At 40.7% G+C, this 288,358-nt stretch overlaps 1 protein-coding gene and 3 pseudogenes across 6 annotated transcripts; 3 read left to right on the top strand and 1 right to left on the bottom strand.

Moving 5' to 3' along the window:
• The first annotated feature begins 115,610 nt into the window (after window positions 1-115,610).
• Window positions 115,611-116,122, top strand: LOC142441515 (eukaryotic translation initiation factor 1 pseudogene; annotated as a pseudogene).
• A 26,103-nt stretch (window positions 116,123-142,225) lies between these two features.
• Window positions 142,226-282,570, top strand: NECTIN3 (nectin cell adhesion molecule 3). Of its 6 annotated transcripts, XM_075542548.1 has the most exons (9): window positions 142,226-142,626; window positions 178,987-179,328; window positions 184,787-185,083; window positions 187,864-187,981; window positions 188,455-188,606; window positions 206,785-206,923; window positions 208,374-208,458; window positions 273,849-273,911; window positions 274,650-282,570. In XM_075542548.1, the coding sequence occupies exons 1-9, from the start codon at window positions 142,467-142,469 to the stop codon at window positions 274,830-274,832; spliced, it is 1,539 nt and encodes a 512-aa protein (XP_075398663.1). In that variant the 5' UTR covers window positions 142,226-142,466; the 3' UTR covers window positions 274,833-282,570. The 6 variants fall into 6 exon arrangements, 5 of the variants coding, with proteins under 5 accessions (XP_075398663.1, XP_075398665.1, XP_075398664.1 ...); XM_075542550.1 differs by lacking the exons at window positions 273,849-273,911; window positions 274,650-282,570 and adding an exon at window positions 270,772-270,876 and having other exon boundaries at window positions 142,227-142,626; XM_075542549.1 differs by lacking the exons at window positions 273,849-273,911; window positions 274,650-282,570 and adding an exon at window positions 223,369-223,476 and having other exon boundaries at window positions 142,227-142,626.
• On the bottom strand, window positions 162,503-162,934 carry LOC142439087 (nuclear transcription factor Y subunit beta pseudogene; annotated as a pseudogene).
• LOC142441514 (charged multivesicular body protein 5 pseudogene) lies at window positions 172,763-173,480 on the top strand (annotated as a pseudogene).
• Window positions 282,571-288,358: the final 5,788 nt, after the last annotated feature.

Below are 288,358 nucleotides of genomic sequence, written 5' to 3'. Positions count from 1 at the left end.
CCATCCGTGCCCTTTTTAAATCAGCAAAGTCCCTCGAAAAGGATTATTGTCACATAACGCAAGCTGAAGCCATTCCGAGTCAGAGACACATTTGGTCACATCGTGCCCTGCCAAGGTTCCTAGCCAAGGAGGCAATGATCCTGGCTCCCTTCACGCTCTCTCTAATGACAGTCCTGAAGCATGCCAGACAACTTTAGCACTTCCTTCTTTAGCCATAAACTGCACAGAACTCTTCCAAATTCCTGGTCTATAATTTCTCGTTAAACTCTTTGAGATCTGAGAGCTGCTGGTGAAGATAAATGGCAAAAAATTATTGGACTTTTTAGTGTGAGCCTTCAATGTTACATGCACTGGATCATAATTCTGTGGCTTTGGTTCCCTCGTAAAACTAAACCACAAAGCCATTCTTTTCATTTCAAACGTAACAACACACCGGCCCCTGGCTGAAACAATGCAAACACTCTTGAGTAATTTCTCCAAACCAAATCTCCTCTATGGAAACAGACTTGCCATTTAGCAGTGGTTAATCTCTCCTCTGGACCCATGAAGTAGGTAGCTCTTGGGCCACCCAAGTAGAATAGAGAGGCTCCTGGCTATGTGTTCAAGTGAGGTAGATCTAAGATCTGTCTTAGCAACTCTATCAACCAACCACTGTCATCCTGGAGAGCTCAGAAAATCATGTGGTTGTGTTTGGGGCTGGGGGGAGGGGGTTTCAGAGGTATAAGTTTTCTTTCATTGTTTTAACTTCAGGTTCAAAGACTTCATTCCACTCAAGCCGCTGGCTCATGACACAGTCATCATTACTCCATAGCTGGTCTCCATTTGCATTTTTTACCTGAATGGGTCATTTTTAGTATATACTTGAGATGTTTGTGGAAAATGTACACTAGAAAAACACACGTAAGTGCTCAGAGAGGAAATGTTTACAATAACAAAAGCCTGGAGAGAAGTTCAAAAGCTCAGCGACGGGACAATGAAGCAGGCTCTCAGACTGGAATAAATAGCAAACAGCAGTTTGACTAAGCAAATACAGCTCCCCACAAGAAGATGAAGTCATTTGATGTTTCTGAATTTCTGGTTTGTGTTCTTAAATGGAGACTAAGTATTACTACTTTTATTGACAATACAAAAACTACTGTGTAAATATTTTTTGACAAATATAACTATTAAATGTCATTTCTTCCCATATTCTCCATTACTTCTTGTTTAATATCAAAACAATATCTCCATATTATATACTATAATTGGGAAGATTCCAATTTGTAGTTAAGTTGAAATCTCTAATCCAACATTTATTTTCGCTGTCACCTGGGGTAGTTAGCTTCAGCATTCTCCAACATAAACTTGGAACCAGACTAGTACTTACTTACCTGTTGCCTATGAGTTGGTAACACCTCATAGCAACCTTATAGGGCAGAGTAGAACTGCCACATCGGATTTCCAAGGCTGTAGTGTTTATGAAAGCAGACTATCACACATCTGTCTCCCAAAAAGCAGCTAGTATGTCTTTTGGACAAAGTTATCTTTATCAGATGGATAGAGCTGCTTTACCCTTTGCTTACCCCTCCATACCTCCCCCCAACACACACACACACACACACACACACACACACACGAGTTCCTTTGCCTGCTTCTCAGCTTCTCTTCCCTACATTATTCCCTCAATGAAGACAGTAAAGAAGCTCAAGAAACAGGCCCAGCCATTCTACCTTGGGCATCAGTCCAGCAATAGACGCAGTTTAATTCGATCACAGCATGCTTAAATAAAAGATTTCTCCTGGGAGAATTTCAAATAAAAATGGGGCTCATTTGTATTTCATTACTTAGAAGACCTACAAATAGGTAAAGGCAACCATTTTTACAATCCAAAGAGTAATAATAAAAATTAGGGGAATCGTTCTTTAAATGTAAAACAACCTAGGTAGGAGGTGAAAAAAACTAGAGTGTTGGAAACATAATCGCTTTAAAGGGCATAGTTTACACTTTTTGAGTGGATAAATCAACGATGTAGCTTTAAGTCAGACAACAGCCTGGGTAGGACATAAATGGATATATCTAGCTCCTGATACTAGACCTGCCCGCCAGGGAGGACGACCTCGCTGCAGGTGTTGGGAAGATGTCCAGTCTGGCAAGCAGAACAAAGCAGCTGACGAAGACGGCAGAACCTAAGAGTTGGTCATCCAGCCAGGAAATTGGCATCAAGAGGCAAACATGGAATGGCGGAAGTTCATTCAATATGAATGCACAGTACAGTGCCCAGGAATCCGGAAGCAAAGGCTATCCCAAAATTTAGACAGGCCGCATCAGACAGCCTCGTGTGAGCCAGGAGAGCCCCGGTCAGGCTACAGCACAGGCGAGGGAACCTGTGCTGAAGGAGAGGGGGAACGGCCAGGAGGAGGAAGAGTCCTATGTGTTTTTAGAGGCTCGGGGAAACCTCGTAAATTCCTAAGAAGGGAACTGGGGGAGTGGGAATGAAACAATTTGTCATGACAGGAAGCGCAGAGTAAGGTAGATGGGAAATCCAAGAAGCAGGAACGTATAAAGAAACAGCATTATCAGCAGACGCGACGTCAGGTTGCAGCGATGCTAAGGAGCCAAAGCACGTTGAGTGACGCCTCTTCCAGGTCGACCTTCATGCAGAGACTTAGGGCAGGGAGGCTCCTTGGGTAGATGTCATGAGGTGAGAGGAAGACTACCACGCTGGGAGGACAACAAGAAGCCAGGAAACCAGGCAGGCAGGCATTTCCTACACTAGGGCAGCCAATATAATTGCCTTGAAGCCTGCTGAACAAGTAGCAGCCCCCTGATTTAGACCAACTGCTACTGCAACCGCCACAAGAATCATTAAGGAAAAACACCATGCAAATTGTTTGTTTGTTAATGAACCTGACCTACAGTAAAAAGATAGGCTATTTTCTTCCTCTGCCCACAGAAAGGGATTTTTCCCTAGCCTTCATTAGTATGTAAATTTGATCTGCAAGGAAGCACTGTCTTTCTGAAGTTCTTCTCATCTCTGAGGTATCAGATTTTTTTTGGGGGGTGGGGGTGAGGGGGCAGGTGGAAGGGGGGCGTAGGGGAATCTGTCCTCCCTCTAGATAACCATAAAGACATTTTCTGTTCTTTGCTATTTCTTCATGGAACAATATCCTCTAATAGGGCATTAAAAAAAGTGATGACAAAAAGCAATATAAAAATTGTTCGCGCATCTAGCACCACATTTGAACCTACCCCCTGCCATAAATTGGCAGGCACACAAAATGTCTGCCACACCCATGGCCCAATGCATTTAGGAAAGACATTGCCAAAGAGGCACCGTTCAAGGTCAAGGAGCTCCGTTTTGAGGCATGAGCGTTCACAGATTGAAGAGTAGTGTCATAAGCCAAGCACGTCCTTTCATGCTGAAGCAATCCCATTCGGTACCAGGGCAATGACGGGTGGCCCTGGACCCCTAGACCATGCAGATGTAACAAGCACAAACCCAAGCAAGTGCCTTCACAGACGGTGTGTCAGCATGTCCTAATGAGCGAGTGATCTTTGGCTGAGTCGGTACTCATGAGCAACTGCTTCTGGAATGCTCTAAAGCTGATAATTAACAGCTGTGTGCTACAATTAATTTTTATTTATGCCTTAGATACTCAGGCAAGATATTCTTTCTTGTGTACGGCAGATTCATGCTGCATGCCAAAGCTCAAGGCAGCCACAAGAAAAACAACATCCGTTTTGTTTTCGTTTGCATCCTCTTTCTAGTTCAACTGCTCTACCATTTGTGGCTGAAAACAACGGGATCACCGTGTGTTCAGCAAGGGCATTCCAAAGCCCATGCGACGAACCATGGGGACAAAGCTGGCAAAGGCATTCCTGGCTTCCCCCAGGCATTCACAAATGCTTCAAGATGCCAAAAGGGACCATCTAAATTAAGGTGATGACACTAAAGGCTCAATTAAAGTCTTAATTCACCTCTGCGGTCCCTGTGGGCGTGTTATTTCATTCAGCGGATGTTCATTGCGTGTCCACTCTGTGCAGAGTACTGTTCAGAGGTTTGCAAAGTGGGGGATGGAGCAGTTGGCTCTCCCGATTTCTAGAAAACAACAGACCGAGGGTTCAAGAAGTTTACTATTCTCCTGGTGAAATCAAATTACACCAACAAAGGGGGAAAGAAATCACAGTACAAGGCAGGAAAAATGAGCACCCACTACTTGTACAAGAGATAAGTCTTCTAAGAATGTCCTGGAGAGAATGGTCCTCACGAGTAGCCACCATCAGAATTACCTAGTGGGCTTGTTAAATCAGTGGTGGACCCCATCCCCAGAATGTCTGACTCAGTGGGTCTGGGCTGGAGCCCAAGAATGGACATTTTCTTACAATTTATAGTCCTAGGTGGTGCTGAGGCTGATAGTTTGCAGCCCACATCTTCAGACTCACCACTCGCTCCACCAGAAGCCGTCTGTGGTTTTTTTTTGTTTGTTTGTTTGTTTGCACAGAGCAACCCATGATGGAAGTGGTGTTTGGGTGAAGGGGATTGAATGATAGTGAGAACAAACGGACATGTAGGAAACTGATAGATAAATTTACAGCGCGTCCCGGAGAGAACCCTGGTTCAGGCCACAGAACGTGAATGCCAAAGACTTGGCTTGGCTTATGCACAGAATGACCATTTGATGATTTTAGCTCAAAGGCGATTCCTGATGCCTGAAAAAGAACCTTTGGAAAGGATCATTTAGCCTTGCTCGTCTCGGGACATCTCTCCTAGGGATGAGTGAGATTTCCTTGGAAACATAGTGCAGCCCCAGCAAGAGGTTGTCCAGATGATCTAGATCTGAGAGGGTAGGATGTCTCTATTTTTTCCTGATATTTCTCTCAAGTTTCTCACGGTATTTGAAAGTATTTGACACTTGGGGTGGAGTTGGTGACACCATTAAGCGTGCTAAAGACGCTTATATTATCTTACACCTCATTTAGAAACTAGTTCCTCCTGTCCCGACAAAAGGGAACAGAAAATATTTGCTTGTGAAATTCCAACTTCAGGAACGAACTTTCTTTTCACAGTGAGTCATTTGGATCCTTGCACACTCCAGCTAGTGATTTTAGACATAGAAATCTCGGTGAACTTACTACATGGAGAGAAACCTTAGAACGTAAGTTATATGTGTATCAGCACATTGTAGGCATACAGTAATCAGTGGGTCTCTTTCCTAGCTGCCCTCCAAAGAATCCCCCGAAGTTTCCTGTTTCAGGTCAGCCAGCTAAGATCTCTGAGCGTTCACACTGCACCATGCCCCCCTTTGCCACCCTCCCAAGCTAATTGTCCAACAGCTTCGATTCCCTATCTGCCCTTTCCCCTCACTTTAAACCCGCAGGCCATACAAGACCTCAGGCACAAAGCTTCATGAAATTTTTGCACAATAATATGGAACTCAACCTGAAGTCCCAATGATCTTCATTCCCCAAGTCTGGACCTTTTTGCCCGGTCTGGGAATTCTTGGTAAGTGCAGGTGTAGAGCCATCTGACCCTGTTATTTGTTACTTTGTCCCACTGGACTCTGCCTCAAGCTTCAGCCCTTTATGAGTGAACTTACAGCCACCTGGGAGTCTCCACATCCCTTTCCTTAAAAAGTGATTAAACCGGAGAGGACTCATAACGGCCATCACTCCCCACAACTTCATTGTGAAGTCACATTGTTGAGTAGCTATGTGGAGAGGAATCCGATTTCCCACCTCTGACGACCACTTCCTGCAGATTCCATGGGCTCCTTCTGCCCAGAAGTTGTCCCGTCCTTTCCCAGGCCTGAAAAGAAAAGAGAACCCTGCTCAGTAGCCTAGTCAGTTGGCATGAGTTTGTTTCCATCCTGCCCTGGTGTTTCCACAAGGTACATGACCTTGGACTAGGTTTTGCGGATACACCGGGGAATTCAAAACAGACAGACAAGCCTTCACTCTCCCTCTGAACTCTCCGTTTAGTCATCAGTTACCAATGACTCCCGACATTTAGATAAAACACCAGAAAAATGAATGTGGTTGTGAGACTCCTAATACTATTGGAAAAGCAGGTCATATTTTTATATAATTACTCCACTTTTATGTGCTATGCCAGTTTTTTGCAAACTCTGTGACTCCTCCCGCAAGCTAGGCGCATTACGTGCGTGCCTTACTTATGTAAGTGTATTCTATGGTGAAATACAGTAATTGATATTTCTATTGGCAGAAGTCTGCTCAAAACTTACTTTTCTTTAAAATAGAAAAACAAAGGATTTACACCTGTTGCTATCTGTTTGGGGCCCAGACAGAAAAGTGTTTCTAAAGATTCTGTCACAGTGTAATTCAATATCCCTGGACGATTGCCCCAGCTGACTTTATCTCATTGAAATCTGTCATCAAAAGAGGCTCCTTCATGTCATGTCATGTGAAAGAAAATGGAAAGACAGTCAGAATATGTCCCTCCCCACATTCAGGAGTTGGCACTAGTTAAAAAAAAAAGTGCATTCATGAAATGTTGTTTGTACTACAAGCATCAACATTTTACAAACCAACAAAGCTCTTGTGTGATCTTCGTGTTGTTCCTGACTAAAATACATGCTTACTCTAGGAAATCTGAAAAAGTTACACATACATATAAAAATGGGAGAAGACCACCTAGTGTGGACCTCACCTGCAATGCTCATTGTACACATTTTGAGTAATTTTCTTCCATTCTTCTTTGTTTTTCCACATACATACATTACCCACATTTTGCATGCATACCTATGATCATGCCTTAGGCATATAATTAATTTTTTATCCTGCTTCCAATTTTTACCATGACACTTAAAAACATTCCTTTTATATTCAAATATCCTATTTGTAAAGATAAGCAAGGCTAAATCTTCACCCTTATCAATGAGTTTCCTTCTTTCACTCATTATTCTGAGTTCTAATCTTTTCTGACAGAGAGAGACACTCAATTCTCATTTACTCTAAATTCGCCTTAAGAGCACACAAAAGGGGGTGGGGGGTAGAGGCAAGGCTATTAATAAATCGAAAGTCTCTAAAATGAAGTGAGGAATAAAGTACTTCTGAAAGCTGCACATTCCTCCCTAAAGAGAATTTCAGAAAAACTCGGGACAGGGGAATGGAAAGGGTTGTCCATTTCTCTCCTCAGACAGAAACAGATCTTCGGGATTGTGCATAAGAGTCAAGTCTCTTGGCTGTGCATTCTAGCTAAACTGTCCCTGGAATCATATATTTAAGGTCATTTTTGCATATAAAAAATACCAATGAACTCACCATTCCAATTTGACAGATACAGCATCACACAATATATATGTGTTATGCTTGGTGAGTGTTCTTCTGCCCATAATGGGTCGGCAAGGATCTTTTGTAGGGCTGGGTGTCTTACAACATATTCTTTGAGTTTTTCCCTTGTCTGGAAATATTCTTATTTCTTCATATATCTTGATTGATAATTTGGCTGGGTAGAGTATTCTTGGATTTGCGTTGTTTTCCTTCAATTTTTGAAATATGTTACTCCACTATCTCCTTTTCTTCATAGTTTCTGCCAACAGATCTGAGCATATTCTTATGTGGGAACCTTTATATGTGATTGCTTGTTTTTCCCTAGCTGCTCTCATGATTTTCTCCTTTTCTTCAAAGTTGGATAGTTTATTATATCTTTGTGTCTTCTTGGGATTCAATCTAGCTGGTGTTCTTTCAGCCTCCTGAATGGTTGCCTGGTTGTCATTTATTAAGCTGGGGAAGTTTTCCTCCAAGAATTCTCTCACTATTGTTGCAGATGACTTCTTTGTTGTGTCTTCCTCCGGTAAGCCAATAATTCTAATATTGTTCTGTTTCATAGCATCAGACATAACTCTTGGCTTTATTGCTTCAGTTTCTCTCATGATCTTATTAGATTTTTTTCATGCTTGGTAAAATCTGTTTGGCTGTCCTCCAAGTCACTGATGCGGTTCTCTGCTTCCTCCAGTCGATTCTCCAGGTCCATGTTTCTGCTACTGGTTTTTGTTATCTCCTCCCTAAGCTCCTATATTTCCCTTTGGTGTATGGCCTTTATCTCCTCTATCATTTCATCCTTTTTTCTGTATTGCTTCCCACATATCCTGCATGACTCCAAGCAGCTTTCTGAAAATTTCTTTCTGTGGCAGCTCAATGTCTGCTTCTTCTATGCATGTTATTATGTTCTGGACATCTTCTGTCATTGGCTTTTGTTTCTCCTGTTTTTTCGTTAAGGTCATTGGGACTGATGGCTGTTTGTGTTGGTTTGTTTTGGAGGAGCCAGGTGCTATTTTCCAGGGAGTCCAAGAGCACTGGCTCTCTCTGGGAGACTTATAGGAATGCTTCTTTGAACTACCTACAGTTAATTTCACTATGGAATTAACTTACCACTTTATCCTCCTGTGGCTTCCCTCTCAGGGGAGTGCCCCAAAAGACTGGTGGGTTGCCTGCTTTAGTGTTGCAGAGGTTGGGTAGAGGTTCCTGTAACAGCTTGGAAGGTTGAGAGTGTTGGCCAAGCTGCCTTATGCCCCCAGGGACACAGGCAGGAATTCCCTAGTAAGAAGTTGGGCAGAGTATCTCCTGGAGGGAAAGCAAGGCTTTCGATGGCCTCAGGCTAGCTACGCAAGGTAGAGTTCACCAAGCTGGGTATGGTGCAGGCATAAATGTCCTAGGCTATGGAGAGTGATCTGGAGGTCAGCAGTGGAGTCTGAGAGAACAGGTAAGAGACAAAGAGAGAAAAAATTAAAAGTAAGACAGTTTAGACTGTGCGGGGAATATAGAGAAGAGAGGGAAACAAAAGCAACAATGTAGCTGAACCCAGATCTCTGCCCGCCACCCTGAGGCAGTGGTGGCAAGCTATAGCTGTGCCAAGAAAAAGCCCCTGCACAGACCTCCAGAACTGTAGGGGGACAGAGAGCAGATATGAAAACAAAAGCAACAAAGTAGCTGAACCCCGATTCCTGCCTGTGGAGCTGCAAGGGTCCAATCCTTGTCCCAAGGCAGGCGGGGGTGGGGGCAAACTGCGGCTGTGTTGATACCAAGCACCCTACGGGTTTCAAATGGTCTTGGCTCTGGCAGAGACAGTGGCAGGGCCAAGGTCAAGCCCCAGCCGGCTTCCACTGAGGTAAGCCAAAAGCCCCCAGCCCCTCAAAACCCCATGGGTCTGTGCCTACTTATCTTTATGATGCTCCTCCTGCGTTCCAGCCACATTGAATTTCCCTCCAAGCAACTCTCCTGCGATGAATTCTGTGGAGTCCCTCTGGTATGTGCCACTTAGTAGCCATCTTCCCGGAAGACTCTCTTTTTTAAAAATTTAAAAAGGTGATTTTTGTTACATTGATAAAAGTTTGAGGCGAGTGAGTGTGTGCTATGTCTTCTACAAAAGCAAGCAATATGATCAGAAAATTAGCACCTCTTCTTTTGTGCGAAGTTAGCAGTGGCCAATCCTTTGCTTCTTTATTTATATTTTAAAATGAATCTTAATGTTAAAACATGGAAGCATCATTTTGTACCGTGGCCTCAAACTAGCTCATCCCAGTTTAGTTGGGGCTAACCAAGCAAAACCAGGATGGGCCTAAATTTGTAAAATGTGGAGGTGCTAAAATGATAACCAGAAAGAATGGGGAAAATTATAGGTTGACACGCTGCTAGAAACTTAGGCTCCCTCTTAATAATAATGATAATAATAAACTCCAAGGCCAACACGTAAACAAATCTCTTGACAAACAGGAAAATAGTGGTGCTCCTCTCAAACAAAGACAGCAGCTACTGCATAGTTTTGAATGTGTCTAATGGCCTGCACCAGGCTCCTGCAAGGCCTCAGTAGGCCTCCTCTGAATGTCCCATTCCAAGACATCAATCTGTAGTTTCCCCTTTCTAATTATTGTTCTGGTGCCCCCATCCACATTTTACAAATCTGAGTCCATCCTGGGGCTGGCCGTGACTGAACCAGTCCAACTCGGTTTGAAGCCCAATTTCGAACACAGCTTTGGTACACATTCTGCCATAAAATCTGAGCATATAAATTCAAACTATTGTCCTTTCTGTTTTATTCTCTGAACTCACCTCTGGGAGGTGAGTAGGCAAGGGGAATATCATTTGCAGTTTCAAGGATAAAGTCATTTGAATGGCAGTAACATTAAGTTATCCATATGAGGTCACAGAGGAGGTCTAAGACCTGGGGTTAGAAACTTAACCTAGGTCTCAAATCCACCACTCTTTTCAGATAATGCTCTTTTAAGCATCTTTTATGGAATTCTGGTCTGCCTATACTCTGTCCTGCTCAGCCTACCCAATTCTGTCACAAAACACCCTTTAGGAGAAAAATTGGCAATCTACACTGGCTCCAGAGGAGGGAGACCAAGATTGTCAGAACTATAGAAATGACATTTGTTAGCCAGTAATGGATGAAGGAACTGGTATAGTTAGCCTGGAAAGAGAAGATAGATGAGATAAGAGAAATCTTTCAATGTTTGAAAATATGTCACCTGCATGGTGCAGCAGACTTATTCCACGATGCTCCAGGTATCTGGCAAGAACAATGGATAGAACTTCAAAAGAAACAGGTTCCTGCACGCTAAGAGATTTGTCTTTTGTTTCATGTAAGTGTTTGACTGTAGAGGAAAGTACTCTAAATATGGTTACCTCCCGTGTATCGGAGAAAGTTAAGGAAAAGCTGCAGGGAGACTGTAATGACATGCTTTTAAGTGAGTTACAAATAGAAGGATACTTCTTTTTATTATCAGTGCATCCAAATTATAGAAATCATACTTGATGCTGAAATATTCGATTACAAAGAGGTAACAAAGTAAAAAGAATAATGTCTACTAACCCCTACTAAAATCCAGCATTTCACTGAGAACCTAACTATAACACAATGTTTTAAATTGAAAGAATAAATATGAGAGTAAGTAAAAAGGCATCGATAGAAAACTATTGAACAAAAATATTGAAATGTGAAGCTTGTGTTTCTCAACCTATCCTACTTCTAGGTCTATCTACTTCTGAAAGTGATGTTTCCATCCCTCTAAGCCTTCCCCAAAAAAAGTCTGTTCCCCTTGGGTCACACCAAGTCAAAACACAGTGTTGGTAACTTCTATGCATTCAAAGTGAGATCCTTTTCAGAGCTCTTTGAGATGAGCGGACAAAAAGAGGCCTGGGGGAGATCGGGTCTGTGGGATGGATGGGCAAGGTTTCTCAATGAAATCTCTTACAGAGGACGGCCCTCAGAGAGGAATGAGCAGGTATAGTGTTGGCAGGGGGTGGGGGGTGGGGGAATTCCTCAGTACAGCTTTCCTGGCCTTTTTCTCACCAGTGCAGTTTTCTATTTTCCTAAATTGTCTTCCTAATAGGCACCCCTCATCCTAGGTCCTTTCAGCAAGACCTTTCAAGATTACTCCATTTGAATCCTTCAAACAGTCTTTGTAACCTTCTGGGCCTTGATTTTCATTGGCTCAGCAGGCACCCTAGGAAGCCACTGTTTTGATTTCTCATTCTCTCTCTTTCTCTCTCTCTCTCTCTCTCTCTCTCTCTCCAAATCCTTTTATGAGGACACAATCCAGACATCATACCATTCATAGTTCAGCCATATCAAGCTATGCTGTACAATCACTACCACAATCATTTATAAAACATGTTTCCTTCTTGTACTTCTGGACATCAACTGCCCATTTCCCCACCATTCCTGCAGTGATGTCGCAGAAATCCTAATTCTAGTTATTGTCTCTATAGATTCACCCATCCTGAGTATCATATACCAAAAGATCTGTAACAGAGAGTCAAGAATGCTACTGGCAATAACAAAATATAACAGAGCTAAGTCCCAAATGTTAAAAACCAGGTCCAGCTCCAAGTGTATCAAAAGGGAGCTGAAATGTCAAGGCCATCGCCATTATAGTCAGATTTGTCATTCTAATCTACTATAGTCATCTCTCCAATACTCTGTGTAGTGACACTCCTATCTTTTCCATCTGCGTCTCCCATGTTTGTCTTGGCTCAGTACTGCAGCACACACTACAAGGAATGGGACAGAGGAGACTGTGATGAGCCAGCTGCTCCTTAGTTCTATTTCCCAGGTGATAAGAATCTCCTGGGGTACTTGGTGGGCCTGCCGAACCAGAAGCTTCCAAGGTGGTGCGTGAGAAGCTGCTGGTTTGAACAAGTGCCCCAAGTGCTTTTTATCATCAAGGAAGTATGGGAACCACTTTGCAAATACATCATTTCATGTCATCCTCAAAACAATCCTGTAAGGTTGATGGGAAAACAGAGGCTCCTAGCTGTTTTGGGATGAGCCCCAAAACCCAATGTCATCAAATCAATTCTGACTCATAGCACCCCAATGGAGCAGAGGCGAGCTGCTCCTTAGTGTTTCCTAGCCTGTGCATCTCCACAGACGCAGACAGCCACATCTTTCTGTGGAGCAGACACCAGAGGGTTTCCACCACCACCACCATGTGCGGGGGCAGCAGCCCAATGCCTAGGCGACAGACCCCACCCCCCACCCCCTGGGTATCTCGATGTGCCCAAAGCCACACCACTATTCCATAGTACCGCAGGCATTCAAACTCAGCGAGGCCAATCCATACTCTGAGTTCCTACTCCCTACAAGAATCTGAAAGAAGAAACTGGGGTAACGAGAAGGAGGATTTTATTAAGTGTGCATCTTGGTTTGTTTAGTATTGTTTTGTTTTAAATAGGACATGAGTATTTTGCATGGCACACTGTGGAGCCGTGTCCTGGGTAGAATGGTAAGATTTAGGGCAGAGGCTAAATCATAATGTTGCAGCTCACTTTCTTTGTCTTTCTTGAGTAATTGTGAAAGAGTGTACTCACCAAATACATAATTTCAAGGAGATTACAAGAGAACAACATTTTAATGCACTTAGCAGAAGTAATTTACATGCATACAATTAACGTGCTAATTTCAGTGATCTTTAGCTATTCATTAAAAGAGGCCTGGCAGGTCCTGTACTTGGCAACATTTTGTTAGTCATTTCCTGCTATTATTTTAGGTACTTAGAAGTAATCAGCCATCTGTAATTTAAGAGTTCTCACTAATTAAATAGCCCTTTCTCTAATGATCTCAAAATGAGAGAGGTTAGTGTGTGTATAAATATGTTTGTATTGGGTACATACATTCAGAGATGGTGATTTCCCTGTAGGACGCAGCAAAGGCCAATACATGATAAACAGTCTTCTGGACACAGAATAGAGGGGACTGCTGTTCTAATGTGCAAGAAGGGCCTTTTGGCTTAAAAGCTGAGCAGCAGAGTAAAGCATCCTCCTTGAGATGGGCTTTCCATTCAGCCTCCGGAAACTAGCAAAATCTGTATTTGTTGACCTCCAGGGCATAATACAAGGAGCATCTTTTTTTTTTTCTCCAAGCCTTTGCCCTAGAGATGAAATGGAATGAGGGTGTAGGGAGAAAAAGAGTTAAAGGTTGTGTTTGCAGGAATGTGGTTGCTGACATTGATCAATGGGTAATTTTGTGAATGTAGGTTTATTCACATCGAGGTTCAAAAAAAACAGATCAATAATAAAGCAATGGTGAAAATGCCAAAGAAAAGGTGATTAATGAAAAATATGGAGGAGGCGCAATCTGCCTTGTGGTGTGGAATACTCCTTCATGCGGCGCACTGCAAATAAATATGCATCGGATGGAAAGAGAACAACGTTCCCTTGGAATGTTGTTAGGGCCGGGCAGAAGCTCATCAGAGCCTGAGCTTCAAAGGGCAGTCCCTCACGTCCATGGGAGCAAGTTTGAATTCTCTTGTGTAAAGTCTCTGTAAGCAGCCCCACTCTTGCATGATGCATGATTCTGACATCTTGTAACACGAGCAGTGTTCTAATAGTAATTTCCCATTTTATTTTATGTGGTATGCTTTCACGATGCAATTTAGGTTAGCATTTTGCTTGGCCACATAATACCTTGTTACAATTCCACATATAGCATTTAATTATGGCCGCAATACTGTAACCTAGTATATTGTATAGCTAGCTACATGAGGATTTAGCGTAGCCTTTTAAAAAGAATGGGTTGCTTTAAAGCCATTGCGCTGCTCCATCATTTTCATCACACCAATTTAATATGTATAATGAGGAGCGTTAGGCAGGTTCCCAACACCTTATACCAGAGAACAGGTAATGAGTAATGAGCTGTAAGGAACTGCACGGGAAGTGAATGCCCAAATCTAGGACAACCAAGGGTTCCAGTGAGTGGCTCTTCTGGGATGGGAACAACGAAGTTCTTCCGGACAAATTCCTGGAACAGTTAAGTGTAGATAAACTGGTGAGGAAAACAAGCGCTTCCCTTCCTCTTTTCCGATCTCTCTTCTTCCTCTTTGCCTTAGTCCAGGATTTCTCCCTATGGACTCTGGCCCTGAAAAAAGGATTTGAAATCAGTCTTTTCCACATAGATGAGACCATGTAAGGAGACTCCCCGGGTTTATTTCATGTGTAGTTTCGTCTTGTTTGCCACCTTAGTATGTGGGTCACCTATTTAAATTATTTCATCAGTCTGTAGGTAGACCGGGGTGGTATGTGGTGAGCCAGAGAGAGATTAGAAACTGTATTAAAGATGATACATTGTTTTCCATTCATCTATTATTTTAAGGAGTCAGAGGGCAGAGAAGTGAAATTTCTTTTAAAAGTTTCTTGTTAAACGTGTTCTATCCAGTTTAAAGCTCTTTAGAGATGACAAAATCGCCCCCCAAATATGCTTCCCGACGTGGACTGCAATATATAAATCTGAGGAAAGGATGTGTGCTTGTGACAGAATTGGTAGTCACAGTGTACTACGTGAAGAGCAATTGTTTTCTGTCGGTGACTTTAGACACAGTATCCCATTCAAGAACTCTGCACCAAGTGCCCTACATAAGGGTGCCCGAGTGAGCAAGAAGTGAGGACTACGGTGGAACCCAGTTTCTGTGCTAAGCTCTGAGAAGAGACCTGAGCCAACAAATGTTCTAATTCACGGAAGACATCAAAGGTGCCCATGTTAGCCTGGATCTCACTGTATCCACAAAACAAGTCCATGAAGAACGAATGCTTAAAAGGTGAAGAAGTTTCAAACTCCACAACGAGTAAGACACATCAGAACTTAAAAGCAGACTGCCCATGTTTAAAGGCCTTGCCTCCTCCCCAAAAGGAAATGAGAGGGGCGCTCACATGTTTACTTTATGTGTGTCTGTTAACCTCACTGGTCTGGGAGGTGATGCTAATCTACAGTCAGTAGGTTTAATTAAAGACAGGGAGGCACGAGCGTGTGTGCTGAATCCCTGCGTGGACCCTACGTGCAAACAGTGAGAGGACATTGGATCACGTTGCTCCTGGTGGTGAGCAAACAATAGCGAGCTTGAGTCTCCTTGGAGGGTTGGCTAAACAGAGATTGCTGGACCCTCCCCTCAACGGTTCTCATGCAGTGGTCTGCAGGAGCGAAGAATTAATGTATCTATACTATTCCAGGTGATGCTGATCCTGATCGTCCAGGACCACATTGGAATAGGGTAAAGCATCTTTTCATTAGAAACAATAAGAAAATGCTTGTCTGCAAGGGAGTCGAGGGCGTTCTAAGCAACAGCATGGGTTTGTGTCTCAGTTGTCCTCTGCTCAGGTGAAAGTGTTTGCTAGACAATCATGGTGCTTTTCTGTTTACAGACCAACCTGTCATGATGATTAAAATGAACAAAATAAGAGGGCATCGTCGTGAACAGGTCTGGTGTCAGGTGCCCTTCTTAAACATTACCTTGGGTAAACGGGACCGTTGGAAGCACAAGGAAAAGAATAAAAGGGCTTAAGGTTGGTCCTAGAATCTGCAGATTTATTCTTGTCCCCCTATACATTTTTCATATGTGGACAATCACAGTTAATCTGGAGGTATTTCTCTTGGGATCCTTCTTGAAGTGTGAAATAAATAGTCCCATAAAATGTTTACCAGAGTGTATCCAGTTTCCAATTAAAGAGGCATGCTTGTATGGCGTCATGAATTCCTTCCAGAAAACAACCCCTTTGTGCAGAAACGCTTTACAGTAAATGTTAAACTAACTCGGTTTTATCAGGATAACTTAGAGCAGAATGCCTGATTAATCTTCCTAGCCTCCCTCCCCCTCTCCCCTATGTGCACACACATTCTACATGAAATGACTTATCTGCATATTCAGGCAGTCAGTGTACCATGAAAGGCGCTGTTAGTCATCTTAATAATCTATACGTATCACTCCATAATCAATACGGCTAGTGCACCACCTGAGTGATCACGTAAACCGATTCTGTCACCATGGACTGAATGATTACCCAGGGCCGCCATCCCTTTATCCACAGGGAATCCAGAGTAGCCTTATTCTTTTACTTTTGAAAATCACGATCCTTGCATTTGTCCCTTCTGCGCTGGTTAATCTTTTCGAGAATCTCTGCTCTCCCGTTCTTTTAATAACATGAAACAACACAATGAAGCAATCCATTTTCTGAATGGTGGAATAGTAGATTCACACCGTTTAATTAGAGCTCATTTAAAAGGGTTTTCTTCGTCTTCAGTGCTAACACCCCTGGGGGAAACAGTGACGCAATTGTTTGATGTCTTTCATTCAGGTGGTTGGCTTCCTTTGGGAGTTCTCAGCTGTGTCCAGGAGGAAAAAGCAGACAGGTGGCTTCTTCCTGATTCCCATGGAAACAACGTGGTCTTGATAGTTTGATCTGAGTCCTGGAAATCAAGTTTTTCTGGCTCTCGGTTACTGAGAAGTCTGTCTCCGGCTTTAAGTCAGAAAGGACAGTGCTGCTTGGGGAAGTGTCTTCTTTGATACGGATGTCAGACTTACACCATAATCACAGGGCAGCACTGGGCCTTTCCTCCTTTTATTAAACCCACGAATAGAAAGGGGCTGTGGTTTTCATGTGAACGAGGAGAAATGAGGATTTCTGAAAGTTCCTTAAAGGGACAAATGACTGAGAAATTTTTAATAGAAATAAAATGATAACAGCTGAAATGGAGTTAGTACATATTTCATCTAAGAAAGCCTCGTTTGAAGGTCATAGCAGCTTCTTGTTCATATTGCAGACCGAAGCCAGGAGGGTAATTGAGGAGAACAAAGAAATGTAAAAGAATTAGATTTGCCTATTTCTCTCCATTTATATTCCAAAGGGACATTTTTAGCTCCTCAATGCTGAGATTATAAGGAGAAGAAGAAAAATAATCACGTAGAAGGATAACTGGTGAGTCAGAATTTGAAGTTGTCTAATGAGAAAATGCGTATTTAAAAAAAGTGCCGGACCCTTCAGCTTCTACCAGTGGAAATCAATTACGTAGTCCTGGAAGAGCCATTTTTAATTAGGCGAAGGCACCCATTGTTCTGAAGTAAAGGTATAAGAGGTTTTCTTTTAATAGGCCACTCTAAGGATGCTAGGATGGGGGGTATGGAAACTTTTCGCAGGTGATTTCTAGAAAGAAAGGCACAGACAATCGTGCCCTTGTTGTGTGTAAGGTTGCAGGTTATTCAAACATCTGTAACTGACTGCAGTTGACGCCTGAGGTTAACTGGTACTTTAGGACCTCATGGGCTACTCTGAGAAAATCTTCCAGGAGAAATACGTTCTGGCTCCGAGAGCCAGGGCACGCATCATGCTCAGAGTTTTTTAGGCCCTGGCTATCCCATGGAAAACTTGCCTGAACCAACTACTCTGACAACAGGTTTGCCTGAGCATTAGAAATAAAGGGGTAGGGGGTGGGGAGGTTCAAGTTGCCTGAATATGTAGCACCGGGCAGCTACCGGTGACACAGGGAGTCCATGGCTGAGATGACCTCACTAGGAAGGCTCCTTCTCTCTAGGCATCCCTGCACTTTGAGGACCCTCATGATGTGCAGGCACAGAGCAATGCCTTTCTCCACAGCAACACCGATCAGTGAGGTCTGGGACTAAAGACAATGATTTATGCTTCATGCGTTTTCTTTCTCTCTGTTTTCTTCTCTCGTGTTTTTATGTGATGACAATGATTTCATAGCGTTTATGTTCCAGAGTGTCAGGTATTACTCAAGACTAATTTGAAAAAATAGTTTCCATCGGCGGGTACTTCACCTATCAGACACTCGAATTATTCGATTATATTAAGAGGATTTGTCCCATCATGACCACAATCAATTTCAGAACATTTTCTTCTGTACTCATGGTTAATAATTAACACCCCCACCCCTCCGCATCCACCCCTGCCATGCTCTTAAGCCATGCCAATCAAGGTGCTGCCTCTGTAGATCCATCTGCCCCAGATTTCACACCCAGAAAATCACCCCAAACACAGAAAGAATGCAAACAAACAAAAGAAGCCAGCAACAATAACGACACAAAAAGTGTTGGCTGTATCACATCATCTATAAATGGCCATTAGCTGCACAATCCATGATTTTTCAGGACTGATATAAAATAGAAATACTGTGCATTTGAATGCATATTGTTGTGCTTGGGGACATACTCTTGAAATCCTGGGTGACCTATTGACATGTTAACTTGCTAATAAGGAATTGCTAACTCTTCCCCTCACCCCTTGCATTCAAATAATGACTATCAAGTAACAGAATCCAAGATAAAACTTCATTTGCATTTTAATTATAATCCTGACTCATCTCAAGACCTGAGAAAGCCACAGGGCAGTTCTCACAAAGCTAAGACAACTGCTCCAAGTCAGACTGGATTCGTTATTTAAGGAGAGATGACCGTGTTGCCTTCTGGGATTTATAAGAGTTGGTGAGTCTGAGCAAACTTTTATCGTCTGGCACGTATGGACGTTTGCCATATGTCAGACACTCAAGCAAACACTTCGCACCACATTTATTCACTCACTTGGCCTTTACAGTAGCCACGCAAAATTCCCACGGCCATAGAGTTGATTCTAACTCACAACGACCCAATATCGTATGTATGAGTTATAAACTTTTACGAACTGACAACCTCATCTTTCTTTCATGTAGCGGCTGGTAGATTTGAACCTCAATTTCAAATTGCAGCCTTTAAGTTAGCAGTCCAATGCTACCTGCCAGCGGTTCCCAGGCTCCTCCCTCCCACATAAACTATGTAGACTGGTTTTTCTTATATTAGAAAGAGATCCGTTTTGACAAAGATTACGCAGTCGTTGTGGGGAAAGCATGGATTCCAACTCCGTCCTATAGAATGCGCTGTTGTTGTTTTAGGTATGATTGGGATAGTGTGGACTCAGAGCAACCCGTGTTCAACAAACAGGATGAAAGACTGCATAGTCTTGTGCCATGCTCCCAATAGCTGTCAGGTTTCAGCTAACTGCTGTCGCCACTGTGTCATGCCATAGGACTGAAAGTCTTCCCCCATTTTCACAGACACTCCGCTAAGCATGATGTCTTTTTCTAGGGACTGGCCTCTCCTGATAACATGTCCAAAGTACATGAGAGGATGTCTCACCATCTATAGACTACTCTGCCTATATTTCCTCCAAGACGAATTTGTTCAACCACTTCTGTTACCGACCCCACCAGGTTCCTAGTTGTCCAAGCTTAAAACCCTGAAGTGACTACTTCTCATTCTCCATTTTCCTACATCTTTAGTCACTAAGATCTGTGTTTCCTAGGTTCACACGGATTCATTTGTGGGTGTCCCTATGTCTTTCCCCATTCTTCAGGACCTTCTCTTTCCATGTTAATGACCGGTAATGATAAAGACTATCCATTATCACCCCACATACAATTCCAAGCCATTTACTTTCTCCTACCTGGTCCGTCCCAGATAACCAATCCCAAGACTGACTCCTCAAAGCATGACTCTGTACTTGTGAGTTTCACTGGAACACGCTTCAACAATGTAAAATATCAATCCTCTTCATACCCCCTTGAGAGTTCACAATTTAGCCCCAACCTCCATTCCCAGTTTTCCTTCCCCTGCTGATCCCTAAACTCATCCATTTGCTTCATTTTAATGGCCTCCTCAGAGTTTTCCTCCAAAATACTATGTATTCTTCTGTCTCTTTCTTGCTTAATTTCTTTAACAAGACTGCCTTTCCTTGTCCTATGTACCTATATTCACCTTACCCATTTTTCAAAGTTCAGTTCAAATGCCAGTCACTATAAAAAATATTTCCAGGCCATCCCAAACATGGGAAAATCTGTCTAATGTGAGGGGTCAATTCCATTTATTCAACACTAAATTATTTCATGAAATTACTGGTCCTTCCCCCCTCTCCCATAGATATCCTCTTATTCAAGCTACATTGGAGAAACTTGTGAGTATGAAGTGCATTAATATGTTGTTAATCTCTTCTGAGATTTCATAAATACACTCACACATTACATGTGTATGTATTGTGACCATTCAAAAACTGTACATGGGTCAAGAGGCAATTGTTCAAACAGAACAAGAGAATGGAATGCTGCCTGGTTTAAAATCAGGGAAGGTATGCATCAGTGTTGTATTCTCCCATCAAACTTTCTTTTAAATCGTGTTTTTGCATATAATTCACATATCAAACAATGAAACATTCAATCATATTAAGAAGATGTGTGGAATCATCACCACAATAAATTTCAGAACAACTTCTTGTACCCATAATTTTTGGCTCCCATTGCCCCCATCCTCCTTTTCAATGCCCTTGGCAATTATCAATCCAGCTACTTCTACAGATCCATCTCCCCTGGATTTCATATACAGAAAATCATACAAAATACAGAAAGGAAGCAAAGCAACAACAATGATTAGGCAATGCCTTAAAAGCCATGAATTTTTTTAAGCAGAAAATATTTAAGAGTGAAACAACTTTAAAATGAGTCAAAGGGGAGATCAAATGATAAAGCATTGCATTTTACTCTAGCTGCACCAGCCACATTCAACGTTACCGTGCTCTCTGTTCGATAGCACAACTACTTGCATCCCCCCACCAGTGTCAGAGGGAATTCAGTAGAGGCTTCAACCTTCAGTAGAGGCTGGCCATTGCAAATGGATTTGAGGCTGGCACTGTCAGCCAAAGCCTTCTGCAAACCGAGAGTTCTTAATTTACGCTCTAATACCATTCTTTTCTTCAGATTAGGTTCATATTCTTTACAACACTTGGATGGTACAGGCTGGTGTGCTTCTTCCAATCTGGACTTAGTCGATGCCTCAGGTAGAGGCTGCTTGTTTTAAGACAAGCCTTCAATGCTCTTCTTTCTAGTGACTGGGTATCATCTGGTTTCTTCACCTCGCTTTTCTAGAGCACCCAGATATTCAGTTATCTCTTCTTGAGGGTATTGCGTAGAGCACTGACAAAAGGATAATCGTTCTTAGATAGGGACTAGAATGAAGTGCGAGGCCATAATCTTTTCATGTATCTATAGTTTATATAGATCTCTGGTTAGCTTTAGAGACACAATGATCACTTTATGATAGAGAACATTATAACTCATCCACCCTAGGCATAAGGTGATTCTATTGACAGTGTCGTTAATTTAGTCAATGGTACAGAATTTAAAACACTGTTGAGAAAAGGAAATAGTATGTACATGGGCAGCCTCTTCAGACTGCAATGTATGAATTGTTGGCTTGTGCAGATTAAATGCTTAAGTGGCTAAACACTATTTACATAAAAAATGGAGGTAAGTTATAGAGCAAAACTCTCCATAACACTCATTACAAAGCAGAACACTGCCGAGCAAATTAATATGTGTTATAAGAAAGTAGAGAGCATTAAAATAGTAAATATATGATAGTCCCGGGTCACCGTTAGTCACCCTCAAAGCAAGACATCTGAACCAAAGTCTAACAAACACAAGTTCCATAACCTTGGAATAGCAGTCATCTGCTTCTTTTCATAATAGGGTAGCTCAGCCGAAAGTCCAATGGAGTATGTAAGCGGTTTAGATCTGCTTTAGGTGAGTTTGAGTTAAAGCCCCACTCCCTTAGTGGGATATCCACATCAAATCCTTCTGATGTGACCTATGGAGGATTTTGTGCAGCCCAACAGGACAGAGTTTAAAGTTCCAGTAGTCGATAGCACAAGGCCTGAGTCACCAAAGGTTGGGTGTAAAATAGATCAAAAGTATCCAATTGGGAACACAGAAGGTGGTAGCAACTGAATTGTCTTCTCCCTCTCCCACCATCTTTAGAACCTGTCCCAAGCTGATACGAGTCTCTTGCTATACTTATTTGATCTGTATGCTTGATAATAATCAAAGAAGATAAACTGTATGAGGAAGAACTAAGATAGAAGAAAGATTTATTAACAAACGTTGATGTACAGATGACATAACCTTGCTTGCTGAATAAGAGGAAGCCTTGAAGCACTTGCTGATGAAGATCAAGGATCATAGCCTTCAATGTGGATTACAACTCAATGTAAAGAACAAAATTTAAAACCTCACAACTGAACCAAAAAGAAACATCATGATAAGTGGAAAAGAGATTGACGTCAAGGATTTTGTCTTACTTAGATCCACAATCAATGCTCGTGAAAACAGTACGCAAAAAATCAAGCGCCGCATTGCATTGGGTCTTGCTGTACAAGACCTCTTCAAAGTGTTGAAAAGAAAGGATGTAATTCTGTGGAATAAACTGTGTCTGGCCAAGCCCTTGTCTTTTCATTAGCTTCATGTGTATGAGAAAGATGAACACTGAATATGGAAAATCAAAAAGAATCGATTCACTTGAATTATGGTGCTGTGGATGAATACAGAAATGTGGGTGAAAAGAGACAACTGACAGTGTAAGACACAAAATAAGAACAATAATATATAATTGATCAAGGAATCATGAGGGTGGGAGTGGGGGGGGGGGAGGGAAGGAGAAAAAAGAGGAGCTGAAACCAAGGGGACAAATAGAATGAAAATGTTTTGGAAATGTTGATAGCAACATATGCACAAGTGGACCAATCCAGGTTTAGCGCCCACCCATGCCTACAGGCGGGAAACCTGAGCCTCTGAGCATGCGCAGTGCGCCACTCCTTGTTCCGTGTTTGTCTCTCTGGCGTGTGTTAATGGACATTCCCCAACACTACGCTAGAACTATCTAACAAGTAGAGTCCAGTGTAAAGGTGAAACTGAGGTACAGGGAGACCGACAGACATAACTGACAAGACAAGGGAGAGCAGACACAGAAATGGCTTTATTAGGGGGAGCTCCCAGACAAGGTTCGATAACCCATGCCAACAGGTCTGGGAAGTTGTGCTCAGCAGCTGGGGACGGGGTTTTTATAGGGGTGGTGAGGAATGTATGGCAATTAGCATATGGGCTCTAGCATATAGGGTCTGGCATGTGGCAATTAGCATATTGCTTATCGGCTCCTTGTGGCTTTTTTCAAACCCATAACATCTGGTTTCACTGGTTATCTTATTTGGCGGCTCTCTTATCTGCCACCGTCTGCTGCTGACCTTTGGGATGTGCAGGGAAGTGTGTGCAGGGCCCTGACCTGCTTCAGCTTAGTCCAAACAGGGCTGCCTAGTAGGGACCTGACCCAAACATTCCAAACTTCTTTATAGTGGTAATGGGTGATGTGTTCTGTCTTAACTACTTCCTGCTGAGATAGAGCGAAGAAGTGGGTGATTAAGAGTTGGAAGGTTCGGTGTCCGGGTAGTCAGCAGTGGACTGTAAGAGTGGAGAAGAAGCTGATAGAAGGTCAGGTTGGAGATATTTTTCACTCAGTCCTGCAAAAATTAAACATACACGGAGCTAAAAGTAATGGTACAGAGATAATTATCAGAGGTCTTACGAGGGGCATGATCCAGGTCATGAAAGGACTTTGAAACCACAAGGAAGGGCTGGTGGTGCCCCACTAACATTTTTTAATTTTTCAGGCATGTTGCAGTGCGCTTTAACATTTTATTTAACTACTGCTGACTTATTGATTTAGTGTACACACCTTTTGTTAGCTGTTAAGAGATTTAATGCACGATGGTTCTGAAGGGTTACCTGTGCCAGGGATGTAAGCTGTTGCTGCGAGGAGGTGAGAGACTTCGAGGTAGGGTCCATGGCTAGCTGGAGTTGTTTGTTAAAGTTCTGTGTTTGGAGTATGTTGTGCCCTAATGGGTGAGTGTGCAGATGTGGGCATGTGGATGCATGAACGCAAGTGAGTGAGTTTGCACCAATGAGTGTGAGTGGACTAACATTCTGCAAACTCCATGCAGAGAAAAGTCATCCTCCTTCTGGTTTGTGAAGTAACAGATTAGCTGTAGTTGGGCAGTGACAAGGAGGGGACGGAAGAGGCTGATTTGAATTAGTTAGGCTACAGGCAACCTTGTCTGCTCTTTTGCTTCCCCATGTTCCCAGGGAACTATCAGCTTCATGTCTGTTAATTTCTCACACTGTAATCTTTCTTACAATGAACACATGTTCACTTCTTTCTCACCAAATTCTCGCCAAACAGCTTGCTGTAACTTGCAAATTTCTTCACATCTGGCAGAGCCAGACATTTTATAATAATTTATCCAATTTTTTTTCTATTTGCAACTTACTCTGACCTTCTGAAATTTTCTGTTTCCATCTAGACTTAAACATTCACTGAAATGCAAATTGTATTAACTAAGTGTCAGTTGAAGCAGGTGCCAGGTGGCAGTCATTGCTCCCATACACCCTTGGGGCTCCAGGGCTGCTACAAATGCTTTTTTGTTGTTGTTGTCTTTTTTTAAACATTTTATTAGGGACTCATACAACTATCATCACAATCCATACATACATCAATTGTGTAAAGCACATCTATACATTCATTGCCCTCATCATTTTCAAAGCATTTGCTCTTCACTTAAGCCCTTGGCATCAGGTCCTCTTTTTCCCCCTCCCTCCCTGCTCCCCCCTCCCTCATGAGTCCTTGATAATTTATAAATTATTATTTTGTCATATCTTGCCCTGTCCGACGTCTCCCTTCACCCCCTTTTCTGTTGTCCGTCCCCCAAGGAGGACATCACATGTAGATCCTTGTAATCGGTTCCCCCTTTCCAAACCACTCACCCTCTAATCTCCCAGTATCGCCCCTCACACCACTGGTCCTGAAGGTATCATCCACCCTGGATTCCCTGTGCCTCCAGCTCCTATCTGCACCAGTGTACATCCTCTGCACTATCCAGACTTGCAAGGTAGAATTCAGATCATGATAGTTGGGGGGAGGGAGCATTTAGGAACTGAGGGAAAGCTGTATTCTTCAGCGGTGATACATCGCACTCTGACTGACTCATCTCCTCCCCTAGACCCTCTGTGAGGGGATCTCCAGTGACCGACACGTGGGCTTTGGGTCTCCAGTCTGCATGTCCCCCTTCATTCACTATGGTAAGATTTTTTTTTCTGATGATGCCTTATACCTGATCCCTTTGACACCTCGTGATCTAACAGGCTGGTGTGCTTCTTCCATGTGGGCTTTGTTGCTTCTGAGCTAGATGGCCGCTTGTTTACCTTCATGCCTTTAAGACCCCAGACACTATATCTTTTGCTAGCTGGACACCATCTGCTTTCTTCGCCACATTTGCTTATGCACCCGTTTGTCCTCAGCGATCGTATCATGGAGTTGTGCACCCAATGATATGATTTTTTGTTCTCTGATGCCTGATAACTGATTCCTTCGGAACCACGTGATCACACAGGCTGCTGTGTTCTTCCATGTGGGCTTTGTTGCTCTGAGCTAGATGGCCGCTTGTTTATCTTCATGCCTTTAAGACCCCAGACACTATAGCTTTTGATAGCCGCACACGATCAGCTTTCTTCACATTTGTTTATTCACCCGCTTTGTCTTCAGCGGTTGTGTCGGGAGGTTGAGCATCATAGTATGCCAATTTAATACAAGAAATATTCTTTCATTGAGGGAGTACTTGAGTAGAGGACCAATGTCCTTCTGCCACCTCAACACTAAACCTATAAATATAGGCACATAGACCTATTTCCACATCCTCATATATATATTTTTTCATGTGTACATGTCTTTGTCTAGACCTCTATAAATGCCCTTTGCCTTCCATCTCTTTCCTCTATTTCCCTTGGCTTTCCTCCTGTGCCACTATCATGCTCTGTCCCCACCTGGGTTTCAGCAATACCTCTTCATTACATTACCCTTGGTCATGCCCTACCAGGCCTGCCACACCCACCTCACCACCAATTTGGATCACTTGTTGTTCCCTTGTCCCTGGGTTTGTTAACACCACTTCCTTACCCCCCACTTCCCCATATCCCATTTTCCCCCTGGAACTGGCGTCCCCGTTGTTTTTCCTCCAGCTTGTTCATCCAGCATATCTTATTTAGATAATAACATACACAAAACGAGACAGGGCAAAACCAAGCAACAATATACAACAAAACAACAACAACAAACCACTGACAAAGAACAAAGCAAAAACAAAACACAAGGATCGTTTGTTGGCCTTTAGGAGTGTTTTCCAGTCCAGTCTGTTGGAGCACCACGCCCTGGCCCCAAAATCCACCTTCAGCATTCCCTGGGGAACTTGCCACTCCATTCCCTTGCTGTTCTGCTGCACTTCCTAAGTGCTTTGCCTCGGTGTGGCAGGATCAGATCAGGTGCAATTCCCACACTGTGTCTCTGGTGATGTCCCCCGCAGGGCCATGGGTCAGTGAGGGACGTCATGTCTCATAGTGGGGCTGGCCATGTGGTCCTCTTTGTGGACTGGCTGTTCTAAATGGGGTCATTGTCCTCAGGGCCTGGTGGGCTTGGATGTGCTCCACTCTCTCCTCTATAAGGCTTGAGTTTGAAATTTTACCTTCTACAGGAACCAGGCTTCACAGGCTGACTCTGCCTGCTCCTCATGGCTATTAAAAACCTTAAATGCCATATTCGCTAAATATTGGACCAGGGTTTGGGTGCCTTTCTTCTGCTTTTTTAAGTTTTTAATGTAAAGCATCAGTTAAGCATCTTAAAAAGGTGGCTGGATTCTCATCATTAAAATTAACTCCTATATGGGAAAATGGCCTGAAGGCAAGCCAGGACACACTGAAACATTTTATTATGGTGGGCATGTCTGTCCCTACCTGCTTGATTTTCAATTTGGTAACTCTAACCAGGTTTTTATCTGGGAACTGCTTAGGTCAGGGTTGGTCAAATGAACCTGGTCGGAGTGCTGCTGAGCAGTGAGAAAAATGTGCTCCCTCTTATCTGAGGTTAGGGTAGAAGAAAGGATGACAAAAATATCATGCCAGGATAAAGCATAAGCTTGAGTTAAATATTGAAACTCCTTTATGTAGGAGAAGGTGATCATGTGTGCATACAAACTGGCAGAGTGAGGGCAGACTTGGGTCCCTCCAGCAATGCAGGTAGATGGGGAGAAGAGGACATGGAGGCTCCTGGTGGCCAGAATAGGTAAAGGGGTGAGTTTCGGGCAAGTATGAAAAGGTAGACACCAGAAGCGGTACAGAAGCAAGAGACGAGGAGGAATTTTCTTTAGTCAAGAGGACTTGGGAAGGGGAGCAGGAAATACAGAGAAAGGGCATGGAAAACAGAGAAAAGGCAGCCTGGACGTGCAGAATCTCAGATTCTTGTGAGTTTACTGGCAGAAATTGTCGAGATTGTAGAGGATGTGGAAATCGAAAGTGCATCAGGTGATTAAAGCTGTTACTTCCTGGAGCTTTCTGACCCCTCCTTCCTGTGGGTCTCAAGGCTGCTACCACAGATTTGTGCACTGCTTCCCTATCTGGTGGGTGTTGGATCAGAGGAGGCTGAGCATGGAGGGAGCCTGGAATGGGAGAGAGAGTGAGAGCGAGAGGAGAGCCAAAGCCAGAGTGACTCTAGGGAGTCTTGAGGGGTCTGGCTCTGGGGAGGGAATGGAGACACAGTCGCCTTGCCTCAGCCTTTGGGAGTTCAGGGGGTAGCAGAGGAGGAGATGGTAAGGGGTACCCAGAATATGGAGGAAGCCTTACAGGGGCTCAGATAAGGAGTCAGGGGTCCGGAGAAAGACGGAATGGGAGTACTGTCAGGGGCCTGATTAAGAGAGTGTTTGGCTACGAGACCTTGAGCAGGGTGACAGGTAGTAGAGAGGGACGGGAGCAAAGAAAGAAAAAGACCTGAACATATAGGGCTTATGATTACTTTTGAGTTTGTTGACAAAAAAACTGTTAAGTTTGCGGAGAATGTTAAAATCGAAAGTGCTCTTTTCTGGCTAGCACAACTCAGTGTCCAATTGGTATCGAGGCCTAACTTGGTTACAGAAAAAGACCAGGCGCTTAGGGAGGAGATCAGGAGCCAAGCCCAACTCAGTAAGGTTGCCAGTAGGCACCCCAAAGGACTGTCCTTAGGGGGTTGGACAGAAGACTTCCCATTGTGTCTCAAACTGCAGGGGGTACGGACAGAGGAGAAGGGCGTCCTCTGGTTCCTGTTTGCACCTGTCAGTCAGGAGGTGACCCGGTAACCCAGAGAGGCTTCCTGGTCAGAGCTAGGGGCCCAGTGGGGAAGTCCTGGACTCTCCAGAACAGGAAGGTTCCCTGGCCCAGGTCTGCGGCATTAACTGGGACACAGGAACCTTGGATCAGAGAGAGACACAATGGAAGCTGACGAGGGGTAGAGGAGCCTGGCTTTATGGCCGGTAAAATGGAGGTTGGTCAGGCCTTTGTTCAGGATGAGAGTTAGGGGAAGCAGACAATTTTAGAGAAAGCACCACAGAGCCACACATGCAAAACACACACACAGGTAGTAAAGGCTCAGACACACCCTCTGCATTCCAGTCCAGGCAGAAAGTGCAGTGCCTGCTCGGCCTAGTGCTAGGAGTTCTGTTGTCCACAGGAACCCCAGGAGGTAAACACAGAGACAAAGGCTGGCGGCCACACGAGAGAAGAGAGACACAGGGAAAAGATGGACACGAGAAGCTGGCCTTATTGTCGCATCCCTTTGGGGGAAAGGCAGTCCTTTCCAGCTCCTCTTGGTACTAGGGTTGCAGAATAAACCCCCGCAGCGGTGCCACGTTCAGCTTCTAGCATACTTGCTTTTCAGGGCTGTCAGCTAGTTAGCTTTCTGCAAACCCTAAGTTCCCGTATGAGTTTGCTGGTCATCGGCGTCCACAGCAACAAACAAGACAAATGCGACAGAGCAAACATACACAGAGAGATACTGACCAGAAGTCACTCGTTCAGACAGGCTCCAGAGGTTCAGGAGGAAAGGAGGGGTGAACTAAGTCCCAGCCGAAGCAGGGCCTGGACGGCATGGAGCCCGTGTCCCTACCTCTGCCAGGCTTCGGGCACCAAATGTAAAGGAGAAACTGAGGTACAGAGAGATGGACAGACATAGCTGACAAGACAAGGGAGAGCAGAAACAGAAATAGCTTTCTTAGGGGGAGCTCCCGGACAAGGTTCTGTGACATAGACCAACAGGTCAGGGAAGTCATGCTTAGCAGCTGGGGCGCAGGTTTTTATAGGGGTGGTGAGGAATGTATGGTAATTATGGCAATTAGCATATGGGGTCTGGACACTCGGAGAATTGCTTGCCACTCCTTGCGGTTTTCTTCGAACCGGGACATCTGGTTTCACTGGTTATCTTATCTGCCTGTTATATTATCTGGAGCCCTCTGCTGCTGACCTTTGGGATGGGCCCTGAACTGCTTCAGTTTGGTTCAAACAGGGCTGCCTAGTTGGGACCCGGCCCAAACATCCAGTCCTCAGAAAAGGATATCGTGTTTGGTAAAGTAGAGGGGCAGTGGAAAAGAGGAAGACCTTCAGCAAGATAGAATGGACACAGTGGCTCTCATGGGCTCAGACATAAGAACGCTTGTGAGGTTGGTTCAGGACTGGGCAGCGTTTAGTTCGTTTGTATGTAGGGTCACCACAACTTGGAATCAACAACCCTTATGTAATACGAGATAGTTAAAGTTTATTTTGCCAGCCCTGGCCGATAAACATATATGGGGTTAATTGAAGGGCGAAGGGATAAATGGCTCTGTGAGCCTCGCCTTTTTAATTCTAGGGTCTCTTGCTTTCTGATGGTCACACCAGGGTGCAGCTGCCTTAGCCAGTTCTGTGCTTCAGCTGCCAAAGCTCATTTCCTGCAAGACATCCCTGAGGAGAAGCAGCATGGACCTACCCCGATGCAGCCCTGGGTGCTGGAGCAGCCGTGTGGAGACCCCTGCCAGTGCTAAGATGCTTACATATCCACTGACTCGGCTTTCCTCCTGCAGTCGGCATCATTGCGTGTGTTTTGTGAGATGGAGGACTTTGTGGATTGGTGTCGGACGTATGAGCTAATGTTGGACTTGTGGGCTTGGGCATCAATGGGTTGGGATGTTTTCTTGATGTGCACTTAACCTTTATATAAAACTCTCTCTTATACATGAGTTTCTGTGGATTTACTTCTTTAATGTACCCAGACTAACACATAATATGATCATATGATTAGATTGTATATATCAATGCTCCTTCTTAAATAGTTCCAATTGGCCTATTTTGAGAAGTATATCCTTGGTGAGGATTTGTCTCCAAGACCCTAAAAGAAATAAAATAAAATGATGGTGAGGTTGAATTTAGCTTTGATTTTAGTTCTTACTTAACATAAAGCTTGTGTGTGTGTCTGTATCTCTCTCTCTCTCTGTGTGTGTGTGTGTATGTGTGTGTGGTTAGATCATTTCTATACTTCTGAGGCACAGAGTCTATAATTGGTATCAATGTCCGCTTTCTGTAGATGTACCGAGTGTCAGTGGTCTGCCTTTGTGACTCGGATATTACAGCTCATACCCAAGGAAAAGGGATCTTTGATGACCAGTGACATCTCTTTAGCTGACAAATGACTTCCTCGTTATCCTTGGCATCTCCCACACCCAACCCATTAGTAAGTGGCAGCTCTAAGAGATGCTGGAAGTTGAAGCAAAATAGGAGAATGAACACCAGTCATTTTAATACTGACAGGCTTTAGGCAGACTGGATTTTCAAATTAGCCAGTCTATCAGAGATAAAGATTTTTGCTGTTAAGATGGAAAATAGCTAAGTTCCCATAGCTCTGCTGTATGGCAAGTTTTAAGGCCTGAGAGAAGTTTGATGGTGATGCAGATGGTGATCGGCTTAAAAAAAAAAAACCCTGGACTTTAATTTCCTCAATTTAAATGAGATAATAGAGTCCCTAACTTCGGTCAGATAAATATTATCACTATGAGTTCTTCCATATCAGTTTAATGAGAATTAGCTGATGGCAGCGGGGGGAGGGGGGGAGTGGGGGGGGTAGGGGCGGTGCCTCAATTCAGAGATCCAAACATGTTTGGGAGGATCTCATGGATGGGAGCTCTGGCTACTATTCCTAAGTGCCCCTGGGGACCCGGAACCTCCTGGGAGATCATTCTTCCCAAGAGAAAAGAACATCAGACATAAACCTCAGCTAATAAAATCAACTTATCTGCCATTCCAATCTACCTGGACTCATAGGTGGGTCGGAAAGAGACAGAATAAAAATGAAAATGCATTGAATATAATTCCCTACTGTTTGGGAATTACTTTTAACAGAGTCTATCCCCCTCAAATAGAAGCAAGCCACCCCCTTTTATCTCAATGGCACTACAGAAAAGCTCCGAGTTCTAGTGGAGGCAGCTGTTGTTGGCATGGAGTCCATTCCACCTCGTAGCAATCCTATGTGTCACAGAACAAACCATCTCCCAGGCCTGCACCGCCTTCACAACTGTCTCTGTTTGAGCCCCTGCTTGCAGCCGTGTGTCAACCCGTCTCCTGGAAAGCCTTCCTCTCTTTTGTTGGCCGTGTGCTTTACCAAGCATGGCGTCCTTCCCCAGGGAGGAGTGGTCTCTACTGGTAACATGTCCAAAGTATATGAAATGAAGACTCACCATGCTTGCTTTTAAAGAATATTCGTGCTTGCTGTTTTTTTTTGTTTGTTTTTTTTTTTTTGTTTTTTTTTTAGTTCAAGGATCGTTTGTTGGCCTTTAGGAATGTTTTCCAGTCCAGTCTGTTGGGGCACCATGCCCTGGTCCCAAAATTCACTTTCAGCATTGCATGGGGACCTTGCCTCTCCATTCCTTTGCTGTTCCACTGCACTCCCCCAGTGCTTTACCTCGGTGTGATGGGATCAGGTAGGGTGCAATTCCCACACTGTGTCTCCAGTGCCGTCCCCTGCAGGGTCATGGGTCAGTGAAGGACGTCATATCTCATGGTGGGGCTGGCCATGTGGACCTCTCTGTCGTGCTTGCTTTTAAAGAGTCTTCTGGCTGTACTTCTTATAAGACGGAGATGTTGGTTGTTTTGCCATCCATAGTACTTTTGGTATTATTCCCCAGTACCATCATTCAAATACATCGACTCGTCTGCATTCTTCCTTACTCAATATCCATCTTACACATGCATATGATGTGATTGAAAATACCCTATCTTGGGTCAGGCACACCCGAGTCCTCCAAATAATATCTTTGCTTCTCAACACTTTTTAAAGTTTTATGCAGCATATTCATCCAATTAAATTAAGCAGACCATGAAGTAATCACTAAAGATATGGGTGCTGGAGTAAAGAAACTCAATGGTGCCTCGCTATCAGAAACTATAGTGTCTGGGGTCTTAAAGGCTTGTCTTAAAACAAGCAGCCTTTTAAATGAGGCATCAACTAAGTTCACATGAAAAACAAACAAAAAACACCAGGCTGTGCAATCTCAGGATTATACAAAATAAAATCAAAACCCAAAGGAGGGAATGATATCAGAGCTGAAATTGTCAGCATTCTGATTGCAGAAGGTTATGGATGCGAGTGGAAGCCCCAAAGCGTTTGAAGGGTCCTCACATGGATTATGTCCCTAGTGAATCCCCTCTGATTATTGTCCATGATAGCCTCGCTATCAGAAAACATTATAAAGTTGATTATGCAGACGTACTTGTATTATAATGTAATGGCTGAATATTTGATCTCCCATTTGACCCATTTAAAGTTGTTTCTTTTTTTTTTTTAAGTGAACATGAGATACATGCAGATGCATGTGCATTCACCACTGACCAGGGATGGGACTAGCCTGCCATCATGCAGAGTGCTTTGGGAAACGCATCATTGCAGATGCCGTTAAAAAGTTCAACACCTTATCATTTGATCACCTTTTTTGACTCGTTTTAAATTTGTTCTATTTTCTGCTATATTTTCTAGTAAGGTTTTCATCTGTTTTGCTTTGCTGTTGTTGTTTGCTGTTGTTGTTTGGTGTTGTTGTGCTTTGCATGTTTTTCTGTGTATGAAATCCAGGATAGGAATGTCTATAGAGACAGGAACTGGATTGATCATTTCTTGGGGTGCGGCAGGGGGCCTGGGGGGAAATGGGGAGCTAATAACAATGAGTACAAGAAAGAAAAAATGTTCTAAAATTGATTGTGGTGATAATGATGCAACTCCTTAATATGCAGCAATACCTTAATGACACCATCTGGTAAGGATCAGACTTACATGTTAACATGTGACCGGTGTCCCCGTTGCCATCTCAGAGATAGGTGTGCAGAAGTAGCATGTTTAGGAGACCACGGCACAACAACGACCAGTGACAGCCAGTGAAATATGCTAGACTTATCAAAGGAGTCCATTTTTACACAGGACGTTTGAGCAGCTACAAATAGCAAACCTAATATCAATGAAGAGTTTTGAATATGCCAGCTTTCCAGTCAGGTTAATTTGATCCTCAAGTCCTTTCTGAGATCGACACGAAGGCTTTCTTCACTTTATAGGAGATTTACTTGGATTTATTAATGAGAAATAGCAAATGGTCTCAAACCTAGGAGTTCATCGGTGATAATCTGAGATTTGAACCCAGGCTGTGAGATCCCCAGAGCCAGATGTATAACCACAACGTTGTGCAGTCTACATGTGCGAGAGAGAAGTGGTCTTGCTGCTTGTTGCTGTTAGGTGGCAGCGAATCGGTTCTGACTCACAGCCACATGATGAACGACCGAACGAAACACCCCCTAGTCCTGTGTCATCCTGTGCCACAATTGTCCTTGTGTTTTAGCCCCCATTTGCTGCCACTGTGCCGATCTTTTTCATTGAGTATCCTCCTATTACCCACTGCCCCTCCACTTTAACAAGCACGCTGTCCCTCTCCAGGGACCAGTCTCTCCTGATCACATGTCCAAAGTACACGAGACAAAATGTGTCCATGCTTCTATTTAAGGAGCATTCTGACTGTACTTCTTCCAAGACAGTTGGATTTGTTCTCTTGGTAGTCCATGGTACTTTCAATATTCCTCACCAACATCCTGGTTCAAATGCATGGATTCTTCTTCATTTTTCCTATTCAATGTCCAACTTTCACACGTGAATGAGGCTTGAAAGCACCATGGCTTGGAACAGGCAAACCCTAGTCCTCAAAGGAACATCTTTGCTTTCTACACTTTAAAGAGGTCTTGCAGCAGAAGTCACCAACAGATTGACCTTGTTAGCAAAGCTGAAGACAATTTTTTCATTCCTGAAAAGGCCAGAGTAGATGCTACTGTTGAACGTTAGCTGAGAACCCAGTGTAAGCAGGTAGCCATCAGGTCCCGACTCTGAAATGAGCCACAGCATCTCCATAACCTGGAGCAAGCAACTGACAACTAGTCAGACAGGTTGGGACAGCTGTAGGATTCTTGTAACTCTCACAGCTGCTGCCAGGCCATCTGTGAGACTGGATGGTAATGGCTCACAGAGGTCATCCCATTGTCCCCATTGTGGACAAAGGGGGAACAAGACCATGCCCTCCTCTCCACTTGCTGGGACAGCACATTTCTGGTACCTCTCTGCGCCATGCGTTGGGAGACTTCAATTCCTGGCCCTGATTTTTCCTGGCAGCCTACTTCCCCCTTGAAATATCTGTTTCATCTGCTAGAATTGAGAAGTTGGGGATATCCCGTCTGAATCTCCCTCTTTTGTCAGAGAAAGACTCTCCGAATTAGAAAACTGGAAAAGCAGCCTTTCCTTTTTTAAAACCGTAAATCGTTACCATGCACCAAAGAAAGCTCTCGCCTCAAAAATAAGCCAATAGAGGCAGAGTGTGAGGGGCTGCTGTGACTGCAAAATAGGTAGAACAGGAACATAAGGCAGAAGAGAGAAAGAAAAGGAAGGTTGGTAGGTCCCAGAAAGAGATAAAAAGGTGTCCTTCAGCTTTTTACAGAAATAGATGAAACCTTTCTTTCATGTGTTAAAACAGCCTGTGGCCAGAGTCACCATCTCCTCCATTCCAGGCCCACCGCACAAAAGGAACAAGGTGGGGAATCCGAGGAAGTTCTGAAAGGGACCCTGCAGGCTGACAATCAGGGACACGTTCCTTGACCTGGTAAACAATGGGATTTGGGGATTTGTGGACTTTCAGAAGAGTGAAACTTTTGTCCCTTAGAATGTGTTAAACTGATCTGGACAAAGCGTGTTCTGTTTGAGAACCTTTCTTTATTGTACAGAAGAGCACACCGGGGAGAAGAGTCTGATGGGGATCCCTAGAGGAAAGAACTGGGTGACCTATAACTTCTTTATTCGTGTGGATTTCTGCTATCTTAAACCTTTTTGTTGCAAGCAGTCCAGTCCCCGAGGAATGGGGAATTGAAATACAACAGGTGACTTGGCCGGCTCTTTCCAACACATGTAGAAGCAGCATGCCAAATGTTCCCTTGTGCGTGTCCCCACCGCTGTGCTTTCTCTGTCTCCCAGACACATCCACCGACACTTGATCTCCTGCTCTGTCCTTTGGCAGAGGCCTATTGGGACCAAACAAAGAAGGCGTTTTGTTTGTTCATTGGGGTCTGTCTGTTTGTTTGTTTTGCTGAGCACTCTTCAGAGTTCCCCAAAATTTGAGTATCAGAAAAAGACTTTTCGTGCGTTTCATTCCAGCGTCGCTCTAATAATGTCCTCAATCCAGATCTGCACATGTAGATATGTGGTCCGGAACCTTTATGAGAAACTCTGGTTCTAATACAAGCAAGAATAAAACAAATCATCAGGAAGACAAACTGACCCAAGATCATGCTTCTGTGGTCTGTTACAGTAATGATGATTATTCTGGGCATAGAAAACTGGGTCGAGGGGAGGGGAAGAATCATAAAATTCCCTCTTTAATAAATACTATCAGGTTTTTATTGAGTAGCTACGAGGCAAAATATTATCCATGAGCTCACCGCTTTTCAGCTTATCAGAAAAATTAATTAAGCAACTGATCATAATAAAAGGGAAGTCTTTTATTCCTGAGGCAAAAGAAGTATGATAATACCTGGGAATGAGGAAAGAATTCCAATTGTGAGGTACCGGCCAGTGAATCAGAGAAAACTTCACAGAGGCAAAGGATAAGAAGAGGGTGTGTGTGTGTGTGTGTGTGTGTGTGTGTGTGTGTGTGTGTGTTGTGGTGTATGTATATATGTTTACTTTATTTAATCATGTTATATTACCCCCAATTTGTAGATAAAGAGGCTAACATTCTAAAGATTAAATGACTTGTCCAGATGATGGGCCATAAGAGAGAGAACTTGCATTTAGTCTTTCCGCCCCCTTCTACAATACCATAGAAATGACATTAAACTGATCAATCCAAGATATGAGGGTTTTAATCACGGAAACTTCAAGTTCAAACACACAGGAGGGCGAAAAACAGACAAGCGCACTGCCATCGAGTGTACAGCGACCTTGTAGGACAGGGTAGAAGTGTCCCTGTGAGTTACCAAGACTGTAACTCTTTCTGGGATCCCAGTCTTTCTCCTGTGGGGCAGCCGGTGGTTTCAAACTGCTGACCTCGCAGTTAGCAGCCCAATACTGAACCGCTAGGCTACCAGGTCTCAGGGGAGTGAAAGTGCATTGCAGTTCTGGTGAACTTCAGGAGATTTAATAAGGCTGGAGCATCGGACACATGGACGCATACTGTAGAAAGTCAGCCTGAAAACCATGTTTAGTGACTAAAGGAGAACACAAGAAGTTCAGATCTTGAAAAACTAGAAATCCCAGCGCACTCTCCAAGTTGTTAACCCGTGCGTTTCTTTTGCGTGTCAGTCTTGCCTTAAGAAATCCATCATCTTTGGGCATGTAGATTAGAGCATGCTATGTGTTTTTTAAAACAGCCAGATACGAGATGACAGGAAGATTTTATTTATCTATTTTCTTTGAAGCAACACAAAGATTTTTAAAAGTTGGCTTATGACATGACTAGGAGAAAAGAGGGAAAAAGAAAGGACAGGGAAACGTAACCTTGAAAACTCAAAGCCAGAGGCAATCCTGAATCCATCACTATTCCATGATCATTTTTCCAGGGACTTCTCCACAGTCCTCAGACACTCAAAATGGTATCACTGGCCCGTGTGAATGTAGGGTCAAAGCATTCGAAAACTGGGTAGGTGAGAAAAATGCATTTTATGAACAAAATTTGTGCAAAAACCAGATGTTTCCTTTTTGATTGCTGCTAGAAATTCAATTTATAGGGTGGCTCCTGGTTTTCTATGTCCATAAGGAGTTACAGTTTCAGAACTCCACCAGGGCAGTTCTAGTCTGTCCTACAGGTTGCTGTGAGTCAGGATCAACTCCGTGGCAGTGAGTTTGGTTTTTTTTGATCATCAAATTCAATCTAATTCTTAAGCTTCTCAAAATAAGTTTAATCTCAGTACTCACTTTTCTCTCAGGCTACGGGATCTACCAAATATAGGCTTTGCTATAACTTGATCATTGTAGTCAATCATAACCACACTAAATAAAATTGTTCTATAGATGATAAACAAGTTAACTCAGTAAATGTCCAATTTTACATTTTCAATATTGAAAATGTCATCCAAATAGTTATGTCCAAACACATCTTTCCTTAACACAGTTCCCCTGACTTCCAAAACACGGGTATTCATGTTTACATCCCTCATTGCCTTTAAAAAATATATCAAACCAAAGTGCCTTTCAGAATTCCCTGCCAAGTCCAGAGAAATCCAGAAGCTTACAGGGTTTCTATGGACTTAGTCAATGTGAGACAGAAATATAAAGGCTCCTACCATTGTTTATGCTAAAAATGTATCAAATTCTATTCTGAAAGAACACTCACCTGTGAAAGGTATTTGTCTTGTTCTGGTAAATAGGAGTCCTATGTAAGCGGATATCTCAACTTGAACTGAAGTTCACTTTGTTCTAATCAGAACTGATGTATCAGATCACTTCAGTGATGTTCCTGTTACACAGGGGATTCATCCATTCCCCAGCTTGTCTGGGCTGCAGCGGACAGGACTCCACCACACACAGAATGAACAGAGAACATCGGCGAATCTGATGACCAAGGACAAAAAGATAATTTGTTAAAACGGTTACTCTCTACAGGAACCCTGAAACCTGGAGGAAAGAATGTTACTCAGAACGGAACGAAGAAATAAAATCGTTTCAGATCTTTCTATTCATCCAATGTGACTTATATTTTAACATACAGAGAGAGTCTCCTTATTGCTTCTGGGCATAATCTAGCAGTTTGACTTTTAGCACTGTGGTTCCCGTTCCTGCAACTTATCTCAACCAAGGGGAAAAGAAAAAGGCAAACGTATTCATATATATTTACCTGAATATTGCTTGAAACAATGGCATGGACTTATGAGCACAGTGATGAATTTATAATCTGAAGCCCAGAGATTGTGCTCCACTGTGACTTGGGTGTATAATTCTTTCTTCAGGCTAGGGCCTGTCAATAAGCAGCTTCAAAAAATAATGAATGTTTGCAGTAATAATTTCATGGGTTGACTGAAACTTAATAGCCTTTATTTCCAATTTAGGCTGGTGATATGTTCCAGTAGAAAATAGTCTCAGATGAAATATAGTCTATTACAATATTATTTAACCCTCTTTTATTTTGCTAATACTTTGACTTATTTGGTTTTGTATTTACAGCTGTGCAGACTGTGTTACCAAGCTTACTTTTTATTTTGTAGCATCGGCCTCAGACGTTCTCAGTCAACTCTTCATTATCCAAGAGACAAATCATTTGAATGAGGCTTCATCTCATTACTGTAAACCTTATGCCCCTTTTGCTATTCGAGTACCATGTCCTGCAAAAGTCAAAAAGAGGAAACAAAAAGGCAAAAATAGATCATCCAAATGGTTTGTCCTGCTCATTGTCAGTAGATAAAATGGGGAGCAAAGTTAAGGCTCTTAATGTTAATAAGTATTTAGTGCTCATCCGTATGGAAGAGTTTGATAGCCCGCAATACAGTCAGTGATCTGTCGACTTCAGTAGGGCGTGTACAGAGGTAACCGTGCACCTTGCTGCCATCCTGAAATACAGTCTGGGAATTCGGAGGGCAGAGGAAAAGATGACACAACAATTAGAATAACACTGAAAACCTGGGTTTCTGTGTATGATGTACAGCAGAACATCCCTACAAACAACACTTCTTAGGCGTGGGTTTCAGGTTCGGTAGAGACGTTTTGCAAACTTACCGGCAACTGGTGTCTACCTAGAATGAAGGAAACAAAATCTCCACAAGTGAAACCTGGATCGACGAATCCGGTGGTTGGCATGTCAATTCCAGCTCCATACACAGCAAAGTAGAACTGTGCTCCCAGGAGCCCATTTTTCAGAAGAAAATTATCAAGCCTTTCTCCCAAGGTACCTGTGGGTGGACTTCAACCTCCAATCTCTCAATTAGCAACCAAGCAGCATATACACTGTTTGTAGTGCCTAAGGTGTTCAGGCACAGTCTGTTAAAGACAATCTATCAACATGTCCAACAGGCCTTATGCACAGTTGTGATCATGACAAATTAGTGCTTAATTGTTGCCTAGGATTGCTATGATCAATTAACTCACTGGAAATGCCATAAGTGAAATAGTGTGGTAGTCGAAGAGTAAGAATCATTGGCAGAGTTTCCCTTTGGATCCTCTGCATTGTGCTCCTGGGAACAGTGACTCGTGTGCTTTGCAGGATGCAGACACACAGAGAAGTGTCTACTACCACCGACTCATTGCAGCGAGGGGAAAGCCAAGTGATATAGGAATCACTTTGTTCTTGGCCTGCAATAGAATTTTCAAAGCACTGGTGCAAAAAGATGCTCTTTTTAAGCAACTAAAATACCTACGAAAGTACAGCTATACTTCCACTAAGCCATATCACTTTAAAATATTTTAGATACTACTAGAAAAAGCATGGAGGATCTAAGGAATACTTATTTTCTTGTAGTGTTGATGCCAAAATACTGAAAGTATCAAGGTAACATAAAACTAAAAGAAATAAAACAGGGGTGGGGGAGGGAGAGGAAGAAAGAGGAACTGATACCAAAGGCTCAAATAGAAAACAAATGTTTAGAAAATAATGATGGCAACATGTGTACAAATATGCAAATATGCTCCATACCATTGTTATAAGAACTGTAAGAGCCCCCAATAAAATGACCTTAAAAAATAAATTAAAATATTTAAATAGTGGGGGGGGGTGCTAACCTCTTTTGTGTAAGCGTTTCCTCTGCAGAGTTCTATTTAAAGGGCAAGAACACCAAAGAGGTGATCTCTTTTCTAGAACAACATGACTCCAAGAATAGAAATCAAGGTGCCCTGCTGGCACGATGGTTAAAGCACTTGGCCGCTAAATGTCATCGTTTCAATCCCACCAGCCACTCAGCGAGCTGTTTCTTAAAGATTTAGAGTCCTGTTTGGAAATCCAGTGACTCCATTCTACTCTGCGTTAGAAAGTTACTTTGAGTCAGAATCAACTCAACAGCCATGGGTTGGGTTGGGGACAGAAATCAAGACAGCTTCTGTGTTCTCAACAGCATTCATCATTTTGTTGGCCTTTAGTCAATGTGAATAATTATAACATGCCTGTCCCTACTGTGACCTCTGATAGAACCTGTCTTCCAAGTTCCTTCTCCTGTGATGATCATCCCCCTCGCTCTGCCCCAGGACCAGCCCACTTCCTTAGACAGGGATGGCCCTCATCCAGATCCAGATCCCTCCTGCTGGCAGCTCTTGTCTGGATCCAATTGGTCTCGGCTGGAGGTCCAGATGGCTCATTCCTCAGCCCCCAGCAGGGTCAGAGCAGCATCCACCCCTTCCTGAGCTCCCTGCCATTAGTGCCACCAGGCTTTGAATGCTGTCCCTAAGTCCTAACAGCATAGACTGAAATCAGCGGTAGAGGGAAGACGGCTTCAGAAAGGGCACCGAATCATGATACAAAGTGAATGAGCAATGTCTAATTGTGCTGTGCTTTTAAAGTTGATTTGTATTCATAATATTTTCTGGATGCATAAATGATCTTTTCATCTATATACCTGTATATACTTACATGGATCAGTTGACAGTCTATCAGTTCATTGACAAATATGCAAAACTACTAGATGAACAGAAATGGTATGAAAAATACCATTTGTATATAGAGATATAGTCATAATATAGATATAGAGAGATAGTATAAGCATTTATATGTACAACTATGCATATAGATATAGATATAAAAATTAACTGGCCACTGCTTATAAATCAACCTGAGTCCATATTCATCTATCTAAAAATTAACTGGCCACTGCTTATAAATCAATTTGAGTCCATATTCATCTATCTATATCTACCTATATTTTAAAGAGCGTCTGATAATTTTCCAGTTAAACTATAGTTGTCAGATTATATTAAACAAGCTGCAAAGATTTTCACCAAATTTCAAGAGCATGTGCAGGGGTAGTGAATTATTTAAAGTAGCTATTCTAGTCAAAGTATCTGTGACTCCCAGGAAACAACCCTTTCCTGCAGGGAGCTGAGACCAAGGACTCAAATAGAAATGAAATGTTTTGCAAAGGATGATGGTAACATAAGTACAAATGTACGTGACACAATGGATGTATGAACGGATTGTTACAAGAGCTGTAAGAGTCTCCAATAAAATGATTGTTTTAAAAAATTATGAGAGAAGACGCTAATAGAATTCAGTGGTGAGTCAGTGCTAACAGCATACATTGTAGCTGACTGCCGCCCTGATGGGCACAAAATGAGCACTGCACCAAGAGCCAGGAGTGGAGTACATCCTCTGGACCCCGAGGTCCTTGTGAAAATCTCCTCTTTGATCCAGAAGACAGCTCTGACAGCAGAAGAGCCACAAAAGAACCAGGAACCAGAGCATGTGACGATATATTTGTGTTAGTCCGGGTAGACTAGAGAAGCAAATCCAAAGATAATCATATGTGTATAAGAAAGAGGTTTATATACAAGAGCACTGAAATATTGAGAAAACATCCCAGCCCAGTCCAGATCAAGTCCATAAGTCCGATATTAGCCCATAGGTCTGATACCAATCTAGAAAGTCCTCCTCAGACTCACGAAACACAGGCATTGATGCCGACAGAAATATCACAGGGCAGTGGATGGGAAGTCTTGTGGATCCAAGGGCATTCTAAGAATCTCAGCGCTGGCAGTGGCTTCTCCAGCTCGGGGCATGAGTGTAGTTCCATGTGTCTTGTCAGCTGCTATGTCTCATAGGGAGTGAGCAGAGAGAGAGACAGTGTCTCCCACCTTCAAGGAGGAAATACCAAAGTTCCCAGAATCCTCAGCAGAAGGCCATGCCCACACAGAGGGCTTATTGGCTAGGACCCGATTGACTCCACCTGTTCACTCTTAATCCTCTCACGTCTCAAATTGACACCAGATTATGTAACTACCACAATATTCGCCTTTCTAGACCACAGAGCAAGTGGAGTCTGTTTGGGCAAAGAACTGGCTTCTGGAGTGGGGTCCCTTGGGGCACTGAATTCTGGGAGCTGGTTTCACTGACCTGCAGAGTTTGAACCGAATGCCTTCAGGCGGAGGCATCCAGCAGAGAAGCCTATCCTTTGGGCAAGTGTGAGCATCCCTGAAAGAACTTTGTAGCATATCCCGAAGAACAACTGTATCCTGAGTATTTCTCTTCCGCATTGCAACCTATTAGCTTCCCTAAGAAGCCACTCAATCATCACTTTTATCTGTGAGCTCTGTGTGGCCACCGCAATGAATTATCTAACTTAATCCAGAAAAGTGGAGAGTGTTGTGAATGACTGAATAGTGTGTTTGGGGTGATCTAACTGAAAATGTAGGCTCTGTCAAATGTAAGATCCAATCCAAGAGCCTCTCCAGGGTAGCTAAAACTGAAGCTGTAGGCTCCTCAAATTTTAACTATATAATGTGACTTAAAATATGGGTTAAATGGAGTGTAAAAATTCCATGCTTAAGTCCCTAAGAAGCCCTCCATCATCTTCCACAGTGGGTGGATGCAGCTCACTTTGGTTGAGAACACACCTAGGTAAAGCAGTAGATGCTCATCTGGAGAACAGTGTCAAACTCTTCAGGTTAAATATCTTTAAGGAAGCAGCAGACTACCACAATGTTCTTCCTCAGAGTGACTGCTAGATTTGAACTGCTGATATTTTGATTAGTTACCCAGCCCATCACCACTGTGTATTCAAAACTCTGTAACGTGAGGTACAGCAGGCTGTATATAGTCAATGATGGACAAAAAAATTTTCTGGAGCAATACTAGTGTGTTGAATGACATAAATTATAATCATTGGCGTGTTCTGGCTTATCACATAATCTGCGACTGTTTTTGCTGAAACCTTTTTCACACTTTTATAAACCCACCTTCTAAATCTTTAGAATTTACCATTAGAAAATAAGCGCATAGTTATTCGAAAGTCTCTGAAACTTAAATACAATAGTAAGATGACTGTGTCTGTTTCATTTTGAGTTTTTCAGGAGACACTATGGGAAAAAAAATTCACCCAGTTAAAAGTTGATTTTAAAAGTAGGTCAACTCTCAGAATGAAGGATGACTGTTTAATAAACTAGAAACTTGAAATCCCAGAGTGGCTGAGGCACTACATTTGTCTTACTAGAGAGTAACTCTTTTGACATATTATGAATCTGCCTGGGTCCTATATAATAATCAAGTATGTAGTTTCTGACGCACTTAAGTTACCTATACACAAGGATAGTAACAACACAAAAAACAAACAAACACAAAAGTTTACCAGCATTTTTGTTGACTTTCTAAAAATGCAGTGACAAACTGTGACACCCTGCCCCCCAACTAAATATAAGTAAGAGTATCTTAAAGCAAGATGCCAATCAATGGGACCTGAGTGTCCCATGAGGGTAAGTCAAAACTTTGGATAATAGGGACCCAGCTCCAACCTGCACCAATTCAGGACAAAGTAAACCTCTTGAAACGTTTCTCGGTGATCAGTGGATGACTACACACAAGGTCTCCCAGGAATACACTTGTCTTGATCTCAGAAAGGTGCTGTTAAAAAAAAAAAAACCCAAGCAAAATGATGGTTTGCAAGGATATCTTCTAGGCCAGAGAAGTTGATCTTTTGAGGGACCCCAGTGGGGTGATCTTGACAGATTTTCTTGAAAGCACAAGATGATCACAGGGGGGCATATTAAGGAGAAGTTTTAAGAAAATTAAAAATGGGGTTGGTCAGGAAAAGGCCAGGAAAATCGTGACGAGGATGATTTTCCATCACCTTGCACCTGACCATTTCAGAGGACGTTGGGGACGGTTCTACCAGAATTTCATTAGAAAACATTACCTCAGCCGCTTCACAGCCGAAACTGCCACTGTGGTATGAAAAGTCAAAGAGCACAGAATTCTTCAGAGAAGTGGAGACAGGGACTTCAGAAGAGTATAGAATTAGATAGAAGACATGTGGAGAAATGAAGGCTTAACGTTTTAATATTTGTGCTTAATAACTTACTGCCATCGAGTCAACCTCACCTTGATTCATAGCGACCTTGTAGGACAGGTAGAGCCATCCCTGGGGGCTTCCAAGACTAACTCTTTACAGAAAAGAAAGTCCTGTCTTTCTCTTTGCTTAATAAAAAAGAACAATGAATCCTCTGTTGTGTGCCATTTGCTGAAGGGGAGCGGATGAAAGAGGGACCAGGAATGTGCAACTGCGCAAAGGAAAGAGAGCAGCGCCTCATACCTTGAGCTAGAATCACCGGCATATGACTGGTCATTTCACAAACATGAGCTAATTTGATTTTTGCAGCAAACCCTGGAGGTAGGTTTCAGAGATAAACAAATCATGATAATCAAACAGAGCAAATATCTGTGTGAGGACTGTGTGCATCCCTGCTGTACTGTGGCAGCGACTCCGCACGGTAAGGACACTGGAAAGACAGCAGAGAGGCTGTGGAGTGGGAAAGAAGTGGTCCCTCCCAAGTAAATGCCACCTCAGCTCTCTGAAGTGCCTAGTCAGGAAGCAGGCACAACACTGAGGTGAGATTTCCTATTTTAGGAACTGGCACGTAACCTCCATTCTCCCTTCCTATTTAAAGAAATTACTCTAAGATTTCAGTTACTGCAAGAAAATGTGTGTGGGGGGAAAGTGATCTTGCAAAGCTGCCTGTGGGAGTATTTTTTTCACAGCTTGAATTTATATTTATGTAAGTTATCATGTAAGTGTAAATGTGATGAATCAGAATACTGCCATTTTACATATTTTAGGACCAGTTTTCTTTACTTGTTTGATATGGTTACTGAAGTTTTGTCCTCTTTGTGTATAAAGGTTCATAAAGAAAATGATGGGGCACTGAGGCTGTGATAGTGGAGGGGGATTGAGGAGGCCTCCAGGGAACAGAGGTATATTACATGACCCATTAGTGCTCACCCACTCCCTGTGACCCCTCTTCAGGGGGATGCCCCACTGTCCATAGATGGGCTTTGGGTCTCCTCTCCAACCCCCCTCCATTATCACCAATTCATTTTTGTTTGTTTGTTGTGAATCTTCTGATGCCCATGGCCCAGTCTCGATACCTCACAATCACACTGACTGGCCTGCTTCTTCCATGTGGGCTTGTTGATTCACTGTTGGATGGTGGCTTCTTTAACTTCAAGCCTTTAAGCCCCCAGACACTATATCTTTTAATAGCCGGGCACCATCCTCTGTCTTCACCACATCTGCTTATGCACCCATTTTGTCTTCAGTGATCATGTGTGGTGGGCAGGGGGGATGAGCATCACAGAATGCCAGTTTGTTAGAACAAAGTGTTGTTGTATTGAGGGAAGTTATGAGCCGAGGCCCAAGGCCCATCTGCAGCTTCAGTGTATTGCCTTATAAATATATGTACATAGACCAGTACCACTATTGTTATGGATTGATGTATTTGCATAAGTGCACACCTCTGTTAATCTCCCTATCTATGCCTTTGCTTCCTAGATCTTGTCCTGAGGAGAAACCGGGGGCTGCCCCACCTTGTCCAGTCGATTCTTGGGGCTCCTCAGGGGTTCTGTGCTCAGAGTTACTCCGATTGCTGATCTGTTATGCTCCATTCCCACACTGTCTCCCCACTAGGTGTCCCCACTATTGTCCTGTCTCCATATGCTCCAGTTAAGGGAACATGTCTCGAGCTGTTGGCGGTCCCACAGTCCTCTCTGTGCCCCAGCAGCTCCATGCAGGAACATCATCCTCCGGGCTTGGTGTGCCCATGTGGAATCTAAGCCAACTGCCCCTTTCTCTTTTTCCTTCTTGGTTTGCTTCCATCTGGGTATAGTAGGTTGGTTCCTTCCCCCCACTCCCCACACCCCAGAAAGTCTAGTGGTTTTGAACTGCTAAATTTGTGGTTGGTTGACTCTGCATAGTGTAACTACTCCATGACTTGGGTTCCTCCAAAATGCTGTTGAAAAAGGGAGTGGAGATACTGGGAGGGCATAGGGAGAGTGGGTTGGAAAGAGGGAACCGATTACAAGGATCTACATGTGACCTCCTCCCTGGAGGACAGACAAAAGAAAAGGGGGTGAAGGGAGACGTCAGACAGGGCAAGATATGACAAAATAATGATTTATAAATTATCAAGGGCTCATGAGGGAGGGAGGAACAGGGAGGGAGGGGAAAAAAGAGGACTTGATGCAAAGGGCTTAAGTGGAGAGCAAATGCTTTGAAAATGATTAGGGCAAAGAATGTACAGATGCACTCTGCACAATTGATGTATGTATGGATTGTGATAAGAGTTTTATAAACCCCTAATAAAATGTTTTTTTAAAGAAAATGAAAAAGGGAAAGTATGCATCACTAGAGAGGAAGACTCTCAATAAGGTGGATTGACACAGTGGTGGCAACAAGGGGCTCGTACATAGCAACCAGGAGAGTGGCATTAGACTGGGTGGTGTTTGGTTCTGTTGGATAAAGTGTTGCTATGTGTCAGAATCAACTGACATCACTTAACAACAAAAACAACAGAACACTTGCTGTTTGGATGTCTCATGGTTTTACCAACACTAGTCTACCCATAAGCTGCAAGGTCTGTGGTTTAACCCCGTCAGCTGCTCCATGGGAGGAAGATGTGTCGATTGCTTCCCATACTAATCTACAGCCTAAGAAGTGCTCTAGTGTGAGCTGAAGCAGATGACTGCTATCTTCAAGTTAGGGATGTGGAATTCATTGGAATTTGATCCAAATGTCCTGCTTTGAGAGTGCCCAGTAGTTGGCAACTTAATGCTGCTGCATATTGGTTATTTCCATGCTCTCCTTGCTTTTAAAATGACATGTCTTAGTCTTTTACATGCACACCTTCCTTTTTTCAACAGCATTTTGGAGGAACCCAAGTCATGTAGTAGTTACACTATGCAAAGTCAACCAACCAACGTCAGCAGTTCAAAACCACCTGCTGCTGTGCAGAAGAGAGACACAGCTTTCTACTTCCATAAAGAATTATAGTAGGGGTAGGGGGTAGTGGGGAGGGAGGGGAGAAATGAGGAGGAAATACCAGAGGCTCAAGTTAAAAGCAAATGTTTTGAGAATGATGAGGAAAAACAAATGTACAAAAGTGCTCGACACAATGGATGGATGTGTGGATTGTGATGAGTTGTACAAGCCCCCTATAAAATTATCTAATTAAAAAAAAGAATTATAGTAACATGTATAATTCAATGCCATTGATTAGATTCTTCATGAGCAGTTATTGAATTGAAGGATGTTTTATTGTATATATTTTTGTCACAATTAAATAAACAATTACATGAATATAAGGAAGAAGAAAACATTCTAGAATTCATTATGGTATAATCATACAACTCTTCTTGTTATGATTGAATTGCTGAATTGTATGACATATGGAGGAAGTGCCAATAAAACTTTTTTTAAAAATGGAGTTATAGCTACAACACACACACACACACACAACAGAAAACAAGGAATTTCAGTCTTGGAATTCCATGGGAGCAGTTCTATCCTGTCCTATGGGTTGGAAAACACTTGATAAAACCAGATAGTTGTGACTTCGTTAGTTGGATTTTAAATTCTATACCATCGGCTGCATTAATGATACTATTGTTAGAATTATCACATGCCCCATGGGGATTACTTATATTTCCCAATAAAATTATAATACTGTATCTAAAGTAGACTAGGAACATACATAGACCATAGCTATATAAATGTATTTTGAGCTCAAGCATAATTATAAGCCCTAATAGAAAAACAATTAGTTCTTATGATGTGATCCTGCTCCATATCTGCCCCCTTGAAGAGATTCTTGAAGATAAGAGTGCTTTAGAAGCATTGTGGGGGGGAAATCAGATGATACTCAACTATCACAGGTCTTAAAGGCTTGTTTTAAAACAAGTAGCCATCTAAATGAAATGTCAGCGGAGTCCTTATGGAAGAAGGACACCAGCTTGTGTGATCCAAGGATGTAAATGATAAACTCCAAGATCAGAGGAAGGAATTGTACTATAGCTTAAATTGTGAGGACCAGGTTTGCAGAAGGCTGTGGATGACAGTAGAAGCCCAAAATTCATGTGCAGCATTCCCACTGGGATTATGCCTTCAGTGAATTCCCTCTGACCATTGACTAGGGTGTGAACAGCCTTGTTCTCAGAGAGTGCACTGGAAAGTGGATTAATGAAGATACAATTAGGTTGAAATGTATCACCTTATTTGTTTTTCCTTTTGTCCATTTGCTCTCATTTTCATTATTTCCTGCTTTCTTTTTGAGTGAGGCTTTTGTTTCATTTATTCAATTTGTTCTTTTTGTATGATTTTCTTTTCCTTTTGAATCAAGTTTTATTCACATATAATTCACAGAGCTGTATGGTTTTCTTTATATGAAATCCAGAATAGGTAAATCTATAGAGACAGTGACTGCATTAGTAGTTTCTTAGGGTTATAGCAGGTGAGGTTGGGGTAATTTAGGGGACTAATTATATGAATATGAAAATGAATAAAATGTCCTAAAATTGATTGTAGTGTTACACAACTTGTTACCATATTTAAACTACTGATTTGTATGGTATGTGAATTATGTGAATTATGTAATTAAATCTGTTAAAATCATTTTTTAAAGATTTACACCATGGGAAACCCTATGTAGTGTCATTATAAGCCAGAATTGACTCGATGGCAGTAAGTAGCTTAAAAACTAGATCCCATTGCAGAGGTATGATGTTTCGACTTATTTGTTTATTTTGGTAACTGCCTTGCCCTTTGGCGGTTAGTCACTTGTTTCTTAAATGGATTGTCTATATGGTGAGTTTGAAACACTTTTTGAAATTTTAATCCCCGAGTATGCAGTTAAATCAAATAACTTCTTGGAAAAGTGAATGAAGGGATTACTTTCCCCATAATTTTTTCTTTCTTTCTTTTTAACATTGAAAATATATATACGTATACAATACTAAAAAGCAAAACAAAAAATGAGTGAATTTAAAGTGTCTGTAAATGTGCTGGGGTTTTTTTTTTCAAATCATTTTATTGAGGGCTCTTACAACTCTTGTTACAAACCATACATCAATTGTATCTGACATTTTCGTACATATATTCCATCATTCTTTTCTAGACATTTACTTTCCATTAAGGTCTTTGGATCAGCTCCTCCTTTTTTCCCTCCCCTCCCCCAACCCTCGTGCCCCTGATAGATTGTAGATTGTTAATTATTTTCAAATCTCAGTCCGACCACCATCTTCCTATCCGTCTGGTTTCCGTTGTTCTTCCCCCTGACTGGGGTGTGTGGTTATGTGCCATTCATTCCATCGGTGCTCCCCTCCCTCCCCACCTCTGCAGCTTATGGGTAAACTCCCCACCTCTGCAGCTTATGGGTAAACTAGTGTTGGTAAAACTATGTGACATCCAAAGAGCAAGTGTTCTGTTGTTTTTGTTGTTAAGTGATGTCAGTTGATTCTGACACATAGCAACGCTTTATCCAACAGAACCAAACACCACCCAGTCTAATGCCACTCTCCTGGTTGCTATGTATGAGCCCCTTGTTACCACCACTGTGTCAGTCCATCTTATGGAGGGTCTTCCTCTCTAGTGATGATCCTCTACTTCCCTGTGAGACCCAAGCTAGGATGTTTTCCATTGCTTCATATGCCTGTGAACACTCAACAAAAAGAAAACAGGAAGATTAGAGAAAATTAGATGCATTTTTGAATTATAATTTTGAACAAGAGTATTCCAATACCACGGACTGCCAGGAGAACTAACAAATCTGTCTTGAAGGAATTAAGCCAGAATGTTCCTTGGAAGCAATGAAGACAAAACTTCACCTCACGTATTTTAAACATGTTATCGGGAGAGATCGAATCCTGAAGAAGATGCCATGCCTATTAAAGTGAAAAACCAGCACACACACAAAAAGGAAGATTATTGATGAGATGGGATGAAGCCATGGTTACAACCGTGGGCTTAAATTAAACATAACAATTCGGAGAAGGGCCCAGGAAAAGGCAGTAGTTCCTTTTGTTACAGTGTCTCCAAGCATCAGAACCAACTGCACGGCTCCTAATAACAATGACCTTCTAGAGCACGATGATCTCCTCCAGAGACTGATTTCTCCTGCTAAGACGCTCAAAGTAGAGGAGTCAAATCTTGCCATCCTTGCTCTTTTGTTATAAATTAGGTGAAGGTTTGCAGAATCGATAATCGGTTCTACATGTAACAATTCATAGTCAACTTGTCACAAGCCACCATGGACAATGTCCTCAATGGACCATCAGTTATTCCGATTTCTCCCACGTGTCTCCTTTTCCTGTCCCTCCTTTCCAGACTCTCTGAACTTTGATGTTGGGTGAATGCTGCCCTTTTGATCTTAAGTGTTTTACCACAGGGATGTGTTCAATTCCAGACCTGCAGGTTGACTAAAAGTTATAATCTCAGGGGTCCCATCTCTCTCTCTGAAGGACAAGAAAGTCCTTTCCTCTTTTATGCTTTTTTAGATGTTATTTCATATTTTTCGTCCACACCACCCAGGGCCTTCTAACGTGATACTTCTCAGAACAGGCCATCCTGACTTGCCAGACACATTTGGACTACTTCTTCCAACAGATTTATTTGGTTCTCCTGACGGCCCTTCATAGAGTCGATACTCTTCCCAACACCATAATTCAAAGGTGTACGGTCTTCCTTGGCTTCATTTTTCATTGTGCAGCTTCCATGTGAACATAAAGTGACTGCGTAAAAACATGTCTTAGGTCAGGCACATCTTATTCTTCAACATGACACACTTGCTCATAACCAGTTGTAAGAGGTCTTTGGTAGCGGATTTGCACGAATCAATATGTTGTTTGATTTCTCCACTCCTGCTTCCACGGACACCAATTGTGGATACAAGTAAAATTAAAATGTTGGCAACTTCGACATTTTCTCCATTTATCACGATGATGCTGAGTGGTCCAGTGGTGACGACTGGGCTGTATGTTGAGGGGTGACCCACACTGAAGACTGTCCTGCTGGACTTTCACCTGGAGGTGCTTTAAATCTTCCTCACTGGCAAAAGGCCAGACTATGCCCTCTGCATGTCACAGAGGGCAAGTAAGTTGTCGCCAATTCCAGTGTTGTCTTGTTCTTCTTAGCATGTAACTTCTGGGGTTGCTTGCTCAATATATCAACTGCTTATGTATGGTAGAAGGATACAACCCCGATGTACTTTTTATTTTTTATATGATTTTAAGTCACACAATATCCTCTCATTCTGGCTCAACAACTGCCTCTTGTTCTGGGTATAGGTTTCACAAGAGTTCAATGAAGAGTTGGGGTTTCCATTGCTTCATAATGTTATCCATAATTTGATGCAACCCGCATAGTCTGTGTAGTCAATAAAACTTAGACAAACAACTTTCTGGTATTTTCTACTTTCAACCATTATTATGCATGTGAATTGTACATATGAGATGTTAGTAAATGTGTCCTCAGCATTATCTGATTGTTCGAAAACTGAAATGCGGATTCTGCTTAACTTGCTTCACATTTCATTTTAGCAAGGTAAGTTTCAGACCTGTTGAACTCCAGGTTTCAGTCAGGCAGACTAAGTAGTTAATAATGCATGAAGATGTTTCCTCCTTTGCTTAAAGTGGGCAAATGTACAATGCATTAGCTCATAATGTGCTCAAGAGCAAAACAACGTTACTTCTTCTGCAGTTTGCAGAAGAAAACCCAAGGAAAGAAAAAGTGGCGCTGAAATAACATTAAGTACTTTTACGAGGCGAGCGGACAGAGGAAAATAAGAAACCCGTCGATCTAAGAATGTTGGTACTTTTGAAGAATATTTACTATGTACCCATCACTGTACCAGACATTCAAAGTACAACTTGAACGTGACAGACAGAGCTTGCCATACTGTCAGGGAGACATACAAGAAAGTAAGCAATCCAGAGAAAATGTGCTTGATTACAAGGAGATTACACTCGGCCTTGGAAGATCAGGAGAGATCTTCATAGAAAAAGAACTCAGCTTAGATGTGAGAGATGAGAATAAGTTCTCCCTAATCTCCTAATGGTGGGTTTCGAACTGCTGACCTTCGCATCTCTGCCGAAGACATAACCTCTATGCCACCAGGGGCTCCTTGTGCTATATCTGTCGTATATTAGAGAAGCTAAGAAGGAAGTTCAGTATGCCAGACACATAGAGCGCTCCTGACCCAAGGCCTGCTTCATACATACATTCAAAGAGGTTCTATTTATTTGAGCAGACAACGCTAACTAATAAATCAATTCCAGACTAATTACATATGAAAGAAGTGTTCCAAACAGACCAGACTAGAGGAGGGAACCTCAGCATGCGTTCTCTCTTTACCACTCGTCCTCAGACGGCTTGAGAACGTTTGTCAACTAGAAAGAAAAGACAGGGGCTCCCAATAGCATTTGTTTGCGCACCAGAGAAGCAGTAGGTAAATTAAAGAAATATGCGTGTCCGTGTCCCTAGCTGGCCGAGGGTGGAAGCAGGTGGTAAATAAGTCACATGGCAAGAGCATCGGGTCTCCTCGGAGAAGCCTGGAGCGGAGCAGGAATGCAGTGGGTCAACCCATGCGACCCTTTGATCCGTGTGGGAGTTCGGTAAGTGGCCTGAGAAAAAAAACGGCAACAGGAGGGATATGAAATCAAAGAGAATCCTTTGACTATCCTCTGGGGAAGTTCAAAGCCCAAGTCACAAAACTCTCGGGGAAGAAAGTGCGTTTGGACCTCTGTTTCTGATTCCTGATAGCCCTTGTGAGTTGGAGCCAGACAAGCCCATTGTATCGGTGCTTCACATGCAAAGCGAAATGTGAAACAGCCACACATTTTTTTAATGCCAGGTGGACCGATGGGTGTTTGCTATATCGTTCTCTATGGTATCAGGATGGAGATATAGATGATAGATAGATAGATAGATGATAGATAGATAGATAGATAGAGATATAGATATCAAAATTAAAAGAAATTGATAGAGGAGGGTTGGAGGACAAAGTGTGACTTCCCATATACTCGCTAATAATCAGTCAAGAGACAGAGCATTCTGGGAGTGACTGGAGGACTTGGAGAATTAGCATTGGTTTTCTTTCTCATCATGGCGTTCTTCCCCCACACCCCCCCACCATCTCCAGGAACCACGCTGGCTGCTTAGCCATCACTCTCTGAGGCTCCGCTTTGTTTACTTGCAGAGGTTGCTGATTAACTGATGTGTTTCCTGTCAACTGACATTTACAGACACACTACAATGTTTGTGAGTGACAGTACAAGGATTTCCTGAAAGAAAAGTCTACTATGCGCTTTTAAAACCCCAATCCAAACCCAATGCCATCGAGTCGATTCTAATTCATAGGGACCCTAATTCACAGAACTGCTCCACAGAGCAAACAAGCTGGTAAATCTCCATCTGAAAGGAAGAGAAAAATAAACGAACAATGACATACAGAGTGATATTTAGATATTCTTTGGAGGCAGAAGAAGACCTGAACCTAAAATCAGGCTAATCAGAAAGTTTCACTGAAGATTAGAGAAAAGAGGAATTCTGTGATTCAAGAAGTACATGATATTTTTTTGCCTATTCATCTCTTATTAGTCATGTTAATATACCGACCGGTTAACTAGCCTCATCTTAATCAGAAATGAAACTGAGATAAAGTGTGGCTGAGGATCACAGCACAATGCAGATTAAAAATGATCACTTGCAGGCCTGTTGCTTAGCTACCAAGCCAGCCTGCCTTAGACAAACTGCAGATCATTTGCAACTACTTAATAAATATGCTTGAGCTAATAATTCTGATGTACAAGCCAAGATAGCATATTGATAAAAGCAAAAAAGATAAAGAAACTCAGGTTCTCCGAGTAAGGTATCTATCTGGCCTAGGTTAAAGTTGGAAATCATTCAAAAGTTAAATTTGGGTTGTTGAGTTGTTTTTCTTGATGATGAGTAGAGCTGGAAGCAGAAGAATCATTGATCACTCACCTGAGAGCAATTGTCAATCAGGACATTCTCTTTGGTGATTTTGTGCTAAAGAAAAGCCCATTTGTTTCCTTTCTGATAAGAAATGATCAGTAAGCTGTCAATTTTCTAACACAGTAATAAAAATATGTTGTTTATATGACCATGTGCATTTATACTTGTGAAATACGCACGCTTATAGAAATGTCACTTCCAAGTATATTTATGTAACTAAAACTTTGTTAAAGAAATATAGGTACCCTGTTTGAGATGGCATGAGGCAAGCATTACATAGCCATGATATAGCTTGTCTCACTACAAAGGGAGTCAAAAGTGAGAAGATAAAATTGAAACAAGAACTAGAGCCCTGGCCCCGATGCTTCTCGTGTGTGTGTGGGGGGGGGGGGGGTGTTTGTGTGTGTGTCCTTAAAAGGGAGAAAATGCATATGAAAATGAGAAGTGAGAGGTTAAATGTGTTTTGTATAAATGTGAGGCATAAACACGTTGAGTGGCTGAATTAGTAGCATATGTGTTGAGATTGAAGAGCTAAAATTGGAGGTGAGCAGTGGCAACCACCAGGAAATAATCTAGGTGTTAGTTTTAAGATAGGAGGAACAAAACAGGAATGAGCCAAAGAGAAGATAGGGGAATACTTCGATCAAATTCTACTTCAACAGGGTTGGAGAAGGGGGGGCATCCGGAAAGAGGGTTTCATGCATGATAAAAAAGTAAGAAGAGAAGAACCTATACCAACATACTTTAATAAGCAATCAAATGAACTAACCTTAAATTAATTTGCAATGGCTTATTCTTCTAAGAATTTGACAATTTAAATTTTCATACTTAGGCCCTCCACCCAATTTTAATTTGTTTTTGTTTATGGTGTAAGTCATAGTTTTCTACAGATATTTAAATTTTCTACAACTTAAAAAATAATAAATTTTCTACAATTTAGCAATAAAAAGACAAATAATCCAATCTTAAGCAAAGTTCTTGAGTAGACATTTTACCAAAGAGGGTACTTACATGGCCCCAAACACAAAGTAAGATGCTGAGTGTCATTAATTGTCAGAGAGATGCAAATCAAAACCATAATAAGATACCATTTCACTCCTACTAGGAAATACTTGCTCGTGGTTATAAAAGATGAGAGCCTTCAGTATGGATTACAACTCAAAATAAAATGATAAACACGGAAATGATTTAAATTTTCAAGGATTTCATTTTACTTGGATCCACAATCAATGTTCATGGAAGTAGCACTCAAGAAATCAAATGGCATATTGCACTGGGCAAATCTACTGTATACTATCTTTAAACTGTTAAAGAACAAAGATGTCACTTTGATTACTAAGGTATGCATGACATAAACCATCATATTTTCAGTTGCCTCAAATGCAAGTGAAAGGTAGACAATGAAGAACACACACATTTCTGATCAGAAACAAGACAAAATTTTCACTTCTCATGAACTCTAGGCCCACTGGAGCCTTAAAGGTTGGATGAACCCCTAAAACTATTTCAATGAAATACATATAAACCTTACACCAAAAATTATCCACTGAAGTCATCTTAAAACCAAACAGGAGTTTGGTTCAACGAGTAATAAACATGTGCCTTGAGCTTTATGCTCTATTAAGATCTGTCTATATGGGATCAAACTGATGAGTGACTTGAAATATTAGATAGGAAACTAACTGGGACAGTGAGTTTATGTTAATGGGAGAGGAAGAGGAGGGTGAGATTAATTACACAACTCAAGGAATGTAATCAATGTCACTAAATGGCACATGCAGAAATTATTGAATTGCTATGTACTTTCCTGTGTACATCCTCAATAACAGCAAAATACACAAAATTTAGGGAAAAAAGGGGCATAGTTACACAAAACAGTAAATTTTAAAAAAAGCATACTGTCTGGTAACTAAGAGACAACTAAATATTTAGATCACGAACATAATTATCTAGAGTGGTATCCCATGAAGATGGAGAATGGGTCTTCCAAGTAAATGAATATTTAATATAATGAGATCTTAACCCCCTTAAATCCAAACCCGTTATTAATAACTTGATTCCAATTCATGGAAACCAGTGCTCATCGGAGCAGAACTGTGCACCATGGGGTCATCGTGCATCAGAACTTCCACTTTACAATTAGCATGCTTATTCGTATTGACCACTCAGAACTCCAATATCAAAGCCACTGCCATCCAGTCAATTCCCACACACAGTGACCTGACAGAACAGAGGAGAACCGCCCCGGTGCGTTTTCCAGACGGTGAGTTTTAGCAAGAGTAGAAAGCCTCCTCTTTCTCCAGCAGAGTGGCTGGTGGTTTTGAACTGCAGATATTGGAGTTAGCAGCCGAATGGGTAGTCACCCAAAGTCCCCTTAAGTCTGTCATTTTATTGAAAATCTCACTGAGATGTATAATACTTCTATCTGGTCAAGTAAATGTACAAAGGAATATTTCACTTTATCTTGGTAGCGTAGAGCCATCATCCAAACATCATGCGAATGTTCAGCTTGCCTTAAAGTCACTGAGACTTGTGAGTTTTAGACTGGCCGAGTTGAATTCCTCTCTTACAAATTTATTCTGCTTGTCAATCGGTGAATTCCAGTGGTGAATTCCAGTGGTCTGGAGACAGCCTATACATGAATGAGCTCAGATTCTATGCCCCTCCTGTTATTCAATTTCTGTCTTCCCTTTGTCCCAGGCTGGTTTTCTAAACATCTCCTGGCTCACTTTCTGGTTGGAATCTAACGTGAACTAAAAGTTGAGAGGGAAGGAATTCTTTGTAGTCATCTTACATAGTATCAACTCCGAAAGGAAAAACTTGGTTCTATCCACTGCAATTAACAGGCTGCATGGGATGCATTCTTATTCAGAAATCTTTTCTGCTGAATTATGGCAGATGGAAATTGTACCCTACTTGGAAGCTATCAAGGCAAGGCGTAGATTTGGCTTCCTCCTTTTCTGACTTGCCCCTTACATTCACCCTGTTCACACTGTGCACATTCAAACCCGATCATTTCCCAATTTGTCACATTGCAACTTCTATGTTAGAACTATCATACAATAGGTTACACATATTGAAAAGAGTTGCACAATCATCGTGTCAGAGCGCCTACTTCTTTCTTGTCCTCAATCTTAGCTCCCTATTTCCTCCTGGTCCCAAGAAACTACTAACCCAGTGTCTGCCTCTAGAGGAAAAACATATGACAAAATTTCCGAAAAAGCCCTGTTCCATTATGTGATCCAAGATAGCATTTTTGGAAAACATGTCACCACTTTAAGCACCAAATCTTCCAGAACATCGGCTGCTTACATTTCTTTCCCTCTCTCAGAAGCAAAGCATGAGAGGTTACATGGAATAAGATAAAATATTTCCCCCTTTTAAATCTGCTTGCTCAATAATTTAAGCTCTGAGTAGTATAGCTAATATTTTCCTTGATTTAATTTTTAGTTCCCACATAGCCACACGGAACTGTGAATGTGAATGTGTACCCAAGCTTAATTGCAAATGGACAAAGGTGCCGCAAAGAGGAATTTTTATAATTCCCTCTGCAATCCTTTTTCCAGCTGCCATGGAGTCATCCCCAACCCTTGTAGGCCAGAGCAGAATTCTGCCCCAGGGGTTTTCAATGGCTGATTTTTCACAGTTACATCAGCAGGCCTTTTTCTGGAGGCACCACCGGGAGGATTTGAACTGCCAACCTCTCTGTTAGCAGCTGAGTCCTGTAACAATTGAAACACCCAAAGACTCCTTGAAATGACCGGGTACAGATACACGATTCCTTTTTATTCCAAAAGCAATGAGAGGAAGGGGGTTGTCACCAGGCTTTGTTTTGTCTCGTTTTTAAAGAACTTCACCATGTTCCCTGGGTGTCAGGATGATAACACTTCACCTCATATACTTTGCCTAACTGTAATTTCTCACCCACATGCACTTTCTCCCTCCTGGGATCTCAATAAGAATAACTGGAGACTGCTCCATATTTAGGACTCTGATGTGAGCTCTTTACAAAATTGATAACCTAAACAAGGATACCAAAAGGGTGGCCAATAAGCTATTCTCTGGACAGGAGGCATTCTGGATGCCAAGCGAATTAATCACTGGTGTGTTTTTTACAGAATGGCTAGTGATTTACTAAGACATTAGTAAATTAGGTAGACATTCCTATATTTCTATTCCTTCTTCAAAATGTAATCCGTGTTCTGAGCTTATTTTCTGCATCTGTAAAAATTAGCATTAAGCCTACCATATATGCTTGTGTGTGCGCGTGCGCGTGTGTGTGTGTGTTCAGTGGGAGTACACACATAGTTTAAATGGAAATGTATATGAAATTACTGCCTGTGTACTATCTGATGCCAATAAAAATTAGCGTGTGAAATGATTGCTGGCCAGTTCGATTTTTCTAAATGTCAGGACTTTTGTTTCCAGAGATTTTTTTCTTTCAGTGTCCAATTTAAAGGAATAATAAGCGAATAGAGGTGTATAGCTGATATTGTAGAGAGCTGTTAAGAGAAGAAGTATGCTTTCTGTATTTCAAAATCTCATCAACTACTGTTAGTGTAAACATGAATATGCAAATATGTTATATTAAATAACACATACTAAAGCATACAGCTACTTTCACCTGTGCAAAAAATCAGACAGGAGGGCTATACTCTTGATTGACAGGCCAGGCCCTGAAGTCACCTACCTTTGAAGCCCACATGAAAAATGGTAAATTTGTGCAGAATTTCTAAAGTCTAAAAGGGCTTTGGTATCACAAAAAAAGGGGAGAGGGGAGAAAATTGTGGGTAGAACAAAGATTGCAATTGACTCGATGTCATTGACACTGTGCAGTGGTGTGCAAGTCCATCAAATGACCTTTACAAAGGATCGAGGCGTAAGGGTCTACCTTTCTATAATGATTGAATATAGAATGAATTTGATTTTTCAAACGTAACACTCACAAGTACTATTGGGTCCTCCTTCCTCTTCCCTGACAATTCTGTGGTGTTATATACAAATAAGACCATTCATGAGATTTGAAAGTATCCTGTTACCTTGAAGATCTGTCTGATCTGCAGCTACCTAGCTGTGTGTGTTCTGACTGCAGAAATCGGAGACTTTTGAATGGTTTTCACTTCAGAGTACTTTTAAATCTGTTCCTAAAGTGAAATAAATGTGTGTTTGTAGTGTCTATTTGGCAGGAAGGACAGGAAAGCAGATAACGCTTTTATTGTACTTGATACTCTGACAATTTGAGTTTCATTCACTTATAATGAGACAGCTGAAATTTCACAATAAATAATAGCTGTACCATCCTCTGATCTTATAATCAACAGGATTCCACCCTTGTACAAGCAGATGGTATAAATGTGCATGCCAAAAAGTCAGCAGTCTTACTACATATTAACAATGCTGAATTGATGAAGTATTCCTTAAGATTATAAGTGAATGGATGTTGTTATATAATGGGGCTGGGCTAGCCAGCTTTCTCGATTTTCAGCACTATTCTTAGCTCTGTTGTCTTTTTTGTCAGTTTTATTTCTCTCTCATGTTTTTCCTCCTCTCTCCTTTAAATTATTTATCACAGGCACTTGAACACATAAACAGTTGCAAAATCTATCTGTTCAGTGTGTTCTCACCACTCTGCAGAAATCAAAAATCATTCTTCCAACCTCTGACATAGAGAGCCTTAACTAGATGTGTCTCCTTTACTAGAAAAGGCAGATAGATGCTCAGCTTGGAAGCATCTGCCCAAAGCCAAGTACTGTGAAGAGAGCAGGTGGATGGACTGGCTCTCCTGCCTGAGGCCTTATGTCTTCAACACCTGTTTCAGTCCCTCAGTCAAGCCACGGTGGTCGGTATTTAAGTTCCATGTAAACTCACACTGAGTGCACAGTTTGTGGGCATGTGGTACTGAAAGAAGGAATCTTCCTTTTGGAAAAAAAAAATCTATCTTCAACTTTAAACCTATCCTCAAGGCAATAAATCAGATTGACTTTCATGACGCTACATTCCATTAACTTTCCTCTAATTTACTTATTTACTGCTCTTTCCCTTTTCCCTTTGGACTCTACTCTTCGGCTATGAGACCCACTGAATATTGGGTTTCTCAATACTCAATTATAGGACCGTTTTTCTTTATCTGTCTCTTCCATGGAAATTATACCCATGCTTATAAAGCCTCTACCAAATCAGATAACTACCCACTTATATTACTAAGACTCTTTTGTTGTAGTTCAGATCATATAGTTAATTCTCTTCTGAACATCACAGTTTGGATATTGAAATCCATACTCAACACAGACTGAAAATGTGCACACATTGTTCCCATGTTCCAATGTTCCCTATTCCAGTTGATGATTGATTTAATTAAATAAATAAATAACTTGGGTGTATTTTTTTAAACCATTTTGTTAGGGGCTCGTACAACTCTTATCAAAATCCATACATACACATACATCACTTGTGTAAAGCACATCTGTACATTGACTGCCCTCATCATTTTCAAAGCATTTGCTCTCCACTTAAGCCCTTTGTACCAGGTTCTCTTTTTCTTGGGTGTGTTTTAATATTTTCCTTTCTTCTGCTCCAATATCTGAGTGATTACTTATTCCCATTGATTTTATGGTTTATATCACTAAAATTTATTCACTTTTCTTCATTGTTTTAAGTCCCATAATTTTCCAACCTACATTAATGAGATAACTATAGATAGCTTCTAAACAATCTGCCCTCCAATCCTTCCTTGGCACCAATGCAAGAGTGGATTTTGTAAGTACATGGAGTCCCCTATCTCATCTGGAAACAATTTAATTTCTTCCCCTTGCTGTTAAGGATAGTCCCCAAATCACTGGCCCTGAAAGCCTTGCCGACTACTCCAGCTTTGATTCCTTCAGCCCACCCCCACCCCCCATGCTGCGATTTCCCCTATAACCATGCTCCCTTCCATGATGGGCTCCCGCATGTTTCCATCGCATTCTCCGGTTTACTCTTTCCCTCCCTCACATATACAGCCTTGCAAACACACACCCTTCTTTTTCTGCTTAATGTCCACTCATCCTCTAAGTAAGAAGCTCTGGTGACACTGTAGTTAAGTACTCAGTTGAAACCTGAAAAGTCAGGTATTTGAACCCACAAGTCACTGCATGGGACAAAGATAAGGCAGTTTGCTTTCATAAATGTTTACAGCACTGGAAACTCTCCAGGGTCATCTACTCTATCCTGTAACTCCTACGAGTCAAAAGCTGACTCAACCGCGCAAACATGAGTATTGTCACATCGTTACTCACGTCACCAGGAAAGCCTTTATTCCCTGACCTCCACCACAGTTTTCTCTCCTACATTTTCTCTTAGCAAACATACTTCTAGTTTGAAAACGTATATAAGGCTGTGATTTCACATGAAAACAGTATGTAATAATTCTATACAAATTATTCTAGAATATAAAAAAGGTCAGCAAATCCCAGAACCCCTCTTTTGAAGTGAGCATAAACTTAACAGGAAAAAATCGGGCAAAGACATCACTCGGATATATAATTACTTATCAATATTCCATATGAACATACATGCAAAATTCTCAATAAAACTCTGGTCAATAGATATCAACAATACATCAAAATAATGTATCATGATCAAATGAGATTCATACCAGGTATCTAAAAATAGTTCAACATGAGAAAAGCATTCAACAAAATCCACAACAAAAAAGAACAACAGATAAGAACTACACAGTCATGATAATCGATGGAGAAAGGGTATTTGATAACATTCAGCACTCATTTCTGATAAAACGAAAACACTCAGTGAAACAGCAATGGAAAGGAAATTTCAAAACACAATAAAGACCATGTATGCAAAGTGAATGGTCAGCATCTTACTCAACTGAGGAAAACCAAAAGCATTCCTCATGTGAATGAGAACCAAACAAAGATGCTCTTCATCACCACTTTTATTCAGTATTGTGCTGGAAGTCTTTCCTAGCAAGAATCTTAGACAACAAAAAGTGATCAAATATACTGAAATAGGCAAAGAAGAAGCAAAACTCTATTTGTTGTTAGAGTGATTCTTGGCTTAGAAAACCCCAAACACTGAGAAAAAAAATGCTGGAAATAATAGAAAAATTTTCCAGCATGACAGGGTGCAAAAGCAAGAAAATGATACCATTTACAGTAATCACACAAAAGATACACCTCTTAGGAATAAACTTAACTAGACAAAGAAAAGTCTTGCACAAAGAAAACTTCAAAACAACTACAAGAAAGCAAGAGAGAACTACATGAATGGAAGAATATTCCACATTTATGGATAGGAAAACTTAATATTGTGAAATTATCAATACTACCCAAATTTACAAATACAATGTAATAATAATTCAGATATTAACTGCATTCTTTTTTTAAATCTTTTTATTAGGGGCTCATACAACTCTTATCATAATCCATACATACATCAATTGTGTAAAGCATATATTTGTGCATTCATTACCCTCATCATTCTCAAGACATTTGCTCTCCACTTAAGCCCCTGGTATCAGTTCCTCATTTTCCCCTCCCTCCACCCTTGCGCCCCCTCCCTTATGAGCCCTTGATAATTTATATATTATTTTGTCATATCTTGAACTGTCTGATGTCTCTCTTCACCCACTTTTCTGTTGTCCATTCCCCAGGGAGGAGGTTATATGGAGATTCTTGTATTTGGTTCCCCCTTTCGAACCCACCCTCCCTCCACCCTCTCAGTATCGCCACTCTCACCACTGGTCCTGAAGGGATCATCTGCCCTGGATTCCCTGTGTTTCCAGTTCCTATCTGTACCAGTGTACATCCTTTGGTCTAGCCAGATTTGTAAGGTGGAAATGGGATCATGACAGTGGGGGGAGGGGAGGAGGAAGCATGAAGGGACTAGAGGAAAGGTGTATGTTTCTTTGTTGCTACACTGCACCCTGACTGGCTCGTCTCCTCCCAGCAACCCTTTCATAAGGGGATGTCCAATTGCCTACAGATGGGCTTTGGGTCTCCACCCCGCACTCCCCCTCATTCCCAATACTATGATTTTTGTTCTGATGATGCATGATACCTGATCCCTTCAGCACCTCATGATCACGCAGGCTGGTGTGCTTCTTCTTTGTGAGCTTTGTTATTCTGAACTAGATGGCCGATTGTTTACCTTCGAGCCTTTAAGACCCCAGACGCTATATCTTTTGATAGCTGGGCATTACCATCAGCTTTCTTCATCACATTTGCTTATATACCCGCTTTGTCTTCAGTGATTGTGTATGGAAGGTGAGCATTATGGAATGCCAGTTTAATAGAACATAGTATTCTTGTATTGAAGGAGTACTTGAGTGGAGGCCCAATGTCCATCTGCTACCTTAATACTAAACCTATACATATATGCACATAGATGTATTTCCACATCCTCATATATAAATATATTTATATATTTGCATCCCTTTATTCAAGCCTCTATAAATGCCCTTTGCCTCCTAGCTCTTTCCTCTCTTTCCTTTGACTTTCCTCTTGTCCCACTATCATGTTCATCCTTCATTAGGGTTTCAGTAATTCCTCTTGGTTACATTACCCTTGTAATTACCAAGACAGATGGCCAGAACGCTCCCTAAAGGCAAATATGGCAAGACTTAGTCTTACATAGTCTGGACTTATTGTCAGGAGAGACCAGTCCCTGGAGAGAACATCATGCTTGGAAAAGTGGAGGGGGCTAGACAAATAGAAGGCCTTCCAGGAGCTGGATTGACACCGTGGCTGCATCAAAGGGCTCAGGCCCAGGAAGAGTAGTGAACATGGCGCCTGACCATGCAGTGTTTCCTTCTGTTGTACATAGAGTGGCTATGGGTCAGATCTGACTCAGTCTCACCAGACCACCACAAGAGCTTGAAAATAAATCTAAAAGTAAATTTCAATGACTCTATATTTTTTTTTTCATAAAAGTAAATATAGTATCTGAAGGGGGCAAATGAAGAGTTTATAGAAGGCCATAACACTTGAAATGTGTATAAATGGCATCCATGCACTGCAATACATCAGCAGGAACTCACTCTCACTGACACGGTGTCAGTGCCAACTGGTCGCGACCCTACAGGACATGGTGGAACTGCCTCCGAGACTTTATGAGACTGTGACTCTTCCAGGGAGTAGAAAGCCCTGTCTTTTTGTGTGTGTGTGTGTACCTTTCTTTTTTATTTGTTTATTTTACATTTTATTAGGGGCTCATACAAATCTTATCACAATCCATGCATATACATGCATCAATTGTATAAAGCACATCTGTACATTCTTTGCCCTAATCATTTTCAAAGCATTTGCTCTCCACTTAATCCCTTTGCATCAGGTCCTCTTTTTTTCCCCCTTCCTCACTGCTCCCCACTCCCTCATGAGCCCTTGATAACTTATAGATTGTTATTTTGTCATATCTTGCCCTATCCGGAATCTCCCTTCACCCCATTTTCTGTTGTCCGTCCCCCAGGGAGGAGGTCACATGTGGATCCTTGTAATCAGTTCCCCTTTTCCAACACACTCACCCTCTACTCTCCCAGTATCACCCCTCACACCCCTGGTCCTGAAGGTATCATCCACCCTGGATTCCCTGTGCCTCTAGCCCTCATATGCACCAGTATACAACCTCTGCCCTATCCAGTCCTGCAAGGTAGAATTCAGATCATGGTAGTTGGGGGGAGGAAGCATCCAGGATCTGGGGGAAAGCCCTGTCTTTAGGGAACAGCTATAAATTCAAGGCAGATTTAGAAGAGGAAATGGAATGTGGAATATCATTGCTGATGTCACATGGATCTTGGCTGAAAGCAGAGAATACTAGAAAGAGGGTTACTTATGCTTCATTGACTAAGCAAAAGCATCCAACTGTGTGTATCATAAGAAATTAGAGGTAATAATTTGAATGAGAATTCAAAACCATTTAATCATGCCCATAGAAAACCTGTATATAAAACAAGAAGCAATAATTCAAATAGAAGAAAGAGCTATACAGCATATTTTAAAATCAGGAAAGGTGTGTGTCAGGGTTGTATCTTTTCACCATATTTATTCAAGCTGTGAGCTGAGCAAATAATTTAAGAAGCTGGGTTACATAAAGAAGAACGCAGGATCAGGATTGGAGGACAATTCATTAACAACCTGTGATACACAAACGACACAACCAGAAATGACACAACCTCGCTTGCTGAAAGTGACAAGACTTGTAATGGAGATCAAAAACTATTACTGTATGCATTACAACTCAATGGAAAGAAAAAACAAAATTCCTCACCATTGGACCAATAAGGATTATCATGGTAAGCAGAAAAATTATTGTCAAGAACTTCAGCTCACTTTGATCAACCACCAATGCCCATGGAATCGGTAGTTGAGAAATCAGGTAATATATTGATTGGAAAATTCTGCGATGAAATATTTCTTTAAAGCACGGGTCCCAAATTTATTTGATCTACTGCCCCCTTCTCAGAAAAAATAAATTATTCAGCATCACCCCCTTCACTCCCTGCTATGTAGTTAAAGACTTTTGTTCTGTAACTCTGACTTCTTCAGCTGTGGGTCCCTAACCTATATGGGGTCATGTAACTGAATATGGGAGTAGAAAAACAACGTTACTGAAGATGCAAACACCAAAAATGTTCAGTAGCATGTTACCGAACATGGAAAAACCAAAAAGTAACTTATAATCAAATGCATAATAGATCGAAGGTATTTCTGGCAGCGTTTGCCTGTGTTGCAAATTTCTCAGGCAAAAGGGAGTTGAAAAGGAAAACCTTAAGTAACCCTGCCAGCATAACCCATATTCCAGGATAATGTGTAAGTATCCGCTTTTGCAGCTTCCTTGGATTTTTCCAATCCCTCTCTCCTTCTGCTGGAAGTATCATCCATTTGGGGGAACAGTGCTTTAACATGTTTTAAAAGAACAGTCTATCTTTGAGGACTAAAGAATGCCTGAACCAAGTCATAGTATTTTCAATTGACTTCTCTATTTATATGAAAGCTGGACAATGCATAAGGAAGGCTGAACGAGAAATAATGTCTTTGAAATATGGAGTGGGAAAATCCTCATCTACAGTAGACTGCTGGAAAAATGAAGAGATCTGTCTTGGGAGAAGTACAACCAGAGTGCCCCTTCGAAGCCAAGATAAGGCTTGGTCTCATGTACTCTGGACAGTCCTTTCAGCTAGATAGCAGTAGCTGGATGGTAAAAGACGAAGACTCTCAACAACATAGATGGATACAGTGATGGCAACTGTGGGCTCAAACCTTTTTGGATGGCACAGGTCCCTGCAGTGTTTCATTCTCTTGTATAAAGGCTTGAATCATAACCAACTGACAGCACCTAACAACAAAATCAAGCTCACCAAGGGAGAATTAAGACTAATGAAAGTGCCATACCTAGATAGGTATGTTGAATTAGATTTTTTCCCAATAAACACTAACAATAAAGGGAAGTTAAATGAAACCAATAATCAATGCAGGCCCTAGGTGATCACTGGCTACACTGGATGTGGCAGTTACATAATCTCTTGTCAACCTGAGCGAAGGGGTGGAGTCTAGCCTTTCCATTAGATCATAGTTAATAATGTGTCTGTGTGCCTATGGCCTTCTCTTCTGGGAACTCCTGCCTTCTTCCCTGGAGGCAGGACACATACTCTCTCTGCCTTCCCTTTCCTGCTGTTGAGACATTCATAAAGCTGGAGGAGACACGTGGAGACCCGCGGTAGTGTTGAGATGCTTCCACTGCCACTGGATCCACAAGACCTTCTACCCACTGGCCTCTGTTCTTCCTGCATTTGCATCATGTGCTGTGTGAGTCTCAAGAAGAATTATGGACTAGTATCAGACATAGGGGCTAATATTGGACCTATAGACTTGATCTGGACTGGGCAGGGATGTTGTTTTAATAATCAATTGCTCTTTTATATAAAACTCTTTCTTATACACATATGAGTGTCTATGAATTTGTTTCTCTAGTCAACCCGACTGACACACTGGACAAACATGTGGGTTATCCATAAAAGAACATTTCTGTAAAAGATACATTCATTTCTGTAAAAAAGATACATTCAACCTGGTACAGTATAAAGGAACTGCACAACGTATTGATACCCTTCGGGTCGTGTTCTCCCTAATTGTACAGAAGACATGGGTTCCTCTATCAAACTAATCAATAAGATACTGTCTTTCCATTTTGTTTTTGTTTGTTTGTTACTAAAACAGAGACAGTAAAGGATAGAGAAAGGCCAGGAGGATTAGGAGAAAGTTTTCCTCTGGGAAATAGAAGGAGCAAGAAATAAAGATTACTGTCAAAAAGGACTTTTAAGTTCTTGACACTGGGAACATGGATGTTGAGTGTGCAGGAATATTTAAGAAGAGAAGGGGTCTTTTCTCTGTGTTTCTCTCTGGCACAATGGTACGCGGATATTGCAGAGAACCTCAATTTATAGAATAGCTAAAATTTAAGAGTCAAAAGAAAGGGTGCTCTTTTTTTCTTTATGTTACCAGATACCTTAGAGGTAGATATTTGAGACATCAAAATTAAAAAGACTGGGCCTTTTGTTGCAAATAAATTATAGCTTAATGTTCAATAATTAATAGTTGATATTTATGGTCATCAAGTTACTATGTGCACAAAAGTCTATAGATTTAGAATGAAATATAACTGCCCTTTTCTCCAGCCTACCCTGCAACCAAACAGTGAGGATTGACTAGGGGCATTTTTGTGTATTATTTCATTCTGATCCCCATTTAATTATACTTTCTTTCTGGATTATGCCATTTGAACAATAAAACTGCTGAATTGCTTCTCAATTTCTTAAGTTTATATATACATACAGATTTATGTCCTTTTATTTGATTTTATTGTACTATTTCCTTGATTTTATTTTCTAACCAGTTGAATTGTTTATTGTTTTTCCCTAATTTTCTTTATCATGTTTTTCACACTGTAAAACTTCATTCTAAAATTTTGGTCATTTAATTCATTATCATTTCATTTTTTAATTTTATGAAAAGGGCATCATTTCCATTTTCTCATGGTATGAATAATTTTATTTTAATTTCCTCTGATTCCTAGATTATTTCGTTTATATAAAATTCCTCATCTTTGTTTTGTTCACTTTCATAATGGAAGAATATCTCAAATGTCTAATAATTTGGGGGGGTTCATTCATATTTAAGGATGAGAGTATTCACATATGAATACTACAAACAAGAAGCAATAGAATTATTTATCAGTCAGATTTCATGATATTGTCTAACCGTAGTTGAAAAATCTAGACTCTGGGAATGTAGAAAGGAAACAGTGTCTTGGACTCAAGGAACTAAATATATATATATGTCTAAAAGGTTACATCAGGTTGTGATGAAATAAGAACTCCAAATTCCATAACCTTTTTCACCGATGTTTATGTTTAGTATTGATCTATTTCTAAAGTTCCTTCTCCTCCCCATCAGCACACAAAACACCTAAAATACTTCCACTCATCTGGGCCCTCACTAATTCCTAGACCCAACTTAAGAACAACTAGTTCCGACCTCATGGCTCTGCTCGATACTCAACTTCATGGAATATCACTGAAGATAAGGGCGCCACAGCAAAGTGTGGTGGAGAAGTAAAAAGATCGCTATTTCAGCTATCAATCGGAATGGGGACTGGGGTCTTAAAGGCTTGTGTTCAAACAAGCAGCCATCTAAGAGGAATCAACTAAGTCCACACACCAATCAGCTTGTGTTATCCAAAGATAACAATTACAAAACTCAAATATGGCGAAGAGAAAAGTATCAGAGTTAAAATTATGAACACTCAAATTGTAGAAGGCTCTGGAGGACAGTGGGAGCCCAAACCCATCAGCAACGTAGATACACAGTCAGACTGAGCTGCTGGCAGATCCACGACAGCCAAAGGCAAGAGTCCCGAAAAGCCCTGCTCGCAGGCAGAGACCTTTGTAATCATGATTATGCTGGATCACACTCAATAGTTGGCTAGTCATGACCTGAATCTGTGCTGGGTGCAAGCATCTCTTAGTTGTTCCATGACAGAAATTTCTTCCGTGGCTTTTTGAATGTTGATGGGGCCTTCTCCTACAGATCCATGATTTGTGCTTTACTCGTTAGACTCTTATCCTTACCACCTTAGTGCAATTGGTCTTTCATTGTTTTCTGTGGGGTTTCCCAGCCGTGAAGCACGGGAGGAGTGAATGAAGAATGATAATAACTGATACAAGGTGTTACAAGGTATGTGGGATGGGGTGGGCGATGGGCATTAGGGAAGGAAAGGGGTATTCTGGATGAAGTGAGGAAGACGGGAGGAGGAAGGGGAGGGAGGGAGCAATAGAGCTCATCATGATGGCTCATTTCATTTGGGGGGTGATTCAACCAGGGGGAAGGAATGCTCTAGGATGGATGTAGTGATAATTGTACAATTACCCCTTGATAGGATTGAACGATTGAACTCTTCAATTGTATGATATCTAAAGTATGTGCCAATAAAGCTGTTGGAAAAAGAATAAGATACTTTCATTTGTTTTGCAGTTTATTTACTTATTGATACAGATGATATCTGGAATTACATTATGATTTATATTATATCATATATAATTCACTCTAAAATGTTTTGTTAAAATTACACATCTATCCTTGCCATCTCACTTTTCCCTTCAATCTGGTGAATAAAAATTTTACCATAACAAACAAGCATATTTCTCAAAACGTTCTTACTATTCTTTTGATGTTCAAAAAAAGTGCCCCATGTACAGGTACCATTCTTGGCTGCCGCACATGGATAGATGTGCTTCTTTAGTCCAAGAAAGGGATCTTTGTAGCTATGTCTGAGGAGGTAAAAGGGCCAGGAATTGCTACTGTTCAATTTTCTAAAAAGAAAACAAGGAACAGATCCTGTTGTAGCTTCACATTTTTTAGGACTTTAAGGACACTTGCAGACTTTAGGTCACAGCTTTCTAATATGCTGTCGTGCTGCCAGGCTGAACTGCAACCGTTGTACGATTTCTCTGTAAAGCACGCAGCTAATGAACGACCTTTAAGACAGCTTGCCTCATATGTCAGTGGGGAAAAATATGAGCTATAACTATTGACATTAGCTGCTTTCCTTATTGTTGCCCATTTTATGTAACTCGATATCTGGTATAATAGATGCAACATAAGGCCGTAGAAGGGGATGTAAGGAACATTTTTCTCCAGAACATGTCATTTTTGAAACTAATTATTAAGAAAATTAAATTTCTTGGCATTTTGATCTAAAATATGCCCGTTTTCTCAAAGGAGCTGAGCCACAGTTTTCTACAAATGTGTGTATTGGCTGATGCTACTCCTGACTGAACAAACTGTTACCAAGAGATGCCATTGGAAACAACTGGTGGGATTATGAAAAATACATTCAACCGCTTGATAACATCATCATATTACACACCTCTTCAAGCAGCTCAAAAGACTTTGTAAGGCCTATGGTTTTGTTAAAAATGTCTCCTAATATCGTATAAGGAGTACACATTATTTTTATTACAGAGAAGTTCTTTTTATTATCCACCATAAGAAGTGGTTATCAGTGTTCATCAGAAAACTGAAATAGGGATGGGGATGTATTATAAACAGGTAAGAAAGCATTGTTCAAAAACAGGAAAAATATAGCTACATCAGGCACTGTCTGTACAGTTAGCAGTTATCAACAAAAGTGAGCTAGTACAACAGTAATCTATAGCACAGAAAAAGAAAGATCCTGGCTACAGGGACACTAAATGGTCGTAGAGGCCTGAGGCTGAATACTACCTCTAAACTCTTTAATATATCTTATTAAAAGTGAAGGCAAATCTCTTCACTTCTTACTTTGTCCATTTAAGTGCAGGCACCAGAGCATGACAGCTAACAAATGGTTACTATTAATGGCTAGACTACAGGGGGTTAGCAGTTAACAATGGGTCAAGACTTGTTGGTCCCTGGTCAAATGTCCGGAACCTCCCTATCTTGAAGGAGATGAATTAATGTGAATGGACATTTTGACATCCTCTAAGAGAAAAATCTGCTCTGTCCCTATCAAACTGTTTGACAATTCTGAGTGGTTCTGTCTGATTATCTAAAAAAAAAAAAGTTATTATCTTCAATTTTAACAAAACTGTTTTCCTCACTTTTGATAAGAACACATCTAACTGCCACCAAGTTGATGGTGACTCATAGTGTCCCTATAAGACAAGGCAGAACTGCTCCTGTGAGTTTCTGAGACTGTTAACTCTTTTATTTTTTATATATCATTTTATTGGGGGCTCTTACAGCTCTTATAACACTCCAAACATCAATTGGATCATGCACATTTGTACATATAATTCCGTCATCGCTTTCAAAAAGCACGTGAGATTATAACTCTTTACGGGAGTAGAGAGCCCCATTTCTCTCCCACAGAACAGCTGGTGGTTTTGGACTTGTTAACCTTGTGGTTAACAGATCAAGGCACAACAGCTAGGCCATCAAATCTACCTCCTGGATCAAGAAGGCTCAATGAGTAGGGACTGGCGGATCCAGAGGATTCTCTCCACTCCTGGCTCTTCTCGCTTGCTGGTAGTCAGACTCTCCCCTCTCGCTGTTGAGATGACTGATTTTAGACCTACCAGGATGACAATCACAATGAGATCTGTTAACAACCATTCACACCTGAATCATATAATCCAAAGAGTGTCCTCCCCCATCTTCTTACTGAGACTCATCAGGGAAATGAAGCTCATTTGGTGGGAGTAACAAAGGCTGTGGCTAAAGAGCTATATTAAATAATTTACTGCATTGCACAAATCTTGCCAGTGAGTATTATAGTGGATTAAAAAGATTTTTGTATGGCGGAGCATATGTCTCTTTTAAGTACAAATCAATTTTGATAAACTTATTTTAAAATCATATCACATACTCTCCACATGTCTTAGCAGTGTACATGAAGTATAATTTAATCTCTTTTTTAAAAAGCTTTCATCCTTATTGTGATAAATGCTTTATTGGATCATGCTCTATTCATTCATTCAAAAAAACTTTTTTAAAAATAATTTTTTAGTATCTCAAACAAAAGTAAAATTAATTTTCTAAATGAACTCAGAGTATACATGATGAGAGATAGACAGAACTTTTTAAAAATATAGAGTAACTTTATGTAGCCATGCTACAGATTATCACAGAGTGCTACTGTATAAACTCAGAAACAGAGCTTTTAATTCTAAGTAAAGAAGTGTCCCTTGGCATCAGAAAAAGAATGGTGATGTCTAAAAAATACAAAGAAATTAATCAGCTAGAGAAGAGGGAAGAATAAATAGGAAATGTATAAAGAGATCAGAGGGTATAGGGAATTCTGGGAACGTAACGGAGTGTGGTTGGGGACTGTGATTGGGTGCAAGTGGCAGGCTTGCAAGATTATAACTAAGAGGACCAGATAACTAACAGCTTTGAATAGCAAGGTTAAGTGTTTGCCATTTATCATGAAAGATATTTACAGTCATTGGAGATTTTAAGAAGAGGATTTATATGCCCAGTGCTATTATTTTAATTCTAGGTAGACTGTGATAAGGATGTATACTGCAAACCCTATAGGAACCACTAAACAAATAAAGAAATAAAAAGAGTTATAACTAAATACCAATAGAAAAGATGAAATTGAATACTTAAAGCCAGGTGACACCTATACATCTGAGTCAGAGAAAGGAATCCTGACGTTAGGAAATTCACACCTTTTCATGGTAAGCAATAAGTCTAGTTAGCTTCTGCCCAGGAGGGAACATTTTCTTTACTATCCTGAACAGTAAACAAGCCTGCCTTGTTTGAGAGGGAGACACTCTATCTTTGAAGGCTGTGTGCTATAAAATTACCCTTTAGAAGATATTCCAGAACAAACGCGGTAAGTGCTTCTGTTCATAAGACAAGCAGAAATGGGAGAGATCCGTGGAGATGTGTCTTCTGATCGTAAAATTGACATGAAGATGGACAGACAGATCAACGGACTAGAATAGAGCATTCATAAATAAACACACAGTCAGTCAAGTGACTTTCCATGAGACAATTCAACCGGAGCAAGGAAGTCTTTTCAATAACTAGTACCAAAAGATGAATATCTGCATGGAAAAACTGACTTTGCTTTCCATACCACCAATGCTATTTTTCTCATTACGTTGTAGGTCCATTGGGTATGTGAGGATGGTATGGTGGTCCTGGTGCTACCTTTTGAATCCAATAGAATTTCAAAACTAGTTCTGCCAGTCACAAGCTATCTGACCTGGGGGTGCATTATTTAACTTCTTCAAACATCCCATATTTTATCTCAATGAGGATGGCATGATAATATCAAGGAGTTGATAGGAACACCTAACCGTGCCAGGCATATGATATATGTTTATGAGGGTGTAAAAAATAATGGAATTTTTTAAAGCTATGTATTTAATTTTTTTTAACAAAACAACCTTATCACCTTCAAAGTACTCCCCATTACACGTAATACATTTGTCAAATCTGCAAATGGAATTGCAGGGTTTTGGAACATTTTTCAGACTTATCTGTTTGGATGGCTGATAGCGCCTCCCTTGGTTTTTGTTTGCTTGTTTGTTTTTCTTCACCTTTTCTATGTCATTGTCAAACCATGTGCCTCTTCATTCAGAACCAAAAAGACATCGTCATAAGGAGCAAGGTCAGGTGAGTTAAGTGCATGAGGACAAGAGAGGCAGGCTGTTTTTTGTCCCAAAGTGGTGCGCTGAGATGGCTGCCTGAGCTGGTGCATTGTCATGGTGGCAAAACCAGTTCCCCCCTTCTGCCACCAATCAGGCACGCTGTTTGCAATCTTTTCAGAACATCTACATAGAAAGCTTGAGGAAGAGTCTGACCTGTTGGAATTAACGCCACGTCCACTATCCCCCTCACATCCAAAAAAGCCAATGGGGATCCATTTGGGGGTACCCTTCGTATTACATTTATTATAGGCTAGTTGCCCTCATGCTTCTGTGCTCACTGTCAACTACAATATTCCATAGCCACAGAAGGAAGCGTTGGTACCTAGTTCACGTGTTCTCCTCAGTACGGCTCATCATCCCTTCAGTATCCCGCACCACTGTTCCTTATTGTCAGGCCATTTCAGCGGCTGACTTGTGCTCTCTTCGCCAGATGTTTCAGCGTCCTCTCAAGCAGGTCAGCTTGCATTCAAAATCACACATTCCCAAAGCCCTCCGGTGACTGTCTATTTTCTCCTCAAGCAGCCCTGGTGGCATAGTGGTCACACGTTGGGTTGTGAACCGCAAACTCAGCACTTCCAAGCCACCAGCAGCAGAAACGTGAGACGTCCGATTCCCATCGTTGCAATCTTGGAAACACACAGAGGCAGGTCTACTGGTTGGTACAGGGTTTCTATAAGTCTGAATTGACTAGACGGCTGTGCATTCGTGTTTGTTGGTTGGTTTTAATTCCCCCCTTTCTTATTTCTTGCTACAGTACTACTTGCCTTCACAGCCTATTATAACAATAGGAATTATCTTAGAATATATCAAAGTCAGTTCTTAAAAAAAAAGCCAGTTCTAGTCTACACCTGGCTCAGCACTTAAAAAAACTTGCCCAATACTCTCTTTTCCTTTGCCCCTTAACCTTCTAATGGACCAACTTCAAAACTGTTACTGTATATTCGATCCTTTTTACCTTTATAAAAATTTCTCATGAACTATTTTACAAATAGTTTTGTATTTGTTATACATACTTTCTCTCCATCTGTGTCATACCTATTCCTCTTCTCAAATGGCAGCTATTGGTAAGCAGAAAACTTTAATTATGATGAAATTCAATAAACGGTTATTTCTTGTTTAGGTATGCCTTTCTGTGTTGAAAGTCATCTAGCTATTCCATAATCATGATTTTTTCCATATTGTCATTGGAATTTTAGCTTTTGTCTTTAGATCAGAAATTCTTATCTTTATAATTATTACATATTATATGAATACAGGGAAGGTAAACTAAAAATAATTTTATTTCACCAATGTCTAAATTTAAACAAAATAAAAACCTTGAGGGAAATAAAACTGACAGCAATATTCAGTCTTTTAGTTAAACCCTTCTTTACACTTGATGGGAAATGGTGCTTATCATAATTTATAAGGGGACAGTACGCTTCAAATGTGATGAGACTAAGAAAACATAAAAAGTTAGATTTTAAATTTAGGGCCACTTATCTTATGGCAAGGTCTTAGAAATCTTACTAATATTCCATTTTTCCAGGAGCATAAACTGTCCACATAACCCAGATGCTCCGCTGGTTGTTGTCAGTGGTCCGAACAAGGAGCTTCTTAAACATGTTATGCTAGTGACCCCTGCTCACCCGAGAAGCATGCAGCACACTCAAGTGCTGCCAGAAACACCGTGGATTCGTCACGTATTTGATTTTGAACTAATTTTTGGTTGTTGAGTGTTTAGAAAGCTTTTGTTGTTCCCAAGTATTTATGACTCCCACCATTCAGTTATTCAACCCACAGTTGAAGAAGCCTTGTCAAATCAGTGAAGACTGGATGTTCATTTTCCATATTTCTGTAATATTGGTATTTAGCTAATGAACATGTAGTACTCTTGTGCTTAGAAAAAGAGAAAACATTATTTTTTTTTAAAAGACAGTGAGAACTAAGGAAAGATTGAAACTGAATCAGCTAGATTATACTGAAGTTTTGAAGTTCTTCCGATCCAGAAGTTGTGTGAAAACTAATTCTTAAGGAAAATGATAGTGCTCCTGGAAAACAATCTAAATGCCTATTATGTTTTTCCTACAATTAATATACATTAACAATAGGATCAAGAGCTATCTATTGGCACATAATCCACATATCACATAAATCCATAGTTCAATCATATCAAGAGAAGTTGTATAATTATAACCACAATCCAGTTTCTTCTTTCTTGGATACATTGCTATTAGCTCCTCATTTCCCCCCGACCTCCCCTGCCATACGCCCAAGGATCCATTAATCCAGTTACTATCTCCATAGATCTATGTCTCCTGGATTGCATAGACAGGAAAACATACCCAAATCAACAACAACAACAGCAAAGTAAAACAGAGAAAAACGTGAATCAAAAAAGAAAGTAGGAAACATTAAATATTAAAACGTTAAAATGGGTCAAAAGGGAGATCAAATGATAAGGTGTTAAATGTTGACCAAACTATACTTACAATAATCCACTTTCTAATACACTCTGCCTGGCCGCAAGCCTCTTGACGTCCCTAGTCAATAGTCAGACGGGATTCACAAGAAGCTTAAACCACAGGATTTTTGTTTTCAATTGAAACAATTTTTAAATGGGTCAAAGGGGAGATCAAATAGATATTGCTATTTAACCTAAGTCTACCATATTCGACTTCCCAATGCTCTCTGTCTGATCACCAGGCCCTTTGCCCCCCTTGACTTATGCTCAGAGGGGATTCAATAGAGGCTGAATCTATGTGTGGACCCTGCCAATGAGTTTGGGACTCTCACGGTCATCTAAAGTCCTCTGTAAACCAGGCATTCACAAGTTTAGCCCTGATACCGTTCCCTCCTTCAGACTTGGATTATACTACCGTATTTACATCTCAAGGGGTATATTCAGACACAATAAAGATATTTGTTTTAAATCTTGGTGAAGGAGGAAGACATGAAGAAGGCAGAGTGTATATAGTTCTATAAGCTTTTATTTGGTAAAACCTTATGTCTGAAAATTGAGCAGAAGGAAAGGGTATTTGAGTTTCTTTTATACTTCTCACCCGACTGCTGCTTGAAACACTGAAAAAGCAGGCTTGCAACAAAGCCCTGCTATCAATAATTAGGACAACAGTCACCTACAAAAACATTTATTTCACTCAACTTGCTTATGTTTGTTTTTCTAGATCTTACAAAGTACGAAGAAAATTGAGTCGAGATTTCCATATGCCAAAGGCTTTTTTCTACTTTTCATTAAAAAAACCTAAATCATCAGCTGCGTTTGAACTAGTTAGTTATTTTAAATCTTTCACTGTAAATGAGGTGAACGTCCACAGAGCAGACTGGGTTTAGCCCCAAAAGTGACTCTTTAGACAGAAAATAGTTATTTGAGGTTGCCGCTTGTTTGTTTTTTTAAGAAAAATGTATTCAATGCAATAATAAATTCCAAGTTTGGTTCGATAATTAACATATTTTCAGTTGAAATTCTGAGGAATACTATGAATATTGTTATTATAATTCTTTCCTCTTTTGAGTATGTGCTATATTTTATGTGGAGTTGGATCTTGGGCAACTCAAATATGAAACAATGAAATTATATTGTAGTTAACATATTTGGGTTGTTTTCTAACTCTATTATTCTGTTTGCTTGCACAATATGAAGTAGAGGAGCTTCTTAGAAAGGGCCATTATAAGTAAATTTAACCTTGAAAAATGAATTGTCTCTTCAACTATTTTTATAGCCTCTTATGTCTGTTTTCAGGTAGGTTTGCTGGAGAATGTGCTTGAGGATCTATGGAAATATTGTTCAAAATAAACAAATAACCTTAACATTTAACATTGCCTATGTCATATTGATTTTCTTAGGGGAAAAAATCATAAAGTCAAATTGCCTGTACGTGTTTTCCAGCATGTAATATTTGGGAGGGAAATGAATTTTTCTGTAATTCATCCTGGCTATAGCCACTTCAATTGACTGCAATAGGTTTGATATTGGTGCAAGAATCTCCCCAAATTAGAACCTGCTTTTCACCTGGGGTGAACAACCCACTCACAAAGTTTGATTTAGAATTATTAAAAGTTACAGTGAAGGTAAAACTAAGCATCAGAGAAATTAGTAAAGGCCTGTTTGAGCTTTCTATTGTTGCTGTCATGAGCTGCTGACCTCAAGGTGGATGGTCAGTTCAAACTCACCACCTACTCCTCATGAGAAATGTGAAGCTGCCTGCTCCTTGTTAAAATGTACGGTCTTGAAAATCCTAGAGGGCAGCTCTACTGCTGTTCGGGAATCAGCTCAATTGCAGTGGGTTGATTGGGATCATTACTTCAGTGCGCCACAAACATGAAATTCCTACAGCGGTGGGCGCATGCTTAGTGTGGGGCCTGGGATGCTAGTGTTCCTGTTTCACCTTGAACTTTCATTTGCCCCTGAACGCTTAGGCTTCAGAGACATTTATTTAAGGTCTTGTCACTCCCTCAGTTGTTACTTATTATTCGATGTTAGGCTCATGCAGGGATCTCGGTTCTCTTGTTCCATCACCAGCATGAGACAGATTTTGTGTAGCCTTGGGGATGGACCTTCTCAGTGGTCTTTCTTCCTATCCCCATAGCAACCAGCTGTCTCCCCTTGTATGTATGGCTCAATGAGAGGCTTCTTCAGGCCCTTGTCCTGACTCCAATCCTTCATGGAAGAATCAACTATAAATTTCTGCAGAACTTCCTTTGTAATCTAAATTGATAGCTAGGCCACATCTAGAATTTGGGAACTTGGGAGATTATAACTGGTTTCTTTTTTATTATTAATAAATCTTTTTTATTGGGACTCATACATCTCTTATCACAACCCATACATACATCAATTGAGCAAAGCACCTTTATACATTCGTTGCCCTCGTCATTCTCAAAATTCTTTTACCTTCTCCGATGGTAGCCACGTGTACTATGCTATACTCATAGATCACCTCAAAATTTTATGCATCAATAAGATTGTGTATTAGAGCTAACATTTAAACACTATCTTGGCGAAAGAGTACGGATCACAATGGGAACCTGTGTTCGCCTGGGTTGTCTGGAGAAACGAAACAAATGATACTCATATGGAAATAAAAAGGGTTTTATATCAAGAAATAATTTTCTGTCAATAGGTGCCCAGCTCAGTCCAACTCAAGTCTACAGGTTTGAGGCCAGCCGAAGCCCTCTTCACATTCAAGTAGCTCCAGGCTGACGAAGCAGAAAGGCGAGCGGGAAGCAGGGAGATCACAGGTCTGTGGGAGCAGCATCACGTGGATCCAAGGTTAGTGGGAACATGGCAGGGAGCTGACAGCTCCCAGGTTCATCGGCCCATCTGGGGCCACCACACCCCAGAGGCAAACACAGAACCCAAGAAAGTAGAAGGTATAGGTTAAGGGGGGTGCAGGGGTGCAGGGGAGGTCCCGGTGTCTCTCTTATGAAAAGACCACATCCCCAAGGAGGCATCATCGTTTCTGTGACGTGACTGATAGGTTGGACTCCACCCCTACACTTCCATACCGATACAAATGGACCCACAATCTAACCACCCAGAGCCCTGAATCCACTTTGCGTCTCCGCAGAAATGTAGCCTCCGTTGAGGTCCCTCTGACTATTGGCTGGCGATGTGAAAAGCGTTGCTCTGTCTCAGAGCTTGAATTCTGAGCATTAGGTTTGGGGAAGACTGGGTTACTGTGAAAGCTCAAACTCCAATTTGGGTCTCCATGAGGTCTCCGCCTCCGCTGAATCCCTTTCTGACCATTTATGGGACAAGTGGATTATTGTTGTCCTCCGACTGAGTGTCTGATAGGCCACTCCCCTGAACAGCCCAGGGAGGCATAGGCTCCTTTAAGGGCTTGTCTAAGTGGATCCTTGGTGAAGACTAGGGGACTAGGGTTGTAGAGTCATGAAAGTCATGCCCTGACTGCCTTGGCTAGAGGGGCTGAGGCCCATCATGTAAGTAAGCTCTTCCTTCTATTTAGAACTATATGTGTGTCCTAATCATGATCCTATTTCAGTAGCCTTGCCGGTAGCTGTGTAGATCTGCTTTCAATCATGCTCCTGTGACCATTTCCTCTACTCTCTAAGGTTGTGTTTAAGCCACCAGTTCTCTGTAAACCATTGGATTCCAGTTGAGCATGCTGCTGGCAGTCTTCCTCACCTGGGGGACGTGCTTTGTCTTTGCGCTCCATAAATTGTGCATGACATTTAAGATCTCCTTGGCTTCCTCTAACAGGCTTCAGGCAGAGTATGGGTGATAGGACTCCGGTGGCCAGCATGGGGAAAAAAACGAAAGGAAATCTGTGAGTAAATTATTGTGGATGGCAGATAAATTCATCCTGGTGGCACACAGGACCCTGAAAACAGAAAGAAGACCAGGACTGGGTTACCCAGACGCCTGCAGGTTAGAAAAATGCACAGGATTGTCTTCTGGAGTCTTCTGACTTTCTTATTTGGGTTATGACTTACGACCAAGAGACTAGGCCAGGCAGGGAGAGCATGGCCTTGATGAAAATTGGTTCTCAGAAAATAATCCTCTGTGCTTTGATAATCTGCAATCATTCCCAATTATGGCCCATTTCCTGCTTATGTAGTCAAACTTGCCACAAATATGAGTTGGTCTGCTGCCAGTTATGATTTAGTGACAAATCTCCTTTGTTGGTTTTGAAGTTGTTGCTGTTTTCATGCTTTATGATTTAGCCACCCGACTCGATTTGTTGGGCCATTTTTGCCTCGTGCTGATGGGCTCACTCATCCTGACTTCTTTTTGTCTTTTCCTTGACCTTTTAAAGACAATAAAGGAGTCCCTATAAAACATATTTGAATTTGGAGTCTTTGGTTGTTGTTGTTTTTTAATCCTAGAACAAGCCCTGACAGTGCTCAGATAAGCATTGGACTGCTAACCACAAGCTTTGTGGTTCAAACCCACCAGTCACTTCACTGGAGAAAGATGAGGCTGTCTTCTATAAAGATTTTAAAGTTCTGAAAACCCCTATATCATAAAAAAAAAAAAAAGAAGACAAGGAAGAAGAAAAGAAATGACTAACTCACTGCCACTGAGTCAATTCCAACTTACAGTGACCCTATAGAACTGCCCTTATGGAAGCAGAAAGCCTCATCTTTTTCTGTCAGCGCGGCTGGTGGTTTCAAACCGTTGTCCTCATGGTAAGCAGTCCAACTTGGAACTCCACAGCACCAAGGTTTCTAGGATCTAGAGTCAACTTGATGACAATGGACTTGGCTTAGGTGTTGGTTTATCCAAGAACAGCTGCTAGCATGAGGATTTCATCCAATGGCATCAACCACTTCATGGGTGCCACAGCCAAGGCACCCATCAGAGCCTCAACACCCAAGACACTTGTAGAACATTTCAGCAGTTAACATTTTAGTGCCTTTTAGTACTTACAAAAAGAAAAAATTGCACACTAAACCACATGCAGGCCCATTTTTGAGCCAGGGCTCCCCATAAGTGCAAAAAGCTATTCTGGCAAAGATGATAGCCCCTCTCTATATATATACCCGCTTTGCATGAGCAGCCTGGTGGTATAGTGCTTATGAGTTGGGCTCCATGGTTGGCAGTTCGAAACCACCAGCTGCTCGGCAGGCGAATGACTGGACTTTCAACTCCTGTAAAAGTTACAGTCCTGGAAACCCACCAGGGGGTCATTATGAGTCAGCGGAGACTCGATGGCAGTGACTGCACGAGGGGCTTTCAAAATATGTGTAAAACTTCCTTTAACTCTTTAGTCCATTGTTACTGGAATGAATTTCTTCTCTTCTACCAGGAGGAAGAATTCCTCTGATCATAGAGGCGCCGCTAAAGACTAATACTAAAAGTGCTGGAGGGGAGCCCTGTCATGACCTAGCAGTTCAAAGGCAATGGCTTGGTTTGCACAGGCACTGAGGGAATGTAAAGCATCCCATGGCCTATGAGGGCATGAGGGATCCTGGAGGCTTCAGTCCAACCTGCTGTGTTTCCACCAGATTGCATCGGGTACAAGGGCTTCAGGGGAGCATAAACCCAATGGGGAAATTGTTGTTCACAGTTGGCACTGGTTCTTGGTCTCTGAGGCAATGTCTGTACAAAATAGCTTAGAACGTTTCAGAAAGAAGGCTTGGCTCTGGGAGTGTGTCTAGGAATCAGTCCCACTCGGTCACCTGAGAACCAGTCCTGCCTGTCTTCTGCTCCCCTGCCCAGTTTCACCATTTGCACCCACTCAAAAGACCTTCTTCCAATTCATTATCCAGGGCTACCTACGGAGGTACACCTGTCAGTTGGGTGAGCTGAAAAATCTACTGAGCATATTTCAATGTGACACCATAAATGAGGTACCCCCAAAGTTCCTCCCCTGGTTATTGTTATGCCCCACAGCCTATGAGGCGCCTCTATATTTTTCCGCTTGTCCCCCTGAGGAAGGGGTTGGTCAGACATTTGGGTGCCAACCTGGAAAGGCATCTCTCACCTTGCTGACAAATACAGGGGCGATTTGTTTCCAGCCTACTAGATCTTGGTTAGGCCTCTGCCTTCCAGGAGGTCCTGTTGCCAGGTGATAGGGAAGGACTCCTAACTCATTTGCACATGTGTAAGTGTTGCTTGGCTGCTTTTGAAAAACAAAAGGCACCTTGATTGCTGGAAAATTCCAAGGGCTGTTTTTAGAAATCAGAGACAAAAGGTGAAATGAAGTTTTTTTGTCCCAGGAGAAACTGTTCCAGAGACCTGTTGTTCTTCTGAGGTGCCTGTCACTCTTTGGAATTCAATTCTCTGGCTGCTTTGCTACTTCAGCTCCCTGACCATATAACAAATTTATGCTTGTGCAGATCATCTAGATATTTTTGGCTGTTCTTGCTGTTTCTGGAGTGGGATCCACCTCGGTGTTTGCTACACGGCACTGAAAGAATCCATGTCGCAGAAGCACTTTTGTGATCCAAGTGAGTTTTTATGAAGGCAAGGCAATGTTTCAGGTTTTACAGTCTCAAAAGGGTACACGCTATTTCTGGAAAGCATGCCAAGCTGCAAAAAAGCCGCATTGGGTTCACAACTGGCCACTAGGAACCACGTGGGAAAAAAAGAACACCCACACGTGTGGAACTGGGGACTCGCCAGGGACGGAGAGGCCAAGATCAAGTCCTGAGCGAGGGCAGAGTAAAGAAAGAGACTTAGCCTTCCAGCAGCTGTTGCATTTAACACCTCTGGCTTGGGAGGTGTGGTTGAAGGTATTGGCTGATCTTATTGGCTGCGTTTATTTAAACTTTAAATGCATGTGGATGATGTGGTGAACCTGGCTCTAGCCTGTGCACCCAGGTGTACCTCCCAAATGGGCTTAGGGGGCTGGTGTCTGAGCATGCTCACTTTGGATCTTTCCCATAGGTATCCAATGAGGGTGCTTCATCTCTTTCCAACCCCTGTCCCTAAGTCGAGCTACCTTTCATTTCTAGTGTGGGAGTGAGTTTTTTTGTTGTTATTTTTCTGTGTTCTAGGCAGAAGTACAAGCTCCATTTTCTGAATATTGTCTAAAACGAAACTAACCATCTTCAACTGTCCTAGTTGGTTTTCTCCCCTTGCCTTCTTCTTTTTAAAAAATCAAACCACAATATTCTGAGTGAGTTAAAAGAAAATAAGGGACAGCAGTATATTTTCCTTCCATTTTTCTGTCTTTCTCCTTCAAGAACTGTGGAGAATATATAGATCTGTAGCCTCAGGCTAGAAAGCTGGCTAGTGAGCTCTGCAGAGGGAATATGAAGTCTTACCAAAGTTTCTGATAACCCCAGGTCAGATCACTCAGTATTGACCTGTCAAGAACTATCCGAGAGAAGTCATTTAGACCAGTGAAAACTATTATGCTTTGGAGATCTCTAATCTAGAAAAGTATTTTCTTTGGTGTGGCTTTTTGTGTAACCGCAGTGTAGGCTTTCATGTGTGAACTAAGCCACACAAAATGAACAAGTGGATGGGGGCAGGAAGAAGGTAAAAGGAAACAGGAGCGATTAGGAAGCAAGGCTATGGATCAAGGTATACGTATAGGTGTGTACATATGTAAATACTTTAATTCATAAAAATAGAGGTATTGGCCTAGGTACATATATTTTTATGGCAATACACTGAAGTAGTGGATGGACTTCGAACTTCTGCTCAAAACCTCCCTCAATGCAAGAACACTGTGTTCTAACAAACTGGCATTCTGTGATGCTCATCCTCCTGGCACAATCACTAAGGCATAATGGATGCATTAGCAAATGTGGTGAAGAAAACAGATGGTGCCTGGCTATCAAAAGATAGAGTATCTGGGGTCTTAAAAGCTTGAAGTTAAATAAGCGGCCATCTAGCAGAGAAGCAACAAGCCCACATGATAGAAGCACACCAGCCAAGGCAATCGTGAGGTATCGTCGGACTGGGTAACAGGCATCAGAAGACTCTTAACAAACAAATAAAGAAACATATTGTTGAGAATGAAGAGGGGTGGGAGTAGAAACCCAAACCCATCCGTAGATATTGGGATATCCCCCCACAGAGGGGTCACAGGGAAGGGATGAGTCAACCAGGGTGCAGTAAGACACCAGTGAAAACCACAATATCCCTCTGGTTCCTTGAGGCTTCCTCACTCCCCACTGTCATGACCCCAGTGCTGCCTCTCACTTTGGACTAGACCAGACCCCGTACATAGGTACAGATAAGAGATCAGCGCTCAGGACACATGGAATCCAGGAGCAGGAATGGTAATAGTGATACCAGAAGGGTAGGGGAAAGGTGGGCAGAGGAAGAAGGAACCGATTTCAATGATCAACACATACACCCACTCCATGAGGAGGAACAACAGAAACCAAGGGGGAAAGGAGACAGTGGTCAGTGTAAGATACAAAAATAATAATAATTTATAATTTATCAAGGGGTTATGAAGGTGGGTGCTGAGAGAGGAAAATGAGGAGCTGATACCAAGGGCTCAATAAAAAATAAATGTTTAGAAATGAATGATGGCAACATATGAATAAATATGATTTATACAATTGATGTATGGATTATTATAAGGGTTGTAAGAGCCCCCAATAAAATGATCTTTTAATAAAAACAATTTTTAAAGATGAACAAATGGGACCTGAAGATTCAGTCACTGCTATGAATGACCCCAAAGGGGAAAAAACATCTGCCAAAGTCTCTAATGATAGTGTACAGATCAGCCTCAACGAAAACAGCCCTGGGTTTATTTAAATGCTTCCCCACCGACACCCAGAGACCTAAAAGAGACTAGCCCTTTCTTTTTCTTTCCTTTGCCTGTTTGGAAACATTCTTTTGGAGTCCACTAATTTAACAAATAATATATTAGATGCTTACCACAAACCAAGAGGTTCATGTGGTGCAAAAATATATTCCAGCACAGACAAAGATTCCTATCTCCAGTACGGAGGTTTCCTTCTCTGCCTGGAATTTTTTACCAAGATAAGGACTTACTCACCGTCAGAGGATAAGTCTCCTGAGGGTAGCTATGACGCAACTAAAAGTCGGCGGGCAAAGAACCAAAATGACTCAGCTCACACAAGCGCATGGGGCGATTGCAAGTTGAAGGATTTGGGGGTGAAGGACTTGGGTCAAGGATTTGGGGGATTTCACAGGGTGAAGAATTTGGGGGATTTCAGTCGAGCACGGACTAGGCAAGGGGTTCTGAAATCCAGTCCACAAGATGACATTGACAAGGACAAGGAAAGCAGCCTGACCAGTCTAACTTATGAATCACCAGAAACAGGGAGGCTAGAGGCTGTGAGCCTCACTACCCAGGAATGAGGACATCGTTGGGTCTCCCGTCAATCAGGGGCCACAGCTTGAGTCCCAGGCAACGCCCGGGAAACCAATGTTTTTGTTTGTTTGTATTACCAATGTTGTTTTCAAAAGCAAAAACCCAGTACTGAAGTCAAAGGCCCCTGCCAAAAATATACAAAGGGTTCTTGGAGGTGCCAGGTGCCAGCTCGGGGCGGGGTCTCACTACTTTTGTCCTTTCGGTAGCATAGACCCACCGGGGGTCTGTCCCCTGTGTATCCCAGCTTTGCTGCTCAATAGACCTGATGTGCTGCCTCCTCCTACCTGCTTGTTAGCTCTCTGCCTTGTGCCCACGCCAGGGGACAAGGCTCCTTTTGAGGAGCCTGGGGCACCAGAGCCACCCGGAAAAGGGGTCACCATACACTAACAACATGGTTCTCTGTCTCTGTGTAAAATAGCTTAAAGATATTGTTAAAAGAGTAGGCTTGACTCAAGGAGCTCCTCTAAGCTCCAGCACCGCTTATTCATTCAAGGGAACCATTCTTGCCTCTGCCTTTGATCTACCTAGCTCGACTTTGGCTCTCCTGCCTTGTTTCAGACCCAGCTGAGAGATTTGGTATCCACAGTTTTTTATGTAGCTACTTCCGGTTTATAAGGGCCTTGCATCGTCATGACTTCATGAGTAGAATCTTTCCTGATCTGCTCTACATTAAAATGAAAAGATGCTTGATCTGAGACTATTTTTCTTGAACAAAAGCTACGTCATTCCCAGCCATAGGTCTTGTTTTAAGGAACGAAAGAGACCTCAGCCTGAAATATCATTTATAGAGAACAGTTTCTTAAGTCTTAAAGGGACAAAGACACCGATACATTATCCAGATGGGAGAAGCCATTAGCATGAGGTCAAAATGTCCCCGAGGATGCACAGGCAAGAGGCCACATAAGTAGGGCATGGAATAAAGGAAGCTATCAAATTCATAATTGGTGGCAGATCAGTGCATCACAGTTACAGGTGGAACACAGTTACAGAAGCAGGGACAGGACCAGGATTGTAACACACTGCTTGTTAGATAGAAGGGCTTACAAGATTGGTCCAGGGCCTTCCAACTAAGGCAGTAAGGGTACATCTCATGACAGCGTGACCCATGCACTATCCCCAGGATCTCTGGGGGTGCAGTGGTTGTGAGTTGGCCTGCTAACTGCAAAGGCCACAGTTTGAAACCACCCATTGCTCCATGGGCAAAAGAGTTACAGTCTTGGAAATCCACAAGGGCAGTTTGCTTCAACCTTGTCCTATTGGGTCACTATTGATTGGCATAGACTTGATGGCTATGGGTTTGGTTAGCGATTAGAAAGAATTCAATGGAGTGTTAATCTATTTGGGAGCCCTGCAAATGGATTTGGGGCTGACACTGCCATCCACAGCCCTTTGCTCAGAATGTAAGTCCTAATACAGTCTTATGTTCAGGAATGTGGTGTGTAAATGTACAGGGTTCAGGAGATGCGTCTTTCTTTCAGCAGTTTCTGCTATGTAGTCTAGGCTTCCTCAGGAGTGACTGAGTCTATTTCTGAAAGTCCAGCAACAGTCACACTAAGTGCTGTCTTAGGGGAAGCTCTCACAGTTTTAAGAATGAGACAAAAAAGGGGTGGTGAGAAACAGATTGACACCCCATCAATTCTACATTGGTGAGGTTATACCAGAATTCATTATGATAATGATGAGGTGGAGGTGACAGGATACAGTTCGACCATCTTGTTTTAGCATTCTCCCTTCCACCCACCTGAATCTTGAGGAAGAGTTAGATATATTGCTACCAAATAGTTACTTTCACCCTAAGATGAGAGAGAGAAAGAGAGAGAGAGAGAGAGAGAGAGAGAGAGAGAGAGAGAGAGAGAGAGTTTAGTAATTGGGTATAACAGATGTAATCATTTAATGAGACCCAAGTGAGAGGGCAGTCCATAATTTAACTTTAATTACACGAGGTAAAAGCTTGCTAAAGTTTAAAGTAATAGGCAGAATTAAGTGATCATTTAAAACAAAGGATCCACAGGGATCCGAGTTTTCCTCAACAGAACAGGGATTCTGGAGACAAATCTGACACTTTGTTAGATTACCAGCGCCTCCTAAGCACTGTGACACTAAAGCAAAAGCATCCTTATTTCAAGGATCCATTCTTCTAAAAAGGAAAGAGTTTACTAAATGTAGGTAATCAACAAAACTTTAGTTACACTACCAACACAGGTTAACTCAAAGATAAAACAAGTAGCAAACGGAGGGTAAGCAATTTATAGTTACGGAAGAGTCATTCAGACAGGAGATTGGTTTATGGTTGATTTAGGAGGGTACCTGAATGTCAAGTTCAATTCTCTCTTTGGTTTGGCTGCCAATCAGAAAACTTGATCATTAACTGAGAAAGATGTATCAAAATCTTATTCCCTGCAATTTTGCTGCATATTAGCATTTTTTTGCACTCACTCACTAACGCAAAACATGATCTGCGGGATCTAGGGTAGAAGATAATAAGGATTATGGCAATCGGTGGTAAACGCTATCATAGATGGAAACTGCCAATTACGCCAGAAGCTATAGAGATCCTAACGAAGTCCAGTGACCAGTGCCCTTGACTTTGGGCAAGCCTTCCTTGCCTCTGCCTGAAGGAGGCATTTCAGCTTTAAGTTTAAAGGGGGTATTTTAGCTCCCGAAATCTGGAAGGAGCTGTTTTAATGTTAAACAGCCAAAGTTCTGTTGAATTTCTTTCTTGTGGGAAAACCACTCCTCGCTGCCTTCTGGAAATATATTGGGCCACTAAACTCATCCCTAACTTTCATAATTTCTTTGTGATGTCTGGGGCAGATTGAATTATAAACGCTCTCTCTCTTCCATAATGAATTTGGTGGGTCATCTGTAAGTCTCTTTAACTTATCTTTAATGCTCACGTTCTACACTGGACTTAGACCCTATTTCATCTGGCCTTGCAGTTTCTCATAAAGGAAAACATTGGAAATAGCTGGCCTTGGGCAATGACTTGGGCTTAGGTTCCCTCTGCATTGACAAAATCAATCTTCCCTGTTTTCATTATGATGTTGCCTATTGGTAGAGTTGTTCTTCAAGGGGCATGCATGCTATTTCATCTGGCCTTGCAGTTTCTCATAAAGGAAAAGGTTGAGGATACCTGGCTTGGGCAGTGGCTTAGACTTAGGTAGCCTCTGCATTGACAAAATCAATCTTCTCTCTGTTCATTATGATGTTACCTATTGAGTCAGTTGTAAGGATTTTTGTTTTCTTTACAATGAGTTCTAACCCATATTGAAGGCTGCAGGCCTTGATCTTCATCATTTAGTTCTTCTGGTCTCCTTGCTTTTAGCCAGCAAGGTTGTATCTACTGCATACTGGAGGTTATTAATTAGCCTTCCTCCAATCCTGATACCACGTTTTTCATCATATGGTCCAACTTTCTTGATTATTTGCTTGGCATACAAAAAGTATGGTGACAGGCTACAACCTTGATGTACACCTTTCCTGACTTTAAACTATGCAGAATACACGTTCCTATTTGACTGTCTCTTTGTCCATGTACAGGTTCCACGTGAATACAATGAAGTGTTCTGGAATTCCCATTCAACTCAAAGTTATCCATAGTTTGCTATGATCCCCATGGACAAATGCCTTTGCATTGTCACTAAAACAGAAGTAAACATCATTCTTGTATTTTCTGCTTTCAGTCAAGATCCATCTGATGTCAGGAATTATATCCATTTTCCCGTGACCTTTTCTTAATCCAAATTGAATTTCTGGATCCCTGTTGAGGTACCGCTGCAATCACTGTCTAGTAATCTTGTGGTTCTCTCCAATGAGCATTTAGCAGCTAAAGAGAAGGTTGATTGTTTAAATCCACTAGTGACTCTGAGGGAGACAGATGAAGCCATCAAATCCTATAAAGATTTAGTCTCGGGTACCATATATAGGGTAAATAATAGAGATAAATATATAAGAATATATATTAGGCTGAGTTTTCTAGATAATCAAAACCAGTGAAATTTATATAGATATATAGGTAGGTGGGTAGGTAGATAGATAGATGATAGATAGATAGATAGATAGATAGATAGATAGATAGATAGATAGATAGATAGACTGACAAAGAGAGGGGAGAGAAGTCCATATCAAGGAAATGGCTCACACAGTTGTAGATAGTGGCAATTCCAAGTTCATGAATTCATGGCTTCTCCTGCGTCATGTAACTACAGAGGCGATGAGCACAAGATTGGCACTTCTAGCTACAGGGTCCTTTGAACCCAAGGTTAGCAGGTGAAATGGCAAGCAGTTGATGCCTCCCAAGGTCAGCAGGCTGCTGGCTCAAATCTAAAGAATCAGTAGACAGGTAACAAGCTCAATACAGGATCTAGACCCAGCAAAAAGTAAGCAAACTTTTTCACAGACCCACTTTCTTGGTTGCAGGCCACAGCTTTTCAGAGATGTCAACCATATGATCTCCAAATTCATTTCTATCACCAAGGCCATATTTTCCAACTATTCATCCTTCTTTTTGGTTTCCAGTCTTCCAATTCCAAGTCATCAGTAATCCTCAATGCACCTGACTGCATGTTTGATCAATTTCAGACTGAAGAGGTTGATAGAACCGAATATACTCATGTATATGCCAAGTTTTTCAGCACAAAAAAACTGGAGTTCGGCTTATACATGGGTCAGTGGTACCCCAGCGAGGTGTGACATCTCGCTGGCCCCCTCCCCAGGTAACGGGATGAGCGCCCTTATTTCGTGGGTGATTGCCATTTCTCCACTGTTCATTCAAAGCCCCGCTGACATTGCAATGCTTTGAATGTTTGTTTACTCACATCTAACCAATCAGAGCAGGAGCCATCCTAAGATGAGGACAGCTCCAATTCGCAAAAGCACCCGTAGTGATTCACTTACACCAGCAGCTGACCTGGTAAGAATGTGTCTGTGGCTGCGCTCTATCTCTCCCCTCTGGTCTCTGTGTTACTCCCCCCTCTCCACCTGGCTAACACGTCATGGGCAGGGGGGGCAGTACCATGAAAGTTCTTTTTCAAAGTCTTGTTTTTTTATCCTATTAGAAGTGGCATTTCTGTTTTGGTTCAACAGTATCCATTTCTAATAGGATCCGCTTCATGAATAGGTTTGGCCTATTATGTTTGAGACAAAGGACAACGATTTCCCAGTAATTGCCACAGACCTTCAAGAAAAAATTATGGCATTCTAGTCATTTATTATAAAACAAAGAAGGATTTATAATTATGACCTGGCAGATATTGGGAATATGGATGAAACTGCCATGACTTTTGATCTTCCAAGCAACAGAACTGTGGCAAGTTTAGGAGAAAAAAACATTTTTTCTCAAAACCACAGGAAATGGAAAAAAAAACACTTTATAGTTGTTCTATCATGTTTGGCTAATGGAACTAAGCTGTGTCTTGTCATTATTTTTAAAAGAAAGACCTTGCCTAAAAAGATCAATTTTCCACCAAGAATTACCGTGCGTGCACATGTTAAAGGCTGGATAGATGAAGACGGAACAAAAAAAAATGGCTGGAAGAAATTTGGAACTGACAACCAGGAGCAGCCTTAAAGAAAAAGCCATCGTTACTTGTTTGGGATATGTTCAGAGCCCACTTATCAGATGACATAAAAAAATTGGCAATATCTAGTAAAGTACCTTTAGCCATTATTCCAGGTGGGTTTACATCTGTACTGCAGCCTCTGGATGTATCTTTGAATAAGCCTTTTAAAGACCCTGTGCGAAGGACGTGGCATAAATGGAAGTCATCTGATCAAGCCCGACTAACAAAAGGAGGAAATCTCATGAAGCCTGACATAGAGTTCATAGCAAAGTGGGTTTGAGACGCATGGGAAGACATTCCAGAAGACATGGTGTGACATGCCTTCCAGAAATGTAGTATTAGTAATGCTATGGATGGCAGTGAAGACTGTGCTTTGTATGAAAATGACAGCAGTGATGGTGATGACGGCGATCTCAGTGAGGACAGCGTCTATGATGACCTCACACCAGCTGAAGCTCTGCTTTGGGATACAGATGATGATGAGGAATCCAATTTGGAAGGATTTTAACTCTTTACATTTTAGCTTGGTTGCTGATTGAGCTCAGGGAATAGTACTCTTAAGGTACCATTGTTGATACCTTATTGTTTTTGTTGAACCTATTTTCCACTTACTGTGCTGGTTTACTAATGTTAAATGAGTTGCTGTCCTTTTATTTATGCTTTTATTTAAAATAAATATTTAAATATATTACCCCACTGAAATGTCTCAATTTTTAGTAATTTTATTTTCATTTGTTTTGATTATTGAAACTCGCCAATAGCTTCTGCATTTTCCACCCTAGGCTTATACTTGAGTCAACCAGTTTTTCTGGTTTCCTAGCTAATAATTAGGTACCTCGGCTTATACTTGGGGTGGCTTCTATTCGAGTATATATGGTACTTCAGTTCTTTACCACTGGCTTTCATAACTGGTATGTAAACTTGAATAACAATTGCATTTAATTTTCTTCTATATAGATGTATAAACATTATCCAATCACATACATTATTATACTTCAAAAAATCGTGCAATTTTCTTTTTGATGATTAATGTGACTCCCTTCCGCTTCAATTTGTCATTTGTAAAACATACGATCACCTGATTCAAAATGCCCAATCCCCATTTATTTCAGCTCACTAAGGCCTACGGTATTGCTTTTTATGTGTTCTCTTTCATTTTCGGTGATTTCCAATTTTTCTAGATTCATACTTTGTCCATTTGAATGTCCTGAGTATTCACAGATTTACACCATTTTCCCTTCTCATCTTGAGTCACACTTCATGACAAATGAAGGTCTCCAAAGCTTTGGTCCATTGCATCATTAAGGTTGACTCTACTATGAGGAGGTAGGACCTGTCCATTCAGAATTTGAATGCTTCCACCATGCGGTGCTCGCCAATGTTCCACTGCTGTTCATTAGATTTTTAATGACTAACGTCTCAGAAGTGGATCATCTGTTTCTTCTTCCTGTCCTATTCTTAGTATGGAAGCACCATGAGACATATTCTCCACGGATGACCCTGCTCGTATTCGACACCCCTCACTCACTGCCTTTGAATTGATTTTGACTCCAAGCAAACGTACATGACCGAGTAAAGCTGCCCTTGTGTGAGGCTGTAATCTTTTGGGGACTACAAAGTCTTACCTTTCTCCTTCAGAATGATTGAGGAGCTTGAATGGCTGATCTTGTGGGTAGGTGTGGTTACCACCAAGACTCCTTAGTATCTGAAATAGCAGGTAGATATTACAAAAAAGAGAAAAGACAGCCGAAGACCACTGGCCTGAAGCACTATTCTGATAAGGGGAGCTAGATAAAGAGGACATTTTAAGTTTACATGTTGTTTTAGGCATTGGTTTATTTCAAGAAATATAAAAGAAAAAGAGTTAGCGATAACTGAGAGGTAAGTGACAAGATTGGGCTTCTTGCTAGCCTGCTAATCTATGTCTAAAGTCGGATGTAATACTTGGTTTCCTGTTGGGTATAACTATTCACACCTCAAAGTGTAATTTATAGCATCCCCCCAATAACATCTGTAGTGATCATTTATTACTTGGACAAGAAAGAATAATGGTATTAAGCAACAGGAAAAACAACAACAGCCTTTTGGAGACCAGGAATTCAGATAAGCAACACAAGAGAAACCACACAGGTCACTGGTGTTAGAACAAGTAAATCTGGAATCTGGAAAACGATATCCTTATTGATATTTCTGCTAGGAGAACACGGAAGAGCTTCAATGTAGGGTAGAAGATGCTTAACCTTTTAATGCTTCCTGTCAGATTGAGGAGAGGGGAGCAAATTCAGGCCTGTGTGGGGCAACAGGGGACTATAGAAACATCATCATAGTCGCCCCTCTATTCTAAATGACTAGTCTTTTGCTTCGCATATTAATCACTCAGTCTGTATGGGAAGAATTAATATTACAACTCAAGTCCTAACATAAGGTTAAGCAAAGTTATTACGCTTTCTTCTGTAACAAAGGACAGAGTCCTTTTCTATTAATTCCCTTGCAGCTGTGATTTCATTTTCACTGTCATGAATTACTAAGTACTTAATAAATATTTTTATGGGACTGGGAATGGAGTACAATCAATACCAATGGAGGGGACAAACAGGAGAGCTTAAGGGAAAACTGACTGCCACCCATATAGATACAAGGCTGACTGGAAAAGTCAGCTGGGCAAATATTTGATTGGCTGTGTTTGGATCTATCTGTCTTGCCCCAGATGGTTTAAAGAGGACATAGCGAGGCGAATGTCTTCTTTCTTGGCGGCCAACAAGGAACACACACAAGAGCCACAAGGTATCCCTGTGTAGCTGTGCTCTGTTCTCGTCAGCAAAGGCATAGCTCCTTCTGGATTGCAAAATCCAAGTAAACAATTACTAAACCACGAACCTTGCATTCCATCTGTAAGTGTTCCTCATATTTGTCCCTCAGTACATATTTGCTAGAAAGTATTTTAAAAATCTTCACATTCAAGATCAAATTAGTTGAAATAATCATTCAAGCATGACTTCAGTGCCTGTTGTACAAGGACCTTTGTGGTGAATGAAAAAAAAAACAACAAAACAAAACACTCCCAAAGAACCAAACACACATAAATGGAGTCAAGTTCCATTTGCTAGGCAACATTCCTTTGCTAGGCAACATAAAAAATGTACATGAGCGTTGTCGATCCCAGTAAAAACTGGAAATAAGCCAAAAGTTTATCAATGATATAATAAATAGGTGAACTGTGGAATAGTCTTGCAATATTATTCAGCAATGAAATGAATGAACTCAACGTATAGTCAGCAAGGGTGAATCTCAAAATCGTTATGGATTCCATCGTTCGCCTGCCTCCCCCACTAAATGTATTCTAAACCCTAACCCCTATACATGTGGAGATATTGCATTGCAGTGGCCACGTAGAACTCACGATGCTCACAATTAAGGGGGCTTATTAGGGAAATTGATAAGTTATCCAAGTTAGGATAAGCAAATAGTAAAGACACAGTCAATGGCCACAGCACCAGCAGCCATTCCTTCTCCGGTTCTCCATCTAACACCACACAGTCCTTTAGTTTTTGCCTCCATAGGTCAGAAAGCCAATTCTCTTGTGGCTTTGTCACACAATTAATAGTCTCCGTCCAGATGAGGAGAGGGTGCCCCGTGGTTCCTCTGAGTTTCCCTGCCACAATCTCTGGTGCATCTGGTCTCTGTGGCCTCTGACACTTCACACAGAGGCCTTGGATGTGCTCTTCCAAATGGATCCCTAATTTTCCTGTGTCCCACATAGACGGCTCTTTGATCCTTAGGAATGGCTTTGATGGAGGTGTGCTTTTACTTATTTTTTTTTTTTAATTTTAACAATTTATTAGGGGCTCATACAATTCTTATCACAGTTCATACATATACATACATCAATTGTATAAAGCACATCTGTACAGTCCCTGCCCTAATCATTTTTTTCTCCTCTTTTCTTTTTTTATATTTTATTAGGGACCCATACAACTCTTATCACCATCCATACATATACATACATCAATTGTATAAAGCACATCCATACATTCCCTGCCCCAATCATTCTCAAAGCATTTGCTCTCCACTTAAGCCCCTTGCATCAGGTCCTCTTTTTTTTTCCCCTCCCTCCCCTTTCCCCCCTCCCTTATGTGTCCTTGGTAATTTATACCTCGTTATTTTGTCATATCTTGCCCTATCCGGAGTCTCCCTTCCCCTCTTCTCTGCTGTCCCTCTCCCAGGGAAGAGGTCACATGTGGATCCTTGTAATCAGTTCCCCCTTTCCAACCCACTCACCCTCCACTCTCCCAGCATTGTCCCTCACACCCTTGGTCCTGAAGGTATCATCCACCCTGGATTCCCTGTACCTCCAGCCCTCATATGCACCAGTGTACAGCCTCTGTCCTATCCAGGCCTGCAAGGTAGAATTAGGATCATGGTAGTTGGGGGGAGGAAGCATCCAGGATCTGGGGGAAAGCTGTGTTCCCCATCGGTACTACCTCGCACCCTAATTAACCCATCTCCTCTCCTAAACGCCTCTATGAGGGGCTCTCCATTGGCCGACACTTGGGCCTTGGGTCTCCACTCTGCACTTCCCCCTTCATTTAATATGGTATATATATACATATATATATATACACACACTTATATCGTTGTTGTTTTTTTTGCATGATGCCTTATACCTGGTCCCTTGGCACCTCGTGATCGCACTGGCCGGTGTGCTTCTTCCATGTGGGCTTTTTTGCTTCTGAGCTAGATGGCCGCTTGTTCACCTTCAAGCCTTTAAGACCCCAGACACTATCTCTTTTGATAGCCGGGCACCATCAGCTTTCTTCACCACATTTGCTTATGCACCCATTTGTCTTCAGCGATCCTATCATGGAGGTGTGCAGTGGACCGACAGTTCCGGGGGTACTTGGGGTGGGGGGGTAGGGGGGGTAAGGAAGTGGTGTTAACAAACCCAGGGACAAGGGAAAAACATGGGACCCCAAATGGTAGAGAAGGTTGAGTGGCAGGCATGGTGGGAAATGATCAAGGGTAAGGTTGCTTAGAGAAGAGGTATACTCTAGCCCAGGTGGCGATGAAGCATGGTAGTAGGGCAGGAGGAAAGTCAAGGGAGATGGAGGAAAGAGCTAGGAGTCAAAGGGCTTTCATGGAGGTCTAGACAAAGACATGAACATGCAAATATATATAGGAGGATGGGGAAATAGATCTATGTGTCTATATTTATAGGTCAAGTATTAAGGTGGCGGAAGGACCTTGGGCCTCTACTCAAACACTCCCTCAATGCATGAATACCTTCTTTTATTAAATTGGAACTCTATGATGCTCACTCTCCCGACACAACGGCTGGAGCCAAAGTGGGTGAACAAGTAAATGTGGTGAAGAAAGCTGATGGTGCCCGGCTATCAAAAGAGATAGTGACTGGGGTCTTAAAGGCTTGAAGATAAACAAGCGGCCATCTAGCTCAGAAGCAACAAAGTCCACATGGAAGTGATCGAGTGGTCCCAGGGGGATCAGTTACCAGGCATCAAAGAACAAAAAATCATATCATTGACTGCACACCTCCATGATAGGTGTGCTTTTACTTTTAAACATCCATACCCCCAAAGAAAATGAAGGATGATATCTTAAGTTGCACCTTCTACTGAAGTACTCTTAAAGATGCCCCTACAAGGAAAGGATGTGCCTTGTTCCATACCCTCCACTAAGATAAGGACTTACGTCCACCCTCATCCTGTAACAGACAACTCCCTCCAAAATGGGATCATAGAATTCAGAATTATAATGTGTTATCTAGGAATTATGGCCAGAGGGGCCACATTAATTGATGATATCTCAAAAGTCACCTCCTGTGTTAGTCTGGGTTGACTAGAGAAACAAATTCATAGACACTCAGATGTGTACAAGAAAGAATTTTATATACAAGAGCAATTGAATATTGAGATGACATCCCAACCCAGTCCAGATCAAGTCCATAAGTCCTATATTAGCCCATATGTCCGATAGCAATCTAAAAATTCCTCTTCAGATTCACAAAACACATACAATGACACCAAATGCAAGAAGATCACAGACCAGTGGGTGGAAAGTCTTGTGGATCCAGTGGCGGTAGCAGCATCCAGTGCGGATGTGGGTCTCCATGTGGCTCCTCCAGCTGTATTAGTGTAGTTTCATCAGGCTCGTCATCAGTAATATCTCCCAGGGAGTGAGCGTGTTTCCCCGCCTCCAACGAGCTATTTATCTCCCTAGTGCCTCCAAATGAGGTCATCGAGCTGCAACCTGATTGACATGCTAAACTCCACCCCTTCACTCTTAAGTCCCCAACTGACAACAGAATATGTAACTACCTCACCTCCTTTGGTTGTTTCCGGAATAGCAGCAGAAAGAAAACTATGCCAAGTACTTGCTACATCACAGACTCATTCATGAAACATGATTTGCTTTGTCTAAGGTCTTATATTTGGAAAACCTTGAACAATATAAGAATGTTCAAAAATAAATCTCTAAGTTACAAAACAAAACAAAAAAACTAAAGCAATAAAGGGAATAAAATTTTAGGATAGAGATTCCTCTGGGAGAATAAAGTATATGTAACCGGAAAAATGCCTCTAAGCCTGTTTCTTAACCCTGATGGCATCTGAAAGATATCTTAGTATTTAAATGCTACAAAAATGTACAGGCTTTCTGTATGTATGTATAGGAGTCCTGGTGGCATTCTGATTACACTTGAGAATGCCATCTGCAAGGTCAACAGTTCGAAACCATCTGTTTGAAAGACTGGCTTTCTACTCCCCAAAAGAGTCACAGTCTTGGAAACTCACATGGAAAGCTTTACCCTGTCTGGTAGGGTCTCGATGAGTCAGCATAGACTCAATGGCTGTGAGTTTGGTTCTTTGTTTATAGGTGTATGGTTCTTTGCTTATAGGTGTATGCTATATTTTAAAATCCTTTTTAAGAAACACAGACTTAAATAAATCATTTAAAGGGAAGCAACTAGGGAATTTCTTTTTAATTTCAATATCTTAGAAATATCAAATCTATAAAGATTTAAAATTAAACATTCTACTAAAAGATAACTTTCTAGGGTAATGATAAGTATACAGATGTTAACATACAATAGGCAATTTAGATGACCAATATTGTTGGTGAAATATGGAGAAATAGAGAATATCCCTAGAGGAAATTTATCTTCCAGCATTGACTCTAAGATAGCCATATTTTATTAAGAAATCATGTGTTGCTATAGTATGAATTTCAAAATACACAGTGAATCAACTGAGAAGATGCTCTGCGGTGCCTTAAAGTACTTAACTATGACCCTCCCAGCCAGTCATTGTAACTCCCATGAAATGACTGGGTGAGAACATGTGAGTAAGTTGTAATGGACTCGAACACGAGCACTGGTCCGATTTGCCTTTCTGTTGGGAATATAGCGAGCTATCTCAGTAGCGGGAACAGGTGGGGAAAATCTCATGATTATCAAGAAAGAAGAACTATAATCAGAGCACATCTTTTAAATACCAAGGTCACTGCATGGAAAAAGAGTGGTGACATAGGTAGCCGCAACAAGAGCACAAGACAGATCATCAGGCTTCCTAACTCACTGCACAAGTAAAGCCGAGTAGCTTCAAGCAGGCGACTGGCTTGCAGGGTGGAGTGACCTTAGGCATATGTCAGTGAGGATTCACCTGTGAGTACATGCAAACAGGACTCCCTGCAAGGCCATCCTGAGCCCTCAGAAGCAGGAGAAGGGATCTCATTACCAGTAAAAGCCAGGCATGGACTGTATTTTCTAGACCCAAGATCTCTGCACAGTGAACCCTCTGTATCCAGAAGACAGATGCAATATCAGAGGAGCAGCAACAGAACCAGGAGACAGCATAGAACAGAGTGATGAGCTTACCCGCCGGTGGAGCAAGTTAAGTCGACTGATCTTGTGCAGGAGGCTGGCTTGCGGAGGGGTGCCTGTGAGCTCTCTGAGCCTTTGGGAAAGTGTTTCTCAACCTTCCTAATGCCGGGACGACCCTTTAGTACAGTTCCTCGTGTTGTGGTGACCCCTCCTCCACCACCACCATAAAATTATTTTCATTGCTACTTCATAACTTTAATTTTGCTACTTTAATTTTGTTATGACTTGTGTGACCCTTGTGAAAGGGTCTTTCAATCCCCAAAGGGGTCATGACCCACAGATTGAGAACTACTACCTTGGGGGAAGTGGTGACCCACAAAAGTGGTGCTGAGTGCCTTCAGGCTAAGGCTTAGGGAGTGGGGTGTCTGGGCCCTCAATTCAATGCAGTGGGTTTGCTAACCCATGAAGCTAAACTGAATGCCTTCATGTTGAGGCTTCCAGTGGAGTGGTGTGCCCCTTTGGGCATTTATTAACCGAGCTGAAAGAACTTTGTAACATGTCCTGATAAATAACTATCCTGAGTATTTCTCACTGCCATTACGCTTGTTGGTTTTCTTAGTCAACCCTTTAATCATGAATCTTGTCTGTGAGTTCTGTGTGGCCATTTCAATGGATATTAGAACCCAGAGAAGTAAAATAGAGGACATAACGACATGACAACACAAGAGGAATGGGTGGTGTCAGAATAGGTAAAGGAAAATGGACTATGGGGCTTGTCTTACCCCTTCCTGTGAGCAATAGAGAAGCCAGAGGAGGTCAGGTATGTTCAGCTCACCTGCATGGCTATTTGTATCACCGTGGAATCAATTCAACTCTGCGGGACAGGAGAACTGCTCTGGAAGGTTTTTAAGAAGATAACTATTTGTTTTCAACAATTTCTTTTTTTTTTTTAACAGTTTCATTATCACTTCGTCCACATGCCATACAATTCAGTAGCTCAATCATATCAAGATGTTGTACAATTGTCACCATATTAATTTCTAGCACATATTCTTCTACCTTGTACTTAAGGTTATTCATGTAATCATATATTTTTTTCTAATTCTGGCAAAAATATACACACAAAAACACTCTCTGATTCCACAACTTCTATTTGTATAATTCTGTGCCATTGATTATACTCATGTACAACCATTATTGATATCATTTTCCAAATAATTCCACCACCATTGACATAGACTCAATGCCCCCTAAGCAATAACTCTTTCCCCTTCACCCAGAGAATCCATTGGTCCAGTTTGGTTTCTTTTCTTTTTTAGGTAGTTTTTTTGCTATAGTATTCATGTATTATTATACATGTCCATGGTTAAGTCACTTTAAAATGAGTTATATCTACATCATCACAATCACTCCAAGTGTTCCCTTTCTAAGAGAGAGTACGAACTTTTTATGGGTGCAGACAACTTCATCTTTCTCCCATAAAGTGGGCTGATGGGTTTGAACGGATGACTTTGTGGTTAGCAGAGCAATGCTTAACAATTACACCACCGGCAGCCCTTGGAAGAAGGCTCAAAAAAACCTCACTGCCATAGAGTTGATTCAGATTCATAATGACCCTGTAGGACAGGGTAGAACTGCCCCTGTGGCCATGAAATTACCTTTGTCATGAGGAAATATGAAAATAACAAAAGCCACCTTGGGACTATAAAGGAAGATGACAGGTTATCAATTCCAAAAGTCTGGAGGGCAAGATGTCCATTCCTCTCTGCTAATCAATACTGATGATCTCTGCTCTTTAGCTGCACGTCTGAGATAGAGGGAGACAGCCTTAGAGTAGAAGTCACAGCTGGTACACGGACAAGATAAACCATTTCTAACATAAAGCTAAAAACTGTGATATTATAAATAGAGGTGAATGTTATAATCCAATTAATTTGTTTTTTAAAAGCCTCTTGAATAATTAATTTATTTTGCATTGAACGGAAACAGATTTGCAATTCAGTCTTTTTATTGCACCTCTGAAACGGAATACCCTACTTCTAGTTTCTCAATTTCACCATTACCTTTCTTGGTTGTTCGTCCTGGGTGTTTAATTGAATAAAAAGTAGCCAAGGTGTGAGGTATGTATTTGCAAGATAAGTCTACCCACAATGAACTATATCTTAATAGGTTGCTGTTGGACCTCTGATTATATAAACTACTTTTTTTTCACAAGAGGAGCTGGAAAAGTCCAGCCTAGCTCATAGACTTTCAAAGTAAGCAAGGTCAATGTTTTAAAAAGAGTTCGAGGAATAGATATAGTATCAAGAAAGCATTAGTCTGATAATGAACTGAAAGAATCCAAACATGCATATTTTATTATGTTCTTCAACAGTTCTATAATTCAAATGTATCAGCCCTTCTTAGATCTTCTTTATTCAGTGTCCAACTTCCACATGCATTATGAAGCAATTAAAAATACCATGGTTTGGGTCATGTACAACTAAGTCTTCAAAGTAGTATCTTCGCTTATGAACACTTTAAAGAGATTTTTGTGCAGCATATTTACCCAATGCAATGAGTCATTTTTGTTGTTTTCTTAAAACAATTTTACTGGGGCATAGTCCACCTATCATACAATTCAATAGTTCAATCAAAGCAAGAAGAATTGTAAAATTATTACCACAATGAATTTTAGAACATTTTCCTTTTTCTTGTACTCCTTGTTATTATTTCTTGATTCACCCCACCCCCCCAAAAAAAAACCATTAATCCAGGTACTATTTCTATAGATTCTCCCTTCCTGGATTTTGTATACTGGAAAACATACAAAGACACAAAGCAAAGAAATGAAAAAGTTAATAATAACAAATAAAATCGAGAAAACCTCTGTTAAAAAGAAAGCAGAAAATATTAAACATTAAAACAACTTTAAAATGGGTAAACAGGAGATGAAGGGATGAGTTGTTAAATTTTAACTTGCTTACATTTGCCATAATCCACGTTCCAAGGTATTCTGCATGACGGCAAAGCTATTTACCACCCTGGACTATGTTTCGAGGGGATTCACCAGAGGCTTAATCCAGGCGTATTTCCCCTTCAATATTTGTTTGTTTTTTAACTGATATAACTTTTGGCAATGTATCTCTTGATCGCTTGACTGCTGCTCCCTTGAGCATTGATTATGGATCCAAGCATGATGAAATTGTGAACAACTTCAATCTTTTCTCCACTTATCATGATGTGATCTATTGGTCCTGGCGTAAGGATTTTGATTTACTTTACGTTCATTGGTAATCCACATTGATAGCTGCACTCCTTGGTCTTCATCAGTAAGTGCTTCAAGACCTCTTCACTTTCAACAAGCGAAGTTACAGTAATGAAAAATACAGTACTCAAATACAGTAATTAAAATGTTCTAGTATTTTAATTTAATATTCTAGAATACCGTAATTAAATATATTCTAGTGAATTCCATCCATTGACTGTCAGGCTATTGCTTATTATGTTATAATATTACAGATATTGTATCACTGGTCTGTCAGTTTGTCGAACTTTGGTCACTTGCGCATTGCTGTGGATGGTGGAAACTGTGCCACCACTATTTCAAATATCACCAGGGTCACTCATGACACATAGCTTTCGGTGGAGCTTGCAGAATAAGACAGACTAGGAATAAAGACCTAGAGATGTACTTCCAATAAAAGGTTGACTAGTGACCACTTGGTGGAGAGCAGCAGAGCATTACCTGATCTAATGCTGGAAGAAGATCACTTTGGGTTATAAGGCGCTCAAAATATGACTGACTCATCAGGCTGATCTTATTAACATGCGTGTAGTAAAGTTTTTGTAACTTTTATTTGCAGATGTAGGAAAACTTAATCTGACAGAAGCAGCCGTAATTGGAACATAGGCTATAGAAAGTATGAAGCAAGGAAAACTGAGAGTCATCTAAAATGACATGGAATATATAACAATAAATATTCTAGGCGTTAGTGAGCTGACGCCAATCGGCGATAAATCATTGGAAATCACAGCTTTGGTGAGAGAAGTGAAATTGCCTGGCTGCCAGAATGGCATGGGGCAGTGGCTGACCTCCTCTGACTTCACATGGGGGAATGTCAACTTTGAGGTGAATGTCAACTATGCCTCCCCCACAAACTCGAATCTTGACATCAACCGTACTACCAAAGCACTCTACTTTGTAATGATCACACATAACTCATAGGCAACACTCACATTTTATGGTGCTTACTAGGGAACTCACAGGGGTACAACTCAGGATCAGAAACACTCGAGATGTAGTTCTTTCAATCAAGAAAGCCTCTTCTCAGCTGTGACGACAGACATATTCCTATCCAAACGTTTGGCTCCTGCACCAGGCCTTCTTTATGAGGCAAATGTTACAAGACTCTTTTAGAACTCCTGATAGGTGTTCTTTCATATTGAGTTGTAATCCATACTGAAGACTGTACCGTTTGACCTTCGTCAACAAGTATTTCAAGTTCTCCTCGCTTCCATCAAGCAAGGTTGTGTCATCTGCATATTGCAAGTTATTAATAAGCCACCATCCAATCCGGATGCCACTTTCTCCTTCTTATGAGCCAGCTTCTCTGACGCTTTGTGCAGCATACAGATTGAGTCAGTATTGTGAGAAGATACAACTCTGATGCACAACTTTTCTGATGTTAAATTGTGCAGTATCCCCTTGTTCTGTTTGCACAACTGCCTCTGGATCCAGGTGCAGGTTCCACCTGTGCACAATTAAATGTTCTGAGTTTCCCATTACTCTTCCCAAGGCTATCAATAGTTTGTTATCATCTATACAATCTAATACCTTAATATAGTCAGTAAAGCACAAGTAAACATCTTTCTAGTATTCTCTGCTTTCAGTCAAGATCCATTTGACATCTCCAATGATATCCCTTGTTCCATGTCCTCTTCTGAATCTGACCTGGATATCCGAAAGTTCCCTGTAATGTACTGTTGCAAACATTGTTCGATTATCTGCAAGAACATTTTACTTGCATGTGATATCAATGATTTTGTTTTATGACTTGTACCTTCTGTTGTGTTAGCTTTCTTTGGGATGGGTACAAATATGAATCTCTTCCAGTTAGTTGGCCAAATAATTGTCTTCCAAATTTCTTGGCATAGGTAAATGAGTGTTTCCAGTACTTCTTAAGCTTGTTGAAACATTTGAACAAGTAGTTAGGTAACATCAGGATAAATGGACAAAAATTTAAAGTTGTAAAGGATTTCGTCTTGCTTGGATCCATAATCAATGCTCATGGATGCAGCAGTCAAGAGATCAAAGGGCACATTGCATTTAAAGTATTGAAAAGTAAGGCTATTACTTTGAGGCCTGTGGTAACATAATTTCATGTCAATTTGATAAATAAGTTAGGGGTGGAATGTAGCCTGTCAATCAGTTCACAGCCTGATGACATCACCTTATGGGCATGGCCTTCTCGTGAGAAATCTGGGAACTATCTCTGTTTCTCCCTGGAAGTAGGCCATATTCTCTGTATGCTTCAGCTTCCTGTTGAAGGGCCACATTCAGAGAGCTGGAAGAGCCAGGTGGAGACCCTCACCAGCTCTGAGATGCTTCTACTACCGCTGGATCCATAAGACTTTCCACCTACCGACCTGTGATCTTCCTGCATTTGGCATCATTGAATGTGCTGTGTGAGCCTGAAGAGGAATTTATGGACTAGTATCAGACACACGGGCTAATATCAGACTCTGGATTTGATCTGGACTGGGCTGGGATGTTTTCTCAATATACAATTCTCTTTGATATAAAGCTCTCTCTTATACACATATAAGTATCTCTGGATTTGTTACTCTTGTCAACCAATACTAACACAAGGCCTAAGGTGTACCTGAGCTAAGCCATGGTATTTTCAGTCACCTCATATGCATATGAAAGTTGTACACTGACTATCAAAGACTGAAGAAGAACTGATGCATTTGAATTGTGGTGCTGGCAAAGCATACGGACTGTGGGCTGCCAAAAGAACAAAGAAATCTGTCTTGGAAGAAGAACAGTCAGAATACTCCTTAGAGGCAAGGATGGTGAGACTTCTCCAATAACTTGGACTCGTTGTCATGAGAGCTCAGTCCCTGGAGACACACATTATTCTTGATAAAGTGGTGGGGCAGTGAAAAAGAAGACCTTGGAGAGGGTGGATTGACACAGCGGCTGCATCAGTGAGCTCAAACACAACAACAATTGTGAGGATGGCGTAGGACCAGGCGGCATTTCATTCCGTTATCCATAGGGTCACTATGGGTCAAGACCAACTTGACAACATCTAACAACAACATGTGGTCAGAGGTGTTCCACTCCACTATCAAACAGCCCAGAGGCCTTCAGATCTAGCTCCCTGGATCAGCAAACACATGTAGCTTCACCAATTGCCCAGAGACACTCCTCTCTGCCAGCAAACCTCCCTCAGGAAGGCCCCCAGTGTTCTTACTGAGTGGGCCGAAAGCTCATCGTGCGTTCTCCTGCTGATCTCCTGCTTCTGCTGCCTCTACGGTTCCCACTTCCCTGGTGCTGCTTCTGCCATCGCTCACGGTCTCTGGTTTTACATTACTTTGTCTCCTGGATCCATGAGCTTTAGCACAAGGGATCTTGGGTCCAAAGAACATGCTTCACTCCTGGCTTTTTTTTTTTCTCGATAGTTATACTATACCCCTGTCACACCTCCAAGGTGACTCATTGTAAGCATAGCAGGATGACAAAATTAATCCCCACATGAGAGTTTTACACAGCATCCAGTATTGGTGCGGGAGGAAGGCTTATTTATATCCTACAATGCAAAGATGACACAGACTTGCTTGCTGAAACTAAAGAAGTTTTGAAGCATTGACTGATTAAGATCAATGACTACAGACTTCAATATGGATTACATCTCAAGTAAAGAAAACAAAGATCCTTATATCTAGAGCAATAAGCAACATCGTGAAAAAAAAAAAAGAAGATACGGACGTTTTCAAGAGTTCAAAATGAACGCTGGTGGAAACATCCATCAAGAAATCAATGATGTATTGCAAGTCTGCTGCAAAAGACTTTCTAAGAGTTAAAGAGCCTAGATATTAGCTTGGGGAGTACTAATGTTCAGACCCAATTTATTATGTTTTTAACTGCTTTTAGGCATGTGAAAGCTAGACAATGAATAAGGAAGGCTAAAGAGGAATTGATGCCTTTGAATTGTAGTGTTCCGCAAGACTCCTGAAATGACAATGAACTGCCAGAAAAACAACCAAATCTGTCTTCGACAAAGTATAGCCAGAAGGCGCCTTAGAAGCAAAGAACATGATAATGAGGTTGCAGCTCACTTAACTTTGCCACGCATTCACGAGGGACCAGTCTCTGGAGTAAGCATTTTGTCTGGAGAAACTGATCCTTGGAAAAGGACAAAATGCTTCATAAAGTAGAGTTTCGGTGAAAAAGAGAAAGACCCTCCAGGAGATGGATTGAGAGTGGTGGCTCACACATCACCATAGTTACGAGAATGATGCAGGACTTGCCGTCCTTTTTATACATAAGGTCACTCTGCGTTAGAGCTGATTTGATGGTACCCAACAACATTATTAGAAGTACAGCCAGCGTGGTACTTAGAGGCAAGGGTGTCACATACTTTGGACATGTTGTCAGGAGAGACCAGTCCCTGGAGAAGGACACCATGCTTGGTAAAGCAGAGAGGCAGAGACAAAGAGGAGGGTCTTCACGGAGATGGAGTGACACAATAGGCCCCAGCATAGGAATGGTGGTGAGCAGAACATCGAACTGCGTAGTGCTTCACTCTCTTGTGCATAGAGTCGCTGTGGGGTAGAACTGACTCCACGGCGCCTCACAACAAAATTATGCACTACTCTACTTTGATTGGCTTTAGGAGACAGATTCGTAACGTTTGCAAAATCACAACGGTGTTTTGTTTGGTTTTTATGGCTTGAACATCAAACATTTTGTAGACCTGTAATCTTAACAGCACATAATGGTGGTTGATTCAAAACAGGACTTAGGAAAATACCATGGAGAGCTCAGCAGACCTTAGTAATCACGTATGAATAATCTATTCTATACATCTTTCCATATAATCATTAACATCCTTTCTGTTGAAGGACAGTGTATAAACTCGGCCAAAATGATTTACATGTGAACATTTCACTTAACATTTAAACTAGTTGCTCATTCTTATCAAAGTATGGTCCACAGACCAGCTATATAAGCAACACCTGGGAACTCGTTAGAATTAAAAGTACAAATTTTCAACGCCTCCTCCAAACTTAGCGAATCAGCTATTAGAAATGAAACGGGACAATTTTACAAAATGTCTAGATGATTCAGATATACATTAATGTTTGAGAACCACGGGTCTAGAACATTCTAGCCTGATAACTTTTGTTGGCATAAAGAGAGGAATCTGGGTCATCGGTAGAAATGAATTCATCATCAAAATGCCTGTAAATGTATTTTTAAGCCTTGATGGATAAATCATTCAGCATGGCATATAAAGATTAACTACAATAATTGCAATTCTGTTGCATTTCATTACTTTAGATAAAAGAAGGCAAGTTTCCATTTTTCAGGTGAAAAGCATTACAATAGTATTACAATAATTCTTTTGCTATTGAAGATTCTAATTATGGCACTCCCTGTAATCCTAGCACTGCAGAAATGATATTCTGGTAATGACTGAGAAAATGCTCATTATGAAGTTGTCTAATTCAAAAACTCAAATCGACATTTTAAAAGAAAATTTGCTCTTGGCCTAAAGATTTTCATACGGTATTCCATTGGTTTAAAAAATGCTCTCCATTTCCTTACATTTCATTTCTTCCTAGATTTGACAGTTCTGGGGACTTCAAATGATGTTGTAAGTGCTAGATAATATAAAGAAGTTGATTATTATCTATTTTATTACCTAATGTCTGTTTCTTTTCTCAGACCCCTGTGCTAAGAATGCATAGGAGTCCGCATAGACTGGTAATATTGTCCAGGGATTGATGAAGAATGAAGGTGAAGAAACAATTTGGAGTTACTGAATATATTAACAAAATTTTTATACGACTTTCAAAGACTCTGTTTTCATAAATTTTTAGAGCTAGTAAATCTTCTTGAAGACCAATGACTCATTTTCAAGTTGACTTATTTACATTACATTATCCTGAAGAGGGCTATTAGATACACTTTCATTTATACAGAAAATAAAGCGTTATTTTACCTTAGAAAGGAGAAAGGTACTGAAGACAAAGGCAGGAAGACACCTGGAAACTTACACATAGCTGTACACTTTAAAATCAATGAAAACCACTCAGAAGCCTCTCTCTCACAGTCTGGTAGCAAGCCAGCCCTCAAAGGTGACCACAAGATGGTCCACCGGAGAAAGATGGGGCTGTCTGCTCCTGTAACGATGTACAGTCTCGGAAACCCTCTCCCTGAAGGCACAGACCATAAACAAGTAAACCAAATAAATATCTAATAGACTAGATCTCATTGAACAAATACTGCAATGAAAAATTCAGTACATTAAGGGAATAGGAAGTGAGTGGGATGTAAGTGGGCAAGGAAAGGTGCTGTTTTAGAGAAAGTGGTCAGGTGAAAGAATAGCACTCTAGAAAGTTACACAAACTGAGAACAGAAAATTAAGTGAGCAGGGAGATGGAGACTTGGGTTAAGGTGGTTGAAGCAGATGGGGTGACGTCGGATCATATATTGGATATATTTAAAGGTCGCGAGCCCAGGGGACGCACATATGGATTCAACATGGAGTTTGAAAGACGGGAAGGGACTGAGTGAGAATGTTCAGGGGCTGAGACTTGAGCACTGGAAGAAATAATGGAAACTCAATAGAGAATGTTCTCAAGGTAGCAGCAAGGGACACCTTTACTATTAGTTGAAACTCTGACTGCTTAGAGGATTCTGTCATATCAGTTGAAGGAGAATTTAGCTGGGAAAAATAATAATTGGCCAGAGAGGGTAGCGCCTGAAAGAATCAGAGCCGTTCCCATCAGAGGAACCTGTAAGACATGTGCTGGGCGTCTGTGGATGCTCCAGAAAGTCATCGTGGGGCACTTTGATGGTGTCTAGAGGACAACACACCCTTCGGCATCAGGTGTCTTCTGTGGCAGTTCAGAGCTGAGGATACAGAGAATGGAGAGAGAGGAAATGGTGGTAATAAAGATAGACGGCATGGAATAGGTGTTAGAATTCAGGAATGACTAGAAATCATCTACAGAGCTCCAGAAATAACAAAGACATTTTGTAGGGCGATGGAGGTTCTGCCCACTGCGAGCGTGGCTGAAACAAGGATGAAAGTTAGACCCATGCCTGTTTTATTAAAACCAAGGGTGGCTAAACTAGGGTCTCTTTGTTTTATTGAATTTTACCAAAAGAAAACTGCTTCCGTTGCTGCCATTCCTAACCTAGTGGACTATGTTCTGGAGTTATTTTTATAATGCCAAGATGCAGAAAATAATCATTGTAAAAATGGAGCAAAGTAGCACTCAAGATGTCTGAAATCTTCATAAGATGCTTTTTATAAGTAGACTATAGAAGTAATCATATATATATGCATATACACACACATATATGCATATGTACACATTCCTATATGCCAAACTTAATAAGAAACAAATCAGATATCTTGGTGATTTTTGTTCTTTTTAACTTCTTAACACAAGCTCTTTGTAATCTTTTAGGATCCGATCTGTAAAGAGAGTCTGTTATAGCAACATTGAAATCGGTACATTCTAAGCTAGGTTCCATCTTTATGTATACAGTAGGCATCGTGCATCCCACAGATGGTATTTTAAATCACCCCTAGGATGGTGAAGTTGCGATAAGAGGCTTTTCATGTCCCTATGAAAATAAACATCTCTTCTCTGAACATACAGTATCAACTGTCAGGTAGAGCTGTTGATTATTTATATAATAGAACAGATTTTGGCTTCTGTGATGCACACAACCATTTGTCTCAATTATTCTTGCCAGTTCACCCCTTGTCCCAAGATCTACCTCAGAGATAAGGAACAATGGCCATTTTCTTCCAGGAACAAAGTGAGAATGATTTTTCTGTCGTGATGTGATTTTTCTTTCGCATTTCTGAAAGCCTTATTGGTGTGGATGAGTTATTTCTTAAAGGCAGAGTAAAAAGGAGGGGGGTGGGGTAGGTAGGAAAGAAGTCATTAGCCTAGTGCTGAAGGGAAATTAAGATTCAAATGTTCAGGAGCTGTTTTAAGATCATACTGGTGAAATCTCACCTGGAAGTCTGAGTTCTGGTTTAATTCTCTTCGATAAGAACATTTGAACACTATGAGTTATAGGAGGGGGTCTAGGTGATTAAATACAAAGCCTTACTCTTTAGGGAAACCGGTTAACAATTCGGAGCCACAGTATATGCCAAACAACTGCTGACGTATTTATCCTGGACGAGATGCTGGTGGGCTGGTCATTGTAAAAAGGAACGCAGAGAATTGTTTTTAAAAAATCTGCAATTAACCCAAGGGTCTTTCCACAGAATTTATAGCTTAGCAGGGATTCTGAATGGATTGAAATAGTAGGTGACTACAGATCGTACATGTTCACGAATGACTCCTATCAATATTAAATAAAGGTATCACTGCTCCTCCTCACCAAAGACGGGGGGTGGGGTGGGGAGTGGTGGAGGGTGATTTCCACGAGACACAAGTACAAAGACAGCTTGCGTAAACACGTCAATGCAATCTTCATTACAGCTGGGCGGTTGCTAGTCTTCTTCATCGCTGTGTCTGTAGCACCCAGTACAGTGTCTGGTTTACAATGAGGGCACAACAAATTGATCCACTACACGACTGAGCTCACATACGATACACTCTTGGAACATGGCTGTAAACAGTAAGCTGTTTGACAAGATGGATCTCTATTGTATAGCGTGGAGTAGCTTTCTTCAGCGTCAATTAAAGAGCTTTCTAGGCTCTCCTTTGAAAGGTTAAAATAAATGTCAGGAATAAATATCCACAGTTCACATCTTTGAATCTGTAGCATGCAGTGTTGCTGCCCCACCGATATCTTCCTGAGATGTTACCACTGCAGGCCATGCTGGTAGCCAGCTACGGCATCTTCCTCTCTTGCCAGGGGCATCTCTAGCTGGCGAAATAAAGGCTGGCTGCGTGGTATGTGGCCAGGTGTACTCATGCATAATCTGGCATAATCTTATGCTCTGGGTTTGCCATATTGAAATTCTTAATAAGTTGATCTTTATTTTGTGCTTGCTAAGGGAAATCCAGTAGGCTGTACTCTTTAAGGAGAATATCAGGTCTTTGCCCATGGAGCTGCTGAGAACAACGTTTCATTTTGCACATGATCTCTGCACCATTGTACCATATGCGGGGTACTCAATTAAAAAACCCCACTGCCACTGAGTGGAGTCTGATTCATAGTGTCCCTATAAAGGGTTTCTGACGCTGTATATTTTCCCGTGAACACACAGCCTCTTCTTTCTTCAGCGGAACAACTGATAAATTTGAGCTACAGACCTTGAGATTCTTATCCCAGTGTGCCACGAGGGCTCCGTCCCTGATCTATAGTTCAAGTTTAAGTGTGGTCTGCAAAATGACAAGTTCAGCATCGCCTGGGTATTTGTTAGACATGAAATTCCCAGTTCCCGCCCTAGACCAAAGAAATCAGAATCTCTGGGGATGGAACCCGGACTCAGACACTTATGTTTGGACAAGCGCTCCCGGTGATTTGTATGTAACGAATGTTTGAGTGTCTGAGTCTTGAATGGAGTCCAAGATTTTGAAATTTGAGTCAAGTGTTCAGGTAATTTTTAGTGTTACCGTTATGGGGGCCTTACTTTGGTCCAGAATTTTAAGCTCTTTCTGATTCTTAACAAAAGCCTGAGGCTATGAGGGGTACCCCCTTCAAAATTGGAATTTCTTTTCAAAGCTAAATAATTTTTTAAACAACCTTATCACCTTTGAAGTACTCTCAATTACCTTTAATACATTTGTCAAATCTGCGATTCCATTCTTGGAAACATTTTTCAAACGCATCTTTTTGGATGGTTAACAGCACCTCCCTCATTTTTTTTTCTTCTTCACATCTTCGATCTTCACTGTTCTTTCATGTCCCTCTTTCGTGGAAACAAAAAGAAGTCACAAGGAGGGAGGTCAGGTGAGTAAGGTGTGTGGAGCAAGAGAGCCATGCTGTTTTCTTGCCCCAAACCGGTGCGCTGAGATGGCTCCATGAGCAGGTGCATTGTTGTGATGGCAAAACCAGTCCCCCGTGTGCCACCCATCCGGTGTTTGTTGTCCCACATAGTGATGCAGACTTTTTAGAAACTCTAAATAGAACTCAAAATAAACTCTAAACAGTCTGACCTGGTGGAATAAACATTTTCGTCCACTTGGGAAGTTGACGGACATCCAGAACAAAATTTGTCATCAGGTAACATTTCACCTTTTTTGAAAGGAGAAAAACCACTCGTACATGGGAGTGTTTCTCATAGCAATGTCCTTGGCAGCTGGGTTCAACATTCCAACAGTTCCGGAGAAGGAAACAAAGTTTCACAGCTACATGCTGTTCTCTAAAATTGGCCAGCACAAAAAAATGTGATTAGAGGGAGCTACTTTTAAGAAAAAATTCACTGGGACCAGAGAGAACGTTACCAGGCGATGCCCCTGGGAGCAATAACTCAGAGTGGAGTTTCTCAAGGCTTGCCTACTGGGGGAAAATGCGTACTATGAAAGCTCCATCCAGGTGAGCTTTTTTCTGAGTTTTATTTGGGTATCCCTTCATAAATCTCCTCAAATATTTGTCAGTTTTTAACCTGTGCTGGTCCAATCTAAACCCAATATTACTATGGTGAAATCAAGCTCAACTTGCAACTCAAAAAGATCTTAAATATTGGATACCGATGTTAGGGAGCTGCCGTAGAACACTGTATTATTTCACTCACTATCGTTTTCAAGAGCTTCATCTGAAAATATTGTGGCATGTTGAATTGGGCACTGACTTGTGAAATTATTTATGGACTTACAATGCTACTTTACCGCAGAAACTATTATCCCAAGCCAGTCCCTTAACAGTTACGAAGCTCATTTTTTTATCTTCAAAATTGAGATTATATGAATGGTATGAAATTATATATCTGAGAGACTCTAGCAACAAGGTCTGGCACAAACTAGGCACTCAATAAATTTTATTTAAATTTTTATATCACAGTAGTCTTCTCTTTGTCTAACACCATCTAAGAATAGGGAATCATATGAGATATATTGAAATAATTCACTTTTCAATTTGGTATGTCTTCAAGGTATATTTTTATTGTACTTTAAATCGATTTAATGCTGTTGTCTATATTTTATTCCTCTCTCACCTTGGAGCTCTCTAGAAAATATAAAATGGTCATTTTCTTTGGTTTTTTAAAAATATCTAGTTTTAAAAGGCAGAAGCAGGTTATATGAGAATGTCACAGTGGTAGTTCTAATAGTTAGTTTCCTACATTTCCTTGTCATCTGATGTCAAATAAAAGTCATAGCTAAATGTACCTTAAATTTTCTCATTAGAAAAAAACCGCTTCAACATTGACTAAAGCTTTCATGCAAGCATTGGAAATCCTTTTACAGGCATTAGTTAATTAAGTGTTATAACATTACCATCAGGAAAGAATTCGAACACATGGACTACAATCATATAGGCGAGTTAAAGAAATAACAGCTTACACTATATCTATCAGAGTAAACAGCAGATTAAAGCACAGCTGGTCTATTCATTTCCATCTTTTTAATGACGAATGTGAAATGCTAACATTGAAAATCATTTTTAAGAAAACTATATCTGGGAGCAGGGGCATGGAGCACTAACCCACCCAAGGAGAGGGTATTGTTTATATCTCCACAGGGAAAGAGGGACCAGACTTCAACCCAGTGCCGCAATGTGTGAATGCAACATTCCGGTGTGGAGTAGGGAACCAGTAGAGAGGTCTGGAAGGCTGGCTCCAGTACCAGAAATTAAGTGGATGCCTGCCCCTCCCCACAGAAGTTTTTGTTTCAAAGGACGACATAGATTCTGCAGCTCCAGGAGAGGGACATATCTGATCAGAGCACACAGGAGCAGATGAAGGGGGAGGAAGAGAGAGTGGAGCACAGCCTGGCCCACCTGGCCATGAGGATGATGTTCCTGATTAGAGAAGCCAGTCCACAGAGAGGACAACATGGCCGGCCCCACTATGAGACATGATGCTCCTCAGTGACCAAGGGTGCTACAGGGGAAAGCACCGGAGACACAGTGTAGGAATTGCGCCCGACCTGATGCCACCACACCGAGGCAAAGCACTGGGGGAGTGCAGCAGAACAGCAAGGGAATGGAGCTGCAAGGTCCCCCAGGGAATGCTGAAAGTGGACTTTGGGGCCAGGGCGGGGTGCCCCAACAGACTGGACTGGAAAACACTCCTAAAGGCCAACAAATGAGCCTTGAACTAACTACAAGCTTTTCTTTCTTGATGTGTTTTGTTTTGTTCTTTGTCAGTGGTTTGTTGTTGTTGTTTTGTTGTATACTGTTGCTTTGTTTTCCTCTGTCTTGTTTTTGTGCATGTTATTATCTCCACAGGTCTGTCTAAATAAGATAGGCTGGATGAACTATCTGGATGAAAAACAACGGGACCAACAGTTTGTGGGGAGGAACTTGGGATAGGGGGAGGTGGGGGGGTAAGGAAGTGGTGTTAACTAACCCAGAGACAAGGGACCAACATGGGGTCCAAATTGGTGGTGAGGGGGGAGTAGGGAATGATCAAGGGTAAGGTAAAGTAAAGAAGAGGTATAGCTGTGACCCAGGTGGGAGCATGCTAGTGGGGCAGGAGGAAAGTCAAGGGAAATAGAGGAAAGAGCTAGGAGGCAAAGGGTATTTATAGAGGTCTAGACAAAGACATGTACATGCAAATATATATATATGAGGATGGGGAAATAGATCTATGTGTCTATATTTATAGGTTTAGTATTAAGGTGGCAGAAGGACCTTGGGTCTCTACTCAAGCACTCCCTCAATGCATGAATACTTTCTTGTATTAAATTGGCATTCTATGATGCTCACCCTCCTGACACAACTGCTGAAGCCAAAGCGGGTGAACAAGTAAATGTGATGAAGAAAGCTGATGGTGCCTAGCTATCAAAAGAGATAGTGTCGCCCAGTCACTGAGCTGCTGTCGAGGACTCAGCAGCCTCCCCCATGAGCCCCCTCGCTTCCCGACGCTCCGTCCCCCCACCCACCTTCTCCAGCCACCTCCTTTCACAGGCTGTTTCCACGGAAGAAAAGGAATCATATCGTATGTCCGCTATCCAGAAACTCCACTATTTTGACCCCTTTGCTGATGCAAGTAAGGGTGATGACCTGCTGCCTGCGGGGATTATATCCATATATCCATATAAGAATTCAACAGCGCAACATCAGGAAGACCCTGACCACTGTCCAAGGGGTCGCTGATGACTACGACAAAAAGAAGCTAGTGAAGGCATTTAAGAAGACATTTGCCTGCATTGGTACTGTGATGGAGCATCCAGAATACGGAGAAGGGATTCAGCTCGAGGGTGACCAGCGCAAGAACATGTGCCAGTTCCTTGTAGAGATTGGACTGGCTAAGGACGACCAGCTGAAGGTTCATGGGTTTTAAGTGCTTGTGGTTCACGGAAGCTTAAGTGAGGATTTCCTTGCAATGATTAGAAAAATTCCCTCTGTCCCTTGTCACAAGTTTAAAACCTCACAGCTTGTATGATGTAACCATTTGGGGTCCACTTTTAACTTGGACTAGTGTAACTCCTTCATGCAATAAACTGAAAAGAGCCAAAAAAAAAAAAAAAGAGAGAGAGAGATAATGTCTGGGGTCTTAAAGGCTTGAAGATAAACAAGCGGCCATCTAGCTCAGAAGCAACAAAGTCCACATGGAAGAACACACCAGCCTGGGTGATCACATGGTCCTGAAGGGATCAGTTATCAGGCATCAAAGAACAAAAATCATATCATTGGCTGCACACCTCCATGATACGATTGCTGAGGACAAACGGGTACATAAACAAATGTGGTGAAGAAAGCTGATGGTGCCCGGCTAGCAAAAGAGATAGTGTCTGGGGTCTTAAAGGCTCGAAGATGAACAAGCGGCCATGTAGCTCAGAAGCAACAAAGCCCACATGGAAGAAGCACACCAGCCTGTGCGATCACGAGGAGTCAAAGGAATCAGGTATAAGGCATCATTAAAAAAAAAAATCTTACCATAGTGAATGAAGGGGGAAGTGCAGAGTGGAGACCCAAAGCCACTTGTCGGCCACTGGAAAGCCCCTCACAGAGGGGTTTAGGGGAGATGAGTCAGTCAGGGTGTGATGTAGCACCGATGAAGAATACAGCTTACCTCCAGTTCCTAAATGCTTCCTCCCCACCCCACCCCCAGCTAGCATGATCTGAATTCTACCTTGCAAGTCTGGATAGAGCAGAGGTTGTACGCTGGTGCAGATAGGAGCTGGAGGCACAGGGAATCCAGGGTGGATGATCCCTTCAGGACAAGGGTGTGAAAGGCGATACTGGGAGAGTAGAGGTGAGTGGGTTGGAAAGTGGGAACCGATTACAAGGATCTACATGTGACCTCCTTCCTGGGGGATGGACAACAGAAAAGGGGGTGAAGGGAGACGCCGGATAGGGCAAGATATGACAAAATAATAATTTATAAATTATCAAGGGCTCATGAGGGAGGAGGGGAGCGAGGAGGGAGGGGGAAAAAAGAGGACCTGATGCCAAGGGCTTAAGTGGAGAGCAAATGCTTTGAAAATGATTAGGGCAAAGAATGTACAGATGTGCTTTAGACAATTGATGTATGTATATGTATGGATTGTGATAAGAGCTGTATGAGCCCCTAATAAAAATGTTTTTTTTTAAAAAAGAAAACTGTATCTGTATAACAAGAATATATGCAAATAATCAAATACACGCAATATAATTTGAAAGAACTATAATGAGAATTGGCCATTTTCCCTAAAACTTTCTTAACTCCAAGTCCTATGCCTTTTTAACTAGCTTCTGTATCTATAAGTAATATGCTTATATTTCTATTCTTGACTTAATTATTGTTAGTCTATGTTCTTCTATGATATATGAGAAACACAGTTCTTACAAAACAGCCATGCTTTCTCTCCCCCATTCTTTTAAAATTTAATTATACATATAATTTATATTATGTATATTTAAAAGTAAATAACCTAACAATGAGTGTGTGTGTGTGTGTATATTTTTTATTTATTTAAGTAACCAGTGTTTAACAGGGGCTGCAGCAGTGAGCTCAACCATGGATTATGAGGATGGTGCAGCATCAGGCAGCGCTGTGTTCTATTGCTCATAGGGTCACTGTGAGTCAAAGCCAGCTGGACAGCCTCTAACACAGGAACAGTGTTTACATTATTTGCGGTATGCAAATACTTCCCGCAGAGTTGTCATTTCATTGAGGGAGTGCTTGAGTAGAGACCCAAGGTCCTTCTGCCACCTTAATACTAAACCTATAAATATAGACACATAGATCTATTTCCCCATCCTCATATATATATATTTGCATGTACATGTCTTTGTCTAGACCTCTATAAATACCCTTTGCCTCCTAGCTCTTTCCTCTATTTCCCTTGACTTTCCTCCTGCCCCACTAGCATGCTCCCACCTGGGTCACAGCTATACCTCTTCTTTACTTTACCTTACCCTTGATCATTCCCTACTCCCCCCTCACCACCAATTTGGACCCCATGTTGGTCCCTTGTCTCTGGGTTAGTTAACACCACTTCCTTACCCCCCCACCTCCCCCTATCCCAAGTTCCTCCCCACAAACTGTTGGTCCCGTTGTTTTTCATCCAGATAGTTCATCCAGCCTATCTTATTTAGACAGACCTGTGGAGATAATAACATGCACAAAAACAAGACAGAGGAAAACAAAGCAACAGTATACAACAAAACAACAACAACAAACCACTGACAAAGAACAAAACAAAACACATCAAGAAAGAAAAGCTTGTAGTTAGTTCAAGGCTCATTTGTTGGCTTTTAGGAGTGTTTTGTTCCTGGAATGGCTACTTGTATTGTGTTCCGACAACTTATTCCTCACATTGATGGTTAATTTTTCTTCTACAGTTCTAGCATATCAGCTATTTATCAAATACCTTTCTCTCTGATTCCATCACAGGCTTCCGTTTCAACTCTGCGTCAGTTTGGGTCGCCGCTCTTTAGGCGTGCTGGGAGCTATCCTGGAAGAACCCTTACCCACTCTCTTGGCGTACAGTGACTTTTTCTTGCATTTCTCTCTTTTTTCCTAGTTTACTCCCCGGGCTGCTGGAGATAAAGCTTTTGCATTTTTGTTGAGTAAATATCTTCCTTCTGTTTCTACTCTTACGCTTGGTAGATACTCTGTTATAGCTAAACAATTCTAGATTGAAAATCGTTTTCCAATAGAATTTTGAAGGTATTTTTTTTAATCTTCTAAATAAATTAAGTGACTAACTTGGAACAAATTGAAATGTAAGTAAGCATGTGATAGTCTAGTTTGGCCATACCAACCATCAACATTTTAAAAATAAAAAATGAAAACCCTGCTGCCATTGAATCAGTTGTGACATAGTGATTCTATAGGACAGAGTAGAATTGTTCCAGAGGGTTTCTGGGATGATAAAACTTTATGTGAGTAGACAGCTTTGTCTTTCTCCCACCCTCGGAGCGCCAGGTGGGTTCCATAGTTAACCCACTATGCCACCGGGGTTGCTTACTGTTTCCTAGATAGTGCAAGCAAAGGGTGTAGTACTCTTAATAGCGAAATTTGGTTTAAAGAGGACCGGATGCATAATTTCCAGGTCCCAAGAACAAAGGAAAATGTGGGAGCTATATTAACAAATTTTGTTAAAATATTTATAGCAGAATATTAACTTTGACAAGGTCCTTTAAGTGCAGAGTTCTGTGCAAATGCATAGGTCACACTCTTAGAACTCCAGCACTGGTTGAAATCTGGCAGTACAGACACTCTTTAATCTTCGCTTCTCCCGGAACATCTCGGCCTTAAAGCGAGAATTGTAAAAGGAGAATTATGATACCTTCTCTTCCTACCGTTCAGGGACTTTGTGGTGTTATGTATAAGAGGGAGCTTCAAAAAGTTCTTGGGAAAATTTAATGAAAAGAGATAGCTGACATTTTCCATGAACTTTCTGAAGCCTCTGTGTATTTTTGCGTGGATAAGCTTTGGAAATAACATGTGTAAGCACTAAAGTCATACACTACACTCATTGCCACAGTGTCAGTTCCAATTCAACCTTCCCCTGTGTGTTTCTGAGATTATAACTCTTTACACGAGTAAAATGCCTCATCTTTCTCCCACAAAGCAACTATTGGTTTTGAACTGCAAGCCTTGTGGTTAGCAACCCTATGCGTAACCCACCACACCACCAAATCATAGGAATATAAATAAGAACATATATATGTTCTCATTTTCACTGTATCTGATAAAATATGTTAGGTTGATGTGTGTTTTTTTGGATATCCATTCGTGGATATTGATATATAGACATTTTATAGCTTGAAATATATATGTCAGAGCTAAATAAAATACAAGAGAAGCTGTAACTCATCATCGACCACACACCGTTATCTGAAGTTTTACAACCATGGCATTTGTACTGAAGCGTCATACTAATTTCACCTTACCCAAGATACATTGGAGACAGCATTTAAATTGTAAAATATGGGTGGTGACTGAGCGTAGGATTTGCTCTTCTTCTTCTTTGGGTTTTACCTGGTGTCCCTGTTATAACGATCGATGTTTACACAGGTTTGAGCTATTTTTCCTTAGGTGTGTACAGGTACTCTGCTTGGGTATTTGAGTGGAAGATCGGTTACTAATTAGCTGCGTGACATCAAGTAAATTGCGGACTCTTTCAAGCCTCATAGGGTTGCTGTAGTCCTTAGTGAAAGAACAAGTATTTAAGATTTCCGACACAGAATTGGTACCCGGGAACTTATCAACACTGTTATTATTTTATGAGAAAAATAGGAATAATATGTTCTTTTGCAAATGACCAAGCATACTAATGTATAGGTCAAGGTAATTATGGTTACAAGAGTCCAACTAAAATATAGGCAGTTTCCAATTTATGTCTTGGGCTGGGTTTTCTAAAGAAGCAAAACAAGCGAAGCTTATGTGCAAATGTTAAATATTTGTTGTTGTTGTTGGGTACCATCCAGTTAGTTCTGACCCATAGCGACCCTACGAACACCAGAAGGAGACATCACCCACTTCTGTGCCACCCTCATACTTGTTCTTCTGCTTGAGCCCCTTGCTGCAGCCACTGTGTGAGTCCAGCTCATCAAGAGCCGTCTGCCTTTTCATTTCCCCTTCACCTTACCAAGCATGATATCCTTTTCCAGTTACTGCTCTCTCTTGACAACATGTCTAAAATGGTGAGGTGAAGTCTCGCCATCTGTCTCTAATGAGCATTCTGGCGGCACTTCTTCCAAAACGGATGCGTGTGTTTCCTTGGCAGTTCACGGTGCTTTCAATGTTCTTTGCCAACCCCATAGTTCAAACGCATCATTTTTATTTCTCTCCATCTTCCTTATACAATGTCCAACTTTCAGATGCATACGAGCTGATTGAAAATACCATGGTTCAGGACAGGCATGCCTTGGTACTCAAAGCATCAACACTTTAGACACAACACACAAAAGTGGTTTCGCAACACTTTAAAGCGGTCTTGTGCAGATTTCCTACCGCGATGTGTCCTTTGGTCCCTTGACTGCTGCTTCTGTAAACATCATTTATGGACCCAAGGAAGCAGAAATCTTTGGGAGCTGCTATCTTTTCCATTTAATATGTTATCTATTGGTGCAGTTGTGAAAATTTTGGTTTTCTTTCCTTTGAGTTGTAACCCACACTGAAGGCTGCAGTCCTGATCTTCATGAGCAAGGGCTTCAAATCCTCTTTCCGTGCATTGAGCAAAGTTGCAGTATCTGCATATTGCAGGTTGTTAATAGGCCTTACTCCAATCATGGGACCACATTTTTCTCCGTGTAAGCCCGTTTCTCTGATAATTTGTTTAGTATACAAGTTGAATTCGATCATATGTTAGACTGAGGTGTCACGAGACACAGATCCAGTGACACTCATTTGTGTGTAAGAAAGAAGCATCACCTATAATCATTGCTAAATTTTTACTCCCATTTTTCAGAAAAACCACTGCTCCAAAACAATGCCTGCCTTACTTTTCTCTCCTACCCTCTAGTAAGCTTAGGTCTCTACATATTTATCTGTTTTAATTATTCCATATAAGTGAGATCATGTAATATTTCTTTTGTGATTGATTTATCTCATGGACCATAATTCAAGGTTCATTTATGTTGTATCTTGGATCACGATTTGATTGCTTTTTCTTATTATTTAATTTTGTATATATAGCCTACATTTTGTTTACCCAAACAACATTATTAATATCACATGCAAGTAACTTCTTGATGAGCATAATTTTAAAATGTTTGTAGCAGCACATCACCAGCAAGTTGCCAGAAAAGCCAAATTCAGAATAGGACCTGGAACAGGGATATTACTGCTGGTGTCAGATGAATCTTGGGTGAATTCAAAAGTACCAGAAAGATGCTTACTGGTGTTTTATTGACTATACAAGGTGTAAAACTGCAAACTATGGATTTCAAAGACTGGGAATTCTAGAATGCTTCATTTTGTGTATGTGGAAACTGTACACGGACCACGAGTCAGTGCTTGGAGCAGGGAATACCGCATGGCTTAAAATCAGAAAAGGTGGACATCAGGGTTGTATTCTTTCACCACACATTTTCAATCTGTATGCTGAGCAAATAATCTGAGAAGCTGGGCTATAAAAAGAAGAACGTGGCCTCAGCATTGAAAGAAACTTACTAATAACCCGCTATATGCAGATGACTCACTCTTGCTTGCTGCAAGTGAGGAGTACTTGAAGTGCTTGCTGATGAACATCAAAGACTGCATCCTTCATTGTGGATTGCAACTCAATAAAAAGAACACCCACAAACTCATGAGACCAATGGACAGCATCATGATACATAACGAAAAGACTGAAGTTCTAAATGATTTCTTTTTACTTTGATCCATAATCAATGCTCATGGCAGCGGCAGTCAAGGCAAATCTGCTGCACAGAAACTCTTTGAGGTGTGAAGGGCAAAGATGCCACCTGAGGACCAAAGTCAGTCTGACCAAAGCCAAGGTGCCTACAGACACTTCATTTGCATAGGAGACTCATACAATGACTCAGGAAGACTAAAGAGGAACTGAAACACTTGAATCACGGTGTTGGCAAAGAATATTGAAAGTAGTGGGTCTACTAGAAGAACAAACGAATATTTCTTGGGAAAAAGTACAGTTAGCATGCTCCTTAGAAGCGAAGTGACATAACTTCGTGTCATGTGCTTTGGATATGTTCGCAGGAGAGACCAGTCCTTGGAAAAGAACTTCATTCTTGGTAACTAATCACAACACTAACGACGGTCATCCGTCGATAGACACTTACTTTGCTTCCATGGGTTTGCGGTTATAAATAGTCCTGTAATAAACATTAGTCTGCATGTGTCTCTCTGTGTGGCTGCTTTCAGGTCTCTTAGCTATATTACAGTCATATAATAATTCTAAGTTTCACTCTTTGAGAATCTGTTCATTGTTTTCCACAGTGACTGTGTTCTTCTACATTTCCACCAACAACGATCTCTATAGTCCCTTTGAGCTCTTAGATTCGGTGAATCTGGATGTGGGCATGGATAAGTATGTATGGGTGGTGTGTGGGTGTAGGTGTGGGGAGGTATGTATGTGTCTGTGTATGTGGGATGGAGTAGAACTTAGAATTTTGTATGTATTTAGAATTTGGCATTTAGTATTTAGCATTTAGTATGTATGGGTGGGTATGGGTGATTAAGTATGGGTGAAGGTGTGGGTGTAGGTATTGGGAAGTATGTATGTGTCTGTAAATGTGGGAAGGGTAGAATATAGAATTTTAAAAAATCATTTCCCCAAATGTACAAATGTGCTCGACACAATGCATGTATGTGTGGATTGTGATGAGTTATATGAACCAATAAAATGATTTAATTTTAAAAAGTTTCTCTTAAATGTAAAACAAACAAGGCAGGAGGCTATATCTGATTCAGCTCACCTATGGTAATCAGCTAATCTAAAAGGCCGCTTCTGGGATCATCCTGTTTATCATTGGAAATACCACAGAGCTCTAATGAGGTCTCAGGTTTTTCAGGTAAATTAGCTCTCCACCCTCCCCCCCCCAATTACTTCGCCAAAGTTTTTAGCTAACAAAAACATACACTGACATGAATGCTCACTTTTAAAGATCCTCTGGTTTCCAGAGCATTCTGGCTGTAACTAGCTATTAGAGCAATCATTCCTACTTCATGTGAATATAGTTTAGATCAAATTTCTTTGTACAAATTAAAGAGCTTCTTTATAACTGTCTTCTCTCAATTGGGATGATAAGATTTCCTCATCCTTCTTGCCATGTCAGGTCTAGGGAAAGCTTTGAGAAGCTCAGTAAATTACTCTTTCTTTTGTACCTTTCTCCATGCCATAGGTTATACGCCTCATCCTACAAGGGAGGATCCTTTTCAATATATTGTCCAGTTTTGAGAAAAACAAGCTGCCAGGCTCTGAATTGCTATCCTGTGGCCAACAGACAATCCTTTGCTTCTGGCTCTCACTGCTTTGTGTACCTCTTTGAATTGTAAAGATTAGTGGCACAGTAGGTTACTGCTGGCCACCTTGCCTTGTGATGAGGCCTTTGGGTACAAGTATCTTCCTAGTTATCCTCTGAGCCACAAAATATAGCAAGTACTCTGAGGAACAAAGATACAATTCAAATACTAGGTATTATAATCTTTGTACAGTATAACAAGAAACCCAGCATTCTAGAGAAAATTATATACATATTATGAAGGTGTAATCCTCGAATATCTAGGAACCATTCTTTGAAATGTTTAACACACTTGAATTCCTTTATTTTACAAACCTAGGAGAGCTGTAGTTTACACAATCAGAAAACAGCTTGGCCAAAATATTACTAACCCTATTTATTTTACAATATTCAACACACACACACACACACACACACACACACACACACACACACACAGTAAGAGGAAACCAAAGTAAAGAAAATGTTGCTTCAAGTACACTTCGTTTTCGTGTTTCAAGACAATAACCACAGATACCAAGACAGGCGACTTGGGAACTTGAAAAACATCAATCAGTTTCATCGTTAGCAGCATTGCCTTTGTTCAGGGAGCACTTTGTATGAGGTGGAATGTGCCCCTGTCCTCACCAGGGCAGACAAAAGAGCTGTATATAAAGCAGGAGAACAAAGCTGCCTGTCCTCCAGGGAAGGGCAGCGAAGGGGACAATTAGGCAGCATTCACCCCTCCACCTTCTTCCCAGACACCTTTGATTATTTCACCTCTTATTTGTTGTTTCCCCCCAAACTTGTATTGTTTTCATAAGTAGGCAAAACAAAACAAAACAAAGTGTCTCTATCCTTGCCACAGATATTGCGCAATTAAGCTGGATTTTCAAGAGCCGTTTGACATTGCTTCCTCTAGACCAGGTTTGAGATCTGAAAAGGAAGAGTAAAGAAACATCTCAATGCATGAATGGTTTCTAAATCATTGGGTTTTTTCCTTCCTACCTTTCATTTGGTGGAATGAATTAATATGGAACATTATTAATAAATGCATTATCTGTTCTTTGTGCTTATTCGTTCATTCATTTGACAACTATTGAACACATCTCTATGTGTTAAATACTGGAGATAGATCAGACGGATGCAGGGTTGGTTGGGGGGGGGGGTGGATGGATGAATGGATCTATCAGTGGATGGCATAACAATGGCATGGGGGTGCTGCTGCATGACTCCTTATGGAGTCACAAGTGGGGAGAAGAAGCGTGACCATCAGCATCAGCCCAAGTTCACAGGCCACGAGGCAGAGGTCAGACATGCCTAGACTTTCCAAACTTGTTTTTAAAAACCAATTGTAACACCAACTGTGCCTCCCACAGCACTCTACTTCACACAGAGGTGTGATAATCTGTTACTATCACCACACCAAACTCACAGACCATGCTCAGTTTATAGAGTTTATTAGAGAAGTTAACAAATCATAATTCAGGATTAGAAATACTCCGGATACAGTTCATTGGGTTGAGTCCCTTTTCTCAATTGCACCCCAATGCATCCTTCTCTCTGGTCTTTCTGGTCTTTGGTTCTCTCTCACACAGCCCCTTAGTCTCTGACCTGTTTGGACAAGCTCCGTTAGTATTGCTGATAAATGCCCCAAAGGGACTCCTTGGGACATGGTGATGTTGCTGCTGTTCCCTTGCCATTCCGCTCTCATACGCAGGCATCATAACGCTGTCTCCTGTAAATCATAGAGGTTCAATACAGTAATGTGGGGCCTCAAGAAGGAACTTAGCACTTTGCTCATCTTTCTTGGTGGTAGTGATAGCTCCTACCCCCGTTTCGGAGATGGTTCATTTTAAACTTGTCAGGAGGGCAAACTTGGCCAGTCTTGTTACTGTTGTTGTTTTTAGATGCTATTGAGTAGGTTCCACCCCGTAGAAACCCTATATCCTACTGAACAAAACCCTGCCTGGTCCTGCATCATCCTCACAAGTGTTCTTATATATGAGCCCAGCAATACAGCTACCATGCTAATCCACCGTATTCAAGATTTTCCTGTTTGGTTGCCCTGCTATGTTACTAAGCATGATGTCCTTTTCCAGGGACCATCTCTTCTGTCAACAGGTCCAAATTATAGAAGATGCAGTCTTTTTGTTTTGTTTTTCCTTTTAAAAATATTTTATTGGGGGCTCATACAACTCTTATCACAATCCATACATCCACCCATTGTGTAAAGCACATTTGTACATTCGTTTCCCTCCTCATTCTCAAAACATTTGCTCCCCACTTAAGCCCCTGGCATCAGCTCATTCCCCCCCCTCCCTCCCCACTCTCCCCTCTTTCATGAACCCTTGATAATGTATAAATTATTATTATTTTGTCATATGTTACACTGACTTCTCCCATACCATAATTTCCTCTAAGGAGTATTCTGGATGTATCTCTTCCAAGACAGATGCTTTGTTCTTACGGAGTCCAAGGGACTTTCAATATTCTTTGGCAGCACAGTAATGCAAAAGAAGAATTCCTCTTCAGTCTTCCTCATTCAATGTTCACCTTTCACATGCATATGAGCTAATTGGGTCAGGTGCATCTTAGTCTTCAAAGTAATATCCTTGTGTGTTAGGCAGGCCTGACTACAGAAACAAATCCAAGGGCACTCATATATGTGTAAGAGAAAGCTTTATATTAAGATGTAATTAGGCACCAATAAAACATCCCAGCCCAGTCCAACTCAAGTCCATAAGTCCCTCTTCTGACTCATGAAGCTACATACAATGATGCAGGAACATCATCGGTTGGTGGGTCTTGTGGATCCAATGATGTGGGATGAATCTCCAGGGCTCACGCGTCTCCATGTGGGTGTCAACAGGAAGGTGAAGGCAGAGAGAGAGGGAGAGGTTCCCAGAACCCTCCTTATGAGGTCACGCCCACAAGGAGTCACCCTCAGACTGTGACATGATTGATAGGCTAGACTCCATGCCTACAATTCAAGTTGACACGAAATTATTTAACTACCACTGCTTTTCAATAGTTTAAAGAGGTCTTGTGCAGGAGATTTGTGCAGTGCATTTGTCTTTTGATGCCTTGATTGCTACTTCCCTGAGCATTGCTTATGGAGCCAAGAAAGACGAAATTCTTAACAGCTTCAATCTTTTCTTTGTTTACCATGATGCTATCTACTGATCCAGTTGTAAGGATTTTTTTTTTACCTTGAGTTGTAATCCATACTGAAGGTTGCATTCCTTGATCTTCATCAGCAAGTGCTTCAAGTCCTCCTCATTTTCAGCAAACACATCTATGTCACCAGTGTATTGCAGGTTGTTAAGAAGCTTTCCTCAATCCTGATTCCACATTCTTCTTCATATAACTCAGCTTCTCCGATGATTTGTTTAGTATATAGATTGAATAAGTATTGTGAGAGGATGCAACCCTGATGCACATCTTTCTTAATTTTAAACCATGTTATTCCCTGGCTCTGTTGTCACAACTGCCTCTTGATCCATGTACAGGCTCCACATGAGTACAATGAAGTGTTCTGTAATTCCCATTCTTCTCAAGGTTATCCAGAGTGGTTATGGTCCATATAGTCAGTAAACCACAAGTAAACATCTTTCTGGTATCCTCTGCTTTCAGTCAAGATCCATCTGACATCAGCAATGATAGCCCTTTTTTCATGTACTCTTCTGAATCCAACCTGAACCCCTAGCAGTTCATTGTATTGCTGTAACCATTGTTGGATGATCTTCAGAAAATTTTATTTCTATATGATATTCATAATATTCTATAATTTCAGCATTCTGTTGGTTCACCTTTCTTGGGGTGGATACAAATATCTCCTCTAATCAGCTATTTTCCACATTTTCTGATATAGATAAGTGTTTTCAGTGCTTTATTAGTTTGCTGAAACATTTCAATTGGTATTCCATCAATTCTTGGAGCATTGTTTTTGGCTAATACTGTCAATACAGTTTGAACTTCTTTCAGTATTATTGGATCTAGATCAAATGCTACCTCTCGAAATGGCTGAATGTCGACTAGTTATTTCTGATACAGAGACTGTATTTTTTCTATCTTCTTTTGATGCTACCTGGATCATTCAATATTTTTCCCCATAGAATCCTTCAATATTGCAACTTGAATTTTTTCTTGAATCCTTTCAGTTTAAAATATGCTGAGTGAGATAGTGTAGATCAGCATCAAACATATGGGCTAAGTCAGACTTAGGGGCTTGGACTGGGCTGGGTTGGGATGCTTTCTAAATGTACACTTACCCTGTATATAAAACTCTCTTATGCATGAGTTTCTGTGGATTTGTTTCTCTAGTTTACTCAGACTAACACACCGTGTTCTTCTTTTTTGATATTCTAACTATGTCTTTGCACATTTCATTATAATATTCGGCTTTGTCTTCTCAAGCTGCCCTTTGATATGTTCTGTTTAGCTCTTTGATTTCATTTTTTCAATGGGCCTTAGCTGCTTTAAGATGAAGAACAATTTTCAGAGTCTCTTCTGACATTCAGGCTAGTGTTTTCTTTCTTTCCCGTCTTTTTTTCTTCTTCTGTCTTTTGCTTTGCTTTTATCCCAATACCTAGTGTAGTTCCTTTTTTTTTTTTTTAACATTTTATTAGGGGCTCATACAACTTGTAGTTCCTTTTTTTCTTTCTTTCCTGTCTTTTTAATGATATTTTGCTTTCTGCATGAATGATGATCTTGATGTCATCTCACAGTTCAGCAGGCAATCACTAATGTTCAATGCAGCAAATCTGTTCTTGAAGTGCTCTCTAAATTCGGGTGAGAGACTCCAGGTCATTCATAGTTTGTCTCTCAAAGGATTTGTTTTAAAATCACCCCCCACCCCCTCAGCGTTAACTTCAATTTACATATGAACAATTGATGGTCTGTTCTACAGTTTTACTGGGCATGGTTTTAACTGCTAACATTGAGCTTCTCCAATGTCTCTTCCATCATTGTAGTTAATTGATTTCTGTGTTCCATTTGGAGCAGACCTCATGTATAGTTTCCTCTTGTGTTGTTGAAAAAGGTATTTGTGATGAAGGAGATGGTCTTGCAAAATCATATCGTGATTCCCAGCTTAATTTCTACCACCAAGGCCTTAGTTCCCAATCAATTACTGTTCCTTCCTCTTTGTTTCTAACTTTTGCATTCCAATCACCAATAATTATCAATGCACTTGAATGTTTGATTGATTTCAGTCTGAAGACATTGATAAAATTCTTTAACTTCTTCATTACTAGCTTTGGTGGTTGGTGCATAAATTTCAATGATTCTTGTATTGACTGGACCCCCTGATTTGTGGATGTAGTCATATCACAAACAGTATTGTACTTCAAGATAGATATTAAAATGTCCTTTTTGATGATCAATGCATTGTCATTGATTGATTATTTTATTGCCAGCATCATAAACCATATGGTTTTATAATTTAAAATGGGCAAAACCAGTCCTTATCAGTTCACCAAAGCCTAGAATGTTGACCTTTTTTGCATTTCAATTCATTTTTTACAACTTCTAATTTTCCTGGATTCATATTTCATAATTACAAGTTCTGAAAATTAACTGACGTTTCCAGCCAATGAAGGTCTTGAAAGTTTTGCTCCAGCAGGTTACTCCATTCATGCCATTATGGTTGAGTCTATTTTGGTTGAGTCTATGGTTGAGTCTTCCTCAATCGTATTTTGAGTGCCTTCTGACTGAGGGGCCCACAGTGCTCTGCTTCTTTTCAGGAGGTTTTCAATATCTAACAATGTTTCAATTTTGTCTATAAGGTTATCACTGGCTAATTCCTCAGGAGTGGACAGTCTATTCCTTCTTTGTAGTCTGTATGTCTTTTGGAAGTTCTGCTGTTCACTTTGGGTAATTCTGTTGGCATTTGAAATATCAGTGTCATAGCCCCCAGTATCACAGTAACACATGAGCTACCACAGTATGGCACAGTAATGACAAGTGGTGGAATCCTGTCATTAGAGGCCCAGGTATTCCATTTTAATGTTTCAACCCAGTTATCTGGTGGGAGCTACAAATACAAAGGCAGAAGTGCAATAGCAAGTAATCCAGTACATAGTACAAAGATGACAATCAACAAAATAGAAAATGTTTCAATAGAATTGTATTCTTGAGGGTTAGGTAAGCATAAAATCAAATTTATAATTACTATATTAGAAAATGACCAAAATCCCCCCCCCCCCAAAACAAAAAACTCCACAACCCCCTGACACTGCGTCTACTCCAACTCCTATCAAACCTGTAGGATGGAGTGGAACTGCCACTATGGGTTCCTGAGACTGTAAACTTTTATGAGAGCAGAAAGCTTCACCTCTCTCTCTCTCTCTCAGTGTAGCTGATGGGTTTAAACTACCGGTTCCTTGGTAGCTACCCAACAAATAACCCATTTTGCCACTAGAGTTGCTGGAAAAACTGACCAGAGCATCTCTGACCCAGAGCATCTGTGGTGGAATGCCACACACGATCATCTGAAAATATTTGAGGATGATTCCAGATATCCTGGAAAGTTTGTTCACAGACATTTTCTGATAAAAATATTTCTGAGCACATTGACATGTGACCCCTCTCTTCTTTAAGTCAATCCAGTCCGAAAATAGAACCCCAGAGCCATTTGAGTAGGACAGAGATTCCCAGGCGCGCCTTCATTTTCTTTGATATACTAGAGGCGCTGTGCCTACAGCTCCTGGAACCACACAGGTGCCCTTCTTCCGATGCTCTTTGAAACCTCTACCCCAGCCCCAGTGTGTGTGGGGTGGGGATGGTGGCTTTGTATTGCCTACCTTCTAATGCCCTGCCAGTGCTGCCTAGTGGCAGAAATTAATAGGGAGTGAGCTTACAAAGAGGTCTGCAAAATATAGACCTCCAACGTCTGTACAGAATGTCAGGACTGGAGCTAAGAATTACAGACAAATAACTGGCATATATATACTCCTGTTCTTATTGTTCAAATGGACAAAACTTGAGGATTTTATATCCAGTCCTTTCAAAACACACAGTCACCATTTAATTAATTCTAATTATCTTTGGGTTTTAGTTTAAATGGCAGTTAATTAATGGAACTTTTTTTTGTTTTGACTCTACAAATTAATTTAAACCTAAACTTGTTGTGATAGCTCATTCTGGCGCATAGTGACCTTAAAGGGCACAATAGAACTGCTCAATGGGGTTTCTGAGGATTTACCCAATCAGACAACCTATTTCTTTGGAGGAGCAGCTGATGGGTTAGAGCCACCAACATTTTGGTTAGCCGCTGTTATAACTACTGCACAGTGGGGGCTCTTCCCATTTTATTTAAGACCTGCAATATGTACTTTTCCAACATCTTGTGTCTGTATTTCTAATAATATTGTGACTAAGTAATCACTGCATTGTTTATCAGGGAAGGAAAACATTAACTGAATAATGGCTGAACTTAGAAGCCACTGGAGAGGCATCTTCATGTCTTATCCATTTCCACTTCTGTAGTGCATAGAACACGTCAGATATGGAAAAATTATTTGCGAAATAAATGAAATGTATTTTCTAATATAGGCTTCAAATGGATAATTTCTTCACTTATTGTCAATAGATGCTCCAGGGACAAAACATTTAATAATTCTGAAAGGTTATTTTGTCATTAGGTAAATGGGCCAGTTTCAAAGGGATTCCTCTCATATTGTTATTGACAGAAATGAAAGACTGACAGAAATGAAAATCTGGGTAAGTGTTTGTGGCTAAATTGTATTAGAAAGATGAATGCTAGATATATTTTTTAAATCTAGTCTATTTCACTACAATTTAAGTAACCATGGAGATAGTTGTGGAAATAGGTGGATAAGGACAAATATGTGAAATTACTAGATAGGAAGGAATAAAGAAGCAAAGACAATTGGAAAGCAGACATTCTCTAATCCTAAGGTTCTAGAGCATCTCATTAGAGTCACATAACATAGAAAATCCCTGCTTATTTACTCAAACATTTTTTTTTCCAATACTCAAACATTTTTAAGCGAAAATATTTTCAAATAGTGAGTGACAAAAGCAAAACATTAGAGCATTTGATCACGAGTAGAACAGAACAGATTTTCTCGAGCAGCTGCCTAGTAGTTCTATTCATAGGTCGGCTCCTTTAAGTTCATTTGGTTTTTTTAGTCCCAGAACAGACTGCAGAGTACAAGAAGGCTATTGGCAGTCTGTTCACTTTAAAGCTGGCTTCCTGCTTCTCAAACTGGATTTTCAGAAGTCTAATACTCAAATGCTCCAGGCATTGATGGAATACCAATGGAAATGTTCCAACAAGCTGATGCAGCTCCGGCAGCACTCACTGATCTCGGCAGAGAAATGTAGTGGGTGGCTACCAGGTCAACTGTCTATTTGTACTCACCCCAAAGAAAGGTGACCCAAAACAGAGGGGGGAATTTATAGAACAATATCATTAATACCACAGACAAATACATTTTTCTGGAGAATTGAGCAATAAGACTTTCTACTCCCATAAAAGTTGAGTCTCAGAAACCCACAGAGTAGTTCTGATCTGCCCTTCAGGGTGGATATTAGTCAAACTACACTTGAGAATAAGGCAGTTACCACATCACAAGCCAGGATCAGGAAACATTGAAGATGGTCTTTTGTTCAGAGCAATATCTCTCCTAGCAGCCACGTGTCTCACTAGTCCTCAGCCTCTCAGACATGTGAGTCCTTGGCCTCTGCCTCCAGGAGCCATTAAGCCAGCCTGCTGTTCTGCCTTACAGACTCAGTCTTGGCTCTGTTCCTCTGCTTTGCCTCATGGTCTCCAAGCCTCAGCTTCCAGTGCCTCTGGTCTCAGCCTCCTCCACTTCAGAGCGAGATCTCAAATGTGCTCCACTGGTAGCTCTTCTTTGACGGACCCATGATACTCTCTGTTCCTACTTCTGAGATGACTCATCACGCCTGGAGAGCAGCAACTAAAACGGACCAATCCCCTCTATTGGTTTTACATGTACCCTATTTGCATAGTTCCACCCAATCATTTGGTGGGAGTTACAGAGATATGGAGAGGAGAGCCATAGTAAGAGACTTCAGTTCACCATCGAGGGTAAATCACTCATTTAGATAGTAGATAACATATTACCTTGAGTGAGGGAAATGCAAAAAGACAAAAATATAAAACTTAAGAGGATATCTGTTTCAGTTAGTTTGAGTACATAGAAATGATTAAGGCAAAGGTGTTGGGATGTTTAAGACAAACTACGTAAAGGTAGTTAAAAATGACGCTGAATTTGATGGCACAGTTGGTCCTGAGTCAAAGGACTTTAACGTAAGAGGGTTGGATGACATATTGGTTTTCCGCTACTCTAGAACATTTCCACAAACTCAATGGCAACAACAATACTCTTTTACTATCTTAAAGTTGCACAAATTAGAAATCTAAAATCAAGGGGTGGGTAGGGCTGCATTCCTTCTTGAAAGTTTTCGGGAAGAATTGAGTTCCTTTGCTGTCTTCTACGTAGCGTCACATGCCTTGGCTTGTTGCCCCATCCCTCCATTATGGAAACCAATTCTTCCTTAGTCACATTTCTCTGAATCTTCTGCCTCTCTCTTCCACTTTAAAGGTCTCTGGTTACACTGGACCCACCTGGATAATCTAGACTCATCTATTTTTAAGGCCAGTCCAGGAACAACCTTTATTTCATTAGCATTCTTAATTACCTATTGCCACCTAACATAACACATTCACAAGGTCTGGGATTAGAATGTAGCTGTTTGGGGTTAGTTTTTCTACTTCATCATAGCAACCCTAAATGACAGAACTGAACTGCACCTTAGGTTTTCCAAGGTTGTGAGTATTTACAAGAGGGCAGTGGGTTTGAACTGCTAACTTTGCAGTTAGCAACATAGCATGTAAGCCAGTATAGTAACCAGGGTTCCTTGGAGTCTGAATCCACTTAATGGCAGTGGGGATTTTTCTACTTACCAGAGGAAGTGAATGTGGAGATTTTTAAGAAAGTTGGAATGATGCTAAATTAGCTGAACCTGGTTAATGGAAGGTAAAACTTAGAATTGATTTCAAGGTTTCAATTAGACTGTTGAGTACATACGCCTTAATAAATTTCTACTCCCAGGCTGTTGCTAATGGTTGTGGGCTTCCTGACATGTTTAAAATAGCGAGAGCCAACACTTTTTGAACTGTATGCACCAAAATGTACAAAGTCATCGTATGAATTTATGATATCCTTGACACTGTGAAGAATAAACATTTTCTCTATCTTCACATGAGAAAACAGAAGCAGTCACTGTCAGAGGTCACAAAGCAGAGGCTTGGGATCAGTCCAGGCAGTGTGTGCGGCCACAGAGCTTCTGACATGACATTGCTTCCTATGTATAACTCTCTATCTTGGGTATGAAGGTGTGCGGAGTGCCTGGTAATGATCTGTTTGGGGTTAGATATGAAAAAAATCTACTATCATCAAGTTGATTTTGACCCATAGTGAGAAATACAGGTGACTTCTCAGGGCAGGATCAGTTGAAACACCTTCAAACCGAAACCAGGCCTCCAGGAGTCAGGAGAATTAGTGACATCTGTGTGTCTAGATTCAGAATTGAGATGGAAGACTATTTCCCATTCTTGCCTCTTATTCACAGGGGACACCTATTACAATTACCAACAGCATGTTGGGTGTGTGCAGGAAGATAATTTGTCCTCTTAATACATAGGTCTCAGATCAATAGTAATTGCATCTGAGAACCAGATTTAGGTAACAAGATCTGAGACTCTGGACTGATGCCAGGTGGAAGGTGAACGCCGGGAGCAGCGCTCAGTGGATGTAGAATGTACAAGGACTGTGTACGGTGGTCAGAGGACAGACCACAGTAGATTGCTTCCAAAGATGTTCACTCCTCCCATCAAGAGGTAGTCTCTACCTCCCTTTGAATCTAGACTTTGTGGCTTGCCCTTTGGCACACCAATAACAGAATGGAGCACCAATGACACCGTGAACTTAAAAGACCTGACAGTTTCTGCCTCTGCCTTTTAGAGATCAGCCACGATGGAGAAAATCTCAGGCTACACCATGGAATGATGAGTCGCCACGTGGAGGAGAGCCCAAGACTCCCTGTAACTGCCCACTGACTCTAAACCTGTAGTTTGTCCCATATCAACAGATAACGGAAAGAATTGACCAATGTTAACGAGCTTCGTTAGCATATAAAATTGAACTCACTGATTCCCAGTTCATTCCAACTGATAGTGGTCCTAGGAGTCAGGGTTGAAGTGCCCACTGGGGTGTCCATGACTGTCAATGTTCTAGGAATCTTACTGCCTCATCTCTTTCTCCCTGGGAACAGCTGGTAGATGAGAACCACCAACTTTGCGGTTAGCAACTGAGTGCTTTAACCACAGTGCAACCAGAATTCTTATTGAACCTCCTATGGGATAGGGCTAAGGGGGAAAACTCGAAACCAAAATCACTTTAAGCAAATATTTCTTTAGTGCAACTTACTGTAAACAAAACAGCGCGACTATCCACAAGGCCAGTCTTTTCATGTCTTTCCCTCCCTCAACTTAGTTTCAACAAATTATGTGATTACTGATAATACAAAAAGAAAACGGTACTGGACATTATATGAATTTGATGAACTGTGATAAAAGTCCAAGGACTAGTATTTCTTGGATGTAAGTGCAAAATTTGTTCTAAATTGAGCAGTGATTTATAAAATCAATTACATGATTGAAGCCTCTGCTCATCGGTCTCTCCTCCCCTTTCTCTTTAGTGTTTTGCGTCTAGCCATATATTTTCATTACCTTCTATTGCAACTCCCTTTTTTGGCTGTCCCCCCCCTCATTATTTGTGTTGTCTTTTGTTTCCTGAAACAGCGGACTAAATTATGTTGTCCTGAATAGCCAGATTCAAACCACGCTGGAAAGAAACTATTTTGGTATAAAATATTAAAGTCCTCCAGAAGTCCTAGACCCTTTCTCTCCACCCCAAACTTCCTTACACTCCTGCTTCTTTTCCATATCCCACACTCCATGCATCCTCACATCTATCCTCATTGTTTTTCTGACTTTTCTAGTAAATATTTTTGTCAATCTGCTATTATGAATCTTCAACGGTCCCCATGATCTACTAGATAAAATCCCCACTCGTTAGCAAAGTTAAAAAGCTCCTGCCTCTCCGTCTAATTTCATTTTCACCCCTTTCACTCATTCTCCTTTGCAGGCTGTCCTCCAGACGTACAGAAATATGTGTGGTTTCTAGACCGTAACATAACCTTTCATGGTTTCGTAACCTTCCATGTTATTCCCATATCCCCTGCTGCTTTACCGCATACATATGAAAGTTCCCGGTCATTTTTAAAGACCATTTAAATGTTAGCTCTACTGTGAAGCCTCTCCCCTTGCTTCTAGGCAGTCCTTTGATGACTCCCCGGTCTGCGTTAATACTGTACACCTCTCTATTTTGCATTTGTATTTGTTTGTAAGAATAGTGTTGCTATCACTATTTCGGGGCAGACCTTGGATTTTTCCATACCCACATCTCCTACAGAACCTAGTACATAATTTCCAGTTATCTTCATGGGCTTGTATTTAATCTACCATGCTGTCACATAGCCTTTTTGCCTAAATATCAATTCCTCAAAATATATTATCAATCCAAGAGCAAATCAATCAAGAATAGTTTTTGGAACTCTAGGACTCCTGATAAAGAATGTGCATTGAAAAAGGAGTTAAGCTTTAGGCAACTATGGGAACTGTATTGGGAAAAGAAAGAAATGTTCCAATTTCATTGCAAATTTGGGAGAAAAGTCCAATTCTTCTTTTCTCAAATACTCACTTTCTCAAGGGCACTGAGTTCAACTAGTTGGGAGCCTAGAGACCAGGAACGAACTATCCCTGCTGGTTCCCTAGATTGTAGCTATCTACGGGAGAAGAAAGCTTCATCTTTCTTCTGCAGAGCGCCTGGCAGTTCTGAACTGTTGACCTAATGGTTAAAACCCACCATGTCACCAAATATTCTTAATTCCTCAAATATTCTTAATCTATCCAGTAGTTCCATGGTGATTTTCAATGGCAATCAAACTCTCCAAATGAAATAAATCACCTAAAATGAGAAAATATATTTCCATGATCTCAATGAGAAATACTAGCCAAAAAAAGCATATACATCTATAAATAAAATATCAGCACTACACTGCCAAATTTTTTTCATACCAATGTCTGCTTAAGTTTAACCTGCGGTTATTGTCAACAAAGTAGTACCAATTTAGCGTTTTCTTCCTTGCCTTTATTGACGTTAAATTGATGAACTGATGTTGCCTCTGCGATTAGAAGCTTTTGAGAAAAATTAAAATGTTACAGGGAAAAATTTGAGGAAATGATTCCTGAAACAGAGAGCATTCGTCAATGTCTGAACAGGGAAAAAAGAAGCCACACTAACTGCAAGCATGGGAATTTAACACAGGTGTTAGAAGGGGCTTCCAGAACCAAAAGAAGGAGCCGAGATATTAATTGCAGGGAGTTCTTTCCACTTAGAAAACTTGAGAATAAAGGAAAGAGGCCGGGCTTGAGAACACTCAGATCAAAGGATGGGTTCTGCTGGGCTGAGGCTTGGACTTTTGAGACGGCACAGCCTGGCTGGTGCTGGTGGTGCCTCTAAAATCCTGGTAAGTCTAGTTGTTAGAGTGTGAAAAGATTCAAGAGACAGGAACCGCTTGCCAATGACAAGGGTGCAAAGTTTTTACTGAGGTAGCACATGGGAAGGGGCAAGTCTCTTCTCACTTCCAACCTCTCTCTAGAGACTCCCTCCCTATCAATAGTCTATCAGAAAGAGGACGAGAAAAGGAGACACGTAGCTTGCAGATTTCCAGCATTTCGAAGTACAGAAATGTGACATAAAAGGCTGCCTTGGAGACTGTGAAGCCCTGTGCTGAAATCCCTCCTTAAACCCCATCCTTGGCATATTTTCATTTCTTTATATCTTTCTTTGTTACTAAACTTTAGTCGTTATTGCAGTTTGTTTTTTCAATGAGTTCTCTATGACCATTCCCATGAATTATTTAAACCAAAAAAGACTTCTGGTGGGGGTGGGATGGGAAAACGGCTGGTATAGAAAACAAATTGTTAAGTTGGAAAATATAGTGATCGTTGACGTCTGCTTCACTTTCACCCTCCAAGTTATCTTTGTGGGCTGAGAGAAAACAACCTAATACACAGAACTAGTAACAATTAAGTCTTAAGCAATGATCATAGTTAAGTGCCCATCTTTCAGCTTACAAAAACGCTAGATGACATATGGTCAAGGTTTTAAAATGAATATACTCTCATTGAGTTTGTTTGGCACTTGGCATATGTCACTACTCAACCTGAAAAACAAAGCCATTGCCACCAAGTCAATTTCTTCTCATTGTGAACCTATAGGACAGAGTAGAACTGCCAGGGCAGGTTTCTGAGAGTATAAATCTTTATAGGGAGCAGAAAGCCTTGTCTTTCTCCAGAGGAGCAGTTAGTGGTTTGATTTGTTGACCTTGTCGTTAGCAGTCCATCATATACCCACCAGCGCTCTCTTTTGTCACTACAAATATCCATTATCCAATCTGGTAGACCTTCTATTAGGTAGGAGAGTGTGGCAGTGAAAAAAATAGACATGTCGTTATCTACCCTCTTGGAATTTTTATTCGAGTAGGAGGAAGGCAGAAAACACACTCCTCTGAGGGTAAGTGCAATGGCGTAAATAAAATAAGTTAACGGGATCGTGGTGAGCCTAGTTCTTTTATCTGGGGTGGTCATAGCGAGCCTCAATTACCAAGGGAACTCTGAAGTCCTAAGGGAACTGGGAGAGCAAGCCAGCAAGATTGCGGAGGAAAATGTCAGTGGGTAATGGCTGTATTTGAGAAGGCTGGTGAATAATTGCGTGTGGACTTTGGGGTGGGTAACGTTTTATTAAAAACGCGTATGCATAACTCATCTTTTAAAAGACTGAGATTCTAGCCGGGCAAACACCAACTCATTATCAACTACTGCACCGAGTTTATTCCACAAGCATTGCTCCTCTCTTCAGCTATCCTTACTCACACAGCAGGTCATGGAGATCTGCTGATGGGAAGGGAATTAGCTTAAGTCTATAATGCCCCACCACTCCTATAAAATCCTTCTTTTGTTTGTCAGCTATGAAATTCTAATCATAGTGTCAAACCTTTCATTTGGAATTGAGTAAATGAAAAATGCTCAGCACTGTACATAATTGCTTCTTTGTTAGAGATGTCAACCTTTGTTTTTCGATTAACAGTTAGTGGACCTGGATAATTGATAGTCTATGAGGCACAAAGTGGGATGGACTCCATCAGTATTCTTCACCCCAAACAATGAAACTACTGTTGGCATTAAGCTCGTATTGCTTTTTTTCTTCCCATATGTATGTTATTTCCTTGAGAAAAAAAAAAACATGTGCTCTTTTGTATTCCGTGGTGGCAGAAATGTTAGTAAGTTAGCTATCGTCACGCTTCTTCATCCAGTTTGTTGCCCCAAAGTAGGGTAAATTTACCTTAAAAATTTGAAAATGCAAGTGATATAACCCCCCTAAATCTCTCATGTTACAGATTAGTTTACAAAACCAAAAAAAATAAACCACATCCATAATTCTGGTCCTTGACAAATCGAAACACAACATAACACAACACTATGTTTGAGGTAAGGTAAAGTCCTTCTCTGTAGCCAAGAATAATTTTGGACCAGAAAGGCTTGAGATAAGTCTATCTCATCTGCATGGGGGGGGGGGATGTAATTTAAGACTGACCACTTAAAAATTTGGGTTGGCTTAGTGAATGTGCATTTTACTTGAAATGAAATATCGAGGGGTAAGTGGCGCTTGCTCGGCCGCAAGGGCTTGGTTTTGGCAGCAAAGCCGCCGCCTATAGCTGGTAGCACGTGCAAAGCGCTTAACCTTTGTGCTTAGGACCCTCCACTGTCAAGTCGGGATCATAGTAATTGCTATGTTCCATGGGAAGTGTGCGCTTTGACATCTGGCTGAAGATGCTCTAGCAACACAAATTATTATGATTAGAACATAATGCATGTATGCACATAAAACACCAGCATGGTACTCTTTAATGCTCATATAGCTTCTCTAAATACTGCTCTTCTGAGCTCTGTCTTCACTTGAGGAGAGTACATAATCATAGCATGCCACTAATCTAATTTTTCTAGATACGGAGGAAATCTGTATTTGAAAGCTCCGTATCATCCTTTTGAGAAGCACTAAATCTGCTTAATTCCTCATGGTCTTTGTTGCAAGTGCAGCACGGCCCGTATTAAGCTCTTTTTGGCACCTATTCAGATGTTGGCTAAATCATTGTTTCTGGAGACAGGGGAACTATCAATGAAAGGCTGGGGGAATGAAATTGGCTAGCGATATTAAAATTTGGTTGTTTAACATTTAACTGAGTATCAACAACGTGTTAACGTGCGATCTAAACAGATAATTAGCTGGGGCTGCACAATTGGGCTAGGTCTAAATTTAGCAGTGAAATTAGGCTCAGCAAAGTGAAAATGGTTAAAGACGTTTTCTCAAGGGAGACAGTGGTGTCAGCACAGCGGAGTCATGTCACAATAGCTACCTTTCATCAATTGTGATCACCGAGATCCCAGAGCCTCGGTGGGACAAGGCTTATGCGGACGTGCATCCTGAGGATAGGTGATGGGAAGGAGTGAAGTAGGAAGGCTGGCACGAGGAGGGAGAAGAAAGGTGGAGGATGGAGGAAAAGAGGCGCTAGATCCAGCTTGGGGGTGGGGGGACCCAGACGGGGGGCGGAAGTTCTGAAAGGAGAGAGGTGGGACCGGGGTTCAGCAGAGTGTGTAGCCTTGGAGGTGAGTATAAGATTGGAATCCAAAGAGCCGCGGGTGGGCAGCCCCTAGTGATTGCGAGGGGGGAGGAGCGGATCCTTTTTGGAGCTTTTTCAGAGAGAGCCACGTTTGTGACTCTCTGGTGGCGTTGGCCGACCCTACATGAAATCACCGCTCCCAAACCTGAGGTCGGCTGTCCTCGGCCTCCAGTCTTCCCCCTGGACAATCCAAACTCTTCCTCTGCAGGCCTTCTCCCCGCAGGACAGCCAGCGGCTGTGGCTCCCAGGCCGGGCCAACTGGACTGTGTGTGTGAGTGGCGGGCGAATGGAGAGGGCAGGGCAGGCAGCCATGGGGGGCACAGCAAGAGGTCGTCGTGGACTACAGACGTCCCTCAGAACCACTTTTTGCAGCAGCTATCCCCGCATTTGGGTCCAAAGGCAAGTGGGCAATAAAAATAAAACGACACGTGCGAACATGCAAATGAAAACCAAAGCAAAACACCGCCGCGCTCGCGGTCCGCGGGCTCCACGGCCTCCTGTTGCCAGCATGGGCAGAGGCGCCCGGCGGCGGGAGAGGAGCAGAGCGAGCCCAAAGCAAACCTCCCGGGGACCCCTCTCCTGGCCCGGCTCGCGCTGACCCTGCCACCACGCAGCTCTCCCCCTAGAACAGAACGAGGGGACCCCCGCCAACCTGCCTCCGCGGGCCGTGGGGGGGGGGCACAGGAGACCCGCGGAGCACAGCGTCCCAGGGAGGAGTCTTTGGGATGGATCGAGTCTTTCTTTCCGTTCCCCGAACGCCCAGCAAGGGAGGGGATGACTCGTCTGGCTCCCTAATGACAAGCCCCTTTAGCAGGGGCGCCGGAAGGGGCAGCCCCCATCCTGTTGTCCCCTCCCCGTGCCCTCGGGGTCCCGGGCCCCCCCCAGAAAGCGCGCCGCCCGCCCGCCAGGGGAGGACGCCGAGTGCGACCGTCCCGCCGCCCTCCGCCTCTGTCTGCGCCGCGGCCGCGGTGGACCCGCGAGGGGCGGGGTGGGCGAGACCATTGGACACGCTGGGCTGGGGGGGAACGAGGCAAGAAGGAAGGGCGGGGCGGGCTAACCGATTCCAGATTTTTCTCTCCTCCCGCGAAGCCCTGCCCGCGATCCAAGTGGAGGAGAAGAGTTTGTCGCCCTTTTTTTTCTTTGGAAAGGGGAGGAGCTTCGGGAAGGGGGGGGGTGGGAAGAGGCGCGGCTGGCCCGCCGAGCTCCGACGGAGCAGGAGTCGCCCGCCCGCCGTCCGCTCCGAGGGTCGGATGCCGCTCCCCCCTCCCGCGCGGGGCGGGGTGGTGCGTTCCGAGTTCCCAGGAGTTCGAGGCGGGCGGCTGCCGGGGGGAGGGGCGTGGCGGCGGTGGCTGCGCGGCGGCGGGCGGCTCCCGCCTCAGCCTCTGCGGCGGCGACGGCGAACGCGGAGTCCTGGCGGCCGCGAGCGCTCGGCTGAGTGTCCGCCGGCGGCGACGGCGGCTCCGGAGCGGGGAGTTGGAGACGCGCGCGCCGGACCTGCCGCCGGGCCGCCACCGCCGCCGCCGCCCAGAGCCGAAGGCGCCGGGGCCGGGCGAGCCGCGGGGCGGGCGGGCGAGCGAGCCGGGGGGAGGGTGGGGGATGGCGCGGACCCCGGGGCCGGCTCCGCTGTGTCCCGGAGGCAACAAAGCACAACTTTCCTTCGCTTCTCCCCCCGGGGCCGGGCTCCTGCTCGCGCCGCCGCCGCCGCCGCTGCTGCTGCTGCTGCTCTTCCCGCTGCTGCTCTTCTCCCGGCTCTGTGGTAGGTGGACCCCGGCGGCCGGCGCGGGGCTGAGGGAGGAGAGGAGGGCGCCGGAGGGTCCCGGCGTCGCGGCCGGGTCCGCGCGGGGCGCTCCCCGGGGCGGCGAGGCGGTTGCGATCGGCGGTTGGCTGCACGAGCAGGGGCCGCGGACTTTGGCTGGAAACTTTTGCCCGCGCCCGGGGCGAGGCCGGGACCGGGCCGGGGCCGGCGAGTGCGGCGCGGCCACTCGCTGCCCGCTCCCTCCCCTCCCCCGTGGCCGCGCGGCCGCCGCTCGCGGCGATCGCCGGGCTTCGCGGAGCGACCGTGCTTTCAGCCCGGACGCGAGGGTGGGCTGCGCCGGGCGGTGCGGAGTTTGCTCCGGGGACCGTTACTTCCTCGCTCCCGTGCGGCGGACGCGCCTAACGCTGATTTCCTAGCTGGGATTAAGGTGCTCGGGTGCACGCTTGCCGCCGCCGCCTTGATTGCCCCCCTTTGAAACTTGAGCTCAGAGCCCCGAAACCTTCCCGGACCTTTAGCCCGGAGGGGTGAGACCGTGGGGTCCACCCTGTTTGCCTTCCATCCCGGAGAGGGCATCGGGTGAGCCCACTCTACAGCATCCCCTGCAGTTCAATTCGCGTCGGCCCCACTTCTGGCCCGGCAGCTGCTTCTAGCTCTTTGCAGCGAGCCCTGCGTTATCTTCCTGTTTATGGGACCTCGATCACGATGCCCCCCATGTTTATTTCAGCAAACCCTGTTTAACCCCGAGTTTAAGTGTAACATGCCTGACTACATCGGCTAGGCTATATCCCGATTATTCTATCCAAACAGCCCTCCCCACTCCTCTGTGCCCACACACACACACCCTGCTCCAGTCTACTACTTCACTCATGGAATGCTGGTTTCCCCCTAACATTTTGGGAACTCTGAAATTGTGTACTCAGGCTTCAGGGACCACGCATCTATCTTTTAAGGAGCGTGTTGAAAACAAGCAAACAAAATCCCGAACTGTCGTTCTTGTAAGACAGATGGACAAAAATGATAAGCAATGAAACACGGTGGTGTGAGAACGCTAGGCTTTGCGGATGAGCACTGTGTATCTTTTGGGTACTATGGAAGCACTAGATTCTTGGGCTTATTCTTGGTGAGGAAGGTGGAGGAACAAAACTTAGACTTGCTCTAGGAAGATGGGTTTGCCTCACACATTGAGACTGTATAGAAGGCTGCTGTTGGATCTCAGTGTTTCATGAAATCTTGTCTGAACCTGAAGTTTCCCAGGGCTGCATTAAAAGGAGAGTTGGAGATGCTTGCCCGTGTCTCCGGAGTGTGACAGAGAGAGGTTGGTTAGGGTGGAGCCAAGTTTCCATCCTGAGATTTGAGTGCCCCTTATAGGTTGAGACTTTCCACTACCAGCTTACCACCGGGCTTAAATCACGGTAGTGAGTTTCTGATTTACAGAACATGTACTGTGGTCATTGGCATTTATCTTATCTGCACTGGCTCTATAACCCTACTTCCCCAGATGTTTGGTTCCAAGACACAATTCTTACTGCTTTTATCTCTTTAAATTGATGAAAGATTGGGTTTGTGTGCTACTCGTTTCCATTGAGAAAGATTGTGAATGCTTTACAATTGGTAGGTTGGTGGTGGTGGGGGTAGTGGTTGTTAACAGTTTATTATCCAGACTTTGCTTTAGGACTGAAAAAAATATTACTTGCACAGCGACTAATGGCAGATTGAGCTAGGCAAGACCTTACCTGAAGACTTTGAAGCCATGCAATAGGTAGAACTGATACAAGGAAATAAATTTGCATAATAATTTCACAGTGGTTGGGCAAGTGAAGTGTTGATTACCTCTGCCAGGAACACATTGGTTTTCACATGAAAGAAGCAGTTTTTAAAAAATCCCCATAACCATGCGATGTTGGAGAGGTTTGCTGTTTTAGTTTAGAAGCCTAAAATCCTCAAATCAGCCCAGGTAAATGGAGTGATTTAGAGGAAGTGTAAATTGAAGCTATAGAATCTACTTCTTGTAGTTGTAGAGACAGACAGTAGCGTTGCGTTACTGTGCACTGCTCATTTAAAGAGCTTCCTTTTTTGGCTTATAGTGTTATAACACCCTAATTTGTGAACCCTTATGACAAGTTTTTTCCATCTACCCTTCCTTCTCTATTTTAGAATTCAGTCTTTGAGTAGGGCACAGTTGTCGTGACTTATGGATGCTTAGTAAGTATGGAACCAGAAGATTCTTCCTGTAAACTGTTAGCTAACATCCAGAGTACTACTAACAAGGTTTGACATGTAATTTGCGTTTTACTAAGAAGAGCTAGTTTTAGAGTGCAAAAAATTTTAGGCTTTAAAAAGAAGACTACCTGATGATTTGTTAATCAGAATGCTGTACTTGTTTTAGCATATACAGATTTTTTTCTTTTTCTGCTGTTTTTGATGTGCTGCTAAAATTTAGCAATGCCTTCAGCTTCTGCCATACCACATATTAGCTCAAGATAGCTTTTATAGCATGTTATAACTGCTTTAAAAAACCCCACAACTGGTAGGCCTAATAATTCAGAGTTGTACCCCCCAAAAATAAACAGTTACCTCAGAGTTTTACTTGGTTTCGGGTGTATATTATTTATCTTAAAAAACCTGTGGGTACAATGGTTTCAGTGCACCAGCTGATCCTTGGGAGAATAAGGTGACAGTCTACCCCTGTGAACATTTACAATCTTGAACATACTATGGCTAGCTTCTCCCCTGCTCTATAGGGTCATTATGAGTCAGTTCCATTCAGTGGAAGTGGGTTTTAATAGCTTATTTAGAGAATTAGACTTACAGAAAATGATTTTGTAGTCTGAAGGTCAAGGGGTCTAGATTTGCAGGAACAAATGAATTGTTAAATAGCGATTATTTGTTTTTTCTTGAAGTTAATTGATCGGTGAACAATATTATCTCTCCTTCCTTCCCCCTACTTTTTTTTTTTAAGGTAGAGAATAATATCTGGGACATGGTGTTGATGAAAGGGAAGATACACCATTGGACCTCTGTGTGGTCCAGTTTAATTTCCCATTTGACTCTGGGATTCTGTGACTTGTTCCCATTGTCAGCAGGGTTTTATCATAAGTCTTCAGAAGATGATTTAAAAAGATCCAGTGTAACATGAGTAATCTTTGTACTTTGCTGGCAGTTGGAGACCTCATAAACAAGTAAGACAGAGTCCTGGCTCCAAGGAGCTTACAACATCCTGATAGACATTAGGCTGCTAGATGTTTGTGATTGAGATCTGCATGTGTTTCTTTTGTGGGTTGCCCAGTGGAGGGAGGCACAGAGTCTACTTAGATCAGGGGTCCTCAAACTACAGCCCGTGGCCCACATGCAACCCGCCCAGGACATTTATCTGGCATGCCAGGTGTTTTTACCCCGTTTTGTTTTTTCACTTCAAAATAAGATATGTGCAGTGTCCATAGGAATTTGGTCATAATGTTTTTTTAAATTATAGTCCGGCCCTCCAACAGTCTGAGGGACAGTGAATTGGCCCCTTGTTTAAAAAGTTTGGGGACCCTTGACTTAAAGACATAAGTATCTGAAATATTTCTTTCAAAACCACTTTTAAAAATCAACTGAGATCATCTCTCTGGGCAGTTTGTACTAAAGAGGCAGCTTAATTTGGGGAGTGGGGGAAGGGAGGCTGGCATTTACTAGTGATGAGTCTTTGCAGTATTATTTAACTTCAGTTAACTTCTAGTTTCTCATCTCTAAAAAGGGATATTTCTCGAGAGTGCACAAAATAAATCTCAAAAGCTAACATTTATTGTAAAATAAAATCTAGCCAGCTTAGGATTTGTGAATCATAAATCCTGCCCTGATACCGTGAATAATTGAGTATTTACCGGTAAGTTAATTGATTTGCTTTGTTTTCACTTTACATCTTTATACAGTAAAATAGTGTTTCAAAAATTTGTGGAAAAATTTCTTTCTCTCTGAATCCATTTTTCCCACACATTTTTGAAGCCCATGTTTTAAGTGTATAGTGCAATCCCCACAAACACGCACTGTTGATGTGAACTTAAAATGTAGGACTTCTAGGTCTATAAATCCTTCCAGGATCAGGCAACTTCATCTTTCCCTGGGGAGCGGCTAGTGAGTTTGAACTACCAACCTCGTGGTTCACAGCCCAATGCTTACTTGACAGTGCCACCTGGACTACTTCATAGCACAGTCAGAAAATCTCCCTGCCATTGAGTCAGTTCTGAACACTAACTAAATATTTGTTGTTTGTTTTAGGTAAAGATGGAAAATTTTCAGTTTCCAGATTATTAGAATACGGTGGCATTAATTAAATTATGGAACGTTATGGAACCCAATTGAATTTTCCTTTAGTGGTATGGAAAGCATTTTAGGATTTGACATGTAGAATATTAGCAGTTATATTGAAAATGTAGGGTTGTAGGAAGGGAGGTAGAGTTTAGTATCTGCTTTATCAAGATCCTTATAGTATCAAAATAAGGCTTACAACACATACATTGCCTGCATGAATCTTTCTTTATCCTCAGTAGCTTTAATTGGAAGAGTATTAGCTTGAAACACACACACACACACCACCACCACCACCACCACCAAAAAAAAACAACAACTTTCTTTCTACTTGTTAGCTACGGGAATTAGAAAAAGCTGGAGAATGATATTGGGTCTCTAGGAGTCAGAATTGATCCGACCGCAATGAAAAGGCCATTATATCTGTAACTACAGCTACATCTGAGTGTCTATAGCTTTAGATAGATTATGCTTGTACTAATCTTTTAAAAAGATAACAAAATTTGCCATAGAGAATTGGTTCTACTTCTTAGAGATTCCATTGGTTGGGTCACTGTGGAGCTATACACACTCCATAGGGTTTTCCAGTAATGGTTTTCTGAACAAGGTGGTCAGGCCTTTTTTCTGAGGTACCTTCAGGAAGACGTGAATACTCAACCTTTTATTTAATAACCAAGTGTAATAATTGTTGTGCCGCCTGATGACCTTGTTACTTAAATTTATTTTAAGTATATATGTATATTATTTAAGTATTTAAGTACATATGTATATTATTTTATTTATGTATGTATATTCAACACTCAAACTCGCTGCCACTGAGTGGATTCTGACTCTGTAGTACAAACAAGAGCTTCCTTTGTGATTTCAGACACTAACTGTTTACAGAAGTAGAAAGCTTCATCTTCTGCAGAGGGCCGGTGATTTTGAACTGCTGGCTTTGCAGTATAGTTTACTGATTTAGCAACTCTGATACATTGTTTTTTGTCTGTATATTTAGGGAATAGAATTTGCGGAGCATTGCTTACTATTTGAAATTATTGTAGAGAGGCTAATTTTGATATTGTTAAAAAAAGAGCATTTTGGCAGACATTAAAAATTAGAAAGTATATTGCTATAGCACGTTCTGTAATCGGCTTAAAATCATCTTAAACATTGACAGTGAGCAGTCTATGGTTTGCAAAGAATGCAACATTAATAATTACTGTTAATTTAGAAGGACATGATGCGTTGACAAAATAGGGGACAGTGAAAAAGAGGAAGGATCAACACAGCGGCTGCAGCAGTGGGTCAAACGTAAAACCATTGTGTGGATGGCACAAGACTGTGCACTCTATGGCACCCAACAACAATAGCATTAATATGTAAATTATGATAAAATCAGTCAACCCATAAAGTCAGTCGTAGAATTTTAGAGTTAGTTTTGTGCCAAGCACTCAGATCCCCAAATTTGATCACTATTTGTGTATTATCTTAATTATTTGAAGTCCTGAACTTACATTTTTTATAACTTAGGGTTTTTATTTTTTGTGAATATCAGGAATGGGCTTTACTTCTTTCTTAAATGGCTCACTTACATCAATTTAAAATTTTAGTGGGGCTTGCCTTTTTTGAGGCTAGATGATGCTGTGGACTAAGCACTGGGCAGCTAACACCACCTTCAGCAGCGTAAACCCAAGAGGGAGCGAAGTGAGTCTAGATTTTTCGTCTTAGAAACCTTAAGGAGCTGTGTTCCATATGAGGTTGCTATGAGTTGAATCTACCTGATGGCAATAAAGTTTGACAGTTGTTTTAGGAAGAATATTGCATTATCTATTTAGAATTTTACTTAATCTTGTTAAAGTATAATCCAGGGAAATTGTTTTTCTTGAAAGCAAAATTTCCAACTTTTATTCTGCTAACTAAGGGAGGAATCACCTGTTGCATTTTGAGTAAATATTCATTGATGAATTTGAGGCATATATAAAAACATACCTCATAACATTAAATTTTTCATTATTCCAGATGATTATTTAAAAAACATTTTATTGAGTGCTCTTACAGCTCTTGTAACAATCCATCCATCAATTGCATCAAGCACATTTGCACATATGTTGCCATCATTCTTTTTTATCGTTTTCTTAGGGACTCATACAACTCTTATCAGATGATTATTTTGTTAGGTGTAAAATAGTAAATTACATGTGACTGTGGATAAGACCAGAGTCCTGGTGGTGTAATGGTTATGCTTTGGGCTGTGAATCCAGAAGGTCAGCAGTTTGAAACCACTAACAGCCTCTCAGGAGAAAGACTGGGTTTTTTACTTCCATGAACAGCTACAGTCTTGGAAACCCGCAATGGTCCCTATAAGTCAGCATTGATTCCATGGCAGTGAGTTTGTTTGTTTTCCCCAACAAGAATACGTGTCTGTCAGTTTGTCATAGTGTGGTGGCTTTTGTGTAACTGATGCCGGAGCTACGTCTTCAGTATTTCAAATAGCAGAGTCACCCAACGTGAACAGGGTTCAGCAGAGCTTCCACACTTAGATATTATGACGGAGGAATGAGCGATCAACTTTGGAGGAATTAGTCTCTGATACCTTTCTTGCAGCATTGAAACATGGGTAGGTCCCGAAAATCTCATAGAGAGAAGCAGAAAATCATCAGAGAGAGCTCCAGAAGATAAACCTCATGCCAGAAGATGATCAAACTTTGACAGAGGAAGGGTTGCCTCTCAGAGTCGAGTCGACCATCAGATATGGATTGACTACAGCCTAAGGGAGGGAGCAAAGCCTGGAGAACTCTCTTTGCTCATAGTACACAACTTAAGAAAACAAACACGCGTAAACATCAGTTAATAATTGGAACTTGGAGTGTATGGAGTATGAAGTTAGGAACATTTGAAATCATTAAAAATGAGTGCTAAAGATAGATATTCTAGGTGTTAATGAGCTGAAATGGACTCGTGATGGCCATTGTGGATCAGAAAATCACATGGATACTATGCCAGGAATGGCAGGCTCAAGACAAATGTCTTATTCATGGTCAAAAAGGACATTTCAAGATCAGTCTTGAAATACAGTGTTGTCTGTGCTAGGATAGGATTATATCTAGATGCATACAAGGAAATCCAATCAATATAGCTATTAGTCAAATTTGTGCACCAACCACTGAAGCTAGTTGTTGCATCAATGAAAGAATTCTTCCAACGGTTTTTTTGTGTGAAAATTGATCAGATATGCACTCAAGATACACTGAAAATTATTGGTGATTGTAATACAAAAGTTGCAAAGAGGAAGGAAAATATGGTCTTGTTGATAGAAATGAAGCTGTAGCTTACATGATAGAATTTTGGAAAACCAATGACCACTTCATCACAAATACCATTTTCTTCAACGACCCAGATGGAATACGCAAAAATCAAGTTGACTCTTATGGGAAGGGCTGATTTCAGATGGATCATGGTTGAAAGCAGAGAATACAAGAAAGATGTTTAATTATGTTTTATTGACAATACCAAGGCATTTGTGTGGATCTTAACAAACTACAGATAGAAGAATGAGCATTTTAATGAACACTTCATGTGCTCATGTGGAATGTATATGTGGCTCAAAAGGCAATTGAGCTTACAGAACAAGGGAATACTAGGTGGTTTAAAAACAGGAAAGATGTGTGTCGTGGTTGGATCTTCTCTCCATATTTGTTCAGTATGCTGTATTGTATGCTAAACAAATAATCAGAGAAACTGGCTTAAATGAGGAAGAATGTGGCATCAGGATCGGAGGGACGCTTATTAACCTGTAATACACAGATGACATAATCTTGCCGAAAGTGAGGAGGATTTGAAATACACCTGATGAGGATCAACCATTTATGTAATCCAACCTGCTGATGTACTCCCACCTTCAGTATGGATTACAACTCAATGTAAAGAAAACAAAAATTGGCATATAGCATAATAAATAGAGAAAAGTTGACGTTATCACGGATTTCATCTGGCTTGGGTCCACAGTAAATGTTCATAGAAGCCTCCATCAAGGGACCCAAAGCATAACTTTGGTAGATTTGGTGCACAAGAGCGCTTCAGAGTGTTGAAAAGCAGCACGCATGTTACTTTGAGGACTAAGGGGTGCCCGACTTAAGGCATGGTATCTTCAGTTGTCTCATATGGGTGTGAAAGTTGTATACTGAATAAGGAAGACCAAAGAAGAATCGATACATTTGAATTGTGGTGCTGGAGAAGAAGTATTGTGGACCACCAAAAGGACTAACCAAATCTCTTTTGAAAGAAGTACAACCAGAGTGCTCCTTAGGGGCAAGGACAGCAAGACTTCAGCCTACATACTTTGGACATCATGCTTGGTAAAGTAGAAGGGAAGGAAAAAAGTGGAAGGCCTGCAAGGAGATGGATTGACGCAGTGGCTGCAGTACTGGGCTCCAGCATGGAAACAATTGTGAGGATGGCACGTGACCGGGCAGTCTTTTGTTCTGTCGTGTACAGGGTCGCTATGAGTCAGAACAGATTTGATAGTATCTGACAACAATAACAACAACTTGAGAAGAGCAATGAAGCTCTGTATCAGCTGCTAAAACCAGGGCAGGGGCCAAGTATGGAATAGACCATCAATTGCTTCAGGTTGAAGCGGACAAAAATTAACTTCCTGAGAGTCAAAATACAACGTAGAAGAAAATTAAAACAAGTCCAGGAGAGTCAAAATGCAACTAGAGCCTATCCTGCCTGAATTTCAAGGACAGAAGGAAAAACATGCTCAGCATAACCGAAGGAACTAAATAAATTCAGTATTGAAAATTCCTTGGTCAAAGTACTGAACGATGTAGGAAACATCAAAAAATGATGTGGAGAATACACACAGCCCCTGTAACAAAGGAACTAGTTGACATTCAGTCATTTCAAGAGATAACATGATCAAGAAGCATTAATTCTGAAGAAAGGTTGACATTCAGTCATTTCAAGAGACAACATGATGAAGAAGCATTAGTTCTGAAGAAAGAGGTCAAGCTGCACTGGAAGTATTTGCCCAAACCAGCATCCAGCTTTCGATGGATACCAATTGAAATGTTTCCACAAGCTGATGAAGCATTGGAAGCCCTCAGTTTGGAAGACAGCTTCTTGGCCAGTTGACTAGAAGAGATCCAGATTTGTACCCATCCTAAAGAAAGGTGACCCAACAAAATGCTCAAATTATAGAAAAATTCATCTATGTTCCATGCAAAGAACATTTTGCTGAAGATCATCTAACATTGGTTTTAGCAGTACATTGTCAGGAAACTGCCGGATTCAGAAGATGGCGTGGAACAAGGGATGCCATCGGTGATGTCAAATGTCATTAACCTTGATAATTTATAAATTATTATTATGTCATATCTTACACTGTCTATCGTCTCCCTTCACCCACTTTTCTGTTGTCCTTCTCCCAGGGAGGTTATATGTAGATCCTGTAATCAGTTCCCCTTTCCATCTCACCCTCCCTCCGTGCTCCCAGTATCGCCATTCACACCACTGGTCCTGAAGGGATCATCTGTCCTGGATTCCCTGTGTTTCCAGTTCCTATCTGTACCAGTGTACATCTTCTGGTCTGGCCAGGTGTGTAAGGTAGAATTGGGATCATGATAGTGGGGAGGAAGCATTTAGGAACTAGAGGAAAGTTATATGCTTCATCATTGCTACCCTGCAGAGGGTGGATTTTATGAAGAAGAATATGGCATCGGAATTAGAGGAGACTTATCAGTCTGATATGCAGATGCCGCATAGCTGAACGTGACTGAAAGTGAAGGATTGTGGCCTTCAGTATGGATTACAGCTCAAAGTGAAGAAATAGAAAAATCCTTACCACTGGACTGATAGGTGACAGTTTGATGAGCTGAGAAAAGATTGAAGTCAAGGACTTTGCCTTGCTTGGATCCAGTCACTGCTCATGGAAGCAGTAGTCAAGAGCTCAGAAGATGCCTTCAGTGCATTGGGTACAGTCAGCCACACATGACCTCTTTAAAGTGATGAAAAGCAAGGATGTTACTTTGAGGACTAAAGTGGGCCTAACTCAAGCCATAGCATTTTTTGTTGCCTTATATGTGAAAGTTGGTACATTGGATAATAAGACTGAAGAAGAATCAATGTGTTTGAATTATAGTGCTAGTGAAAAATACTGAAAATACCATGAACTTTCCAAAGAACAAAGAGTTCTGGTGGTGTAGTGGTTACACAGGACTGCTAACTGCAAAGTCAGTAGTTTGAACCCCCTGGCTGTTCTACCAGAGAGACGGAACGTTCTACTTCTGTCAAGGGCTTTAGTTTCATAAAGTGACAGGGCAGTTCTACCGTGCCTGCATGGTCGCTGTGAGTCGGCATTGGCTTGAGGACATGAGCTTGGGTTTAATTTGGGCCCAAAGAACAAGTGACTGTCTTGAAAGAGGTACAGTCAGCGTGCTCCTTGGAAGGTGAGCCTTCGTCTCACTGCTTTGGCCATTTAAGGAAACACCAGTCCTGGGAAAAGGTCATCATTCTTGCTTAAGTAGATGGGCAGCAAATACAAGGAAGAACTTGGACGGGATAGAGTCACACAGTGGCTGCAAGAAGGGGCTCACATATACAGATAATTGTGGAAATGGTACTGTAGCGGGCAGTTCTGTGTACATAGGACTGGTGGGAGTTGGAACAGACTTGCTGGCACCTACCTACCAAAAACCAATACTCGATGGGAGACTTCATAATAGTTTGTTTCTCTGTGATCGTTGTTTTTATTTTTAAATAGATTGTCTATTTTATCTTGTTAAGTGCTCCTTAGTTTTTCAAACTTTAAAAGAAGAAACAAACCAACACTATTAGGACTACAAATCAGTAGTCACAACTTGATGGGAGCTGTGAAACTAGGATTTGTAGGTGGGCCCAAGTTAGAGAAAAATTAAGGAATTGCTTTCCAAACCACTTGGTCAGCGCTCCCTGTGGAATTATTAGATCAATACTTTTTGCAGGAGGGTAGAGGCTAAAATTTGGAGATTAGAGCATATTGTCTCAGATGATTCTTCTGAGACCAGTGTTACTCATTACAGTATGTTTTATGATTTTACCAGATTTGGTTATTATTCTAAAAGAAATATACTACTTACTTTGTCTTTGTTATTGAGAGGGTACTTTAATAGTTTACCAACAAAATTAAGTTCTCAGTAAACAAAATGGCCATCACTTCTGTTACTTTCTTCTGGACCCTTTTGTGTGACTGGTGTTTTAAAACCTGGGAGACCCTTTTTGATTCCTAGATTTTCTGGATAGTTTCGTTTGCACTGAAAAAATGATTATTCTTCTAGCTTTCTTTAGTTACCTATTTATTTCCCATGGTTTTCCCCTGAAGTCCTTGCAAAAATTGACCTTCTAGATCTAGAAGGATTATAATTCTTGTCTTTAGGGTTGTGAATTACAAAATTAGAGTGTGTTTATTTGCCCCAGGGTGTATCTCAAGTTAAGTGTAACATTTCATTTTGAGTTTGAGTCTTAGGAATAAAATGGGTATATTTACCCTAGCAAGTCTATTTTGTGATTGAAACATTTAAGTGCAGTTACTGGGAAAGGATATGACAGACCAAGGAGAAAATAAAAGTACTTTGTCCTAGGGCTCCTAATCAGCAATTAAAACATTGTATGAAATTAAAAATGTACTTGACCCTTCTAATTAATTCACGAGGAAGAACATATTATTGAAATGTTAGTATTGGTAAGCTGTGGTAAAATTTATCTCATTTAGTAACTGTATTAATTATATATTCGTTATGTGTGATTGATATCAGTGGGTGCAACAGTGGACTCCGGAAGTGTGACTGTGGCCCAGGACGAGGCAGCGCTTCATTCTGTTGTGCATAAGGGGTCTTGTGAGTCAGAATCAGCTGGGGGGCACCTAACAAAAAACAACATGCGTATTAGCCTTGGTCACAGTTGTTAGGCCATATTTTTTGGAGATTGTTAAAAAGTTTTCTATTTTATCCAGATATCATGAGCTAGATAAGAGATCAAGTTTCATTGAATTGTGAACACCAAGCTATCAACTGATTTGGCTGAGATAATCATTCATGGGTGTAATTTCAACTTATTTAGACTAAATCAGACAGTAAACTCCCTAGTTCCAAACTTGCTTACTAAAAGTTTGGTTCCTTTCAATATAAAAAAATTTTAATGTTTCTTAATTAAAAAAAATAACTGAAAATACTCTTAATGAAAGAAGGTACATGTCTCACAGTTCTATCTTCCTTTTTAGGGAGTAAGGCCAGAACAGCAGAGTAGCACTTTCCTGTGCGAGGGTCTGCTTATGTTAGGCTGTGAAAAGCCTCACTGGCATTGAGTTGATTCTGACTTAGAGCAGCCCTGTAGGACAGGGTGGGTAGAACTGCGCAGGTGGGTTTCTGAGACTAACTCCTGGAGAGAGGAGAAAGCCGTGTCTTTCTTCTGCAGAATGCCTGGTGGTCTTACACTGCCGGCCTTGTGTTTTAGCAGCCCGGCCTGTAACCATTATTCTACCAGGGATACTTCAATGGCTATAGTATCCACTGTAAATCTTGGCTTATTTTTGGTGTTTTAAACTTAAGTCATCAGTAAAAACCTTGAGGAACATATGCACATGCCTTAGTTGCATTGTTTCTACATCTCAGTGTCTTATTTGATAATGGCCTTTGCATTCATAGATCCAATTTGGTCTGCATAAGTCATATGAAAACTAAAATGAACTTTAATATTAAAACAACACGGAACGTGTGTTCCTTCTTAAGCCTTTACCTCTGTTGCACAGTAGCACCCTAGTCAAAGGATTAGTTATTTTTTTCTTTTAAAACTAGTATAATTCCTCCAGTTGACTGGCTGAATTTTAATAATAAGAAAACATGAAGGCTAGAATGAAGACAGCTGTTCCTTCTTAGCAGGCACTAAAGCTGTCTAGTTCAATTAGTGACATTACTTTATTTAAGGTGGATTGGTTATTTTTTCAGTTTTCAATGAGAACATTTCCAAATTTTAGGTTCTCAAAGAACTCGGCAATTATGATGGCTGGTTTGAAGGCACACATCTCAAATTGATTTTTCCATATGTGTACAAAAGACATTGATATATTTGGGGGCATTGGTAGATTATTGTAATGGTTATGGTTGGTAAGTATCTGGTGAAACTTGTGTTGTAGCATGCCCAAAAAAGTCTTGTCCTCTAGAAGTTTTAATCTTACGAGTAGCTTAAAATATGAAAACTATTCTGAGGTTCTCTGTAAGAAAAATACAGAATGTGCCTATGAGGATACTGTTGTTGCTTTGCTGCCCTCTACAGTCATCTGAAATAGTCACTGCCGATGTTCGCTCATCAGATAGACCAGGGACATCAAACACAGGCCAGATTCACATCACATTTACAGATTTTGTTAAATTTATATTTTGAAGTGAGGATCAGGAATATGGATAGGATAATTAAAATATAATATAATTGTTTTTGTTTAAACATTTATTTTAATGTATTTATAAAACAAATTATTCTTTTTTGCCTGAAAATTGCCAGCACTGTCCTACTAGTTTTCACTTACCTTCTCTGTTGTGACTGGAAAATAGAACAAAGTAACTAATAAAAACCACAAAATGTTGGACAGCTGACAAACACGATACACAATTGTAATGGCTTCCCTCTAAAACTGTTATTAGCGCTGCCGCTAGGTATGATTCATAACAGCACAACCCGGAGTGCTCTTTTTAACCTGTTCGCTATTGGGATCTGTTTACATGACGTGATAACGAGAGTGGCAGACACATCCCTTCCACACGTTGCCGGAACTGAGCGCATTTATGCTCGTCCACAGGCCCCCAGGAAAGGCACTGGGCCACGTGTATACTCATCTTCAGTAGCTAAGGGTTAATGAGGGGATTTGGTGTACCGTATTGCCTCGATCTCCCCTAAGCGCTATTTTCTTCATAGCAATGTTCTATTTTCATTGTATTTCAGAGCATCGCGGGCCACAAAAATTTACCTTTGGAACCGCATGCACCCCATGGGCCACCAGTTTGACATACCTGACTTAGACAATTTTTTGATAAATGAGATTTAAATTTCAGGCGTGGTTTGAGAAATACTCGTAAAGTATGGTAACAGTTGAGGGATACCAGGATGCAAAAAAAAGGGGCTTAGAAATTGGAGCAGAGATAGATTGGGGACTGCTGAGTATCAGTCAGAGAGCAAGTGAGAACACCAATTGTGTACTAAGTACACAGAATACTTACTGTGTACTATTCTGTGTACTACTTGGTACACAGAATACAGACATAGTGGTTGCTTCTAAACTTATAAACTCATTAGTATGACTAATTGTGTGTTAGAATTTGTAACAAATAGTATGATACAATCCAAAAATAAAGTCAAGAAAGGTCTGGAAAAGTCAAGTAAGGTAATTCGAGATGCTTTGTCTTCAAGAATGGGCGGAATTCACGCATGCAAAACAGGCTTATTTAAAATAGGGAAGTGGATACTTAAAACATAAAGAACGTTTTTTCACAGAAAGCACTGTCCTAGGTCCTCCAGAGTCTTTGCCCTTTTGCTTTTTCAAGCCATTTTATTAGGCGCTAATCCAGTATCACAGTATGATACAGTTGCTAACAAAATCGGCTTCAAAACTCTTCCTTCTGGATATTAGCCCCCCTTGCTCCACTGTACCCTGGGAATCCTTATTCTAGTTGTTGTCTCTCTAGGTTTTTCTGTTCTGGGTTTCATATACCGAAAAACACATAACAGTTCAAGGAGGCTATCCACAATGACAAATTACAACAGAGATAAACCCCAGTATGAAAAACAAAAACCACAAAATATTAAAAACCAGATAAAGTCCAAAGTGTATCAGAAGGGAGCTCAAGTGACAAGATTTTAACTGTTCAAGTCAGATTTATCTTTTTAATCTACTATGGTCATCTCTCCCCTATGGGGGCCTGACTCATAACCAGGTTATTCCCATCCCTCAGGTATGCTTAGAGGGAAATCATCAGAGGCTTAATCCCTGTGTAGATCCTGCAAATGTATTTTGGACTTCCACTGTCATCCATAGCTTTCTGCCCACTAGAATCTTTTATTTTAAGCTCTGATACATCAAATTTGGATTATAATTTGCATTCCTTGGATCACAAAAGTTGGCGTACTTCCATGTGGACTTAGTTGGCATCTCACTTAGATGGTTGTATGGAAACAAGCTTTTAAGACCTCAGATGCTCTTCCATCTGATAGCTGGGCACCTCACTTTAGTCTTTGCTCTTAAGAAGTGTAAAACATAATTTTCAGGAGATCTTTGAAGTACAGGATTTGGAATTGGAAAATTTGTGTGTGGGTTTCAATTTAACCAAGTTACTGAACCTCTCTGGGGCTGTTTCATCCTTGTAAAATTTACTACATAATACTTCTGTCGTAGAGTTGCTGTGAAGAATGTATGAAATCTTTTTAAGCTGCAGTAAATTATTCTACACATAGAACTATGCAAGAGGTTAATAAAAAGGGAGTGAGCCATGTTAGAAGAATAAACAGAACGTTGTAGGATTATAGAGCAAAGAACAGTCTAACTGGGCTGGGGCTGGAGGAAGTTTTCATCAGCAAGTGATATTTCTAGAGGAACCTTGGAGAATTTGAATTTCCATTTGCGAGGGCAGGTCATTGTAGGTTGAGCAGACCATAGCATGAGGGCTACATAGAATTGATGTTCCCATGTGGTTCCAAGTATTAACTGTATTTAGGGAAGCCTGAAGTTTTAGATACTATGCTGAGGAGATTAAACTTTGGGTGGTAGGCAGAAATATTACCAAGTTTTTGCGATTTGAGAATATTATAGTCTGACTGCAATATAAAAGATGGAAGATTTTTAAGGGACAAGCAGAAAGGAAAACTATAGGAATAGTTCATGGGAAGGTGGAAATTGGAGTGAAATGAGGAGAATGCTATGGAGGAATGAGTCCATTGCTGTCTATACATTGTAGGCAAGGAAAGATGATTTAAATGTGGACTTGAAATTTTTAGTGAATGACTAGGAGGGATTGTGATCCCTTTATTTAACCAAGCCATTTTTGGTGGTCATTTTAATTCTGGCATATTTGTTACATGCATTAAACATGTAGTTGGAAATTTATTATGAGAGGTAGAGGGGTTAGTATACAAAATAGGGACTTTATCAGGATTGAGATATTAGAGTTGAATGAGCTAAGAGAAAGAGGGGAGGGGAGGCCAGGATAGAGAAGGAGAAAGAAATCCAAAAATGAAATCTTGGTTGCTAATGGGAACTAAGACTAATATATTTAACAGTTAGAATGTAGGCACTGGTGACTTTTAATGGCTTTTTAGTAAAAAAGTAATTGGGAGGGGCAAAAGTCAGATTCCAAGGAATTTAACAAATCAAGGAATGATGGAAAATTAGAAGTTGTCTTCTGAAAGATGGGAAGATAACAAATATTAGTACCTCAATCAACGTTCCAGTTTAAAGAAAGTTTATTGATGAATATTGGCGACCCGATATGTACATAAAAACGGAAGGAAGCTTGTAGAACCATATCCAGAACAACAACCCAGGATGATGTCACTAGGTACCCATTGAGGTACTTACTCGATACCCTCTAGCAAGTTTCTGCGTCTCTTCTGACATCCACTTTGGTATTTTCTATCTTCTCTCTCATTTTAATCACCTTTTGCTTTCTTTATGAATGATGCTCTTGATTTTATTAAACAATTCCTCAGGTCTTCTGTTAGTAGTGTTCAATGCGTCAAATCTGTACTTGAGATATTCTTGAAATTCAGGTGTATAGACTCAAGGTTGTATTTTGATTCTCATGGATTCGTTTTAATTTTCTTCACCTTTAACCTGAACTTACATATGAACAATTTATGTTCTGTTTTACAGTTGACCTCTGGCCTGATTTTAGCAGCTAGTTTTGACCTTCTCTATCATCTTTTCCAACAGATGTAGTCAATATTTGATTTCTGCGTATTCCATTCTAGACATGTCCACATGTATAGTCACTATTTGTGTTGTTGGAAAAAGGTATTTGTGATGAAGTCATTGGAATTGCAAAAATGGTCAAATAGTACTGAAGGCAGAAGTCTAAGCTGCGCTGAAAACACTAGCTAAAAACAAGGCTATAGGCACTGATGGAATGTCAATGAAAGATTTCAACACTCAGAAAAGGTGCTGGAAGCACACACTCATCTGTGCCAAGGCATTTGGAAGGATCTATTTGGCCAACTGACTGGAAGAAATCCATACCCAACAGAATGTGCAAATCATAGAATAATATTATTGGTAACACATGCAAGTAAAATGTTGCTGAAATCACCTAACAGCGGTTGCAGCAGTTCACTGACAGAGAACCGGCAAAGGTCAGGCTGGATTCAGGGGAGGACGTGGAGCAAGGGATATTATTGCTGCTGTCAGATGGACCTTGGCTCAAGGCAGAGAACAGCAAGGCGTTATACTTGTGTTTACTTCACAATCCAAAGGCATTTGACTGTGGATCCTAAGCTGTGGATTGTCTGGAGGAGAATGGGAACTTTGAGCACTTCATTGTGCTCGTGTGGAACTTGTACAGGAACAAGAGGCAGTTGTGCGAATAGGACAAGGGCTTAGAATCACGAAAGGCGAGCTTCAGGATTGTGTTCTCAATTTACTTCTGCAGTCTGTGTGCTGAAAAAATAATCAGAATCTTGACTCTATGAGAAGAACATGGCATCAGGATTGGAAAAAGGCTTATTACCAACCTATGATCTACAGATGGCATGCCCTTGCTTACTGAAAATGAGGATTTGAAGCATTTGCTGAAGATAATCAAGGATTGTAGCCTCTATGTGGATTATAAATTAAAGAAAACCCAAATCCTTACAACTGGACCATTCGGTAATATCATGCTACACTGAGAAAAGATAGACGTTGTCAAGGATTTCATCTGGCTTGGGTGCACAATCATTGCTCTTGGAAGCAGCAGTCAAGAAATCAAAAGACACCTTGCATTAGGTAAATCTGCTGCATAAGACCTCTTTGAAGTGTTGAAAAGCAAAGATGTTACTTTTGAGGACTAAGTATGCCTGACCTGCGCCATGGTGTTTTCAGTCACCTCATATGCATGTGAAAAGTTGGCCATTGAAAGAGGAAGATTGAAGAAGAATGGCTGCCTTTTGAATGGTGGTGCTGGTGAATAATATTGAAAGTACCATGGACTGCCACATGAATGAACAGATCTACCTTGGATGATGTGTAGAGACATGCTTCGTATAAGCAAGGATGGCGAGGCATCGTCTTGCATACTTTGGACATGTTATCAGGAGAGACCAGGCGCTGGAAAGTGGAGGGGCAGCGAAAAGGAGGCAGACCCATGGCAAGGCGGATTGATGCAGTGGCTGTAACAAGGGGCTCATGCACAACAGCAGCTCTGAGGATCTGTTGTACACAGGGTTGTTGTGTGCTGGAACCAATAGAATGATACCTACCAACAGCTGCGACCCCATGTTAAGTCTGAGGTTAGTTTAGGAAGTTCATTGAAACCTGGAATTTAAAGATAATGATTTTTTTAATGAACATTTTGAAGCAGCTTTATATGTTTAACTGTTTAAGGAACTGCCACACGTTTACACAGCAGCTGCACCATCTTACAATTGTCTAACAGTAGATGATGAGTTTTCCAGTTTCTCCTCATCCTCGGCAAGACTTAAGTTCTGTTTTCCGATTACAGCTGCTTTCAAGTTGATTCAACTCATTGCATCGTCATGTGCAGAGCAGAACTATTTTATAGGGTTTTAAAGGATGTGACATTTTGGAAGTAGATTGCCAGACCTATCTTCCAAGGTACCTCTGTGGGTAGATATGTATATGGAGGAAATGCCATCTCAGTGTGATTTGGGTTTACACTTTCCTTAATGTAGGTCCCTGTGATATATTAGATGTTTTTTTTTTTTACTAGTAACTGAACAGTTGGTGGTTTAATTTCCCAGTGATGTAGAAGTCTACACTTACAAGATTACAGCCACTGACGTCCCCGTGGTGCACAGTTCTATCCTAAAACACATTGGGTTCCCAGGAATCCAACTGGTTTGGGTTTAAATGGCTGCTGACTTTGAGCACCTTTTCGTATGCTTATAGGCAGTTTACATCCTTCTTTGAAGATATGTCTGTAGAAGTCTTTTGTTTATTTTTGAGATGGCTCATCTCTTTTTGTTAAGTGGTAGGAGGATCTGTGCATTTGAATTGTGGTGCTGGTGAAGAATATTGAAGTACCACGGGCTGCCAAAAGAACCAACAGCTGTTTGGGAAGTACAGCCAGAATGCCCCTTAGAGGCAGTGATGGGGAGCATTCGTCTCACTTTGGATGTGTTGTCAGGAGATACTACTCCCTGGAGAGGGACATCATGGTTAGTAAAGTCGAGGCTCCGGAAATTGAGGAAGGCAATCAATGAGGTAGATTGACACTGGCTGCAACAAAGGGCTCAAACATAACAGCTGTGAGGATGGCAGAGCACAGAGCAGTCAACGATTTTGGTTACCTAGCGTCACTATGAATTAGGGACTCCCCACATGATGGCGCTTTATATATGAGTACAGTGACATCTCTGCACCGGATACTTCTCCCTAACTTCTCTGCTCTGGATTTGCAATGCCAGTCCTTTCGTGTTTCCTGATCGTGAAAACACTTTGCTGAACACTAGAAATCGCTTGATAGAATGTGTGTAAGCGGTAATCTTTGGTTGCTGCCCATCTGCAGTTAGGAAGCCAGCTGCTAACTGGTAGTGAAGGCCTCCTCTGTAAGTCTTTACTTCGTCCTCCTGTAGCCATGACTGCACCACCAATTCCTTTCTCTCTTCATTGCCTCTGAATTTCTGAAGCTGTAGTTTCAGAAGTTCACCAGAAGTTCCAAAGCCCAGCGTGGACATGGCAAACAGAATGCCCCCTCCATTGATTGTTTCCCATTTCTCTTTGTGGCACCATTCTCTTGATGGCCAAGCTGAGGAACTCATTCACACACTCTTGAACACATTCTTTAGCATTTTTTACGATCAGACAAAAGAAGCCATCAGTTTGTAGGAAATCCCATCATAGTTCTGTCAACTCACAAAAGTACAATGCCCCATGCCTTTGTCAGGTTGGTGAGGGCCAATCTTTTATCTCTGGAGGGTAAGCTAATACCCCGAATACAACATAGGGTTTTTTATATATTTATAAAATCTTGTGATACACAAAATTTATTATTATTATTATTTTTAATTATCTAATTATCCTGGCCTTTGACTCATAGCAATCTTGACTGGAAGGAAGGGTGACTAGCCATTTTTGCTTCCTTAAAATAAACTCATGAAAAAAAGCTATCCATAGTTTGAAAGTATATGCCCTGAAATCAGTATTGTAAATATATTTTATCCATGTTATACCTATTTTTGTAGGCCTAGAACCTCCACATAAACATTAAGAGGAAAATTAAGTGAACCATCTACTAAATTTTTGTTAGCCCTTTGAAGCCTAGTTTCTCTCCTTGTCTTCCCTTGGCATCTCTCTGCATGATCCCTCCTGTCATAACCAGGAAGTAGGCTCAGGGCTTTTTCTTGTTTAACTCATTGCTCATCCTCTGTGTGTATACATGAGGATGTATTAATAATGCCCAAACCCTCTAGAAATCTGTGCCTCTGTGACCACCCAGTTATAAACCACTGCCATTCATGGGGCTCACTGTGGAGAACATTACTTGTTTTCCCTGCTTCACTCTGATCTCATGTTTCTCTGACAGAACAGCTTCGTTGAACTTGTAGATATTAAAGGCTTTTTTTTTCACTTTGGTTAAGTCCATTTAATTAATCACATTTTGCTTAAGCTTCCAGTATCGTATCTAAAATCACGTTGGAAACTAGGCCCAAAGAGTTACTAAGATGTTTTATTTTAGGAGCTTTATGGTTTACGTACTTGTAGGCTACTGATCCATTTTGAATTAATTTCCTTGTGTAGTGTAAGGGAGTTCAGCTTCATTTGTTTACATGTGGAGATCTGGTTCATTTTGTACAATTTATTGAAAAGATTATTCTGTCCTCATTGAATAAACTTGACTCCTTTGTTTTTAAAAAACATCAGCCTACCATAGATGTATGGTTTTATTTTTGAACTCTTACTTGTATTTCATTTTTCTGAATTTGTGCCAGTACTACACTGTTTTGATTATGGCAGCTTTATAGTATGATTTGGAACTTGGAATTCGTATTTTTTTCTACTTAATCAAGATCACTGTGTTACATCAGAACTCCCCTTTTCTCGTTCTTCCAGTGGTAAAGTTTGGCCATTGCTTTGAGGGTTTTTAATTTTATTTTTTTTAACTGCTATACATTACTGAGAGCTTATTTTTCTATATCTTATAATGTTGTAATGCAAGGAGGGTTCAATATGTTCATGGAAATGTGGAATGAAAATGCAGTGTTAACTTTTCCATGAACTTTTGGAAGCAGCATTACATTTGGTTTGCTGCATTTTCACTTTTGTTGATTTGTAACTATTTTCTGATTTCTCCTTTTACCCATTGTTTGAATAATCGGATGTTCTTTAATTTCTCATATTTGTGTAATTTCCAGTTATTTTTAAAAGCTTCTTATTTCTCTATTAAGTTCAAAATACACCTTCAGTTTTAAACTCTGTCTGTTGAAGCTTATTTTGTGACCCTGCAAAACTGGAAAAGAATGTGTATTTTGCTAGTGTTAGGTGGAGCTAGATCTAGTTGTTTTATCCTGTTTGCTATCTATTTCCTTATTGATCTTCTTTCTAGGTGTTCTACTTATTATTGGAAATGGTGTATTTATGTGTATCCTGATTACTGTTGTTGCTGTTAGGAGCCATCAAGATGGTTTCAGCTTACAGTGACTTTAAATCAGAAGTGGGGGATCTTTTTTCCTGCCATGGGCCATTTGGATATTTATAATTCACGGGTCATACTGGTCACCCGTGATGTGATGACTGGAGCAGTGAACTATGGTGAGACGTGTGTTGATCCCTCCAGTCTTGTCTGGCCCTCGTGCCGGACAGTCCTCAGCCTGCTCTAAATCTGATAGGGCAAAACACTACTTGGTCTTGTGCCATCCTCAACATTGTTGCTATGTCTGAGCCCCTTGTTGAAGTGATTGTGTCATTCTGTCTCACTGACCATCTTTGTTTCCCTGCTTTACTAAGTATGATGTCCTTCATAGGCCTATCTTCTTTGGTTAATATATCCTAGAATCTCCCCTCCTGACTTTTGAGCAACACTCTGGTGGTGGTTCACTGGTTTTTCTGACCATTCATGTTGTTGTTCAGTACCAGCTAGCCAGTTCCAACTCTTAGCGACCTTATGGACAGAGAACGAAACACTGCCCTGTCTGTGTCATATGAATAATGTTTTCATGTTTGAGTCCCTCGTTGCAGCCGTTGTGCCAATCCATCCACCTTATCAAAGGTCTTCCTCATTTTCTCTGGCCTTTTACTCTTATCTACCAAGCATGACGTCCTTTTTATAGGTACTGGTTTCTTTTGATAACAGGTGTAAACTAGTAAAAATATTCTTTATCCATACCATAATTCACAGATCTCAGCTCCTCAGTCTTCTTCATTCATTTTCCAGGTTTGTCATCCATATGAGGTGATTGAAAATGCCATTCCTTGGATTAGGCATAAAATAACATCTACTCATTTTAATACTTGTAAGGGGTCGTTTGCAGCTCTTATGCCTAGTGCAGCACATCATTTAATTTCTTTTCCATTAAACAGTGTTATTGACACATACTTCATATCTCATACAATTCAAGGGTTCAATCATATTAAAAAGGGTTCAAGCATATTAAAAAGAGTAGTGCAATTATAAACGCCATCAGTCAGAACATATTCTCTCTCGGGCTCATTGTTATTTGCTCCCCATTCCCTTCTTGGTTTTTTCTTTTTAAGTAGTTTGATTGGCATATACTTCACATGGAATAAATACAGTTTAAGTGCTGAAGTATATTAAGAAGGTCTGTGCTTGATACAATGGACGTATGTATGGATTGTATTGAGTTACTGTTGCTTTCATGGACATTGATTCAAGTGCCATGAAGTCCTGACATCTAAAATATTTTCTCCATTTCACATGGTTGTTGCTATTGTTCCAGTTGTGAGGACTCTTGTTTTCTTTATGGTGAGGTACAAACCCTATTGAAGGCTTCAACCATCAACAGTAAGTGCTTTAACTCTTTAACTTTTAGGAAGCAAAACTTTTATCTGTATGTCACAGATTGTTAATAAGCCGTCCTTCAACCCCAATGCTTCATTGTCTGCCTGTGCCATGGCTTCTCAGATTATTTGATCAGTCTATAGAGCGAATTAGTATGGTGAGCGGATACAATTGTGATACATACCTTTTCAGATTATTGTTGAAATATTTATTTAATTTGATCAGTGTTGGGTTCATATATTTTGGTGTCTAGTGTTAGGTTATTGTATATTCCTAATTGTTATATAAGGGGAACTGAAAATGATTGTTACTTGTTTTCCACTTCATGCATGTGTGGGTTGATTCCAAATGAAACATATTTGAGTTGTCTCAGTGACCCAGGCAAGCTCTCTCAGGAATATATGTTAACAAATGTATCTTAGCCTTCTTAGTACCTTGGGAAAAAAAAGGGCACAATTAAAATAGTGGCTTTGGAAGTGTTCTGCCAGACCACTTACATTCAAGGCAGAGGTGTCAGGAAATGGCAGTTGCTGTTTTGGAATGCCAATGAAATATTCTTGATAGGTTTTCTTGAATGATAAAGGATGATCACAGGGGCTTCGTGTGTTGAAGTTTTAAGAAAATTGAAAATTGCATTGGTGAGAAAAAGATGAGGACATTGAAACTGAAGAATTTTTTTTTTCTGCCACTGTGATAGGACTACCTGCTCATTCTTTAAGGGTAGGTAACAGGGCTGTCTTAGAAAATTTCCTTAGGAAATCTTACCCTATCCACCCGACAGCCCTAGTCTTATCTCTGGAGTTCTTTTATTCCCCAAACTCAAAGAATATTTAAAAGGAACATGATTGGAGCCGCTAAAGAATGCCAAAATTGCCTTTCTGATGTGGTGTAAGTGAAAAAGTGCAGACTTCATCCAGAAAGGGTTAGAGAAATGGAAACCCCATCTTCAGGCATGAATAGATCCAGGTGGAGCATATGTGGAAAACAGTGGCTTCAAAAAAATAAATAACATAGGGAATGCAATATGCAAGAAATAACCAATTTATTATAAGCGGAATAGTGCAGACATTGCATTCTTAAGACCTTAATTAGGATGGTAATAGTAGAAATAAAAGGAAGCATTTAATAAGCAGAAGGTTAATTACAAAGAAAAACAATACCTGTGAATATAAGGATACCTTAGTGCGTGGTTCCTATAGAATTTAAGGCTAAGGAGCCTGGGACGATGGAAAAGGCAGTTCCCTTCTGAAACACTTAGCCACAGATGTCAGTAGAACAATGTCTGCTGTAGCGCAGGAAGAAGAGTCCCGCAGACTGGACCTTAATGATGTGGGTGGAGCAAAGGTTTCAGGAACTTCATTTGTTGATGAGGCACAACTCAATGGAAATAAGTGGTTACAAACATCCGTTAAATGTTCAATATAATTTTGGAATGTGGAATGTATGAAATAGGAATCTAGGAAAATTTTGAGCTGTCAAGAATGAAACGAAACATATAAAAATCAATCTCTGAGCCATTTGTGAGCTAAAGTGGATTGGTGCCGGCCATTTTGAATTGAACAGGCAGGGTTTACTTTGCTGAGAAGGACTAATTCAAGAGGAACGACGTCACATTCATCACCAAAAAGAACATTTCAAGATCTTTAAGTACAGGGCTGTCTGGCGTGAAAGAATAGTTGGTATTTATATGCCTACAAAGAAGTTCATTAATACAACTATTCAAAATTTATATACCAACCACTAACACTAAAGCTAAAGAAATGGAAGAATTCTACCAGTCTCTTCAGTCTGATACTGATTAAAAAATAGGATCAAGATACATAACATTATTGTTATGAAGATTATTGTTATGAAGATTGTGCAGAGTAGTGTTTGAGCACACTGTGAGTCAGAATCAATTTGATGGTGCTTGACAACACTACCCACAAGCAACATGAATTTGAAAGGTCGCCAAAGCATAATTGGTTCATTTCAGTTGTGGGAGAAGACCGTTGATTGCTTGAAGAATATACAGACCACTCTTGGGGTAAATATGAATGGAATGTTCCCAGAAGTGAGGACGGCACTTACTTTGGACATGCCATCAAGAAAGACCATTGCTAGTTGCCAACCTCCTGGCTTGTAATGTAGAGGCTCAGGGAAAATGAGACTCCTCAGTGAGATGGATTGAAAAATTGTCACAACAGTAGATGTTAGTCTACAAATGACCATGAAAATAGTGTGCTGCCGGCTGTTTTCTTTATGGTCACTGAAGGTCACTATGAGTTCGAGCCAACGCGATGTCCTCGAACAGCAACCGTATACTTTTCTAAATTTCCCATGTAAGTTAAAAACACAAGTTAGATGGGCTTTCTGCTCTCATAAAGAGTTGCAGTCTTAGGAAGTCCACGGGGCAGTTCTACTTTGTTCTAAAGGATCACTGAGTAGGGTTTGGCTCGATAGCAGTGAGTTAAGTTTTAGTTAAAAATTTTATGTTCTGGGCATAATTTTGCTCACTGTACACATAACACTTTCCTGAGTCTCTTATCATAGGTCTGCACTCTTCCACTGTCTCTTGACATGGGTGACCATATGTCCCATTGAATGGTATTCTCTAGATTTATAACTGTTATTGTAGCATAAATCCAAAAAGCCAAACCTGTTACTATTAAGTCAATTCCGATGCATAGCAATCCTATAGGAGAACGTAGAAATGTCCCTTTTGATTTCTGAGGCTTATACATTTTTACGGCAGCAGACAGCCTAATCTTTCTTTCATGGAATGGCTAGTGTGTTTGGATTTTGCTGTTAGCAACCCAAAGCATAAGCCACTATGCCATAATTAATAAAAATGTCCTCAAATGCCCCTTTACTTTAGGAAATGCGTGGTGTGGATAGCAATCATGTGGCCACTATTTGTGGCTTTGTAGGTGTCTTATTTTCAGGCTTCTTGGCTCTTGGAAATCTCAGGCTATACTATTCTCTGTCTTCTAGTACTGATTATTTAAGATTCAGTGAATGAAATGAAACATCTATTTCAACTTCTTCTGTGTGCTATGTAACACCCCCCCACCCAATCCCGGTCCCCATATTATTTCAGTTCTCTTTTCAGCCTAAACCTGGTATATCATTTTTATCATTTTCGCTGTTGTCTTGCAGTATTGAATCCCTGGCCACAGTGTTTTTATGTTTCCACCAGCCTTGAAAAACCTTAACACACCAGAGGTGTAGCGGTTATGCCTTGGGCTGCTAACTGCAAAGTCAACAGTTCAAAACCACCAGCTGCTCTGTTTTCTGTTCCAGATAAGGCTTTCTACTCTTATAAATAGTTACAATCTCAGAAACCCACAGGGGTTGGTCCTGCCCTGTGCTATGGGTTTACTATGAGTTGGAATTGACTGAAGGCAGTGAGTTTAAGAGATTTTTGTTTGTGTGTGCAAAATCTTTATTAAATTAGATACATTTTCTAGCTTCTAGTGATGCTGGGGAAGAAAAAAATCATGCAACTTAGTGCCCATTGCAGAGTTAGGCATTTGCTTCAATTGAACCTCAACCATTGCCTGGTTCTTCCTTCTGAGCATTGTCAGTGCTCCCGCTCCATGTTTAAGGCTTTTCTTTTAATTTACAGTGATAGCTTGCTAATTAGGTGATAATAATAAGCAGTGAAACAGATTCATAGATCTACAGTCTTACTGGTAATACCAGAGGTATTTGTGTTCTTGAATCTAGTTTTGCGCCAGAGTTCTTACTTTTTAAAATACTACCCTATTACTCGTAATAAGTTTCATTCTTAAATCTGAAAGCCTACTGAGGTTGGGGATGGACCTCGGGCCTCTGCTCATACCCTCCCTCAATACAAGAACACTTGTCTCCCTCCCAACACAATCGCTGAAGACAAAACGGGTGCATAAGCAAATGTGGGGAAGAAGGCGAATGGTGCCCTTTTATTAAAAAGAGAGCATCTGGAGTCTTAAAGGCTTGAAGTTACATAAGCCATCATTCAGCAGAGAACCAACAAGTCCCCGTGGAAGAAGCACACTACTTGTGCGATCATGAACAGTCATAGGGACCGTGTAATAGGCATCAGCAGACACATAGCAAACAAACAGAAACATCTTTGAGAATGAGGAGGTGGTGGAGCAGAGACCCAAAGCCCATCTGTAGACAATGGAACAGTCTCCCCTCAGAGGGACCACAGGGAAGGGATGGATCAACCAGGGTGTAGTAAAGCATCAATGAAACATGCTATATTCCTCTGGTTCCTTGTGGTTTCCTTAACCCCTCCACTACCGTGACCCCAGTCTGCTTCTCAGTTCAGAGTAAACTGGATTGTGTACACAGGTATAGATAAGAGATGGATGCTCATGAAACACAAATTCTGGGAACAGGAGTGGGAATAGTGACACCAGAAGGGTAGGGGGAGAGGAGGAGACAAAGGGAAAAAGGGAGAACTGATCACAATGATCGACACATAACCATGCACCCTTCTCCAGGGGGAAGAACAACAGAAAACATGGGGGAAGGGAGACAGAAAACATGGGGGAAGGGAGACAGAAAACATGGGGGAAGGGAGACAGTGGTCTTTTGAGAGATGAAAATAATGACAATTTATGGGGAGGTAGGGAAGAGGAGCTGACACCAAGGACTCAATAGAAAGTAAATGTCTAGAAAAGAATGAAGGCAACATATGTAAAAATCTGCCTGATGCAAGCAATGTATGGATTGTGACATTGTAAGAGTAAAAAAAAATCTGAAATCTTAATACTAAATGATAAGCTCAATGTTAAATCACTAGACTTGAGAATTTGGGGAGACTGCTAAATACAGATACATGTCTTTGTATTAAAAAATGCCTGGATAATTATAGACGGGATCAATACAACATTAGTAGTCCATCATTTCTGAGATTTGATGTTAGACCAGCATCTTTGGAGGATTTATTTATTTATTTTATACACTCACATGTTTACTTAGTTTCTGTTTTTGTGTATCTATCAACTAAAAGAAATTTAAAGTAAGTTAAAGGACCCCAAAGTAGACTCATTAGTATGTTAAAAAAAAACAAAAAATAAAAACAATTTTATTGAGATTTATTCTAATTCTGTTTATAAATTTTACAGCTGGACTAGCGTAAAAATCTTAAGAGTGATGATTGTGTATCCAGATAAAAGGACATTGTTGACAACTTTAGTTTATTCCTGTATTTATTGTGATGTTACATCTAGGTCCAGTGTAGGAATATTTGTTTTTGTTATTTTAAGGTGCAATCCTTCAGTGGGGAATACTTTAATCTTAATCAGTATTTCAAGTGCTCTTGGTTTTCATCATGCAAGATGATGGCGCCATCACAGGTTGATGATGTCATTACAGGTTGTTAATGAGTCTTTCTCCAATTCTTCCTTCTTCATAGAGTTTAGCTTTTTGGATTATTTTCTCAGCAGACAGTATTTATAAATGTGGAGAAAGGCTATGTCCCTGACCCATACCTTCTCTGATTCAAAGCCGTCTAGTGTCCCTATGCTCTGTTTGATTTATGTGCAGGCTTCACAGAAGCAGTTAGGCATTTTACAATTCCCAGTCTTTGACACACATAGTCAAATGTGCCTTTGCATTTGAAAACGCAGAAGAAAAAGGAATTTTGGTATTCTTTGCTCTCCACAAAGCTCAGATGATGACAGAAGTGATAACCCTTGCTCCATCGCCTCTTCTGAACTCAGCCTAATTTGAGCATTTCCATCTTAATGTTCTCTCACATTTTTTTTAAGTTATTGTCAGAATCTTACCGGCATGTCCTACTAATGGTATTGCTCAACCATTTTACCTTCTGTTGGATTGTCATTCTTTGGGGTACATATGTGGATCTCACCCAGGAAGCCGTCTTCCCAAGTTTTTGACGTAGATAGGTGAACACTTCCATTGTGCCATCCATTAGTTTTTAAAAAATTAATTGGTAGTCTTTCAATTATTTGAACCTTGTTTGCTTACGTATTTAATGGAGCTTAGATTTCCTTTTCAGTACAAAATATTCTTAAATCTTTTAAAAAATCATTTTGCTGAGGGCTCTTACAGCTCTTATCATAATCCATCCATCCATCCATTAATCTTGTTACCTCCTAAACTAGTACATCACCAAGGCACCGTTTTATTTAAAACAGAAAAAAAAAACTAGTCCCACTTCCATTGTTGATTATGACACAGTGACCTTATCAGCTAGAGTAGAAGTAAGTGCTCCTTAGTGTTGCTGAGATTGTCAGTCTTTATTGGGGGCAGACAGCTTCATTTTGTTCTCCTGTGGGACTGCTGGTGGGTTTGAACTGCTGACTGAATGGCTCAATACTTACACAGCCCAACATACTTTTTTCCCATGGTGTCTTAGCTCTTGGGGTTATTTGGGATGCGGATTCCGAATGTTGGCTTAGATGGACTGCATCAACTGTAGATAGGGTGTTTTGTATTTTCAGCTATTACTATTTTCAGCTATTACTACAATAACTTATCAATCTAGTTTTAAATGTAAGAATTCAGAACCACAAATTATAGGCTAAGACAAAAGTAAATATTTTAAAAACAGGTATTAAGGGACTAGCAAGGGAATGTATATATGGTCCCATGGTGACTGATTGGTTAACTTTGAGCTACCAATCATATGGTCAGCGATTTGAACCCACCAGTTACTCTAAAGACTTAAAAAAGGCCGCTCAAGATGAACCAATTCTTCGGAAAAGCCAAGCCGAAGGCTCCGCCTCCCAGCCTGACTGACTGCATTGGCACAGTGGATAGCCGCGCAGAATCTATTGACAAAAAGATTTCTCGACTGGATGCAGAACTAGTGAAATACAAGGATCAGATCAAGAAGATGCGGGGGAGGGTCCTGCAAAGAATATGGTCAAGCAGAAAGCCTTGCAGATCTTAAAGCAAAAGCGAATGTACGAGCAGCAGCGGGACAACCTTGCCCATCAGTCGTTTAACATGGAACAAGCCAATTACACCATCCAGTCCCTGAAGGACACCAAGACCACGGTTGATGCTATGAAACTAGGAGTAAAATAAATGAAGAAAGCATACAAGCAAGTAAAAATCGATCAGATTGAGGATCTGTAAGACCAGCTAGAGGATACGATGGAAGATGCCAATGAAATCCAAGAAGCACTGAGTCGTAGTTATGGCACCCCAGAGTTAGAAGAAGATGACCTGGAAGCAGAATTGGACGCACTGGGTGATGAACTTCTAGCTGATGAAGACAGCTCATATTTGGACGAAGCAGCATCTGCACCTGCCATTCCTGAAGGCGTGCCCACTGACACAAAGAACAAGGATGGAGTGTTGGTGGATGAATTTGGATTGCCACAGATCCCTGCTTCATAGACGCCCACCATTCAAATGAATCATGTAAAATAAACATGTTTTCTGGGGACTGGGGAAAAAAAAAGACTTAAAAAAATTAAAAAGTTTGGAAACTTTCTCTGTCCTTTAGGGTCACTATAAAGTAGAATTGCTTCTATGGCAGTGTCTTTTTCCTTTTGGTATGGGAGGTTATATAATATTGTTCCAGTTTTTCTGACCAAAAATCTTGGAGTAATTTTAATTCTTTCTCTGATCCTATTTTTTAAATTTGATCAGCATGTTAAGCTTGCATTGCCTTTAAGTCATAAAAATGTTAGCGCAATGCATCCAATCCTATACCTGGGAAATTTCACATTGGAAACTAACATGAAGCAGTCCAGCCAGCCATAGAGTGCACATTGTACTTATGTATCCAGGAACTACTTTCTTGACCACTGCTTTAATCATTTTGGTCCAAACCCTTTCCTGTGGTAACGGGTTCTCAACTTGCACCATTAGTTTAGTCTTTGTCACTCTTCAGGACAGAGCAATCCTCTTGGAGGTTAAGTTAGTATATGTCATGTTTCTGATAAAAAGTCACCTAGAACTTTTCATCTTATGCAAGACCAAAGCCTGCATCGTCTGTTACCTCTGTTGCTTCAACTTCTTCCATTTTTCACTTGTTTACGCCAGCCACACTTACTTCGAATTTATTCCCTCTGCCTGAAAGGTTCTCTACCTTCCTACAGTTTTTTTTCTCAAGTTTCTGGTCCAGTGCTACCTTATTAAAGATGCTTTCTTTTGTCACTATTCTATCAAACTATTCTTTTTTCCCTTTCTACATGTAAGCAATCACTATTTGTCTTACTTTGTTTTTCCTTCATAAGCTCAGATGTACTTTTATTTCTTTATTATCTATTTAAGGATCCCTGGTGCTGTGTAGATGGTTTTGCTTTGGGCTGCCAACCAGAAAGTCAGCAGTTCGAAACCACCAGCTGCCCTATGGGAGAAAGATGAAGTTTTCTACTCATATTTTAGTCTCAGAAACCCACAAAGATTGTTCTACATAAATGGAATGCTCTTCAAAGAATTTCCTCACTAGTTAAGCAAGCCTACTGTTTGCTTTTAAGTAAAGCTCAAGGAAAAGTACAGTCCTTTCTCCCACAGAGGTGGCTGACATTTCAAACCGGCTGATGTTATGTTGTGGTAAGCAGCCCAATACATAACCATTATACCACCTGGGCTCCTTCTAGGGTCAAAGGAGGCCCTATATTTTAAGAAAGCAAAAAATTATAATCTCCGTTATATTGACTGTTTGCTAGTAAGATTGAGACCTAGTTTTTTAAAAGAATGGTGTAATATATGAAAATACAATTTATCAAGGGTTCATGAGGGACAGGAGGGTGTGGGAGAGAGGGAAATGAGCTGATATCAAGGGCTCAAGTAGAAAGAATTTTTTTTAAAAAGGATGATGGTAACATATGTACACATGTACTTGACACAATGGATGTATGGATTGTTAAAAGAGCTGTAAAAGTCCCCAATAAAATGATTTTTAAAAGAGCCCAATGATTAAAGTGTTTGACTGCTAACCAAAGCTTCACTGCCATTAAGTCAATGCAGTTTCACAGTGACCCTATAGGACTGGGAAGAACTGACCCTGTGAGTTTCTAAGACTAATTGTGAAAAGGAGTAGAAAGCCCTGTCTTTCTCCCGAGAGTGACTGGTGGTTTCAACAGTGGACCTTGTGAATTGCTGCCTGAGGTGGTTAGTTTATTGTGCCAACCTGGCTGATAAACACATGTGGGGTTAATTGAAGGGCGGAGAGATTAATGGTTCCCTGAGCCTCGCCTTTGTAGTTCTGGGGTCTCTTGCTTTCTGATGGTTGGACCAGGGTGCAGCTGCCTTAGCCAATTCCCTGCTTCAGCTGGCAAGGCTCACTTTCTGCAAGACATCCCTGAGGAGAAGCTACATGGACCTACCCCAATGCAGCCCTGGGTGCTGGAGCAGCCATGTGAAGACCCCTGCCAGCGCTGAGATGCTTACACATTCACTTACTCAGCTTTCCTCCTGCAGTTGGCCTCATTGCATGTGTTTTGTGAGATGGAGGAGGACTTTGTGGATTGGTGTTGGACATATAGGTTAATGGGTTAATGTTGGATTTGTGGGCTTGGGCAACACTAGTTTGGGATGTTTTCTTGATGCACACTTACCCTTTATATAAAACTCTCTCTTATACATGAGTTTATGTGGATTTGTTTCTCTAAAGTACCCAGACTAACACACTGCCCAACACATAACCATTATGCCACCAGAACTGTACTAACCAAAAACAAATATCGGTTTGAACCTGCTGCCCGGTTGGTAGGAGAAAGATGAAATAAATAGACTTTTTCAGTAGATTGTAGCCTTGCTTTCCATGGGGCAGTTCTGTTCTGCCCTGTAAGTTGGATTTGATTTTATGGGTTAGGTTTTTTGTTTTTTGGTCTTATAAATGTTTATTCACAATCTTTGTTTATCTAGGAAGTCTTCCTTGTCAAATTTATGAGCCCTTTTTTCAGTCTGTTTTTAAACTTTGTTATACTGAGGAAAGGTTTTTCCACTTAAAAGAGTATTTTTATATATTTTTCATTTATTAAATTAACCTTTTTTGCTTCCCTATCCCAGAATATTCTCTTTAATAGTGTTGGCCCACTAGACCATGATTCTTAGGTGTTATAAGAATTAGAAATATAATTAGAAAGATCACTCCCAGGTTATTCTGATACTTCTCTCATCTCATTTTACCACCTACCTCTGCCTGAGCGGGATGATTTTATTTAGTTTTATTATGAAAAATTACTTAAATGTTTTTGGTATCAAAGAACACCAAACAAAAACTAAAACTTCTTTCTGTAGCTCTCAGCAATCTAGAGAACTAATTATCTGTCAGAAGAATGTATGAAGTAGCATCAACAATTTCATTATCTTTCATTAAATCCACTTTACCAATTCCCCTTTAAAGCCCTTTCATATATTGTCAGTATGTTTTCCCTCCTATCCGAAAGTATGACACAAAGTGAAGAAGCAATTACCATTAACACGAGAAAATGTTCTGAGCCTCCAAAACCCAAAAAGTATCCTTCCAAATCATACCAACCCAACACTATCATAGAGTGTCATACAAAATATTGACTATGCTATATAGTGCCCGAAGAACAACCTTTGGGAGGAGAATTATAAGCAGCCTGCTCCATAGAATTTGAGACGTTTGTCTTGTACTTTGGACATGTATTCAGGAGAGACCAGTCCCTGGGAAAGGACATCATGCTCGGTAAAGTAGAGGAGCAGCATGGAAGAGGGCCGTCCTCAACCCGATGGGTTGGCCAGGGAGCTGCAACAGTGGGCTCATCAGACAGTTGTGGGCGTGGCACAGGACCAGGCTGGGTTTCCTTCTGTTGTACAGACGGTCGCTATGAGTCAGAACTGATTTGATGGCACCTGGCAGCAACAATCACGTTCATGGACACAGTCCAAAACTATGGTGACTTGTACTGGAGTATAGTTGGCTACACCACACTGACTGCTTGGGTTGTGTCCTGTTGTTCTTCAGTGGCTCACTGCAAACGAAACAAATGCTGAATGCTAGTTTCATGGTTTGCCTTTTTTTGTAAAAGAGAAAATCCTCTTTGCATTTCTTTTAGTAAGTGAAAACATCTACCAATGTTGATTTTTCATGAAGAAGTTTTGTAGAGTGGACTTTTGACAAATGAGTCATGGATATATATATGTGTTTAGGCATATGTGACTAATTTTTTTGTGTGTGTGTGTGTGTTGTTGTTTGAAGTGAACTTGTTTGTCCCAAGACTCCAAGTCCACTTCAGTTTCACTTTCCTCCTTTTTTCTTTAAGCCCCTCAGACCACTGTTTAGGTTTGAGGGCTAAGGAATCTGGAGGGATGTGACTAATTTTTTATATTAGTCTTTAGTTAATCTATTTTTCTAATGTTAGTATAAAATGGTCATTTATATTTTTCTTTATATCTAGCTCATATGCTTTATATATTATGAGTAATTAATTATTGACTCATAAAAAGCAGTAACTATTATATACCCTAATTCATTGTATGTGTATATCTTTCTATACTTTCATTTGCTTTAAGAAAACAATATCAAGATATTGTTATTTTTCCCTTCACTGTTCTGTTGCTATTTTGAAAATATTACTTAACTCTTGTCCCTACCTTGATCAATTTTTGATCAATTTTTTCACTAGAATTGCATTGATCTAGTGGTAGTTATGAGGACCCCTAGCAGCATAATGGTTAGACTATAGGGTAACTGCAAGGTCAGCAGTGTGAAACTACCAGCTGTTCCGTAGGAGAAAGCCAAGGCATCAGCTCAATGCCAGTATACTTGAGCTTGAGGGCATTAGTGAATATGGAGAGAATTGATACCCATACAGTATTAAATTTTGCCATCCAAGAACATGACCTATCATGGCACATTTATTCAAGACAGTTTCTGTGCTTTACCACTTTATTTGTAGTTGTTTTAAATATTGTTTTGCATATACTGATGCAGTCTTCTTTACAATAAATTAATACAGGGTTCACTAGTTGAAACATGTCAGAGTCTTCGTGGCATAGCAGTTAAGTACTCAGCTGTTGAACAAGTTATTGGTTTGAACCTACCCAGCTTATCTGCAGGCGACAGACCTGGTACACTGCTTCTATAAACCTTGAGGCTATGAAACGCCCATGAGCCAGTGCTCATTATGAGTACCATAGACTCTACCAAACCCAACATGTTGATACAATTTGTGTGATTTGCAATATCTTTTATAAGCAACTACATTGTTTTTGCTAATAACGTCACTTCTCTTGGATTTTTCATGTAATGGACTTTTTAAAAATAGTTACTTTGTTCCATTTTCATAGGTGGCTTAGAGATTGTGTATACTTACACAAGTAAGTTTGAACAGAATATAATGGTAAATATTTTGGACCTGACATCTCTTTGGTTATTCAAAACAAAGCACTTTTCTTCTACAACTGTAAAGTACCTAGCCAGTGTGCATTGGCAGCTCTTTTTCTTGTGATTTCTTAAGTCATCTCCAGGTGGTGAAGTTCACCCTCTGAGGTTTTTCTTTCTGTTTTGTCATCTCCACTCCCAGCCCTCCCTCCACTCTCCAAACAAAAAACCTTTCATTATCGCTCAAATTTTAATGGTTGGTCTGTAGAACTGCTTGAACATAATGAAATATGCACTGTTCTTGATTATTTTAAAATTCCTTTTGCTTTTTTGTATTTATTTAAAATACAACTAGGTTTTAAAGTTATTGTATATTTAATTGTACACATCAGTTTCCCTTTTTTGAAAGTTTTGTTTGTTGTTTATAAGTTTGAAGTATGTTTTGTGTTTTATGGGGGACCTGTGTGCGCGTGGTCAACTCTTTAAGGGCTTCTTAGACATTCAAGAATTTTTGTACATTGGCAGCATGCTGCTTCGTTATAGCCTTATTTCTCTTGTACCTATACATTTATGTGGATTTGGATGTTTAATGGCTAAGATAATAAGCTATAACTTTTTTCTTCTAATAATTATGCTCTTTTTTTATAGGTGCCTTAGCTGGACCAATTATTGTGGAGCCACATGTCATAGCAGTGTGGGGGAAAAATGTTTCATTGAAGTGTTTAATTGAAGTGAATGAAACCATCACGCAGATTTCATGGGAGAAGATACATGGCAAAAGTTCACAAACTGTTGCAGTTCATCATCCTCAATATGGATTCTCTGTTCAAGGAGAATATCAGGGAAGAGTCTTATTTAAAAACTACTCACTCAATGACGCAACAATTACACTACATAACATAGGCTTCTCGGATTCTGGAAAGTACATCTGTAAAGCTGTTACTTTCCCACTTGGAAATGCCCAGTCCTCCACTACAGTCACTGTATTAGGTAGGCTTGCGTAAATGGACTTTTTTGGTGGTTGTGGTGGTGATTATGATAAAATTATTTTAAAGAATTTAAAATCGTAGAGAATGCATGTTGAATGGGTGTGAAAATAATGATCAAAAACATAATGGAATCTTTCCGTAAACTTTTTGAAATCCCATTGTATTTAAAGTTTTAAAATATTTAGATTCAAAGTAAAAGAATCCAAATAAAATTATTCAATGTTCTGTCCTAAAATTCTGATTCTAAGTTCTTAGTGTCTGCTTATCTATGTGTCCGCTTGCCCATCTACATCATGCTACTACGTTCTAAGCTACTTTCCCTAGTTTATGCACGGTAGCATTGCAATTCTAGTACTAGGTACTGCATTTCTTTAATGCATTTCACTATTTCCCGTCAAATTTTCAGTGAGCAGTTTTAGTTAAACTTGTCCATTCTTTTAAGTGACAGTTGGTTTTCTCGGAGTCACTGATAGAGCATATTTGAGTTTTCGCACAGAATAATTTTTCCTGCTCTTGTTAATTTGCATAACTGTTTGCAACTCTTACTCTTGCTTCTGCTAAGTAAGCTTAAGTTTTTGTATCTGATAATTGTTGACATTCTGGTGGATTTTTGACAAATCTATTAAGATTAAGATAGCCTTACATTGAAACTAAAATGTGAGATAGCCTTGCAGTTGACAGTTGGTTTATCATGGCACCGAAAAGTGGATAGTAAACCACCTTGCAAAGGCTGGTGAGTACTTTCGAAATCACAGAACAAGGACTAAGGCGTAAGGACAGAGCTATGGTGCTTCCGGCTTTTAGCTCTTTTAAGATCCCCTTCATCTTTGAGTTGAGGGCACCTTTCTAGATTATCCCAGGACCTAGACCCCAGAACCTTGCTGAAAGCAAGGTCTCTTTGGGGCCAGTCACTGAACAGATGAACCATTTCCACTCAAGGTGGACTGGGTAGTCGTTGCTTCAGATCTTCCCAGTGGCCTTGGGAGAGTCTTTACCAAGCCTCTTCATAGTTCGTACACCATTCTTCTTATTCCCTTTTCTCTTACTATTACTCCCTGAGAAACCTTTTGTACTCCTCACCTAATCTCACTTTGTGCTCCTCGCTTAATCTCAGTGTCTGCTTCCCAGACAACTAAGTAGACCAAACCAAACACACTTGCCAGCAAGTCAGTTCGGACTCAGGGTGCCCAGCCCCTGAAATTTAATGTCTAGGGTCTCTGAAATATGCAGCAAAGGTGGCTTGTTCAAATGTGTTACATATTTCTTCATCTTGGGAGATACCATTTAAAAATGGAAGTGGAATTAAAGATTTGAGGACTTGATGTGTTTAATATATAGCTCTAAAACAATGTTTCTCAACCTGTGGGTCATGACCCCTTTGGGGGGTCAAAAGACCCTTTCACAGGGGTTGCCCGATTCATAACAGTAGCAAAATTAGTTATGAAGTAGCAACGAAACTACTTTTTTGGTTGGTGGGGTCACCACAACATGAACTCTTACAAGGGTCACGGCATTAGGAAAGTTGAGAACCACTGCTCTAAAAGGAGTGGGGAAATGATAGCTTATGTTGAAGAAACTGATCTCTTCAAGTACTTTATTTATTGTAAAGACATACATATCTGAAGAACAGGGCATCAGGATAAGGTCACAAAAGAGTTCATTATCAAGAAAGCAATAGTCTATATGAGAAGGCTTAGGAGAATGAAATAGCTTTTTATTTTTTACTTTAAATGTTAATACTTTACTATAAATTATTGTCGGCATAATATAGAAGTGCTTATGGGACACAACTAGCCATGATTTTATCCACTACCTTGACCTTAACCAGCCCTTGTTGCACCATTCCCAACAACCCAGATCTTTATAATCACAATAAATTACTTGCAGTTATGTTATTGGTCAGTCTTTCACTTTGTGCCTGGATGTCCTTCATAGTGCCTGCTCCGTTACCCTTCCTACATTCTTCTATTAACTGTTGTTAGTTTCTGTTGAGATTATTCTGACTCATGACCAAATGTTAATTTATAAAATTTTTGTAGGAAAGAAATATATTTTTTTAAAGAAATCACTTGGTAGCTGGCCTTAAAGTAGAGAAGCAGTATTTCCTAGGTCATAACAAATAAATAAACCAATGAAAATTAAAACTCAAAGCAACAGCATCAAAAACCAAAACAAAAATTGATACTTTGAGTTAATGTTGAATTAAGAATGCTCATCCAAACATATCATATATAACCCATTCATATAATTACTGCTAAGATATGACCTGCAAAATGTTAAACTAAAAGTTATGATATATTTATAACAAGAGTGAAAGAAAGAGTAGCACCTGAGGTCGCTCAGGCTCAGTGAAACACCTTCCGGGATTGGTGTCTGGTTTGGAGTTTAGGGTCTTTGTTTCATGGGACAGCTCTGTTATTGGTCTAATAATGCGTTTAGTCTGCAGCCACAAAGCCTAGAAGAACCCCTGAAACTATTGCCCTGAAATAATTTTTAGATCTATATTTTTCCCTGAGCTTTACTTAAAAGCAAACAGTCGGCTTGCTTAACTAGTGAGGAATGTCTTCTTTGAGGAGTGTGCCATTTAAGAACATGTATGTGGGGTTAAGTTGACACCACCAACTGGAAAGTGTGGTTAGTACCTTAAAGGAGCAGTAGTGATGGGGAAGGCACTCAGAAAAGGAGTGTGTGAGGATGGTTGCACAATTCCGAGAATGTAATCAATGTCACTGCATTTTGAATGTAGAATTTGCTTATTCTGCTGAATATCTTAACAACAACAAACACAGTATCAAGAGAAAGTATCAACAAACCCATAAGATAAAAAGACAAGGTCTAAATTGGTAGACTATATTTCCATCATGTATGATCAAAAAGAGGTTTCTTTCCAAACTAATGTAGAATTTCTGCATGTCAAAAAAGAGAGCTTTCTGAATAGGTAACTCCCAGAAGAAATTCTAACAGGTCCATTAACATTTGGTGAAAGCAACTTAACCTCCTCATAATCTAGGAAATGCAAAATAAAATCTTAATGATATGTGTGTTTACACATGCCTTCAAAATTGGCAAATATTGAGAAAATATGTCAATGTCAATTGATAGTGACATATCTGATAATTTATAAATATAGGCCAACAGAAACTCTTTAAGATTAGGAATATAAATTGATGTTTGGGATAACTTCTTGACACTATCTGATAAAATTGAGAATATATACAGTAGGTTCAGTTTTATAAGTACCAAACCAGAAATTTATGTGAAATATATTGATGTAATGTATGTGAACCTAACATGGTTCTACTTAAATAGAAGAAATCCTAAATTAAATAAAGTGTACAGCAATAAAAACTAGTTCATTTATACAACTGCATATAAATCTCAATTTATAAAATAGAATTCAAAAATTCAACAGTCCTAATTCAAAAGCGAAATTCAATAGTCCTATAAAAATGAATCTCAGAACTCAAAGTTAAATAAGAAAAACGATATAAAAATAAATATCCAGTTCCACTGAAAGTTCAGAAACAAAATTAAATCACCTTTCTTAGATGTGCATTTGTTTCTTTTGCTGAGCTGTGATGAACTGGTAAGCAAATAATTGTTTCCAGAGCCACTATAATGGCTCCGTATTGTAGCAGGAGGGAGGCTAGGCTGAAGGAGAGGTTTCTCAGGGACTTTTGGGGATGCTAAGAATGTTCTTGTTAACCTTTGTTGCAGTTACATAAGTGTTTTCTATAAAAGTATTCATTGCATTTGTTGTTGACACTGTCCAATTTAATTTACTTTTAAGAATGCATCACCAAGAATATAGGGACAAGAGTACTGTATCCTAAAGTAAATTGTGCACTAGAAACGTAATTTTTAAATCAAAAGGAGATGACAATGAAAGAACCAATTCCTGAAAACAGAGAGGTAATTGGAGGGGAGAAAACACCTGAATGCACAGAATAAATGATAGGCTGGCTGGAAAGAAGGAACCCTGGTGGCGCCTTGAAGTAGTTATTGAACCCCTGCTACTTGCAAGATTGCTGGTTCACATCCACCAGCCACAGAACAAGATGCGCATGTGTGCTCCTGTAAAAATTGTATAGTCTTCAAAATCATCCTATGCAGGCTTTCTGTGAGTCAGAATGGACTTGAAGGCACAAGGTTAGGTTTACGTTGTTAGACTGAAAGAAGCACATAATAGTTACTGGGAAATGAGAGAAGTAGGAGGTGTGTGTGTGTGTGTGGGTGTGTGTGTGTGTGTGTGTGTGTGTGTGTGTGTGTGTTGAAAGGCGTTCTGACATAAACATGACTTTTCTCTGGCTGGGAACTTTCCGATACCATGAAAGATGTGTGTGTGTGTGTGTGTGTGTGTGTGTGTGGGGTGTGTGTGTGTGTGTGTGTGTGTGTGTGTGTGTGTGTGTGTGTGTGTGTGTGTGTGTGTTGAAAGGCGTTCTGACATAAACATGACTTTTCTCCGGCTGGGAACTTTCCGATACCATGAAAGATGGGTGACATTCCAATACTAAAAACATTAGGCATATTACATAGCATAAGTTTAATTATGTATAATAAGTAAAGTAGTTAAATTGAATAGCCTTAATCGTTTATAGATAGACATAGTAGAAGTAAAAGTTCAAAAGGCAGCATTTTAAATAAAATTACAGAGTTACCTACTGGGCAATGGAAAGTGTGTTTTATCTCCTATGATTTTTCTCAAAGGAACATTTTCTTACCATTTTAATTTAAATCTTAGACTGGTAAATTATTTAAAAAGTATTCCTTTCAATGCTTCTACTGCAAAATTAGACACGATGTATTAAAACTACTCTTTCTCCCTCCTTCCTGCATGAGGGAGCCCTGGTCATTATGAATTGACATGTACTTAAATGGCAGTGAGTTTTTTCCTAGAATAATATAGTCACATTTCATAATGAAAATAATCCAGTTCATAGAAATGTTCCTTACATTCTAATTTGGGAGGGAGCATTCATTGGCCCCTATAAAGTGTATATAATTGTTTTTTTAAATCACTGCCATTGATGTGATAGCAACGCCTTGTGTCCCTGTAGACCGGAGTAGAACTGTCCCTGTGAGTTTCTAAGACTATAATTCTTTATGGAGTAGACATCTTTATTCCTAACTGCTGACTTTGTGCTTAGCGTCCCAAAATGTAACCGCTATGCCACTCGGGCTTCTTTATACAGTATATCAACGGGTTTCAAATGGTTCATGGAAGAACTTTTTAGTTCTGTTTTCCCATGACATTTTGTAAGCTCCCGCGTAGTGTATTTATCCTGACTTGTGATCCTTTCTTGCTCTAAGAATCTGGTTTATATTCTGATTCCCTAAACTGTGTGTGTGTATGTGTGTGTGTACTTTACATGTCGTTTATATTTATGAAATATGACTAAATGTATTTTGAAGGATGCAAATATATTCTTACATGAAATGTAATATATATCTTTTAACAGTTGAACCCACTGTGAGCCTGCTGAAAGGGCCAGATTCTTTAATCGATGGAGGAAATGAAACAGTAGCGGCCATTTGTGTTGCAGCCACTGGAAAGCCTGTTGCACATATTGACTGGGAAGGCGATCTGGGTGAAATGCAATCCAGTACCACTTCTTATCCAAATGAAACGGCAACAATTGTCAGCCAGTACAAGCTATTCCCAACCAGATTTGCTCGGGGAAGACGAATTACTTGTGTTGTAAAGCATCCAGCCTTAGAAAAGGATATCCGATATTCTTTCATATTAGATATACAATGTAAGTACATTCACTTTAAAAAAAAAAGTTATAGAACAAAGTGTTCTTGTATTAAGTAAGTACTGTCCATCTGCTGCCTTAAAACTAAACCTATAAATAAATATATGCACATAGATTGATTTTCCCATCAACTCATGTAAATATATTTACAAATGTACATGCCTGTATTTAGACCTCTATAAATACCCTTTGCCTCCTACTTCTTTCCTCTGTTTCCTTTTTCTTTCCTCTTGCCCCAACTTTCATGCTCAGCCTTCATTTGGGTGTCAGTAATTTCTCTCAGTTACATTGCCCTTGCTGAACAAAAATTCCTATTATTGTAAATGAGGTGGTGTGGAGACCCAAAGCCCATCAGTAGGCAACTGGACACCCTCTTACAGAAGGGGTGCAGGGAGGAGACGAGCCAGTCAGGGTGCAGGGTAGCAACGATGAAAAATACAGCTTTCTTCTATTTCTTAAATGCTTCCTCCCCCCACTATCATGATCCCATTTCTACTTTACAAATCTGGCTGGACCAGAGGATGTACATTGGTACAGATAGGAACTGGAAACACAGGGAATCCAGGATAGATGATCCCTTCAGGACCAGTGGTGAGAGTGGCGATACCTGGAGGGTGGAGGGAAGGTGGGATAGAAAGGGGAAACTGATTACAAGGATCTACATATAACCTCCTCCCTGGGAGATGGACAACAGAAAAGTGGGTGAAGGGAGACGTCGGACAGTGTAAGATGACAAAAATAATAATTTATAAATTGTCAAGGGTTCATGAGAGAGGGGGGAGGGGGAAGAGAGGGGGAAATAAGCTGATACCAAGGGCTCAAATAGAAAGCAGATGTTTTGAGAATGATGATGACAGCAAATGTACAAATGTGATTGACGCAATGGGTGGATGTATGGCTTAAGAATTACGCCCCCAATAAAATGATATAAAAAATAAAGAAAAGAAAAAAAAGTTCTATTGGCATATAATACACATGTCAAACAATTTAATAGTTCATTAATATGAAGAATTATGCCATCGTTACCACAATCTATTTTAGAACATTTCCTCTTTCTTGTACTCTTTGATGATGTTATTATTTAGGTGCCAACCTATAGCAACCTGATGCACAGTAGCATGAAACACTGCCTGGTCTTGTGTCGTACCCACAAATGTTCCTATGCCGTCTTGTTGGGAGCCTTCCTTTTTATTTTTCACTAACCCTTCCTCCACTTTACCAAACACCATGTCTTTAGCCAGGGACTGGTCTATCCTGACAGTGTGTTTGGAGTGGGTAAGAATTGACCTCACCATCCTTGCATCTGAGCAGCATGTTGGCTGTATTCCTTTTAAGCAAGATGCGTGTGTTCTTTTGGCAGCCCTCAGTATGTTCAGTGTTCTTTGCCAACACCACAGTTCAAACGCATCCATTTCCCTTTGGTCTTCCTTAGTATTCAACTTCCACATGCAATTGAAAGTACCGTTGCTTGGGTCAGGTGTGCCCTAGGCCTCAAAGTAACATCCTTAATTTTCAGTACTACGAGGAGGTCTTGTGCAACAAATTTACCTAATGCAATGCGTTCTTTTGATCTTTTGTGCTGCTTCCATGAGCAGCGAGGGTGCATTCAAGCAAGACAAAATCCTTGACAGCTTCAACCATTTCTCCGTTTATCCTGATGTTACCTATTGGTCTAGTTGTAAGCCTTTTGGTCTTCATTATATCACTTATTCTATTCTAATTAATTCAGCTGTTCCTTGTTTTACTTGACGTTGTGCAGTAAAACTATATTTTTAATGTTTTTTAAAACAATATTTTAATACCTTTTTGTTTGTGTTTGTAGTTTATATTCTGTGTAAATTTTTCAATATCTGATTTTTTTGTGTCTTAGCTTCTCGAATCATAAGGGATACAAAATCATCTAGAACACGGAACATATTTATGTTCTGCTAGACTTTCTATGCTTGGACAGATCACAAACTTAGACGAGATTTTTAATGAGATTTTCAATGTTTCGTTGGTTTGTTTTTTTATATAGTATTCAGAAAATTTGAAATTTCACATATGAATTATACTTGATGTAATAGTTTCTAAAGCTAATTGCAAGGCTCTTTTTCAGCATTTCGAGTGTTAAACTTGAAAAGTTCTACTTTTAATGTTATTACTATTGTATTGGATGCTTATACCATTTTCTCCAAAGAATTCCATTAATTTTTGCCTTTTTTTGTTTTATTACCTTGTTTTCACAGATTGTTAGCTTTATCTCTTTTTCTAGTAAAATTCAGATCCCTATTTTAACTATTATATGTATATATTTAAAGTATGATCACATATTTTCTTTTCCTTCTAGTAAATACTGAAATTTTCTTCAATTTGATTTAAATTCATGGTGATTAACCTTATGTGTGCTTGATAATTCTCTCTCTCTATATATATAACTGTATCTTCTTATGTTAGACTTTATACCTTATGCTTATTAGCACTGGTAGTGTGGTAAGGTAATTTTTGGACTGCTGACTGCAAAATCAGTCATTCAGATCCACCCACTGCTCTGTCAGAAGGATGAAACTGTCTGCTCACATCACGATTTATAAAAATTTCTGTCAGAAACCCCACGTATGGTTACTATGAGTTGGAATGGATTTGGTAGCAGTGGGCTTGGTGAAGCTCAGCATAACCAATGCTCAAATGCTGAGTAAAAAAAAAATATTACTCTTTGATGCGGACTCTTATTTCACTGTTTTCGCGGTGTATGTTGCTTTTACCTTTAACAAACAATAACTTTTGTGTTCATATTATAGATGCTCCTGAAGTTTCAGTAACCGGGTACGATGGAAATTGGTTTGTTGGAAGAAAAGGTGTTAATCTCAAGTGTAATGCTGATGCAAATCCACCACCTTTCAAGTCTGTGTGGAGCAGGTATTGTATTCTTCCCCTTGTTTTGTGTTTTATGTGAAATTTGAATTTTTGATTGGTTATTTGAATAAACTACTTTCTGATACATGTTCTAAAACATCAAGGACATGTGTTTAATTACATTTGAAATTATTACTCTCTTCACTTTCTTTCTAGAGTTTTAGTAATATTACTTAAACATGATCCTACAGTTGAGGTCACGTCTCCAAACGAACAAGAATATGTATTTATTTAGGGTTTCTAATGTTGCCTTCTACAGTGATGTGTTTTTTAACTTCATTTGGCTGACATTAACCAGTTTTCTTCTACAGTAATATAACAATTTGATATTATTTGTTTTCATTTTATAGTATATTTCACTTGTAGGATATGAATTCTTTCCCTCACTTCTCCAAATGTAATGACTTAATTAAATATTGCTGATGAGTATATGAGTTGAAGATTTTAAAAATAATTTCATACTTCTTAAAATCTAGGTTGGATGGACAATGGCCTGATGGTCTATTGGCTTCAGACAATACTCTTCATTTTGTTCATCCATTGACTTTCAATCATTCTGGTGTTTATGTATGCAAAGTGACCAATTCCCTTGGCCAAAGAAGTGATCAAAAGGTCATCTATATTTCAGGTAAGTTATTACTTTCTTGAACAATGAGTTTTTAAAATATTCCTATAACAGTAATTATTACCGTAACAAAGCACTACTTGTAAAGAAATAGGTTCATCGATGTGAACATTTCTAGATATGGTGAACTATTTCCTGAAATAATTTGAAGTCATTTTTAAGTTTGTAGGAAAATCCTCATTTTAATTCCATTTTCCTTGAACTTTTGAAAGCCCTTGTACATTGAAAGCCCTTGTACTTTTGAAAGTCCTTGAAAATTGGCATGCCTTAAGGATGTCAAAATATGTATGCATTTTAAATACTGACACATAAAATTTTAATGATATGTGTAGTTATTTTAAATTAATATAATTTAAATTATATGTATAGATACTTAAAATGCACATATTAAAATGACTAGGGAGGAATATTCAATACAAGTTATGCATTTTTAATATAATTTGAATTCTATATAGGTAATTAAAATACATTTAAGCTTATAGTAAATATCCTTCCCTAGATGCCTTTCTCAGTTCTTTTACCTTTACACCAACAGCATTGATTTTTCTTATGTCGTACCTACTTTGCATCCCAAGTAATTAATAAATTAAGATGTCAAGTTTGATAATCTCTTTGTTAAATAGACATATCATGTTGGTTGGGTTTCTAAGAGTTGAAGTAAGAATGATAATGAAAATGCTTTCATAAAATGCAATAAACAGTATTTCTTTTGATTAGTCCTTAAGCTACTAAGAATTCAAATTCTTTTATCTCACTGATTACTTTTGCTGCTTAATGGTATATTAATTTGGGCATATCTATATCTGAAGTAAAAATGCACTTTCCTATGTATGGTTATGCACAAAAGTGTTATTTATATGCTTGTGCTTGTTTATAAAGATGAAAAACTATTTTAAGAACCTCCTTATTGACTACTAGCTGTTGGCAAAGGTTAACAAATGAAAAATTGGGAGGAAAAAATGAGAGAACTTTGAGGAATGCAGGTCTGACTGAATTAACCTGCGAATGTTTCTAAGTACTTCAGAAGATGATAACATTGAAGTAGTCTTTTTTATTGTTATATATTTACCGTTTTTTGCTGGAGGAAAAGGAGCATATAAAATGTTTTACCTTGATAATTTAAACTTTTCAAGAAGGTTGTTTTTAAAAGTTTATAAAAGAAATGTTTGTTATGACCAGAGATTAAAAGTTCTCAGAATAGAGGAGAATTAAATTAGCAACTTTGTTTAATACATTACTTTTATTTTTATTAAATAATTTCCCACATTGGTAAACATAAGGCTTTTGACAGTATATCAGTGATTGAAGATTATACTATTCCACATCAGTTACTAAATTTTACTCTAATATAGCATCACTCTTAGAAGGTAGTCTTGCAGCTCTGCCCCAATATTAACTGCTGGAAATTATGTTTTTTGTTTTGCAATTTGGTATGTCGTTTCTATAATTGTTGTCTGTCTATTTTAGGGAATAGAAAAACATACATTTATATATCAAATAAGTTCTCTATGCCTCGAACACAAACTTAAAATTTGTTCCTATAGGAAATGTAAATTTCAGATAATTCAGAATTTAGGATCTAGACATAATATTAACCTCACTTACTTACCAATCTTTTTTTAAGTGCATAGGCTTTATGTATTTTAAAATGTCAAAATGTCATGTAATTTCCAAAAGAAAAAGTTCACTAATTCATATAATTTTTAAGCCCAGTTTCATGTATGTATGTATGTATGTATGTATGTATGTATGTATGTATGTATGTGTGTATGTATATGCCTTAAAGCTACAGAGGTCTTACTGGATTGTCTTCCTGTTTGGCAGAACTCATTAATGTAGAAAAAGACACAACTTAAATAGTTCTTCATTTGGATGAAGAGAATTCACCTTTACTAGTTCATTATATCTATTATACACTCTTGTATCACACATTCAAGCAAGCATATTTTTTTTAAAAGTCTGAACAAAATATAAATGCTGTTGGGAAAGATCTAAAATCACAATGATTACCTAACTAAGTAGCAACTAGTGATGATGACTTAGGTCTCTTATTCCTTATGACAACTGTGACTCATGGTAACTCTCGGAGCAGCAGAAGAATGAGGGAAATAACATATATTCGTGGTCACGCATTGCAGGCCTGGTGGCATCGTGGTTGCTCACTAAGGTGCTAACCACCAGCCGGGACTCTGGAGAAAGTTTAGGCTTTCTACTCACATAACGAGTTGTATTCTTGGAAACCCGCAGGGTAATTCTTCTCTGTCCTATAGGGTCACTGCCCGTGGAGTTGACTTAAAGCAGGAGGCTTGTTTGTTAGTTAATTACGCACCTTGTCATATGGCAGTGATTCAAAATTGGAACCTGTGAAGACAAGAACCCTTGTGAGATGTACCGTTTAGAGGTGGAAAACTAAACTATTTCCCACTAGTAGAGACCAGGCAAACAGTGGGCAAGGCTGCACCCTGTCAAAAGTGTGCAAGGAGAAAGACAGGCAAATTCTGCCTCTCATAGGTCTGCCCTGGTTATTTGTCTTCCTGCTTGGCAGAATTCACTAAATTAGTATTAATTAATTACTGTAATAGTAATATCCCGCCCTTTCATGGAATGATACTGATCACGTGAGAGCCTGCCATTTTTACCAGTGGTTGAGGAGAGGGATTGTTGGTTGGTTAAAAATTGTCATCATGAAATGAAATAAGAGTTTTAAAATATTTTTGTGAGCAAGGAATTGTCTTTTAAAAATTAGATTTCCTGAAGACAGTTTTTGTTAAATCTGGCTAAAATGGACATTATTTATACATTGATGTTAACATAAAGGACTGTAGCTAGATATAAGAATTGGCATTGATATTTTTCAATTATTTCTTCCCCTAGAAATTTACTTGGTAAAACTGTTTAGTTGTGTCTTATACTCATTGAGAACTGAGGGGTGTGCAGTGATCTAAACAATTAGCATTTCAACAAATCTACCAACAACTAAAAATCTTAAGCACAAAAATGTATGAATCATAATAATAGAGGCGAAATAAAATTTCTTTTGGCCAGTTCATGCCGATGCTAATTTTTTGTTATATTTTAAAAGTTAATACTTTTTTTTTTTTTTCCACAAAAGAAAAGCTTGTAGTTAGTTCAGGGATCGTTTGCTGGCCCTTAGGAGCGTTTTCCAGTCCAGTCTGTTGGGGCACCATGCCCTGGCCCCAAAGTCCACTTTCAGCATTCCCTGGGGACCTTGCCACTCCATTCCCTTGGTGTTCCGCTGCACTCCCCCAGTGATTTGCCTCGGTGTGGTGGGATCAGGTCAGGTGCAATTCCCACACTGTGTCTCCGGTGCTGTCCCCTGTATCGCCCTTAGTCACTGATTGGCATCATTTCTCATAGTGGGGCCAGCCAAGTTGTTCTCTCTGTGGACTGGCTGCTCTACCCAGGAACATCATCCTCACGGCCTGGTGGACCAGGCTGTGTTCCACTCTCTCCTCCTGCCCCTTCATCTGCTCCTGTGTGCTCTGATCAGATATGTCCATCTCCCGGAGCTGCAGAGTCAATGTCGTCCTTTGAAACAAATTCTTTTCGGGGGAGGGGCAGGAATCCACTTAATTTTTGGTGCTGGGGCCAGCCTCCCAGACCTCTCCACTGGTTCCCTACTCCACGCCGGGATATTGCATTCACACCTTGCGGCACTGGCTTGAAGTCTGGTCCAAGTTAATACTTTTAAAAATGAACTTTTGTTCCAACAACTCCTCAGGGTAAATGAATTGTCTTGCAGTGACTTACCTTTTAGCCTGTTTCTTAACCCTGTATCTCTGTGAGGCTAGCTTATATGACACCTTAATACTTTGATACTAGAAGTGATCCTGCAACCCCACTATTGTCTTCAGCTATAATTGATTCCATGAGTGAATGCGTCATAGCAAACTAAAGCTCCCTTAATTGACTTTTGTATACTCTGATAATTAGTATTCACTTCAAGATGCTTGACAGATTACCTATTATATCAGTTTAGACTTAATAGGAAATTAGTTATGCTATATGTCTAAATTTTACAGTATATTTGCTAAATTTTTACCACATTCTATACATATGGCATTCCATGATGAAACCTGTTTAAGTAAGTATTTTCTTTAGCTTGTAATATTAGAATAACTTACCCCATGTAGATTTAGAATTTTTCTAACAATCATTTTAAAAATGCTCTACCAGTACCACTCATTTAAATTGTAATTCTAGGAGATTACCATTTGGGTCATTTATTTTTACCTATGAAGAAATTCACAATTTTGAAACTCATCCTTTCTTCAAACTGTTCAGTTTTGTGTTACATGACCTAAAATATCACTTAATTGATAATTAACCAATCTTTAATTTTTACTATTTATGTTTAGTTGCTTTTTAATATTAATAGCTATTTACTCTTAAATCTAATGACAATCCACAGGATCATTTGCATCTAATATTTAAGTATTATTAGAATGTTCTCTCTAAAATATTAGTTATTCTTTTTGAGACTCTTAACATACAGTTAATTATGTTACATTTGTAAAGTGTGATTAAATTTCCTTAATTTCATAAATGTTCCACTATCTCACCCGTGGGGTAATAGAGATGATGAGTACTTTTTATAATACGTTATAATGTTTTTTCCTCCCTTGTATTAGCGTCATTTGAGATTAGCCCATTTGGCTAATGCAGTTTAAATATGCTCTCAATTTAAATATTGATAAATAATTACATATACTATAACCTTTATCAAAAAATTGAAGAGTTCTCTTTACTTAAGGAAAATATTTTTGAGAGAATTATTAAACCAACAGCTTATACTATGTCCACTTAACAAGAATCTATAGTTTTTCATTCTTTTGAAGATAAATTCAAATCTTAAAAAATAAATCATCTTAGGTAAAGTTGGATATGAAGAAAATGTACTTTATTTTAATTCGTTTACTTCTTTGTACTATTGGCTAGAAACTGTACATTGTAATTACTAGACTTAATTTGGTTTTTTGGTATTATAATTCTTAAGCCAGCTTAGTATAAGAGTTTTCATTAAAAAAACGAAAAAAGGATCATCTTTTTTTCTTAAACTCGGAGTAGGTTATCTTAAGATTTGCACCCTAAGTGAGTTTTCCTTCCTTTAACCTCATTGGTAACCTACTGACTGTCAGTTTTATTAAATTTTCAATACAGGAATAGTAGAGCCTAACCTTAATCAAATTAAGAATGAAAAACTATTGTTGCTGTGTATATATATTCGTTAACTGTGCTGTCTTTTCAACTTGCTGCTGAATCAGCCTGCATTGACATTCTCTGCCTTTCTGTGTCTTGTCTATCTTTGCTGTTTCCATTAGATCCTCCTACTACTACCACCCTTCAGCCTACAATTCAGTGGCATCCCTCAACTGCTGACATCGAGGATCTAGCAACAGAACCTAAAAAATTGCCATTCCCATTGTCAACTTTGGCAACCATTAAGGATGACACAATTGGCACAATCATTGCTAGTGTAGTGGGTGGGGCTCTCTTCATCGTTCTTGTAAGTGTCTTGGCTGGAATCTTCTGCTATAGGAGAAGACGGACGTTTCGCGGAGACTACTTTGCCAAGAACTACATTCCACCATCTGATATGCAGAAAGAATCACAGATTGATGTTCTTCAACAAGATGAGCTCGATTCTTATCCAGACAGTGTAAAAAAAGAAAATAAAAATCCAGTGAACAATCTAATACGTAAAGACTATTTAGAAGAGCCTGAAAAAACTCAGTGGAACAATGTAGAAAATCTCAATAGGTTTGAAAGACCAATGGATTATTACGAAGATCTAAAGCTGGGCATGAAGTTCGTCAGTGATGTGCACTACGATGAAAATGAAGATGACTTAGTTTCACATGTAGATGGCTCAGTAATTTCGCGGAGGGAGTGGTATGTTTAGCAGCCACTAGTGACCGACTGTACAATGTTTCATTCATATTAGTTGATCAGTTTCAGATTGTTCATACTTTTTCTTGAGGAAGAATAAGCTTTTTCAAGTTTATTTTCAAGCTTTTTATATTTTAATGTGACAAATGAAAATGTAAAATCTGGGTTAAATGTATCTGAGCTGCTTTACAATTTTTTTCAATGCTGTACTACTGTTTCAAGATTTAAATTTTAATGCAGAGTACTTTATTGGTCTGTGGCACACAGGTAAGAAGGAAATGTCAACATTAAATGTATGACTTTGGGTACAAATTTTTTTTAAAAATTAATAACAACAAAAAAAGGAAAAAAGAGCAAACTACCTTGGCATTGTGTATTACATGTTTACCTAAGACTATAATCTCAAGTATAATGTTGTTTTACATATACCTCTCAAAATGTATCACCACTAAATAATACTGCATCAAAATCGACTATAAAGTGAATTCAAGAAATGTTTATATATATATTTTTAGTATAAAATATTCAGCCTGATGGAACATCTTTCCTTTTCAAATATTATTTTCTAAGTTTCTAAACAATGAAATCTCCTTACCTCTGCATTTTAATGAGCCTTGCCATAATTACTGTCGAGTGGCTTTTTAAAAGATATTTTTGTTGCACTAAAACTGTGATAGTAAACAGTGAACATGATGTGTGGAAGAGCATAATTAACTGATGAATATTTTTGTCCAAAATACATACAAGAGTAATAAAATACATGTCTTTAACATGATAATTATTACAATTATTTTAATCTCTGGAAGAGAATTCTTGTATTGTCATATGAACATGCATTTTGGTACATTAAGTGATACTTTTTTTTAATGCTTTATGTCCTATATCTAATAATGATGAAAAGATAATACACAGTTAAATTCACTACAAAGAAAGCAGTTCAGAACATGAAAATACAAGGGTAAAATTTTATAAATGAGAAATTTCAGCCAAAAATATTTGCAAGGAGTTTTCTAGACCATCTTGTTTTTGAGTAATTTTTAATGCTAATTTTCAAAAGCTTATAGGAGAAAAATTTAAATAAATTTGGAAATTTTGGATTTAACTAGATGAATCTGAATTATAGAACCAATTAATAATACTTCCTAATGGATATTGACAAACCATCCTCTCTGGCTCCTAAATGTATGTATGCATTTCAAGATTTTTGCTTTTCCAATTAAAACTGGAAACATATCATGAGGTTATTTGTTTTTTGGGGAGGGGGTAGTTTACATAAACTCATTGAGTATATTCTTTAGAAACCTTATCTGTTGAGAAAGAAATGTTACTTAAATCTTCAAGTTTGGATCTCTATGTGAGGCAATTGCTTCTGCAGTGGAATCCTGTAAAATTATAATAATAACAATTGCTTTAAATTCTAAAAACTGTTTTTCTATTTATGATTTATTTGAAAAAAAGGATTGTTACAATTGCTTTAGGCGTTTTGTAGGGAAATGAAGTGGAAATTAGAAGAATCATAAATAAATTATTTTGTTAATTAAAAACCAAGTAGGTACTTTTTTCTTAGTCTCTCAACCCCTTATTCCATTCACACATACCCCATCAAATTAAAAAACAAGTGTCTTAGAACACAATTCTGATTGTTGCTTAGAATTTTTCAAGTAGTGAAAACTTGATTTTAAATGAGTAAACTTGTTCCCATCATTTTAATTAGCAGCATTATTTTGGAATTAGTTTTCCTAATACAAGACTATGGTAGGAGGTTAAGTATGTAATTAAGTATTGTTAAATTGTCTGTTTTTTAATGTACTTAACCATGGATTTAAAAATACTTAATTTGTAATCATTGGAAGCAAACTACATAATACACTATGAGGCGACTTTGAGGGCTTTTTCTTTTCATGCTAGTGGTGATGTGGCTACAAGAAAGATGGCTCTAAAGTCCCATTCCGTGGTACGGGTAATGTTTGTGGCTTTTATACCCAACTGTCATTGCTGGTCAGTGGTTGGAATGGCTGTATGATTCTAAGCAGAATAATCTAGGATGCCAAAACAACTCTCAACTTGAGTTAGTTTGAAAGGAGTTAGCAACGTATTCTAACTCTATCTCATAAATAGAGATACCTAATTGCAGAACGAGCCTTGTGTTCATATTGTATCCCTTGTGAGATTAGCTGACCTTGCAATTCCCCCCAAGAGAGGGTGTGACCTGGAAAGCTGTAAGAATTTGTTAAATCCTGTATGCTTAATCAATTTAAATTATTTGGTAAAACTAAAATGCTTAAAAAGTTTGAGAATCCAGAACTATTGTGGAAGTCTTTGTGCTTACTGTGCTTAGACCTTATTACTGTGCATAGAGACCTGTACTAAGTCATGAATAGTTAGGCGACAGACTTTTTGTTAGATTAGTTTTTCAGCACCCTTCGTGAACAAAGCTAACTTTATGGATATATGTGAAAGTCTTACTATCTTCTTGGAAAATAGGAATGAGTATTTTTGGCCAGTGCATGTTTTTCCCCCAATGTGTGTTCTGGACCATTTTTTAAAAGATATTTTTACACTGTTGCATTTATACTGATAATATTTTAAAATATGCCAATAATGTAATGATACCTATGCAGCTTTTCCCCCTGCCATTTTTATTAAAATATTTTAAAACTTTATTGGGTAAAGGTTAACTTTAAGCGGTGATGTTCAAGGAAGTACACGTACTTTATAGCTGAAAGATACATTTTACTATGTGCCTAATAGGTTTCTATTTTAAATATCTTACTATATCCCTAAAGTTTTTCAGCTGGAATTATTGATTCTGATAGCCATGTGCAGGGAAGTTTTCTAAAAGTGCTCATAGCTAAATGTTCTGCATGAGAGACTGCAGAAAGTATCCTATGAGAGAGGATAATGTGAGAAAACTGTAGCCATTTTATATTCAAAATAGCTCATTGGAGCCTAATATTATTTTGATATATACTGCTAAACAAGTATATGAGCAAACAAGAGGTAATTAATATGTGGATTAATGTGAGATATAAGGAAAGAAGTGATATTCATATTGAAGTTTGTCATTCTATTGGTAGACTATAGATTGAATTGCTACTCTTTATCTACTTAATAGAACTATACCATCCTCAAATTTTCTAGTATGTTGGGTTTCATTTTAGTTTGTGCTAGTTATATATATAATCAGCCAATTTATGTAATAGGTAGGAGCCCTAGTACCTATGTGACAATTCTTCAGTCTTTAAAAGATTCTCTAGAGACATGTGTCCCTAAATGATCCCGTGGATCTGTATTGCCGTCATTGTCTTCTGTGTGCCTGTAAGTAAATGAGTTTTCTTTATGTAGTTCTTAATTACTGATGTGTTCTGGAAATTAGAATATTTTTATTTATATCCCTAATAAGATCATATGGATACAGTAACAGAAAACTTGAGGGAGCATGTAAGTTAACATGACAGCATTATGAAATTTCATGTTAATATTTATTCCCTATTTCATGCATACATCATGAAAACCATTCTTTCGAGCTATGAATTATTTTCCCTCTAGTCATAGCAGCTGAAACCAAATGTATAATTTCAGCTTAAGTGAAATTTAATATCTTGGGCACCATCCTTGAATTAGCACATTTCGAGGATTTCCTGAGTTGACATCTAGTGTTGTTCACTTATGAGCTACTTGGATTAGAAATGTCATTGTTCTAAATCATTTGTAAATTACTCCTGTATTTCTATATCTGACATTTTAAATTCCAGTGTGTTTTCAAAACCTAAATTATTTTAGAGAAAGCAACAGATTTAAAAAAAACTGGATTGAATTTGGTCTCCTCTTTGTATGCCAAGTTTGTAATAATAAAGATGGACTTTTCATGAAAATTCATGCACCAAAGAATCCTTGGAATGATGTACACAGTTGACAAACACAGCCTTTGCTGACTTCTACAATGCTTTCTTGTTTACGTTTTCTGTTCCAGGTCCTTGCGTTTCTAAGAACACACGTCTAGTGTGAGTTGGGTAGCGATGGCTTTCATGCTCTGAATGGAAACCTAACCTTGCTTATACAAAATACGTAGCCGTGGCATGCATTTCTACTTCGAGATCGTTTCTTGAACCATAGTGATAATAATTTCCATTTCATTTTAAAAGAAGAGTAAGATACTCAAGTGGGATAAATATTATCTTATTAAAATATATGAATTGCTATTTTACCTGGCTGAATGCTATAGATGAAGCAAAAGGAAAATGAAGTTTCATAGAAATACTTTAAAATATAATTAATTCCTAAAACTGGCAAATAATCCAAGACCTAATTTACTTGGAGACTTAGTATTCTATATAGATAGTCTCACAAGAACTTTCTTGGGAAAAACTTGGTCTTGAAGGAAAGGTTTGATCCAAATCGAGATGTATTGAACTTTTGAAATAAAACACACACTCTTTTATAGAAAATTGTTAGCATTTAAAAAGAATTGAATAATAAAGTTCACTTTATGTATTTATCACCAGCTTCAGTTATTATTAATTCCCATTCATGGTGATTCTTGTTTCTTGTAACCTAAGCTTAGCCTTCCTGCCAATCACCTAAATATCAATAAAAGACTAAAAGGCATTAGAACTTTTAAAAGTTAACAATGGTTATTAAATACTCAGTGTTCAAATTTATAATTTTTTGGTGTAGCTTTTTAGAATCAGGATTCAACTATGACATACTGTGATTAGTTAAAATATCTTTATATCTTTGCATTCCTTGTTATTGCATTGCGATTTTTTTTTGTAGAAATTGTTTCATTTATCCTCCTAAGTTTCCCAGTTTGAGTTTTGCCAATTATATTACCAAACGTATCTTCCCCAAATTGGTAGTGATCTCTAGAGCCCTGACTAGATTCAGGATTAATCTTTAGGAAAATTATGTTGCTAATCCTGGTCTGTTTTCTACTTAGAAGACACGTAATGTTTGTTTTGTGTTTTTGTTACTAGCAGCCACTTGATGCCCAGTGCCTAAATCTGTTAGTAGGAATGCATACTTAATTCCCATAGCTATTAACTTTTCTTTCTTTTAAAAAAATCATTTTATTGGGGGCTCATACAACTCTTCTCACAATCCATACATCCATCAATTGCATCAAGCACATTTGTACATTCGTTACCCTCATCATTCTCAAAACACCCGCTCTTGTAAGATACCACATGCTCTGTTATGTAATGAGGCTGCTCCTTCCCTGAAATTCTCTTTCATCTCTGTTCTCCCAGTCTCCAGTCCACAGTGAAGGTGTCCCTCAAACTGTTGCTTTATGACTGCCCCTATTAGAACTAATGGTTGCTGCCCATATCCTTTTTCCTTTCATCTTCCCCCCACTTAATATCTACTGTAACTTCACATTTTATTCTACTTCTTACCTATTTACTTTGGATTAGTGATCTTAATTCTTTTGACTGTTTATTTATGACAGTTAAAAGTATTCACTTCTCATGAATACATTTGAGATATACAGTACTAAAGCCGTGTGCTATTCATATTATGAATCATTCAGAAATAGCAAACTGATAAAAAAAATTGAAATATCAAACCAGAGTTTCCCAACGTGAGTGAGACTGTCTCCTGGGAGGCGCAGGGAGGCGCTGGACCAATCCATCAGAGCTACAAAAGGGGATACCTACATTTTATCCTGGATATGAAACAGTACAAAAATCTTACATTTCCGGGAGATACTAATTTTTTTCCTGAAAATAGTAGATAAGTTTGGGAGCCTATAGATTAAACTCTTTATCATTGAAACATTTTTTTTATCAAAAAGAATGCGTTTGTGCTTCGTTTGTATACTTGTTAGATGCTTTATGATCTGAAGTTCTGGTTCCATGTTTCGTACCTCTTGGTACTTGGTTATTAGGTCTTCAGTCTAAAATGTGTTCACTTTCACTCAAAAACAAGTAGATTCCAATGGAAATACATTTTTGGAGACCTTAAGGCACTATTTCTAGACGTCTGCGTGTTCATGACGTTTGGTTGTAGTGTTGGGTGGCACAGTGAGTTGAGAACTTGACAACTAGCTGAAAGGATGCCAGTTCGAACGGACCCAGAGGTGCCGAGAAAGGCAGGCCTGGGGATCTGCTTCTCTGAAGCAGTTATACGCTGCACACACGGGTTTGTCGTGAGCTTAGATGGCCTTGAAGTCTGTTAAAAAAAGTCACCGTAGCCTTCCATACACCATAGATGTGTGATTCGTTGTTAATAGGGGTGAAATAATAGGCTTTGTCCGGTTTACTTATTTTTTTAGACTTGCCACCCTGGTTTAACGTGATGACTAGTAAAATTCTTTTCAATTGTTTGCTTCCCAGCATTTGGGTTTGGGTTATAATTTGTGCCTGAATTATTATTTTCATTCTGCCAGTGCTTTGTAGGAATGACACTTACTAGAAACAGATGCTTACTAATATAACACTTGGTCCACATGCCACACAGGATACTTGGGCAATGATGACACCTTTAAGGTTAGATACGCAGTTTATTATTCAAATGAAGATGCATAAATCATAATGTATCTGAGATGCTGAATATCCCTAAAGGATATGACCCAGTGAGTTTATTTCTTGGTTCTATAGTGAACTATCCCAGTGTATCCTTCATGGGATCCTGTGAATGCCTGATGTAGGCTACCAGTACCAATCATTGTATTATATGTCGTATAACAGCATTATTACTATAACATGGGAGACAAATGTTTGGATGGACATAAAGACTTCATATTCTATTCAGAAGATAAGTTTTTTTTAAAGGCCTTATTGAGAAAACGTAGTGCTAATTGAAGGAGAATAAACGGGAATGCCACGATGTAAAACTCTTTTTCAAAGTGGCCAATATTTCCTTGGGGGGGGGGTGGAGTGGGGGGTGGGCGGGAGCTGCTGGAATGATAGAGAGCTGCAGAAGGAGATACCTGTACTTGATCCTGGATTATGGGCTGTAGTACAGAAGTTTTTCATTGTCAAGTTGAAAGATATATTTATACACCATCACCATAACCCATTTTATCATGTGATATCACACAGAAGCTTTTAGGGCAAGTACAGGAGAGTGATAGAACTTTGTGTTTGAGTGTAATTTTGAAAAGGAACTAGATTTTTATTCTCCTTTAAATTATTTTTAGTATATTACTGTAATTGGAGATATTTTGTATATAAAATAGTATTTAATTTTTACTATACTTGATCTTAGCTAGAAGACTGAGAAGCAATGTGTATTTCATTTTTTAATGCCTTAAGTTTCAGATGTGGATTTGTTGTGCACATTTCTAATAATGCCTTTGAGTCAGAGTGGTTATGAAAGAAGGACACAACTTTGATTTAAAGTGTACATCTGTGTCTTCACTTCAAACATTTCTGAACGTTACTCCTTAATGCGGATTCATATTCTTTAAAGAATGGTTTGTCCCCACTTCTTTGTCATTGTTTTCCCCACAATATATATGCCTAATAGCTTTAATATACATTTGTTCTATTTAGGGAATGCTATTTTTCTTGTTTGGGAGGTGGGTTGCCAATCACTGTGGATTACTATAGCTGATATGTGAATTAACATGCAAATAGCAACATATTTAACAATTGATTTACCTATTATACACTATCCAATTAGTAAATCAATTCAAGTAGGGTTTTTTGCTTTTTTTTGTGTGTGTGTGTGTATATCTCTCACCCCTCCCCTACTCCCAATTGCTTATTTCAGTCCTTAGAAGCATATCCTGGTACTAAGCAAATGTGTGCCCCAAAAAGGGGATATGATAAACAATGATTAGAACCAGGTGAGATAAAGATGCTTGAATTAAGATAGCATGCATGACATGTGGGACGTGGACAATCAACACCCACTTATGGAACCCTAGAACTATTTTTGATAAGACTCGGGGGGCAGACTTGTATAAGTAGATCATATTTAAATGCTTAAAAATTATATTTATACTTAGGAGTTATTTTAAGGTATTAAAATACCTGTTTAAAATTGGAAGTGATTTTAAGATGTTTAAAGTCCATGTAGCTCTATTTTTTTAAAAAACTGATAAAGCACTTAAATTTTTCTGATTATTGCCAGGGTGAAAGGCTTTGTTGAAGGCACTGTAAGGTTTGATGAAAGACAATAAGTAGTCTGTACATGGAAGATCTTAATTTCATCGACGAATCTTGTAAAGAGTGCTCTGAGCTTTTAAAAGTAAGTTTTGGAAGTATTGTTAGACTAAGCCCCGCACGTCTAAATTACGCACCGTTGGGCAAAAATGTTAGAGCTGCTTTATTCCTTGACAAAAGAATATTTTGAATTTAAAATTTTGAATTAAATAATTTTAATTAATTAAAGGGAGATCCTTAGAAACATTTGTGTGGAACAGGCATGTGATAAGTGCATGGCAGTTTATTGTTTTTTTGCCACTGATGAGTTAGTTGTATGATGTTGGTCAAATCGTGTACTTTTCCAAACCAAACTCGGTGCCATGCTGCCTCGTAGTAACCTCACACAGGAGAGGGTGGAATTACCCCTGTGTGCTTCCTAGACTGCAACTCTTTAGGGCAGGGGGTTTCAACCTTCCTCATGCTGCGGCCCTTTCATACCGTTCCTCATGTGGTGGTGACCCCCAACCATAAAGTTCTTTACTTTGCTTCTTCATAACTGTCATTTTGCTACTGTTATGAATCGTAATGTAAATAGTTGATATGCAGGATGTATTTTCATTGTTACAAGTTGACCATAATAGTGATGAATCACAAAAACAATATGTAAGTATATATTGTGAAATATTTATTCCTAATTACAAATGAATGAAATTTTGTCTTGAAGCATGGTGTAGCATGGGTAACAGTCTTCAGGCCGAGTACTCTTCTGTGGGCGTATTTGCATGTGAGCGGACGCTTCTCGAGACAGATAGAGGAGCCGTGTCTCGGTGCCTAAGACCATCGGAAAGATGTGTTTTCCGATAGTCTTGGGTGACCCCTGGGAAAGGGTCGTTGAGAACCGCTGCTTTAGAGCAATCGGAAGCCTCCTTTCTCCCAGAGGCTGGTGCTTCCAAACGGCTCGCTTTGTGCTGGGCCACCCAGTGCATAACCACCATGCCACCAGCCCTTGTTGAAGACTGAAGACAACCCTATTCTTACTAGTGATGACCAGTGGTCCAAGCTAAAATGTACGTGTTAAGAAAAATACATAGGACAAAATGTTACCCAAAAGTCATTCCGGTACATTTTCCACATTTACACGAGCAGAGTAATAATTGCACAGGGATTCAGTTCTCAGTCCAGGATAGACAGGTGGTCTAGTCCTCAGCTAACCACTTATTCCAGTCATGATGCTCACCGGTAGCTCTGTTTGTTGCTCCATGTCGCACTGTGGTTAAAGCCTTTGGCTGCCGATGGAAGGCTAGCTGCTCAGACCTCCCAGATGCTCCACAGTAAAGAGATGGCAGCCTGCTTCTGTAAAGAGCCACCTCCCGAGGAGCCCCAGGAGGCAGTTCTCTGTCCTTTAGTGTCACTATGAATCAGAATGGACTAGATGGCACCGCGTTTGAGGTTTTTTTTTTTTGCATATTGTTAAGGGGTAGGACACAATGTTGCAGCTTGTTATTTGCCGATGATATGCTCTTGTTCAGACATAGGTGTTTAATATTATGATTTGCCGTTAAAAATGAATAAAACTATGATTCCATTTATGTCATAATCCACATACTGAAGGAATCTGCAGATTGGAATCCAGTAGTAAGTGGGGGGCTATTCAAATAGAGATCCTGAAGTGTAGAGGCAGCAACAATAACAAGCTATGCCAAGTATGCATCAGCGAATAGGAGTGATACCTTGATTGATGGAATTGTATTGTTTCAAAATAATTATCAACTATTTCTATAGTCTATTGGAAGTTACTGAAATGACTGATTTGCACTCACTGGTATAAGATTTGTAGTCTATAATGAACCTAACAGAAATGATACATTACTTAATGAATTTTGTGTTCCACGTGGATTAAATTAGGTCAGTGGTATATTTTTGCCTTCTGTTACAAATTTTTCTCTAGCTATTTAAAACAATACATGACTCAGTAATTGGGAAATCTGTGTAAGTATATGTTTACATGGGAATTGTATGATGCTAAGTAGGCGAACCATCTCAAAGAGTGCTGTAGTGTATGGTTTAAATTTTCCATGTTTGATACCCAACAGGAATTGGATTTGTTTTGGAATATATGTGAACTGAGGAACCTGGGGATGTATTGGACTGCTAACTGCAAGGTCAGCAGATCGAAACCATCAGCCACTCTATGGAGACGGACAGGGCTTTCTACTCTGTAAAGAGTTACAGTCTTAGAACCCCCCAGGGACAGTTCTGCCCTGTTTTTATAGTCTCAGTGAATCGAAACTGGCTCAATGGCAGTGAGTTTGTGTTCCGCATGAGTGCTATGTGAACTGGTGGCAGACTGGGTTACACAGTTGGGCTGCTAGCTATCAAGGGCAGCAGTTTGAACCCTTCAACTGCTCTGAGATAGAATGGTCAGACTTTGCACTCACATTAAATATTTGCAACCTGGGAAACCGCCCCACTCCCAGTTCTGCTTTACAGGGTTGCTGTGAGCCAAATTGATTTGATAGCAGTACATTTGTTGGTTCTTAGTGAATACATTAGTGTAAGTGAAAACTCAGAAGCTCATCATTACCATAGACCCAAACCAAACACATCATCATTCGACTCCTACCAACTTTATATAGGGTTCCCAAGGCTGTGAATCATTTTGGGAGCAATTGCCTCCTCATCTCCCACAGAGGAGCTGGTAGGTTTGCACTGCCACCCTTGTGGTATGAAGTTCCTCACTCACCCAGCAGGGCTCCAGGAGACAAAACAGGGACATTCACTTTAGGCTGTTGGACATAATGGCTTTTGTCCAAAGGATGTAATGGAGAGTTGTCCTACCCCAAACTATTGCGTGTTTTCCCCAAACAGTGTGATACTACTACTCACTGAATTGGATAATCTTGAGCGGGTTACTTAACTTTCGAACTTCAGTATCTCAATCTATAAAACATTGTCACTATATCTCTTATTGGTTACAGTGGTTCTCAACCTGTGGGTTGTGACCCCTTTGGAGGTCAAATGACCCTTTCACAGGGGTCACCCGATTCATAACAGTAGTAAAATAACTGATGAAGTAGCAACGAAAATAACTTTATAGTTGGGGAGTCACCGCCACATAAGGAACTGTATTAAAGGGTCGCGGCATTAGGAAAGTTGAGAACCACTGAGGTTAGAAAGATACAATAAAAAAATATGAAACACTGAATGTCACAGTGGATTTACTGCCATTAAAATCATCCACACAAGAATAGCTCATAAGGATTAAATATATTACATCCCAAAATACTTGATTTAAATGTGTGATTAATTTGTTGATATGAAATCACACTGCCTTTGCTTCATTTTTAGTACGCCATGTCAGTAGGTACAGCACACAATGTTGCTGCCTGCAATTTATTGGTGGCATCATTGTCATGCTAGCCCCCAAAGACAGAGATCAGACTTTTAAAGACAGTAGGCAATAATAATGAAAATTTAACTGATGGAAAACGAAAAATTTTACTTACATCAGAAATGACTCAGCGGTGGAGTTGTAGGAACGGAATCCCTTCGTGAACCAGGGACTACTGCCTGTATACAGCACCTCTACTTGTATAGTCATAATGTGTAATAAAAGTATGTAATTGTCTTTAGACTGAAACATTTGACCATTTTTTAACTTGACTTTTTTGGTTGGGCCTTTATTTCATTAATGCTCTTATAGGCAATTTGATATGTGCATTAATAACATTCCATTCGTGCTTTTGTATTAGGATGTAGGGGGGGGAGACTTTGGTATTTTACAAACACTAAATTTTTTTTAAATTTTAGTTTTAAAAAATATTTTAGTAGGCTAAAAGAAGTAAATGTTTTATTGTTTTTCATCCATTGTCATTTTTCCTCTAAGCATTCTTTGCCTATAGAGCTAGATGCACTCATTACTCCCTGATTGGGAAAACTCTTTTTCATAGTTTGAGGGCACAAACTGAAAGAGCAGATCTGGGTGTTTAGGTCACCTCCTGCATTGATGAAAGGTGTGTGAGCATCATCCACCAAAACTGACGAATCTAATTTGGGGTCTTCTAACCTGACCGTTGGATCTTCCTCTTCGAATAGACCCTGTCGTTTAGAAGGTAGAGGCACACCGTTTGGAGGATGCTTTGCATTGTTTGAAAAGCCTCGTTTCTGTTGCTTTGCAGATGTTCCATTTAAGCAGTCCTCTTCCATAGCTGTAGCTGGAGCTGTCATTGGAGCCGCCCTGGCCCTTGTCATCATTGCTCTCTTTGTGACTGTGCTGCTGACTCCTCGCAAAAAGAGACCGTCTTACCTTGACAAAGTGTAGGTAACTCTCTTTTCTGGCCTGCGTTCCCCTCGGCATATTCACTGGGTTTCAGTCTGTCTGTCTGCCTTTGCGTGTCCTCACGGAAAACCGAGGGTGGGGGGGGAAACTGAGCAAGAGGAGCCGAGATAATGTCAGGTGGTTGTGGTTTCATAAGAACAGCGGCAAAGGCATCCTAGGAAAAACTATTGGGGTTGCTAGGGACAAACAAACTGGACGCCTTTTCACCTGCCACAGATAGGTATCTTCAAATGGAACCGTGATGACATGTTCTTCAAAATAGAAATTCAGGCCCCTCGTGAATCGCTGAAAGAAGTATACAAAAATATCTTAGACATTCTGTTGCTTTTTCCATTTGTATCTGTAAAGAGATCATTAGAAATTTTAACTGTCAAGTGTTATTAAAAGCATCGAGTTTTAAAGTTTATTCCTTGAAGATGAAAAAGATGCGATTTTGGTGAATTGTAAAATTTGCATCTTTGCTTTTATAAGAGGAAACTATGTTTTTTGACCAAACAGACGCAGAATTATAAATCAGGAATTGACTCTTGCTGCACATTTAGAAGCTGCGTTTTGCTTGTCACTTAAATCCACTAAGAGCTTTGTCATTCCGTCTGAAATGTGGCTACTACTGTTTTTACCCCACATAGTTGTGATAGGGATAGAATAAGGTAGTGTACTTTTATGGACTCAGAGGTTTCAGACAAATGGGCATTTAATTAAAGCTTTTATGATAGGGCAAGGAGAGAGTGACTTGTGTTTTCACAAATGTTCCATAGATGCGTCTGCCTTCAGTCTGCTACAGTTAGAACACTGGTCGTCTAAGTGTGGTCGTGATCCAGGGCATTCACTTCCAGGAGCCTCAATGACCTCTGTACCTTGGGGCTGTACATTTGCTGTGATTTTTATTACAGAAATAACTAAATAAAAGGACTCTTAAAGCATTAGTCCTCTGCAAAACTCATGAACTTAGAAATTTTTAAATATTTCAAAAAGAACCAACGTGTAATTAACTTTTCTAGTGTCCAAATTGTTTAATGGTTTTCCATATTTTAAAAGCTTCATTGACTTGTACACCAATACATTTGTTCGATCGTTTATATTTTTGTATTATATTCATTTGAAATATTGTTTTATGTTCATTATATGCAAATGGAAGAGATGCTAGAGAAATTGAAATTACTTTATCTTCTAGCTTTCATTCTCTGTATCTTTTAGTACAGGTCATTTCTTTTAAAGTCATAAGTATTTAAAATTTTCCATTTCCAATAAACATTAGAACCTAACATTTTACTTTTCTAAAAATCTATGAATGATGAAATATAATACAAATTAAGCATAAAGGTTAATATAAATACTAGGAGAGGAAACTATAGGAGAACTTTAACTTCTCCCTGCCCCCTACTTTGATAAATGTGACAATCACAATTTTTAACCTTTCTAATGCAGGATTGACCTTCCACCCACACATAAACCACCTCCTGTGTATGAAGAAAGATCCCCCCCTATGCCTCAAAAAGAACTTCTGCATCAGGTATGTGTTCATAAGTACATTTACTATAAAGTACAATTAAAAATACAAAGTCCTTTATATTACGAATTTCAAAATCTTAGCTAGCCTGTATACGTTAAATATTACATTGTCTTAGTGCTAATTGGTGCCATCAAATTGGTTCCAACTCATAGAAAACCTTTGTCTAACAGAAGGAAACCCTGCCAGGTCCTGCCCTGTCCTCACAGTTGTTAGGTTTGAGCTCACTGTTACAGTCGCTGTGTCATTCCCTCTTGGTAAGAGGGACTTCCTCGTTGGCACTGACCCTCCAGTTTACTAACTGACCCTCTAGTTTACTAAGGATTAGGTTCTGCTCTGGGGCTGATCCCTCTGGATAACCTGTAAATGGACCGAATTCTTGCCATCTGGCTATCTTTCTTCCAAAACAGATTTGTTCATTCCTCCGGCAGTGTATGGTATAGACAACACATTCACCCACACCGTAATTCTGATCCATCAGTTATTGTCCCATCTTCCTTATTCATTGTTCAACTTCTGTATGCAGATGAGGGAACTGAAAATACATGGATTGGGTCAGGTGCAACTTAATCTTCCAAGTGACCTCTATACTTTTTAACACTTTAAGAAGAGGTTTTAGCAGCGTAGATTGTGAAGCCAAGTGAAATGAAATCCTCGACAGCTCTTTTCTTCATTGTGCCTATCGTTGTTTATGGGTCCAGTCCGAAGGTTCTTATTTCTTTAGATTGAGATGTAATTTCTTCTGAGCTTTATATTCTTTGATCCTAATCAATAGGTATTTCGAGTCCTCCTCACTTTTAGCAAGCAGGTTGTGTCATTTGCATGTCAAGACGTGTTAAGCCTTCCTTCAATCCTCATGCCACTTTCTTCATATAACCCAGTTTCTCAGATTATTAGCTCAATATACCGATCGAGTAAGTATGGTGAAATAAAATAATTCTGATCGACATCTTTTCTCATCTTCAACTGTGTGATAATAACTCTTTGTTCTGTTCAAACCGTGCTGTTCAGTCTGTGTACAGATTTCACATGAATACGTAGTTCTCTGGGGTCCTCAGTCTTTGTAATGGGATCTCTAGTTTGCTGTGATACACACAGTTGAATGAGGTCACACAGTCAGTGAAACAAAAGTAAGCAGCCTTTTTGGTATTCTCTGCATGCGATCAAGATCTACCTGACATCAGAAATCGTATCCAGTATCTCACACTCTTTGCTGAATCGCACTGGAGTTTCTGGCAGTTCTCTGTTGATGTACTGGTACAACCAGTTAGCAAAATGTTACTTGTATGTGATATTAATGATATTTTTCAGTGATTTCTGCATTCCATTGTATTAAAGTTTAATTCCTAGGACCTTGTTGTTTTTTTTTAACCAGTGCCTCCCAAGTACAGCCTGGGCTTCCTTGGCATCAACAGTTCTTGAACATTTACTACCTCCTGAAGTTCTTGAACATTGGCCGTTCATTGTGGCACAGTCGCTCTCTGCATGCCTTCTGTCTTCTTTTTCTTTTGAACTTGTTTCTCACTTAAAGACCCCTCTGTCTTTTTTGAATACTTCCTAGATCTTTCAACCCACTGCCCAGAGAATCCTTCACCATTTTGATTGAAGTTTGATTTTTTTCCCCTCTGGTTCTTTCAGCTTGGGCCATTGAAATTATATCCAACCCCATTTAGCTTTCTAATTTCAGGTTTTTGTACATTTCATTATAATAGCTGATGTTCTGTATTCACCTTTTAAAACTCTAGTAAGCTTTTTTACTTTGGTTAATATCGCTCGATTCATATTGGCTATTCTCTTACGAGCTAGTTTTAGAAATTCTTCTGATAATCCACTTGATCTTTTTCTTTTTTTTTTAAACGACCTTTTGCTTTCTTCATTTATGATGTCCTTGATGTCATTCTGCAACTAATCTGGTCTTTAATTGTTAGTATTTAATGTGTCAGATCTATTCTTGAGATGGTTTCTAAATTCATATATATCCAAGTTGAGCTTGACTCTCATGGACAAGTTTTAATTTTCTTCATCTTCAACTTGAACTTGCATATGGGCTGTTGATCATCTGTCCCACAGTTGCCCCCAGTCTTTTCCATCTCTTTCTACAAATGTCGATTTAGTTTCTGTGTGTTCCATATGGAGAGGTCAGTGTATGTAGTTGTTATGAATGTTGCTGAAAAATTCCCCCAATACCTATCTTTCTTCTTGTTTCTGACTTCAGCATTCCATTCACTGGTAATTATTAATGTACTTTGCATTTTTGATCGATTTTAGACTGGAATTTTGCAAAAATCTTTAAGTTCATCATCTTTGGCACTGGAGGTCTGTGCTTAAAGTTGTATGATAGCTCTGGTAACTGATTTTCATTGCAGGCTCATTGATACTATCCTGACTGACACTGCTGTATTACAGGACAAACCTTAAAAGGTTCTTTTGGACTGTGCAATGCTATTTCTCTCCAATTTGCCATTTTCAGTGTGATAGGACAAATGGTTGTCTGCTTCCCAGTCTCCAATACCAGTCTATTTGGGCTCATTAATGCCGAGGATAGCCATCTGTACACATTCCGTTTAAATTTTGATGACTTTCGTTTTCCCAGAGGTTTCGTTACAGGGTTGCCGTGAGTAGGCGAGGCATCTTTTGACTCAGTGGCGTGAGCTTTGTTAGAGTTCAGTTTTCCTAGATTAATATTTGTACATTCTACATTCTGCTTATTAATAGATGCCTGTAAGTATTCTCATATTGGGAGTGTCCCATCAGCAAATGGATCTCCTGAAAGCGTCACTTTCACTCACGTCATTATGATCAACCCTATTTGAGGAGTGAGTTGTTTCCCAGTTTATTCGGAGTTTGTTCCAAATTGAGGAGTTTATCTTTTGGTACTACTTTGTACAATAGTCTGCTGCCATAGGTAATGTTTTCATTGACCAGGTTTTTTGAGAAGTGGATTTCCAGGTTCTTGTTTCTTATCTGTCTTAGTCTGGATGCTTCACTGAAACCTGTCTGCCTAGGGGTCACTCTGTATTTGAAATACTGGTAGTTCAGCTTCCAACATCGCAGCAGCCTACAAGCCTCTACAGTATGACAAACTGTTGGAAGAGTCTGGGAGGGATGAATACACAGCGATACTTAATTCTTACCTTACTAAATCACTTCTCTGAAATGTTCTTAGGATCAAATTGTGTCTACTAATTAGTGAGAAAAGTAATTAGGGCCAGGATAACTAAAGATAAATTAATAGTATAGGAATCAGGTTTTTAAATTAAATAACAGGCCTAAACACTATTATTAGTATAATTTTGTTGCTGTATGGATTTGTTGACAACTAGCATTTTTCATATAAATTGAAAGGTAGGAAAACTGGATATTACTTGCTGTCTTAACGAGTTGCTTCGCCCAGGCTATGGATGACAGTGGGAGCCCAAGCTTCACTGGTGGAACTGTACTGGAACTAAACCTCCAGTGAACTCCCTCTGTCCACCATGGAGGGATAGGAGGCAAGTGGTCACTACACGGAGGACACTGTTGAGTACAGAAGGTCAAAGGCAGACGCCTGACTTGAACAGTTAAAACTTGTTAGCAGATTCCCCCTAGAATGCATGCTAGACCTGATCTGGTTAGTAAAATGTTTTGGGGGGCTGTATTACTTTGTTTGGTTTTTGGTTGTACGTATTAGGGGATATCTCGGAAGTACTATGTCATTGGGGGTCACCCTTTTGATGTCCTGGTATCTGTTTCTTCATTTGGGGGGTGAGGGGTAGGAAAACCACGACTGATAAACCTCTGGAGTCAGAAGTGTGTGTTAGGCAGGGTTCCCTAGAGAAACAAAACCAGGTAGACAGATAGATAGATTAGATAAGCTAGACAGATCTACACAACAAGAAGGGATTTAACAGCTAATTAGTCCACACAGCAGTACAGAGGGCTCAGTTCAACTCACTTTTGTGGCACAGTTAATACACTGAACGTCCTTCAAGTCACTTGGGCTGCTGGTTCAAGGTCGAGAAAGCAGACAGCAGGGCCTGCCCTCAGGGAGGACATCCAGGGTGAGGCAGCATCAGCAGGAAGATGAGAAGAGGAGGCACAGCAGAAGCCAGTAGTGCTGAAGGGGAAGCGGTCTTGTAGGCTCCTCAAGAAGGTGGGGAAGCAGGTTGTGTACATAGCAAGGAGACAAGATTCACAGGTTGCCTTGGCCCAAAATAGCACAGCAGGCAATTGAGGTGAAGGACAAGCTCAGGCAACAGAGCTCTGGTTAGAACTGCAGGAAGAGAGGGGATACCAGCAGCTCACAGTATGTGTCTCTGTAGCCCTCCAATCAAGCTTCCACCTGATTAAACTCCACCCACATGTTTCCATGTAGGCCTACTTGACACAACAAACCTAACTCACAGAGTGGAATAAGGGTTTGGGGGAGAGGGGGACAAGGAGGTGGTGGTGGGGTAAAAGGGTGATGGTCCATATAGAAAAGGAAAGTTTGGAAACATTGTGGTAGTAAATGTACAATTCTCCTCGACGTGATGGAGAGATGGGATGATTTGATACATGTATTAACCCCAATTAATAATAATAATAAAAGAGTTGCTTCTCCTTAGGCTATTGCATTTTATATTTATATTTTCTGTTCAAGGTAAAAAAATTCATCACTACTTTATTTAGCAATAATAAGCATATGTTCCAGTTTAAAATACTAGATGTAAATATTGGTTCTCATATTACATTTATGATAACTTTTCAGTTTTAGTATGAAATAAGAAATCAAAACCAAATCTGCTACCTAGTTGATCCTGACTCCTAATGACCCCATAGGAGTTCTGAGGCTGGAAATCTCTATAGGAGCCAGCGGCTTTCTCCTGTGGAGCAGCTGGTAGATGCGAACCACAGCATTTGACAGTGGTTCATGTAGAAGTAAGGATTCAGCATTTTAGATTTGGCACATTTTAAGCTATCACACGATGTGACTTTTTTATTCTTGGTGTGTTTGTTCTATTAACCATGTAAACTAGTGAGGCTGTAATTCTATGCTGGGGTTTTATTACTTCTGGTGATAGGACATAAGATTTTTTTCCCTGAAATGCCTTCTATCTTTAGTTTAAAATAAGGCAAACTGTTCATTGAATTCAGTGGGAAAATTCCAAAAGTCTCTGTCTCTCGAGATAGCTTCAGCTTCTGTTCTCTAGGTCTTGGTATGCGGAGAGCCTTTTGCCAGGGCATGGGGCTAGGGGCAAGGGGATGGCTTCTGGCAGGCCCCAACCTGCTTTGTCACCTTACATATGTCAGGTGTCTTACAAGTGGAGCCATGCCATCTTTTCAGACCTCCTGTTCTCTCATAAAGAGTCTAGCCTCCTCTCTTTACTATCACAAAACTAACTTGACAAACAATGGGAAAGCCAACAAAATAGCTAGAGCTGTTGGTAAATTCTGTCAGAAGATTGTTATCTTTGTCAACAAAACTAGAACTTAATCAACAAACCTAATATGACTACAGTTGAGTGCACTTTTATACACTTCATTATACACGTGTATTTGTAAAACATATGCCAAAAATTATTCTGAGCACTCTTTAGACAGGTACCTTATTGACAACCAAACTAACTGTATTACTTTATCTTCCCCACATAACATACAGAAACCTCTTTCCCTGTACAAGATTGTCGTAGACAAAGGTTAAAGTTTTGTATAACTAGAAGTATCTATTTCCTTACAGCTGCTGTAAATTGTGGCTTGCATAGATTTATTTTTGAAGATATTTTGAATAAAATGTAGATTTTGTAGGACAACTTTAATTGTATGTAGTTTTGTTCTTGTCTGTAAAAAAATCACTGGGTTATATAACTTATGTAATCTTTTCTAATTTAATACAGGCGCTTCTCAGGTAGAAAAAGTGATTTGGATTTGTTGATGTTATGGATTTTAGTTAAGAAAATACGATTGCTGCATATATAGATACTGCTAAACTAATACAAAAGGAAGGTTTTTCTTGGATAATGTGTGTTGCCCAATTTGTTCAAACTATAAGTTTTAGCACTCTTTGATCCAAGAAAGCTTCCTTGAAAAATCAATTTTGAAAGTAGGAATTTTGAAGTAGAAGATAAAATTAGTGTTGTGGAAAATTGCATAATGGATATGTGTGGCAATGAAGATTTAATGTGGAAAACTAGTGGAAGATAATTTGAAAAATAAAATTGATGGGAGAACACCTGCTGTCGATAACAAACATTGACCTTTGTAAGCCAGAGGAGGTCATTTAATAGCTTTGTCACCTTTTTTCCCTCCTGTAAAATTTAGTAGTTGAAAATGTATAGGGTTTTGTTTGTGTTTGTTTGCTTATTTTGTCTTCTAGTTGTGCCTATCTGTCAATCAGTTGCCATGGAGCTGATTTTGACTCACACAGTGAGCCTATGTGGAGTTGGCTTGGCTGATTTTGTAGGAGGTGACCAGTAGGTCTTTCTTTCAAGGAGCCCCTGGGTGGACCAAATCCACCAGCCTTGTGGTTATTAGCATGTTAATCTGTCACGAGGCGCAGGGACTTCAAAGGATCAACTCTTGGCTATCATTTTACTTAAGAGAGTCAGAAATTGAGTTGGAGATGAAATCATTCTTTATTTTAGAAAAGATTTAGGAATAATTTAGGTTAAAATCATTATCCATCAGTAAGATAATCTGTTAGGATGTGTGCATTATAATTTCATCTGTTAATTATATGACTGTTTGTTCTTTTAATTAATGTTGCGGTATCAAAATGCAAAATACATAGTAACTGTTTCCTGGTTATCCAAGAAATCTGTGTGTAATTACCACCAAATTGGATTCATGCAATGATAGCATGTTGTAATAATGAATGCCTTAGAAATGTTCCACTTCATTGGAAAGCTTGTCAACTTTAGACTCATGAAGTAATTCCTACTTGAAATTATGAGTCACTGGCCCTCCCAGCCAAGCCGAGAAACTGAAGTCTCAGACTCCCAGATGCCATCCATGGCTTTAAGAAAGAGATTCCCACCTTTTTTTTTTTTTTAACTGCTATTAGTGGTTTACCCCTGGAGAAATCACAGAGGAGAAACAACTACTCATCACCTATGTTAGTCTGCTCTTTGTTTGTCGTCATAAGTTCACAATTCATCCCTGAGAAAGGTCCAGTATGCTAGAGAAGCATTTTATTTCCATGGGTAATATTATCATGAGGCAGAGACGATTCATGGAAGCTAGTATATGTGCTTCAGAAAGACAGGAAGGAACATTTCTTTTAAAGGCAAAAGGTACTGTCAGAAATGCCAACAGCTTATCGTGTTAATAGAATATAATCTATAAAAGTCATTCTTTACTTGGGAAACAAATAGTAACTCATAACATTAAAATTTATTTTACTTTTTCATTGTTTTATATTTTTAACATTATATAGGTAATATATACCGATATTCTTCATGCAAAAATATTAAAATACCACTGACGTTTATAGAAATTGTGAAAATCTTCTTTCACTCTTCATCCCTAAAGATCTTATGTCCTTCCCCAAAATATCCTCTGCTAAAAATTTAATTTCTCCCAGACTTTTTTATGAATTAATGTCTATGCGCCGTTGTTCATCTGTTCACCTTCAAACTATGTTAAGAAACACATTTAAGATTGTTTTTTCTATTTAATATTTCTTTCAGTATAGACAAGTCCTTTTCAAAGAATGGCAAATATTGATACTTTTATCATTATTCTCTGTTATAAAATTAAGATACCTGGACAAAACTTCTGGTCTACTAATTCAAAATTTTGTGTTTGTTAATGATGGACATTTTAATTAGCTCAAACAGTATATTTTAATGTACAATGAGCTTGCTATGGTATTGATGTACCATATATAACCTAACACTGTTCTAAAGTTGTTTCCTATTTTGTTTTCTATCACAATAATTACCTTCTAGAGAAGGTCTTTTTTATGATTGAATGGCACAAAAATTTATGAAAAAATATATCAATTTACATCATAGGTGCCCAAACTTATTTGGTCTACCTCCCCATTTTCAGAAAGAAATAAAGATACTCAGCACCCCCCTGACAATAAAAACTTTTTTGCTATCGTCCATGATCCAAGACAAGTTGTAGGAATCTGTTTCTGCAGCTCTCCAGATCAGCCCAGGGGGTGTTACTGCATACTTGGGAAACGACTAGTTTGATGTTTCCATAAATAGTACATTAAAACACACTGTGCAGTGTTGTTTGTTGGAAATTACTTGTTGCTGAATTGATAAGTAGAGAAATAGCTCATGTTAAAGAATAATGAATAAAGTCAATCATCTTTCCATAACTGATTGCCTACTTGAAGTTTAGTAAACTACCTATTTGCATCTTTTCCCAATTTTTTTTCGTTATTTAACTTTAAAATTTTTAAAAAACTATTTTGTTTGATGGGCATGGTAATTTCTTTCTTTCTACCATGTCTAACTTGTTAATTGTGTACTGCAGTGGTTCTCATCCTTCCTAATGCTGCGACCCTTTCATACCTCAGGTTGCGGTGACCCCCCCCCCCCCCAACCATAAAATGATTTTCGTTGCTACTTCATCACTGTCATTTTGCTACTGTGATGAATCGGGGACCCCTGTGAAAGGGTCATCCGACCCCCAAAGGGGGTTGCGTGCGACCCACAGGTTCAGAACCACTGGTGCCATGTGTTGTCTAAAGGTAAGCAAAAAGTATCACTGCTAGGGTACCAGTCTGCGCACGCATCGGTTTATTCCAAGCCGAACGGGTTGAGACTTGTCCTGAGAACAGCGAGTGGTCGCAGAGAAATGGGACACAGGACAGTCTAGGGGGCTTATTTGGAAGAAGTTTGAAGATAATTCAAAGCTGCATTAAAGGAATCCAGGGTGGATGATACCTTCAGGACCAAAGGTGTGAGGGACGATGCTGGGAGAGTGGAGGGTGAGTGGGTTGGAAAGGGGGAACTGATTACAAGGATCCACATGTGACCTCTTCCCTGGGAGAGGGACAGCAGAGAAGGGGGGAAGGGAGACTCCGGATAGGGCAAGATATGGCAAAATGACGATGTATGGATTACCAAGGGCATATGAGGGAGGGGGGAATGGGGAGGGAAGGGGGGGAAAAAAAGAGGACCTGATGCAAGGGGCTTAAGTGGAGAGCAAATGCCTTGAGAATGATTGAGGCAGGGAATGTATGGATGTGCTTTATACAATTGATGTATGTATATGTATGGATTGTGGTAAGAGTTGTATGAGTCCCTAATAAAATGTAAAAGAAGAAAAGAGAAAAAAATGATTAGGGCAAAGACTGTAAAAAAAAAAAAGAAAAAAAAGAATTGGGATCACATACAGTGCCTCATGTTGGGGTGACTCCCTAACCATAAAATTATTTTCATTGCTGCTTTAAAAAAAAAAAAAAAAGGAAGGAAAGAAACCAAGAAGGTAGCACCAAGGAATTTTTTGCACCACAACCATGCAGCTGCCTACTTTTTTGGGAGGTGGGGTGGGAGGGGTGCTTTTCTTTTTCCACTCAGTAGAAATCTTGTTGAACTTAAGCATTAATTTTGTGAGAATTGACAGTTTTACTATGTTTAGTCTCCTCATCCAGGGACCAAATAAGCTTCTACTTTGATGAACTTTTAGTCTTGGAATGTAGTTTTTTTTTTAATATGTCTTTAATGCTTCTAAAATGTTTATTAAAAACATTTGGGTGTTTTTTTTGTCAATGATATTACTTCCACCCCACTCCCTGAAGTTCCCCCCCCACCCCACTGCTACTTGGTTACTAATTGTCTATAGAAATGCTTTCAATTTTATCATACGGTAATTCTTATATATAGCCACTTTCTCAAATGTCTTATTGATTCTAATAGTTTCAATTATTTTCTTGAGTTTTTTAGATTTATAATCTACTTCCAGAAAATACTGATTTTTTTCTTTTTATCCTGTGTTATGATTGTGTGTGTGTATATTATATATATATATATATATGTATGCATGTATAGACCTACTATTTATTTTGCAGTGATAAGGGCCTCTGGTAAAGCACTCTTCTCTCTCATTCAATTTCAAATTATGTTTGAAATACTGATATACAATGTATTTGTGGCAACATGGTACATTCTATGAATAAGGGTTTTTTAAGCTTTTTTGTAACTGATTGCAAGAGCTTTTTCTGTATACTCTGATTTAAAAACGAATACTTCTAATACCAATTAACCCAACATATATCATACAGTGTGAGTTTTCCTGTAAAAAGATCTGAAAGTAAATGTAAATTTTTCAGGATACACTGTTATGCTTCAGCCTGTAATAGCACATATTCTTGGAGGCTGAGGACTATTGGATTCATTGCAATAGATACTGTTACTTTACTAAGAATGAAAATGAAATGCGAGCATTAAGACTATGGGAACTGTCGCTTTTGAAATTATTTTTATGTTGCTGACATCATCTTTGATTTTAGTGAAAATGAATAAAAGAATTTAAATCCCTAAAATTATCATGAGACTTTTTCTTTTCTCTCTTGATAATCTACAATTACAGAAGACCGTGGGGAAGTTTTTAATTTTTAAAAGTTGTGAAATATTTTATGAAAAGCATTTCATATGTGGAAATACACAAATCAGTTTTTAACATCTGAAACATTTGGTTCTTCTATTTATGTATGTGCATGCATCTGTACACGAGCGGTTTAAGTTTTAATGGATGTGTTCTCATTCCACAAAACCACTCTTTCCCTACCGGCTCAGCAGGGCAGTTAAATGGGAATGGGATAGAAAACACAATCCCCAAATCTGTCAAGTGTTTGTGTTTTGTTTTCGTTTTAAGATCATTTTATTGGGGGCTCTTACAGCCGTTATAACAATCCATACATCAATTGTATCAAACAGATCTGTACATACGTTGCCATCATCATTTTCTAAACATTTACTTTCTGGTTGAGCCTTTGGTTATCAGCTCCTCGTTACCCACTTCTTTCTCTCAACCTCCCACCCTCATGCCCTCTTGGTAAATTATAAATTATTATTGTCATATCTTACACCATCCGCTGTCTCCCTTCACTCATGTCTCTGTTGTTCATTCCTGTGTGTGTGTGTGTGTGTATGTGTGTGTGGAGGTGTTGTGTGTGCATGGGTTCCCCTTTCCTCTCGTCCTCCCCCCACCTTTTTTCAACCCTACTGGTGTTGGTACTCCCATTTCTGTACCTGAGGCGTTGGATTCTGCCCTGGATTCTGTGTGTTGTGCGCTCTGGTCTGTACCAGTGTACCTGTTCTGGCCTAGCCAGAACTGAAAGGCAGGACTCGGGTCATGATAGTGGGGGATGAGGCATCCTCAAAGAACCAGAGGGATAGCGTTTGTTTCGTAGGTGCTATACTGCACCCTGGTTGACTCATCCTTTTCGGCTGTCCCTTCTTTGCGGGGATGGCACTAATATTCACTGTTTTCTTAGGAATGCAGTGTTGCTTGAAATCCTTGGAAGGAAAGAACAGTTCCAACAGCTTCCATCTCACCCTGACTACCATAATGATTTTCACCTAGGTGGTTGAATCAGTTCAGGACTCGATCAGTTGCTATATTTGTTTGTTTTAACCAGGCATTCAAATTTTCTGTACTAGCCACTGGGTTGGATTTGTAAAATGCCTGATTCCCTACAAGATGGGTTGGAGGATCACATTTGTTACAACAACTGAGTCTGAGAAATTGTACCCAGTGGAACAAAGTAGGGGGATTTGAGTTCTGCATATGATTATCTACTTGGCAATACTAATTCTCACCAAGAACTATTATCTTTAAGACTTTAGAAAGTACACTGTTTTTGTTTCATTGTTCTAGCTTTTATAGTACAGAAAATCATATGATGAGGCTTCAAAAGTTCATGGAAAAATTTCATAAACTTTTAATTCCACTTTTCCACAAACGTTTTGAAGCCCCAAAGCACTAGAAGGAGGTATGAATGCATGAATACAATAAACTGTATCTATCATACATAGAAATTTGATTTTCCACTTACACTGAATATTACTTCTAGGATTTAATCCCACACACAGAAAAGTTTCTTTTAAAACTATAGTTAAGGAATAGCCTGTAATCTATTCCATTGAACTTTCACCAGAATGTGTGACAGCAGAGAAAACTCTTTATTTTCTCTTTAAAAAGAGAAAACTCTTTATTTTAAACAAAACGGTATCATATGTGGTTTTATTGAAAAGTAATACTTAAAAATATGCAGTTAAGGCATTTTAAGGGTAGAAAAGAGCTTCCTTATAAGAAATGAAATGTTTACAAAATAATTGAAAAGCTACAACTGGGACTCAAGTTCGGAGTATGTTTCCATAACTGATATGCGTGGATCCAAAGGCCAGAATTATGACATGTTGTGCTAAACTCACTCTCCGCTCTCAATGCTGCCACTGCTGAGTACTGGCAGTGACGCCCACGTCACCCTGCTCACCAGAGAAATTACCCTCAGCAAAAAGTTGCTAATGTGATTTTAATACTGTTTGATAGCTCCCGCCTTTCACTGGATTGCGTTTGTTTGCGGTAGGTACACATTCTGGGTCGGTTCCATTTCCTGTCAGATGGCTACGTGCTTACAGCCCTGCATCTGTTTGCTGAAGCGCTCAGTTGGCGCTCTTTAACTCTGGGAGCTTGGTTTGTGCCAGCACCCGCAGTACAGTTTGACTTTTCCCTTCCGTGCGCAATTCTTCTTAACACACTGTTTTCTGAAATAGTTGAACATTTACCTTTTTGGGGGGGTATAGTAAATTTGTATATTCCTACCATCTTTTTTGATGTTTCCTATGCTTTTCAAATTTTTACACATAATTTCCTCCAGTGTGGCAACTTGAAGTTTGAATTTTCCCTTGAATTTTTCAGCTTGAGACGTCCTGATTGTATTCTTTTGTTTTTCTAACGCCGTGTCTGCACATTTCACTGACACTTCACCTTGTCTTCTCAAGAAACACTTTGAAATTTTCTGTTTACTTCTTTTATACCATCATTTCTCCCATTTCCTTTTGCTATTCAGTGATCGGATCAAGTTTCAAAGTCTCTCTTTAAAAAAATATTTTACTATCAATTATGTGAAGATTTACAGAGTAGGTCATTATTTTTCCTTAGGTCATTAGTTTTATATTAAAAAATCCATACACATTTTGTTTGAACTCATCCATTGTGGTTCCTTCAGTGTACTACCCCTCATTCACCCCCCTGTGTTTCCTGTTTTGATTACTAACTCCTTTTCTAACCAGTCTTCTATGGTTCATCATTCTAACATGGGGTGAATTCAGTTCTAGACCTGAAGGGTGCCGTAAGGGCCACAGTGCCGTGGGGATCCAACCAGTCTCTATCTGACCACTAAGCCTGTTTCTTTTATGGTTTTGAGTTCTGGTCCATGTTTTTCTTTCACTCTGCCCAGAACTCTTTAATGCATGTATTTTCAGAGCAGTGGGTAGTGGTAGCCAGGCCCCCTGTGTGTACTAGTCTCAGGGTAGGTAGAGACTGATGTTGCATAGTCCATTTATCTGTTGGTCTAATTGTTTCCATATGTTTGTCAGTTTTCATCACTGTGCTTTTTCTGGACAGGGAGAGACCAATACTTGCACTTCAGATAGCTGATCATCAGTCAGATGTAGGACATTCTCTGTAAATTATATTCTGCCTGAGCCCCCAGACCTGGTGATTCATCCTCAAAATGTCTGGTTATGCCTAAAAGCTGTCATGATTTCGCCTCCTGTGGGCTGTGCCACACTCATGGGTATAGTCACTCTCTTAGCAGCTCACTGGCGTCCGGTTGATTCCAACTCATGGTGACCCTCTAGGGCCGGGTGGAACTGCCCCAGGGAGCAAGGCTAATGCACATATACAAATATCCTTGTTTGAGAGTTTCCTTGGCTTCCAGTTTTCTCCTTTCCATTTTTTTAATCACCTTTTGCTTTCTTCACATATGATATTCATGATGTCATCCCTCAACTCTTCTGGTCATTGGAGTTTAGTGTGTCAGACCTAGTTTGGGGATATCGTCTAAATTCAGATTGGATATATTTAAGATTATACTTTGACTTCCAGGTACTTGCTCTGTTCTGGTCACCTTAGGCCATAAGATTGTTGGATTGAAAAGCCAACACCAGTACCACCGGTACATTTTAACTCACCTAAAGCCTAGGATATTGATTTTTAGTATCCCATTTCATTCTAGAAAATTCCCAATTTTCCTTTAGTCCTACTTCATAGCAATCCACGTTCCAATCGCTATTAAATGTTTGCAGCTGATACTTCTCATTCTGAGTTGTTGTGTATCAGCAAAGAAGGCCCCACAGGTGTTAAAGTGGACTCTACGTTTGGAAGAAAGCTCTTCCTAATCGTGTTTGGGGTGCCTTCAAATCAGAAGGGCTTATATTCAGGACCCTATTGGACAATGTTCTGGTGGGCTCCATAAAGACTTCATGGGTGAATTTTTAGTAGAGTACAGGTTTTTCGTCCTAGTCTGTAAGTTCTATTGAAATCTATCCTCTACAGGTGCCCGATCTGGTATTTGAAATATCCATGATATACCTTCCGGAATATAACAGCATGCAAGTCACCCGAGTATAACAAAGCTGACAGATTTGTCTTTGCAGCACCCACTAAGCCATATCTTTACCCCAGTACGCTGAATAGGCCATCGATAGACACTAACTATGCTGTAACTTAAGACCCATTTCTATACTGCTTTGCTTCTGAGAAAAAGAAAGCATCTCATGATTATCTATAGCCTGTAGACCGGGTCTCATAATGAGGTCCATGGCCTTCTTTCAGGAGCTTCACAGGATCAGAACTATAAAAGTGTGATATTCCTTACTCCCTCCTTGACATTTATAAGCAACTGTGCCTAAAATTGCTGGAAGCCTCCGTGCAATTCAAAATAGTGGCACCAAACTCCACTAAACCATGTTTCTATATTCACAGATGAAAAGGTGGAGGAAAAGCAAGAAGCTAGCACTATTTAAGAATGGCCCAGAAAGAGGTATAGGAATGAATCTTATTGCTTATTTATCCTAGACCTACATTGTTTTAATATTTTGTGTGATGAAATGGGGGAAACTACTTGTGAGACTATTTGAATTCCAAACACCATTTTTAGTTGAAAGAATGACTGGGAAACTGGCCATTCAAGCTTCAGTCTTCTGATATTTTTCAAAAGCCTATGAAGAGAGCCTATCAAAGACAAACAAGCGACAGTATTTGTAACCAATGACACAATTCGAGCTCCCAAATGAAAATGTTACCTTGGGGGAAACTTGTATCTGCCAATATACAATCAGTATTTTACCAGTATTGAGACTCTGATCATACTGGTGCAGGTGTTAATGAGTAAGATTTTTGAATATTAAATAATTAGCTGTCTCAAGGCTTCAGAAGACATATAACTTAATGAACTACTAGTTTCCAGATGGCCCGTGCATGCTGTTAAGAAATTGTGCATCACCGGCCAGTGCGATCACGAGGTGCCAAGGGACCAGGTATAAGGCATCATGCAAAAAAAAAAAGATATAAGTGTGTGTATGTATGTGTATATATGTGTATATGTATATATGTATGTATATATATATATATATATATATATATTATATTAAATGAAGGGGAAAGTGCAGAGTGGAGACCCAAGGCCCAAGTGTCGGCCAATGGAGATCCCCTCATAGAGGGGTTTAGGAGAGGAGATGGGTTAATTAGGGTGTGAGGTAGTATCGATGAAGAACACAGCTTTCCCCCAGATCCTGGATGCTTCCTCCCCCCAACTACCATGATCTGAATTCTACCTTGCAGGGCTGGATAGGACAGAGGCTGTACACTGGTACATATGAGGGTTGGAGGTACAGGGAATCCAGGGTGGATGATACCTTCAGGACCAAGGGTGTGAGGGACGATGCTGGGAGAGTGGAGGGTGAGTGGGTTGGAAAGGAGGAACTGATTGCAAGGATCCACATGTGACCTCTTCCCTGGGAGAGGGACAGCAGAGAAGGGGGGAAGGGAGACTCCGGATAGGGCAAGATATGGCAAAATGACGATGTATGGATTACCAAGGGCATATGAGGGAGGGGGGAATGGGGAGGGAAGGGGGGGAAAAAAAGAGGACCTGATGCAAGGGGCTTAAGTGGAGAGCAAATGCCTTGAGAATGATTGGGGCAGGGAATGTATGGATGTGCTTTATACAATTGATGTATGTATATGTATGGATTGTGGTAAGAGTTGTTTGAGTCCCTAATAAAATGTAAAAGAAGAAAAGAGAAAAAAATGATTAGGGCAAGGACTGTACAGATGTGCTTTATACAATTGATGTATGTATATGTATGAACTGTGAAAAGAATTGTATCAGCCCCAATAAATTGTTAAAATAAAAAAAAGAAAAAAAAAAGAAATTGTGCATGAGTAAAGTACTCATTAAAAATGTAGGACAGATAAAAGTATTTTAATATCTACTGACCGCTATCTATACCCACCACCATTAAGTCAATTATGACTCATAGCCTATAGAGGGTTTCTGAGGCTGCACATCTTTATGGGAGCAGATAGTCTCGTTTTTCTCCCCTGAAGCAGCTGGTGGACTTGAACTGCTGACCTTGAGGTAGCCTAACATTACCTGACACACCACCGGAGCACCTGTGTATTAATGCAGTGTGGTATGAAAACTTTACTGTTAAGTTTTCTATTTGATGTCATAACTAAGTTCTGTAAAGCTCCTACTTGTTGAGATGTGATATTCAAAGAATATCCATAATTATCTGGGATGACTACTGAAGCATCCCTCATTTCAGTTACATATCTGTATGAGTTCATTGTTTTCTTCCTATGTTCAACCAAGCAACATAATTACAATGGATTGGGGACCGAAAGGGGTAAGAACAGCAAGTATGTTTTATTGCCCTAGATACTGATTTCTAATTTTTCTGAAATGCCACTTGTCTTGCTAATATTATTTAGAAAACCTTTTTTGTTTAAAAAGATGCTATCAACATAAGCGATAATTGGATAAGCGATCACACATTGAGGGGATGAGCTGAAGCACAATGTGTGTGAGTTGTTGGACGTGAAACTGATGATGTGCTCTGTAAACTTTCATCTGATCCACAATAAAAGTATTAACAAGAATCTACTCTGAGGGAGTTCATTATGTTTCTATTTTAATTTTTTGTATGGTGCTGTAGGTGGAAGTTTACACAGCAAATGAGAGCCCTTTTGAACACTTGGTTCGCACAGAGTTCCATGTGGTTGGTTTCACTGTTCCGTGTGTCAGCATTCGCAGGGTTTCTCTTCTGTGGGGTGTGTTTCCTTTGACCTTGCTCTCCCTCTCCCCCTGGCCTTTCATCTTTGCTTTTGGATAAATATTGACTCTCTACTCATATATAGCTTTTGTATAAGGGAGCACATTACTCTCAGGCCACATTATATATTTTGAAAATCACCTGTTACTTCTCGGAAAGGTGGCCTGCAGAACTAGCTTTAATTTCAAGTCCAACAGTTATTTTAGGGTAATAGTCTCAGGGTTCTTCCAAACTGTATTGGTTAAATAAGTCTGGACTCTCTTAAGAATTTGAGTTGTGTTCTACAGTTTCCACCCATCCTATACAGGACTTTCTCTGGTGTCTCGGGTTAGAATAGTGGGTAGTAGTGAGCACTGGTTATGAGGAGCTGTAGTTAATGTGAGCTATTTGTCTGGTGGACTGGTTTCTCCTTTGAATCTTTGCTTTCCTTAATTACTCTTTACTTCATAATAATAGAGACGATCATCGGGTATATCATCGGGTCATCACTGACAAGTTTTTAAGACTCCCCCAGTGCTACTCAGTAATCTAGAATGTAGAGCATTCTTTGTGAACTACTTTAAACCAGTTTATCTCATTGTCCCCTGACCCTGTGATCCCAAGCCCAGTAACCGATTGCCTTGAGGAGTTGGAACTACTAGGAAGAATCTTAACTGAGTCGCCTATGTATTTGTGCTATTCATTTAAAGGAAGTGGTTTTTAAACATATATCAGCTTTGTTAATATTCTATATAAAGATAGCATCAGCCTACACATAAACAAAAAAGGCGAGTCCTCAGAATTTAAGGGTGCAGGGATCACGAAGCTGAAAGTTTGTGAACCTCTTCTGTGGTTTGCCAGTGTTGGGCTACTTAATAAAACAGATAAAAAACACTTTAAAAATCTCAATGCATTTTATGTTCCAGTGACAAGTAGACAAATGCCTGTATTCACTTAAGAATAGCTTCACTTAACTGGTAAATTGGCATACAATAAACTACTCAGATTAAAAAATCTAAACTTGTTATGTTTTATGTACACGCACATGCAAATGAGGGGCTTCAAGAAAATTTCATTTGGAAAAACTGCATTATCGATTTTTCCACGAACTTCTTGAAACCCCTCATACCAAGTTGAAAAGCCGCACACACAGTCTCTGAACAGTGCTGCTCCTCTTAATCTCTTAGAGGACTTCAGAACCACTTCCTGTCTCTCCTAGCCAATGGAGATAGGTGTATAATGTTTAATATTATAATATATTGAACATGTCATTGACTCGTGTATATATGCTTGTGGCCATATATACATGAGGGTCGAGGGAGGGTGGGGTGGAAAGGGGGAACTGATTATAAGGATCTACATATAACCTCCTCCCTGGGGGACGGACAACAGAAAAGTGGGTGAAGGGAGACGTCGGATGGTGTAAGATATGACAAAATAATAATTTATAAATTATCAAGGGTTCATGAGGGAGCGGGAAGCGGGGAGGGAGGGGAAAAATGAGGAGCTGATGCCAGGGGCTTAAGTGGAGAGCAAATGTTTTGAGAATGATGAAGGCAATGAATGTACAAATGTGCTTTACACAATGGATGTATGCATGGATTGTGATAAGAGTTGTATGAGCCCCCAATAAAATGATTTGAAACAAAAAAGAATTTTGTGTAAAAATGCCATTGTAGTTTTATTCCATCGTCCAGAAGTTTTTAAGCTCCTATGTGTATATAGTGTAATACACATCTCAAATTTTATGTAAATTTTTTATACTCACTTTTTCATGTAATAATTTTGTAGCTCATTCATTTTTATGGGGTCAATACTGTATTCCTTTGATGGATAGTAATCTAGGGAATATATTGCGTTTTGTTTGTATATTTTCCTATTAATGAACACTTGGATTTTCTGGGGGGTGTTGTTTTATACATATATATACTTTTTTAAAAGCAGCTGTGACCATTTCTATACAAGTGTCAACACTGACATACTCTTTCATTTCTCTTGAGAAAACAGAAATCAAAAGGATAAGTTACAAGGTTGGTATGTTTAACTTTTAAAGAAAACGCCAAACTCTTGCCTGAAGTTTTTTACAATTTTACATTCTCACCAGCTAAGAATGAGTTGTTCCATATACGTTTGTTAGATGCTTTAAGACTTAAAATTTTAGACATTTTAAGAAGAGTGTAGTTATTTGTTGCTGGAGTTTGCTATTGTCCTTTAAAAAAACAGTTTTCTTGACACATAATTCATATAAGGTACATGTCAATAGTTCAGTCATAATCCAAAGAGTTGGTAACCATCAGCAGAATCAATTTTGGAACATTTTTCCTTGTGCTTGTTAGAGCCCCACGACCCACCAACCTCCCATCCTTTGCCCCTGTTGGGTTGTTAAGTGCCATCAAGTTGGTTCTGCCCCGTAGTGACCCCACGCACCAACAGAGGCAGCACCGCACCACCCTGCACCATCCTCACTGAGCCTGTCGATGGGGCCATGTGTCAGCCCGTCTCCTCGAGGGCCTTCCTCTTATTCATGGCCCTTCCACTTTATGAAACGTGATGCCCTTCTCCAGGGACTGGTCTCTCCTAACAGCATGTCCAAAGTATGTGCCACTTTGCCTCGAAGGAGCACTCTGGCCTTCTTCCAATATAGATCGGTTTGTTCTTTTAGCTGTCCTTGGTATTTTCAATATTCCTCTTCACCAAAATTCAAAGGCATCAATTCTTCTAGGGTTTTCCTTACCTATTGTCCAACTGTCACATACATATGGTACAGTGGGGAATACTATGACTTGGGTCAGACATACATTAGTCCTCACAGTAATAACGTTGCTCTTCGATACTCTAACGTGGGCTTGTGCAGCAGATTTACCTAATGAAATACATCTTTTGATCTCATGACTGCTTCTTCCATGAGCATTGATTGTGGATTCAAGTAGGCAAATTCCTTGACAATTTCAGCCTTTTCTCCATTGATCATGATGTTACTATTGATCCAGTGGTGAGGATTTTGGTCTTCCATATATTGAATGGTATTCCATACTGAAGGCTACAGTCTTTAACACTCATCGGCAAGTCCTTCAACGCCTCCTCACTTTCAGCAAGCAAGGTCGTAGCCTCTGCCTACTGCAGGTTGTTAGTAAGCCTTCCTCCTGCCCTGATGCCACACTCTTCATGTAATCCATCCTCTCGGAAGATTTTCTCAGCATACACATTGAACAAGGATGGTGAAAGGATACAACCCGGATTTTGAACCATGCAGGATTCCTTTGTTCTGTTCACAAAACTGCCTCATGGTTCATGCACAAGTTCCCAGTGAAGTGTTCCGGAATTCCCATTCTTCTCAGGATTATCCATAGTTTATTATGGAGCACACAGTCAAATGACTTTACATTGTCAGTGAAACACAGTAGACATCTTTTCTGGCAGTCTCTGCTTTCAGGCAAGAGCCATCTGACATCAGCAATGATAGCCCTTGTTCCACGCCCTCTTCTGAATTCGGCCTGAACTTCTGAGTTTCCTGTCGGTGTACTACTACAGCTGTTGTTGGAGGATCTGAAGAAATAATGTAGGCGTGTGACAATATCAGTGATATCAGTCTATAGTTTGAGCATCCTGTTGGGTCACCTTTCTTTGAAATGGACACAAATATGAATCTCTTCCAGTCATTTGCCCAAGTAGCTGTCTTCCAAATTGCCTGCCGTAGAGGAGTGAGTGCTTCCAGTGCTTCTTCAGCTTGCTGAAATATTCTAGTGTGTAGTTCAATTCGTGGAGCTTTGTTTTTGTCTAATTCATTCAGTGCAGTTTGAACTTCGTCCTTCTGCACGGGTGGTTTTTGCTTACATGCTACCTGCTGATATGGTGGAAGTCCTTTTTGGTGTGGTGATCCTGTGTGCTCTCTATACCTTCTCTTGGTGCTTCTTCCTCATTCAGTGTTTTGTTAGAGAATCTTTCCAGACTGCAACTCGAAGCATGATTTTTTTTCTGGAGTTCTTTTAGTATCAGATGTGCTGAATGTGTTCTTCCCTTTTGGTTTTCTCGTTCTAGCTCCTTTCACATTTCATGATCATATTTGGGTTTGTCTTCTCGAGCTGCCCTTTGAAATCTTCTATTCAGCTCCTTGACTTCATCCTTTCTTCCCTTTGCTTTGGCTGCACTAGGATTAAGAGTGAGTTTCAGATTTCCTTCTGGCATCCACTTTGCTCTTTTCTTTCCTTCTTGTCTTTTTACTGACCCTTTGCTTTCTTCATGAGTGACAGTCTTGATGTCCTTCACTGACCATAAGGTCTTCTTCTGTCATGAGCAGTCAGTGCCTGAAGTTCAATGAACTACAATAGTCATGAAATTAGGTGGGATATACACAAGGCCATATTTTGGCTCTCATAGACTTGTCGAAATTTTCTTCAGCTCCAACCTGAACTTACATATGAGCAATTAATGGTCTGTTCACAATCAGCCCATGGCCTGATTTTAGCTGCTGATACTAGATTTCTCCATCATCTCTTCCCACAGATGTCAATTTGATTTCTGTGATTTCCATCTGGCGAAGTCCATGTTTATAGTTAAATTTTGTGTTGTTGCAAATTTTGCAAATTTCTAACATGTGATCTCTGGCTTAATTTCTGGCACCAAGACCGTTTTTCCAACTAATGTTTCTTACTCTTTGTTTCCAACTTTTCCATTCCAATCACCAATAACTACCAATGCATTTTGACTGCATGTTTGATCAATTTTCAACTGATGTCGTTGGTAAAATTCTTTAAATTTTTTTATCATTAGGTTTTGTGGTTGGCTTATAAAGTTGAATTATCGTGGTATTGATTGGAGTTCCCAGAAGGCAGATAGATATCCAATCACAGATAGTATTGCACTTGATGGATTTAGCAAGACCCTTTATGACAGTGAAATGCCCTGCCATTCCTCTTAATTGTGCTGTTCCTGCCTTAGTAAATCATATTATTTTCTGATTCAAAATAGCCAATACCAGTCCATTTAGGATCACTAATGCCTAAGATATCAATCTTAATTCCTTCCATATCCTTTTTAATCACTTCCAATTTCCTTCAATCCAAATGTCCCACATTCCAAGTCCCACTCATTAGAAGATGTTTGCAGCTGTTTTCTTTCCCTTGAGTCGTGCTCCATCAGCAGCGGAAGATGCTGAAGCCTCCACTCCCTCAGGCTTTATCTGACTCCCGTCACCATGGTCGACTGCCCTCCAGGAAATCTCTTCAGTCACATTCTGAGTACCTCCGACATGAGGGGCACCTCGGCTGGCAGTATCTCTGACAATGTTGTTTCCTTGGTTTGGGCTTGCAGGATTTGAAAATGCTTCGAAGCTATGCATGATGTTTTCAGAGGCTTCTTTTTCCAAAGTGGAGATTCAATTCTTTCTTGGTTGTCTTTTCTTGGACTTGAATCTCTGCTGAAACATGTTCACTTTGGGTGAACCTGCTGGTATTTGAAACACCAGTGACATAACTTCCAGCATCACAACTATACCAAGCCACCACTGTCTGTCCAACGGAGAGATTGACAGACTGACAGCTGTTTCCTTAGGTAACAATCCAGTTGCTGTCTATATTTACCGCTTCAGAGTGAATTTGGAAACATGTTCTAGTTGTCAGGTGCTGTCCAGTTGGTTCCTACTCATAGAAATCTTATATACAACAGAACAAAGCACTCTTCAGCCTGTGCCTTGCTCACCATCCTCGCTATGTTTGATTCCATCGTTGAAACTACTGTTTCAGTCAGTCTCCCTCTGGGTCTTCCTCTGTTTTGATGACCATTAATTTTATTAAACATAATGCCCGTGAGCAAGGACAGGTGCCTCCTGAATACATGCCAAATGTATAGGAGACAAATGCTCCCCTCCTTGCTTCCAAGGAGAGTTTTGGCTGTACTTATTCCAACACAGATTTACTGTTCTGGAGCCCCATGATAACATAAGAATCTCATTCCATCATTCAAAGGCATCAGTTCTTGAGTCCTCCGTATTCGTTGTCCAGCTCTCACATGCATATGAGGGTGTGGAAGATACCACATTGTTTGGGTCAGGCTCACCTGAGTCCTCAAAGTGGCCTGTTTGCCTTCTAGCACTCTATGCAGCAGATTCCCCAATACAGTGCCCTTTGGTTTCTTGACATTTGCTTCCAGGGATGTTGACTGTGCATCCAAGTAAAATGAAATCCTTGGTACCTTCAGTCTTTTCTATCATGGTATATTCCTTAGTGATCTGGTTGTGAGAATTCTGTAGTATAATCCAGGCTGAAGGATGCAGTCTTTGATCTTTATCAGTAAAAGTTTCAAGTTCTTTTTGCTTTTTTGTTTTTAAATCATTTTATTGGGAGCTCTTAAAATTCTTACAACAATCCATACATCCATTGTGTCAAGTACATGTGTACATATGTTGCCATCATCCTTTTCAAAACATTCTTTTTCTTCTTGAGTCCTTGTTATCAGCTCTTCATTTTCCCTCCCTCCCTCCCTCCCCCAATCTCCCACCTTTATGAACCCTTGATAAATTATTATTATTATTTTCATCTTACACCATCCACCATCTCCCTTCACCTATGTTTCTATTGTCCGTTAACCTGGGTTGGGAGGGTTATATGTGATCATTGCGCTCAGTTCCCCCATTCTTCCCCCTCTTCCCCCCTACCCTCACGGTATCGCTGTTTCCATTATTGTTCCTGAGAGGTTTATGCGTCGCCCCTTCCATGTGTCGAGAGCTCTTATCTGTACCAGTGTACATGCTCTGGTCTAGCCGGATTTGTAAGGTAGAACTGGGGTCATGATAATGTGGAGGAGGAAGCATTAAAGAACTAGAGGAATGTTGTATGTTTTGTTGGTGCTATACTGCACTCTAGCTGGCTTGTGACTCTTTTGTGAGGGGATGCCTTTTGTCTACAGATGGGCTTTGGATGTCCGCTCCATATCCTCTTGTTCGCATCGACATGATTGTTTATTTTGGGTCTTCTGATACCTGATCCTGTCGACACTTCTTGATCATACAGACTAATGGTTTGCTTCTTCTATGTGGGTTTTGTTGCTTCCCAGCTAGATGGCCACTTGTTTATCTTCAAGACTTTAAGACCCCAGATGCTATATCTTTTAATAGCCGGGCACTATCAGCTTTCTTCACCACATTTGCTCATACATCCATTTGTGTTCAGCATCATTTCTGGAAGGTGAGCATCACAGCATACGAAGTTATTAGAACAAAGTATTCTTGCATTAAGGGAGTACTTGAGTAGAGAACCAATGCCCATCTGCTACCTTAATACTTAACATATAAATATATGTACATAGCGCTGTCCCTATTGTTATATATATATATTTACATATGTACATGCCTGTATTTATACCTGTATAAGTGTCCTTTGCCTTCTAATTCTTTCCTCTATTTCCTTTTACTGTCCTCTTGTCCCACTATCATGTTCGACCTTTATTCGGGTCTCAGTAATTCCTCTCAGCTACATGGCACTTGATCAAACCATACCAGGCATTCTATGCTTCCTCGCCATCGGGTTTAGTTCACTTGTTCCCTTGTCCCTGGGTTTGTTGGCTCCCCCTACCTTACCCCCATCTCCTCCTCTCCCATTGTTTTCTCTCGGGATTGTTTATTCTGCCTGTCTTACATAGATGGGTATGGGGGGGTGAACCTTTCAGTATGCAAGGTTGGGTCATCTGCTTGTCACAGTCTGGTCATTAGTCTTCCTCCTACACTGATGCCCTATTCTTCCCCATATTGTCCACCTTCTTGCACTATTTGCTCAGCATATAGATTGAATAAATATGGTGCAGTGAAAAAAATCTGATGCACTCATTTCCTCTTGTTTCTACTTTTTCTATTTTCTAAATCCAAATGTTTCATGTGTTGTTATAATACTTTATCTTTTTGAATTGTCCTTTGTAATCATTTACTCTGCTCTTTCTTTCATCATTGTACTTTAGGTACTCAGAGAACACATTTCAGCATCGCTTTTTAACATCCGTATTGGTCTGTCTTTCCATTTTTTCAGTAATCTTCGCTTTCTTCCTACATGATATTCTTGATGTCATTCCACAACTGGCCTGGTCTTCCCTGATTATCAGTGTTCAGTGCATCACATCTGTTCTTGAGCTTCTTCGGTTTCTAAGTGCAGGTCATTATATTCAAAGTCATACTTCCGCTCATGTAGACTTGCTTTAGTTTTGTCCAGCTTCAACTTGGACTTGCATAGGAGCAATTGATGGACTGTCCCTCAGTGAGTCGTTGACCATGTTCTGGCTGATGATGTTAAACTCTCTATGGTCTCCCCACAGGTGGAGCCAATTTGATTCCTGTGTGTTCCATCTGATAGTTACCATTTCTATGGTTGAAACAATTTTAAAACATATTTCCAGTGAATAAGTCATTGGTCTTGTTCAATCATGTGCTCTCCAGCATCACATCCAATACTAAGTTTATATTTTTCATCTTTGTTTCTAACTTTTGCATTTCAATCACCATTAATTACCAGTGTATTTTAATTGCATGTTTTATCAATTTCAGACTGCAGAAGTTGGTAAAAAATCTTTAACTTCTTCATTCTTGGCTTTAGTAGCTCCATGTAGGTAGATGATTTTATCCTATCACAGACAGCAGTGTTGATTAACGTGGTGCTAATCCTCCGTAGTGTGTCCTACCTAACATAGTAGACCATGTGACTGAATCAAAATGGCCCAAACAAATTTGTTTCAGTTCACAAATGTCTAGGATAGTGATCTCCATTTCAGTTTGACAGCTACCAATTTTCAACTCTGCTGTAACGAGGCAACTCTCCCCAGTACTACTGTGAATGCCTTCTACACTGAGGGCCTCATCTTTCGGCACTCTATCTGACAGCATCCCGCTGGCTCAGTCTCAGAAGCGGACTGCTTATGCTACTCCCTCGCCTGTCTTGAGGAGGCCTGGCGCCCTCGTGGTTATTGTTGGGCTGCTAATGGCAAGGTCCACAGTAGGTGATGGGCATTCGAAGAGCACAAATTCTTAATTTTGATAAAGTTTATATGATGGAAATATAATGCCATGTTCTTTCTCTGAGTTGCGTGGTGTTCTGATCTACTTTATTTAATTGTTAATTTAAAAATAAATACACTGTGCTTAATTTATTTTTAATACATCATTTTCCCAAGTTTTCCTATGTAAGCTATATTACAAATTTGTGAATTTAGTGAATTAATTCAAATATGGTTGGTCTCCTTGAGTACTAAATTTCAGTCTCTTGAGGAGAAATAAATATTGCAAGTCAGTCTCATCCCAAAGGATGGAACTAGGAAAGGACCTGGTATCTTTAATAGTGTTTTGGGCCACATCGCACAGAAGTGTACATGTATGTTTTATTCTTGTCCGTATCTAATGCAGTCATTAGCACAGACTCGATAGTTAATAAGATTTTAAGAACAAGACAAAGGAATTAGCATAAAAAAACAGGTTTGGAATCTTGTTGTTGAACTCTTCTTCCTGGTAGAACCAAGTGGGACCCAGCAGTCTTGTTGTAACTGAGGAGATTATAATTCCGTTATCTGAGCGGCTCTAAGTTGAAGAAATGTGCGAAGAAAGTTTATTACAGACTCTGCATGTATAAACCAACACTCATCTGGAGAACCTGAAGTGGTGACTCCTAGGCTGTAAGAATCCTGTGTTTAATTGCATTTTAGTAGTTTTTATTGGCGTGGAAATGTTTTGCCTGCATCAGCACATTAAATAAGTAATTTTTAGAAAAGAGTTGAAAGCCTGTTTCCGTGATTCTCCTTGCTGTCTGTTTTTCATTTGTTAGCAGGGCTGTCTTGAGTGGGAAAGTTAGGGGAAAAAACTAAGTTACACAATATTTCCTTCGAAACTATTCCTAATGCTGATTGAATTACTTATATGCAGATTAAATGATTGGAAAGAACTGACTGTATACTAACCATATTCAATATAGGGGGTGGGGGAAGTAATGAAAGAGTAAAAGGATTGCATGTTAGCCTTTCAGAACTCTTTCTGAGAAATCCAAAGAAAACATCTAATCTGTCATTTTCCTCAGGTTTTTGGTTTTTTTAAAGTAAAACTCTGTTTAGTTCTATCTAATTCATAAATGACTCATCTTCTTTTGAATTCTTAGCACTATGATTGGGAACTCCCTCATTAAATTGCATAATTTTAAAATTACATAAGGGCATTATTTGTGCATATATATGTACCTTTGTTTCTCCTATTTGTTGTTCATTAACTATAAGGATTTTTAGAAGCAGTAACTCTGGTTATGTTTTGTTAAGTTGTCTTGGTATCCAAGAATTGCTTTCTACAAAGACTCGTCAGTAATTATTGAATTGGAAAAATAGAGAAATTCATTGTTTATGAAATCACTTCTCCAGTTAGATGAGGATGCAACATGGAATTTTGAGGGGTCAGAAAGTATAAAAGTCTCCATACAGTGTCACTTCCTTGTGCCTGTTTCCTATTACTGACTGCCAGCAGGGTGATTCCAACGCAGAGCAACCCTCTAGGACTGAGGAGAACGGTTAGGCAGGCTGCGGAAATTCTGAATCTTACTGGGAGCAGAGCATCTGTCTCCTGAGAGGGAGCTGCTGGATTTGAACTATCAACCTTGTGATTAACAGCCAAACACATAGCCCACTGTGCCAATGTAATAACTGGAAACTTTATTTTAAATGGTTTGGAAAGTAGAGCACATCATTATGTTTCTAACCAGTCGAAGCAATTTTAGAAAAGATTCTAATTTAGAATATCATATTCAAAGGATTTTTACTATCAATTTAAGGTGACTTATGGAAGCTCTGCTTTTGAGCAGTAGCACTGAAAATCTTCTTAAAGCACTTTCTCAACCATAGATACAAAGCCTGAAATTGAAAACTTTAAGAGCACACACACACACACACACACACACACACACACACACAAACAAAAAATATCCTAATAGTTTAGTGCTAATGGAGAACTTGTGCAAAAAGATATTATCCTAACCATTAATTTACATAAATGTGTTTTATGCCTTGGCTTTTAAAGAATTGCATTCATACTTGAGATGCAGTCGCATTACATCTCTCGTAGTTTATTCAGACTAGTGTTAAGTTCTCATTAACATCAGGGAACTGTAACTCTTAATTAGAGGTAACTCGTGATTGACTCATGAGCAAGGTGAAGTAAAAGAGCTATTGAAGTTAAGTACTGCAAGCTAAGCGCAATGAACTCATCCTCAGATTTCAGAGGACCTGAGAGCTGCTTGCGTTATTTAAAAGCAATCATTGGGTTTCTTTAGGATTTTTGGGTGGGGGAGCGGGGGGAGGGGTTGAAGCAATTTCCTTTTTAAGATCAGAAAAGTCTGGACAGAGAGCTAAGTTGTTTCTTAAGCTCAAAACAAAGCAGCTACATTATTTTCATGAAATGAGTTTATTATTTGTGAATTAAATTTTATATATTCATTATCAATATGTGTATTGGACAGGGTTCTTTAGAGAGACAAACCAGATTGCTAGTAATTATATATAAATATATTTATAAAGATAGATATATAATTCAAGAAATGAACCGTTAAATTATGTACAGATAGATAATACAAGAAATTAACAGTTAAATTATATAGCAGTGAGACACTAGCACTCCTTTAAGGCTTGAGAGCCGCCAGTTGCCAGTCCCCTTCTGTAGAGAGAGCTGGGCTATATATACCCAGGCAGCAAACAGCAAGGCAGGTCCCCAACTGTCATCAACTGTCGGTCCCCAGCTCCAGAGATGAACATTCCAATCGTGTGGGCTTAAAGGGACCTCAACTTACAGCGACAAAGTCCACAGGCTAGGCATCCCACAGGTAGTGTAGCCCTTTAAACTGAGGCACAGAACAAGCAAGGTGAGGCTCACCGAGCCATTTATCCCTCTGCCCTTCAGTTAATCCTACTTGTGTTTATTGGCCAGGCTCGCACAATAAACTGTAGCAATATGCTTTTACTTTGAGTTTGACCACTTGATCTTAATTTTATTCTTGATCAGTTGTTAAAGTTCTTTTGATGTGTTAAAGAATAAGAAAAGTTTTTGGCAAAGATGATGTTGGATTTTTGAGGGAATAATATAAATTATATTTTTTAAACAGATGTTACTGTGTTCCAAAACTTTAAATGTTCACTCATTCATCTAGTATATGTAACATGCACTATAGTTAGTAGTGCTGAATGAATTTTTGGTCTTCTTTAACAATTACGGAATCGTTGATTAAATAAGGTGGAGCAAATGGAGAGTTGCATTAGGCAGATGGTTTCATATAGTGACGTCAGTAATGCCACTAAATATTCCATTCCTGTCACAGTGCGGCACTTCCCATCACTATAGGTTCCATGATCTGTTTAAAGCTGTCATACTGAAAAAAAAAACTGTTTTAAACTGTTGGTTGTTTTCAAGACCTAATTTATATATTGACTCAGCAAGATGAATCTGATGATACGTACAAGGAGGCGTCAGGAATTTCATGGGAACATTAGAATAAAAAGATAATGGAATTTCCCCCAAACTTTTTGAAGCCCACGATTTTGATGTTAGCATCAGTACATTTACACACGTATACAACCACGTGACCTAACATATAACAACATAGCCTACCTTTCATACATCTAGCTTAGATTACCTTTTTTTCCGGTGGGGCTTAAAGCTTTCTTAAGAGACTGCTGTTTCTACTTCCCTAGCACTTCTGGTTCCTGCATCACCCCAAGCACCCCCAGCTTCCAGATAGCCTCTTTGTTCATTTTAGCCATTACAATTCACAGCAGTTTCTTCCCCTAATTCAAATGACCTCCCTTATCTTAGCATTCTCTTGTAAGACCCTCCCAAGTTAATTAGAAGACTGGTTTCGAATAAAGTGTGCCTATGAGAATTTAAGTAAAATTACTTCTTATTGTGGTCATCTCTTGCCACCGTGTGATTGAAGACAGTAATCTTATGAATAAGCACAAGTGATTTACTATGAATTATATTTTTAGGCTTCTAGAAAAACTAGAAGACTACATAACAGAATTTTAGGAAAAGACCAAAAAGAGGGAAGAAAGGTATGGAGGGTGGTTGATCACTTCATTTAAAAACCAGACTTTATAAAAAATTCATTTTTAAACCATTTAAAAACGTATTTAATGACAAGGTTACCTAATTCTCAACACGCTTTTGATCATTTTTAGAATTTCCCAGTTGCCTAAAATAAAACAGCATTTTTAGTAAAATAAAATTTTACTTTTAAGGCCTTAAATTGCATATACAGTTATCTCTCTTTGTGCACTTTATTGATATTTGCTTAATTGGGCATATATTTAAGGGCAACAGTAATGATGGTGACTCGTTGCTTTTAATATTACTGTTTTTCTATTTGGAAGCCTCATTCTGAACACAAAGTGTCAAAAATGTTTCCTTGGGTGTATTAAATTTTAAAAGCTAGTCTCTTAATTCAGTCTAAATGTGTTGTTACCAAAGAGTTAACACAACCCACTATTTGGAAACAATAACAAAAAACAAACAAACATGACCAGGTGTGGTGTATATTTTAGATCATTGATCCTACCTTACAAATAGGTATTTTAAAACCATTTAGAAGTTGAAGTATGTTAAATTATTTTCGGCATATTTGTTTAAGAGGAGCCTTGGCTGTGCTATAGGATGAATTTTGGGTTGCTGAATGCAAGGTTGATGGTTCAAGCTCCACGGCTGCTCTGAAGGAGGAAGATGAGATTATCTACTGCCATTGAGTCAACTCTGACCATAGTGACCCAGTAGGACAGAATAGAACACCGCATCTTCCTCCCTTATAAGATTTATGGTCTTGGAAACCCTAAGGATCAGCTCTACTCTGTCTAATAGGGTTGCTATGAGTCAGACTTGTTCCCAGTGGATTTCATTTTGGACTTGTTATTGTTCCAGGCGACCCAGCTGGAGTTCAGTTAGCTTTTCTGGCAGGGGCAGCCCTGTTGGGTAAGGCTTGGACTGCTAACTTGAAGGTCACTGGTGATCTATCTGATTTACAGCCTCAGACAGGGTCAGTATGAGTCAGAATGGACTTCATGGCTCTGAGTTTGGTTGGTTTTTTGTTTTAGCACACAGTTGCTTATTTCTACTTGGCACACTGTTGAATGAACTCTGATGATTTCTCATGGTTCAAGTGGTTTGGACTATAATTGTAGTTTAGAAACATCTAGGACCAGAGACTGAAGGAAGATGGATTTGAAAACTCAACATTAAGAAAGTCTTCCACAGTTCAATAATGGTGCTGACATCAGCAATGCATATTTCCTAGTTAACATTGCTTAATAAGGATTCAGCTGTTGTCCTTTGCTGTGTATTTTAGGAAGCATTTCTGCATTGAGAGGAAAGTTAGCATTTTCAGGCCCCATCTAAGGTAACATTCTGTCTCTCCCTTTGGCTTGGAAAATAGCATGGATTCTGAGTGTAACACATAGCATGGTACTATTGCTCAGTTATCTGATAGGAGCTCTGATGTCATGGTGGGTAACTAACTGGGCTGCAGTGTATAATTACCAACCACTCCGAGGGAGAAAGAGGAGGCTTTCTACTCCTATAATAATTTGTAGTCTCAGGAGCCCACTGAAGCACTTCTACTTTGTTCTCAACCTGTTGGTCACGATCAGTGGTTCTCAAACTATTGGTCACGATCCCTTTGGGGGGTCGAGCGAACCCTTTCACAGGGGTCACGTGATTCACAACAGTAGCAAAATTAGTTATGAAAAATCAATGAAAATAATGTTATGGTTGGGGGTCACCACCACATGAGGAACTATATTAAAGGGTCATGGCATTAGGAAGGTTGAGAACCCCTGTTCTATAGGGTCGCTGTGAGTCAGAATCACATTGATGGCAAAGAATTATTGCCAATTCCAAATATCACTGAGTCTTTATAAAAAGTAACTATATGACTTTAAAATTGTCAATTCTTTGAAAGAAGAAAAAGATTGTCTTTCTAAAATGTAAATTATATGTTGTTTTATGGTTGCTTTACAATGACTATAGACTGCTCACATATATATTAAGGTTTAAAATACACTTTGAGTGATCTCTTTATAGTAGTTTTAACTATAATGAAAATAAGGTGATATATAAAACTTGCTAACTGTAGCATATTTTATGCACATAAGTAACTTTGATAAAAATGAAAATTGTTAAAGGTCTTTAAAAGGAAATGCTTACTTTCATAATGATTCCTATTTTAAATGTGTTGGTGCTATACAGAAGGTAGTAATCTTGATTTCAGGTGTTCCTAGGCAGCAATTATTTGGGCTATAAATCCTGTTGATTAAAGGAAAATGGCATGTAAATGCACTCATTTGAAGCATTTAAAATGCCTTTATTATTTGTACATATGTTCCCATGGAAACCACAAATACTCCTTCAGAAAAACGATGTCCAAAAGTAGTTTTATGTTTAAGTAGAACGTAAGAAATTGCAGGGTCTATTTAAGAAAACGTAGCTACAAAATTGAAAATTTTTACACCAGTTCTTAAATTGAGATAATGAGCTACTGAATGTACTATAAAAACTGTAAAGCTAGCTGTACGTATGTAAATGCACACATACACAAACACAACACATTTTTGAATACAGAAGTTATGAAAGGTTAGACTTCATTGAAATTTAAAGTGTATTGATTTTCAAAAGGTCATAATTTGGGAACAAGGCAAACACAGAATGTTAGGGAAAAACGTATCAGACAAATTTATCTAACTATGAAAAATAGAAAGAAGTCTTAAACAGTTCAAAAATGGAAACCTAAGAACTCAATTAAAATACATGGGCAGAAGATTTATACAGATTTTTAATCAGTGAAAATATACAAATAGCCAAATAGATTAGAAAGGTGATAAACATCAGGTAAATACAAATTAAACAATAACGTTCCTCTCGATAGCCATTAGATATAGTTAAAATTTTAAAAGTCCTACTTGCCTACAAAAAGAATGCTTTTGCAAAAGGTTCACAAAGCAAAGCTTGGTGCACTTCTATGGGGTATGCAAGAGGCTGACTTAAAAGAGATATTCAGAGATTAAAATAAAGGAATAAGCAATGACATGACAAAGCAGATGGAATAATAAAACAAGGGGGCTCCAATCTAAGTAAACTCGTAAAACCAAGTGAAGTTTGGACCAAAAAGCATTAAGCAAGATAGAGAATACTGTATAATTCTAAAACTATAGTTCATAATGAATAAACAATAGTTATACATATCTGTATAAACATTATGCACTAAATTTATATAAAGCCCAAACTGCAGGACAATCGGTTAAGGCAAATTTATATTTGTGCGATGTATGTGACATTAATATTTACGGTGACAAGAACAAAAGTTATTGTGGCAATTTCAGAAAATAGACTAAAACCTTAAACGACACAGTCGCTATGCGCCGGCATGGACTTGACGTCTGGGATTCTACAAGAGGAATCTAGTTTCCAGTTCTGTAAAATGTAATAACATTAAACTAGGTAGATAAGAGAGCATAGATTTAGGTAATGTGCACTTCTGTAAAATTACAAGACTGCTCATTCTTTATATTTGTCAAAAACACTTGATTAAAAAATAAATCTCAGTCCTAAGGCTGAGTCACTGAGTTTTTTACAGTGTCTTGATGGCGCCTGTTGACTCGTGCTTCTCTACTGGTCCTATGTTAGTTTCCTTCAGCAGATGACCAACCGCCTATCCAGCCTGCCACTGCCTACCTTGCCTACCCATCTATAGAAGGTTCATGTGACATATTTTCTAGTTCATATCTTCCTACACCATCCTCCTTTACTATAGCATTTGCCCTTAACCCAGTGTTTCTTAATAAAAGATCTGCTAACTGTTTGCTAGACAAAAAATGATAAAACATTGTATACACTGATGCAAATGAGATGAAAATTTTAGCCTATTGTTTTCGAACAGGGCGGGCTAGAGGATAAGATTCAAGCCCAACGGTGTTATAATCGAACTCATTCTACTGCAAGATATAGTCTTCTTAATGTCACTTTGAATAAGTTTTATAAAGGTTAAAAAAGAAAAGTAGAAATGACTGACCATACCATTGTTGCTATTATCATTATTAATAACAGCCAATTTGTCTTTTATTCATCACTATATATGTTTAGTTTATATATAGCGATTTACACTTGTTAATTTTTACATGTTTTCTGCATATAACATTATTATTCATTTCTGCCTTTATGCCTTAAAGTACTGAATGAATTTACTGCGTTTGATGCAAATAATGTATGCCTTCTTGTTTGTTTGCTGCTAAAAGTTGCCAACTCTTTCCCCCCCTCGAAATATTTTGTGAAGCATGGTTGGCCAACAAATGTAGAAGGTTTCAGTTATTTGAGTAAAAATATGGTAAACATCCAAACGCCAAAATTGTTCCCAGGGATTGTTCCCTCATCACTACTACACTTCTTATCTATAAGGACTTAAAATAATGACTCTCTGAAATGCTTTTGGCTTCACAAGAAGCGACCCACTTGCACGTCTATCTTAAAGTCTCCTCTCACAGTCATTGTGTCCTTATTGGTAGGTTTGTTTGTTTGTTTGGTTTATAAGAACAGACATTTATTATCTCAATTCTTGAGGGCAGTAGTCTGAAATCAGGGTGGAAACCATGTGAGTGGCATCTATTCTACACCTTCTAGCCTCTGGTGACAGCTGGTGACCTCTGCCTTCACTGGCTGTCTGCCTTCAGTATCTGTGGCCTGTTTGTAATAATAAATTAGTTGTCTGTATTCCTCAATACTTTATTTCTTTAAGCTTGTGATATCATGGCTGGGCTAACAAGCCCTGGTTGGCAACACTTTATTTCACGTCCGTTGAACATCATGTTGTCGGGAGCGCCCCGTCCCTGGAAAAGGCATGGTGCTTGGGACTGTAGAAGGGCAGGGAGGAAGAGGAGGACCCTGGACAGGACGGATTGCCACCGCAGCTGCAGCCAAGGGCTTCCCCTGGGAACAGTCGTGAGGATGGGTGCAGGAACTGGGCATTGTTCCTTTCTCTTGTGCATAGGGGTCCCAGGAGTCAGAATGGACTTTAAGGGCACCTAACAGCAAGCAGCTCTGGTGGCTCACTGGGTTAGGCAGTGGGCTGTTATTGGCAAAGCTGGCAGTTCAAACCAAACAGGGCTCCAGGAGAGAGTGGGGTACTGCCCAAGAATGATTTACGCTCTCACAAGTCTGAAAGAGGTTCTGTGCTAAAATCAACTCGGTGGCAGTGGGTTTGGGTTTGGTTAACCTGGCAAAGGAAAGAGTTGTCCGAGAAGCAATACAGCAAATCTGATTTACTGGCATGGAGCTGAAAACATCATTTGAGATCTCATTCTCTAGTCCCCCCCTTGTGGCAAAATTTCCTCCAATAGAATCTCAAGAAAGTAGTCATTTAGTCGCAACTGAAAATGCTTGTGTTAGGAATTCCAATATCTCCCATGACAATATTTTTTATTTTTGAAAGGCAAACTTGCTAGAAAATTGGAATCTGCCTCCTCAAACTATATGATGGAAGTAAAAAAGTATTGCTGCTTGAGTTTCCATTCATATGTGCACAGGTATATTCCAAACAAAGCATGGTTAAACCGATCTCTGCGATCACTGCGTGGTTGCAGGCACGTTCTCTCAGTAATGCGCTGTCGTGCATTTGTCCTGCCTCGTTAGGGTGCCATCCTAAAGTAAGGTCCAACCAAAACAGCGGCTTCCTTATTTCAAGGCAGAGAGGTCAGCCCAGAAAATCAAACAACCAAATACACTGCCATCGAGTTGATGTTGACTCATAGGCACCCTATAGAACAGGCTAGAACTGCCCCTTTGAGTTTGCTGGACTGTCCGTCTTCATAGGAGGAGAGAGCACGTCTTCCTTCCTAGGAGCGGCTGGGGTTTCTAGCGCTGACCGTGTAGTTCACAAGCTAACTCATAAGCACAGCGCTACCAGGGTCCAGAAGGTTATAGTGTCTGGTTTTGTGAAATCCCCAAGGGGTAATATTAATAGATTTTCTTCAAGGATGTTCATGAGGTTGACTTATGAAGACTTTAAAAAATAGAAACTGTGGCAGGTGAGGAAAAGACCGGGACAGCTGCACTGGAGCCATGTTTGCTATGGTGACGAGGCATATGCTCAGCTTTCAAGGGCAGCAAGGACGGCTCTTCTAGAATTTTGTTGATCACCCGTACCCCCTCCACTCCGTAGCCCTGAGTTTGCTGCTTCGGTATGTTTTATCTCCCAAATTCCCCAGCATTTTAAAGAGCATGATTTGGTTCCTTTCAGCCGGTCAGAACTGCCATTTTGACATGGTGTAAGTCAACCCTCTCCAAGCAATGGTTAGAGATGGAAACACTCGTTGGAAGTGTTTTAACCTAGATGGAGGATACATTGAGAAGGAATCGTTTGACATTTTGATACTTTTGCTGAAATGTTCCTATGGTTTTGTAGCAGTACATTGTGATTCACCCTTCTGCCATTAGTTCTGACTTTGGTCTCAGTAATAAATTGTTTTAAGCATTTCATGCTACTTAGGAAGAAAAACAATTTTTTAAATCTCTACGGTTTTCCTATGTGCTCAGAATGCTTAGAGCAACCCTTCAGGAATTGTGTGATAGCTATTCAAATATTTAAAGTTCTCAGACCTGTTCTCACCATTGTTAGACCGACACTCATGGGTGTGTATCTTATAAATTTGATAAAGGAAAGGAGGACAAAGTAAGGAGTGGCTTCAATGGGCCTTACCTGATAAACTTATTTTAGTATTGATATGAGGACTTAGGAAACTTTTCTCAAGAATAACAAAGACATCCTGGAATTTCACCTTTACTAAGTATAGTCCAAAAAGCCCTGGGGGGTTAATGGGTTACCTATTGGACTGTTGACCATAAAGTCAGCAGTTCTAACCTACCAACTGCCCCTTGGGAGATTTTCATAAAGGTTTGCCTTGGAAACTCACATGGGGCTAGTCTGCTCTATCCAACAGGGTCCCTCTGAATCATAAATGACTCAGTGCAGGGAGTGAGTGAGACCAAAAGCCATCCATGCTTCTGGTCTGGATTTCCGCCAATTAACCGAACTGTTAGAACCATTTCCATCACACAAATGAGTACATTAAATCCAGAATCTCAGCGTAGTATATGCAAATAAGCAGAGTTTGATTCAACATTGTTTTTTCCTTCCACACTTATCCGAACTCCTAAGTTCCGTTCCCAGGTTTCTCTTCATAGAAATGGATAAGATCTTGCAAGTTTGGGAGTCACACACATTGTAGGTTACCCAGCCATCCCCCCCGCCCCACCATGATGTAAATCATCCTAGAAAACTAAGCAATTCCTTTCTTTAAAAACTCTTGTCTCTCTATCTTCTTCATTCACATCAAAAAGAAAGTAGTTGGCATGTACAGCAGGCTGCCTGGAAATTTTAGGGAAATTTATGCTTTTATTAGTACATGTGCTTTCACATTATCATAGCTCATGGTGCTTCTGACCGGTCTCCCACTAATTACAAAGGGTGCTATTTCCCTCAGTTTTCAATGACATTTTCTTGCCCCTCCTTTATGCCTCACCTGCAGCTTCCTGAAAGGCTGTCACTCTTGCACAAACAGTCTCTACAAGGCTCTTGCAACTTTCACATGTCACCTACTCCCAAAGCCACTGCCACATGTTTCAGGTTTTGTTACACAACAAGCAGACTCTCTTCAGGTACAAAGTAGGCCGAGTTTCTACGGCTACATAACAAACCTCCCACATTTTGGTGGCTTGGAATGAAAATCACTTTATTATTATTTCTCACAATTGTGGGGACTGTGGTTTGGGTGCTGCTTAATAGTTCTGGTTGGGTTTGTCATAAAGCTGCCGTCAGGCGAGGGCTGTAGCCATGGAGACTCAGTTACCTGATGCCTGGGCTGTGGAAATGAGAACAGCCGGGAGCTGGGACAGTGTGTGCTACTCGAGGATCTGTCTTCGCATGGTGGCTTCAACGCAGGCAGCCTTAGGTGACGGCAGACTTTTTAGGTGGTCAGAGGTCCGTGTTCTAGGAGAGAAGCAGACCTGAAAACTATGACCGTAGCATCACATCCGACTCTCAATAGTTAAGGCAGTCACAAAGGCCCACCTGCATACAACGAGAGGTGCGATGGAGTCCACCTCTTCTTAAAAATGGTTTTATTGGCATTTAACTCACATACCGTACAATTCAATAGTTCAATTGCGCAATCTTCACCACAATCTTGGGACATACTCTTCTTTCACATTGTTAGCTTCTCATTTCCCCGCAACCTCTATTACTGTCTATATAGTTCACTTCACAGAGTTTCATACACAGAATATTATATAAAACAAAAGCGAGGAACAATGTTAAAACCTCAGTTGAAAAGAAAACAAAATATATATTTTTTAATTTAGCCTAACTACATATTACATTTGAACCTAGCTACTGCCATAATTTACTTTACAGTGCTCTCTGGCCGATATCAAGAAAGCTCACATTCCTCCACTGTGGTCGGAGGGATTTCATTGGAGACACAATCCATGTGGGGCCCTGCAAATGGAGGTGGGGTTTCCTGTGCTATCCACAGCCTTCTGCAAACCAGGTGCTCAGAATTTATGCTCCGATACCGTTCCCTCCGCCTGGTTTGGATTTTATTATTTACAATCCTTGGGTCACACAGGCTGGTGTGTTCTTCCATGTGGAATTAGTGGATGCCTCACTTGAGATGGCTACTTGTTTTAAGCCAAGACTTTAAGAGCCCAGACACTATTCTTTCTGATCGCCAGCACCATCTGACTTCTTCACCGCATTTGCTGTAGCACCCATAGCTTCAGTGATCTCTTCATGGGGGAGAGGATAGAGTAGGGCCATTAGACTTCTTCTCTTGATGTGGAGTATTCTAGAAGAGCATGTGATATTGCAGAAAAAGTATAGAAGCTATTATAGAAAATGTTATCTTCCCTTTATCCAAAGCCTGTGGAAGTATGCAAACATACAAATGAATAGGTAGGTAAATATCACTGTAGATAAAAAAATTACTCAGAACTCTAGAAACAGGCCTTGGTGAAAGAGGTTCTTAAGCCATATTTGTGAGCGTGTGGAAGATCCTCACAAACATGATTTAGCTTTGTAAGAAGAATTGATGCATTTTTCATTGTGGTCCTGACAACACATTTTGAAAAGACTATGGAACTCCAGAAGAACAAACAAAATTGTCTTGGAAGAAGTCAGCCAGAATGTTCCTTAGAAACAAGGATCGCAGTGAGATCTCGTTTCGCATACTTTGGACCCATGATTGGAAGAAATGGAGAAAGGACATCCTGCGTGGTGAAATGGAGGGGCAGCAAAAAAGAAGCTACTCGATGCAATGGACTGACACAGCGGCTACAACAACGGGCAGTTTTGTTTGGTTGCACATGCTGTCCAGGCTGCCTGGAGGGCCCTTCACTACAGGAGAACTTTGAGGATCTTCATTTGCTGAGGATAATTGCTAGTGAGAGTAACAAATGTATTCTCTAAAGTTTTTCTTCTTTTAAAATTTTTTTTATTTAATCATTTTATTGGGGGCTCATACAATTCTTATCACAATCCATACATCCATCCACTGTGTCAAGAACAAGTTTAGATAATTCCAAATACACATTAATTCTTAGCGCGAAAAAACAATCAGTGTTTGTTCTCATTCGACAAAATTGCGGTTTCGTAGCTGCAGCATAAAACGGTCACCATAACCACCTGAGCGCACCTCTGCCTTGAGCTGACCTGGCCTAGCAGATCCTTTCAGAAAGCACTGTTTTGACTGGACCTGCTTTCCTGAAGGCACCCCAGGGAGACTCAGACAAGCGTCTGATTGAGAGCGCAGGTCTGCAGCCAGACACAGGCCACACAGCACGTTTTCTTTGGAATAAACCGGAGCTGATACAAACTGGAACCCTAGTGTAACTTACCGTCACATTGTAGAAAAAGGAACTACGCTTTACATGTAGAGTTAGTAAAAATTTCAACTAGAATGAAGATTTGAACGTTAGCAAAAACCTCCTGGCCAGAAAAGCCTCTGTAAACCTGGGATTCCTTGTCCCACTTTAAGAACATCTGCACTTGGTCTCCATTTGTCATTTTCTAAAATCTGCATATTAAATGTGGCATTTTGTTGTAAAACTCCAGGGTTAAATTCCATCAAAGAGGACTGCATTAGGTAAACATTTAGAGTGCTTTGCTTTGGCTCCATCACCCAGGTGAAATCCTGTTATGTTATTTCTCGGAGCTAGAGACTATCACAAGGGAGTCCGCATGGTGTATAGTACGATGTATAGTCTTGTAAATCCACCAGGGAAAAACTGCTCTGTCCTGCAGGGTCAATATGAGTTGGCATCGACTCGATGGCCGTGAGTTTGATTGGGGATTTGGGTAGACTTACCCTATCCTACCCATGGTTTTGTGTAGTCGACCTTCGAAGGGCTTGCCTTCCTGTTGCTCCCGCCAGCAGTAAGTACTGTGGCTGGAATATAAGGGCCTGACCTTGTAACAGATGCAGGCAACATCTGGAACTCAAGCACTGGACTATGGCAGAAGCACATGGAATTAGATGGACATTTCATTCCTGATTCATTGTTTATTATTAAAAAAAACTTAATGATTAAGAAAGCTAAGTTCAGTTGCAGCCAGGAAGCACAGTTCCTTTAAAATCTACATTTTAAAATTTCTATACCATCTACGTTTTTCAATGAAGTTCTTCAGCCAACGGGAGCTGTTCTCATGTTTGTTAGCTCCTTCCTGCTTTAAGGAATGAGAACAACTCCGCCAACCTGGTCTTCCTAAGATGATCGGACTCACAACTGGACAAAAGGTTTTAAGAAGATTAGAAAAAGCTTGAAATTATCCCATACTGCCTGTTTATTGTGAAGACGACTGACGAGTTATTGGCAAGCGAGCATGGGAAGACTTCAAAATTCTGCTTTTCCCAGATGGCTAACTTGGATGTTGTACATGTGTTTGCAAAATAAAGAAAAAAACCTGCACAAATAAGTAACTTGGCTACTTTGAATGAGCACCACTACCTCATAAGCTTGTTAGCTGCACTGTGGGAGAGTAATGAATTAGTAATGATTAATATGCTCTATTCAAGAACAATATTTGGGTAATTGCCTGGTGCTCTGAATTGTAGCCAAATGTGCTGAATAAAATAATTTTGAAACTCTGGGACTGAAAGTACAAGCACACATAATGTTTACCTTTATTTAGGATAGTTTTCAAAATTAATCATAACACTTTTTGAAGTGGTCTTGTTTTCATTTACAGTACTATAACCAGTTCTTAGATATGTAAAGTTAAGAGGAGAATGAAGAATAGAGATACGGTACATACTCATGTATAATCCGAGTTTTCCAGCACATTTTTAATGCAGTTTTGTGGTAAAATTAGGTGGCTCAGCTGATATTCGGATCAACTTATTCTCAAGCATATATGGCAATTGAATTTCATAAGTAATTTAGAAAGCAATAGCCTAGCTTATCCCTAAAAAGTTTTTCCAGAGATACTAAAGATGGCAACTTCTAAGTATTCCTTGCATCAATGGGGATGGGCCTGGCTATGCTGCAGAATCAGAAACCCCCCAAATCTCAGGGATTTAAACATGATAAAAATGTATTCCCACATATACATGTTCTGCAGATCTGGTGATTCTGCTGGACAGCTTCCTTCCATTGCTGGTTCAGCATTGCACTACCGTGCCAATACATGCTTCTGCATTCACTGAATAAAGTAAATGATGGGCCAAACAGGCTGGCGAAGCAAACCCCAAACAACTAAACACTTAAACCTGAAGGCCGTCTCAGGCCCAGTTTATTGCCTAAAGGCAGTTAAGGAAGTAGGAAAATGCAATCCTCCTAAGTATCCGGAGAGGGAGGAAATGGCATGCCGGTGGACAGTAGACTATGCTGTGTCTCTTTTCTAACAACATCCGCTTCACTTTGTGGTGGGCAAGCCGCCAAAGAAGAAAAAGGATCATCGAGGAAGCTGGATAATCTCCAAGTGGAACTGAAACGAATAGATTTACCTCTCCCCTTTTGAAAAGGAGCTTCAGAGGCTCCAGTACCATTAGGACAAGACTCAAATAGCTCTTTTCTGAGTTGGAGTTAAGGTTAGGAAACCTAGGTAAAATAAATCCGTATTTCGATTTTCTGTGCCCATCTGGTTTTCCTACTTGACCGAGGTCTTTGGTACGCCATCTAAATTAAGGTCTGCTTGAGAGACACCTTCTGGCTGAGGAAATCCTGTTTGTGAACATCTTGCCCTAGTCTCTAGGAATGGTCTAACATTTGAGGCTCATTTTACATGGCATTGTATCTTAAGTCGTAGTGATTTGTCTTTTAAGAATTTATATTATGTAGCACATGCATTACATTTACATAGTGTAAACAGTGTATGAAGTGTTTCTGTGTTCTACTACATGTAGATTTACACATATGAGTGACTGAACCAAATGAGTCACATGCATGAGTTAGCGGTTTAAAGTTAGGAAATGAGAATTGCGGCCGGATTAAAGAATAAACAGAAGACAAAAAGTCAAAGCCACCTTTGAAGTAAAGACTGGAGCAGAGACTGAGTTAACAGCCATAATGAATTAAAGAGAAGGACTGAGGGAAAATAAAAGTAACATTTCTATATCCATGCTTGGAGCTCATTAGTGGAGTTCAAGTAAGTTCTGTAACCAAGTTCACTTAATAAAACTGTAGCCTATGTAAAGATACAACTTCTCCCCCTGAATCCTCAACAGTGGTAGGTACATTGGACTTTTCCCCTGACTGGGTACTAGAGAGAAACGGACGATAGAGACCTAAGGATTAAAGGAATTGTTTTATACCCCACTGCAGCGAAGAACTTGTCGATACAAAATTTCATATACATCTCATAGAAAATTTAATGTAAATCAATCCTTGAAGTATAGCTTCATGGGAATATGAGCTCTAATTTTGCTGATTATGGCCGGATCGCCTCGCAGCACAGTTAAAGACTATACCAGTGCACAGTGTCATCAACATTGTCTAAGAGAATGTGCCTGTCCCTAACAGTAGAATTTTGTTAAGGCCCAACCTAGTAAGCTGGTTACTTCAAAAGTATTGTGTCTCCACCCCTCTAACATGTCAACTCTCCTCCACTGATAAACCAAGCCATACTCAGTCATCGAGTCAATGCCGACTTATAGCAACCTTATAGGACAGAGTAGAACTGACCCTGTAGGTTTGTAAGACTTAACTCCTTAAGGGAGTAGAAAGCCCTGTATTTCTCTTGAAAAGTAGCTGGTGGTTTTGAACTGTTGACTGTAGTTTGCAGTCCAAGACCAACTGATACATCTTCCCACTAATACATTGGAAGCATTTATGTGATGAAATATAATAGAGGTGATCCTCTCTCTCTAAATGGTTTTCCTTCCTCTCATGTTAAAGAATAGTGAATGGATCTCCTGCCCTGTTCTTCTCTCTCGGCTGGAAAAAGGTGACAGGTAGTGTGAGTGTGGGACATTGGTGATCAGGACAGCAGCTTTCATTGAGTAGCTTGTAGTCTTAAAATAAATAATGTGTATTATTTACTGAAAGCTGCTTATAAGCCAGGCACTGTTGTAACCCGTCCCACGAGCTTTCTCATTTTACCCTTAGAGTCACTCTGAGTTAGGAATTCGTATTTCCTCCTTCCTATTAAATATTGAAGCTATGAGGGGGTGAGTAACTTCCTCAACACTATATCTAGTAAGCATCTTCTAGGTGCAATCCTGTTTGTTAGCCCACCAAGTGAGAGAACATTGCTTACAGCATCTTCCTAAGAATGCTGACGTTGTTCGGTAGATTGATCCTTTGTACAACAGAACAAGACACTGCGCTGCCCTGTGTAGCTTCACAATTGTGATACTTGAGCCCATTTTTGTAACTCCTCTCTCCTTCAGGATCTTTCTCTTTTTTACCCGCCTCCATTTCCAGGGACTTACTCATTCTGATGTTTGCCCAAAGTACATAAGATACAGGTTTTCTATCCTTGCTTCTAAGGGGCATTCTGGCTTTACTTCCTCCAAGAATTATTTGTTTGTTCTTTGGCAGTCGTGGTACTTTGAATGTTCTTTACCAGCATCCTTTCTTCCGCAGCCCACCTTTCAGATGCATAGGAAGCAGTTGGAAATTACCCCCCCAAACCCAGATTTTTTCAAAGCTATGTCTTTACATTGTTTGACCAAACAACCTGATCACTTTCAAAGGACTCTCCATTACACTTCATACATTTGTCAAATCTGTGATTCCATTCTTGGAAACATTTTTCAAACTCACCTGTTTGGATGGCTAACAGCACCTCCCTTGTTTTTTTTCCTCACCTCTTCTACTTCGTCAAATCGCTGCTCTTTCACGTCCCTCTGCATTCGCAGAATTTGCCGGGAGCAAGGTCAGGCAAGTAAGGTACGTAGAGCATAAGAGGCATGCTGCTTTTTGCCCAAAACTGGTGCCCTGAGATGGCTGTGTGAGCAAGTGCATTGTGGTGGCAAAACCAGTCCCCTTTCTGCCACAAAGCAGGCCTTTTTTGCCCCACATTGTTATGCAATCTTTTCAGAACTTCTAAATAGAAATTGTGATTAACCATCCGACCTAGTGGAACAAACTTCCATTCAGAAGTTGACAGATATCCTTGTAAGCTGTGTTTATAACTGTTTCTGCAGCATGTTTCCCGAGCAGGAAACAAAATTTCACAGCCACACGCTGTTCTCTTAAATTGGTAATCACAACTTAGTCCTCCAAGTGCCATCTTGCTCTTTAGCACTTAAAAAATATCCTGTGTGGCAGATTTGCCCAGTGTAATCATGCAGTTTGATTTCCTGACAGCTGCTTCCAGTGTCGCTGATTATGGGCCCAAGTAAAACGAAAGCCTTGACACTTCGGTCATTTCTCTCGGTGTTGTCTATTGGCACACTTGTCAGGACTTGGTTGCTAACCACAAAGGCAGCCATTCAAAACTACCAGCCACCCCACAGGAGAATAACAAGTCTTCCTCCCCCCGCCGTGAGGTAGTTAGAGTTTATTGTGCCAACCTAGCCAGCAAACACATGTGTAGTTAATTGAAGGGCAGAGGAATAAATGGCTCAGTGAGCCTCACCTTTCGAGTTCTTGGGTCTCTGGTTTTGTGATGGTCGAACTAGGATGCAGCTGCCTTAGCCAGTTCCCTGCTTCAGCTGGCAAGACTCACTTTCTGCAAGACATCCCTGAGGAGAAGCCACATGGACCTACCCCCATGCAGCCCTGGGTGCTGGAACGGCCGTGTGGAGACCCCTGCCAGCGCTGACTCATTTACACATTCACTGACTCGGTTTCCTCCTGCAGTCGGCATCATTGCCTGTGTTTTGCGAGATGGAGGAGGACTTTGTGGATTGGTGTTGGACATATGGGTTAATGGGTTAATGTTGGACTTGTGGGCTTGGGCAGCACTAGTTTGGGATGTTTTCTTGATGCACATTTAACTTTTAGATAAAACTCTCTTACACGAGTTTCTGTGGATTTGTTTCTCTAAAGTACCCAGACACCACTCCACAGGAGAAAGACAAGTCTTCCTCCCCTGTAAAGAATTACCTTCTTGGAAACACCCAGGGGCAGTTTTACCCTGTTCCACAGGGTCACTATAAGTCAGAATCAACTCGATGGCAGTGAATTTGCTTTTGTTTTGTATTGTTTTCTCTTGGAACATTGATTTATAACTCGGTCTTTGATTTTCATCAGTAAATGCTTTAAGTTCTCGTGGCTATCAGCAAGCAAACTTGTGTCATCTGCTTATTGGAGTTTTTAAATGAACCTTCCTCCAATCTTGTTGCTGCTTTCTCCATCTACTTCAGTGTCTTGGATTATTTTACTCAGCACGTCGATCACATAAATATGGTGAAAGGACACAACCCTGGTCCACACCTTCCCTGACCTCAAAGCCGTGTAGTATCCTGTGGGTCAGTTCCAATGACTGCCTCTGGGTTTATATATAAAGTTCCATATGAGCACGGTGCATTCTGTATTTCCCGCTTGTCTGTGTTTTCCAGAGTTTCTTAGGATCCACACAGTCAGCTGCCTTTGCCTCGTCAAAAGAACACACATATCAACATCTTTCTGGTATTCTCTATTTTCAGCCAAGAGCCATCTGACATCAGCAATGATCAGCCCTTATTCCAAGTTCTCTTCTGAATCTGTCTTGAATTTCTGGCACCTCTCTGTCTGTGTATTGCTGCAACTCTTTTTTGAATTATCTTCAGCAAAATACTTTATGATAGCTTACAGTTATATAGCATTTATAAGTATTAGCTCATGTGCTTTTTTAATAAAAATCTGCAACGCACATGTTATTGCCCCCATCTTATAAATGCGCACACTGAAACTCAGAGTTAATGTAACGACATCAGGACTACTCAGCTCTGGGAGATGCCAGTAGAACCCACACAGTTTGATGGGAGAGTCCACATTGGATTGAAAGCGCTGCAAAGATCACCGGCCTGGGTGCTGGAGAACTTGGATTCAGATTTGTGTCCCAGCTCTGTTGTGAGGGAGCCCTTGGGGAAAGCCCTGCACATCTCTGGAACTCTTTGCTCAAGAAAGGAAGGCCATTTGTTTATAACCACACCCCACCCAGGTCCTTCTTGAGAATCTTCTTCTGACAGTTTAGAATTCTTCAGATGAATGGACTAGGCAAGGCCACTGCTTTTGATTCATCAAGGATCGCAGCCCATAGTAGCTCTGTGATCTCCCAGCCTCTGGAATTGTGCCCCAAGGATGCTCAGCTGCTCCAATTTAAAACAGCATCCTTTCTTAACACACCAGGGGCCTTTGCATCTCCACAGGACAAACTAGCTCATATTTCCAGTGGAAAACTATTTCTAGGGAGCTAGCCTATGACTCCACTGCACATAAGGTATGTGTGGTGGGGGGCTAGGAGGCAACTCTTAAATTAAAAACAGTTGAGATATATATGTCATCTTCTTGTAGGTTAAAAAAAAAAGGTTTCGTTTAGCTATGCCTTAAGTGCCTATAGGAGTATTTTCTCAGAACAACCTCGCCAGCCGTCCGCCTTGTTAGAGGTCTGTTGCACAGATTTGTAGCCGAGTATTTAAGGTGGAGGATATCCACCCACCCCTCTTCCCAACATTTCACAGAATAGGGAAACATCTGGGCATTTTGCTGGCAATCATCTAAATATCCGGAGCTTTTGTTTCTTGTTTTGAATTAAATACAGATTCAACTCCAATGACAATTTTTTTTTTTAAAGAAAGCAACAAAGACATGGAGGGCTTTCTACTGCTAGACCTCTTGCTTTCTCCTACACCTGATACAGTCTGTACTTTCTCTTGGTGAGAAAGTAGATTTCAAGTCCTGTGATCTGAGTGTAGAAGCCATGAGAAAGCAGTGGCCCAGAGTGAAAATTCCGAGTTCAGAACCCTACCAGCCTGGGAAGAAAGGTGTGACCATCTGCTTATGTAAATATTCAGCCTAGGACTCCAACCCAGTAAGGCAGGTGTACCTTGTCCTAGAAAGTCTCCATGAGTTAGAAGCAGTTTGAGAGCAAACAACAAAATCGTAGTGCATATTTCTCCGTGGTGTGGCATCTGCTTACTTTCCACTGTCCTTTGTCTTCCCCCATCCAAGTATGTCCCTCCCCATCGACGCACGCGTGTGTTGTAGGCCTTTGTCACCTTGGTGCAGACATCTAAAAGATGCTAAGTTAAATATTTACCAACCCCCATGAACTTGAATTGCTTTAAGTATCCTTAAATTGTGATAAGTCCATTTACTAGAAGCGTGGAAGTAAAGAGACGCTCCTCTTCACCGATACTTAAAAGGCCCTACGTTAGCCTGGATTCTGCTTCACAGGGAGTGAATTTGGATTACCTACGGAGCCCTGCTGGCGGGGTGGTTTCTGCATCGGGCTGCTGCGAACCACAGGCCCGGGCGTTTGAAATCACCTGCAGTCCTGAGCAAGAGGATGAGACTTTGTCTTCCGTTCAACGTTCACAGCCTCAGAAACCCACAGGGGCAATTCCACTTTGTTCACAGGGTTGCTATGCACCCGAATCCACTTGAAGTGTTTTTGGTTTATTTCGTTGTTGTTGTTGTTGTGGTGGTGGTGGTGGTGGTGGTGGTGGTGTGTGTGTGTGAATTACATAGCTTCTCTATGCACTAATTTTAAAAGGCATTGATATTTCTCTGTAAGATGGTGTGGTGCTCAAACATGGTCTCCAAAAGAGGAAAGGAGAGTCGGGGTTTTAAGTTGAATTGCTGAATGTGCCAAGCAGTGACACTCGTCTTTAATGGTGCTCCCATACTGGCTATGAAACTCTCCACCCGAATTGTTATCAGGCGGATGTTTTTCCTGTTGGCCTCTCCTTGATCTTCCATTTACTGTGCGCCTTGGCGGGAGGTCTCGTTTCTTCCCTGAACACAGTAGAACGCCGGCCGTGAAGTGCATGCACATCTTCCTGAGACCCTATGTCTGCCGCCCCTATTGTATGTGGAGCTTCCCCAAATTCTCCAAACCAGAACATGAGATCATCATGGAGCGCGCGGAGCTTCTTTAGAGGGAAGGTAACGGGGAGCTTTTTTGAAGCCACTGACTTTGAGTTCATTCTTTCCTCCCTCCCTGTCAAGCAACTTACCTAGAAACGCCACCTTTAAAACCAGTCAGAGCAAACAAAGCAAAAAGCTAGCCTGCAATCAGAAGCAAAAGTGAGGTCGTCGCAGATGGTGCTTTGATGTGTTACCCTTTCCGAGCCTGTGAGGGAAACGCGAGTGCTCTTCCAAGTGCACGCCACTCTTCTTGAGCACAGCGTGCTCAACCCGGTGGACACGCCAGGCCTGCTTCTGAACCTGCACCTGCTTCTCATCTTCACACACGTGGCCCGCTCTTTCCTCCATGTGATAACATTTAACCGTTCCCTCTTTGTGGCATCTTGTCATCTGCAGGTCTGGAGCGGCTTTCCCTCTTCTGGATCTTTCCCCTGTGATCATACGTGACCCTCTCCATCACATTCCCTCCACTCCTCCCTTCTTTCTCTTCTAAGGGGTCCAGGAAGGCAACGGCATGGTGTTTCCTTGGCTGTGCCAGATCCCTCCTCCCTCTGCTGACCCCACACTTGTTCCCATGCCTGCAACATGAGCTGCTCGCTCCCTGCATGGGTTTTACAGTCTTTGTAGTCTCCAAGATGCTAAGCACCATCCTGTCCCCTGAGCAGGCCCCTTTGATGCACACCCTCCTCCCAAAAAGCTGGGCCTTCCTTTCTCCTTTCGTTGTGTGTTTGTGCGGCGTGTGTCTTCCTGAATGGAACGGGATCCTTCTCATTCCTCAATAACCATAGTCTCACCGATTACGATCCACACGAATGTCCTTTACTTTTTTAAATCATTGTATTGGGGTCTCATACAACTCTTATCACAATCCATACATACATCCATCATGTCAAGCACATTTGTACATTTGTTGCCCTCATCATTCTCAAAACATTTGCTTTCTACTTGAGCCCTTGATACCAACTCCTCATTTCCCCCCTCCTTCCCCATCCCTCCTCCTTCACGAACTCTTGATAATTTATAAATTATCATTATTTTTTCATATCTTACACTGTCCAACACCTCCCTTCACCAACTTTTCTGTTGTCCATCCTCCAGGGAGGAGGCTATATGTAGATCCTTGTAATCAGTTCCCCCTTTCTACCCCACTTTTCCTCCCCCTCCCAGTATCACCACTCTCACCACTGATCCTGAGGGGTTCATCTGTCCTGGATTCCCTGTGTTTCCAGTTCCTATCTGTACCAGTGTACATCCTCTGGTCTTGCTGGATTTATAAGGTAAAATTGGGATCATGATAGTGGGGGAGGAAGCATTTAAGAACTAGAGGAAAGTTATATGTTTCATGTTGCTACACTGAACCCTGACTGGCTTGTCTCCTCCTTGCGACCCTTCTGTAATGGGATGTCCAGTTGCCTACAGATGGGCTTTGGGTCTCCACTCCACACTCCCCTCTCATTCGCAATGATATGATGTTTTGTACTTTGATGTCTGATCCCTGATCCCTTCGACACCTCGTGACCACACAGGCTGGGGGGCTTTGTCACGACTGTCTTTTTCACAAAGATGTCCTCTTGTCCCTCCAAGCTTCCATGAAGCAGACAGCCTGCACTGATTCTTATTTCCTCGTTAGTCTCTCCTTCTGTACAAACTTCCAAATTCCACACACTTGATTCAAAGCCCGGGAGTATTTCCTGCTTTCTCTCGTGAACTCTCCCTGTGCCATACTGCTAGTACTTAAACCCCAGATCTTCCTGGGCTCTGAGGACCTGGCCAGCCTCATGGTCATGACGGGCCAGGTGCAGGGTTTTGAGTCCCCACACCTACGGGTGTTGCTCCCCTGGCCTGGGATCTGGTGTCACCAGAGGCTTAGGGGTGGGCCTCTGTGACCTGAGCTCACCAAACTGATCCTAGTTGTCCTCGGTGTGAGAGCTCTGCTGTACCAGCAAATTCTGTGTCTTCGCTAATACTGTCTACCTTCCTCTCTCCCTGGATCGTGCTGACTGCTCTGGTCTCTGAACCTCTGCCACTCCTGGGGTCTATCTATCTGAGGGCGCTTCAAATGTTTCCAGAAAAGTAGGCTTAAAAGATAATCTATCACCCACAATTCTAAAAAACTCTAAGCGGGTGTCACCCACAAGCCAGAGTCCCTCCAGCTTGGGCAGAAAGAAGGTAACATTATTTTTTGAGTTGGTAGTTTAGAAATATAATTTCTCCCCTCCACTGTTTCTGCAGCAGCCTGTGCTTAGCTCGGCTTCCATCGTTCTTTCGTTTACAGTCATGAAATGCTCTCCACAGAGTGGCTCACTCCTTTCATGACCAAGTGACTGTGTGTCCCCGCTCACTTCCTGATCATGGTGTTTGAGTGTGGGTCCCCAAGGCTAAGTGACATGCCATACTGATACTGCAAGTAGTTGCTTCTCTAATGGTGGTACATATATATCTTCTTTGGGTTTTATATTTACAAGATTCCTGTCCCTGAAAGCTATAAGAAGTGGTTTGTGGTTTCTCTTTCTGTCTCACGACCACTTTACCAGGGTTAGTTGTAGTACTTTTTATCACTAGTAATATACATGCGTATATTTTCTTTCAGAAAATGATGAGAAAGACCATCTGGATATAGACTCCAAAGAAAAATATATGTAGTTATGAACTAAAAATGTTCAAGGGATGCTTTGGTAACGTCCAGAAAGTGAATATTCAGCAAATGGATAGAGACCTTTGATCTCACCCTTAATGGAGAAAAGTAGAGTGTTGTTAGGGGACATGGTTCTTGCCTCGTCTCACGGTCGAGGAGAAAGGAGCAGAAGAGAAGTCGTCTTATACTTTTAACATGCTGCCTATTGTTTCAGAATCTAGCACACTGCACTCTGAAGATTCGGGAAGCCTTTCTTGTCTTTGATATCTCCCTCTCTCCTAAACTTACTAACCGCTTCAAAGTCTTACCAGAGTAGCTCCAGCCGCCTTCTACCCTCCAGTGTCTTAGCTCAAGGAGCCAACAATTTATTTTAAAACAACTTAAAGTTTACTTCCAAACCATACAAAATTGAAGTGTCTAGGAGATAGAACTGAATTCTTTTTTTTTTGCACAGTTTAAATGTTTTATTTCAATATGTCTGGAGTCATAGTAGCAATATTTACTTTTTTAAAAGCACTTTCTTGGGGGCTCATACAACTCTTATCACAATCCACACATATACATACATCAATTGGATAAAGCACATCCGTACATTCTTTGCCCTAATCATTTTCAAAGCATTTGCTCTCCACTTAAGCCCTTTGCATCAGGTCCTCTTTTTTCCCCCTCCCTCCCCGCTGCTCCCTCCCTCATGAGCCCTTGATAATTTATAGATTGTTATTTTGTCATATCTTGCCCTATCTGGCGTCTCCTTATGTGAAATCCGATAGCACTTTCAAGGAAGCCACACTACGCAATCACATTTAAAACAAATATGCCTTTTCCTTTTAATTGTCACGTAAGTATAGATGTAGAAGACTTGGGAACAAGAAAAAAATTATATACAGGATTAAATAAAAGATTTAGGGATCCCCTTATGAAGCATCTCTAGATAGGAATTAGACTTTGGTTCTGAATATAACCTGAAAAATCTTACCATTACAGCCTCTAAGCCATCCCAAAGGAATGGATATTTTTTTACATGTTTTCTTGGTGAGCATATCTTTTCACAAGGTAGCATGTGGCTGTATAATGGTTAATATGCACTTGTGGCTTGGTGTGCAATATACATGTCCAACACGAAAAAGTGATTAGCATCGGTGAGGGTGGGTGGGTGCATGGATATATTCCATGAACAGGATTGGAAATTTACCTTGCTTACAAATTTGGTTTATCTGGTAACACCTGAAGGCAAAGAGTTGAGGAGCAGAGATATATATTGCACATTGACAACATAATTTGAATTGTTTTTAACTGCACGGATACTTATTAGCTGTGGAAAATATCAAATAAGAATGCATAGCCATTTAATTTGTTGCCACAAAATAAGTGACTGGATTTATGATCAGGGACATCTTAAATTTGTGTATTGGTGTTTAGCTGGCCTGCAAATAATTTTCCATCACCTTTATCCTCTGTCTACTTTAATTCAATACCTCACTTTGCATACATATTGCAGTTTAGGTGAAGTATCACTTTCTGTGTATTTGAATACAAGGATTAAGTAAGACTATAAACCAAGATAAGAAATTTCATTAAAATGTGTCATATCCAATTTCACTTTGACAAATTAATATCTAGAATGCATGCATCCTTGTTAGAAATAATGAGATTTCTTTACCAACAATAAGAAGGAACAGTGTCTTTCCTTTGGATAAGACAACATTTTCAACAACTAGGATGCTGTAATTCTGTCCACCACTTGTCTGTCAGTTTGTCCTACTCTGGTGGCTTGTGTGTTACTGTGATGCTGGAAGCTGTCGAGGGTGTTTCAAATGTCTGCAGTTACCCAGAGTAAACAGGTTCCAGCGGAGCCTGCAGACTAACAGAGACAGCAAATAAGCATTCAGCTCGCACTTCAGAGGAAGAAGCCATTGAAAGCCGTATGCATAGCTCCAGCGCATTGTCAAATCCCGAGTGTTCAGAAAGCAAACTGGACATTGTGGGAGATACTGCCAGCAGATGGGCCCCTCAGGTCCAAGGATTCTCGAAATGTGACTGAAGGGAAGCTCATTTCTTAAGAGGGGCGCAGACCACGGTGATATAAGTTGGGTTGAAGCCTATGAGGATAGAGCCTTCAGTATCTTCAGTTGCTGGTGCGGCATGATGCAAAGTAAAAAACAGCTGCAAGAATCAAATGATTGGAACTGGGAGTGTATGAAGTATGAATTTAGGAAAACTGGAAGTGGTCACAAATGAAGTGGAACACATGCAGTTCGATATCCTAGGCAGTAGTGGGCTGCAATGGACAGGTACTGGCCATTTTGAATCAGAAAACCATTTGATTTACTATGCCAAAAATACCACAGTCAGCAGGAATACATTGTCAGGAAGGAGCTTGATAAATCCATCATGAAGTACAATGCGACCAGATTATATTCAAGCCATGAATCGCAATTTTGAAAGATTCTGTAGGCAAAATGCTGACTGATGCAGGAAGCATCGAGAGAAGACGGAAAGAAGACACACAGTCACTGTACCAAAAAGAACTAGCCAACAGCCAACCATTTCAGAAGATAGCATATGAACAAGAACCAGTGGTGCTGAAGGAAGAAGTTCAAACTGCACTGAATGCATTAGTCAAAAACAAAGCTCCAGGAACTGACGGAATCCCAATTGCAATGTTGCAACAAACTGATGACGCCCTCGAAGCACTTACAAATCTGTGCCAGGAAATTTGGAAAACTTGACCAACTGACTGGAAGCAATCCATATCTGCCCATTCCAATGAAAGGTGGACCAGCAGAATACTCAAACTATAGAACAATGTCAGCGATACCGCACACAAGTAAAATTTCTCAAGATCCTCCAACAATATTTGCAGAAATCCAGAGACAGGGAACTATCAGATTTAGGCCAGATTCCGAAGAGGACACGGAACACGAGATATCATGGCTGATGTTAGATGGGCCTAGGCTCAAATCGGAGACTACCAGAAAGATGTGTGCTTGTGTTTCACTGACCATGCAAACACATTCAGCTGTGAGGCCCATAATAAGCTGTGGATAACCTTGAGAAGTTTAGGAATTATGGAACCCTTCCTTGTGCTCATGCCGAACTTGTACCTGTATCAAAAGGCAGTTGTGAAAACAGAACAAAGGAATCACTGCATGGTTTCAAATCAGGAAAGGTGTGTGTCATGGTGTATGTTCACCCCATACACGGTCAGTCTATATGCTGTGTAAATCATCGGAGAAGCTGGACTAGATGAAGAAGAGTGCGGCATCACGGCTGGAGGACGGCTTGTTAACAGCCTTGAAATGCAGAAAACACAACGTTGCTTTCAGAAAGTGAGGAGGAATGTCAGCACTTGCTGATGAAGATCAAGGCTTGTACCAAGACCCAAATCTTTACAATTGGACCAAAAGTATCATCGTGATAAATGGAGGAAAGGTTGAAGTTGTCAAGGATTTTGTCTTGCTTGGATCCCGAATCAATGCTCATGGAAGCAGTGGTCAAGAGATCAAAAGATGTATTGCATTAGGTCACTCTGCTGCACAAAGAACTCTAGAATATTGAAGAGCAAGGATGTTACTTTGAGGAATAGTATTCTCCATTGCATGACATGCATATGAAAGTTGGACATTGAATAAGGAACCCCAAAGAAGAATCTATGCATTGGAATTGTGGTGCTGGAGAATATTGAATGTACCATTGACTGCTCAAAAAACAAACCAATCTGTTTGGGAAGAAGTACGACCAGATTGTTCCTTAGAGGCAAGGATGGCAAGACTCTGTCGTGCCTGCTTTGGACATACTGTCAGGAGAAAGCGGTCCCTGGAGAAGGACAGCGTGTTTCGTAAAGTGGGAGGGCTGTGTAAAGGAGACAGCCCTCAGTGAGATAAAGTGACACATGATTGCATCCTTGGGCTCAGGCATAGGAGCAATTGTAAAGATGGTGGGGATTTTTCAGTGTCTGGTTTTGCGGGGCATAGGTTCACTATGGGTTGGGTCTGACTTGATGTTGCCTAACAACACAATTCTGTGCTTTTGAGGAGGATCCGGTGCTCCCATGTTGGGATGAAATATTTAGTACTCTATTTTATAGATAAAGTGCATGATTTTATACTATACCTTACCATGTGATTCCAGATTGCTGGTGGCCCATTGGTAGGGGAGACCTGGACTTGATTCCTGATATAGGTACCTCCTACCCAGCCATGAACCATCAGTGGAGCCTTGTATGTTACTATGGTGCCGCTAGAGCAGTTTGAGTGGAACTTCTAGGCGAAGACTAATGAGGAAGAAAAGCCTGGCCATCTACTGCTGTGGTCTGCAACAGGTCTCTCCTCAACCAATCATGGCAGTGGCTCAGAACCAGGCAGTGTTTTATGTGATGTGTGAAGGATCACCATGAATCAAGGGCGGACTTGAGGACAGCTCACAAAAGAGGTGGACATTGAGCTTTAAGGTGTAAGCTATATCACTGCAAGACATAAACCCAATTTTATAATTCACATATCATACAGTTCAATAATTAATTTTTTTAATGACTTGTCCTACACCAAATGACCATTGTGTTTGACACCTCTCTGGGCAGCTAGGCCCTCGAACAAGGGGGACAAGGAAAGAAATAAATTTAAGTATTCCATTCAAACCTATCTTATAAGAAAGGGTGACCAGGCTGGAAAACTCCACAGAGTTGCTCTACTGCTCTGACATGGGGCTTCCGGGGTTGGAATTGACTCATGGAAATGACCATCAGCATCAATAAGTACCCCGTGCCCACCAAGAACACTTCCATCACCTGTATCATTTCCTCACAACACCCACCCACAGCACACACACACACACACACACACACACACAGAAGTAAATGAACAAGGTAAGAGTAATAGAAAATGTGTTATCAAGGATCTCGACTTCCTGGTGAAGCATGTGAGGACAGAGTGCAGTCATCTGTTCCACCGTGAATCACAGGACTGAGATTCCAGACCATGAAATACACCCGTGCATGTGCACTCACGCACACCCTCCCTCAGCCAACCGTGATAGTGATTCCTACCACCATATATAAAACAATATGCAATCTATAACTTTATATCACTGAAATCAAAGCTCTGTACGTCTGGTTTCTTTTGCTCAGTATGATGATTTGAGATTCAGAGATTCTTCCATTTTATTGAATTTATCTATACTTCATTTCTGTTTTTTGCTAAGATGTAGTCCAATCATTGAACCTTCCACCATTTGTTCATGTGTCTTACTTTTGAGGGCTAGTTTGTTCCACACAGTCTCACTCACTTTTGAAGTATTATAATTAAGCATTTATTAGTTTTAGTGAAATGCCTTTTTCTAGCTTCAGGATCACAGTGAAGCTGGCGTCATAAAAGGATTTGGGAAGTATTCGCTCCGTGTTTGATAGAAGTGTAATACCATCCATTTACATGTTTGATAACATTCACTAGTGATTCCATTTAGGCCTGCAAGTTGCTTTGTGAACATAATTTTAACTTGGAGTTTAATTTCCTTAACAGTGGTAGGGCTGTTCATAATCTATCACTTCTTGTGTCTGTTTCGGTAATTTGTCTTCTAAGATTTCTGTCCATTTTGTCCAGGTAGTCAAAGGTAAATGGTATCCAATTATTAAAAAATGTTTTATTATCATTTCAATTTATATGAGTTCAGTAACAATGTCACTTTTTTTTCATTTGATACTGATTTCCCCCCTTAAGGGCTTTATCAATTTATTAATCTTTACAAAGAATCAATTTTTGATTTGCTAAGTTTCTTGTTCGTTTTATTGGTTCCACACTTGATTATTTCCTCTTGCTGCTTCTTATGGACTTACTTTGTGTGTGTGTGTGTGTGTGTGTGTGTGTGTGTGTGTGTCATGTCTAGAATCCCAATTCTGTTCTGCCTAGTTGTTCAGTGTCTAGAAACTGTTTTGTTCATTTTGTCTAATTTTCTCGTCGTGTATGGCAAAGGAGATAGTCTGGTACTGGTCCTGTGTCCCAGCGGGAAGCAGAAGGACAGATGTGTCCCTTGTAAGCATAAAGATGAAGCATTAGTAGGACAAGGTCCGTTGGTGGAATGGAATTTTTAAAAGGTCTTCTGAACGTGTAGACTGAAAGAGAGAGGCAACACCAACAAATGCAGAGCATCTTGTAGAGAGCAGATACAGGGAATGGGACTCCAGGTCATGCCCCAAGGACACAGGTCAGGGAAACAAACAGGACGTTCTGTCACCCAGTCATTCCAGAAAACTCCGCCTGGGCTCTGGTGGAAGAAACTGTCACCACAAATCCTCCACATTAACCTGAGTTTCCGACAACAAACAAAAACAATATCCCCTTGGCCTCCAGCGGAATGGGTAGAATAATGAGCACACATGGGAGCGAATGAACAAGAAACGAGTAATACAAAATAACATAAGCAAACTGTCGGAGATGAGTTGAACTCCCAAGACTCTGGCTCTTGTTCACCCTCAGTGTGTAACTGGACCCTTCCCCGTGGTTCAATTGTAAACCAACCACTAGACCTTCTCTGAGGCGAGCGAACACACCGTGAAAATCCAGCATGCCAGCTCAGCCAGGCAGTACTTACCCAACGACAAGGTTCGGAAGGAAGGAGGCGTGAGAGAGGAAATGAGCGGAGTAGTAGGATACGCGATGGTACGTCCAGAGGCTTGCAATCGATGAGATGAAACAAAAAGTGTCTGAATCGTTCAAGGTAAAACCGATGATCTGCTCTCTAAAGCTCCCAATTCACAATAAAAATTTTAAATCACACGCAAAAAGATAGACGGAAGTGGATAGCGTGTAGTAACCTGTGTGATTTTTCTAAGCGAACCAAGATTTCAAGCAAAACCAAGGTAATTAATATGCTAATCATTCTTTCATTCTTCATATAATACACACTCTGGGATTCTCTCCTACCCTCAGAATGAAAACGCAAATGATTATAAATGTATCCAGTGATTTACGCAGGAAGAACTTAAAGTGGGAACATCATTGGGGCACAGACTCATCATTACACACTGACTACCTTAGGACCTAGGAGCCCTGGTGGAGGGTGGAGTAGGCGACGCGCTGGACTGCCGACCACAAGGTCAGCAGTTTGAAACCACTGCCGCTCCATGGAAGAGAGCTGACCCTTTCTGCTTCTGTAGAGCTTTTCAGTGTAGGAAACACAAAGGAGCGGTGCTACCCTTTTCTATAGGGTCACAGCGAGGAAGAGAAATAAATGGTCTTTTAGCAGGAAGGCAACAAGCTGTTGGTGTCTTATTAGGCTGAAGATCTAAGCAGTATAAAAGGCCCTTTTGGTACTTAGGAAGTAGAAGTTTCACAGGTGTGTTTTCAGTTTTTGTTTGTTTTTTTAAGGTGGGAGAAGTTTGAACATGTTTTATGTGCCCGGAAGAAAGACCCATTGGCCAGAAATATAAGAGATCTGAAAGATAGGACATTATCTGGAAGTTCTTGTAGGCATGGAAGCGATTTGCTAAAGTAGAACGAGCCGAGAATGATGAGTTTGAAATGTAAGGTCCTTGTTCTTTGTGGGGCTGCCAGGTGATGCTTTGAGTGGTGAGAGGAAAAGGGGGTGAGATGTGTAAGACTTCCCTGGTGAGGGTCTTCTTGCCCTAACATAAGGATAGTGAGAAGAAATCCTGCTTTCGCTGTGCTGTAAAGTTCTAGAAGAGGCTGCTGTCAAGTGGGGATACGAATTGGATCGGGGAGCTCATATCAGGTGCTCAAGTGGGAAGAGAATGCTTTGAAAATGATGATGGCGGTATATGTGCAAATGTGTTTGACACACTGGATGAATGTATGGATTGTGATAAGAGCTGTATGAGCCCCCAATAAAAGTATTTTTTTTAAAAAAAGAAAGAAAAAGAATGGGAGGGAACCTACTTAGGGAAAGTTTGAGAACGTAGAATGTTTAAAAACAATGTTTAATGTTTACAGATTGCATTCAGAAAATGGGGCCAAGGGGAGGAATGAGTCAGGGAAAGCAGTATGGAGCATTTGGGGAATGAGATTATGTTTGCAGATCAAGGTCCAAAAGGAGCTCAGATTTGGTCACAGGGACAAAGGTTCCAAATGAGGCTCTTGTTTGAAGGTTTTCCACAGCAGTTTCACGGGCCAGTTCTGTGATCACTGACACTAAACCTTAACACCTCCAAAGATTGTCGGGAGGATTTCAAAATATTATCCACAGGGGAACAGGTTAAAATACAATATGTAGTAAAAAGAGGTTTCCGTTTACGGTCAGGTCGTAGAAGGTAAAGGGTTTACCAAGGTCTCCAATAATGAAACCTGCCGAGCAAGAGCTCTCAGTGCCTTGGACGCCAGCATGAAAAGTCCGCCGGAATTTAGGAAATGAAGAAAGTGAAGGCATCGCAGTAGAAATCACTGTAAGCTAGTAAGCGTGAGTAGGAAAATCCAGATTATGTGTGACAGACTCATATCCCAAGGCTTTTTAGGGAAAGCCGAAAACATGATAGAATAATGTGTGAGGGGGCTTCCAAAAGTGTGTGCAAAAATTCCATGACCTTTTATTCCATGTTTCCTGGACCTTCTCGAAGCGCTCTCCTCAACTGTGTCTCCCTCGGCTTGAGTATTACAGTGCATCGCTATTAAGCACTAAGCATATGTAATCCTGGGTGGTGCAAGAAAGAGGTTTGCAATTGGCTACTAACGGGAAAGGTTGCAAGTTCAAACTCGCCCAGCGACTCCAAAGAAAGCCAACGCTGGTGGTCCTCTCCGGCATTTCTTTGCCACCTGAGCTCATGATTTGGAGGCTGACTTGACGGCAGTTAACCACAAACGTGTGTGACCCTTTTCTCCATACGATGGCCGTTGACTAAGGTTAGTCCGTACCACATTCCAGGTGATATGTGGATGGCCAGGAAGACAACACATATACCCATCTACTATCACAGTAGATTAAGTTCCAAATATATAAAACCAAGGATTCGAAATCGTACCAGAAGCTGAATGCCACAAGAAGGAGGGGTGCGTGCGGATCACTCTTCTGTAGCCTCTGCTCCCCGAGACAAGGCCGTCTCCAGGGTCGGCCAGGCACTTGTCTCTATAAATAACGTGATTGATTGTTCAGTTACAAAAGTCACGGGGTCGCCTGATGGATAGGGAAGATTTAGGATAGCAGGTGAAGAAGAAGTCCGCTGCTTTTCTAAATGATGATGGTGCAGTCGTCGTGCATGGCAAGTCTCACTAGTGTCCCACTAGCATGTCTCTCCATTGTTTGCTATCAGATGCGCAGGGTCTGACTACCTGAAAGAAGGAACCCTGCGGCAGCTTTCCTCTGTCTCTCACGAAGTCACCATGAGTCAGAATCAACGGAATGGGAGCAATCTCTTTGAATGGGAGAAAAAAGCAGTGCTATTCGTGAAACCCTTTGAAATCTCTTTGTATGGAAAGAAGCAGACAATGTTTGTTTTTTCCCTTTTGGCGGGGAATGGGAGGGTTGGGTTTTGGGGGTTTTTTGCCTGTGTAGTTTCCTGTGACTATTTCTTTAATATTGGCTTCATTAATATCCTGTATTTTCCATTGTTCTACTCATGAATAATGGCTTGCAGTGCCTCAAAGATGGTCACTGTGCCTCGTTGATGATGACCAAATACTGATCTTAACCAGAGAGAAAACTAATTTCTTTTCTACTCAGCTTACATTTTTTATTTCAATTTTTTTATTAATAAAGCATTTTATTGTGGGCTCTTACATATATTATAACAATCCATACGTCCATTTTATTAAATGGATATGTAGAAATATTGCCATCGGCAATTTTAAAAATCATTTTATTGGGGTCTCGTAATCCATATCTATATCCATTGCGTCAAGCAAATTTGTACATTTGTTGCGCCCATCATTCTCATAACATTTGCTTTCCACTTGGGCTCTTGGAATTAGCTCCTCAAATTTTGCCCCTTCCTCCCTACTCCCCCCTCCCTCATGAACCCTTGTTAATTTATAAATTCTTATTATTTTATCATATCTTACACTGTCCAACATCTCCCATCACCCACTTTACTCTTGTCCATTCCCCCAGTGGGAGATTATATATAGATCCTTCTAATTGGTTCCCCCTTTCTACCCCACCTTTCCCCCACCCTCCCAGTATCGCCACTCTCACCACTGGTCCTGAGGGGGTTCATCTGTCCTGGATTCCCTGTGTTTCCAGTTCCTTTCTGCACCACTGTACATCCTCTGGTCTAACCACATTTGTAAGGTAGAATTGGGATCATGATGGTGGGGGTGGGGGGGCGAAGCATTTAAGAACTAGAGGAAAGTTGTGTGTTTCATCAATGCTACACTGCACCCTGAGTGACTCGTCTCCTCCCGACTACCCCTCTGCAAAGGGATGTTCAGTTGCCTACAGATGGGCCTTGGGTCCCCACCCCGCAACCCCCTCATTCACAATTATAAATTTTTTTGCTCTTTGGTGTTTAATACCTGGACCCTTTGACCCCTTGTAATTACACAGGCTGGTGTGCTTCTTCCATGTGGGCTTTGTTGCTTCTGGGCTAGATGGCCGTTTGTTTGCTTTCGAGTCTTTAAGCCCCCAGACACTATATCTCTTGATAGTCAGGCACTATCAGCCTTTTTCACCACACTTAACTTATGCACACATTATTCTTCAGCGTTTGTGTGGGAAGGTGAGCACACAATGATGATTTTTTGTTATTTGGTATCTGCTACCTGATCCCTCGACACCTCGTGGTCACACAGGCTGGTGTGCTTCTTCCATTTGGGCTTTGTTGCTTCTCAGCTAGATGGCCGTTGTTTACCTTCAAGCCTTTAAGACCCCAGGCACTATATCTTCCGGCCAAATCTTCTCTTTTGAGATACTCCCTAGCAAGTGACCAAACCCCTGCTTTCCATACACAGCACACCAGCGGGAAGGACTCATGCTTCATGGTGAAGTCTTTTCTACTTTGTTTTCACTCATCCACACGAGTGAACAGAAGTTGTGGCTGAAGAAATGATTGTTCAGCATGGAACAGAAAGGACTACCGTTTGGGGGAACACTATCTACACCTTCATAGACACCGAGGTGGCCAAGAACACAACTTGAAGAGCTTCGCCCTTCAACAGAAGTATCAATGTTGAAAATCAATTCACACACTTATCCCCGTGGGGCTACTGAAGAAAACGGTGTGAGCTCGCTGTGAACATGTGTTTGTCTTTGGCTCCTGGATGCTTATAAAAGAAGACGTGTGCTCTGATGGGTTTGACTACCTTTCCCTTCTAAAAAATCAACACAGATCTTGGTGCTTTATTGGTGTGACGCAGGGCCTACCTGGAGCGGGAGAAATCCGTTTGCAAATAAGAGCTCATTTTGCAAGACATCCTGACACTTCTTCAAGCAAGAGTGGATTATAACTCGTCAGTGGCTTAGAGAGCCCCTGCCCCATCCTTTCTACAGGGGGCTTTTAAACTCCCCTCAGTGCAGGAATGCTAGTGAGTCCTTTTTCAATGGTCCAGAAAGGGAACGGTGATAGGAGTGATCAGAAACAACAAGGACAGGGAAGGTAGTGCTCCTTTTAAGATCTGCTTTCATGTTTCTCTCCTCCCCAGGACTCTTAGATCCATACCACCTTCCTAAGACAAAGCGAAAATGCAGGGCCCCTTATTTGAAAATTAGGATGACCAGGCGAGCAGGACCAGGTATCTGGTCCTAAGGTGGGTGAGAATTCACCCTCACTGAGTTCTCACTTCTGCCCTCCTGCCAGATGTGCCAAGATGTGGGCAGGGGGTGCACAGTGTACCCAGACCTTCCCTAAAGCAGTGCCCACAATGCTGTGAGGACAGCCCTCGGCACTGGGTGCGGCAGGAAGGGGAGGGAGGTCAGCATGGACAGGGGCCCCAAGCTTGGGGCCGAGTGGCTAAGAACCTATAGCAGAGAGGTTGATTGCTGCTGACCTCAGGAGATGTGCTCCACTGTCCCAGCAGACCACTTGAATTCCACCGTCTCCGAGTCACTTCTGACTCACAGGGACCCTAAAGAATGAGTACAGTGACTCCGTAGACAGCCACATCTGTGGAGCAGCTGGTGGGGCAGAACTGCCGACCATGGGGAGAAGCCCAAAGCTCAATCTACTATATTTCCTGGGCTCCTTGTTGGACCACTTAGAAGACACAGATTTAAAATAATTCACAAGTTTAAGGTGGCAAATGCTGAACACGGAATCCCAAGTACGGGCCTTGTGAGCACAGGGTTCTACAAGACCCTCCACACATTTAGGAAGCTATGCCTACCTTGAACTTCTATCAAATGCACCCTTCGTATCTACTGGTCAGGTAGAAAGCACCCTAGAATCATGCTGAATGTAACAGGGGGACACATTTGTTATAGGTGGTTTATCGTATGTATACGCCTGCCACGAAATTTGGAGATTTGGTAAGTAGATTCCGGTCACTTCACTATGTAACTGCTGGTGTCTTACTATCCTAGAACTCCAGGCCAGGGGATGAGGGTGGAGTTGGATGGTGAAGAAAGGCTCCCTGTTTACTGGGACTGAGCAATACAGTGATCAGACTATAAAACAAGGCAGAAGACATGTGTGGTAATAGAGGTCTAAACAAGAAGCAATAGGAAAACAGGGAATAAATTGATACTTTGGGAACTACAGATAGAACTTGTAGAATAAAGAATAACTTTAGTCTATGACGGATGGGTAGTCACAAAGGACAGAATGAGCAAAGTTACTACATAGCACGCTGACACATGTGCTCACGTGGCTGAGATATCTAGTCATTCTCAAGGTATTCAACATCTATTTTCTAGATGCAGCAACAGGGATATACACATACAGGATTTGGAATTAGACAACGCTCTTTCAATTAAAGCCACTAGTTATCAGTTGTTGGCCTAACACCTTACTTAACCACTCTGAGCTGTAGCTCTAGTGTTCTGTACAACACAACTGGTGTCTTCCGAGAATTACTATTAGGATTATGGAGATGTTGGTAAAATATTCCAAGCAGCACTGGGATCTAGGGAAGGAGGCCAGTAAACAAATCATCGAGTCGTTTATAAATGCTCTGAAATCACAATGCACAGGAGAGGAACTGAACTCAAGCCAGGAACCCCGAAGGTGCAGTGGGTTCCACTCGGGGCTGCTGACCTCAGACTCAGCCGTTTGAAACCACCAGCCCCTCTGGGGAGGAAGGGTGAGGGCTCTGCTCCAACAGAGCGTTTAAGTCCGGGAAACCCACAGGGGCCGTTTCCCTCTGCCCTGGAAGGTCACTTTGAATCAGAATCTACTTGGTGTCAGTGAGTTTGTCCCTCCCCAGGGAGCTTTGATGGCCTTATGAGTTAAGGATAAAGACTTGCAACCTCTGAAACAGAGTAGGGGCACCTCTACCCCCTGTCCTGAAGGATTGAGGTGGAATTTTGCAGTGAGTTCAGTTTGGGGGCGTTGAGGGGGTGCTGTTTCTTGGTACCTCCCAGAGGATGCTGGGCGGGGCTTCAAGGAGTAGGTAATGGTAGTGAGTGTTGATAAATAAACCAGAGGAAATTTCTTCCATGGACAATTCTTCTTAGGGTTTGAAAGGATGGATCATCTTTATCATCCGGGCAGGCAGGGCACAGTGAAGGAGCAGGCAGGAGAAGAAGGATGACCACTTACCTGAATAAAGATGACAAAGAATGGCTCTTCGGTTCTTTCCAAAGCCTCCTCAAAGCATCCGACCTCTGGCAGGAGAACAGGAAGGAGGCAGTCTTCCCTTTGTTGCAGGCGCTCTGTGCAAGTTTGTTTATTTGTTTGTTTCAGAAGATCCAGAGAGGGCGGGAAAATCAAGAGCTGTAGCTGCCACCCACAACCCTTTGCTTAGTTTGTGGACATTGGAAGCAAGAGCTGTTTGCTTCTTTAAAGTCTTGGCTCTTAAGGTTGTAGGTGGGCTGGTATGGTGGTCTGTGCCATGACTTAACCCACTAGGCCTGTTATGTTTTCTCTCTCCAGGCTGAACGCTTGCCTGTACAGACTCCATTCAAAGAAAGAGAAGTCGCCAGTCTTCAGCACTCTGTAAGTAACATGGCCGAGCTGGTGGCTAGCGTGCTTGCTAACGTATCATTTGATTTCCGCCAGAGTCATGGTGTTCCTTTCTCCCCTGTTTGAATGTCTCCAGTATGGTTTGGTAAAGATCTTAGGCCTTCCTGCCACTGTTAATTCATCTCATTAGTTAAAGACACTGCAGAGCATCATGGGGAATTCCCCAGGCCGCAGTCGGCATCAGCTGTGGCCCACAGTGAACCCCGAGGGAGGGAGAAAGGCCAACACAGAAGGATGTGTTTGTGGGGCTGCTGATGCTCATCCTTACCAGACCTGGCATCAAATGCAACTTCATTTCGCTGTGTTCTTCCCTCGTGACCCGGAGAGGAATCATGAGGCTTCTGTTCATTTTCGTCTGTTTCGTCTAATTCCCGGGATTATCTTCTGTATTCACTCCCAGCTGGCGGCTCGCTGAGAGATTCCTCAAGGTCACAATCTTGTGCTCTAGCTCACCCAAGCCAACATGAGCTCCAGAGTTTTAAAACCCCAAATTGAGAACAGTGGCCATGTAGCCATGCTTTGGAATTTAGGGCTGAGGCCCTCTTACTCAAGGCAATGTGAGCAACAAGTAATCCCCTAAATTACTGGATTTCACCTTGCCATTCGGTAGCTTGTGGGAGAATAACGGAGGGACTCACACACGGTTGTGGATTATACCCTCGCCTGTCAGCAGTGTTTGGATTTCTCTCTCTTTCTCTCTCTCTTTTGTAGAAGGGACCAAGTAGCAGGAGGTGTGACTATGAAGATGAGAATCCAGTGGGGGGAGATGGAATTCATCAGATGTACCCTCTCTACAATGAGCTGTGCTACCCAGACTGGAGCCCCGGCAAACATCATCACAACGACGAAGACCCCGAGCCAGTCTACATCAACCCACGAGAACATTATGTGTGATTTTCCTCTTTTTCCCCAAGTGGATGTACTAACAAATGTTTATTCCTAGATGGAGGAGCGAAACGGAGGAGGCCGCCAACCGTGATGATTTTACTCTCGCTCACATAAAGCAATCTCCATCTGAGTGTATCGCAAGCCTTGATGAATGACGTGGAGCCAGTGAATCTCTTGGCTTTGTTGGGGGTTTCTGCGCCACCAGCTGCGTTGGTGAACTCGAGCATGGAGCTGTGTGTGTTCCCGGGGCAATGGTGTTCAGCTGCTACCGTTTGGCCCACGGTGGCAGTTTCCTTTAAAAGTCCAGCATCCGTCTGTGACAAGTGCCGTGGTTCTCTAGAAAGAGCAGGCCCCACTGGCATGTTAACCTCCCTGGGTCTCAGGTAGGCTAGCCTGTTCATCTAGAATTCAAACAGGCAGGGAAATTAGTTCAGAATCCGTTCAGCGCATTATTTCACAGCCATTTGGCATTTCCAGTCATGCATAATATCATTACAATACCCGTGGACAAATACACGCCTGAGGGAGAAGACAAACCCCGTTTTGCCAGATTCCCCCTCCGACCCCCACCCCTCAAAACACTGGCAGTTTAAACGTTCAGTCTGTTGGTTGCTTTGAACTCTTCTGATGGTGTGGTCCATGTTCTTGCTTGGGGTCTGGGGTCCTGGAGAACACCTATTTCTCGTTGTTATCAACTAACTCTCCATTACCTGTGTGCTAACAAAGGTTGTCCTCTGGCCCCGCCAGGTTCCCACAGTCCTCGTCTTTGTTACACAGATTAGCGTATTTCCCACCTGTTCAATCCTCAAAGCCAGCCCTGTCTAAGCGAAGGCAGCCTTCAGCCTTGCTCCTCCTCCTCTAGTATTCTGCACGGCAAGCTCAGCTCTCACGATCGAAACTTCTCTCCAACTAATCTCCCCACAAAGGCATTAGCTACCTTTCTGCATTCTTCAGACGACTTACCATGCGTGCTTTCTCTACCTCAGAAAAGCTTGCTGGAACCTCGCCAGGAAATAGCGCCTGCTTTTAAAGGGCAGGTGGAGATTTTGAAAAGAGGAGAGAGGAAGGAACAAATTCCACTTGAATAGGGCCTCTGTACCGAAGCCCTCCTGTGGGCCTTGGTTCCTCCTCCGGGTGTCAGCAAGAGCAAAGCGAATATTCTGCTAAAAAGGAAACACGGCGATTTGCCTACTAGTCGATCCCACAACACTGCAAATGACTCTTGAGCTTGCTCGCCCGTCTTTGCCAGTTTGTCGTAGCTGAGACTGAGGAGGGTAACAATTATGGTGGGGCGAGCAGAGAAGGGGGAGCTTAAGCTCCCTAGCAAAATCTCTCCTCACTCTTCCCTGAAGAACATCTTACAGAAAGCAGTGTTTTCCTGTGTCCTGAAGAATTAGAGGTATATCACAGTTACTTAAAAATATATAAAAGATAATACCCAAAACTTGTCACATACTGGGACAGGGGGTCATAAGCAGCCAAATAAAATAGTTCACATTTCCCATAGAAATTTCAAGGGGACAGGAGCATATTAACACGATCTCTAATCGGACACCAAATGTGCTTTCCTGATCCATTGACACTGGTTTATTTTTACGTGGCCTGTGCTTTCTCGGGCAGGTTCTCCAGGCTGTTTTACAGTCGTACCATGGTCACCGGCACCAACCACCCTAGGACATGCTTACATCTCAAGCAAATGCTTCTGCGTGGTAATTGGCCATTTTTATGGTTTTGGTTACGTGGAATCAAAGGGTCAATTCCAAGGACCCTCGTGGCTGAATCACCACGCTACCCCAGTGTACACTGCCCATTGTAACGCGCTGGCACAGGTACAGGGCATTAGACAGTTTGACTTGGGATCCCATTCATGAGTTAGGGCAACTGAAGGTGTGAGAATCCTGGCAACTTACTCACCCCTCCCACCCCCCACTTAACAAGATCTGTAGGTGACTCTCACGTAACTCGGGTGGAAAGGCAAATTCTCTGCAGGGGGTCGAACTCAGATGAGCCCTGGTTACTGAGGAAATGGTGTGGGGACCTCATCCACACTCTTGTTCGTAACTGTCAGGGTCCCAGGACTTGTGGTGACTCCGTGTGTGCAGAGTGGAACCACAGGGTTTTCAAGGCCATGGCCAGGCATCTCTTCAAAGGCATCTCTAGGTGAGTTTGAACCACCAGCCTTCTTGGCTTGTAGTCAGCCCTTAACCTTTTTGGTAAGACACTGCAGAGGTCTTGGAGCATGCCTCAGGAATTGGGGGTGGTTTTTATGATCCTGCTTATTTTACTCCTGGGAAAGATTGGGAAGCACCAGGTCTCCAGAGCCTTTGTTCTCTCCTCAGAGCCTCACCACCCACCCCACTATAGAGATTTCTCCATCTTAGCCCTGGTGACTGCTTTTAAGCGAAGGTGAGCAGTTGAAACCCACCAGTTGCTCTAAGGGGAAAGATGAGGCCTTCTACTCCCATAAAGATGGATAGTCTGGCAAACTCAAAGGGACGGTTCTGCTCTGTCCTCCCAGGTCATTATATGTCAGGAGTCAACTTGAGAGCAGTGAGATGTTTATGGAAATGCAATTTTAAGATGTAGATACCTCTTGTAGCTAGCTAGTCCAGTATCGCCTTTCCCTCTGTGTATGATCTCTCTTTAACAAATGCAGAGGTTTTATAGCCGGGGGCCCCTTCCTTGGGTCATGTGAGCTATGTATAGTAATAGCTTGACCTGGCGCCTCCCATGTGTTCTCTCTAAATACTCAGCTGAATAGAAAGGAGCTTTAAAGGGATTTGATCAGCTAGCCCCCTCACACACACACACACAAAAAAATGCCATCCAAAATTAGCCTGTGGATCTCTAAATTTGGAGCTTAGACTACTTGGCGATGACCATTTAAATTTGGAAGTTAGAGCCGTAAAGGTCAATGAGTAAGGCTTAGGGCTATAATCCATAGCTGATATTAGATACTCTCCCCTTAACTGGATCGCTGAAACGCACTGAAATAGAAATAAATCCCCAGAACACTTATCCACTCGTGCTGGCAGCTCAGCATTGCAAGGGGAAGTGGGCATGCCATCTGAGATGCGCAGCGGTATTGTCTGTGCAGTGGGCAGCCCCAGCCTCGGGAGTGTGTGGCTGCCAGGCCCTTGGCACACGGCACCAGAATGAAGCATCTGTACCCCCTAGGGCTGACCAGATACATGTGCTTGGGATTTAAATGAATTCTCACATGGGGGTGATTTCACATCTCTATGAGGCTTTTCCCTAACTCTGGCCTTCTGGTAAGTTCTGATTTTTAAAGTCGCCCATGCTCTTGGGCACATAATAGAAGATTCCTTCTGGTGCCAGGCTTCCCCATACCTCACACAGGTGTTTTGTTGTTGTTGTTGTTGGCTAGTTGACCCTGCGCTCACCGCCACCTCCTGTACAACAGAACAACCCACAGAGCAGCCCCGTGCTGTCCTCACCCTGGTGGCTGCCTTTGAGCCCGTTGCTGTGGGGGAGACGCCAGACTCCTGGGGGATCTTGCTCTTTTTCTCTGACCCTCGGCTTTAACAAGCATGACGTCCTTTCCCAAGAAGCAGGCTCTTCTCTCCTGTGTTTAAAGCATGTGAGATACAAATCTTACCATCTTCGCTTCTAAGGAGTGATCTGGCACATTGCCAGATCAGCGGTTCTCAACCTTCCTCATGCCGTGACCCTTGAATACAGTTCCTCATGTTGTGGTGACACCCCCCCCCCCACCATAACATTATTTTCATTGCTACTTCATCACTGTCATTTTGCTACTGTTATGAATCGGGCGGCCCCTGTGCAAGGGTCGTTCGATCCCCAAGAGGGTCGCAACCCACAGGTTGAGAACAGCTGTGCTAGATGCTTTTAAAATGTGCTGCAAACTAAATGACAGGGCTCCTTTATTAATTTCTGTGGCCTTGTGTGCCTTTAGGGCAGCAATTCTCACTCAACCTGTGGGTCGCAACCCCTTTGGGGGTCAAACGACCCTTTCACAGGGGTCGCCCAAGACCATATTTCCGATGGTCTTCGGAGCGCAGACACCGCTCCATACAGACCTGCCCACATATGGGTCCCTACCACATGAGGAGCTGTATTAAAGGGTCACAGCATTGGAAGGTTGGGAACCCTGCCTGAGGGAACCTAGGGGCGTCCATAGCCTTTTCTCTTTGACTGTAAAAGTCAGCTTGGTTTTCGCTTGTGTAGTCGTTCTCCGCCTGTGCTGGCTTCTAGGCGCTGCTCTCTGTATGCCGTGGGGCTGTTTCTTTCCAAGTCTTTATTCCTGGGATGCAGACGCTAGCACGTTATACTGGGAATCAAAAGGCCAGCCAGGTTCTGCCCCTGGCTCCACCACTGGCTAGCTATGAAGACTTAGACAAGCCACTGAACCTCAGTGGGCAGCAGTCGCCCGGTCCACAGAGCAGAGATTAGAATGTCTTCCCTGCCAGCATTGTGGTGAGGATGAAAGAAGATGACGAATGGGAAAATGCCTGTGAATCTGCTACTGAGGGCTGCGTCTCGGTGCCCATGCCCTTGCCGGCATTTAGCGCACTGTATCCCTGGAGAGAAGTCCGCGGAACAGGAAAGTTGCAACATGACCTAATTTTAAGCATAGCCAAGTGCAAGCGGGAGACGTTTGCTCTACCGTAGTGTACAGTTGTCATGTGGAATCTTCACTTATGGCCAAATCTTAGCATTTTTAGCTTAGTCTGCCTATGAAAATGCATGTTATAGCCAGTGTGCACACACACACTCACACACATTGCATTAATTATCAGTCAGAAGTTCTTTAAAATCTTTACGAGGGTAAAGACTGTCTCCTTGATTTATTTTTTTTAAGCAGAAGATTTTTAGAAGAGTACAAGCAGAGGTAGGGGAGGAAAATATAAACAATGGAAGCAAGTTCACTGCCATTGATTTTGTACTCAGGGAGATTCTCGGATTCGTTGGATCAACCAAAGCTGCCAGGTTTTAGGTTTTTTAAGACCATGTGACCTTTCACAAGCAGATACGCAGGCTCCTCCTTTCAAGCACCTCTGGGTAGACTCGAACAAGTATTTTCTCTGCTAGCCTAAATCCATAAAATATTAGATTTACCCCTACTCCATTTTCATTCATGAGTTGGTTAGTCTTTTCTACTCAGATATCAATTGGATAGGTTAATTCGGGGTAAAGCTAAAGAAACTAGAATAAAAAAGATCAACATTGAGATGACATGAGAAAAGCTTTTACCATGCATTGTCGGTAGGAACTATGATGTAGGAGCTCCTTCTAAAACTTCTAACACAGGGAGAAGGTTCCCATTCTAGAACATTCTGGTTTTCAGTTACCACTGTGCAGGGTTTACCCAGGAGGTGTGTCAGTGGACACAGGAATGCCCTTAACCCTAACACGATTAGGAAAGTATTTGCCATCCTGAACAATCTTCGTTCCACAAAAGCCAGCCCTGTAACAGTCCCACTAGAGGTGGGAGCCACCCACCCAACCCCCCGCCCCGAGGGACCAAATAGCTAAGGGGTAGCTACTAATTGAAAGGTTGTAGGATCGGAAGTGGCACAGGCTTAGGTGTAGGACTGGCACCTACAAGGGCAGGAGTTCAAACCCATCAGCCGCTGCACGTGAGAAGCATGAGGCTCTCTGCTCTTGCAATGACTTGCAGCCTCGGAAACCCCTGCAGGGTTCCTATGAGTCTAAATGAATTCAGTGACAGTGAGGTGTTCTCTATTAAGAGAGAGTCTTGCCAGAGGTGCCTGGGAAGAAAGCCCGGTCAGTCTACCTGTGGAATAAATATGTGCCTTTGAAAACCCTATAAAGCATCATTCTACCCTGACATACATGAGTTGCAATTAACTCCCCGGCAACAAATGGCTGGTAGAGGCAGGAGACCAAACAGTTGTCCTCTTGAGGTTTTTTCCCAGCGCTATCATTTAACATTTCTATGATCTGGCCCCCGGGGGCTCAGCAGGATCCTTGGTGTCATGACAGAAAGTGGCTATATTTATCATCAGCGTGTGGGCCTGATCTGTGAAAGTCAGTCAGTGGAGACCTTGAGGGAAAGCCTCCCTGGGAATCCAGAACATCAGCTTTGCTACACTGCCCCAGAACTATGGCCTGGCTTACTACAAGTGTGTCCGACAACCGGGACAGGGTGTTTTATGTCGTTTCCTCCCAAGGTGAGGGATGTACTTCAGATATTTGTAATTGCCCACAATACACTCACAGTGTGCCCGGGAAGCCTCCAGATGCACAGGATGTTCCAGGCGAATGGACATCGTTGTCTTGATTTCCAATAATGACCAGTTGTTTTCTTTTAAATGTACCCCAGAACATCAGCCAGACTGAATTTAAGTTCCTCTCAGGCCCATCACATTTTACCTAGAGGCAGCAGTCCCCCCATGAATGCATGGTTTTATGCGTGCTCACACTGTGGCCTATTTGTGCCTCTGCTTTTTCACGTGGCATTAGGAGAGCTTCTTGTGAATATTTCCTCTAGTTGAGCATTTCGCTACCCAGACTAGCATTTGTCACCTTAGGTTTCCTTAAGCACTTGAAGGTGCAAGCCCTTTGTTCAAAACAAAACAAAAAGCAAGTCGCTGGTGCTGCTACTGGATCCCTGGATTATTCCACTTGTTCATTCAGAAAAGTCCTATTTATTGTCCACCTTCTGTTTCTATTTCTAAGTCCCTGCTTTAAGTTATACTGTCTGCTCCCTCTCCCTGTGGCCTCCACCTCTCAGCTTCTTTATTTCTCAGCACCCCCCTTCCGTGAGCGCTCTCTGCCTCACAGGGGTCTTGCAGGGCAAGGGAGAGGGGATAAGATGTCTTCAAGAGAAGCCCTACTTTGAAAAGTGATTTGCTAAAAACCCGTTGACCCAGAAATGAGAAACCCCATAGCGATTATATTTTTTCCCCTATCCTTTTGCCATCTTTATTTCAGAAAAGGGATCTTTGTCTGAGTAGAGTCTTACACGGGTTTTCCACTTCCTCGTTAACCCTGTCCCCGCTGACGTTGCCCTCTCTTCCTTGTCCAGCCTCTGAGCATGTTACTTGGGCCAAACATTCTCACACAGCTGCTGCTCAAGAAGCAAATGAGTGTCCTCAATGCGGCATTGCCTCCTCCCTGGAGGAGGCAGATGCTGATGAGATCGCCAGTGGCTCTGCCTGTCTCACCATGAGCCTTGCTTCCCCCAGGCTGCACTGAGGTTCATTTCTCAACTGCCCAGCCCCTGGATGTGGTGAAATCTGAATAAGAAATGGTGAAAAGCGTTTTGCAAATACCCTGTACCATATAATCGCACACAGAACACTCTGGAGAGTAGCCAAGTAGAATCGTATTCAGAATATTTACCTAGATGATTTGCTAACCTTGTTCTCCTTGGATCCTGAAAGCTCATTCCTCGTTCCTTCGCACTATCTTGTTCTCATGCGTAGGGTAAGGGATCTGCAGTATGTATTTTCTCCTAAATGTACACTTCTCGGTTCACTGGTATTTTAAGTGTTAAATAGGAAGGCGTTGAATTAAGTGGTAGGGTGGGAAGGGGCATTCCAGCTCAAGTGTAGGAAAGTACAGAAGTAAGATGATGAATAGCTTTGAATTTAAGATTTTATAAGAAATAGTAGATGTTATGTGCTGTTTTTAGATATTCTTTATTTTTAAGTTACCAGAAATTGTCATATTTTTGCAGTTTGGGAAGTATATGGCTCTTTACTTGTTCTGAATAAAGGTGTTTTCTTAAAGTCAAGTAAGCCTCTTCATTGACATTGTTCTCGGAGAGTTAATGATGATTAAAATACATAAAAACTTAAAAATCAATAACATCATTGCAGGCAATGGGCACACAGATGTAGCAGACAATGCATTCAGGGTTTTTACAAATACGTTCCTATAGCAATTCTTAAGTTTCTGTTCCTATATCTTTCTTCAAGGTAAGACTTAAACATTAGAAAAGCAAGCATGCATGGACACAACATTCCAAGAGACTAATGGAAAACTATGTGATGCCCATCTATCACTGCCAACTGTTCTAAAAGGGACCACAATAGAAGGTCCTGCATGGAGTGGAGGAAAATGTGGAACAATAAAAATTATTCAAACTTTAAAAAAAAAGACTTAAACATCAGTAACAAAATTACCTACATGTCTCAAGCAGTACTGAAACTTGTTTTATTTTTGCACATGCCAAAAGAAGAACTAGTTGGTTCCCAGTTCCAACTGTGGACCAGCCCCGACAGGTATCACAATAGAGGGTCCTGGTAGAGCGGGAGAAAATGTGAAGCAAAACTCAAGATCAAAACAAACTTCCTGTCTGACAGGTGGAAGCCCCAAGACTGACTAGCCTTTGGTCATTCTTCAGGCCTGGGACTGAACTTACCTTCGTGGCTCAACGTACCGCCAACAACAGAGAGTCCCGTCGGGCGAGCAATAACACCAGGGATAGAGGCATTCCTTCAAACAGTCAACCCGAAGACATGAGCAGAGCAGATTTTGTCCAGAGGAAAAGCTCAGAGGGCAGGGATGGAGAGGGAAGCAGGACAAATAGAAGTGGTAAATACTAGAAGAAAGGCACTGCTACAGCGGGCCTGCCGCCGATGTCAGCAGATTCCGTGGGTGTGACTTGAATGGAAAACCAGTCTGCTTGGTAAGCCTTCACTTAAATCGCAATTTAAAAATGTAAAAAGCCAGTGTGGGGTTTGGGACTAAATTGGCCTGGGACTCAGGTATGTGTATTTACTCACATATAGATAGAAAGTGAGCTAGGGATGTTTTGAAAGTAGGCTACAAAGAGAGAAGATTAGGAGTATGTGAGCACCGAGGATTAATGTTCCAGGCTTATCCAGGCAGGGTTGTTTGAGGGGAAATACACTAGGTTTATCCAGGTGAGGTTAATGATTGAAAAGTAAATATATAACAAACAAAAAGTGTGCCAAGTTATGTATTTTAATTGTGAAAATTACTGTGTCCTTTTTTTTTTCTTTTAACAATTTATTGGGGCTCATACAATTCTTTTCACAGTTCATACATATACATACATCAATTGTATAAAGCACATCCATACATTCCCTGCCCCAATCATTCTCAAGGCATTTGCTCTCCACTTAAGCCCCTTGCATCAGGTCCTCTTTTTTTTCCCCCCTCCCTCATATGCCCTTGGTAATTTATACATTTCTAATCCTTAGGCATAAATAGGCCTTTTTTGAAGTAATGCTTGTGGTAGATGGCCTCTTTTATTCATGTTTTTCTTCATTTTTGTTTTAAGTTTATTATTTCTGATGGATCCTGACTTTGTTTTGGGGGATACTTTCCTGGTGTGTGACACCTCAAAGTCTGGAAGTCATCCCCCACCCTTTAAGAACAGCTTTCTTAAAATAATCATATATTTCACACTTCTAAAGTCCACAGTTTCTTCTTTTTCTCAACAGTTTTCTTGGCATATAATTCCCTTGTCATACAATTCAGTCATTCAGGCACATCAAGAAGCTTGTATAGAAATCACCCCAATCAGTTTTAGAGCATTTCTTCATTCTTGTCCTCACTGTTACTAGCTCCCCATTTCCCCCAACCTCCCATGTAATGCCTCTGAGGACCCTTTAGTCCAAATACTGTCTCTATAGATTTACCTATCCTGGACATCATATACAGAAAAACATTAAACAGAAACTAATAACAAAGTCGATTTTAAAAACCTCAATTGAAAAGGAAGTAAATAATGTTTTAAAAAACTAGAATAAATTTAAATGGGTCATAAGGGGGAAATAAGGTTAAATTTTAACTCAACTGCGTCGTCAATAATCCACTTTCCCATACCTCCTACATGTTAGCAAGACTATTCACATCCCTGGTCCATGGTCAGAGGGGATTCTCCCTGAGGCTTAGTCCACGTATATTTCCCCTTTATTTTTATTTTAACTGAAACAGTTTTAAAGTGAGTCAGAAGCAGGAGAAAAGGATCATACATTTGACTGACTACATCTGCTATAATCGACTTTACGATGCTCTCGTTCCAAGAAAAGGGCTGTTCACATCCCTGAACTATGATTAGAAGAGACTCACTGGAGGCTTAATCTATGTGGACACCCTGCAAAGGGGTTTGGGCTTCCACTGTTGTCCATAGCCTTCTGTAAACCAAGTGCTCACAGTATACACTGATACCGTTCCTTCTGTAGACATGGAGTATATGACTTAGGATCCTTGGATCACACAGACTAGTGTGCTTCCATGTGGACTTAGTTGATATCTCCCTCAGATAGATGCTTGTTTGAAAGCAAGTCTCGAAGACCCCAGACACAATCCTTTCTGAACGTTGGGCACCATCTAGTGCTTTACCACAATTTGCTATAGGACCACGTCTTTAAGAGGGCGAGCATCAAGCAGGGCCGTGTCATAAGAACTGAGGATTCTTAGATTGGGGCTAGGATTAACTGCAAGCCCCAAATCCATTCATGTGCGTCTATGGTTTGCATATGTCTCTGGTTCACCTCAAAGACGACATTGCCATTTTATCAATCATCTCCATGGGGCAGCATCTATGGACAACTTCCTTGTTTGGGTATATTCACATCAAGTTTTGCTATCAATATTCTTATTGCCTCCCAAATAAACTTTGCCTACTGTGGGAAACAGAAAGATTTCTCCCGAGTTGTCTCCCCCAAATATGTTCGACTTAGGACACTGCTTGCAGCTAATGGTAAATGATTGTCAAGTTACCTCCCTGAAGGCAGTCAGTTGCCAGACAACTGTCTGGTCCCACCACAAGAGGAGACTACTCGCTGCTGTTAAGGACAATGGACTACTTCTCCCTAAAGGTTTTCAGTCATCAGTTTGGTTCCTGTAGGTGGGGTTTACACCCTACTGATAATGGTTTCTATAGTAAGCCAGAAAACAGGTCAAACTGGTTTAATGATATCCAAAATTAAGCTGCCTCCCTGAATCTAGGATCCTCCCATCTTGCCACACGTGTACCCCCAATACCTCCCCTTCCTACTGTGTGGATACCTCTAGATCACCCCTCTCCCATTACTGTATTACCTATAACACAACCCTTTCCTGTGGCGTATGTCTTCACCTGTAATTGGGGGGCTTGCATGTCCCCAGAGAATATAAAAACCTTGATTAGCAATAAATCTCTCTCTCTCTCCACATTGACCACCATGTGAGGCTGAGGTGAGCATACTACGATGAAATGTGTCTGACTCCATTATTTCAATCTCCTATCTTTCATGCTCTCTATGACTTTACTGTAATCTTTACTTATTATCACTGTACAATTGTCTATCCTGACTGCATACATTAGGAATCACTGCCTATTTCCCACCAACCTTTCCTGCCCTCGACCTGAGGTAAACACCAATCTACTTTGTATCTGTGAATGTTCCTGCAGCAGTATTTCATTTTTTATTGCCAAGTAGTATTCCATTGTATGGATCTATAACATATTATCCTCTACCACTATTTATGGGGTTTTCACATTTTGGAAATAAGTATGAATTATCATGAATATTTATGTGAAAGGTTTTAGATAGATTTGATAGGCAGATAGGCAGGGATGGGATGGATGTCCATTGACGCATGCCCAGGAGAGCCAGCATAGGACAAAGGCCTGGGTTTTCCCGTTGGTGGGCACGGATGGGCGTTAACCTGGATTAGCCCACCTGGGCCAGGTGATTGCAATTCAGCAAATGGGATCAACCTGGGGTCATTCACCATGCCTCCCCCAGTAATCCTTGAAAAGACAGGAACCGAGAAGGAGAGGGGTGTTTTTTTGGAGGAAAACTTGGGAGAGAGATCTTTGCATGACCCCGAGCAGTCTCTGCCAGGCTGCATGGTCGAAAGGAATCCTATGGATGCCGCGTAAAACCTGAAGCTTCTTTTAACTGTCATTAAATTCACTTGGATCACGAGTCAGGCTTCGGTGTGAACTAAGGACCGAGGTGTAAATCTAGCCTGGAGAGAGAGATCTTACAGATTCTTTTTTTTCATTGCTTGTGTACCTACTTAACAAGTGGACATTAGGTTCTGTGGTCCCCTTTTGACTGTGACAAATTTTTCAGGAACTGCTATGCTAAGTGTTTTCCAAAATGATACCATTTTACACTTTGGCAGTGAGTGTTTGAGAGTTGCAATTTCTCTACATCCTCACCTATGTTTGTTATTATGTCTTGTTTTTATACCTGTCCTAGTATGTATAATCAAGTGCTGTATATATTCAAGCATAAGTTGAGCTTTTTCAGTACATTTTAATGCAATTTTTGTGGTAAAATTAGGTGCCTCAGCAGATATTCAAGTTGGCTTTTACATGAGTTTATACAGTATCTCATGTTCCAATTTGCATTTCCCTGATAATTAATGATGTTTGTTGTCTATGTCATTTAAGAATGTTAAAAAGTCCTAGCCCAGGGGCTATATAAAAACAGTACATTTGATCCCGAAGTTATAGTTAGCTGACTTCTGATAAATTAATATGCAAATGTGTTACATAGCTATTATTAGCATGATATATTCAAGGACATAAAAGCATGAGTCGGTTAAAGGGGACATGGAAGAGTTTATATGTTAACATGTTAATGAACTCAGAAGCATAACAAAACTAAAGGGGATTGCTTCCATAAATACAGGGGTCAGAGTATATATAGATTAGGATAGATGAGGGGGTACAAAAAAAACCAGAACTTTTTTTCATAGCCATGCATTTAAAATTTTTTTACAAAACAAACTTATCACCTTCAAAGTACTCTCCATTACACTTAATATACATTTGTCAAATCTGCGATTCTATTCTTGGAAACATTTTTCAAACTCATCTGTTTAGATGGTTAACAGCACCTCCCTCATTTTTTTCCTTCACCTTTTCTATTTCATCAAATTGCTGTCCTTTCATGTCTGTCTTCATTTGCATGAACAAAAAGAAGTCTCACAGAGTGAGGTCAGGGGAATAAGGGGCACGGGGCATGAGAGGCATGCTGTTGTTTTGCCCAAAACTGACTCACTTAGATGCTTATGTGAGCAGGTGCATTGTCATGGTGGCAAAACCAGCCCCCTGTCTGCCTTTTTTATTATTACACACAGTTATGCAATCTTTTCAGAACCTCTGAATAGAAAGCTTGATGAAGAGTATGACCTGGTGGAATGAACTCCAAATGCACCACAAGTCCATATTGTTGTCTCTTTGGGAAGTTGATAGACATCCAGAATGAGGTTTGGCATCAATCAACATTTCACCTTTTTTGAAACAAAGAAACCATTTGTACAATTTAGGTTTTTTTCGTAGTGCTGTCCTTGTAAGCTGTATTCAACATCACAACAGTTTCTGAGGCATTTTTCCTGAACAGGAAACAAAATTTCACAGCCAAACAATGTTCTCTTAAATCGGCCATCACACACACACACACACACACACACACACACACACACACACAGTCCCAGTGAAACTGTTTTATGAAAAAATTCACTGTGACCAGAGAGAAGCTTCCCAGGCGATGTCACTGGGTGCACTAACTCAGAGGGAGATGCTCGTCTAGCAGGAAAAATGCACA

Source organism: Tenrec ecaudatus, chromosome 2, assembly GCF_050624435.1.
Source record: "Tenrec ecaudatus isolate mTenEca1 chromosome 2, mTenEca1.hap1, whole genome shotgun sequence".
NCBI classification, from domain to species: Eukaryota; Metazoa; Chordata; class Mammalia; order Afrosoricida; family Tenrecidae; genus Tenrec; species Tenrec ecaudatus.
Note: the sequence above shows the minus strand (reverse complement) of the source record. Positions and strands in the feature narration are given on the sequence as shown.

Coding starts and splice junctions, on each gene's coding strand:
- NECTIN3 (XM_075542547.1), top strand. CDS start 142,467: ATGGCGCGGACCCCGGGGCCGGCTCCGCTGTGTCCCGGAGGCAACAAA. Junction 142,627..178,986: donor GCTCTTCTCCCGGCTCTGTG/GTAGGTGGACCC, acceptor CTTTTTTTATAG/GTGCCTTAGCTGGACCAATT. Junction 187,982..188,454: donor TTCAAGTCTGTGTGGAGCAG/GTATTGTATTCT, acceptor CTTAAAATCTAG/GTTGGATGGACAATGGCCTG.